The sequence below is a fragment of the Eumetopias jubatus genome, unplaced genomic scaffold, assembly GCF_037043125.1.
Source record: "Eumetopias jubatus isolate StellerSeaLion01/CBP00866 unplaced genomic scaffold, mEumJub1_p1.0 scaffold_11, whole genome shotgun sequence".
NCBI lineage: Eukaryota > Metazoa > Chordata > Mammalia > Carnivora > Otariidae > Eumetopias > Eumetopias jubatus.
Window position 1 is genome coordinate 109,038,624 of NW_028274817.1, and position 252,446 is coordinate 109,291,069.

The window sequence follows — 252,446 nt, forward strand, 5'->3', positions numbered from 1 at the left end:
TGATCACCAAGACTCTAGGAAATACCAGGCCTAGATATAATGTCTGCTTAAGCTAAATCCTTCACAATTTATTCACGATTACTGTTCAGTTTATTGAAGGCTAATCATTCTTATAATTTGGATAGTAATGAGAAAATGGAAAAGTGAATATGCAAAGAGGACAAAACCTGAAGAAAATATTTAGTATATTAAAGCCTTCCAAAGGTGAATTCTCCCAATGTCTTAAGATCAAATATTTATGATTCATGTTTTAAAAAATACCTTACATTAGAGCAAATTTTCATTGTAAAACTGGATAGTGTGTAATTCTCTGATGAAAAAGGGAAAGTGAGGGCAAAAATGGCTCATATTAGTTAGCTACTGCTGTGTAACAAATCATCCCAAAACTCAGTGACTTAAAACTCTAAGCATTTTTATTATTGCTCATAAAACCACAGGTAGTCTGGGTAGTTCTTCTGGTCTCAGATGAGCTCTTGCATAGATAGGTCTGCGGTCAGGTGTGGGTTGGGTTGGTAGCTCTGCTAATTTTGGCTGGCACACACATTTTGAGGTTGGCTGACTTTAGGTTTGTCTAAGATGGCTTTGAATGGGAAAAAAACAAGCTCTCCTCAAGGTGTTCCCTCATGTACCAGCAAGGTAGGCCAAGTTTGTTCTGATGGTGGCAGGGCTCTGAGAGACAGTGGAAGGACACAAGGACACTAGGCTCAGAACTGGAACACTGACACTTCTACAACATTCTGTTGGCCAAAGCAAATCACCCAGCCAGCCCATATTCAAGGGGGTGGGGGAAGAGACTCCACTTCTTTATAAGAAGAATGGTGAAGGCATGCTGAAAGGGTATAGATTTAGGAAGAAGTGAAGAACTGAAGCCAAGGTGGACATCAGTCTACCACCTGCATAGACCAAAGAGAATATCCAAGTCAGATATGAGGGGAGAAGTTAAAGCACAGTGAGTGACAGTCAGTGAGGCAAGCAGTCCGTCCATCTCTTTCCCATGCTGTGATAACATGTGATGAAAAAAAAAAAAGTTTCATTCAGCAGAGGAAAAAGAGTTCTGTATCTCCACTTCATGACAACCAAATATGAACACCATCTGTATCACATTTTTACCCGGGTCTGACCTTGAAAAATGCTTAAAACACAACTGAGTTCTCCCTATTGGAAATGAAATATATCTATTGACTATTTTGTCAAAGAAAAATGGCATGATTTTATTCAGTATCATATTGTTGAAACTGTAATGAGGTGTGCCGAATTCTGACACTTTTCAGAATGATTTCAGATAATAAAACTTTGCCAAGAAAAATCCAATACCTGATACGTTCTTTCTGAATCATCCATTTAATCACTACTTCTTCCCTTCCTTAGTTTTTGCAGACACAATCCAAGCAGACTGCATTTTCCTATCTGGGGCTCCTGGGCTACTTGCAAGTCAAGAATAGTTGGATCCTGAGTAATAATAAAGAATATTTAGCCGACAGTATGGCATGGGCACTGATCAATCAGAACCTAGCCTGACACTGGATTTTGCTGTGCTGTGAGTCCAAACACCAGTTCCCCACTTAGAAGAAGGGATGAAAGATGCCTCCCCCTTCACCTCCCGGGAGAGGGGCACTTTGATGAGACCACTGAAAGGGCATTCTCTGGAGCATTAGGGACACTCTGGACTGCCGTCTGGGAAACCTAGGTTGAGGAGACAAGCTGACCGATTTCTCTGGCCGCTGAGGAAGAGGGAGCTGGTGACACTGGGATTGGCTGGCAGAGCCAGAGTTTATTAGGAAAAAGGAAGTGTATTTCTCGTGGGCCAGATACTGCCCCTCACTAAAGGCAACCAGGATGGAAGTGATCCTGGGCCCTGGTACCAGAGAGCCACCTGGAGGGGTAAACACAACTCAGTGGACAGAAGCTGTAGGTATCGCCAGATTCTCAGAGGCTGAAGAAGAAATAAAGAACTAACTGGAAGAGAGAGGCATTCATCTTCCTCAAGGAAACTCCAGGGAAAGGTCTAGAGCAATGAAAGCAATTCGTATCAACCACAAAAGTGCCCATAGAAGACAGAATCAATTCTTAAAAACCTGTGGTCAGGCCCAGAAAGCAGTAACCCAGTTTTATCTAGTGCCAGTCAAGTAAGACCTTTCCTAGTCTCTCACCTCTCCTCCTCCAATCCCTCACACTTCAACTCTGGAGGGCAAAGACGTCCACTTAAGGAAGCAGAGGAGGAGAAATAAAATCAAATGTGGGTAAGGCAGGAAATTGACCACTACATCCTCCCCTAGCTGCTTGTTTCCACCAGCCTCAGCCGGAAAAGTGGAGAAAGGCCTCAACCTTACATCGATTCCAAAGTTTGACCATCACATTGGACTGGACATTTTAATTGCTGATTTGCGGGCTTTCTATCATCTTGGAGTGTAGACAGTCCTGAGATGGCCCCAGTTTTCACTGCAAGTGCAGAATGCAAAGGCAGGAGCACGCTTGGTAGTCTGTGTTTTGAAGGAAAGGCTGTGTGGCTAGACGAGAGGGAGTAAGGAAAGAAGGGCAGATCGAGAGCTTGGAAATTCACAAGAGCCAAATTGTATGGTCACGTAGAAGAAATCAGACGCGAAGGGCAATACAAAGCTACCGAGGACCGATTTCCATTCTCAAATGATTGCCTTGGTCACTGAGTACAGAAAGGAGGGTGGGCAGCCGAGAATGGGGACCAGGTGACCAGTGACTGAATTTGTTACGCAGCTGCTCCCAACTCACCCCGAATACTTACTGAAAGGGCAGATCCATGCCACAAACCTACTGAATCAGAATCTTGTGGGAATAAGGCAAAGGCTGCTATTCTCAGCTGACTCTCCAGGAGACTCTCTTGTGTGGCCAGCATGGGGAATCAGTGCCCTATATCACACACTGGCCATTTTATGAGCACCCACGAAAGGCCTTTTGCTCACTATCAGATTTATGTTCTCCATGAAATGTGCATCTTTTTAATCCCGCTTTTCTTTAACCACATTTCATCCATCATTAACAATGTGCAGGATTTTCTGGCTCAAATATTTTTGGTTCCAAATTTAACCTGGGCTTAATTTTACTATTCTACCTTAATTTTCTCTTTCCCTGGCTTTTTTATTTTTATTTATTTATTTTTAAAGATTTTATTTACTTATTTGACAGGGAGAGACACAGCAAGAGACAGAACACAAGCAGGGGGAGTGGGAGAGGGAGAAGCAGGCTTCCCTCCAAGCAGGGAGCCCGACACGGGGCTCAATCCCAGGACCCTGGGATCATGACCTGAGCCGAAGGCAGACGCTTAACGGCTGAGCCACCCAGGCGCCTCTCCCTGGTTTTTTTATACATACTATTTTTCAGTATTTATGCATCCATTTTGTTGTTTTTAAGAATTAAATTGCTACCTAAGCAGTATGCAGAGTAATAAAATGCACTGTACAAACATTTCATTCAGATTTATGTCCATTATAGCTTCAAAGCATTCTCTAATATAAGGCAGAATTCACATTACTGTTTTCCTTAAAGAAAGAAGCAATAACCTTAATTGTGTATTTCTACCCACCAAAGTCATTCAAACAATACCTCAATGAGTTGACACCTAACGCCATTTAAAGGTTTTGTCTGCCATAACACATTCATCTGATCTTCTCTGCTGCATAACATTGTATTTCCTAAACCTAACTGAAAATAAATCATCTTTTAAAAGTCTACCTCTTATAGCCTGTGAAATTTTATCACGATACTGATGTTTCATCCAATACATCATCTAAGTGGTTTCTTATCACCTTCAACCCCAGTGAATTTAGATAAAAGCAGGAGAGCTCTTCATTGATAGTTAAGAAGATGTAAAGTGAATTTGGCTATTTTCTTATTACAAGAAACAAATAATGGGATTGCATCTTAAGAGTAGTGTTTTAGCAGTTCCTGAACTTGGGCAAAAAAGGGAAACAAGTTTGTACCAGTCCAAGTACCTACAATAATATGATAGAAGCATTTACCACCGGGGCGCCTGGGTGGCTCAGTCGGGTAAGTGGCCGACTCTTGATTTCAGCACAGGTCATGCATGATCTCAGGGTCCTGGGATGGAGCCCCTTGTGGGGCTTTGCCGCTCAGCTGGCAGTCTGCTCAAGGATTCTCTCTTTCCCTTTCACTCTGCCCCTCCCCCCGCTCACGTTCTCTCTCAAAAATAAATCTTAAAAAAAGAAGCGTTTACCACCAACAGTTCACACTATTGCACTCTGTGCTTCTAATAACAAGGCTTTCTCACTAGAAATACAGCATTAACGCTGGACTCTCAAACTGCTAGCTGTCACACATCGCTTACTTAGAAAAATATATATTAGTTATTTTAGGCTGATCAAGGTTTAAATGGCTGTTTATATGATTTCTTACTTTAGCTCTAAGCTCAGATATGTGTTTGCATCTGATCAGCCAAAAAAAAAAGAACTTGCTTTGCCTGCATCCAACGGCATAAGGTAATATATCAGCCATCAGTTTATCCTTTGCCAAAAAGAAGTACATTCTAAATTTATATACTATAAACTGTCTAATAAATTATATCCACATACTACACATTTCATGTTTCTATTATGCACAATTTAGGGGAGGAAAACCCACAGATGTTTATTCAAATGATATACAATAATATCCTAAGAATGTCAATTCACACATATGAATTCTGTATAAAGTGTAAGCGGTTACCTTATCAGGAATATAACAAGTCCCTGTAATGCAAAAAATGATTTTAAAGTGAAATTCATGTAATTTAGTCATCACTTTTCTCTTCTCCAGTACAAAGTCCTCTGGCAGTCTTCACTGGTAATTTCATGCTAAAATGTTCCAAGTTTAGAATTCTTCACCAATAAAAGAAATAGGAAAGAGTATTTTTCTGTCTCAAGTCAAAGGAAAACACTTACCACATAATAAAGAAACCGAAACAAATGCGAGTTTGCGACTATACGAACGGGTATCATTAATACATTATTGGAATTCCTCCATGGCACCTAAATTGTAATTTAAAACCCAATAAACAAACAAACAAAAAAACCATAAGAACAAGCCCAAACTCTACCATGAAATGGGGAACTATAATAAAATCTCTTTATCCCTGGGAGTGCCTGGGTGGCTCAGTCGGTTGAGTGTCTGACTCTTGGTTTCGGCTCAGGTCATGATCTCAGGGTCGTGGGATCAGCCCGCCTCGGGCTCTGTGCTCAGCGCAGAGCCTGCTTGAGATTCTCCGCATCTCCCTCTCCCTCTGACCCTCCCCCTGCCCATTCGCGCTCTCGCTCTCAAATAAAATCTTTAAAAATACATAAAAATAATATCTATTTATCCCTAAATATCTAGTTTAAGACAATAAGAGTAGCACACGCTTCACCTAAATAATGCCATTTAAACAGTGCTAGAACATAATGTTACTTAAGACTAATAAGTGAGATGCATTATGTGATTCCAACCATTCTGAAAAAAAAATTATTAACAAGTAACAGCATCCCCACCAGCTTGGAGCCTACAGAGTCGATTACTTTGCCCCTATCTTTCCAAATGATTTAGTAATGCCTTTTAACATTACAAACATAAATCTATCATAGTACTGCAATTCCAATGTATTTTGGTGCTTTTGGGGCTGCCTAAAAATGGAAAGGCATCCGAATGAAATGCATTATATACTTATTATACCTCAAAATTTCAGTGCCTAACATGTGAAATAATTCCCTACCATTTAGCAACCTGTCTTACGTATATTCTAGATTTGTACTTACAGGGGTTTCACTATTCTTTGGGAAATTAGTGGTAAAACATGGTTTTCAAAATACCAGTATGTGACTGTGCTTAAATTCACAAATACATAGCATTTTTACAACCACACTGAAATTCAATCCTTTTACACAGGTTCACAAAATAGATCACAAAAAAACCCTAAACAGAAACAATAGTTTTCGAAGTAGAACAATGCAAATTTATTTCAGAAACTCACATTACAAAAGATCAACTCTGAGTCCATTTATAATGCCGAGGGAACAAAATTGTAAAATATAGTGTGCTCAACTGAGTCATTTATCCATACCACAGTATAGAACTTGAAATAAATCCTAAAATCAAGGTTTAAAACCATTTTAAGAGACAAGATCCTAAGTGTTCTTTGTTTGTTTGCTAGTGAGCTCTAACACCGAATGTGGGGCTTGAACTCAGGACCCCAAGATCAAGAGTCACATGCTCTACCAACTGAGCCAGCCAGGTGCCCCCTAAGTGTTTTTAAGAGGTAATTTTCCTTCCCAAAACAAAGTTTAATTAAAAAGTTAACTACATTTAGGGTTTCTTCATCAGCTCTTCAGTTCAAAATACTATTATCATTGTTAATATGATCTACATCCTCGTCTGATCTGAATAATGAGATCTAGGAAGTGGAGTTGGAGAAAGTGAACCCTGCATTGGTAAAAGGAGGTAAAAATCCTTTTGACATAGGCCATATACCAGGATTTGTTCCATGTGGTTGTGTAAATGGAAGGCTCAGAGTTTCTTGTTCTTCGGTGAACTGTGGTAAAGAATTACGATTATGATGGTTAAAAGGGAATCCACTTACAGGTGGGCCACCATTTTGAGAAAGAGGACATCCTGGCAGAGGAGAATTCATCTGAGGTAGCACCTGAGCAATAATGCATCCAGGGGAAGAAGTTAATGGTGATAGATCAGAAGTCATGGGTGGAGGTGGCACCTGACTACAAACCAAGTGAGAAGTACCTGAATCCTAGAGAGATATGACATTGGCTGGCTTAGTGGTGGTGGAGGAGACAGGGGGCGGGGGGCAGAGGGGGGGTGCACATGCTCTAGAGGCATAATTGGATGAGGGTACCTGCCATTCCACTGATTGACTTCGATATTCAGGATGATGATAAGCAGGTGCTGGAGCAGGTGGAGAGGGTTCTTTAGCACCAGAATTTGAGTCATCCTGAATAGGGATGATGATCAAACTGCTGTGTTCTCTAATTGAAATACTAATGGTTTCTTGATGGACTGAAGGAGGTGGAGGTGGAGACAACTGCTGAAGGAGCTCATAGATCCTCCCGCAGCACATGTCGCACAGGAGGTGGTGACATCACGATGTGCTGCTCTGATGGGATATGGCTCATATGGTCCTTGTCTAGGAGCACTGCAAGGATATCAGCTGTTGGTGAAGCAAGATGACGATGAACCTTTTCAGGTGGAACACAGTTAAGTTTTTCAGCTTTCTTATGGTGGTGGTTGATATGAGCTCGTAAGTCTTTTTCAGACAAATATGTTTGCTTGCATCCTTGGACGGTTCTACCCATGAGGACGGAACCTCATATATGCTCCCCAATGAACACTACAGGAATACTACAGCCTGGATGCATCTTATCTTCATTTTCGTCATATAAATTAGCACAGTCATAGCAAAAGGCATATTTGCACAGAATCACTGGCCCATAAATTTGAATAGGCAAATCACATTTGTCACAGAAATACACTGGCGAATCATCCTTTTCCCCTATTATGTTCATCTTATAGTCCTCCCAAAGGCATTTGGGAATTTTTTCTTTTTTCCCAATAGTTCCCCTCCTCTACAGTCACACTGCCCTTCTTTGTTATATTCAAATTCTTCTTCACCAACAGGCATCCCATTCACAATCCTTGCAATTTGAGACACAAATTTGGCTTTGCTCACATGCTTGGAAATGAGCTTTAAAGGCATTTGTCTGCAAACATCAAGGCCACCTGCTGATCCAGAACTCTCTGTGCCTGGTAACCCATCATCAGTGGCCGTGGAATGCACATTTCAGCTCAAACTGCACCTGGGAGTGGAAGCCAAAGACTCGCTCTCTTCTGGCCCACACAGCTTGGACCTCCAGGGTCTTTCTTCTTCTCTCTCCTGCCCTGTCTCACTACTCCGGTGAAGGATTCAGGCACAGGTTGGACAGGGGAAGGAAGAGCTTTAGTTGAGTTGCTGAGATTGCTAAGTGATTCTTCATGAGCCACAAGAGAAAATGGCCTCTAACTGTGGAAATAGACTGATGGGAATGGGGAAGGGAAGTGAGTAGTAACCAAAAGTAGAAGCTCCCAGCAGACCGCATAGACCATTACCTTCTAGACAGTCTTACTTATTTTTATCTGAATGCATTTCTGTAAACTGCCTTAAATCCTTTGATGGTGTGTGCGTGTTTGTGCCCATCTATATGTACATACATACATACATATATATATACATACACAGCTCTAAGATTTTGTCATGATACAATGAATTTAAAATCATCTTTGTCTGGAGGAAGGTATTTATCTTCTCAAGGAAGAATTATGTGGAAGTAGTGAACATGGTAATTTCACAGGGCTAGATATTTGCTGTTCTTTCTTTAAAAATGATTATGCGTGTGTAGGCCAAATTTCTCCAGGTCTCACCTTCCTGCAGGTATAAACTGGACTACAGAAAGAGTAACAAACCATATTTTTTTGGCTCTACCCCCACCCATAATTGTGGCTCTCCTACACCTTAGAGGGTCTCTCCTGAATGTGCAGACATTCAGTCTTTTGGCTTTGTTTACTATTAAGTCCCCCCCAGAAAAACACACAAAAAACTGATCAATCAAAGCCAAGTTTTTTAAGACTTACTGCAGTACTGGAGAACACTCCCTTAACAGAATCTACTGTGTCGAAAGTGGGATAGCAGGGTGTGATCTTAGGGACTGGGCTGGGTAATCTTAAGATAGGTCTTGCTGGGTGGATTGGGCAGATTTGATAATATGACAGCTACAGATTGGTAAACACAGGGAGCTGTGAACAGAGAAGCAACTATTTATAGGGAATATGTTATTCTTGTTAAGTAAACGCCTTCAGTTGGCTTACAAATTTATCTTCCAGGAAGAAGTATTTCCTGGAACAAATAGTTAAGTTTGCTTATTCTCAGAATTGTTTAACATAGGACCAGAAAACTATCCCCAGTCCTATCACTGTTTAACACAATGACAGGTAATCACATTGGTTTCAGTACTGAGCCACCATTCTCTTTTCTCTGGCTCTGGCTTATTCAGATTCTTGGCTACACCAATGGTGGAAACACAGCAATGCCCAGAGAGCCACCAAAAGCACCAACGCCCAGCCATGCCCAAAGTCACTGCTTGCCCAGCAAAGAAACAATACTCACTGAAGGTGCTGCTAAGTCCAAGAAGATAAATGAACTTCATCGCCCTCCTTTCTTTCACTCTATTACATGGGCTACAAAGCACTTCAGACTTACTCTCCCTGCAGTCATAAAGAGATTTTTCAGAAACGGTCTTTCTCACTTGCTCTTAATTATTGCCACCCCCCCCCCAACCTTGTGCCGCAAGGACTCAGGCAGTGCAAGCAAGCTCATGGTAGCTGGTTTAAATCTGAATATACAATGCCACTCACCTCTCACACTTTCCCCTAGTTCTTGAACTTTCTTGGCATTCCAGCAATGGGGGACTCTCTTAGGATTCATTCACTCCCAGGAGGCAATGAGATCCTTCATGCAAGTAACTTCCTTATGGGCCTACCTCATGGAGTCTCCAAACACACCTCACCTCCCCAAAAAAACACTAAGCCCAGTGTACTGGATTCTCTCAAACCAGGCCTCCCATGTGGATTTGAATTTTAGATAATTTGAAATTATTTTGGCTTATAAAAAAAGATGTACTTTTTCATAAGTCAAAGTGGTTCTTACAACAGTATGGATATTCTGCCCCTATGGTAAACAATGAACCAGAATTCTGAGTCAAATTAAAACTTACAGCATTAAGACATATACACTTGTTCCTGCTTTATAAGTACAACTACTTGCTCGCCAGGCCCTTTATGAGGGGTCGGTATTCTTTTTTTATTTTTTAGCAATGTGCACATAATTCAAATACCGTGAATACAAGAGAAAAAAAAAATCTGTCAAACATAATGTCCATAACTTATTTCCTCTTCTTTCCTAGAACCAGTGTTTCTGTGTCTAAACAGAGACATTTCTCAGATGACACAATTCTGTCCTGACACTTTAACCCTGAATGAAAAAAGCCAGCTCTCTTTCCTACTTGGCTCAATTTGCTTTTGTTGCTCATTGCGTCTACTTCAAATCACCTTAGAAATACATTCTCCAAGTTCAGCCTTTGAGTCACGAAAGCATGCTTTACCACAGACGGGCAATGTTAACTTCTAATCTAGACATTTCACACCCAGAGCTGCTCTGGTTCAACACTTGCAAACAGCTCTGCTTTGAGTATCCGTTTGTTTATAGCTGAGAAGCTGGATCTGAAAGTCCGTAATAAATATTATTTGGTGAAACTGTTGATAAGATAAAGGGTATTGACCTTCCATTTATGCCCATCAGATTTAAGAAGCTATCTTGCTACACTTGAAAAGCTGCCTTTACAAACTGATCCGTATTTAGTGCCTTTAAACAAAAAGTTAAATGGGTCTCCTTTAGGGCACAGAGATTCTGTCCTTCAATCTCGGTGCTCTTAAAAGTTGCTAGACTTCCATTAGATTGACAAAAGAGAAATTCAGTGTCTGTCAGCCTGTAACAGTGATTGGGCTCGGAGATTTCAAAGAAAGTGGACCGTTTAAAACCGTTTGGACTCGGGGCACCTGGGTGGCTCAGTCGTTAAGCGTCTGCCTTCAGCTCAGGTCATGATCCTGGGGTCCTGTGATTGAGTCCCACGTCGGGCTCCCTGCTCAGCGGGAAGCCTGCTTCTCCCTCTCCCACTCCCCCTGCTTGTGTTCCCTCTCTCGCTGTGTCTCTCTCTGTGTCAAATAAATAAATAATTTAAACAAATAAATAAATAAAACTGTTTGGACTCATGGAGGCCTGTTAGAATTCGGCTGCCTCAAAAGAAATCTGAATGAGGCTGACAACGAAGAATTATGGACTGCGCAAAGCAAGAGCAACAACATGCACAATTAATGCTAGGAAACAGGTGGAGCCATCTCCGTGTAAGCCACATGCCATCTGGCCCAGAAGCAGTCATTCTACCAGAGTGACACCAAAGGTCGGCAGGAGCAAGAGCCGTATGTCCCGCTGCCAGGCTCCTGGATTTTATTTCTCATTTAAGGGAATCTGATCCGTCATTCCTCTGGCTCCTGTGGGCTTTAAATTCACATAATCAACGTATCACTGCCAGAAACTTAGTAATAGCCGAGGCAGTTTAAAGGTGAGTGGAGAATAATCCTGCTCCCAAGCCAGATGCCTTCAGTTCTGCAAAGAAATAAAAAGTCCATCTCGGGTTCCAAAAAGTAAGGCAAATTTGCCCTGTGTGAAAAAAACCTCAGCTCCCGTCCCAAATGTGTCTATTTTACATCCTGGCAGGGAGGGCTGGCCCTTGGCACAAGTTGACAGCAGTGGTTCTCAAAATGTGGTCCACAGACCTCTAGGGATTGCCAAGGCCCTTTCTGAAGGTCCTCGAGGTCAAAACTATTTTCATAGTAATACGAAAGCATTGTTTGCCTCTTTTACCATTTGACATTGGCCATGAGGATGCAAAAAGCGATGGTGGATAAAAAAGCTGGCATGTTAGCATGAAGCAAGGCAATGGCCCCAAACTATACGAGTAATCTCTCAGTCGCTCAGTAAAGAGAAAATGCCCGTTTCACTTGAAAACGTCTCTAATTGAGCTCAAAAAATTATTAATGTTAATAAATCTCAACCCTTGAGTACCTGTTTTCTTCCTATTTCGTGCGACCAAATGGAAAGTACACACGAAGCACTTTTGCTGCATGTTTAAGTATAACAGCTGTCTCAAGGAAAAGTATTTATGCCCTCATTTGAGTTGGAAGGTGATCTCCTTTTTTCCTAGAACACTGTTTTCACTTGAAAGAACAAGTGACAAACTATGGCCATTCAAACTTGAGTATCTGGCAGACATTTTCTCAAAAATGACCAAAATTAGCCAGTCACTTCAAGAAAAACAACTGACAATTTGTTGTCAATATTAAAATGTAATCTTTTTGAATGAAAATTAGAGTTTCTAAAATCTTCTATCTGCTACCACGATCCTGACACCTTTCCAGTACTAAATAAAGACTTACTTGATGAGATCAGTGGTGATGAATATTGAACTTAATTTTTTGGAATTGCATAATGAAATGTGTCAAAATTTGAAAGATCTGCATAACTCAGTGAACCACTATTTTCCAAATGACCAAAGGCTGACGTTATAAAATCATGCATGATTAAAAGACCCATTTAAAATCAAGACAGTAGCAGATTTCAATGTAACAGAGTATGAAAACTCACTTATATGTTTCAGATACCTTATTGCAACTAACCTTGAGGAAACTACCACTTGTTGAGTTTTGTTTTAGTTTCAAAGAAGAATATCCACAATGACCTGAAAGGCTGTTCTAATACTCCCCCGCTTTCCAACACTACATCTGTATGAGCCTGGGATTTTCTTCCTATATTTCACCAAACCAAGTATCACAAAAGATTAAATGCCGGGGCACCTGGGTAGCTCAGTCAGTTAAGGGTCCAACTTTTGATTTTGGCCCAGGTCATGACCTTAAGGTCCTGGGATCCAGCCCTGCATCAGGCTTTGCACTCAGCGGGGAATCTACTTCTCCCTCTGCCCCTCCCCCTGCTCTCGATCTCTCTCTCAAATAAATAAATAAATCTTTTTAAAAAATAGATTAAATGCAGAAGCAGGTATGAGAATCCAGCTGTCTTCTATTAAACTAGACATTGAAGAGATTTGCAAACATTTAAAAACAATGCTGCTCTTCTCACTAACGTTTTTTCTTTTGGAAAATAGATTTTTCACAAAAATGTGTTGTTTATGCTCATGTGTAATAGTTTATTATTGTTATTTTAAACTGAAATAATAAAGATTTTAAAGTTTCTCAATAGATACACTACACATAAACAAAAGTTCTTTGGGGTCCTCAATAATATTTAAGAGGGGAGAGGAATCCTGAGAGTAAAAAAATGTTGGAAAACTGTTGCTCTAGGTGGTCTTTCATGCCTTCTCACCCACCCTCTCAGAGATGCGGCCTTCCCACCTCCCATTCACTCCCCTAAACTCTGTCCCATCTGAACCAAACTACCCAGAAAATCCCAGAATGTCCCCATGTTCAGAATTGGCTGATGGTAACACGGGAAAGGGAAAGCAAGATGGAGACCACTTAAATGCCAAGCACTATCTCATGCACCTAATATATGGTATTTTCACTGAATCCTCACGAGAGCCCTAAGAGGTGAAAGTAGTAATGATATGCCCAAATAATGGGGCAGTAGGACACGGGGGGAGTCAACATTATTTCAAGGGTCAGCAAAATCACAAGCTCACTAAGAATGATCTGTAGACCAAATAAATAAAAACATCTTAACGAATACCACACTACCAATTTTCAAATACACGTGGGCATTGCATACTTAAATGAAACTTCATTGTAAAGCATTATCAAATTCATGAAAGCTTCTGGTCATTACGGTTTTTTACAATTTCAATCAATGAATCATGACACACGTGTGGGAGATAAAAAAAAACTGTTGACAGTGAACAGGAAAACAAAGAGACCCTCATCTTTGAAAAATATTGAGAATGACTGCACTGGAGCATTGTACCTACACTGAATCCACAGCAGAGTCCGGCCCTCCCGGACAGCGCTAAACTATTTAGAGTGGTATCCTTCCGCTAAAAGCCTACTTTTTGCCCTCAAAGTATTTAAAACTCTAGACAAGGAAGTCAATACACAGATATGAAAGCCAATAGCCCAGTACAGTACAGGGTTGGATGAGGGTGGTAAATAACAGAAATTCAACCAAGTCAATTTTAAAGATCTAAGTGCCTTTATTTTATTTTAATTTAATTTAATTTCATTATGTTATCACCATACAATAATTGATTTGTGAATCGGTCAGCATCCCACCTAGCCAGTAGGGGAAGCTCCAAAGGACTACGTAAAAGGAAAGGTTTTTAAAGGTAGAGAGGGAATGGGGGAAAAAGAAATTATTAGCAAAGAATCCATTGTTTTAGGCAAGGTTGCCCTCCTAAGGGGAACTGAAGGGGTCTATCAGTAAAGTTCCTAGTGCTGACCAAGAAATTCCCATGCTGACTGGTTAAAGGCGACATTCCTAGGGGCTTGAAACTGCAGTTAGGTTAGGCATTGAGTCTTGCTTTACTGACCTGGGGCCTTAACATAAATGATACCATTTGGGGCCTGTGGTTTTCTTTTTAACTAGGGAAATGGACAGAAAGTGCTCTAAGAGTTCTGGGTACATAGAAAACTTCTCGCCAAGAGGATTTTGGATGAACTAAGACTGGATCTGCATCTTTAAAGATAGAATTTAACTGGCCTTCTACGTCAAGGGAACAGAATAGACAGACAGATGTGGAGAGTCCATGTGTTCAAGGGCAAGATGTTCAACTCAAGAGAGGGCTCATATAAGGAAGCAGTGGGAGAAACAGTTGGGAAAGGTAGTTTAGCACCAAATGGTAGCAGGTTTGAATGGACAAACGAGGGGTATAAACTTATCTCTATAGGCAATTCAGAATCATCGAGTAAAGATCTAAAAGAAAGGGAGCAGAGCATCATGTAGATGCAATTACATGTCCAATATTATTGAGGACCCCAAAGAACTTTTGTTTAAATTTCCAACATTTTTTTACTCTCAGGATTCCTCTCCCCTCTTAAATATTATTGAGGACCCCAAAGAACTTTTGTTTATGTGTAGTGTATCTATTGAGAAACTTTAAAATCTTTATTATTTCAGTTTAAAATGTAGGTACAATTACAGTTCAGAACTGAGATTGTTCAAGTCAGAGTGGGGAAATAGAAGGCAAAAGGAACAAACATGAGGGAGACATTGAAAGGCCACAGTTTGGTGACTAATTTCATGGGAGCAGGCAATGGAGAGAAGGGAAACAGAGGACTTGAAGTGTTCAAGTCCAAAAGACCATCACGTGGTCCAATTAGGGAAGACCCAATTAACCTGAAGCACATATGCTCACTCAACATCCTCCCAAGTTGGGTCCTAGTCCACCAGAAGGTCTGAGGTCTATGTTTAGTGACATGGAAGAATTCTGCCTTAGTCTGAAAAGGTAACGAGAACAGTATTCTGAACTCACTACTGATCAATTCATCAGCTATTTGGGAGGTGCCTGCTCCTCCCCACCCCATGACAGTAAGAGGAATTTATTTTAAAAGCTGTAGCTGCCCACTCATTACCCAGGCCCATGTCCAGACTGCTCCCTTCACTGAGCAATTCTGCTAGATTCTCCCTGGACTCCTGGACCGTCAAGGCCTTTGGAGTGGGCTTTGTTTTTGTGAGGATGCTACCTGGGATTGGGGGCCTCGCTTTTGTACTGACATCTTGGCCTTCTGGCCCATGACTCAGCTGTACTTGGCTTTACTCCACAGCTGTGGGTAAGAGGCACCTGCCTCAACTCCCTCTGCTGCTTTCGCAGACTCTCTGTAACTCTCCATTTCCCCCCTCGTGATGGATCAGAGAGCAAGGTCAGCTGGGGGCTTTGCACAGTACTAGGTCCAGTTCTGAATGGTGTTTGGCAAGAGTTAAAAGGGACAGGATCATAGAGATGACAAGGAGAATGACAAGGAAGAAGCTCAAGATGAACACTTCCAGGGTGGAGAAAGGAAAGGAGGGTGGCGCGATGACGAGATAGTACAGAAAGGGCTCTGCTGGAGAGAGGAAGACTGGCTGTCCTCCCACCTGGCCAAGAGCAGACCAAGGGCTTAGTTATAGCATGAGGGATTTACAGAAGGTCAAAGGACTTCTTGAACAAATGCAGAAATGGGTTTCAGAGGGCTTCTGTGTAATTCCCTTCGCAGGAGATGGCGAAGAATAGCATGGCTCCTCCAGCAGCCAGAAGGTGAAGGGGCCTTTACTTGTTGTCCGTTCCTTAACTCCCCTCTTTTAGTGTAGGAATAGGAATTTTCGCATTCTCTTTAGGCCCCCGTGGAAAAGTTCTGAACCCTTCTCCAGAGCAAAGGCTCTTGGCCAATTCCTGATATTTTTAGAATAAAATCAGCTAGTCAAGCCGTCGCCCCAGTGGTCCCCAGAGCACTGCAGTGATGATAATTCCAAAAGCGATCGAGGCCATTACAGACCAAATCATATCCTAGGCAGACTAAAAATTGTTTCTTTAATTGAAGGATTGCATGGCTGGGTTTTAATTAGAATGGATTAATACAGTGTTCCCATTTGTAAAAACCAAAATTGAAAGGAAGGAAGCGCAGTGAGGTAATTAAAGGAAAACATCACCCAGATCCTCTCCCACCCAAACATCACCCTTAAAAAAGAGGGAAAATTAAATTAAAACTTACATTATTCTTCTATACCTAGATAATCTCTGTATCTAAAATCTCGGGGGTATCACATACTTACATGAGTTTCTAGTCTGTGTGTATATATGTGTGTGCGTATTTATATATGTGTATGTTGATTCATATTTTTGCACCTCTACAATCATACAAACACATGCATAGATTGTTTTTACAATAGTACATGACAGCGTATGTAGGTACCACATGTTCTCTAGTTCTAGAACAGCATTAAGAGAAGGCTTCTTAAGTCAATTACCTTTTCCCCCTCTACTGACTCATTTGGCCAAACCAAAAATTGTGCACACTAGTGCAGATGACCCACATGATCCTCCAATGAAAAAATATGAAATGTGTCACTGAGTGTTCGTTTAAAGATTTTATTTATTTATTTGATAGAGAAAGAGAGAGAGAGAGAGCACAAGTGGGTAGAGGGAGAGCAGAGAATCTCCAGCAGACTCCCTGATGAGCATGGAGCCCAACTCGGGGTTCGACCCCAGGGCCCCGAGGATCATGACCTAAGCCGAAGGCAGACGCTTAACCAACTGAGCCACTCAGGTGTCCCAGTGAGTGTTCATTCTAAGAAGCAATGGGAAGTAGTTGACAAGCTTTCTCTTGTTTTTCGCGGCAGTGTCCTTTGACCTACGCAACCGTAGAATGGTGTTAAGGGGAAAAAGAAAGACAGGAAGAAGGCTAGATGTGTTTCATCATTTATCAAATTAAAGGTTCTACCATATTTTTATGAAAAAATAAAGCACCATGCCTACATGTAGATTCCAAACCCATCTATTACCAAGTCCAGTCAGAAGAATTCTCATACCTGCCCCCACCTCTCCATCCCATGCCACCAGTATGTCCTATCTCCTGCAGATTACTGCAGTGGCCTCTTAACTGGTACCCCAGGTTTTAGTCTTATCCCTCGCCAAGTGTTCTCCATACCACCACCAGCTTACTCTTCATTAAACAGAAATCCATTTGTGTCACTGGTTGGATTTAAATTGTTAAGTGGCTTCCAAATGCCTACCAGATCAAGTCCAAACTCAGCAGCATAACCCTTCAAGGCCCTTCTCCATCTGGCCTCTGCCAAGCTATTTTGTTTATCACTAACCCCTCCTTGGCCACCCTTCAAGCTCCAGCTCTAGCAAGCCATTTCCAGCCCCTCCCAGTGGGTTTTATTTTCCCCCACCACATCTTCATGCTTTCTAGCAGCCTGGCCTTTCTGCCTGGAGCTCTCTGCTCTTCGCTTGCTCCCCGTCTCTGGTGGATGCTACAAAAAATCAAGTCCAGCTTTATCTCTTCCAAGAAGGCTTCCCAGAGAGATCCCATACCCGGTCTAGTGTCTTGCCTGTATCCCAATAACAAATGCAGAATTACCCAAGAGTACCAGCAAAAGAAGAGTTCAAAAAATGGGTAGAGAAAAGATTTTTGAAGGAGTTTAATATTATTTCCCTCAAAAAAATCAAAGTCGTTATCATGGGAAAAGCTCCAAACTTGTGTGAATTTCCTGTATGTATTTTACTGTTATTTTTTTACATTTTATTTATTTATTTGAGAGAAAGAGAGGGTGAGAGAGAGTGCACAAGCAGGGAGGGGAGGGGCAGAGGGAGAGGGAGAGGGAGACGCAGACTCCCCACTGAGCAGGGGGCCCTACTCAGGGCTCAATCCCAGGACCCCCGGGGATCATGACCTAAGCTGACGAAAGACACTTAACTGACGGAGCCACCCAGGTACCTTTTACTGTTACTTTTAATTTTATAGTGAAATACACATATATAAAAGTACACAAATTATTAACATAAATAGCATCCAGATCAAGAAACCTAATATTACCAATACCTCAAAAGCCCCTTTTCTGGGAACTTCCAGTCACTAACCCTCAAAGGGCAACCAATTCCCTTGACTTAGCACAGGCTAGTTTTACATATTTTTATGTTTCAAATAAATGGAATCATAAAGTATGTTTTCTTTTGTGTTTAGCTTCTTTTGTTCAATATTATGTTTCTGATGACCACTCCTTTGTAAGTACTTGTTTGTTCATTCTTGTTATTGTAGACTAATATTCAGTTACTTACTGGCTACACCGTTGATGGACATTTGCATAGCTTCCAGTCTGGGATTATTATAAAGAGTACTTCTATGAACATTCTTCTACATGTCTTTTGGTGAACATATGTGTGCCCTTCTACTGGATATACATTAGGTTGAACAAGAAGAAATTGCCAATATTCGACCATTTTCCATCTACTAAGATGTCAGCTTAAAACCTAGAGGTGAAGTTGCTGGGTCACAGGATATACATCTATTTAGCTTTGGAAGATATGGCCTAATAGTTTCCCAAAGTGGCTGTGTCATTTTATAACCTTATCAGCAGTATATGAGAGTTCTGCTTTTCTAAATCCTTTTTTATTTTAGCTACCCTACAGAGAGGGGTATATAAATGAATCACATTGTAGTTTTAATTTGCATTTCCTTAATGACTTTTCATGTATTTGTTGGAAATTTGGATATCCTCTTTCATGAACAAGTTCATCATCTGCTCAATTTCCTATTGAGTTGTCTGCCTTATTCATTTCTTATTATTGTTTTGATTTCACAGCTGAGGGCATTGTAATTATTTCATCACTGAGCTCTATAAATAGTTTTATTCAGTCCTGTTCCCAAAGAACCCTGCATTCACCTCTATTCTATGACATATTACACTGTTGAAATTGTTATTTACATATCTACTTTTCCTTGTGAATTGTAAAATAATTTTTTTAATTGTTAAATAATTGGGAGCTAGAACTCTCATTCATCATTGTATTCCCAGCCCTAGAACAGTATCTAGTAAGCGGTTCAGTAGTTCAATAAATATTTATTCAGTTAACTAATATGCATTTAACATTGTATTCTTCCTAAATTTGTGTTAACTTTTTAAAATACTCCTTTGTAAAAGTTTACTCCAGCAAATCGTATGAAGTAGAGCATTCGGCCTGTCTCCGCTACCTTACAGAAGAACACTACTAGTTGCAAAAGAACAAAGATAAGAATCAGAGCATAGCAGAATTTTTTCTATTTAAACAAATAACTACAAATAATAAGCAATAAAAATCTCATATAACTGAAAAGAAAAAAAATCAAGATCTTAAGAGCTTAGTAGACAAAGGACATTGATATGTGGGTAATTTACATCAAGAGAAGTAAGAAAACAAAAAGCTAATTAGTAAAATTAAACAACCAGTCACACTTTTATATATTTGATAGGAGCAAAATATCAGTTTAGTTGAAATTAATGACACCTAGAGCTGATCACATTACTAAATGGGGCACCTTCTCATATTATTCTTCATTATGCTTGCTATTACAGTTGTTGGCTTACACACCTACCAGAAAAAGGCAGGACCATTTTCTGATCCAGTCCTGTTGTAAAATGATATATGTACCTCATACATACAACCCTGTTACCAAGCAATTTGTCATTATATTTTGAAAGCTTATACAGGTCCCCTTTGATCAAGTAAATTCACTCTGAAGTATTAATTCTAAGGAAAAATCAAGAGAAAAGGAAAAAACTCTACACATTATTTATCTCTGTATTATTTACAATAGTTAAAAATGAAATCAATAAATTTCTAACAATAAAGAAATGACTGAATAAAATATGCCAGAGAAACTCTAAAGAATATTACACCACCATTAAAATGGAAGATCATGAAGCATCATGGATACCGGCCAATACTATTAAATGAAAAACCATGCAAAATCTTTATGCTCTAAAATTACACCATGTAATCATGCATGGAGCCGGGGAGCAACATGGAAAAGGACACATACAAAAGAAATAATTGGAAATTTTCAGGTAGCAAGATTATGAAGGAGTTTTTTCTTAAATTTTGTTATTGATTCTTTGGTCACTACTTCCCTTGCGACTCTCCTGGACATGGCCACCATGCTCACGTGGATGACTGCAACAGCCTCCTGACTGGTCTTCCTGCTTCTTCCCTTGTCCATCCAGAGTCCATTCTCAACACGGCCAGAATCGCCCTAGAAATCACAAGTCAGATCCTATCACTTTTCTGCTCAAAAGCCTCCACTGGCTTCCCATTTCACACAGAGTGAAGACAAGGGTTCTTACAATGGCCCACAGGACCATCAACAATCTGAATGCCTGATTTCATTCTGACATCACCCTGTTCTCCACTCTTCCTCACCCTACTCTGCTCCAGCCACACTAGCCTCTTTCTTCTTCCTCAACACCTAAGGGACGCACCTATCTGAATATTGGGAAGTTTTATTTATGCAGAAGCCAATCTTATTTTTTCATAGTTATTTTCATAAAACAAGCATCATGAACATTTGGTATTTTCCATTTCCCCTGAAGACATATAACTTAGTCTTTGGAGAATTCATTGGAGATGAGAGGAATGTATCTCTGTCCACCTTCCAGAGTTGCCCAGGAATACATCTAGGAGAATGCTAGAGTGGATTTGTCACAAATGCTCCAGAGGAAATTTTTACTTATCAATAAGGAGGAAGGAAGGAAGGAAGGAAGGAAGGAAGGGAGGGAGGGAGGGAGGGAGGGAGGGAGGGAGGGGAAAAGAAAAGACAGACAGACAGACAAGTGTGGGGGGGAGGAGAGTGGGAGGGGGAAGAAGGAAGGAAGGAAACTGGTAAGTGCAGTTAGATCTAGGGCGGTGTAAGCTAGGTGAGGTGATGGAAGGTAAGGTGAGGGGCTCTAAGGGCACTGGGGTCATATGAAAGACAGGCAAAGACCATTTCAGGCAAAGCAGTAAAGGCCCTGAGACTGAGAAGGTAGGAGAAAGCTTAGTAAATTTGAGAAATGGAAAGACCAGTGTAACTAAGAAAAAAGCAACAGAGACAGGACAAGGGAGAAATGGAGAGCCAGGTCACGCAGGGCCTTTAGGTCAGTGTAAATTGTTTGGACTTTATTGTAAATGCTATGGAGAGATCACTGAAGGGTTTTAAAACACAGGAATGACAATGTTGTTATTGCCGTATTGTTTGTGAAGTTTGGGGTTAAGGTCGCCAAAGCCCCGGATTAATCAAAATGCAATATGACAGCTAGCACTGTGCCTCATGCGTGGTAGGCAGAAGTTAAATGATAGTTTTTCTTTCTTATTCTACAGTAAATATTATTTTGTACATATCACCAATGGACCTGGGTGAGGGAGCACCTTCATTATTCCTGGTATTTGCAGAGTGGGTTTAATAGGCTGAATGCTTTAAAATGGTTTTATTCAATGCTTACAATAAAATTGAGGCACTGATCCTTCAGTTCCTAAAGAACCATTTATGCTTAAAAAGGCTTTTGACTGATTTCTTCCGAACAAGCTATGTGCATTAACTCAAACTCAGTCTGCACCAAGCCTGTATGTGTGTGTGCAAATGAGAGTTGAAATGTGAATCTCCAAGGACCAAGCTTGGCCCTCGTTGATAAGTAAAAATTTCCTCTGGAGCATTCGTGACAAATCCACTCTAGCATTCTCCTAGATGTACTCCTAGGCAACTCTGGAAGGTGGCCAGAGATACATTCCTCTCATCTCCAATGACTTCTCCAAAGACTAAGTTATACGTCTTCAGGAGAAATGGAAAATACCCAATGTACATGATGCTTGTTTTATTAAAATAACTGTGAAAAAGTAGAATTGGCTTCTACATACAACAAAACCTCCTAATTTTAGCAGTTTAAAGGAAGCTTTAGGCCCTTTAGTTACAGATATTGCTGGGATTAAGACAATAATTCAGTACAGAACTATATTTATAGCAGCATTTCTTTCAAAATAAATTTTTGTTCTACTTTCCCATTAGAAAACAAAAATGTAGACTTCGTTACTCAGATATCGATCTATACTCCCTCTCACCAAAAAAAGACACTAAATTATAAAAAAGGTATAAGCCCACATGGGCAAAAATAATAGATTCCCCCCCCTTACTAAAAGCAAGCTAAAGCAGCCTGTAGAATAGCACAGATCTCGAGCCCTGGAAGCTCCAAATCACAGGGAATGTCAGTAGGCATGAGAGGGTTAAAAACAAGGTGATTGCTTAAAAGTCTGTAACTGCAGTCACACGCCCTCAACTACCCACAGGCAGGGTCACAAAGGTTTTGTTCGCAGGAGAAAGTGACAGGCGGACCTTCTGGTGTTAGAAGACTCAACAGAGAGAGCACGGGCAGTCACAACACCGAACACAGGCACATTTAGGGGGAATCTACCAACTGAAATGGGGGGATAGCTCACCCCAGAAATCCAGGACTTAGGGTCATCAAAGCTCTATGTCTGCCCAAGGGAGCACGTGGATAAAATTGGATTCAAATCTGGCCCTGCCGCTTGCTAGCTAAATATAATCATGGGCCAGTCATTAACTTCTTAGTGCCCTTACCTATAAAATGGGGATAATAGGGATCTGAATGACGGCAAGGATTCGAAAATGAAAATAAAGCATTTGGTGCACACCTGACACATGGGACATGTTCACTGAGCGGTAGCTGGCATCATCAGTGAAGAGCAGGTTGCAGAGAGCTTCGTGGAGGACTCCGGACAGAACTACCATCCAATACAAATACCTGTAAATGGACTCCTTTCTTCATGTTATTTTCTAACAGATGACTCTGGAACATAATGTGAATTTTTCGGTAAGTCACAAGTCAAAATCAGGTTTGTGAACATTGTTCCATATGCCCAGTAGACCACTGGAGAATGGACTTTGCAGTCAGACCAAATTGACTTTATTCCTGGCTCCTCTAATTACTAATGCTGTGAGTCACATAAGGATTCCTCACCTGTGAAAAAGAAACAGCAACAGTTCTTTGCAAGATTGTTGTGAGGATTGGCTGCAAAGCACGTAAAACCCTAGCAAAGGGCCTACGACCTGGTGGGTCTCCAGAAACGGAAGCCATTTTCAACACGATCGTTATTAGGCCAAAAAAAAAAAAAAAAAATCATTTACAAATGTCAATTGAAAATCTGGTCAATTTTAAAAGAAGTTTGCTCTGGGCTTATTTTTTTCATTCATCAAATGTCAATGGGGTGGGAGGATCGTGTGACTGTAAGCAAGGTACTGATTCCACTGACTTCTACATCAGTTTGGAAATTGCCAGAGTATACTTCTAGATGGTAAACTATACGTCTCTTCTTGCCTAGGACATCTGCACACATTTCAGCCCACCTGCCAGCATAAATGATACTCAATATTTTAGGTAGCCGGTATATGGGGGACTGTTCTTCGTTCTCTGTAAAATGGATCTCAAGCCAGAATTAATGCAAACCATACTTCTGTGGCTTGTAGATGAGAACTCATCTTTGTTTCTTGGACTCTCATCCTCAATTTGTCTTTCAAGTGGAGAAAGCATAAAATAAGAATACGAGGAGTAATTTCTCATCGCATAATGGAGAAGTATAAACAATTTTCATCTAAATTCTCTAAAAATACTAGGAGATACAGCACAAGATTTTATTTCATAGGATATTTTATTTACTGTCTCAATGGGATATATTTTAAAAGCTTAGAATATATTGTATTATCTGTGGCATAGCCACACAATCTTCTATTCTGTTTTCTTCCTAATTGAGGCAATTAACAAAACAAAATGCACATTCAAATGAAACATGTATCTAAACCATTTAGAAATAATTAAAATTATAGATCAGGTTTTCTTTCACTGATCACAAATTATGATAATGCTTCTGTGGTGTTCATTTCCGGGCTCACTTTGGTGTGTTTATTAAAGCACAGTATTGTCAGATCACAGGGAGTATCTCATTTTCATTTTCATATCTCCAATCCTAAAGGGGATTAAATTATCCAATTAAGCTGTTAATTAAAAAGACTCCTACAGAATAAACTGCAGGCTACCAATGGCACTTCAAAATTTTCATTGTGCTGTGCCCAAAAGCAATTTCCCAGAATTCAGATGACCTCAAAGGTACTGTCCCGCATTTCACTTTACAAGGTGTGGCTGGGATTGCCAGCTGATAGCCAAACCCATTTCCTCTTCTTTCTAGACACACAGCTGGACTGTATATCCCAGCCTCCCCTGCAGTTAGGCTTAGCCACATGACTGAGCTCTAGCCAATGGAATAGGAGCAGAAATGACAGAGATAGTTCCTGGAACCAGACCAAACCTTCCACTCAGTATCTTCCATGGCCTCTTCCCCTCCACCAGCTTCTTGTAAGATGAGCATGTATTCAAACATGTTGAAAGTGGCTGAATCACAACGTGGAAGGAACCTGAGTTCTTAAATCACCAATTGGAAGACAGAGGCTCACTGACCATTAATACCATTTTGTATGCAATGAAAACAAGAAATAAACTTAAATTGGATTGAGCCATTAAGATAATGTTTCAACAGCTAGTGTGATCTTAATTAAAAAAAAAAAAACTGAACTTGAGGGACGTGCAAATACCTTAGATCTACTGGAAACATTTCTCCTTCAAATTTTGATCAGGTCCACTTAGATATATATCTAACAATTGAATCAGACTCAGTACGTCTTGGGTCTCATAAAATCTATCATATAGACCATAGCACGAGAAATTCTAGACTCCTTGCCTCCATTCCCCCAAAGCCCCTCCTTCCTATCCATGCCCCAGAGATCACTCATCAACTATTACTTCTATGCATCTTTCCTTCTGCCACTACCCCCTACACAAGAATTCTTATTTCAAGGATCAGCTCAGAAACTAGAGCAAACTCTCGAAGAGGGGCACTAACAGGCCACATTCAGCCACTTATTACCCACCAATTCTGTCGTCCGTCTGACACTTATCTCCCGTACACAGTCCCTATGGCACACCTATGACAAACCAGTGCTTTCCCATATCTTAGAACATTATCAGTGCCAGAAAGATGTTTAAGATAATCAACAAGGGTCTCTACTTGCCCTACCAGCCTAACCTCAAAATGCCCCCATAGAGTAGTACAGATTCTATGGTACGCCTCTAGATTTGTCTGGACTCAGGCAAGACAGAGAGGCTTACGTTGTCCTGCATCACTCATTGTCCGAAGGTCACCAGGGGATACAAAATCCCAGGCACTTCCGGTTCTCTAAGCGTGCGTGGGGCAAAGAGGCTCCAGTAGCATGAGCGCGGCCACTTAGAAAGAAAAGCACACAGGTGAGGTTAGGGTGCCCAGGGAAGGGGACTCACTGGCCTTGGGGCAGAGAGAGAGCACCAACAGCATCCACCAGAGGAGAGTTGACCAATTCCTTTTCTGTGCACCAAACCACAACCTGACATCCTTGAATATCACCACACAAAGCAGGGTGATTCTAACAGTTTATGGATCTGTCTCCCACTAAGACCAAACTGTTCACTGAGGCCCAGGGACAGCATATAATCTGCCTGAATACAGCTAGTTCCATGATATAGATAGAACAGGTGTTCAGTTATGGTGTGCTGAGTGACTATAGATTGTTAAATGTGAGAGCACACAGAGATTTCCTTGGTCTGATACTAACTGTAAAGTTCACTGTCACTTTGGTAAGACCAGTCCTATCGTGGCTGATAATTCCCTCAGAAGCCTCCCTTCTCCTCACTAGGAATATTATTGCATAAGCAATAAGCCACATCTGACTTATATCCTGGAAGGAAATACAATGACCACCTTGCAAATCTCTCATTGTCTACAAAGTTATGGCATTCAAATCCCACTTTCTTAAACCAAGAAACCTAGTCTACTAGAGTGCTTTGTGTACTTTTTGGGCAAACAGTACAGTCTAAAACAGAAGCGAATGTGTTAACAGATACAATAGATTATAGTATTTTTTGAGAGAATAAAACATACATACACACATACATACATAAAAATAAAAAGAGAGGAAACAGAAAATCTTCAACTTCTTTATTGTCCTTAAAATGACTGTTCACATTGTTCCACAAGAGAAGAAAATACAATGACTGTTTAGATATAAAATGCATAAAGCAAGAACACCTTTCTTCAAACCAGTGGGGGCACTGCCACCAGTGACAAGAATGTTGCTGCATGAAAAATCATATTCTTCCTTAACTTAATATGCAACTGAGATGTTATGTTAAAAATATCAGGAAAGAAGCCCATCAAATGCTAAGTGGTTATAGAAATACTAAGAGGATAAATGTATTTGGAAATGGGGTAATCTAAGGGATGAAGGTTAATGCAGAGGTCAACAGCCCACAGAACAAAGACTCTGCCTTTCCTGATTCTGGGATACTCGACAAAGCAATTTCAAACCTCTCTCCACTTCTTTGGCATGAGCATAACCCGTGTGGCAAGCCATCATTCCTTGTTGCTTTTTAGTGATGCTCCAGGGCTAAAGAAGATAAAATTTATGTGCTATGCTTTAAGCTCCATTGAGGAAAGGCACTGAACAAACTTCAGGATAATTTACGAATCCTGAGCTTGCATCAGTCATGTCCAAGTCCATCTCATAAAAGGAAAAAAGGGAAATAGGAGGCCAACGCTGTGCGGCTGGTGAAAAGCTGAACAAACTTTGGGCAATGGTGATAAGCTCAAATAATACCACTTTATATACATAAAATCCTTGACTAATCTGGGAGAATTTTCAAAACAAAAACAAAAACAAAAACAAACAAAAAAAAAAAACCCTAACTCCTTCCAACACCCAGACAGTAGTCCGTTGGCAGAACATCTGGTATATGAATCAGAAAAGTATGTGACAGCAGTCCTAGTCTGTGATCCAGTATCTAATTTCCTTTTGACTTAGCATAATTATTTTTGTAAAACTTTATGGCTCTACTCCAGTGGATGTGCTTAGCCAGGATTGCCCAAATCCTGTCTTCCCTTCCCCACCATATTCTTAAGCCAGCTTCTCCCTACTTTTTTACCTTTCCTTCCACTTGTGTTTTACCTTCTTCCCTCTACCACTTACTCAGTGTCTGCTTCCTTTAGCGATCTGTATTGAAGAAAGGGAACGAGAGTGTCGTCTGAAAATTTAAACAATGAGCATGTATTTGGAAATCCAATCCTACCGGAAATTTGTTCTAGCTAGTACTGAGGATTTGGTATCACTGCTTTGGGGTTATTTTGTTTTAATAATGACCATCATATCTACAATTTTCAGGATAACTGACATATCAAGGAAAGTTAATCAGGACAAGGCAGCCACACTGTTTAGAAATTGTAGGGCCCCAGCTGATCAACCAGCTGTCCTCAATCAATGACTGACTGACAGATGCCCATTTCCAAAGTCTTAATCTTATGCTTTTATCAAACACTTTCTCTGACCTGCAGGAATGTGTTTATTGGGAGTTTAAAAAGAGAAATCTAGAAGGAAAATGCTATCCATAAAAGCATAAGAAACCTCAGCTGATTTTAAATGTCCAAGTACCGGGATAAAACAAGGAGCATCTTGTATGTCTAAACCAAATCAGAATGATTCCTCCAGAGAAAAGGCATGTACTCTCCTAGCAGCCCTACCCTAATTCCCCCTTGTTTTTAAAAATATGAACTAAGGTCGCATTAAGCCTTAGTTAAAAGGAGGAAAAAGTAGCTGCCCTTCAAAAGTTCATTCATTCGGAGAGGAGGTCAAGGGGAAAAATTACTCTCCTCTAAAGCAGTGTAACTGTTTTCCTCATGATGGAGCCCCTGCATTTTTCTCCCTTCAGAAGTTCCCACGGTTTTGAAAAGACATGGCACACACTTACATTTAAAAAATAAAAAGGACAACAGATCACAGGGGTGCAAAATGGCCTCCTATGGTTAGTCTGAATTTGTCCTTTTGCTTTTGAGATTTTCCTATTGGCCAAAACTGCATACACAATGAATAACGCAAAGGGGTGACAGCTATTTTAAGAAACTGGAAATGCCAGTTTAAGGCCATCACAATTTTATCCTACACACACACACACACACACACACACACACACACACTAATAAGAGATGGAGGAGTTCACTTGAAAGCATAAAGTCCTGAGGATCAAAAACTTAGTCCTGCTCTTCCTTACAGGCTATTTAGAAGGACTGGACAGTGAAAATTATGTTTCTTTGGACTATGCAGGGAATTTTAAATTTAATCAATAAATTCTAAAATGTCTTCAAGTAAGAAATTTTTCAAAAAGCTTTTTTCAAAGAGTGGTAACATTAACTGAGGCAAAACACAAGGGTACTTTGCACCCACACCTCACTGTGGTATTTGTTGCTTTGTGCTAAAGGGGAATGAAAGCCATAACGTTCCTAACGGAGAATCAGAAAATCATTCTCTCAATGCCTGCTCATTTCAGAAACAAAAAAAGTGCACATATATGAGGGTAATAAGACAAGTAAGAATTGGACTAAAGAAAAGTGTCTGGCAGACAGACATAATCATTGAGGCTTGGGCAAAAGGGATCAAATGGTGGAGATTTCATCTCCTCGTGTCCCTACTGTTACGTGACAAGGAGTTTTGACTTCTTCCGGGCCTTAAAGACAAATCTTTTTTTTTTTTTTTTCTATTTGATAAACTGAAATCCTTTCTCAAGTAGCCTTTTGGCCAGCTTTGTTCATGCTGACTGGAACAGGGCAATCAGCTACGTCAGATATAAGCTGCGAGATGTGTTTTCATCCCAACAGGCTTCCAAACTGAAGGCAAAAATTTCAGCAAAAATTGTAAAATGAAGCTTCAACACATTTCTAACTTAACTACCATAGAGTTAATAAACGCTGTGGATGATGACACATAAAGCCTAGCACCGTGTTCTATAGAGCAGTAAGACCTACCAGGTATTCCAGGAACATGTCTTCATCACCGAGGGTTACACATTTAATAGACGGAATTTTTTTCTGGATACATTCTACTTAGGCCCCCTGCGAAGCTGTGGCTTAAAACAGTATCTACCATCTAGCTGTTTACACACTAAAAATGGACAAGAGCAACAATTCAGCAGATCACGTTTTAACAAAAGGGGCCTAGAGATTTATTTTTGTTAGTTTGGTTTTGTAAAGAAACATACTCGGATCCCTTCTTGGATTCCATTTTTTTGAGCCCTACAATTTGAATATATTGTTTAGATCCAACCAACACCCAAATAAGGAAGATGCGCTAAAAACAGAAGTCCTGGGGGGCGGGGTGGGGAATATAGGCTGAAAGCAGTGGCGATGAGCACTCCGTGTGGCCTCTACTGGTACTGCATGGCTCTCGGGCCGGCATACACCAGGGTTCCAGCTACCAGAGCCGGCAGGAGTCCAGGCCTCTGTTCATCGTGGAATTCAATGGACAGTTAAAGGCTTTCTGGAATTCTTCGAAGTTGCTAACTGCACCATTGACCCTGGAAAAGATATGTCACAGCTCATGTCATTTAATTCTTCCATCTCAACAGGTTCTGGATAAAAATGTAGCAGCATATTGCTCACAGGGATGTTGCATTCATTTCATCTTTTTACAGGGGAGACGACTGAAGCCCAAATGGGAGAAGTAAATTTCCAAAGAAATTCACAGAGCTGAGACTAGAACCAGCATCTCCTGAATGCCAGGCAAATGTTCTTATTAATCTTCCCAATACCCTCAAATTCCTATAAACTGTAGGATTTACAGTTCCTATAAATCATGTATATGATTGTATAGTCCTATAAATTTACAGATTCCTATAAATTGTTAGATTTACCAATACTTAGGCTTTCTATTTTTTTAACTTTTAGGGGAGGTATAACTGATATAAAGTGCACATACCTAAAACGTAAAGCTCACTGATTTTGTTCAAGTGTATATACCACCCAGAACAAGACATGGGAGATTTCCAGCACCTAGAAGGCTCCACAGTGTGCCCTACCAGTGGAACTTCCAAGGATAACTACTAGTCTGACCTCTTATCACCATAGATTAGTTTTGCCTGTTTTTGAACTTCCTATCAATGGGATCACACAGTATGCACTCTGTTGTTCCTGGCTTCTTTCACTCAATATTATGTCTGTAAGATTCATCCCTGTCGTTGCTACCTAAGACCTCATCCGACCTACAGAAATACTTCCGCTTAATTCCCATTATGCTTGAAGGTTCATATTTACCTAGAATTTGGTCCACGCAACAAACTAATGAATGGTGTCTTGTTGGTTATTGTGTTATTGATGAGGACTGTTTTACTGGAGTTAGTTCCAAAATCTGGTGTCCTTGCATGTTCCCTGACTGCAGTAAAGACTGTGGATTCCTACTCAGCACTTTGGTTGGCAGTGGTATTTCCATTGTGTGATTTCTGCTGTACTCAAAATCTATAGTTACTGCAGACATCACTAACAAGCCAGCAAAAACTGCCCCTTCATCTATTTCTTACTCAACTGCATATTCAAAGGGTTGACTAGAGAGACTCAGCGTTCTTAGTTACTATTTCTTCCCTAATGACTCTGTCACCTACGGGCATGTGAAGGAATATACTGGCTTGTATTCAAACCTCTTGTGTTTTAGCTGGGATATATGAGTAGGGAATGCATATTTCTTAGTGTGATTCACCCTGGGCAAATGTTAAAGAGAATTTAGCTGATAATTAGTAAGTATACCCTGCAAATTATCAGCTAAAATCCAACATTACAGGTAACTAGTTAGTAAAAGGAAATCAGTTTCTAAAATCTTATCTGTTAAGTAATTAATCTACTGTGTGGTTTCTATCTGCACCATTCATCAGTGGGAGCATATATTAGTTCATTAGAGACTGTCAGCATTTTTTGACAGTTTAGCCCAGTGGGGGAGAATTTTCTAACACTGTGATTAGATTTTTATGCTACTCAGTAATTTAGAGTCAGTTTCTGAAACATTTCTAAAGCAAGGCTTTAGGAATAAGATTTTTAAATATAGGAGAAATTTTAGATGATTTTCCTACACTGTGCTGATGGATTCATTTAAACATTAAACATAAAGATATCCAGATATAACATGCTCCAAGGAAAGAATCAGTCAATAAAAATTACTATAGTTTCTTATATATCCCATTATAATTCTCTGACCCCAACTGTAGAAAATCTCCCTCAAACTGGGCTAGAAACCTAGCACTGGGTAAGTATACTAACCTTAATTTTATTTTTACTTGTTATTTTGTACATTCTCACAATTAAACAAGATTATAATTCATAATCCTTTTCCCTTCATTTGAAGCAACTGTTTCAAAAAATGATTCAAACTGAAAACCAAAACATAGCGCTTTGACTTCAGATATGAATTCTAATAGCTAAATATCACCATACATCCTTTTGTGTTCAGAGCTATTTGGGAAGCAGGCATTCATTCATGTCTGCCAGTTGGCTGTGTGAAAGAACAAGAGGTATTTAACAGGATATTCTAGAACACAAAATACACCAGAGCTCTATGTGTTTTAAGGCACAGTATGTAAGGTCCCATCCTTGTCTAAGGAAAGAGACATTTTTGGCCCCCACACACAAAAAAGTAGGTGGTTAGATAAATCAAATACTTCCATTTACTGAGCACCCGTGGTGCTCATGGCACCCCTGGACTGGGGCCTTTCAAAAACTGAAAGATAAGAAATGGGAATTAATACTAAAGCTTTGATTTGGATTCTAAAGTACCTTTGGAGTCTGTACTATCTCATGGATCTCTTGATATAGCACTGGACTAGAGGCATGCATCAATGCCTACCAGACACTTTTTTTTTTTTTTTTTTTTTAGAGAATTCTGACTAAACTAGATTCCTACTAGTGAAAGAAAAGGTGCTCAGTTTCTGTTTGGCCAGATATTTCTGTCTGCAAAATGGAGATATCGCTGTTCACAAGACAGGCTTTTTTTCCGATCTCCCATTTGGTATAGAACAGGGATGGCTGAGTCGGGGAGGAGGTGGGAGACGCACACTTAAAAATGAGGGTCACCAATTTGCCCATTTACCTAAACTGAGGGGGGCTGTGAGCACCAATTTGGATTTGTTCTCGGGCAGCTTCTGGTCTGTAGGAATTGCACCTCACCTAGAAGAGAAAAGCACGCCAATAATTATGTTTCCTTTCCAATTACACTTTCTACCACCTTAACTGCTCCAAATTATACTGAAGAGTAATTTTAGACTCAGTGGATGACAAACAGTTTCAGTAGATCAGATAAAACCTTCATCAGTGGCAACATCTATTATTCTAATCCCCAGAGTAGAAGGTTTTATTGTGTGCATAATTCCACAATTTGAGTAAATTAGGATGGTTTCCAGACAAATTTCTTAAATCAAGAGAACAGTGTATATGCCCAGGAGTCGGCCAATGTATAAATTCAAATAATATAATGCTTGGAAGAGCCCTTATCAAATTCAGTCATACTCCAACAGGAAAAAATGAACCCATCATTCATTATTGAGTATGGTCATGGGATGTGAGTATTTTGCACCCTAAGGGCCTTGCTTGCATCACCCCTAGTCAAGGCCTTGGATAGGAAGACACTTCTCCATAGACTTTGAAGTTAGGCAAAGCTCTAGGACTTGCTCTGATCCGTGAAATGTGAGCAGAAGTGATAGACGGCACACCCTTGTGGAAGCTTTAAAAACCTAGCATAAGTTTTAAGCATCTTAAGAGCAATTTAAGATGCCACATGAAGGTCCACCGTACATTTCCTCATATCACTTTCCTACTCCAATGGTGAACACGTAAGCACGTGTTGAGATCAAGACTCCAAAACCCAAGTCCTTGAGTAGTAACTATGAGTAGAGCACCACTCTCAACCCACACTAGACAGACGAGGAGCATGAACACAAAAGAAACTGTCTTTGTATTGTTTGCTCCTGCACTGTAACCTACTCAATCCTGACTTGCAATGTGTCCGGAAACATGATATAGTCTTGAAGTACGAAAAGAACTAGGAGACATGAAATGATGGGGCGCATTCCAAGTGCAGGAGAAAATGGAAGCAAAGACCTGAGAGAGAAAAAAAAAAAAAAAGCAAGACATTTAGTGTAACTGGACTGTGTGGCGCATGATGGGCAGTGATGGGAGACCTGGGGGGGGGGGGGGGGGCGGGGAGAGGACGGTGCCAGACTTCTGAAGTCTTGAGCAACAAGTTAAAGAATTTAAACTATATTTAAACATTGTTTGTGAGCAAGAAAATGATGAAATCGTGTTTTTAAAAGAATTATCCGGCAGGAGTGCATAGTACTAAGAGGAAATTAGAGATCAGTTCGAAGAGTATTTATGGGCCTCAGAAAGGTTTCCGATGAGTGGCCACTAAATAAGGATAAAGAGGAATGGAGAGAAGAAGGATGAGGGGAATATCTGAGGGAAAAAATTAACAGGTCACAGAAACTACAGGGACACAGGAAGCAGAAAAGGTAGCATGATGTTATTGCTTTTGCTGAAGATAAACAGTCCGAATGTGACTGGGAAGACGTTTTCATGATGTGATTCCTTAATTTCCTCAGAAGCTAGCTAAATTGAAGTTGTTTCTGACATTCGCCATTACCTCATTTTTTCTTGTGTTATTTCTTCTTATATTCTTACATCATTATATGGTATTGTTCTAGTACTGCCTTTGCTTCATAAATCATTTAAGAGACTTCTGAAAACACATTATGGTTGTTACTGTTTTCCTAGAATCTTCTCAGGAGGGAAAATAACTTTACTCCCTATAGGCAGACTTCTTCCAATGTGCAAAAGACTGAAAAATCTCCTTCTGTCAGTAGGAAAACCTCCAAGATAAATTTCTCATTAGTAACATAAAATAGCTTTCCATTTTTTCCTAAATCACTTTAGTTTAAAATAAATCAGATATACTTTGGGATTTTATTTGAAGACATTTCAAAACTTATGAAGGTAATGTTGTTACCAGTTTACTTTATGCACAAAAAGATATGGTGGACTCAGATGTAAATAAGATGGACTTTAATTAAGTTAACAACCAAAGGAAGAACCAGTGGATGTTGTACTTTGTCCTCTTGATCAAGAGTCAGCAAACTTTCTCTGTAAAAGGGCAGACATTAAATATTTTAGGCTTTGCACACCAGAAGATCTCTGTTTCAACTACTCAATTCTGCCACTGTAGCACAAAACCAGCCACCCACAACACAAAGGAAAGACCTTGGCTGTTTTCCAATAAAAGAGTTTTTACACAAATGGACAGCAGACCATATCTGGCCCATGAGTCCTAGTTTGCCAGCCCTGCTCTAGAAAATTCTAACTGTATTGTGTGTGCTTATTTGAGATATCTGACCCAGTCCTGATTCCCCCCTCTCCAAAAAAAAAAAAAAGAAGAAAAAGAAAAAAAAAGTCTCCTTAACGGAACTGTTACCTAGTCTTATCCCTTTTAAGCAATTCATCTAAAAATGTCAAGCATCTTTAATATACCCAGCATCTTTGCTGGGTGCTATGGAGATACATAAGAAATAGAAGGATCCAGAAGATAAGCTATGGAGATAAAACTAAAAGTCCTCAACATTTTGAGAACAATTAAGGACTCAACTGCATAGTAATGAAGAGAAGTGTAAAGGAGTTGGAGATTCAAAAAAGAGAGAGAAAAAGAGAACTGGAGTCCTTGGGGAAGTTTGTGGAAAATGTGGAGGAGGTGGGACTCGACACAGAGCCTGAAAGATAAAGACAGGATTAAATCGTCTGAGGGAGAGGAGTATGAAGGAGGTCACATTATAGAAGGAAAATCCAAAGCAAAGCCCCAGGGACAGTAATAGGCCTAACACTGCAGGGCGGCCATGAGGACGCCTGCCTGGCTAAGGGTGAGCGTGGTAGAGCCTCAGAGCTGGTTGCGTAGGGGGGGATAAGACTGGACAGAATGGTAAGAGCCAGCTGCATGTGTTTGGCCTCCATGTGGTAGGCACTTGGGAGTCACTGCAGTTCCCTGAGCTGGTCAGTAATGAAATAAAAACGCTGTTTCACAGGGGCATGTAAGATAGTGGTGGAAAGATGCCAAAGGCAGAAAAACGTGCCTTAAGGCTGTTGGGATAATCCAGAATAGGAGAGATCAAGGGCTATTCTACAGAGGATGAGATATAGGGTAATGGGGAGAAAGAGAGGATGAATCTAAAGAGAAGTTAAAAGGATGAAACATCTAGCTTTGGGAACCCATGTCATAAAAACGAGGATAGACAAATCAAGTAAGAGCAAAGAATCTAGATTTTCTATCCAGGAAGACCCAAAGAATGGGGTGTGTTGATAGCAACAGGAAAACGAAAAAGGGAGGTCATTTTGGTGACTCCAGTTTTGCTGATGTCATGTAGATAAATGATCACTAACTAAGTGTTGCCATGTCAGCTTTAAGAAATAAAAGATCCCAGAAGGGTAAGAATCCTTTAGCCAGGCTCAACCAAAGAAGATACGGGAAGGAATTGGCTTACTGAGGAGCCAATGCAAAGACTGAGCAAAAGAAGGCTGTGCTGGTAACAACCTTTGTCTTATAGACACACATTTGCCCACTGTGAAGCCATGCGTTAGAACCTTCATCGACCCATCCCTGCCTGCTTTGAAAATGAGGCCTACACATTTGTGACATAAGCCAGGGCAATAACCAATAGCAACCAAGAACTGGCGCTTGCCTCATTAGCCAGAGACTTGAACTGAGAATTGTGTCTTTTTTAGTACACATCCTTCACTTTCTGTTCAGAAAGCCCATCAAACTCACAAAAGGGTGAGATGACTTTCCTTGCTTTTGTTGTTGTTTTCAGCTCTAGCAGTCTTCACATACACATCTGACGGTGGAAAACATAGCTTTGAGGGTCCCCCACAGGTTGAAAGTGGTGAGATACAGTCAGCCAGTGAGGCAAAAAAAAAAAAAAAAAGGAGAAATGCAGCAAAAGGCAGAGCCACAAAAGCCAAAGACAGAATCACTAGAAATGGTTATAAAGTGTAGTGCATACATTAAGAAGTCAGCATATATTAAAGATATACCAAGTGGGTTATGATAGGCTGGTAACCCACTTGACAAACAACACGAATAAACCCTCACTCAATCAGTTAATTAATTATGTCCCATAGAACACCAAGAAGGTGAAATTTACCCTGAAAATGAACAGCAAGATAATATTTCAGCTAAAATCAAAGATATACCACTAAACTTTTGACCACGGGAGCAAGCCGAAGTCCCACATTTCATCTCTGATGCCCCTTCCTTGGCCTACTCACGTGAGCATAACTCAGGAAGAAGAGCTGGTTGTTGGTGAAGATGATGCCTGGTAGGAGAGGCTCCTCAACTCCCTGCCTCTTGTCATTTATCCATTTCCTGTAGGCCTGGTGAGAGAAGCAGAATGGATGATCCTCTGCAATGGTGGCCTTCCTCTTTTCTCACCCAGGGCAAAGATCCTAAATATATCCTCCACCATGTACCAGCCTGTCAAGTTTTCCTTTAACAAAACCAGCCCCTGGAAATGCCAAACATTGTTGTGTTGCCTAACAGCGAGGCAGGTTCACCTGTAGAAAGACCTTACACTCAATAGATACCAGGGCAGCTGGGCCAAAGCATTCACATGTTACATAACTCCTCCCCCCCAAAAAGCTATTCTTTCTCTGACACAATGGCAAGGACTATGGAAATAAATTTGGGGGTCAACATATTGGTGCCAAATTTTTATTTTTCCAAATAAAAGGGAAAACTGTCATCTTCAATCACCATCACTTTATAAAATATATGTTAACCAGAAGACAGGAAGGATGTAACCTCAGAATAACGGCCTGGTCTTTACATTAAATGCATTTACCTTTATGAAAATCTTTCCACATCATCCTTACATTTCTTGTTTAACCAAGGACCAGTGGATGATGAAAACATTATTACAGACTCTTACCTGGCCCACTATATGAGAACCACTAGCCTCTGGCCACAATTTAGAAGTTTGGTATTTTAAGAGAAAATTGCAAGAAGGGCTATAGAGACAGTGTACTCAAGGAAAACTCATATGAACGTAGCCCTGAGGAGATTTCTGTAGCATGCTTTGATATTATTGTGAATGCACCTACTGAAAACTATCCTTTAAATACATGATTCTTAACAATTCTTATTCTTTAGGGTGACTTTACACCCCCCAAAAAAAGAAATGCAGCTCTATCCATATAATAGAGTAGGACAGAGTCAACATGGAAATATAATTCTATTCACAGAAATTCACAGAATTGACAGAAATCTAACTCCTCAAGAATGTCTATAGTGTAAACTGACATGCACCCATGTGGCATTCTATAGTTTAATTTTAAAAATCACAGCAAATGTTGCAGTGCATACCCTAAAAGCTTCCCGCAGACCTCCATTATCAGCAATATTTTCTCCCAGGGTCCTCTTTCCCTTCACCTAACAGAAAGAAAAAGAAAAAAAGAGTGTTTCACAGCCAAGTATCATTCAGCAAGAGGCATAAATGTGATAGCTAGAGAAAGTATCATATTTTAAAGAGCAAATTACATTCAATAAATCACAGGTAGTCATAATATATTGTGCGATGCAAACTAACTCCAGCAAGGTGCTCCTGAATATAATAATTTCTATTTTATTATGCTACGCATTTCTTTCTCACCCACCTCTGTATTCTCACCAATTTAGCCAGCCCCAATAAAATGTTAACAAATTCTGAGTGACTCTGGTTTAATGGAGAAAAAGTAGAAATGTCAATACACAGATTACTTTCTCTGATTAATTCATATCATCTGAGTATTCTTTTCAGTGTGCTTCTGTTTCCAAACATTTACGATCCACACAGGAACAAAACTTCACCAACCATCACCATTTTACCTTCAGCGATGTCCATGAAAAATTAAAGGGAGGGTAGTTCTCATGGGGGACAAAACTCAAACAGAAGTAGTGCAGGCCACAAGGTCAAGGCTTGCAACGAGTAGGATAACCAGCCAAGCGTGGTGAAGAAATTCCTCCACACATTTGAAGATTGTTTCTGAAATCCCTAAATAGGCCAGGACAAAAAATACTCCAAACCAATAGAGCCCACAAGCCAGGATCCAACCCGCCCCTTGTTTTTGTACCGGCTACAAGGTGAAACTGGACTTTACATGGCTCAGTGGGGGGGGGGGGGGGGGATGGCGAGTGAAAGAAGGGGAACATTTTGTGGCATGTGAAAATTACACGAAGTTCAAATTCAGTGTCCATAACTGGGGTTTATACTGGCACGCAGCCATGCCCATTCATGGACGTACTGTCTGCAGCGGCTCTCCTGCTAGAGCGGTAGAGCTGAGTAGCAGCCACGGAGACCCGTGGCCCGCAAAACCACAATTACTTCCCGTAATTACCCTTTGCAGACAAAGTTTGTCAATCCCTGCCCAAGGGGCAGAATAATGCCCCACCCACCCACCCAAGATGTCTAGGTCCTAAATTCCTGGAACCCGTGCAAGTGTTATCTTATGTGGCAAAAGGAACTTTTAAAATATGATTACATAAAGGATCCTGAGACATTAGCCTGCATTATCCAGGTGGGTCCAGTGTAACTAGAAGGGTCCGTATTAAGTAGAGGAAAGGGGGGTCAGGAGAGTGTGTCAGAGTGATGCAATGTGAGCTGTGACCAGCCACTGCTGGCTTTGAAGAAAGAAGGGGCCGGGAGCCAAGGAATGTGGCCAGCCTCTGAAAGCGAGGAACGGCGACCCAACAGATCCTCCCCTAGAGCAGCTAGAAGGAAAAGCAGCTCTGCTTACACCTTGGCTTGAGCCCATTGAGACCTGAGTGTGACATACAGAACTGCAGAATAGGGTTTGTGTTCTTTCAGGTCATTAAGTTTGTGGTGATCTGTGACAGCAGTAACCGGAAACATGGACACCCTGCTCTCAACTTTAGAGCCATGGATCCTATCCACTCTTCACTTTTAAGCTAGACCAATCACCCAGGCATCAAGCAATCGCAATGGATAAAAACAACTCTTCAGACAACATTTATTTCTGTAATCACCCAGGACCCGCCTAGCTTCGGTTCCCCAAAGTTCCCACTCCTGCTCTCACATACATTCTTTCTTTTATGACAGTCCTCCAAGGTAAGTGTTGTTACCACCACCTTGCTTAACACACGGGGAAAGAAGAGCTCAGAGTGTGTAGCACATGTCTTTGGTGTCGTACCAGATCCCTGTTTCTACCAGGACTGTGCACCCGTTCCTACAACTGCTCCTAGCTCAAAAAGGTTAAGCTTAGCTTAGCAGAGTTGCCTCACCTGAAGTTTCCCGGCAGGTGATGTCCTACCTCTCAGGAACTGACTGATATGCACTCAGAACTGCCTAGCCCCTTACCCCAGGCTGAACAATTTCTGTGGTGCAGTTCAGGCCCCAGAACCTTCTACGGGATCAGGCTGAGGCTAAACTCCTGAAACCAACATGTTTTCTCGTATAGGTTTCTCCTGAAACCAACCACCATCTTATAGGTTTCTCCTGAAACTACTTCCTAAATAAGTCCCTTACCCAAGAAACCCCTTCTTGGGCTTTGCTTCCAGTAAACCTGACCTAAAATAGTGATTAAAGGAACTACCCACCTTTCAAAGGGATTCAAACCCAAGCAGTTTGTCTCCAGAGTCTTTGCTTCATAATATGCTACCTTCTCAAGTCACAACTCCTTTTTTTTTTTTTTTTAAGATTTTATTTATTTGACAGAGAGAAAGACAGCCAGAGAGAGGGAACACAAGCAGGGGCAGTGGGAGAGGGAGAAGCAGGCCTCCCACGGAGCAGGGAGCCCGATGCGGGGCTCGATCCCAGGACTCTGGGATCACGACCTGAGCTGAAGGCAGACGCTTAACGACTGAGCCACCCAGGCACCCCTCACAACTGCTCTTGATTCTGGTGCTTCTGTTTATAACTACTCACGGTCAAATTTAATCTCCTTCCTTGTTCCTCTAAGCTTTATCAAAATCGGAGGTTTGGGGAGTAGCCTTCCCCCTCTGGCTCCTCCCACTCTAGACCACCTCAGCAGACCATATGGCCGTAGGTTTGCCTCTCAAGACTCACGAGCTGCTCACAGTCTGCTTCTGTGGCACTCTACTGGAGCTCTCTCCAGTTCACTGCCAAGGGTTCAGGCACAGAGGACCAGCATCCACAAATGGAGCCAGAAAATAAAGCACAGCCCTTTATACCCACAAAGAAAGCACCCTTTCTCCTCTGGGAACGAGAGTGAAACTGTTTTCTGATGGTTGGATGGATTGATGCTGACACAGGCATCCCCTTTCTATCGTCCTTGTGACAAAGGTACACATTTGCTGGAATTTACTTTCAATATCTGACATTTTAGTCCAAGTGGATGCTGTAGAATAGTCCTCCCACCAACATACCACCTAGGAATAAAATGAACTTAAAATAAGAAAATGACAGAATGATATGGGGGGGGAGAATATGGATCTTGGGGGACGCCTGGGCAGCTCAGTGGGTTAAGCGGCTGCCTTCTGCTCAGGTCATGATCCCAGGGTCCTGGGATCAAGTCCCGCATCAGGCTCCTTGCTCAGTGGGGAGCCTGCTTTGCCCTCTGCCTGAGCTCCCCCGCTTGTGTGAGCGCGCGCGCTCTCTCTCTCTCTCTGACAAATAAATATAATCTTAAAGAAAAAGGAAGATGGATATTGGAATCACACGAATCTAAATTCTAATCTAAACTTTACTGTGGGTTTTTATCTCTTTGAGCCTCAGTTTTCTTATATGTAAAATAGGGTAGCAATATGTATACCTCTCAGGACCAGAATGAGGATTAAATTTGTTTCAGGTAAGTGGAAAGACTAACACCCAAGCCTGCAGGTAATAATCATCAGGAAATATGTATCCCTTCATCCAAGAAAACTGCTCTTCTATTGTTTTTTGTTGTTGTTTTCAGCCCCCAAATCTTTGCCTTTGTTTTCCCCTAAGATGGGGTACCTATGAGTATGTCACAAAGTAGTAATAATATTAGCTACAATTTACTAAGCACTTACTGCATGTCAGACATGATGCTGGTGCTTTACATAATTTCAGTCATTTACTTCTTACAAATGAATGAGTTCAGAAATAGTGACCCATTTCACAGATGAAGACTCTGAGACTCAGGAATGTCAAGCAACTTTCCCATGTTCACAAAACTTATAACTGGCTGAGTCAAGATTTGAACCTCTATCTGACTCTAGAACCCCTCCCCATGGTCTTCCTGAACCAACATATATTCTAGATGGATTTTCACAATGTGATAACCTCTGAATTGAATACAGATAAACAGGGGCACCCATTTCAGGTCTCCTCGTGACATACTTGTAGATATTAAAGAAATATATGGGCAGAGAAATAAATGGCTTTCCAGAACAGTGATGAAAGAGCTAGAGATACTATTCAAGGATACAGCCTCTGGTTTCTCTGCCTGGACAAGGAGTGGTGTTCCTGGTGTTGAATATGGCTGAAGAGCCAGGAGGACCAAGTCAGTTCTGTGTGGTCTCTTGCTTCTGTTATGTGCTGTCGCCTTCAATACACAATGTAGGAGCATACAGTGTGTGCATCTATATTTTAGAGTAAGGGCTTCCTGCAGATCCATACCCTACTAACAATTCTTCATTCTTGGTCTCTTACTGTCAAATACAACGAGAGAAATCTATCTCATAATCATGAAAGCAGGGGCAGAAAATGCAATAAAAAACTACAAGAAAAAACTTAATAGTAGGGAGAGGGCATGAAAACCTGATCAAACCAGCAAAATAAGGAAAACGAAAAAGAAGTAAAAACAATGTGCAGGAGATAAAGTATATACAGAAAACCATACAGTTGTACTGGAAAACCTAAAACAAGAACCAAACAGATAAAAAGGCATACCATGTTCTTGAACAAGAAGACTATATCATAAAAAATGTCAATTCCATACACCGAATATGATTTAATTTAGAATCCCAATGGGATTTTCTTTGGCAGACAGGGTGAGAATGGCTAACATGCTCTTGGAGCATATACGGAAGTTTATTTGCCTGGCCAAAGCACATAAAAGAACAGTAAGGGAGATCTTGTATTGACAGATACCAGAACAATCCATATAGCCATGGTAATAAGACCTTGGTGTAGAAATCAACATACAGACCAGCAGAATAGAATACATAATCCAAAAATTGACGTCAATATGTAGGAGATTCTAAAATTTGACAAATACTCAATTCAGTGAGGAAAAAAATGTCTTTCAATCAATGATGTTGGATCAACTGACTATCCTTTTGGAAGAAAAGAACTTTCACATTAAACTCCATAAAAGGGGGGCGCCTGGGTGGCTCAGTCAGTTAAGCATCTGCCTTAGGCTCCAAGGCATGATCCCAGGGTCCTGGGATCGAGCCTCAAGTCACACTTCCTGCCCAGTGGGGAGTCTGCTTCTCCTTCTCCCTCTCCTCCCTCCTGGTGTTCTCTTTCTCTATCTCAAATAAATAAATAAAATCTAAAAAAAAAAAAAAAAAACCTCCATAAAAAAGTTAGGTTTCACATGCATGAAGATTTAAATATAAAATAACAAAACAACAAAAACCTTCCCAGAAAAGCCAGGAGACTGTATATATGATATAGAGTGGAAATGCAGAAACTGTATTTTTAAAGATTTATTTATTTATTTATTTATTTGAGAGAGAGAGAAAGAGCATGAGCAAGGTGAGGGGCAGAAGAAGCAGACTCCCTGCTGAGCTCAGAGCCCAATGTGGGGATGTGGGGCTCCATGTGGAGCTCGATCCCAGGACTCCAGGATCATGACCTGAGCCAAAGGCAGATGCTTAACAGACTGAGCCACCCAGGCGCCCCTACTTTTTAAGAGAAATAGGTATCTTTGGCTCTATAGAAATGTTTAATTTTTGTATGTCAAAAGATGCCATACATAAAATCCAATGGATGCATAATATATTTTGGGAGAAAATACTATAATGTGAATGACAAAATTTTTAACATCTGTAATATCTTTAAAAAGTTCTCACACATTGGTGAGAAAATCACTGAATAGATAAATGCTCTTTCATATATCACCAGTGGGAATATGAATATTATAACTTGTTGGTGACAGTAGGAATCTATCCTAGATGCACAAAATGAGTATGTACACAACGAGAGGGTTTGTTATCGCAGCATTTGCTGTGGGAAAAGAACTGGAGACCAAGTGTGACCTCTCTCAACAAGAGGTTAGGTGAACATGTACAGTACGTTGCCACTGTGCACTTCTAGACAGCCGCTGAAAACCAGGCAATAAAGGGATCTGTGGGGGGCGCCTGGGTGGCTCATTCGTTAGGCGTCTGCCTTCGGCTCAGGTCATGATCCCAGGGTCCTGGGATTGAGCCCCGCATCGGGCTCCCTACTCCGCAGGAAGCCTGCTTCTCCCTTTGCCCACTCCCCCTGCTTGTGGTCCCTCTCTGTCTTTCTCTCTCTCTCTCTAATAAATAAATAATCTTTACCAAAAAAAAAAAAAAGATAAAGGGGTCTGTGGTGTGTGTCTATCTCTTGGTGAGCAAGGGAAACAGTGTATGAGGGTGATTAAGATGAATGACAGGTAGGGAAGAGAAGAGTGATGAGAGGTGTAGGGCTGAAGACAAGAAAGGAACAAAATCCGGCCGACACGAACGGCATGTATAAAATTTCATTCTTGCCTTCACGGACATGCATGTATGTATACACAATAGAAAATAGACATTTTAGAAGTACACATCTTTTGTTTCAAACTTCTATAAGTAACATCTCTTAACCAATTCAGAGTCACTAATTCAAAATAATGAGATGTATTTCAGTGAATTAACTTTAGTAATTTGGAAGGAAATTTTTAAAAATGATATGGAGTGTAGATTTATAAGAACTGTATTGTTTATGTTTGCTACAAGATTTTCGACATTTACCTAAATCTAGGAAACCAAACTAATGTTTAGGCCTGTGAGTTCTCAAACTTGAGCTTGTATCAGAGTCACCTGAGGGCTTGGTGAAAAAACAGACTGCCAGAAGCCCAGTGCCCCCCTCCCTCCAGGATTCTGGGTCAAGAGGTCTGCAGCAGGACTCAAGAATTTGCATTTCTAACAAGTTCCCAGGAGAGGCTGATGCTGTTGTCCTGGGAACCACACATTGAGAACCAATGGTCTAAAGCAAGCTAATGTCCAAAAGAGAAAAAATGACCCACTAAACGCCATAGTTGTACTTACATTTAAGCCAGCTTTCCTCCAATAATAGTTGCTATATTGGTTAACCATGCACTTTGTTTTTTCTTTAAACTTTTCTTCTGAGTCAGTAGACCACCAAGGATCCAGGTTTCCATTTTTATCATATTTTCTACCTAGTGAAAAGGAAAGTTAAAAGACATTTGTACTACCTGTGTTCTCTTCTAGGATTTTTATGGTTTTAGGTCTCACATTGAGGTCTTTCATCCATTTTGAATTTATTTTTGTGTAGGGTGTCAGAAAGTGATCCAGTTTCATTCCTTTGCATGTAGCTGTCTGGTTTTCCCAGCAGCATTCGTTGAAGAGACTATTTCCCACTGGATATTCTTCCCTGCTTTGTCAAAGATTAACTGGCTGCATATTTGTGGGCTCATTTCTGGGTTTTCTATTCTTTCCATTAATCTATGTGTCTATTTTTGTGCCAGAACCATACTATTTTGATAACTAGAGCTTTGTAATAGAGCTTGAAGTCTGGAATTGTGATGCCTCCTGCTTTGCTTTTTCAAGATTGCTTTCGCTATCCAGGGTATTCTGTGGTTCCATACAAATTTTAGGGCTGTTTGCCCTAGCTCTGTGAAAAATACTGGTGGTATTTTGATAGGGATTGCATCCTTTTTCCAAAGAAGACATCCAGATGGCCAACACACATGAAAAGATGCTCAACATCACCCATCATCAGGGAAATGCAAATCAAAACTACAATGAGATATCACCTCACACATGTCAGAATGTCTACTATCAAAAAGACAAGAGATAGCAAGTGTTGGAGAGGATGTGGAGAAAAGGGAACCCTCTTGCACTGTTGGTGGGAATGCAAATGGGTGCAGCCCCTGTGGAAAACAGTATGGAGGTTCCACGAAAAGCTAAAAATAGGAACAGGTTCCACAAAAAGTTAAAAATAGAACTACCCTATGACCCAGCAATTGTACTACTGGATATTTATCCAAATGATACAAAAATACTGATTTGAAGGGCTGCATGCATCCTGATGTTTATAGCAGCATTATCTACAACTACCATATCATGGAAACAGCCCAAGTGTCCACCGACAGATAAATGGATAAAGAAAAAGTGGTATATATAGAGACAGTGGAATATTATTCAGCCATAAAAAAGAATAAATGTTGCCATTTGCAACGACAGGGATGGAGCTAGAGAGTATAATGCTAAGTGAAATCAGTCAGAGAAAGACAAATACCATATGATTTCACTCATATGTGGAATTTAAGAAATAAATGAGCAAAGGGGAAAAAAAGAGAGAGAAGCAAACCAAGAAACAGACTCTTAACTCTAGAGAACAATCTAATGGTTACCAGAGAGGGGGTGGGTGGCGAATATGGGTGAAACAGGTGATGGGGATTAAGGAGGGCACTTGTCCTGATGAGTACCGGGTGATATATGGAAGTGTCGAATCACTATGTTGTACACCTGAAACTGATATTACACTGTATGTTCACTAACTAGAATTTAAATAAGAACTTAAAAAAGAAATTTGTACTATTTGTGGAAACTAATTTCTTCATTTTCCCTTTCCCTCAATTCAACAGACCTTGAAAAAGCAGTCCCAGTAGCAAGGGTCATTCCTGGGAGCAGCTCCCACCTTCTCTCCAATGTCACAGGTTAATTGTAAAAAGGTATTTTAAAAATAAGATTCATCAACTTATGGCATGCACACCGTGAACCAATCTTGAATTCTTTGTTTTCACCTGATGTGACCCATAATGTTCACTGGATTATGAAATGAAACAGCTTCATTCAGAAAGCCCATGGAGGGAGCTGGAGCGTCACTACCAGTGAAATTCCAAACGATCCATAGGAACAGCCCAGTGAGTCATTCACACCGATCCATAGGCACAGCCGAGTGAGTCATTCACACCGTGAGACCATAGCCCCTGACTCAGCCCTATAGGAACGTGTTTCCTCCAAGTTGCTAGGAGCTGAGAGGCACATAAAACCTCTGTTATGAATCATTCCACAGCCATCAGTGTGCATGGAAGGCCCATCTGTCCTGCTTTGACAAGGCAGGTGGCTCTAAAAAGAGAACTTGGAACAAGAATGGAAATCTCCAAAACATAATGGAAAAAAAGATTAATTATACATGGTAGTTTGTTTTTTGTTTTTGTTTTTTCTGTTTTTTGCTACAGGCTCACACTTCGTTTTGTCTACACCCTTCAAAAAAAAGTTTGAGTAGATCTGGACTATCGTCCATACTCAAGATTACTATTGGTTTAAATTTAATTACGCAAAGAACTCTTCCTTGGACTTACAAGAAAGTCCCCGAAGCAAAGGTGTTAACTGAAATAATCCAAAGCTCTTTGGCAAGGGTGGATGCCACTACCACCACCCCCTGGGAGGGCATGGAGTCACTGTCCTCCATACACTATCCCACCAATCATTAAACAGTTACTGGGCACGTAGTTAACTCTGTAACTCTCTGTTCTAACTATTGGTTACAGAATGAAATTGCCATCATTAGATTATGTCCTTTGAGAATGAATGGCTCCAGAAGGCCTCCAAAAGATTCAGGAGGAGAACTGTACTTAAATTTTTCCCAGGAAGAAAGGCCCAGAACCAAGAGATCACTACTGGGTTATGTTTCTTAGCTAAGACTCTCCTCTTAGATAAAGCGAACATGCAAAGACAGAAAGCGTAGCTCTGGAGATTGAGATGACTATAAGGCAGCTACATTTTTAATAGGGAGGGGAGAAATCAGAGGAGCAGAAACCCTAGGTGATTCAGGAAGGGCTGGGGGGAGCACAGGAAGAACTGTCCAGAAGGAGAAGAACCAAGAGTTTCTGGCCCTGGAGTAGGCATCCAGGAAAGGATGTTGGAGACAGCACCGACATGGAAGAAAAAGGTCCTCCTATACAATGTTGCCTTGTGCCAGCCAGCTCCTTGAATCTGCCTGTAAATCATTGTGCAGATGTGCATATGATTGTAATTTGCTGCTAATTCATAAATTTTAGAGATTTCATGTGGCTTTCCAATAATGCTCAAAGGTAAAGGAGAAAGGAGTGCCAATCAAAAATGATGATGACTCTCAAAGGGCGCTAATTTCAGGAGTTTATGTCATATTCTGCTCTTGTGCTTAAATATCATCAAGATACATAACATATTCTTCTATATTATACATTATTAGGAAAGCATAGCCTTTTAACAAAATTCTGAATATATGCCAGCATAGAGAAAAACAGAGCTTAAGCATTGCATAATCCTTGCAATAGTATAAAGGGATCAGGCAGCCAAGCTCCAGAGTCCTAACTGGCTGAGTCCTAACTTGGCAGCATGTATAATCATCTTGGGAGCAGAGCTCACACCTCCAGGGAGAGCATCTCAAGATGGTGAATAAAGAAATGACAAAGGGGGAGAAGCTATGAAGCAGTTTCTGGAACTACCGTGGCAGCTACAGCAAGCCTGATCTAAATGCAAAGTTAATTTCATTGAAATTACAAGGTCTTTTTTTTTTTTTTCATGCTATCTCGTCACCAATGGGAACAATTACTTATTTATGGCAAGCTATCACAGCAAGACATGGGGGAAAGTTTTCAATCAGCAATCATACTGCTTTGGATCATCTTCAGTCTATGATGATGCCACTATGCAAAGATAATAGCAACAATTAACATCCGTATCATCAACATTATCATAAAAAGCAGCAGCTCATACAATGAACCGGTACTTACCATTATTATCAAATCCATGTGTAAATTCATGTCCAACAATTACTCCTATAGCTCCATAACTCAGAGATCTATGGTACAAATATATAATTTGGAGAAAATTACAAGCATTAATCTCAAAGCATAATCCTTTGATTTTTTTTTCAATGAAAGCCAAGATAATCTGTTTTCTAGTAACCACAATAACAACTTAATAACCATACCCACAAAATTGTAAAAAAAAAAAAAAAGAATCTAAACACACCCTTCTCACTGAAATGCACAAAGAAAACTATGACCCTGTACAACATTAGGGATATGAAAGAAATGGTTTCTAAAGTTCCTTCCAGCCCTAAGGTTTCTATGATTCTGTATCTGCTCCAGCTAGTTTGTATCCATGAACACATAAAGCAGCAGCAGGCTTTGAAAAGATCCTGTCAGTAAACATACCATTTATTTTTTTATGAGAACCTGTTGAAAAATCACTCTAGACTTAGAAGTTGTTTCCCAAATGTAATCATAAAAAAGGAACAGAGCAGAAATTCAAAGAGATCACTGCTTTCAAAGGGAGTCACATTCCCTTGCTTTTGTGACAGACAAGGTCAGGAGTGAATGGCAAGGATCCTGAAGCCTTAACCAGAGTTGGAAACTGCAGAATCATGAGCCAATAGTGGTGGTTTGGAAGTGCTTGAGTGGTGGTTAGGTAGCAATACATAACTGAAACAGTATGTTAATGATAAATGAAGAAATCCATAAGGAGGCTTCTGGATGTGTGTGAGGGTCTGGGACCTTCTCTCTCAACTACAAGTTCCATGAAGGCCAAACCCTTATCTACTTGGTCACTGCTAAATGTTCTGTAACTAGGACACAGTAAGAAAGTCGCAGTGATTTAACTCATCGGTTAATTAACTACCATTTCACGCAAGTGGCAGGTCTACATGTAACTTATTTTAGTGATTTAACATGTGGATGAGGATTAAAGATGATTTAAAATCCTTGTTATGAGGATTCTTCCTGAGATTTGCAATTATGCTAAAAATATTTCGCAGTTGGCTCCTGACAAGCGACATCAAAGTCACCCAGCAAATGGAAAGGACCCATAAGTGGAAAGAACAAAAATTTTTGAGGCAACATGTTATTACAGGACATAATGATCCTTAACATGCTAATTGTTTGTCTCAACTATACCCAAGGAAGTGCTATGAGATTTAATTTTTCCCCTCAGTGGCAATTCTTTCCTTTGTTATTTCTTTCCTGCAAGGTAATTTGCATTTGAAAAAACGCTTCCTACTGTTTTTACATCATTGCAAACCTTCATTAAGGAAGTAAGAGTAAAATTATGCATTTCAATCATGGAGCTCCCCTGGCAGTGTGGGACAAACGTAATTTTACAGAGTGCTAGTTTCTGCAGCAGGCGCTGCACTATGCAGCCTGTAACCTTGCGGTTTTTTGTGCCTCTCAGCCCTGAGCACAGTATGCAGGCCTCTACAACCCCTGGTCAATGCTGGTGACTGAATGGGTTTAAGGGATGAACAACAGAAGCTTATAGGAACTGCTCTGCAGTCCCTTAAGAGCAACTGCTCCGATGAGCTTCCTATTTGCGAAGGGTAATAAAGAATTCAGAAAATGACTGAATCACTGTAAGTTCCAATTCTCAGTCACATAATCGTGATCCTTTGGACGGGAGACAAGAAAAAGTAATTTTATATGACTGAGCCTTCCAATGATAATGTTTCAGAATGCTGAAGTCCCATCTTCCATTTCATCAATGGACATTATTAAATGAGCATGCCATAAAAATAAATAAATAAACTCAAATGCCTTTTAAAATGGGACTGGCTGGCCAGAAACAAGAAGACTCCTGCAGAGAAAAATCGAGTCTTCCAAACGAAATGGAAAAAATGACCATTTTTCCACCTACTCAGTTTCTCTCGTGTTCTTACTACCCACCCCATGGGTTTAACATGTGCCCTGGATTCTGCTGTCAACAAGAGGACGGCCAGGCCGCTGTGCAGCAACCATGATCTCACGCTGTCATCAAGTAAGGGCTACTCTGTGCCTGAATCAGAAACTCATCAAAATCTCCAATTTGAAAGCAGCTTTCAGGTTATTTACTTCGACTCCTTGGCAGAGGCATGGGCCTCCTCCACAAAAACCCATTCCAATAGTCATAGGACTTCTCCTGGGATTTCTAATAACCAGGAGCTCATGAGGGGGACCAGTCCCTCTTCAGGTGGTTCTAAATAAAACAGCTCTCCCTAACACTGATCCGCAATCTCTTTCCTACATCTTCTATCTATTGGTCTTGTATAGTCTCTAGCCAAATACCCTCTGACTCCCCTGAGTACAGTAAATTGTCTGCCACCTTAACTCTACTTCAAAAATGTGAAGACACTTACAAGGTTCCCCTTCAAGTGTCCTCAAGTTCTTTAAATTGTTCTTCTTCAGCCATGAATTCTAAACCAGCATTTCCCAAAACAAAGGCAAAGGGAGAGCTTAGGAACCTCTGGGTTAAACACATTTAAATACGTTTCTTTCTTACAGAACTTCTTGGAAATTCTTATGCTGCTGAATATTTTAATTCTCCAAAACAAAAGGGAGGGTGGCTTACCTCTATTACTACTTCATGGAACACACACTTTGGGGTGTTGTCTTAGGCTACTTACAATCCTGAATCTTTCCTCTAGAAACAATTTAGCTTGTTGATGTCCCCAGAACGAGACCCAACATTCAGGGAAGGACTAAGTTGACCAGAGTGAACATAATGGATACCCACTTGCTGGGTCTGGAGGCTAGCTATCCAAAACAGATGTATGGGAAGCCAGCTGACTGGACTGTGATTCCCATGTCTCCAACATCTCCATCTTTCCAACATCAAGTACCCAAAAGATGCTTAATAATTATTCATTGAGCAGATATCATAATAGAGGATGGAAGGCTTCAGTGAGGACATAGAACTCTAGGAAAAAAAATATAAATCTCTCTCCTACTCAAGTATCAAATACGGCTCAGCCTAAAGCTAAACTCACAGACACTAATACTATTTCCTAGGTTCCTATGATTTTGACTTTCAGATCAGAAAATCATGCTCATGGACTCAATAAACAAATTCACTGAATCAGTAACTTCAAAACCTAACCAGACTACTTCCAAGTCTCTAGATACATAACCACAATAACAGAAGCTCAGTTGAACTGCTAAAGATAAGCAGAATCAAAGAATTCTAGGACATTTTTAGTTTGAAGGAAATTTAGAGAATATTTAGCCTAGACCTTTATTTTTATAGAAATATGTGTAAGTTTTTAATTTGAATAATAGGGAAAAATCAATTCCAAATATCTGAACACTAATAAAAACTATGCAGCTGAGGCTGGGATGATAGTAAGGAATTTGGTTAATGCAAACAAAGAATTTTCATTTATGCTAATGGAGTGCTTCCCTAAGGTAAGTTTTACTGATGCCTGCTCCTGGTCCCCTCGGCACTCACCATTTTTGAGCACACCAATACAAGAGCTTCCAACTGCCAACACCTAAAACTAGTTGCCTGAAGACTTTTTCTGGGTACCAGAGCCCTCATGGCCGAGACTGGGCAATGCCAGAGAGTTAATACAGCAGGTGGCAGCCCTCAAATCAATGAGGGAAGGGGAGTTGGATGATCAACACCCCAGCAACCTTGCCCCTGAGGTGGGATTACGCTGAAGCATGTTCTACAGTTCCCCAGCAGGACTGAGCCCCAGTTGCTCACAGTGATAACTGGCTTTGAAACACATATGTGGTAGGTAGAATAACGGCCCCCAAAAGATGTCTGCATGCTAATACCCAGAAGCCACAATATGTGATGTTATTACATAGCAAAGGGGAATTAAGGTTGCTAATCAGCTGAGCTTAAAATAGGGAGATTATCCTGGATTATCTGGGTGCACCCAATATAATCACAAGGGTCCTTCAAAGTGGAGGAGAAGGCAGAAGAGGAGAGTCAGAAGGAGATGTGACTATGGATCTATGGTCAGAGAAATGCAACTTTGCTAGTTTGGGAGATGGAGGAAGGGGCCATGAGCCAAGGAATGTGGGCCAACTCTAGAAGCTAGAAAAGGCAAGGAAACAGATTCCTCCCTAGAGCTTCCAGAAAGGAATGCAGCTGTACCAACATCTTGTGTTTACCCCAGTGAGACCCAGGTTGGACTTCTGAGCTAAAAAACCATAAGCTAATAAATTCATGTTGTTTTAAGCCACTGAGTTTGTGATAATTATGGTAGCCACAGGAAACTCACACAACACAATTTATTGGCTTCCTTCCCTCCCTGTCTCATGTCTCCATTCCCCTGCTGGTGTTTTCTGCTGTCACCTCCCATAAGAACTCCTTGAACTCGATTCCTTGTCATAGGGTCTGCTTTTGGAGAAGTCCAAATCAAAATACTGCCACCATATTTCTCTTACTTTTATATGTATGTGATCCCATATGTTTTTAACCTATAAAATATTTAAATTGTCATTTATCTAAACCAAAACACAAGACACTAGACTTCTAAAAGCAAGACTAAATTTTCTGTGTATTAAAGAACCAGAGCAAACAAAGGCACATGATAAAAGTGGTGATATTACCAACAATGAATATTATCAGAATTCCCACTATATATGTAAATTCTGAATTACTTAAGTCTACAATCTGTTGGTATTAACGACCTTTAATATCTCTAACTCCAGAGACTGTCAATTTTTGACCTATTATATTACTACCCAGGTTATATTTCTAAAGACAAATTTGATTATCTTTACTTGTTCAAAAACTTCTGTATTTTCTATTGCTTGTTAACGTCCAGGCTCCTTACCCAGCACTCGGAGCCCTCCAATATCCAATATTAAACTTCTTTTCTAGATGTCTCTTCCACTACTTCCCTTCATATACGACTTGAACCAGCCAAACTAAAGTCTTTGCTATTCTATACACACTCTTCTTTCCTCTTCTCACGTTATTTCTTCCATGGTGTTCGACCCAATACCATCAACTCAAATCCGAACAATCTTTCAAGGTCCAAATATTTGTACTATGAGTCAATGCACAAGTGAATAAATGCATAAAAATGAAAGCTCCATGTGTAGAAGTTGTCTCTCCTGTCCAGTCATACACCCTGGTAAAAAGAATAGGAAGACAAATACCTAAAATGATGAAAGCGGGACTGGCCCACACCAGGTTCCACGCCCTCCTTGTGCTAAACAATCACTGGCTTTGTTTTTTTTGTTTTGTTTTGTTTTGTTTTGATTTTTGTGACTTTATATTCTATTCTCTGCCAAAGCAGCATGTTCTCCCCTACTTGTCAATAACCGGTTTCTTCACTCATTTACTTACCGAGGATATTCTGTTCCCCAAAAAAAGGGCTTCTGGAGCTCTCCTGCTGGAAACCCTGGGAGAAAGACAGACAAAATTGTAAGGGATACAGAAACTGATTCGATGATGAATACTTGGTTCAAGCTTCAGCCTGGAAGTTTCAAAGGTCCATGTGAAAGGTCCTCTTCGTGGAGCTGGAAGTATTCTAAGAGATTCAACTATTTCTAAAATGATATTAGCTCAGTGGAGTTTGAAATAAGTGTATCACATGAGTTTCAAGGAAACCACTTTGCATGAATATGCTATTGGCATTGTCCAGCCTGCTGTGAACTGGGCTCCTTTATATAGTGCGTGCAGGAGGCTTCTGGCTGTCCAGCAGCTTTCCCTGATACAGAGAGGGCCAGCTACACGGATACGCAACCTATGCAGTCAAGGCCCCCCCACCAGGTGCCCCATTTGCACGCAACATTCTTGATACTTCCTATGAACACAGAACTCCACTAGACCCACAATGTGCGGGAATTCAGTGAGACTCAAAGTGAGTACAAGGGAAGCATGTGACATCTAGGACTGAGTAGAAGGGGCCTCTGGCAGCCCCAAGAGGGCCCTTTCCATTGGAACCAGGATTTGCTTTGATCACCCAAAAAAAGGCAGTGGCATTCTGAGAAACAAGAATGACCAAGGAACCCTATTATATCCTTTCTTACTTGTGTTACTTCTCTGTATTAAACAACCACATACACTGAAAATTATATAGAAGGAAGGGGAAAGACAGGGCGACCCACAGTTCCTTTTCCTTTCAGTCCTCCCTTACTCATCAATAAGCCAGAGGTAGACAGTGTGAGTAGAATGTACATGTATTAAGAAATAACAAAAGCCGCTGGGTTAGTTTTGTGCAGCGTTTCCACTGGCCTGGTAAGAACAAAATACCTATGCATGTATAAGCTACAAAATACAAACTATAATCTTGGTGATTCCACACATAAGTCAAAAGCTCTTATATTTTCATTTAAAACTGACATTGCACCATATAAAGATGAACCATAAACTTATGCTGATGACTGAAAATGTTTATTTTTCCTACAACTTAACAATGACATTAAATAGCAAATAAAAAACTGACAAGTCTAGAGAAAGAAAGGCCACGGGAGGCAGGACAAAGCTGCATACTTGAGCACCTTTAACTGCACTTTTTCTGGCTTTCTGAACTATTTTCATCTGCCACTGGGCCATACAAATTAAGCAGCTGGCTTTGTGCAGATGAGCAGGAGAAATGCTTTGCTTTGGTATTGCAACTCACCACTAAATCTGGCACCCTGGGCTGATCCTGAGAGCTGCGTTCGTAAGTCATAATAACCGGGAATGCAAAGAATAGTAACAGAAGACAAAACAAATTGGGGGGGGGGGAGCAAGCACGACCTTCTGCAATGTCCTTGCCTGCTCCAGCCACTGCTCTAGCCCCCGTGAGACTGAAAGCTCTTCTAGGAGTTAAAATGTTTTCCCTTCCCTCTCTCCCTCTCCACATTCTGCCTACCCCCAGCCATGAGAGGATACTACGACACTGGGAGGAGAAGCAAGGACAAGAAAGCAAGTTCTTAGTTTAGAAGTGAAATGTTAATTCCATATACCTATTCTTTATATTTTCTTCATATCAGTTTGAGATTTCAAGGTACAAAAACCTCATTGCAAAACAGAGATGGATCTAGCTAGGAGTTCTCTCTCTTCCTGCGACTTTCATAGAGAGGAAAACGCATGACTTTGAAGGGGCAACATCATATTAATCTTCATCGTTTTCAAAATTGCCTGAGATTTTTTTTTGCATCTTTACATCAATATTCCATCCATTTTTGGTGATTACTTTTAGTAAGTCATTCGAACTTGGAGATATATATGCAAATATATATTACATATATATGCAAATCACAGTGTTTATGTGAAAGTCTCGTCTCAGACAATAAATCATCAAAAAGCAATATTTCCTAATAAGAACAATGATCATGAACCAATGGGATCTAATTATGAAATCATTACGGCGCTCCTGCTTGGTACCATGCCCAGCTGGAAGCATTTCTGTCCGCTGCCAACCTCTTTACAGGAAGACATCTGACACCTGCATGCGCCTCCATTTCTGCGGCTTTTGCTGTCAGGGGCCCCAGACTCACAGGCCACAGCCATCGCATGCCTCGAGTCAGCTCTGTCTGCTCAGCCTGTCGGGGCCATGGAACCCTCCACTGCTCAACAAACACAAGAATCTGATGCCCTTAGGGCTGTTTTGCTGAAGCGAATGGCTTCACAGTGTAAGCTGCAGGTTTGAAGGTGCCCACGGGCCACAGTGATAGATCAAAGCCCAACAGGGCCAACTCAGTATCGCATCTCAGGAAGTGGATAAGTTGTATTCAGCAAAGGTAGAAGTTAAAAAATAAATAAACAGAAAGGGAATTATTTTCTCTTCTCTCCCTTTTTAATAGGCTTTTCTTACTTTGTTTTGTTTTGTTTGCAAATCCATCGTATTTCCTTTTCCCCCCCATCTCAGCACTGCGTCAAGAGTTTCACACTTTTAAAGCTTTTTTTTTTTTTAAAGCTCCTTTTCCTATCAGTATATTTATGGGAGGCATCCTCACAATGTAAATGTGTATATGTATGTATGCATACATGTGCCTGCACCCATATTACATACGGACACATCATGCATACATACACAGAGATACACATAGGAGAGGAGAGAGGGAGGGAGAGGAAGGAAAAAAATGTAACTATTAGATTGGCAAAAAAATTAATCAATTTGGTTATAGGTAATACTGGCCAGGGTGTAGGAAGCATGTTGGTTTGAGCGTAAACTGTTTGTTGTAAGCATTCTGATGAGCAACTTAGTCATCTCTTAATGCTTTAAATGCCACTTCTAAAAAATGAGTAACTATGTGTTGACATGGAAAAAATATCTAAAAGATATTAAGTGGAAAAAAAATATTAAGTGAAAAACCAGCATTCAGTCATGTATGTGGTCCTTTTCTGCATAACATATGTTAAACATACGTATAGGTACATAGTTCTGCTATAACACTTATATTTAAAAGGCAAATTTGCTCTAAGGTGATTGATACACTGGGGAAAAAATTGGGGGTTAACTCCAATTTCATGTTTGCTTATGTTTAATTTCGTCCTCAAGAAATGCTAAGTGAAAGCAAAAAATGCACCAAATGAACTGAGCCACATAGGAATACACAAAATTCACACATCCCAACATGGACCAGTTAGTTACCTCAGCTTGCCACATGCGTTAGAAGCCACAGACACCCACACCTGGTGTTGAAATTTTCCTTCCAACTTCAGATCACCCTCCTTCAACCACGACACAGTAACTCACAAGCTGCAAGTCCTCCAACACCCACTTCCACAAACTTCAGGCCTTTCCAGGGGAAAATGCCATATTTACTGTAGTATTTATGTATTCACTCATTTAACATGTGTAAGACTGTACTATCATTTTTTCAAAGATTTTATTTATTTTTAGAGAGAGAGAGAGCAAGCGATGGTGCAAGCAGGGGGCGGGACAGAGGGAGAGGAAGAGGGAAAGCAGCAGACTGCCCGCTGAGTGCAGAGCCTGATGCGGGGCTCGATCTCACCATCTCACGACCCTGAGATCATGACCTGAGCCGAAATCAAGAGTCGGATGCTTAACCAAATGAGCCACCTAGGCACCCTTGTGCTATCATTTTTATTAGGTTCCTGGCTTTTGTTTTCACGTGTCATTGATAGTTTTTGATTGTTGTGTCCCTAACCCCATTTTTCCCATAAGCCTGTGGCTTTTATTGCACAATTTCGCATAACACAGTGATGTTTAGGAACATGTATGTTGCATTATAGCAGAACTATATATGTACATGTGGGCATCTACGTGTATATGAACACATATATATTCCTGCCAATGGTCCTCAAATTTTATCAGGCATCAGAATGACCTAGAGGGCTTATTGGAATAGATTGCTGGGGTGCCTGGGTGGCTCAGTTGGTTAAGCGACTGCCTTCGGCTCAGGTCATGATCCTGGAGTCCCAGGATCGAGTCCCGCATCGGGCTCCCTGCTCAGCAAGGAGGATGCTTCTCCCTCTGACCCTCCCCCCTCCCATGTCCTCTCTCTCTCATTCTCGCTCTCTCAAATAAATAAATCTTAAAAAAAAAAAAAAAAGAAAAGGGAACAGATTGCCAGCCCCACCCTCAGAGTTTCTGAGTGAATATGTCCGGAGAGGAGGCTAAGAATTTGTGCCTTTAACAAGTTCCCTTGTGATGCTGAAGCGGCTGGTCTAGGAGCCACACTTTAAAAGCGGCTGCCCAGGGGCACCTGGGTGGCTCAGATGGTTAAGCGTCTGCCTTGGGCTCAGGTCACGATCTCAGGGTCTTGGGATCGAGCCCCGTGTCGGGCTCCCTGCTCCTCAGGGAGTCTGCTTCTCCCTCTTCCTCTGCCTCTCCCCACTGCTCCTGCTCTCTGTCTCTCTCTGTCTCAAATGAACAAATAAAAAATTCTTAAAAAAAAAAAAAAAAAGGAGCCGCTGCCCACTCATTCATGTGTGCTGTGGAGTCATGGCTAATTATGTTCATTGCTGCATCGCAATAATTGAGAAAAGTGTGCCGCAAACCAGATGTCCAAAAGGAGAAAAATGACTTAATTATGACATAACCATACTATGGACTGCTCTGCAGCAAATGAAAAGAAAGAGGTAGGTCTTAATGTTCTAGCATGAAAAAATCTCCCAAGACATATTGTTGGAATAAAGCAAGGCATAGATAGATATATAAACACCATTTCTATTTTTTAAATAAGTTCATGAATGCAAATGCACAGAAAAGGTCTGTAAAATACATATCAAAGGGATCAGAGTGGCTGCTTCTTGGAGCTAATGGGAACTAGGAGGTGATGACTGGTTAAAGGGATTTTGGACATAGATGTAATGTTGTAAATTTTAACTAGTCAAAGGTAATCAACCTGTGTAATGAAAATGAACTCTTAGAAATAAATGTGTAAAAAAAGAAAAAGAAAGAAAGAAAGAAATGTGTATCGGGGCACCTGGGTGGCTCAGTTGGTTAAGCGTCTGCCTTAGGCTTAGGTCATGATCTCAGGGTCCTGGGATCAAGCCCTGCGTCCGGCTCTCTGCTTAGTAGGGAGCCTGCTTCTCCCTCTCCCTTTGTGCATGTTCTCTCTCTCTCTACCTCTCTCTCTCTCTAATAAATCTTTAAAAAAATAAAAATAAAAAAAAGAAATGTGTATATATTACAGAAAATTCTTCTAAAGGTTATACAAAAACTGTTTACAGTTCACTGAGCTTACATAATAGCATTTTGCTCTCACGTTTGTCAATGCCAGCAAATTTCATTCCTATTCCAAGCAAAACTACAAGTTGTGGATATGTAACTCAAAAGACTAAAGTTCTGACAAAAGAGGGCACCTGGGTGGCTCAGTCGGTTAAGCGTCTGCCTTCGGCTCAGGTCATAACCCCAGGGTCCTGGGATCGAGTCTCACATCGGGCTCTTTGCTCTGCAGGGAGTCTGCTTCTCCCTCTCCTCCCCACTTGTGCTCTCTTTCGCTATCTCTGTCTCTCTCTCTCTCTCTCTCAAATAAATAAAAAATCTAAAAAAATATATTTAAAATTCTAACAAAAGAAAATATTCTTATCTATATGTTGTAATAACTTCATTGTTTGTTAGTAAAAAGTTCTCTTTTTCAGATCTGCACCCTGGAAAACCACTAAGGCCTGTTTTCGGCTTTCTACTAGAGTCAAACCTTGCTTTTTTGCTGGAGTTTCCCCACAACTCCCACATCAGCGAATAACTGACTAACCTCGAGGGTTTTTGTTTAGGACAGACACAAGTGCCAAAGAAATGACCATATTCAGTGGGCGATTAACTCAGACAGGTTCAACTATTTGACCTTTGAAGTCACAAAGTTGTATCTTAACTGTAGCAACAGCTTTCCAAGAAAACTTAAATGCCTGGATATGTTTGGGTTTCAGTATCCATTTTGTTACCAGAAAACTGTACTAGTTAGGTTCTTTAGACAAATAAAGAGAAAAAAAAACAAAATTAGCCCATTATCCCATAGCTCTGACCCAGGAAAACAAAAATATATACTCAGGGACAGCAAATTCATACCGTATGAAGAGACATGAACATTAATAATTTCCCTTTCTCCCCAGTCCTCTCTCCCAATACTGGAACTTTCTTTCCACTAATATCTGCATAGCTTGCTTCAGATATTTACTCAAATGTCAACTTCTCCTTCAAGCCTTCCCTAGTGCTTTTTAAAGGAAAGAGGCATTATCCTACCCCGTTTCTTGCTTTATATCCCACCATAATACCATCATCTATGACACTCTACATTGTATTTACTCTGTATAAATGATTGTCTGTCTTTCCCCCAACTAGAAAGCAAGCTCCATAACAAAAGGGATTTTTATTTTCACTATGCTTCTGCTGCATTATCTGTAGAGCCAGAACACTACCTGGCATGTGATAATCACTCAATAAATATCTGTTGAGTGAATGGAATCTGCACCTTGTGAAACTTGAAAGTATAATCAGGGTTAAGCATTACCTATGATTATGAGTATACGGCGTTAGCCGAAGTCGAAAACATTACACGTTACTATTGGTGTCACCAACGTGCTACTTCCTGAGGTTTCCATACTCAATACCAGAACAGAGATATGTTCCCTTATTCAGGTTGTTTTCCCTTTCCTTCTAGATTAAAGACTTTGTTGATTCCATTCTCCTGCATTTATGGCAGAACTAGTATAGTTTTGAGGTTGGCACTTTTCCCCCCAAAAGACTCTCAATCAGAATGCAGATTTTAACAAGATGAAAAGCCCTGCTCAGCTCCCTGCAAGTTCCATCACCCTTGTGTACTCAGGCCTCCCTACTGCCAAGGAATAAAGTAGGATATGCTCCCCTTCTATGGTTGTGACATGTGAAAAGAGAAATCAGATAAAATGCTGGTTTGGATCAGAGTCCTTTGGTCCTAACAATACTGGATGAATATATTCTCTTTTCCCCACATTCTTTGCATGCTTTCATGTAACTGCCACATTAAGTTTCATACCCATAAAAGCATACGACTCAGGAAAGTTATCATATAGCAAATATTTTGAAAGCATGACTTTCCAAAGTTTTATGTTATGTGGAAGTTTGGGGGATTTTTTTTTATATTGACACTTACAAATGGTAATTCTTTAAGACAACTGTGGTCAGACTCAACCATCTTTTCCTGTTGTTTCCATGTTTGGTCAGATTTAACAAAATGGGAGGCCTCCAACTTTCACTTGCCAGGCTTTAAAACCCAGACTGTCTGCTTCTTCCCTTTCTCTATAGAAAACTTTTATAAATATACTAATACAATGGAGGACAACTCAGACTCAACTAAAAATTGGGAGTTCATTCTTAAATTCAATCTATCTTTTGACTTCTTTAAAGAAACTAGCATTAGTGCATTTGTTCAGTTAGGATCCCTCCAGCAGCCTCTGGGGCAGAAGAGGCACATCCAGGGCCAAATGATAAAGTTCAGTTCAAAAGAAGGTGATGGGGAAGGGGGGCGGCAGGATTCTAAAGGAGAATCCAATGGGCCAGAGAATGTGCAGGCCAAAGTACATGCTGACCTCTTTAATTCAATCCATTTCCATACTTGCTATAGCTGCTTTTTCCAGAGATGGACTTGGATTTTCCACTGACTGTGTATCTGTGTCCGTTTTCTTTTCACTATGGGTGTTTGCGATATTTTTGCTAAGGGGCTGACTGTATCAATACAATGTATTATTAGTTTTGTCAAATAATAGGATGTTTAGCCTTTTGCATGGATTTACTCATGTATTAACATGGCTTTATTCTAGTGCATGTTATGACAATTATTTTCAAAAGTCTTAAGTGTATGCTTATATTACTGAGCTAATCCTTATATCAATCTACATTTCAGGACTTACTGCTGATATATCATCTTAGCAACATTATTATACTTCTTGGTGAAATTCACTTGTAGTTACTTCTGCTGACTTGATTATTTTATTTGTCCTATGCAATAACAGCTCCTCGTTCTACAGCTCACTAAATGAACATATTTTAGGACCCTATTTTTGGAGATGTTAATATATTTAAATACCATTATAAAAACTACCAGGAGGAGTTGGGTTTTGTTACGATGATGCCATTTCTACATATAATCATTGGCCTCTGACATTTACTAAGCACTGATGATGTTCCAAGCCACACAGGGAAGCTGTGAACATACAAACGTCCTCAAAGAACCTACTATCTAGCGAAGGAAAAGGGATGTAACAAAAAAAAATTCCATATTGTAATATCTAAAAAGTTGAACTGATACCAAAGCTCTTTACAGTGTATTTTTTTTTTCATTGAAATGTGTTTTAAATTAAGTAAAGATGCATAGAGGTGTTTTGGGAGAGAGGGGTAGCTATATACATGTCTATATGCTAATGAGTAAAATCTATGACCAGTGAAATCAGTTGAGGTTTGAGGTAGGAATGGTTTAAGAGAATGGCACTCAGTATGTGGTCATGGTCCAGCAGCATCAACAACACCTGGACACTTGTTAGAGATACAAATTATTGGGCCCTACCCCAGACCTGCTGAGTCAGGAACTCTGGGAGTGGGGTCCAGAGTTTTCAGCAGGTCCCCCAGGTTATTCTGGTATGTGCTAGTTGAGACCTACTGGTTTAGGTCAGGATAAAGATTCTCAATCCCAACTGTACATCAGAATCCCTTGGGAAGCTTTTAAAAAGTAGACCCATGTCAAAGCCTCTGCCCAGACCTACTGAGCCCTCATCTCTGGGATGAAGCCTTGAACATGAGTATGTTTTAAAAGCACCTCGGGTGACTCCAATATGCCAAGAAATTCAGAACTCTTGGTTTAGGAAAAATAAGGCACTTCTTATATTTAACTCATGTATATAAATCAGCCCTCTAGTCTCATTCTCCTCTCTTCACCACTCCTCAATACTGTGCTTGTAACATATAATTAGATATTTTTCTTATAATTTTGCAGACTAAACTTTCAAAACTGAAATTTTACATGGCTAACAAATTATCATTGTACAAAGCACAAAAATAGTTTTAATTGCAACTGCTTTGGAAAATCCAGAACGAATGCTCACTCTAAGAGGGAATGAGTGTTACATCTTATTCAGGCTTAGTTCTCATAATCAGATAAGCCGGATACCATTCTTCTAGAATCTAGGGGACCATCCGTTGAGACATGGAAATTGCTGCAATTACAAAGCACTCCTGGTTATATTTTCTGCTGTAAAGGGATTTCATTGTCATCACTGCTAAGATTAATAGTGGCTTTTTTTTTTCAATTTGGCATCTTGCAGTAGTTTGGTGAATGCCAACATTCCCCCTTCCAGAAAGTATCAAGTACTAACAGCTGTGACTCATGTCAAGGGATTCAGCAAGATGCCCTAGCCATCTGCTGGCTTCCTACAGGTAACCTCCTGCCACTGTATCTATCATCCTAGACCTGACAAGCAGAAAGCAGCTTCTAAAATCTGTCCTCCATCTTGAAACTTCCTCTTCTGGCCCTTCTGTTCCTTTTCTTCCATAATTACCTTTAGGCTGCAACAAAGAGAACCTCCTTTCTTTTACCAGTGTGACCAACCATCCCTGTTTGCCCAAGTCTGAGGAAGCTCCTGGGATACAGCATTTTCAGTGTGTTGTTTTTTAAGATTTTATTTATTTATTTGACAGAGAGAGAGAGACACAGCCAGAGTGGGAACACAAGCAGTGGGAGTGGGAGAGGGAGAAGCAGGCTTCCCACCGAGCAGGGAGCCCGATGCGGGGCTCGATCCCAGGACCCTGGGATCATGACCTGAGCCGAAGGCAGACACTTAACAACTGAGCCACCCAGGTGCCCCGCATTTTCAGTGTTAAAATCAGGACAGTTCCAGGCAACCAAGACAAGTTAGTTCCCCTACTTTTACCCAACCAAGTTGACCTATTTTGCATTTGCTGCATTTTTATACCTCAGAGGTTCTCAAACTTCAGCATCTAGCCACATTTGATGGTTAAAATCTTCTTAAAATATAAACTGCTGGGCCCACACCCAGAGTTTGATTCCATAGGTTAGGGGTGGGACCAGGTAATGCTCGTTTATCACAAGTGATGCTGATGCAGATGATCCAGGGACAATACTTTGAGAACCACTGCTACAGTTCAATATCTGGCAAAGAAAACAAAAATTTCCCCCCACTATAGAGCTCTGTATCTCCTCTTCTATTATTCCAACAGGTCATCTCATACACACAATTGCTGTCCTAGGTGTTCAAATCTGACACTAAAGGCAGTGATGCTTAGCCCAGGCCTGGGAATATAAAAGATGTTCAGCAAATGCTTGTCTGGGTCCCTGATCCATATCTGGGTTTGAGATAATGGTCTTAAGAATGAAAATATGACTAACATTTTCCCTTATGTCAATTCGACAAAAAAAAAAAAGTCTCTTTCATCTCCTCCAACAGCAACTTTATAATGCATAACTCAGTAAAAGAAAACCATCCCCTCTATTGTTAATGGAAATATAAACTGGTACTACTTTTCTCAAGAGAATTTGGGTAAGATGTATTTTAAAACCCTTAAAATGGACATACCATTTGACCCAGCAATTCCTCCACATCTAGGAATTTACCCTAAAGAAATACTCAGATTTGCATAAAAACATAATCACAAAACTTACCACAGAGGTTTTTTTTAAAAAAAAACAAAAAAAAACGAACAGCCTAAGCATCTATCGGTAGGAAATTAACTGAAGAAATCAAGGTGTTTTTATTTGGTGGAACACTATGCATGATAATTTAGGATTACATGTAATAAATGGAGACAATATTCATGTTACAATGTTCAGTGGGGGGGGAAGCAGCATTATTGGATGAGTCCATATTTAGTTTCAAATTTTTTTTAAGATTTATTTATTTCACAGAAAGAGAGCACGAGCGGCAGAAGGAGAGAGAACCTCACGCAGAGTCTGTGCCAAGAATGGAGCCTAACGCGGGGCTTGATCTCATGACCCTGAGATCACGACCTGAGCCAAAACCAAGAGTTGGACACTTCACCGACTGCTCCACCCAGGCGCCCCTAGTTTCAGTTTTAAATGTGTAGATAAACATAAGTTTGAGAAGTATTCAACAAAATCTTTAAATGATGACATAATCTTTAAAATTTTTTAGCTTAAAAACATGAAAGAGAGAAAGACAAGACAGGAACAGAGAAAATCTTCAGAAACAACCACCATACAAGTAATAAAATGGCAGTAAATACATATCATCAATAATCATTTTGAATATAAATGGACTAAATGCTCCAACCAAAAGGCATATGGTGTCAGAATGAATAAAAAAATACAATACCCATCTCATCTATATACTGCCTCCAAGAGACTCATTTTAGACCTAAAGATACCTGCAGATTGAAAGTGAGGGGATGTGGAAACATCTATCATGCAAATGGATGTCAAAAGAAAGCCAGAGGAGACATACTTGTATTGGACAAAACAGACTTTAAAACAAAGACTGTAACAAGAGACAAAGAAGAATGTTATATAATAATAAAGGGGATAACCCAACAAGAAGATACAACTATTGTAAATATGCACCCAAAACAGAAGCACCTAAATACATAAAACAGTCAATAACAAACATAAAGGAACTCATCAATAATAATACAATAATAGTAGGGGACTTTAACACCCCACTTACATCAATAAACAGATCATCTAAACAGAAAACTCACAAGAAAACAATGGCTTTGAATGACGCACTGGAACAGACGGACTTAACAGATATTTTCAGAACATTCCACCCTAAAACAGCAGAATAGACATTCTTTTCAAGTGCACACAGAACATTCTCCAGAATAGATCACATATTAGCCCACGAAACCAGCCTCAACAAATTCAAGAAGATCCAAGTCATACCATATATCTTCTCTGACCACAACACTGTGAAACTAGAAATCAACCACAAGAAAAAAATCTAGAAAAACCACAAATACATGGAGGTTAAACAACATGCTATTAAAGGATGAATGGGTCAACCAGAAAATAAAAGAAGAAATAAAAAAAACACATGGAAACAAATGAACATGAGAACACAACAGTCCAAAACCTTGGGGATGCAGCAAAAATGGTCCTAAAAGGCAAGATACAGCAATACAGGCCTACCTCAAGGATCAAGGAAAATCTCAAACAACCTAACCTTCCACCTAAAGGAGATAGAAAAAGAAGAACAAATCCTAAAACCAGCAGAAGGAAGGAAATAATAAAGATGAGAGCAGAAACAAATGATACAGAAACTAAAAAAATAATAAAACAGATCAATGAAACCAGGAGCTTGTTCTTTGAAAAAAGTCAATAAAGTTGATAAATCTCTAGCCAGAATTATCAAGAAAAAAAGAGAAAGGACTCAAATAACATCACAAATGAGAGAGGAGAAATAACAACCAACACCAGAGATATAAAAACAATCATTAGAGAATATTATGAAAAGCTATATGCCAACAAATTGGACAGCCTAGAAGAAATGCATAAATTCTTAGAAACATATAAACTACCAAAACAGAAACAGGAATAGAAAATCTGAACAGATAACCAGCAAAGAAACTGAATGAGTAAAAAAAACAAAACAAAACTCCCAACAAACTAAAGTCCAGGACCAGATGGCTTCACAGGCAAAGTCTACCAAACATTTAAAGAAGAATTAACTATTCTTCTCAAACTATTCCAAAAAATAGAAAAGGAATGAAAACTTCCAAATTCATTCTATGAGGCCAGCATTATCCTGATACCAAAACCAGATAAAGACACCACTAAAAAAGAGAACTACAGGCCAATATCCCTGATGAACACAGATATAAAAATCCTCAATAAAATACTAGCAAACTGAATTCAACAATAAACTTAAAAAATCATTCACCATGATCAAGTGGGACTTAATTCTGGATTGTAAGGGTGTTTCAATATTTGCAAATCAATCAACATGATACATCACATAAGAGAAAGGATAAGCATATGATCATTTCAATAGACGCAGAAAAAGCATTTGACAAAGTTTAACATCTATTCATGATAAAAATCCTCAACAAAAGTAGATTTAGAAAGAACATGCCTCAACATAATAAAGGCCATATATGAAAAACCACAGCCAACATCATCCTCAATGGTAAGACACTGAGAGCTTTTTGCTGAAGATCAGCAACAAGACAAGGATGTCTACTCTTACCACTTCTTTTGACATAGTACTGGAAGTCCCAGCCACAGCAATCAAACAAAAAGAAATAAACGGCATCCAAATTGGTAAGGAGAAGTAAAACCTAAACTGTGTGTAGATGACATGGTACTCTACATAGAAAACCCAAAAATCTACTAGAACTGATAAACGAATTCAGTAAAGTCGCAGAATACAAAATCAATGTACAGAAATCTGTTGCATTTCAATATGCCAATAATGAAACAGAAGAGAAATTAAGAAAGCAATCCTATCTACAATTGCACCCAAAATAATAAGATACCTACAAATAAACCTAACCAAAGAGGTGAAAGACCTGTACAACGAAAACTATAAACCAATGATGAAAGAAATACAAGAGGACACAAAGAAATGGAAAGACATTCCATGGGAGCTCATGGAACAGAAGAACAAATATTGTTAAAAATATCTACATTACCGGTGGGGGCGGAGCAAGATGGCGGAGGAGTAGGAGACCTAGATTTCGTCTGGTCTCAGAAATTCAGCTGAATAGGGATCAAACCATTCTGAACACCTACTAACTCAACAGGAGATCGAAGAAGAGAGTAGCAACAACTCTGAACAGAGAAGCGACCACGTACTAGAAGGTAGGACGTGCGGAGAAGTGAATCCAAGGCGATATTTGGGAGGAGAGACGGCGGGGGAGGGGGCCTCCGACGGCCGCTTCTGGCAAGTGATAGAGCCGCGGAGCACAAAATCGGACCTTTTAGAAGCCGGCTCCACTGAAGGACATCGCTCCAGTGGCTAAGCGGGGGGTGGAAACCTCGCAGGACAGTGTGGACTCAGGACCCTCGGGGTCACAGAAAGACTGTGAGTGCGGCAGAGCTCCCAGGTATCGGAGCGGGGAAGCTGGCTGCAGAGACAGAGCCGAGGCGCGGGCTCTCAGCTCGGGGTTGCCATAAACCGTGATCCGCGGCCCAGTCGGGCCACTGCGCCTCCAGCAGGGACCCAACAAGCGGCAGAGCCGGGAAGACTCCCCTTCCTCCCCCGGGAGGAGCGGCGCGGTAGCGCACCGTAAGGATCTGCTGGGTTTGGAGACTCCACACGGGGTTGGGTGCGAGACATAGAAACGCTCGGTCACAGGCTGGGTGAGCGTGGAGTGCGGCCGGAGACCGGGGAGACGGGAGTGATTGACTGCTTTTCTCTGGGGGCGCACTGAGGAGCGGGGCCCCGAGTTCTCAGCTCCTCCAGGTGGAGATTGGGAGGCCACCATTTTCACCCTGGTTGTCCAAAGCTGTGCCGAGAGCTTGCAGGGAACAAAAGCTCCTGGGAGCAAACCCAAGCAGCTTGCTTAGCCCTGACCAACAAGGGCGGGGCAATTCCGCCTCCGGCAAAGACATTTGGGAACCACAGCAACAGGCCCCTCCCCCAGAAGATCAGCACGAACAGCCAGCAAGCCAAGACCAAGTTTACCGATCAAGGAGAACAGGAGAACTCCAGCGCTAGGGGAATACTGCACATAGAATTCATGGCTTTTTTTTTTTTTACCATGATTCATTAGTTCATCAAAGTTAATTTTTGTTAACTGTTTTTTTTTTAATTTTTCTTTTTCCCTTTTTCAACCACCATCTTATCAATCCCTTTTTTAAAAAAACATTTATTTTTCATTTTTAGAGTCATATTTTATCGCTTCATAGTAGTTACCCTTATTTTTGGCATATATATATAAGTTCTTCTCTCTTTAAAATTTTGAGATACAGTTTCTTCTAACAGATCAAAATATACCCTAAATCACTAGTGTATGGCTTTGTTCTAGTCTCCTGCCTGATCACAGTCTCTCCCATTTTTTTTCTTTTTTCTTTTTTTAAATCTTCTTTCTTCTTTCAAACAACTTCTTATCAATTCCGTTTATAAAACCTTTTCTAAGTTTCACCTTTACAGTCATCTTCCATCCCTTCATTGTATCAACCCTTATTTTGTACATATATAAGTCTTTCCTCCTTTAAAATTTTAGGAGACACTTTCTTCTAACAGACCAAAATACACCCAAAATCTACTGTGTGGCACTGATCTATGCACTAGCCTGATCATATGTGATCATATTCTGTTTTTTTTTGTTTTGTTCTGTTTTTGTTTGTTTTTATCTTTTTCTTTTTTTTTCTCTTTCTTTTTTCTTTCTTTCCCTTTCTTTTCCCCTGGTGTCAGGTCTTTTCTGATTTGTATACAGTATATTTGCTGGGGACGTTGTAAACCTGTTAGCATTTTGTTCTCTCATTCATCTATTCTCCTCTGGACAAAATGACAAGACGAAAAAAATCACCTCAGCAAAAAGAACAAGAGGTAGTACCGTCTGCCAGGGACCTACTCAATACGGACATTAGTAAGATGTTGGACCTAGAGTTCAGAATCATGACCTTAAAGATACTAGCTGGGCTTGAAAAAAGCGTGGAAGTTATTAGAGAAATGCTTTCTGGAGAAATAAAAGAACTAAAATCTAACCAAGTCGAAATCAAAAAGGCTATTAATGAGGTGCAATAAAAAATGGGGGCACTAACTGCTAGGATAAGGGGGCAGAAGAGAGAATCAGCGATACAGAAGACCAAATGATGGAAAATAAAGAGGCTGAGAAAAAGAGAGAGAAATAACTACAGGATCACGAGGGCAGAATTCGAGAGATAAGCGATACGATAAGACAAAACAACATTAGAATAATTGGGATCCCAGAAGAAGAAGAAAGAGAGAGAGGGGCAGAAGGAATATTGGACCAAATTATAGCAGAGAACTTCCCTAATGTGAGGAAGGAAACAGGCATCAAAATCCAGGAGGCACAGAGAACCCCTCTCAAAATCAATAATAAGAGGTCAACACCCCGACATCTAATAGTAAAACTTCCGAGTCTCAGAGACAAAGAGAAAATCCTGAAAGCAGCTCAGGAGAAGAGATATGTAACCTACAATGGTAGAAACATTAGATTGGCAACAGACCTATCCACAGAGACCTGGCAGGCCAGAAAGGACTGGCATGAGATCTTCAGAGCACTAAACGAGAAAAATATGCAGCCAAGAATACTATATCCAGCTAGGCTGTCATTGAAAATAGAAGGGGAGGTAAAAAGCTTCCAGGACAAACAAAAACTAAAGGAATTTGCAAACATGAAAGCAGCCCTACAAGAAATATTGAAAGGGGTCCTCTAAGCAAAGAGAGAGCCTAAAAGCAGCATAGATCAGAAAGGAACACAGACAATATACAGTCACAGTCACCTTACAGGCAATACAATGGCACTAAATTCTTATCTTTCAATAGTTACCCTGAATGTAAATGGGCTAAATGCCCCAATCAAAAGACACAGGTTATCAGATTGGATTAAAAAACAAGACCCATCAATATGCTGTCTGCAAGAGACTCATTTTAGACCCAAAGACACCCCCACATTGAAAGTGAGGGGGTGGAAAACCAGTTACCATGCTAATGGACACAAAAAGAAAGCTGGGGTGGCAATTCTTATATCAGACAAATTAGATTTTAAACCAAAGACTGTAATAAGAGATGAAGAAGGACACTATATCCTACTTAAAGGGTCTATCCAACAAGAAGATCTAACAATTGTAAATATCTATGCCCCGAACATGGGAGCAGCCACTTTTATAAGGCAATTAATAACAAAAGCAAAGAAACACATTGACAACAATACAATAATAGAGGGGGACTTTAACACCCCCCTGACTGAAATGGACAGATCATCTAAGCAAAAGATCAACAAGGAAATAAAGACTTTAAATGAAACACTGGACCAAATGCACTTCCCAGACATATTCAGAACATTCCATCCCAAAGCAACGGAATACACATTCTTCTCTAGTGCCCATGGAACATTCTCCAGAATTGATCACATCCTAGGTCACAAATCAGGTCTCAACCGATACCAGAAGATTGGGATTATTCCTTGCATATTTTCAGACCACAGTGCTTTCAAACTAGAACTCAATCACAAGAGGAAAATCGGAAAGAACTCAAATACATGGAGGCTAAAGAGCATCCTACTGAAGAAAGAATGAGTCAACCAGGAAATTAAAGAAGAATTAAAAAAATTCATGGAAACCAATGAAAATGAAAACACAACTGTCCAAAATCTTTGGGATAGAGCAAAGGCAGTCCTGAGAGGAAAGTATATAGCAATACAAGCCTTTCTCAAGAAACAAGAAAGGTCTCAAATACACAACCTAACCCTACACCTAAAGGAGCTAGAGAAAAAAAAAAGCAAATAAAGCCTAAACCCAGCAGGAGAAGAGAAATAATAAAGATCAGAGCAGAAATCAATGAAATAGAAACCAAAAGAACAGTAGAACAAATCAACGAAACTAGAAGCTGGTTCTTTGAAAGAATTAACAAGATTGATAAACCGCTGGCCAGACTTAATCAAAAAGAAAAGAGAAATGACCCAAATCCACAAAATCATGAATGAAAGAGGAGAGATCACAACCAACACCAAAGAAATACAAACAATTCTAAGAACATATTATGAGCAACTCTATGCCAGCAAATTAGATAACCTGGAAGAAATGGATGCATTCCTAGAGATATATCAACTACCAAAACTGAACCAGGAAGAAATAGAAAACCTGAACAGACCTATAACCACTAAGGAAATGGAAGCAGTCATCAAAAATCTCCTAACAAACAAAAGCCTAGGGCCAGATGGCTTCCCAGGGGAATTCTATCAAACATTTAAAGAAGAATTAATACCTATTCTCCTGAAACTGTTCCAAAAAATAGAAATGGAAGGAAAACTTCCAAACTCATTTTCTGAGGCCACCATTACCTTGATCCCAAAACCAGACAAAGACCCCATCAAAAAGGAGAATTACAGACCAATATCCTTGATGAACATGGATGCAAAAATTATCACCAAAATACGAGCCAATAGGATCCAACAGTACATTAAAAGGATTATTCACCATGATCAAGTGGGATTTATCCCTGGGCTGCAAGGTTGGTTCAACATCCACAAATCAATCAACGTGATACAATACATTAACAAAAGAAAGAACAAGAGTCATATGATCCTCTCAATAGATGCAGAAAAAGCATTTGACAAAGTACAGCATCCTTTCTCGAACAAAACTCTTCAGAGTATAGGGATAGAGGGTACCTACTGCAATATCATAAAAGCCATCTATGAAGAACCTCCAGCGAATATCATTCTCAATGGGGAAAAGCTGAGAGCGTTTCCCCTAAGGTCAGGAACATGGCAGGGATGTCCACTATCACCACTGCTATTCAACATAGCATTAGAAGTCCTAGCCACAGCAATCAGACAACAAAAAGAAATCAAAGGCATCCAGATCAGCAAAGAGGAAGTCAAACTCTCACTCTTTGCAGATGATATGATACTGTATGTGCAAAACCCAAAAGATTCCACCCCAAAACTGCTAGAACTCATACAGGAATTCAGTAAAGTAGCAGGATATAAAATCAATGCACAGAAATCAGTGGCATTCCTATACACCAAGACAGAAGAGAGACAAATCAAGGAGTCGATCCCATTTACAATTGCACCCAAAACCATAAGATACCTAGGAATAAATTTAACCAAAGAGGCAAAGGATCTGTACTCAGAAAACTATAAAATACTCAGGAAAGAAATTGAAGATGACACAAAGAAATGGAAAAACGTTCCATGCTCATGGATTGGAAGAACAAACATTGTGAAGATGTCAATGCTACCTAGAGCAAGCTACACATTCAATGCAATCCCCATCAAAATACCATCTACTTTTTTCAAAAAATGGAACAAATAATCCTAAAATTTGTATGGAACCAGAAGAGACCCCGAATAGCCAGAGGAATGTTGAAAAAGAAAAGCAAAGCTGGCGGCATCACAATTCCGGACTTCCAGCTCTATTACAAAGCTGTCATCATCAAGACAGTATGGTACGGGCACAAAAACAGACACATAGATCAATGGAACAGAATAGAGAGCCCAGAAATGGACCCTCAACTCTATGGTCAACTCATCTTTGACAAAGCAGGAAAGAATGTCCAATGGAATAAAGACAGTCTCTTCAACAAATGGTGTTGGGAAAATTGGACAGCCACATGCAGAAGAATGAAACTGGACCATTTCCTTACACCACACACAAAAATAGACTCCAAATGGTTGAAAGACCTAAATGTGAGACAGGAGCCCATCAAAATCCTAAAGGAGAACACAGGCAGCAACCTCTTCGACCTCAGCCGCAGCAACTTCTTCCTAGAAACATCGCCAAAGGCACGGGAAGCCAGGGCAAAAATGAACTATTGGGATTTCATCAAGATAAAAAGCTTTTGCACAGCAAAAGAAACAGTCCACAAAACCAAAAGACAACCGACAGAATGGGAGAAAATATTTGCAAATGACATATCAGATAAAGGGCTAGTATCCAAAATCTATAAAGAACTTATCAAACTCAACACCCAAAGAACAAATAATCCAATCAAGAAATGGGCAGAAGACGTGAACAGACATTTTTCCAAAGAAGACATCCAAATGGCCAACACATGAAAAAGTGCTCAACATTGCTCGGCATCGGGGAAATCCAAATCAAAACCTCAATGAGATACCACCTCACACCAGTCAGAATGGCTAGAATGAACAAGTCAGGAAACGACAGATGTTGGCAGGGATGAGGAGAAAGGGGAACCCTCCTACACTGTTGGTGGGAATGCAAGCTGGTGTAACTACTCTGGAAAACAGTATGGAGGTTTCCTCAAACAGTTGAAAATAGAGCTACCATACAATCCAGCAATTGCACTACTGGGTATTTACCCCAAAGATACAAATGTAGGGATCTGAAGGGGCATGTGCACCCCAATGTTTATAGCAGCAATGTCCACAATAGCCAAACTGTGGAAAGAGCCAAGATGTCCATCAACAGATGAATGGATAAAGAAGTGGTATATATACACAGTGGAATATTATGCAGCCATCAAAAGGAATGAGATCTTGCCATTTGCAACGACGTGGATGGAACTGGAGGGTGTTATGCTGAGTGAAATAAGTCAATCAGAGAAAGACATGTATCATATGACCTCGCTGATATGAGGAATTTTTAACCTCGGGAAACAAACTGAGAGGGTTGCTGGAGTGGTGGGGTGTGGGAGGGATGGGGTGGCTGGGTGACAGACATTGGGGAGGGTATGTGCTATGGTGAGCGCTGTGAATTGTGCAAGACTGTTGAATCACAGATCAGTACTTCTGAAACAAATAATGCAATATATGTTAAGAAAAAAAAAAAGAAGAAGATAGCAGGAGGGGAAGAATGAAGGGGAGTAAGTCGGAGGGGGAGATGAACCATGAGAGACGATGGACTCTGAAAAACAGAGGTTTCTAGAGGGGAGGGGGTTTGGGGGATGGGTTAGCCTGGTGATGGGTATTAAAGAGGGCACGTTCTGCGTGGAGCACTGGGTGTTACGCACAAACAATGAATCATGGAACACTACATCAAAAACTAATGATGTATGGTGATTAACATAACAAAAAAATTAAAAAAAAGTCTACATTACCCAAAGCAATCTACACATTTAAAGCAATCCCTAACAAAATACCACCAGCATTTTTCATAGAGCTAGAACAATCTTAAAGTTTGTATGAAACCATAAAAGACCCTACGTAGCCACAGCAATCTTGAAAAAGAAAAGCAAAACTGGAAACATCACACACAATTCCAGACCTCAAGTTATATTACAAAGCTGTAGCCATCAAAACAGTAAATTGGCACAAAAATAGAGATGTAGATCAATGGAACGGAACAGAAAATTCAGAAATAAATCCACAACTATATGGCAATTAACCTTCGACAAAGCAGGAAAGAATATCCAATGGGAAAAGGACAGTCTGTTCAACAAATGGTGTTGGGAAAACTAGACAACAACATGCAGAAGAATAAAACTGAACCACTTTCTTATGTCACACACAAAAATAAACTCAAAATGGATGAAAGACCTAAAGGTGAGACCTGTAACCTCAAAAATCTTAGAAGAGAACACAGGCAGTAACCTCTTTGACATCAGCTGTAGCAACTTCTTTCTAGATATGTTTCCTGAGGCAAGGGATATAAAAGCAAAAATAAACCACAGGACATCAAAATAAAAAGCTTCTGCACAGAAAAGGAAACAATCAACAAAACTAAAAGACAACCCAAGGAATAGGAGAAGATATTTGCAAATGACGTATCTGATAAAGGGTTAGTATCTAAAATCTATAAAAAAAAAAAACTTACACAACTCAACACCCAAAAAGCAAATCATTCAATTAAAAAACGGGCAGAAGACATGAAGAGACATTTCTCCAAAGAAGGTATCTAGATGGCCAACAGACACATGAAAAAACACTCCACATCACTGACCGTCAGGGAAATTCAAATCAAAACTACAATGAGGTATCACACCACACCTGTAAGAATGACTAAAATCAAAAGCACAAGAAACAACAGGTGTTGACGAGGACGTGGAGAAAAAGGAACCCTCGAGCACTGTTGGTGGGAATGCAAACTGGTGCAGCCCCTGTGGAAGACAGTATGGAGGGTATTCAAAAAGTTAAAAATACAACTACCTACGACCCAGCAACTGCACTACTGGGTATTTATCCAAAGGATATAAAGATACTGATTTGAAGGGGTGCATGCACCCAATGTTTATAGCAGCATTATCTACAATAGTCAAATTATGGGAACAGCCCAAATGTCCATCGACTGATGAAAGGATAAAGAAGGGTGTGTGTGTGTGTGTGTGTGTGTGTGTGTGTGTGTGTGTGTGTAATATTACTCAGCCATAAAAAGGAACAAAATTTTGCCATTTGCAATGACATGGATGGAGCCAGAGAGTATAATGCTAAATGAAATGAGTCAGAGAAAGACAAATACCATATGATTTCACTCATATGTAGAATTTAAGAAACAAAACAAACGAGCAAAAGTTTTCCCCTTAAGAGAGACAAACTAAGAAACAGACGATTAATTCTAGAGAACACACTGCTGGCTACCAGAGGGAGGTGGGTGGGGGACGGGGGAAACAGGTGATGGGGATGAAGGAGGGCACCTTGTCGTGTGATGAGCACGGGGTGATGTACGGAAGTGTCCAATCACTATATTGTACACCTAAAACAAATATAACACTGTGTGTTAACTAACTGATATTAGAATAAAAACTTAAAAAATATTTTCGCTGGAAAAATTTTAGATTAGCTAAACATTTTCTAGATTTTTCAACAATAAATATTAACTACTTTTGTAATAAGGGTGAAAGACTATTGATTCTTTCAAGGGGGGACAAGTGACATTGTGACCACCAGGATAAATGAGTGAGCTTTCAGCCTGACTTCCCATCTCCCATCAGCACGGCTCTGTGCCAACTTCCTGGTGCTCGCCTCACTCTGGCTCACATCCGGGTCACTCCCAGGGAGTGCCCCACTCACACCCCACCTCATGCATCAGACTGCCCCCGATAATCATGCCATGCTTCCTGCTATCAGCCCTGCAGTGAAGCTGCACAGTCCTGGGTCTGGAAGCAGCATCTGTCCTGCCCCGCGAGTATGTTTTCGGAAGTTCCCTGCAGGTGGCAAATGTGTCTCCCCCCACCAGGCACTGGCCCTGGGACTCACCACAGTAACACGAATGCCAGTGACACTGCAGGGCTTCCCGGCTGAGGGCACCTTTGTCCCCCAGGGGCAGTACCCAGGATGTCATTCTTAGCTGCCTCCTTGGTCAGGCCTCAGAGCCAGGGATTGTAGGCGGGGAGGTTGAGAACGAACTGTATTAGGAACTGTATTAGGAACAGACCAGGGCAAGAACGTCTGAAAATAATTGTAGCAGGTGTCCCACAACCTTGCTGAGTGCATCACCTGGCAATTTTGCAACGTATTCTAAGTTTATGACAACTTCAGCCCAATTAACAAAACTTCTTAAATCTCAGAGTAAATTTTATGAAGTAAAACCTTTTCGGAGAGTACATCTAAATATTCTTTTCAAGGTAGCTTATGGCATCTCTCAAACAACACCTGTTCCACTCTGCCCAAACCCGAGGAAGCACGGAGATTACGGGCACCAGTAATAAACTGCTGGTCCAGGCCACAGCCCATTGGGACGTGATGTCGGCAGGACCTGGGAACCATCTGACCTTCTGACCCTTGCCTCCTAGGTGTCCCCACATCTTGTAGCATTTTAGTCCCATACCAGATGGAAACAATCTTCCCACCACATGGGTGAGCATATGATGTAATGATGATAGACACTCTAACATGTTATGCCCTTAACCTTTTCAGATTGCGTTCACATGTCTCATTTCATGTAATTCTCTTTCCTTGTACAGTAACGAATAGCGTAGGGTGAAGGTTAAGAACATGCAATCAGAGAAGCTGGGCTATATTCCCAACTCTACGTTTACTAGCTGTGTGGTCTCTGGGAAGTGACTTAGCCTGTCTGAGCCTCAATTTCCTCTTCTGTAAAATCAGCCCAGCAGGCCGAGACCACAGAGCTACTGTGCAGATGAGTGATAACATAGGTTAAAGTAGCTGTCACCAGGCTGGGCCTGTGACCAGCTCTCGGTGAAGAGGAGCTGCAGAGAACAATGAGATTCTCCATCTTAAGGGTGTCCTTTCCAGCATCACCGGACCAGTTAGAAAACTGGCACCTGTATTCCCACCACATGCTTACTTGAGAGCCAGCTTTTGGGATTTAACTTAGCCACTCCCTATTCCAATCACTGTCACTGCCTAAACGTAGACCCTCTCCATCCTTCTCTTGAACCATTTGCCAAAATCCTAACTGGTCTAAGTGACCTCACTCTTCTCCCTCTCCAAGGAATGCCATCAGCTTTAAGACAAAGGAAGCAGGGCGCCTGGGTGGCTCAGATGGTTAAGCGTCTGCCTTCGGCTCAGGTCATGATCCCAGGGTCCTGGGATCGAGTCCCGCATTGGGCTCCCCGCTCCTTGGGAGCCTGCTTCTCCCTCTGCTTCTCTCCCCCAACCCCCCGTCTCTCATGAATAAATAAATAAAATCTTAAAAAAAAAAAGACGAAGGAAGCAAAACTGAAATTTCTTGCCTCCCAAAGAAAGTTCGCCTAGCTTCCCTGGCCTGTTTCTCAGAATGGCTTACCAGGCCCTCGCCCACCTCTTCCACATGTCATGTCCCTCACACGCAGCCTATGCCCCAGCAGCTGTGCCCATCTCACCATCCTAGGGATCTTCTTTGCCAGACTCTGCTGTCCGTCACCTCTGTGCCAGCACCCCTCCTGCCTGCAGGGTCCAACCTCCCTTATTGGCCTAGAAAATGTCTTTTTCCTTTCAATAGCTACTCAAACATTGCTGTCACTTTGAAGCCGATCTTGACTCCCCCAGATCAGTTATCCCTCCTCTGTGGCTCCCACAATGCATTGCATGTCTTCTGCTGCACACTCCCTGTGTCTTACAAATGACTGGTCACCTTTCTGTCTCTCCCAACTTCTCAAAAGCAAGGACACTTAATAGCTAAGATTTATTGAATACCTACTAAAAACCAGTCTTTTGCTTACTGTATATACTCCTTCCATCTTCAAGACAACTCTACAGGACCGTCACTACTATTACCTATTACCTCTACTTTATAGATCATTATACTGAGGCTTAAAGATGTTAAGGCACTTGCTCAAGGCCGCAAGTGGCCAAGCCAGGATTCAACATCAAAGCCCACACTCTTAACTGCCACAGTATATTACAATATACAAGCTAGCAGCAAACTCAGTATCCAGCAAGTTGTAATGTCTCTGTTGGTTCTCTCTTGCTGTGAAGTATTCTGAAACATAGAAGCTCTAAACAATAAGCAGTTACTATCTCACAGTTTCTCAGACTCAAGAATTCAGAAACTTCTTATATGGGTGATCTGTTTCAGGGTCTCTCAAGAAGTTGCTGTCAAGATGGCAGCTTTGGCTGCCATTGTCTGGAGGCTTGGCCGGACTGGAGAATCTGCTTCCAAGACGCATGTGCACACGTGTTACTGGTTATGGGCAGGATGCCTCCAGTCCTTCGCCTGTGGACCTCTCCGCCAGCTTCTTGAGTGCCCTCATGACATCCTTGCTGGCTTCCCCCCAGAGTGACCCATCCAAGAGAGCAAGGCAGAAGCCACAATGTCTTTTATGATCCAGCCTTGGAAGTCATACTCCATCATTTCCATGGTATCCCATTAGTTACAAGGGTCAGCTTTATTCAGTGTCGGAGGGCACTACAGGCCGGCATGAACACCAAGAAGAATCACTGGGAGATCCGTAAATACTAAATAAGCGGGAAAATATCCTAAGAATTGCTGTGAGTGCCAGAATCTCTTCTAGATAATGATAAATTTGGATTAGTTGACCACTTAAGTTTCCTTTTACCTCCAAAACCATGGAAGACTATTCCCAAATTGTCCCCAAATAGAGTGTCAGACGCATTCAAGGCTTTACTTTCATTAAATTCCTCTAGAGGTCACAGGTGAGTATTTGCTAACTTGGCTTCTACTTTATGGTTTTAGGCAGAGTCAACAAAGTATGAGCAATTCTCTCAGTTTGAAATATAATCATTTCCTTAACAGCAAAACAAATCTATGTTTGATTTCGGGATTAATACTATAGCTTGAGGGCAGCATAAGCCCAGCCTCTGGTCAAAGGCTTATCTTCTTTAGCAGAATATCTGTGATTAAACCCAGGTAACCAAATCCCTTGGGTATTACAACAAAGATAATAGAATCATTGATTTTAGCCCTCAGTCCCTGCTTGTTTTCAAGCCAAGATTTTATTTGCTTGCAGTAATTCTTTAATGATTTAAGACATAGGATGATAAAAACCAACATTGAAATGAAGCATTTTACAGATACACATTGAGAATGAATACACGAAATGAATTTTATTCTGAAGACTAGCCCATGTTAGTAGAAATGAAAGCCAAATGTGAGCTATTCATTCTACCACCCTCCCGCCCCTGGTACCACCACCTGATTAGATCCAAAGTAGTTTGTAAGCTGGGTCAGAATACTCTTCAAGTCCTCCTGGGTTCCATCCCTTTGCAGTGCTCTATACCAGGGGTTGGCCAACTACAGCCCACGTAGTCTTACTAAAACAGCCGTGACCATTTGTTTATGAACTCTCTACAGCTGCAGTGCCAAAGGTGAGAACTGACAGCAGAGAATGGATGGCTTGCAAAGGCAAAAACATTTACTATTTGGCCCTTTACAGAAAAAGTTTGCCAATCCCTGGTCTCTGCTTCTGGAGGCCTGGCCTGATGTAAGTTGTTACAAGCCCAAAAAAGTGTATGTGTGTTATATGCTGTTATAAAAATTTTTATGGTGGCGGGATGAGAGTGCTACTGTTGATGTATTATACACATATAGTAATGGCACAAATTTTAATAGTGGAACAAGATGAGATTTCATACATGTATCACCTGTACAACCACCTGCCAAATTGGGAAAATGTTTCCCAGGCCCCCTCACAGTCAATACCCCCCACAAAGGTAGTCATTGTTTTCAATTCCATCACTTAAATTCATTTGCCTCCTCCTGTACTTTACGTGGCTGGAACCATGAAGCATCTCACTGAGCATTCAGTCACAGACTGTAGCTTGGAGCAGTTTGTTCTTCACTGCTGTGTAATATTCAATTATATGAATATACCACAATTTATTTACCGATTCTATTCGTGGACATTAGGTTCTTTCCAGGTTTTTGTTGTTATGAACAAAGCTCCTATGAACATTCGATGTTCATGTGTTTTGGTGGGCCTAAGGACTGACTTGTTTTATTAAGAGTAGAATTTCTGGGTAACAGGAGATACCAACAGGAAGACCAGTTGGGCAGGTATCACAAAGCTAGGAAAGCACAAGCTTAGGCAACAATAACCCCAGCTCCTTGTTGTCCTCTTTAACCACCTTATCGGTTCAAATATAATTAAATTCTGCAACAGCTCCTCTGTATAACTCCTCATATAGCAGACTGAATCATTATTATGGTACACTGCACTCTGTCTGAAGACACTGCTACCCAGCTTGACGAGGGTAGAAAAATAACAAGTATGACCACACTGCAAAATTCTAACACTGAAATATGGCCACAAGTCATAGGGTTTCAGACAAAGACATCAATTTGCAAACAAAGAAAAAACAAAACAAACCAAAAACCTATAGACTTTTGTCTTTTCTACTCAAGTCTCTACTGCGAGCAGAAGCGGACTTAAGTGGCATAAATCAGAAAATCATAACGGGAACCGAATGAAATTCTCATAAATCACGTTACTAAGTATAGTTACATCTTAGATGTGAAACCCAATTAAACAGATGGCCACACGCTGTCAGAATCAGCCCCTAATCAATAAAGATGTTCATTTCAGAAAATCACCTCAATTTTTCACTTCTTCAGTGAAGGAAAAAGAAGGCAGTTGGGGGTTTGGGCTGGGGTGGGGGGGAGTCCCAGCAAACCCAGTGGGGAAATGTCTAAAAAGGAACTCCACCTGTCTTAATTTGTGGTCCAGAAAATCAGAAAAGAGAGAGAAAGTCACTCAAAGGATTCCTTGTCATCTTGCCTGGGAATGTAATGAGAACAAGCACTTGTCATTAGGAAAATAGAAACAGCTTGAATCTCTTAATTAAAACACTGCTTCAAATTGTTCATTTCAAACCCCCCTGTTCATGAGCTTTCAAGAAACCACTGGGTTACCCTGAAAGGGCTGTTTCTTCAGTAAACCTGTGCTAGGATCAGCTCTACCCAGACAAGAAAAAGGCTGAGCAGGAGTGAATCCCAGAGGCAGAATATTATTAGGCATATTTAAATCCCCAAAGCAGCCCTAAGCATTCACTGACATTGGAAAGTGAGCGTGGGAAGACTCTGTGAACAATCTATCTCAATGCCACTAGACTGGGGAAAATCAAGTCTACCAATGCCAAGAGGTGATAAAAATGAGAGTTGGTGAAAACACTTCTGTACTTTGGAACACTCTCTTTGCCACCCATTTGGTGTTATCTGGCAAAGTTGAGTATTTGCATGCCCTATAGGCCAGTAATTTCACTCCCAGTATACACCCTAAACATTCATCTCAGGGGACATGAACAAGAATATTCACAGCGACACTGTGACACTGTTCATAATACCAAAACCCTGGGGTAGGAGAACACATAGGTCTGTCAACAGATAAAGTACAGGTAAGTAATCTGAGGTACAGTCATACAATGAAATATTATACAGCAGGGAAAACGAAAACCCCACTGTCACATGCTACATGGATGAATCTTAATGACATGTAGATTAAAAAAAAAACTAAGTTACTTTAGACTGCATGCAGTATGATACTATCTTATTGTGCTATAAAAATAAATGGCTTAAAATTTATTTTAAAAAAAGAAAACGATAGACATGAATATCAGAAAAGTGGTTACCTCTATGGTGAGCAAGACAAATGGGATGGGGAGAAGCATGGACAGATGCAATGATATTGGGAATGTTCTAGTTCTCGGTTGGGTGAGAGGTTCATAGGAATATAATTTATATGTTTTAACATGTTACATATGTTCTTTGGCATGTGCCAACTATTACATAATAAAACATCTTTTAAAATGGATAATCTAGGGGCGCCTAGGTGGTTCAGTCATTAAGCATCTTCATTCAGCTCGGGTCATGATCCCAGGGTCCTGGGATCGAGCCCCGCATCGGGCTCCCTGTTCAGCGAGGAGCCTGCTTCTCCCTCTCCCACTCCCCCTGCTTGTGTTCCCTCTCTCGCTGTGTCTCTTTCTGTCAGATAGATAGATAGATAGATAGATAGATAGATAGATAGATAGATAGATAAAATGGATAATCTAGTCCAAATCCAGGCAGTTTCTGGACCCAGTTCAACCGTTCTATGCTGCACCCAGTCTGACTCCTGCTGGTTTCTGGACCCCGTCTGGAAGAAGAAATGTTCTACGAGTCAAGTCTGAAAGCTCCTAACAGAAAAGGTGGGCAGCTGGGATCCAGGCTAAGAAAGGGACTTACCCCCCTGCACAGAGAGAACTCAGTAGCTCAAGGAGCTCAGCAGGCATCTGCTTCAGTTAACAAAAAGCAAGTTGAGGAGCACTGTGATGCAAGATCCTAGCAGCAAACCCATGAGAGCTCCTCATAGCCAGAGCCAAACACTTGGAGCAATGACATAGAAAATGAGAGTACTGGATTAGTACCCACAGAATAAAATACCCATGGGTGAATGGGCAACCCCTTCCTTACAAGAGAATTCACAGCAATACAAATGGAAGGAAAGAAATGGAAATTAACAGTGAGCAAACAGTACAGGGACACTTGCTGCATGCAAGTTTTACTAATGGATGCTAAAATCAGTGAGGGAAAGACTGGAGAGAAACAGGATATATGCAGTCTCAGTGATAGAGTTCCCAAGATATTTGCCACCTAATCAGGCAGGGGGAATAGCAACTTTATGGTGGAGCAACCCAGGAGAATCCACCTTCTCCAAGTGATCAGGGCTAACGTCACATCACCAGCAAGAAGACACACTGATAGCATAAACCTGATGATATGATGCACTAAGGAGGACACAACATCACTCCTGTGACATTCATGTCCCAAATGCATTAGCTTCAGTCCAATCGTGTGAAAACACGAGACAAACACAAATTGAGGGACCTTCCACAAACTGACTGGCCAGTACTCTTCAAAGGTGTCAAAGTCGTGAAAGACAAAGAAAGACTAAAGAACTATTACACTCTGTAGGAGACTAAGAAGAAATAATGACTAAATGTAATGGGGGATCTTGATAGGATTCTGAAGCAGAAAAAACATGAGTGGCAAAACTAGTGACATTTCAGTAAGGCCTTGAGTTTAATTAATGGTGATATACCAATGTTAATTTTTTGGTTCTGATCGTTGCACTACAGTTACATGCTAACAGTGGGGTGGTTGGCTAAACTCTGTGTTGTAGTTTTGTAACTTTTTAGTACGTTTTAAAGTAGTTCAAAATAAAAACCTGTGTGGTTCCGTCAGTTAAGCATCTGCCTTTGGCTCAGGTCATGATCTCAGGGTCCTCGGATCGAGCCCCAAATTTGGTTCCCTGCTCAGCAGGGAATCTGCTTCTCCCTCTCCCTCTGCCCCCACCCCCTGCTTGTGCTAAGTAAAATCTTTTAAAAAAATAAAATAAAATAAAAAGTGGGGATTTTTAGAGAAAAAGATAATCCAAAGAATTTTCTATTGCCCAATAGGTTATCCCAACTAATATTATAATTCACATATAATTCTTATTATAAATAGTAGTTATAATTAAAATCTCAAATATCTTGGTGCACGTGGGTGGCTCAGTCGGTTAAGTGTCCGACCCTTGATTTCAGCTCAGGTCATGATCTCAGGGTTGTGAGATCAAGCCCCGCATCGGGCTCCACGCTGGGCAGGGAGCCTGCTTAAGATTCTCTCCCTCTCTCTCTACCCCTCCCTCCCCCATTCATTCTCTCTCGCTCCAAAAAATACATAAATAAAATAAAATAAAATCTCAAATATCTTAAGTTCCTATGTAACATATGCATCTTAGTTCTCAATCTGGAGCTATATGAAAACATCATGATGCACATGTTACATACATTCACTGTCAATTACATCTCAATAACACTGGGAGGAAAAAAATAATAATGAGTCTTTCCAGAGTAAGGAGTGACATTCAACATATTCAAAATATTTAACTGATCTGATTATACAAATTAATGTAGAAATCAAAAATTACCACCATCTGCTTGTTTTCCTTCTATTCATTATGCTCTCAGACCAGTCCCTCAGAGACTGCCATTCCCAAAAGTGGCCACACAAGGGCGACTCTAATGAGCTGTGCCTGCTGGGAGTTGGCAGCCATGGCTCCAGAGCTGTGTCCTCTCCGGCCAGGGAGTCCTGCTAGGATGAGGGCCAGCAGGGAGGATTAACAGAGGGCAGGCAAGGCACCTCACTGAGAAGGTGGCATTCAAGCAAAGATTTGAAGGAAATGGGAGCATGAGCTACGCAGATCACTTGGGGAATTTTCCAAGGCAGAGAGCCTCTAGTATAAACGCTAGGACAGAAGAGTCTCATGTTCTAGGAACAGGAAGGAGGCCAGTGTGGCTGGAACAGAGGTGACATAAGACAGCAGTAAGAGGCCTGAGGGCCATTATAAGTAATTTGGCTTTTATTCTAAATGGGAAGGGAAGCTGATAACCGGTTCTGAGCAAAGGAGGGACCTGAGAAGATTGTAAAACATGTTTAAATGGCTGCAATATGAGATTTAGAACAGATTGAAGGGGGATACGGACAGAAGCGGGGAGACCAGCGAGGAGGCTATGAAGGGTATCTAATGAGGAGGAGATGGGCCTATGGTCAAGGGCGGCAAGTCTTTGTAAGTTCCGTTCCCCACATTCAACAAAGTGCGTGCTTAAAAGCATGAGATTAGATGTTATCACCACGCAAGGGAGTGAAGATGGAAGACAAGGAGAGGTACAGGAGGGATGAGAAACCAGCCAGGGCCTGAGCAGGAGCAGCCCACCCTCCCCACAACAGGTCACTGCCAACCCGAACTCAAAAGTCTGTTGTTCTCATGAATGCCTTCATACTTTCACTCAAGAGGATATACCTCTAGACAATATATAGAAGTGTTTTTGCATGCTCTTCAACTTTTTATATGGTATCATACTTGATGTATTTTCCCCAGTTGTCCTTTTCCCCACACAACCAATATTTGTGAACTTTATCCACGTTAACACATGTTGCTCTAGGTCATTCATTATTCGGTGCTATCTGGAATTCCTTTGGGTGAACATGCCACACTTGAGCCATGTTCCTGCAGAGGGACACAGAGGTTATTCCCCTTTTTCTGCTATTATAAACACCAGTATGAGCATTCTCACATGGGCCTCCTCAGGTGATGTCTCAGGTGAGACCTCTAGGCAGTGGTTCTCAAGCTATGTCAGAGTTACCCAGAAGCCTTAATAAAACAGATTTCTGAGCCCCATGTGCAGGGTTTGAGAACTATAGATCTAAGGTGGGGCCCAAGAATTGGCATTTCTAACAAATTCCCCCATGATGCCATTGCCATTGGTCCCAAGACCACACTGAGAAAACACAGCACTGAGGCCCATGCCAGGAGTGCGCATGATGGTCAGAGATATGCAGGGACACCTTCCGCTTCTCCAGGCTTCACCCAACTGCTCTGCAAAGCGGGTGAACCAATTTACCTTTCCACCAGCGTAGGTACGTGTGTCCCTGCTGCCAACACTTGGTGCTGTCACGTTTTTTTATTTAATTTGATCTTTAATCATTTTTTAAACTTTTCATGGCATTTATAATTTTATCTACTCAACACATGTAAATAAAAGCAACTTAAGACTTTACATCCTAAGGCTAATCAGAACATTGCCAAGCTTTTGTTTATAGATAGTCCCCTCAGGTTGTGCCATCAGCCCAGCTTCCCGCTTGTTTTTCCCATCAATCCTAGAAAGAGACAAATGGTTTGGACAAAATCATTAAGATCATGATGAAAGAAAAGTGGAAGCTTGCTCCTTTTCATGGCCAACTGCACTGTAATTTTATTTATTGTCGTTTGTTTGTTTACTCAATAAGGTGAAGGGAGAGAGGAAAATCGGGCATATGGGGAGAGAAATGGAAACTGCCCTCACCAACATACCTGATCACTTTTGGAGGGCAATAAAGAAATCATAGTGAGGGAAGGGTTCCTTCCGTTTTGTACCAGGTTAACAAGGAGACAAGAAGCTGGGTACTCACGGATCTGGTTGGTGGATGCACTGTAGAAGGCATTGACGGTCGTTGGATTTGTGAACCACCTGTAGAAAGAGAAGCAAATACCACCAGGCAATCATCATTATCCAGGCAGGAGGGCAGCAAGAACGAACACAAGGCGGCAGGATTTATTAGCAAATAACCAGGGAACAATGGGGAAGTGGGGCACGTAGGCAAATTATCACCTCAGTTTAGGGTTACTGCTCTGTTCAGTGAACAATCTCATCCTAAACTGAACAGGATTCAGCGAGAATATATCAACATGCCTGGCTATTCACTGTTACTAACTTTACGGAAAAAGCACCGGTGCTTCTGAAATAGGTTTAAGAAGAAATTCTAGAATCTAAAGGACTCTCCCCAGAGATGGAAACAGCAACAAGCTGATGTTCGGCAGGCCCTGTTCAATGGGTCCATGGGACAGCTAAGTTTGTATGCTGCATCACCTCTGAACTGTCCATTAGAGGTTTTAGATTGATGACAGTACAGAGGCCCACATAAAGAGACATGACTAAAGTGTGACCATGCTACCCCCAAAGGGTCTGCCTGCTCCAGTCGCGAGTTCACTGATTTTTTTTTTAATTTTATTTATTTCTTTGAGAGAGAGAAAGCAAGAGAGATCAGAGGGAGAGGGAGAAGCAGACTCGCCGCTGACTGAGAGGTGAGCCCATTGCGGGGCTCCATCCCAGGACCCCGGGATCATGACCTAAGCTGAAGGCAGACGTTTAACTGACTGAGCCACCCAGGTGCCCCTGAGTTCACAGATTTAAGCACCAAAAGATCTAATGGCTCATCCTGCCTCTCACTAAGTAGCTGGGTTGTGTTGGAATGGCTGCCCACCTTCCTGGGCTATGGTTTTAGCTATAAAATTACGGTACTGCATTAAGAGATCGTGGATGCATAGATTACTTAGATCAGGGCTTGGCAAATGTTTTTCTGTCAAAAGTCAGATGGTAAACATTTAGGCATTCTGCAGGCAAAGAGGCAAGAATCAAAGATGTTATGTAGGTTCTTCTGGAGTAAGAGCAAAGCTTCCACAAAATGTTACTGATGAAATTAAAAATGTACTGAGTACAACTTTTTTTAAGACAGCCTGTTAATGAGAAGAATGGAATTCTTTTGAGGCAGAATAACATTTTTGCTTAATTGGGATTCAAGGTTAGTGCTTCTTATCTCAAATCGACTGCAAATATTTCTCTCTCAAAATCACTCTGCGCTCACAGGCCACACGAAAATAGGCATCAGGCAAGATTTAGCCCACAAGCTGCAGTGTGTGGACCCCTAATTTAGATGCCTGTGAGGTCCCACCCTTTATGATGAAAACCAAGTTGTCTTAAGCTAAATTGTTTAAAATAAACTCGTATAAATCCCTTTTCGGAACAATCATTTTAGTAGTTTACACCTAATAGAAGAATTATGACAAGCTAATAATTTATGTCAGTCAGACTAATATGAAATTAGTAGGAAATCCAAGTGTTGACTCTAGTTGATCCACACATACCTTCTCCCTATAAAGAAGTCTATGAATAGGTCATTCTGTTACTATCATTAGTAGTCGTAGTGGCAGCGAACATTCACTGAGCACTCATGATGCCCTTAAGCACACCCTATTCCTCGGGTTTTCTTCCCCACAGCAACTATAGGAATTACTAGCCTATCTCATAGACCAGGACAGTGAGACTTAACAAGCATTATATAACCTGCCCAAGGTCTGGTCTGACTTCAAACCAGTTTTTTTTTTTTTTTTTTTTTTTTCAAACCAGTTCTTTAAGCATTACATCGTCCTGGAGACATTCCTAGAAATCAGGAAAACAAGAGTGCCTCTTCTAGTCAAAACCGACATCTATACTCTTTTCCATAAAATGCGTATTCTTTTCCTTTGGATTTAGGAATAGTATTTCAGTAAGCCCTAATGTTTAGCAAACAAACCTGCTGACTGGTCTACTTTCTTGAGGAAACAAGTGGAAGCAAAAGGCCCTTTATCATCATAATGTCACTCCCTGTAGTAGGTAGAATTAGGGTGCCCCAAAAGATGTTCATGTCCTAATCCCTGGATCCTGTGAAGAGGTTACATTACATCCCCAAAAGGACTCTGCAAATGAAATTAAGGTTAAAGCTTAGAACAAGGAGATTATCCTGGATATCCAGGTGGGCCCAATCTCATCACTAGTCCTTAAAAGCAGAGACCCTTCCGTGGCTGGAACCCCAGAGATGCAATGGAGGAAATCAGATTCCAAGAGTCAAAAGGATCTGTCATGCTGTTGCTGGCTGAGATGTAGGGACCACGGTGCAAGGACCAGAAAGAAGCCTCGAGAAGGGAATGGTGGCTCCCAACTGACAGCCAGCAAGCAAGTACGGATGGCAGTTCCAAAACTACCAGGTGGTGGAGCTGCCAACACCTCAATGAGCCTAGAACAGGATTCTTCCCAGAGCCTCCAGCTATGAGCCCAGCCAGCTGACACCTTGACTCCAGCCTTATGAAACCTGGATCTGAAGAACCAGCCAAGCCATCCTGTACTTCTGACCTCCAGAACTGTGAGATAATACATTTGTGTTTTGAGTTGCTAACGCTGTGGTAATTTGTTACAGCAGCAACAGAAAATTAACACATTACCCAAAGAACCCAGCATTTCTACACCTGAAGTTTGAGTCAAGAGGGGAGAATCCGGGTGCCTCTCAGCTTGGCTTCTAAATGATATTGGGCTGAAGCATACTATGTACAAAAGATGATGTGTATTCCTAGAGCTCATCCCTTCTCTTCCGCTCCCTCCCAGCTCCCCCCTCCCTTTAGCAAAGAATGAACTTGCAAAACATGAGGATAAGGGTCCCTGCAGGAAAAACGTTTCTAACTCCTGATGGACAAAGGTGGACAAAACAAAGAAAACAAACAATCGGATGGGGCCCGATTGGGCCTCTGAAGCTTCAGCAAGAGTACCTAAAACATCTTACTTCAAACACATGATCTCACCTTTCCTGACTTCCCAGAGCTCTTGCTGTCTCTAAGGTATGTTTGGAGTCTTGATTATACCCAGAACTGATATTAAGTTGCTGTACCAGTAGATCCTACCACCTCTGGGTGCTATTATTTCTTCTTATTGGTCAGTGCCCATGCCACACCAGCCATTAAATATTTTGTCTATCTCCCTCATTATATCCAAGTTTATTATATATTTAGTTTTACTATTCTCTAACATAAGGCTACCTACCCTGGTTTTAATAGGTGTTTGCAATTTTTTTCACACTCCTCCCATTTAGAAGTGGAGTCTAAATTCCTCTTCTCTGGATTATAGGCTAGCCTTGGTGACTTGGTTCTACAACATAAAATGCAATGGAAATGACACCACGGGCCTTCCCAAGCTAGGCAATTAAAGGCAGTACAACCTCCCCCTGGTGTACAAACATGCTCCCTTCCGCCTCTCTTTCTCAGGAACTTGCTCTTTGATGCTTCTTGCTCAATCAGCATGCTGTAAAGAAGCCCAGTACACAAAGCCATAGGAGACATTCCAGCCAACAGCCATCATCAGCCACTGGACACGAGAGAAGAAGCCTCCCCCACGACTCCAGCCCCAGCCACTCTCTAACTACAATTACATGAAAGACCGGAAGCAACAGCCACCCAGCTCAGCCCAGTGACTGCCAGAGCCGAGAGAGAGAGAGAGAGAGAGAGAGAGAGAGAGAGAGAGAGAGAGAGAGAGAGAAATGAGTAATTCTTGTTTTAAGCCTCTAAAAAATCTGAGTGGTTTGTTACACAGCAATAGATAAATGAAACACAAAAAGTTGGTTGTCCATAGATTAAGTTGTAACCACTGGGTTGAATTTTCCCATAAAAATGTTTCATTTGCCCAACATGATGGCTTTTAAAAGGACTGAATTGGAATTCCTTTAAATGAGGTGTACAATGACTAGTTTTCCACAGTCCCCACCACCCCCTAGCATTTGTACTTGTCTAGGTCACCATTTGTTAACTGATTGAGCCCTGAAAGCATATGAGTTCACACAACTTATCTCCCAACAAGATTTTAAGCTCCTTATGGGCTAAGACTATTGTCCAAGTGGCATGTGCTGAGCAGATCATTACATCTATGTAAATGACTGTACTGCTATATATACATCTACTTGAATAAACAAAGAGTGTCATTCAAGTGCTTTAACTTCTTCTTACCATGACCTTAGGGTGTTCCTGTGGTCTGTGTTTGGGGAAGGATTTAGTGGACAAGGTATGAAGAGGTCTCATATAAATTTCAGAAGAAAAATATATGGGGATGAAATTATACTGGACAATGGAATACACAAAAGGAGTGTAATAGTAATAATGAAATACAATTGTCTAAAGACAAACTGGTACCCCAATTTCTATGGACCATATAAAAGAGATATACAACAGGCTAAGGTTTTACATTTTACCTATCAACTCTTAAAGATAGTTGCAGGAATATGGAATGACAAAACCACAGAATATTTATTGCTTTATTTCTAATATCCTATAGATTATATCCTTCCCATTCCATGCTATAGATAATGCTTTTGCAAACAAAAATTATGGGCAAAACCATAATTTGTGTAGACATCTGATGTATTTTTACATATTTTTTAAAGATTTATTTATTTTTATTTATTTTAGAGAAAGAGAGAGAGAGAGCAGGGGGAAGGGGCAGAGGGAGAGAGAACCCTGAAGCAGACTCCCGGCTGAGCATGGAGTCCAAGGCAGGGCTCCATCCCAGGATCCTGAGATCATGACCTGAGCCAAAATCAAGGGGCAGCCACTTAACCAACTGAGCCACCCAAGCGCCCCGTATTTTTTACATATTTTTGAAAAGATAGAAAAAGAAGATCCAGGGGCGCCTGGGTGGCTCAGTCATTAGGCATCTGCCTTTGGCTCAGGTCATAATTCCAGGGTCCTGGGATCGAGCCCCACATCGGGCTCCTGCTCCACGGGGAGCCTCCTTCTCCTTCTCCCACTCCCCTTGCTTGTGTTCCCTCTCTCACTGTGTCTCTGTCAAAAAATAGGTAAAAATCTTAAAAAAAAAAAAAAAGATCCAGACATGTTTGGTCACAGACGAATGAGAGTGAGTTAATAGGGAAGCTGACTTAAAGTCATTTCTGTCAAAGAAGGGGGACCCTACGGGGAAAAAATTACTTTTGACTCAAGCCAAGCAGTAGACTAAATCCTCTATTTTTAAGCAAGCTGATGAAGTGACAATTCTGAGAACCAAGCCCTGAGTATGTACCTTCAGGTATGACCACCCAATTAATTCCATTATTGTTGACATTTCCCGTTGCGTTAGAAACTTCTTAATATACATTAGCTCAGCTGAAATAGATTCCATGAGAATGAAAGATAAGGTGTATTTATCTCCTATACCCACAAAGAAGCAAAATGATATTTCAGGGCTTTGTGGAAATAAAATCATGATGCGCTGTTCAAAGTAAACTAGTGTAGTGGAGCTACTCCAGAATCATTCCCACCAGATTAAGTCATCAATTTTTAAAACTAAAAGATGTGAACTAAAGCCAATGTGTATCATGAAGCTAAAATTTCCTACAATACTTAAAAAGGAGCAGCCCAAAATTTCCTTTAAAAAAATGACTTATCCTGGGGCACCTGGGTGACTCAGTTAAGCGTCTGCCTTCAGCTCAGGTCATGAACCCAGGGTCCTGGATCGAGCCCTGCATGGGGCTCCATGTTCAGCAGGAAGCCTGCTTCTCCCTCTCCCACCCCGCTTGCTTATGTTCCCTCTCTTGCTATGTCTCTCTCTGTCAAATAAATCAATAAAATCTTTTAAAAATCAATAAATAATTTTTAAAAAATGACTTATCCTACCACTTTACTACACAGAGGACCTTAAATTTCTTTGATGTTGTTTTCCCTGAAATATACGTATAGTCTGAGGAAACAAGAATTAGTACAATTTGAGGGAAGCCTGGGTGGCAGTCAGTTAAGTGTCCAACTCTCAGTTTTGGCACAGACTGTGATCTCAGGGTCTTGAGACAGAGCCCTGGGTTGGGCTCTGCACTTGGCAGGGAGTCTGTTTGAGATTCCCTCTGCCTCTCCCTCTGCCCCCTCCCCTGCTTGCACATGTGCTCTCTCTCTAAAATAAATTTAAAAAATTTAAAAAGTATTAGTACTATTGCACTGATTTTCATTCCTGGATAACTTTTCCAGAAACATTAACCAATTTAATGTCCTTGTGAAAGAGGTATTCTGACAGAGAAAAAAACTACACAAGATCACAGAGTTCACCTAAGCCCACAAAGTCAGCCAGCATTTTTCTAAGGCATAAATAAAATATTAGAAATAGTCAAGGCCATTAGAATCTGACAGTCCATCAGTATTTTAAGATGATGTTAAAGAGGACACACTTAGGGATTTTTCAATTAGCAACCCAAGCCTTACTACATAGCCAAATGAAAAACAGCATTTTGAAATTAAAGAATTACCCTGACAGCATCTCTAATGTTGAGAAGCCCAAACCCTGAAAATTCAGAAAAAATACTGGTGACAAAAATACCTTGATTTTTCCACAAATTGCAAGAAGAGTTTGAACTGATCTGAAGTAGATCTAAAAAAAAAAAACAGGATGATTCACACAGATCTGTGACTACCATACTACATGTAGATGGCTCATCAGGATACTGGAAAACATTTGCTGAAGTCATCAGATTCAAGAAGCTACTTTTAGAACCCTACATCTAAAATTTCTATTGAATAACTGAGGTTAGGAATGAAGCACGAGAGATGGACTGAGAGATACTGTGATGACAAGAGAGAACCAAGGACAGTGGAACATAGAACTTTAAAGCTGTTATCTGTCATTTCCAAAGAAGTTTGAAAGCCTTCTAACCTCTGCGTTCTTTTGATTGGAGTCAGGGATGGGCAGGGGAATAGTTCAGTTGTAGGCCTCCTCCTTCAAGTCCAACGCTTGTAACTAACTTTGTGGGTGTGTAAGAAGGCTAGAAGGGCAAAGGGCAGGGATGGGTAGATGGCAGCCATGGGTAAGAGGGACAGGCAGTAATCACAGCTTAAGCCAAGGGTTGGTACAGTGCCTAGAGTTTCTAGAGTCTAGAACAGAGCAGAGAGTTGGAAGGGAGAGCAATAAGAGACCCAGAGAGCATAACAAGAGCCAGCCAAAGATCTGGAGACCAGAATATCAGCCAAGGTTAAAAAGTGGGCCATAAAAAAAATAAGTGGGCCATGAATCCAGGTTTCCAGCTAAGAGTATATGAAAAAGTCAGCAAATCCTTTCCACAAAAATCAAGTATAAAACTGGACAAAATCATCAACAACCACTTTAGGGGTCTGGGAATTGATCATCAAAGCCAAACAACACATTGAAAAATGTTTAATTTTGAAAAATTGCTAAAGCTTGAGAGTAAGTAAAAGAGGAGTCTGTGACCTTCTTGCCAGGGGCAGCTCCCGCCCTTCCCAGCTGGGTCAGTAAGAACTTAGTTTCATCAGGATAGGTAGAGTAGGCTGGGGGCGCCTGGGTGGTGCAGTCGGTTAAGCGTCAGACTGCCTTCGGCTCAGGTCATGATCCTGGAGTCTCAGGATCGAGTCCCGCATCGGGCTCCCTGTTCAATGGGGAGTCTGCTTCTCCCTCTGACCCTCCCCCGCTCATGCGCGCGCGCTCTCTCTCTCTCCCTCCATCTCTCTCTCAAATAAATAAAATCTTTAAAAAACAAAAAAAGAAAAGGAAGGAAAGAAGGAAGAAAGAAAAGCAGTCAAGAAAGGAAATCACAGGGGGCGGAGCAAGATGGCAGAGGAGTAGGAGACCTAGATTTCGTCTGGTCTCAGGAATTCAGCTGGATAGGGATCAAATCATTCTGAACACCTATGAACTCAACAGGAGATCGAAGAAGAGAGTAGCAACAATTCTCTGAACAGAGAAACGACCACTTACTGGAAGGTAGGCCGTGCGGAGAAGTGAATCCGAGGCGATATTCGGGAAGATAGACGGCGGGGGAGGGGCCTCCGCCGACCGCTTCTGGCAAGTGATAGAGCCGCGGAGCACAAAATCGGAACTGTTAGAAGTTGGCTCTGCTGAGGGACGTCGCTGCAGTGGCTAAGCAGGGGGTGGAATCCTCCCGGGACAGTGTGGTCTCAGGACCCTTGGGGTCACAGAAAGACCGGGGGTGCCTGAGTGCAGCAGAGCTCCCGGGTATCGGAGCGGGGAAGCTGGCTGCAGAGACGGAGCTGAGGCGCGGGCTCTCAGCTCGGGGTTGCCATAAACTGTGATCCGCGGCCCAGTCAGGCCACTGCTTCTCCAGCAGGGACCCAACAATTGGCAGAGCCGGGGAGACTCTCCTTCCTCCCCCGGGAGGAGCGGCATGGGAACGCACCGCAGGGATCTGCTGGGTTTGGAGACTCCACACGGGGTCGGGTGTCAGAGATAGCAACGCTCGGTCACAGGCCAGGTGAGCACGGAGAGCGGCCGGAGACCGGGGACAAGGGAGTGACTGCTTTTCTCTGTGGGCGCACTGAGGAGCGGGGCCCCGAGTTCTCAGCTCCTCCAGGTGGAGATTGGGAGGCCACCATGTTCACCCTGGTCCTCCAAGGCTGTACGGAGAGCTTGCAGGGAACAAAAGCTCCTGAGATCAAACCCGAGCAGCTTGCTTAGCCCGGACCGACAAGGGCGGGGCAATTCAGCCTCCGGTAAAGACATTTGGGAACCACGGCAACAGGCCCCTCCCCCAGAAGATCAGCACGAACAGCCAGCAAGCCAAGACCAAGTTTACCGATCAAGGAGAACGGGAGAACTCCAGCGCTAGGGGAATACTGCACATAGAATTCATGGCTTTTTTTTTTTTTACCATGATTCATTAGTTCATCAAAGTTAATTTTTGTTAACTGTTTTTTTTTTATTTTTCTTTTTCCCTTTTTCAACCAACATCTTATCAATCTCTTTAAAAAAAAAAAAAACATTTTTTATTTTTCAATTTTAGAGTCATATTTTATCCCTTCATAGTAGTTACCCTTATTTTTGGCATATATACATAAGTTGTTCTCTCTTTAAAATTTTGAGATACAGTTTCTTCTAACAGATCAAAATATACCCTAAATCACTAGTGCATGGCTCTGTTCTAGTCTCCTGCCTGATCACATTCTCTCGCTTGTTTTCTTAAAACTTCTTCTTTCTTTTTTCAAACAACTTCTTATCTTATCAAGTCCTTTTATAAAATCTTTTATAATTTTCATCTTTACAGTCATCTTCTATCCCTTCATTGTATCAACCCTTATTTTGTACATATATGTCTTTCTTCCCTTAAAATTTTAGGAGGCACTTTTTTCTAACAGACCAAAATACGCACAAAATCTAGTGTGTGGCACTGATCTATGGACTACCCTGATCATATTTGATCATATTCTGCTTTTTTTGTATTGTTCTGTTTTTGTTTTTATATTTTTTTTCTTTTTTTTTTTCCTCTTTCTTTTTTCTTTCTTTCCCTTTCTTTTCCCCTGGTTTCAGGTCTTTTCTGATTTGTATACAGTATATTTGCTGGGGACATTGTAAACCTGTTAGCATTTTCTTCTCTCATTCATCTATTCTCCTCTGGACAAAATGACAAGACGAAAAAAATCACCTCAGCAAAAAGAACAAGAGGTAGTACCGTCAGCCAGGGACCTACTCAATACGGACATTAGTACGATGTTGGACCTAGAGTTCAGAATCATGACTTTAAAGATACTAGCTGGGCTTGAAAAAAGCGTGGAAGTTATTAGAGAAACCCTTTCTGGAGAAATAAAAGAACTAAAATCTAACCAAGTCGAAATCAAAAAAGCTATTGATGAGGTGCAATCAAAAATGGGGGCACTAACTGCTAGGATAAATGAGGCAGAAGAGAGAATCAGTGATATAGAAGACCAAATGATGGAAAATAAAGAGGCTGAGAAAAAGAGGGAGAAACAACTACAGGATCATGAGGGCAGAATTCGAGAGATAAGTGATACGATAAGACGAAACAACATTAGAATAATTGGGATCCCAGAAGAAGAAGAAAGAGAGAGAGGGGCAGAAGGTATACTGGAGCAAATAATAGCAGAGAACTTCCCTAATGTGAGGAAGGAAACAGGCATCAAAATCCAGGAGGCACAGAGAACCCCTCTCAAAATCAATAATAAGAGGTCAACACCCCGACATCTAATAGTAAAACTTCCGAGTCTCAGAGACAAAGAGAAAATCCTGAAAGCAGCTCGGGAGAAGAGATATGTAACCTACAATGGTAAAAATATTAGATTGGCAACAGACCTATCCACAGAGACCTGGCAGGCCAGAAAGGACTGGCAAGATATCTTCAGAGCACTAAACGAGAAAAATATGCAGCCAAGAATACTATATCCAGCTAAGCTGTCATTGAAAATAGAAGGAGAGATAAAAAGCTTCCAGGACACACAAAAACTAAAGGAATTTGCAAACACGAAACCAGCCCTCCAGGAAATATTGAAAGGGGTCCTCTAAGCAAAGAGAGACCCTAAAAGCAGCAAAGATCAGAAAGGAACACAGACAACATACAGTAACAGTCACCTTACAGGCAATACAATGGCACTAAATTCATACCTTTCAGTAGTTACCCTGAATGTAAATGGGCTAAATGCCCCAATCAAAAGACACAGGCTATCAGATTGGATTAAAAAACAAGACCCATCCATATGCTGTCTGCAAGAGACTCATTTTAGACCCAAAGACACCCCCACATTGAAAGTGAGGGGGTGGAAAACCACTTACCATGCTAATGGACACCAAAAGAAAGTTGGGGTGGCAATCCTTATATCAGACAAATTAGATTTTAAAACAAAGACTGTAATAAGAGATGAGGAAGGACACTATATCCTACTTAAAGGGTCTATCCAACAAGAAGATCTAACAATTGTAAATATCTATGCCCCGAACATGGGAGCAGTCAATTATATAAGGCAATTAATAACAAAAGCAAAGAAACACATTGACAACAATACAATAATAGTGGGGGACTTTAACACCCCCCTGACTGAAATGGACAGATCATCTAAGCAAAAGATCAACAAGGAAATAAAGACTTTAAATGAAACACTGGACCAAATGGACTTCCCAGACATATTCAGAACATTCCAACCCAAAGCAACGGAATACACATTCTTCTCTAGTGCCCATGGAACATTCTCCAGAATTGATCACATCCTAGGTCACAAATCAGGTCTCAACCGGTACCAAAAGATTGGGATTATTCCCTGCATATTTTCAGACCACAGTGCTTTGAAACTAGAACTCAATCACAAGAGGAAAATCGGAAGGAACTCAAATACGTGGAGGCTAAAGAGCATCCTACTAAAGAATGAATGGGTCAACCAGGAAATTAAAGAAGAATTAAAAAAATTCATGGAAACCAATGAAAATGAAAACACAACTGTCCAAAATCTTTGGGATACAGCAAAGGCAGTCCTGAGAGGAAAGTATATAGCAATACAAGCCTTCTCAAGAAACAAGAAAGGTCTCAAATACACAACCTAACCCTACACCTAAAGGAGCTGGAGAAAGAACCGCACATAAAGCCTAAACCCAGCAGGAGAAGAGAAATAATCAAGATCAGAGCAGAAATCAATGAAATAGAAACCAAAAGAACAGTAGAACAGATCAACGAAACTAGGAGCTGGTTCTTTGAAAGAATTAACAAGATTGATAAACCCCTGGCCAGACTGATCAAAAAGAAAAGAGAAATGACCCAAATGCACAAAATTATGAATGAAAGAGGAGAGATCACAACCAACACCAAAGAAATACAAACAATTATAAGAACATATTATGAGCAATTCTATGCCAGCAAATTAGATAACCTGGAAGAAATGGGTGCATTCCTAGAGATGTATCAACTACCAAAACTGAACCAGGAAGAAATAGAAAACCTGAACAGACCTATAACCACTAAGGAAATGGAAGCAGTCATCAAAAATCTCCCAACAAACAAAAGCCCAGGGCCAGATGGCTTCCCAGGGGAATTCTATCAGACATTTAAAGATTAATACCTATTCTCCTGAAACTGTTCCAAAAAATAGAAATGGAAGGAAAACTTCCAAATTCATTTTATGAGGCCACCATTACCTCGATCCCAAAACCAAAGATCCCATCAAAAAGGAGAATTACAGACCAATATCCTTGATGAACATGGATGCAAAAATTCTCACCAAAATACTAGCCAATAGGATCCAACAGTACATTAAAAGGATTATTCACCACGACCAAGTGGGATTTATCCCTGGGCTGCAAGGCTGGTTCAACATCCGCAAATCAATCAACATGATACAATACATTAACAAAAGAAAGAACAAGAATCATATGATCCTCTCAATAGATGCAGAAAAAGCATTTGACAAAGTACAGCATCCTTTCTTGATCAAAACTCTTCAGAGTATAGGGATAGAGGGTACATACCTCAATATCATAAAAGCCATCTACGAAAAACCTACAGCGAATATCATTCTCAATGGGGAAAAGCTGAGAGCTTTTCCCCTAAGGTCAGGAACGCGACAGGGATGTCCACTATCACCACTGCTATTCAACATAGTATTAGAAGTCCTAGCCACAGCAATCAGACAACAAAAAGAAATCAAAGGCATCCAAATCGGCAAAGAGGAAGTCAAACTCTCACTCTTTGCAGATGATATGATACTGTATGTGGAAAACCCAAAAGACTCCACCCCAAAACTGCTAGAACTCATACAGGAATTCAGTCAAGTAGCAGGCTATAAAATCAATGCAGAGAAATCAGTGGAATTCCTATACACCAACAACAAGACAGAAGAGAGACAAATCAAGGAGTCGATCCCATTCACAATTGCACCCAAAACCATAAGATACCTAGGAATAAATTTAACCAAAGAGGCAAAGGATCTGTACTCAGAAAACTATAAAATACCCATGAAAGAAATTGAAGAAGACACAAAGAAATGGAAAAACATTCCATGCTCATGGATTGGGAGAACCAACATTGTGAAGATGTCAATGCTACCTAGAGCAATCTACACATTCAATGCAATCCCCATCAAAATACCATCCACTTTTTTCAAAGAAATGGAACAAATAATCCTAAAATTTGTACGGAACCAGAAGAGACCCCAAATAGCCAGAGGAATATTGAAAAAGAAAAGCAAAGCTGGTGGCATCACAATTCCGGACTTCCAGCTCTATTACAAAGCTGTCATCATCAAGACAGTATGGTACTGGCACAAAAACAGACACATAGATCAATGGAACAGAATCGAGAGCCCAGAAATGGACCCTCAACTCTATGGTCAACTTATCTTTGACAAAGCAGGAAAGAATGTCCAATGGAAAAAATACAGTCTCTTCAACAAATGGTGTTGGGAAAATTGGACAGCCACATGCAGAAGAATGAAACTGGACCATTTCCTTACACCACACACAAAAATAGACTCCAAATGGTTGAAAGACCTCAACATGAGACAGGAGTCCATCAAAATCCTAAAGGAGAACACAGGTAGCAACCTCTTCGACCTCAGCCGCAGCAACTTCTTCCTAGAAACATCGCCAAAGGCACGGGAAGCCAGGGCAAAAATGAACTATTGGGATTTCATCAAGATAAAAGCTTTTGCACAGCAAAAGAAACAGTCCACAAAACCAAAAGACAACCGACAGAATGGGAGAAAATATTTGCAAATGACATATCAGATAAAGGGCTAGTATCCAAAATCTATAAAGAACTTATCAAACTCAACACCCAAAGAACAAATAATCCAATCAAGAAATGGACAGAAGACATGAACAGACATTTTTCCAAAGAAGACAGCCAAATGGCCAACAGGCACATGAAAAAGTGCTCAACATCGCTCGGCATCAGGGAAATCCAAATCAAAACCTCAATGAGATACCACCTCACACCCGTCAGAATGGCTAAAATTAACAAGTCAGGGAACGACAGATGTTGGCGGGGATGTGGAGAAAGGGGAACCCTCCTACACTGCTGGTGGGAATGCAAGCTGGTGCAACCACTCTGGAAAACAGTATGGAGGTTCCTCCAACAGTTGAAAATAGAGCTACCATACAATCCAGCAATTGCACTACTGGGTATTTACCCCAAAGATACAAATGTAGGGACCCGAAGGGGTACATGCACCCCAATGTTTATAGCAGCAATGTCCACAATAGCCAAACTCTGGAAAGAGCCAAGATGTCCATCGACAGATGAATGGATAAAGAAGAAGTGGTATATATACACAATGGAATATTATGCAGCCATCAAAAGGAATGAGATCTTGCCATTTGCAACGACGTGGATGGAACTGGAGGGTGTTATGATTAGTGAAATAAGTCAATCAGAGAAAGACATGTATCATATTACCTCACTGATATGAGGAATTCTTAATCTCAGGAACAAACTGAGTGTTACTGGAGTGGTTGGGGGTGGGAGGGATGGGGGTGGCTGGGTGATAGACACTGGGGAGGGTATGTGCTACAGTGAGCGCTGTGAATTGTGCAAGACTGTTGAATCACAGATCTGTACTTCTGAAACAAATAACACAACATATTTTAAGAAAAGAGAAAAAGAAGATAATAGCAGGAGAGGAAGAATGAAGGGGAGTAAGTCAGAGGGGGAGACGAACCATGAGAGATGATGGACTCTGAAAAACAAACTGAGGGTTCTAGAGGGGAGGAGGGTAGGGGGATGGGTTAGCCTGGTGATGGGTATTAAAGAGGGCACATTCTGCATGGAGCACTGGGTGTTATGCACAAACAATGAATCATGGAACACTACATCAAGAACAAATGATGTAATATATGGTGATTAACATAACAATAAAAAATTTAGAAAAAAAAGGAAGGAAATCACAACACAGAAACAGAAACTAAAAAACAACCAAATGGAAATTCTGAAATTGCAAAGTACAATAACCACAATGAAAAATTCGTTACATGGGTCAAAAGCAAATTTGACAATGCAGAAGAAACAATCAATGAATTTGAAGACAGAGCAATAGAAATTATCCAATCTGGAGAACAGGGAAGAAAGCAGTGGAGAAGCAGGCCCCAGCAGACAGTGTCAGAAGTACAAGCAGGCAGAACAAACAGTAATCTAAACCTCACACGTAACACTGGGTCAAGTATACTGTCAAGTAATCAAGTTTTTTAAAAAGTAACGTAAACCTGAGCTGAAGGATTTCTCAACTCTAAGCCTCTTATTCATTTGCTAAATGGGGATGGTCCTATTTATTAATAGTACCTACGCCTCAAAGAAATGACGAGAGGATAAAATTAGTTAGAACAGGTAAAGCACTCCCTAGCACACTGTGAACATAATAATTGTGGGCTGCAATCAGTATCATCATCATACACGTTTTGCTAGGGAAGGAAATCATGGCTGGCCCTGGCCCAGAAAGTTCCTCGGGAAACTTTCCTACCTAGAGGGACATTCCCTACGGGCAGCGGGGAAGAAGGAGAATAAATCCTAACTGCTACTGGAGAAAAATAATACAGCTATCAGTTCTTTGACATTTATTACTTTGACAAAATCTTCTAGTTACTTCATAATTATACAATTACTTCTACATTTGTAACTATACTTGATTTTTTAAGCATTTGTTCTTTTTTAAGATCTTCAAAAGTTTCCACCTGAGTGTGAAATTCTAGGGAAACTTGTTTTCTATGTACATAGATTCATAACTACATCTAGAAGTAACTTGAACTTTTGTATCCTAATAAGCCCTCTTGCAACGTTTCGGGGCTAGGAGTGGGGCAGCCATCATCAGAATGAAGATGTGATTCAAATAATATCAGAAATAAGAGTTATCGAAACCTAATACAGGTTTTGCCGAACCAAGGTAACTGGCCAGCCGGCTACGCTGACCAGAGGGGAATGACCAAGTTTGACCTGAGGAGACTTCACTTCCCATCAGCATATTTATTTCTTTTCCTTTTGGGTTTTGTTTTGTTTGTTTTGGTTTTGGTTTTTACTCACTCTGTTTTTGGAACCGCTTTTCGCAGCCAGAAGAAATCAGACTGTGCTAAGTACTTGCGGGTCTGCAGGACATTGCCAAAGTAGTCGAATTCTGAAAACTTGATCTAAATAAAACAAACCACAACCATCATTGTTCCAAGTGCAGATAAAAGAGGGCCCTGAAAAAAGTCTTCAGCACACAAATGAGCAACCAATGGAGAAGCTACACTCCTCAGGACACCTCTCAGCCATCACCAGTTAACCCAGTATCCACAGAGCCATGAAATTTAATCTCCGTGATTTTTCTTTTAAAAGAAAAAGCCCCCAAATCGATATGATTATTTCTGGATCACAGTAAAAAACAAGAGATGCTGCAGTAATTTATGATGCATTTCATTCACTTTGTAATTGAAAAATCTACTTTAAACTTTATAGGACATATCCTCTTAGGTTTGAAATTTCCTGGCTCACATGAGTCCTTGATCTTTTCTAAAATGTGTCGTCTATTTATTTGTCACATAGGTTCTCCTAATAACATTCAGTTTAGTCAGCTAAAACCTCATTTAGCTTATAGATGATGATTTAGTCAAATGTTAAAATCCAATTTACTGTAATCAGCATTTGTTCATGAAGGGAAAACAATGAAAGTGATTCAGAGACTTATTTTCCCCGCTCAACACAATGGAGTCACTAGAATCATTTCATTATTAACAGAATTTGTCTATTACCACTCAAAAAATTCTCTGGTCTCTAAAAATTAATGGAATTACAGAGGCGAATCGTAGATTACAGCTTGCATAGAAAAACAGGAAGTTGATGCGTCACAACAATTTGTGTATTAAAATAGGGAAACAGACATAAATGATTCCTGAGTTCCTTTTCTTTTTTTGGAAGGAGAATGGCAAACGGTTTGAATTCTCTAGGCATTCTATCTACAAAACTAGCCGTACTTAACCTAAATATTGCAAACAATATCTGTGTAACAGTAAAAGCAATGGGATGAAGTGATGGCTAATTCTTTGGTTTGAAAATATACTACTGGGGTGCCTGGGTGGCTCAGTCATTAAGCGTCTGCCTCGGGCTCAGGTCATGATCTCAGGGTCCTGGGATTGGTCCTGCATCGGGCTCTCTGCTCAGCGGGGAGTCTGCTTCTCCCTCTCACTCTCCCTCTGTGCTCTCAAATAAATAAATAAAAATCTTTAAAAATATATACTACCGTGGCAAATAAAATAAGAAAAATACATGTTTGAATAAGCAAATAACCAAGAGGAATCAAAATCTTACTACCTGTAATTTTTTTGTAAAGTTAAACCATACTCTTTTAAAAGCAAAATTTAAAATATAGCAAATGCATGTATGTGAAACCCACAGGTCTTACATTATAAATATGAATACACACATACAACTTGATGGCTATAGATTTGACAGTCATCTACATCTGGCTCATGTTTAGCTCTTCCCTAACGTATGATTGATACTCATTATAAAAATATCTATGGAGTAACTTTTGTTAATAATTCATCTTGATGTTTCCAGGGGATCAGGCCAAAATATAAAGGAAGGAGGAAAAATAACTAAAGGCACAGGGAGAAAAGCAGGAATGCAAGTATCAATTCCTGGCATCTTTGGTGTTCTACCTGACCAACCAGTTATAAAGATCTGACTTTAAGTTGCCCCTCCTTCAAGCCTCTTAGAGAGGTGGCTGATAAACAAATTGTGGTATAGTTCCATAATGGAAAATAATACAGCAGATTAAAAGAATGGTATGTACACATGAACATGAAATAATCTCAAAAGCAATGCTGAGTGAATAAGGCAAATTTTATGTATGAGCGAATTTAAAGTTTTAAATCATGTAAAATGATACTGTATGTTGTTTATGGATACATACCTATATAGCAAAAGCATAAAGAAATACATGGGAATAATAAACACTGAATTCCAGATAGTATTTATATCTAGGGAAGGAGGTAGGCAGGAAGAAAAAACATTATTAGGTCAAGGTGGATTACAAAAAGAATTTCCAGTTTATCCTACTCATTTCAAATGCGTATGTGCATTATAAAGCTAATACAGCAATGTTTAACATTTGTTAAAGCTAGAGGTGTTCAAAATAGGACTTTATATATTTTCCAGTGTTTGAGATGCTTCAAAATAAAATCCTACAATTGATTGTATTTAAAAATAGAAGTTTATACTCAACCTCAGAAGAAAGAGGGTAAGCTCCTTGTTTTAGCAAGCAGCCTTAACTAACATCCTAATGCATTCCTGGGTCATATAGTTAAAAGATGTGTCCACTGTTCAACCCTTAGCCTTTTTTTAGCTTTTGTTCCCAAGACAGCTCTGACAGAACCTTTAGAATATGAGTGTAACTGATGAAAAATTCAGATACGCTTTTGGGTTCACAACACTTTCTGGGACATTCTCTCAAGGGAATTCCCTTCAAAAACATTAACTTTTCTTTTTGGTAATATCAGTGGGGTCAGTTGTTGCTTTTGGAAGAGTCTGCTAATTGTGATACTTCCCTGTTCCATTTGGAAAAAAAAAACTTGATATTCAGGTTGTTTTATAGACATTAAATGGAAAACCACCCAAAAATTTCCTTAAAAAGAAAAGTTCCGAGTAAAAAAAAAAAAAAATACTTTAAATAAGATCCTATCATTGCCATAAAAATAATCATGGGGAGCAAAACTAAGAGCAAGTAATGACAATTTGCCAATGGCTTATCTCTATTTCGAAGGACAATTTTAAGATTGTTTTAATTATTACACAGAATATTTGCTATTTCTTAGCCTAATTTAATAGATCTATTCCATTTACTTAATGGAAATCATAGGTAACAGGGGACAAAATTTTACCTTTTCCTGTGACATGGGTTAAGTGTTCGGGGGTAGGGAAGGGCCAGCCCCTGTTATTCCCAAATGATAGATGAGGAAAAGAGCTGAAGAGATTATGGAACTTGGCAAAGCCATACAGTTCAAATCATGAGGCTCCTAACTTCAATGTTCCTTTCATTGGTCCTAATAAGAAAAACGGTGAATGGACAGAAACAGTACAGGGAAAGAGGAAGCAAAGGTAAGAATTTGGGAGGAGAAGCAGTGATTAAATAAGCGATGGTAGTTTACTTAACATCGTATAGCTGTTAAAATAATGCTAATTAGGCTAGGGAAGTCAAGGCCAAAACAACAGGTTAATGGTAAAGGTCAATATACAAAATTATATACAGCATTAATTTCAGCAATACCAAAATTGAAAGACAAGATAACATGGTGAAACAGAAGTATGTATTATTATGTTCCAGTACCAATATTATGGGGGCTTTTTCATGCCTTTTCTCTATTTCCCAAATTTTCCACCATGTGATAATACTTTGATAAGTGCAAATATTTCAACAGGCCCTTGTTTTTCCTTTGAAGGAAAAACAACGATGAAACCCAGGTACCACTGGGAAAGTTCCATTTGTGGAGATAGCAACGAGAACAAATGTACATGAGTAGTTGAAAACCACCTGTAATCTTCAAAAAACAAAATGTTTAAACTGTGCAAGGGACAATAATTGGCTCGAAAGCCTCTTGTCCTATCCATTACTGGTGAAAATGTAGGTCAAGCTGATAATGACTTTCAATCACTTACATCTCCTGACTTTTCAATTGGGTGATCTTTGGGAAACTCATTGGGGCTCTCGTGTCATGTCCTAGGAATAGCCGTCCAGATCCTAAAATTCAGGGGAATCTGAATTTCTCTTCCTGGAAATCCTATCCAGCATACCATGCATCAAGTGTCACAGACTAAAGGTATAAAGGGATAAAGCTGTTACCACCCCTCAAAGCTGAGGAACGGAACAAGGAAATGTGTTCAGCTTCTCCGTAGGGTAAGTACATGTTGATAAAACACTACATGAGCCAATAGGACAAAGAGATTCTAGAACACTTAAGTTAAATCCATTTAAAGATGGTCAGAGATATATCTGAGTATCTGTAAGAAAGATTTTATGTTAGGCACTCATAGAATTTTCTAAAAACAAAACGGAATTCAGATTTTATAATTATGTTTTCCCTTATTTATAGCAAATACGTAGGACTGCTACATTTAGACAGCTTTGTCCATAAGTATTCTGTGTGTGTACATATATACATACCTGGATAGAGACAATGTTCAAACTGTTTAACAACTTACATATATGGTACACTGTGAATGATGCAGTTCCCACAAGCAGCCACTTAAGGGTGACTCTGAGGAGCGCCAGCTGGCACACCACCAAGGAACCAGATGCCCTGTAGCCACCACTGGGGGTGAGGGGACAATTTGGTCTGCTCTTGCAAAGGGAACACTCAAGATGGAGGCCAGCGTGCGGGAGTTATGGAAGACTAGCTGGAAGGCTGGTAGGTACAAGGGCACTCCCCTCCAGTGCCCACTTTTGGCTCTTCTGGGCCATGGTGGCCAGAGATAACTTGGTTGAACTTAGGACAATGTTTTATTTTGTTTCTTTACCTATCGTACAGAATTACTTCAATATTTTAGCAACCTGTTTTTCTGGAACATGTCACCTAAACATCACCTCACTCTTGCACAGTGGCAGTACCACTCTCTGTCACTGATACACACACACACACACGCCCATTCCACTGGCTAGAGCAGACCAAGATCCACTCCAGAGAATATTATGCAGGTTCACACATCTGTATATCTCTATTTGCATATTGATGTGTTTATCACTCACCAGAAACATTGATCTTCTCTGAAAAAGTACCCAGATCCAATTCTCCTAAGTAAATAGAGGCCAGCTGGGACTCTGACTTCAGCCCTTACTCCAATTCTCCACTGGTTTTCACAAGAATGAGTGAAATACCGAGTGGGGCCAATTACTTACCTACTGTCTCTCAGCTACATGCCCACCCTTCTACTCTGTTCTAGAACAATGGGGCAGGAAATCTGAAAACTTTATTTCCCAGGCCCGAGTGCCAGTTGGCTTCCTGCCAACAGGAGGCACTGGGTGAAATCAGCAGGTGGCAGGAAGGGAAAGGATGCTGTGTTTGTTCTCTCTCCTCTTTCTTCTGACAATGATGCTGTAAGAATCTTCAGCCCCTCTTCCTATTAAATCTCCTCTCTTTGAAATACCTACTGTGGTTCTGGCTTTCCTGACTAATACAGCAACCTTTCCACAACTGGCATCAACTTGCTCTTGAGTCTATCTTCATGAAGGATCCATGAAGGCATACTCTGTAAGGCTAATTTGAAAATGGACCGACGCCTATGTGTTTAAAGCTAACCAGTAGGTTCTCCCCGCATGCTACCAGGGGTTCACACAAAGGGCATCTCCTCTCTTCCTGCTCTTTTCAAAGACTAAAGTAAGACTGTTGTTCAGAAATACTTGGCTGGGCATCTCGGTTTACCTAGTCAATCTCAGAGGGGGGAAATTTTTTTTTCCTCGAATTTTTTTTTAAGATTTTTTATTTATTTATTCATGACAGACAGAAAGAGAGAGAGAGGCAGAGGGAGAAGCAGGCTCCCCGCTGAGCAGGGAGCCTGATGCAGGACTCGATTCCAGGACCCCGGGATCACGACCTGAGCTGAAGGCAGACGCTTAACCATCTTGAGCCACCCAGGCGCCCTTTTCTCGAATTCTTTACATTTGCCTCGAAGTTCTTTTCCATTTGCTCTTATCTCCACATAAGCCCAGCTTCAGTCTTCAGCCTTTCTCCTTGACCTTCATCTGATCCGTTACCTAATCTCTATCCTCTTTCCTTTGCGTTTCTGCCTGATGAAGCATATCTTTGCTTGCGTCAAAGAAAGTAAGCTGTTTTTCATTTCTAACAGCCTCTCAAGCTCAGAGCTTGTATTACCAGAAATTTCTCACAGACCCTATAGTAGTCCTTATCTACGTGTTTCTCAAAACTGAAAACACAGCCGTATTGTATACCGGTAATACTCTAGTCCTACTGCTATTCACCGTGGCGACACCATTACTGTCTATCACATCAAGCATCCTTTCCCTATATTCAGGTTGGGTTTTATTCATTTTTTTTTCTATCCATTTCTGAACACAAATGTATTTTGATTTCAGTATTTGGATGTTTTTTCACCGTCTCTTTTTTTAAACTGTTAGAAACTCTTTGGTGCATCTGGGTCTACTCTGGCTATGAGTCAGACAAAAGCTGTTTCTTGACAAAAGTGCTTAAAAATCTTGGTGTGTAATGGCTTCAGTTCAGACCCTGGAGAAACAAGGAAACCCACCTAATACTGCAGCCTGTCTGGCATCTGGTTTCTCTTCACAAAAGATACTGCATTAAGCGAGTACTCACATTTTTGGGTACTTGCTTTAGACAAGAGCAGACTGTCAACAAAACCTGATCAGTTGAATATTGTGAGTGAGCCCTGAACACTATCTTATTTGATTAAAGCTTGAGACTGTTCCATCTGCATAGCCTTTTAAATCAATTTGAGGCACCTGGATCGTGCATAGGTCAATTCATAATGACTTTTCCACACCAAAATAATCTCTTACGTACAAATTGAAGATGCCATAACTAACACTTAGATTGTGCTTACTGCGTGCCTGGGTCCGTTTTAAATATGCTAAATATGTTAACTTATCTGATCTCCACAGCAGCCCTGTAAGGGAGGGGTTATTATTCTCAACTCCATTCTAATATGAGGAATCTGAGGCACAGAGACACTATATAATCTACCCTAGGTCACATGGCTAGTAAATGGCAGACTAGGGATATAACTCCAGGCACCTTGATTCCAGGCCCTGTGCTCATAACCACTACACCAAAATACCTCTCACACCTTTTCTCATCTGCATCCTTGACTTGGAATAATTGCCCAGCTCATCCAGGCTCTCCTTCTAAGGCATTTTGTGCCCCAGTGATGCTCTTCTCAGCAGCGATGGTTCTCATACTGATCCACAAAGTAACAGCTAGCACTTATAAGGAACCTACTTATGTGCCAGAACATTATGTTAGGTGCTTTCACATTTATATACTCTTATTTAATCTGCCCAACAATACCAAGTCTTGGTTATTATTATTTCCAGTACCGAGTGTTGAAGAAGGTCGTCAAAGACTTGACTACAACTTGACCTGTGAGCTGGGCCTGGGCAGTCCGAGGCTCCCCATGCCCTATACCCAGGAATGTGGGTTCTGCTTACCTTTCCCGCTCCCAGGGGCTGCTCCGAGGACACAGCCTGGAGATAGGGATGTGGTGTGGGGAACACCTGCACAGTATACATGACTGAACCTAGTTATGGCCTCTATATAAACTTTTAAAATCTGGCCAGCAGGTGCAGGGATCCACTCGTCTTGCTGCCCTTGTGTGTAAGCTCCCTTGGCTTATGAAACCTACCACCTACCAACCTGGAGGGGCCTGCCTCCTTCTTCAGTCTCTCCCAGCCTTCTAAGTACCAGGGCCAGTTTCAGATTACCCCCAGGAAGCTCCTGAGGAGCTTGTAAACCAATACCCAACAACCAAAGGGAAGCTAACTGAACCTCACAAGATCAAACGACTAGTAAGTGGAAAAGGCAGAAGCGCTCCAAGGTCTGTGCTCTTAACCACTTGACAATATGACCTCCCTCTTTTCTTCTCCCCTCCCAACCAGCTCTGGGAAAGCAGCTCCCACCAATTCTTTAAACTCACCAGTCTTCCTCTGGGGCAGGTGCCTGAGAAGGACCTTGCAGAACCCCTGCTCTGATTATAGGCAGAGCTTTCTGGGCCTGGATTTCAGTCCTGGCTCTGACACTATGTAGGACACTGAGGAAATCACTTAACATCTTTGAGTCTCTACGTCCTTTTCTGCAAAATGGGGATAAACGCCATCTACTTCACAGGCTTACTCTGGAGGTTACAATATAATGTACATATGTATCAAGTGCGTCAGTATTTTTAATTATCATAATAATACTGAGATTTTTCCGCAACAAAACAATGTACAAGATGGGTTGAAGCATATTATTCTCCTGCAGAGCAGCCAGAGAAATACTTTGGAAGGCCATATCTTGGGACCAGTGGAGAAACTTTATAACGAAAGCGTTCTCTCACTTTTGAATAATCCTATAAAATTCTGATGTTCATCTACAAATCTAGGACTGCTTTTACTTATGTGACTTGTCAAACCACAATCTCAGGAAAGACCTACATCTCAGAGCCTTACTTACTACACTCTAGAAAACTACTTTTTCAAGAAAACGTAGTGAATGGTAAAAACAGGGGGTTTTGTGAGGAAGAAAAGTTCTTTATCACAACGTAGGAAAGGAAGTAACAGTGGTTATGATTAGAAAGGCCTGTAATGAATGTATCTACTGGAAAATGCATGTCCCAAAATATCAGAATACAAAAGAGTTATTACTATTCCTCCATCAGTAACTTACTGCAAATATACAGTCCAACTCATAGTAAATTATAGAGTCATATGTATGTGCACTTAATCTGCCAAAACACTCATAAAGTTTAATGAAGTTAACTCCCAACCGGCAGATTTATTACTAATCATTTAGTATGAATGAAGCACATAAAGAATGTTTAACAAACATAATGTGTTTTTCATTAGAACATGGCCACTAATTGTAAAATACTCAATTTGCTCAATTCTTTCCCTTATGATCAAATCAGACCGAATCCAGGTCCATGTGCTTTATGGTACCCACTCAGCTATGCATTCTTTCTGAGACTTCCTTTATTTTGAATCTGCTCTAAATCTTGTGATACGCCTGGCATATTGAGGTTCCTATCTAGCCAAGGGATGAATCAAAAGTTGGTGCCTTCTGGCACTACTCGGTTTAAGTGCTTGGACTTGGGTTAGTTGAAAGGCATGAGGCCAGTAAAAGTTGCCAAAAAACAAAAATACAGTATATTTAGCACTTACTGCCTTGAGGTCTTCATTAACATAAGTATCATTCATTATAAACTCAGGATAGCCAACTTTTGCCAAAACAGCTCTCGCCTATAAAAAGGAAAGAGAAAAACGAGGTCAGAGTTTCAGCACTTAAACCATTAATAATCACACAATGTAGGACGCAATGTTCATCTGAAAACTCTTTTTATTGAGTGCCTAGTAAATGCAACCTACTGTGAAATGCAAAAAAAAAAAATTAATTTAGTCCCTGCCCTCAATATATTAACAATATAGTGAATGCACAAACAAATATAGTAAAGATAAACAAAATAAAGGTTTCAAGACAATATTGTTATCAAATTCCAGAGCAGAGACTAATGCCTCATGAAGAAAATGCTTAACGTAGGTGACCAAACCAAGTCTTCGAGAATGGGTGGGATTTCAAAATGCAGAGGTGAGAGGAAGGGCATTGCAGGAGAGCACAAGGACAAAGACAGGGAGCCAGAAAGGAAGGACATCACACAGAGAGGAGCAGCACTAGGAGGGGAGAGCAGTAGACAATCCGTAGGAAAACTGGTTTGGGCCAGTTCACAGGGATTCCTAAATGCCATGCGAAGAGTCTGTATTTTCTTTCACAGATAGGAGAGAACAAAATGTTTTTAGCAGGAGTAAAATGAGATGAGTCACCCTTCAGCAAGATTATCACGCAACACTGAGAGTGATGGCCGGAATGCTAGAAAGATTGGAAGTAGGGGGTCCAGACTAACTTAAGATGTGCTATAACTATCCTTTTGATAGACGGACTACTGACTCCCTGTGTTCTGTAGCATAAAGGGAATGGATGAAGGAAAAGTCACCTTAGGCACATACAAGGAGCTTGCACAGCAGGGACTGGCCAACTATGGCCCCTGGGCCAAATCTACTGTCCCCTCTCTTCCGCACACCACCTCCGGCTCTACAAACTTGTGCTGGAATACAGCCAAGACCACTCACTGACACGTAATCTGTGGCTGCTTGTGCACTACAAGGGGAGAGTTGAGTCGCTGGAACAGAAACCCTGTGGCCCACAAAACCTCCAACATTTACTACCTGGCCCTTTAGAGGAAAGATTTGCCAACTCTTGCTCCAGAGAAACTTTACAGTTCCATGTGAAAGTGTGTCTCTTTCCTCTCCCCAGATTCTGGGTTTCATAAAAACAAAAGAGGGGCTTACTCAAAGAGTAAGTACACGGTAAGGAGGATCTGCCCAGATCCCCCTGGGATCCCTAGCATCGCTTCTGTACAGCCTTCCCCAGCATCTAATGTTCTTTTTCTTTTCTAATGGCCAGCACTTCAGACACTTAGAAGGCCTGCCCTGGGGCTACTGGAGCCCCTTGCCTGCGTGAAACAGTTCCTGGGAGTTTCTCTACCTTCGGATCCCATCCCCACCCCAATCTACCCCAGGAGCCTTCAGCCAATGAGCGACTGTAGCAGGAGTCCAGAAGCTCCGCTCCTTTGCCTCCATTTAGGACAAACTGTGAGGTCTAATTTGCACTCCAGAAGTCCTGTGAATGATCAGACTGTCTGAGACTTCCCCTGAAGTCACACCCTTGCCTGTCCCTTACCCTTCCCTGGCTGGCCTCCCCCATACCCTTGCTGCTCTCTCTTGGGAACACTTGCTAAATAAATCCTAAATCACCTGCACATGCATCTTCATCTCCAGCTTTGCCTCCAGAAGACCCCACATAAGAGACCAGGCAACCCCAAACATGTTGGTTTTATTCCAGCACAGCAAAACCAAGGACCCCTGCACACACTGCTCTTGCAACGAGTTCTTTCCTTCAGTCCCTTTCAATTTTCCTCACCCAACAAATAAATGGAATAAGATAGTGCATTTCCTTATCTTCCTTGAGATAATTCAAATATTAAATATCAGCAGAAACCTGAAACTCAAGACTCAGAGAGGATTTTACAAGTGCCATAGGACACAGTCATAATGGGTTTTGCTGTTCCAGACTCAAATATAGCACAGACCAAATTCTACCTTCAAAACCCTGTGAGTTACACTCAAAGCCTGATGTGACCTAGATAGCAGATAATAACTAGCAGTTATGACTCTCCCTCAACACCAAACAATACCTATGTCTATAAGTTACCTTGTTTCAAGACCACTGTATCATTTCCCTCACTGTACTTAATTCCTCAGTGTATTTTATGAGCTCATCACAAGTCACACGTATAACATAGAGCAAATCAAGAGCTCCCAATAGTTACCCCCCAAAATGAAGAAATGTATAAGCTGAGTCATCCACAATCGTTTTTCCAAACACTGGTCTTTCTGGAGCATGCTGATGAATTATTCATTGTTTTTCAAACCTCACGTTCTGGGACCCCCACGGCACGATGGAGCTTCACAGAATATATTACCATCTACACTGTACATGCGGGTCACTGAATCCTCTTTATTATTTATTTAGCAATACCTTGACTTGAACAGAGTCATCAGAGAGATACAAAGAATCCCTAAATTCATCTCCCAAGGACACATAGAGAGAATAAGGTAATAATACTAGTAGCAACATTGCCAACCTCGGGACACCGTGCTCTTCTTCCCCAAATGTACGCCTCCATTCAAACTCAGACTCAAATGTCCTTCTGTCAGTCTGTTGTCAATTCCACGTCAGCCCAACCCACGCCACTCTATTTTCTTCCCTGAGAAGCTTCAGAATCCCATCTCCAGAAATCCTATGGGGCATGGCTCCAGGTCAGCATCTGCCAGTGAGAAGCACTCAGAGGAGACTGGAAAGGTAGACGAGGAGACACCATTTCTTCACTTGCCATTGGCAGCTATGGGCAGACACAGAGGCACTTGCAGACAGCAGACAGAGCACTCTGCCCGCGGCCTCCAGGCAGTCTCCTGAGGAGACCCCTTCTGTGTGTGGGCAGTACTTCACTGGGAGATGGGGCCCTTCACTCACCGGCCCTCCCAAAGATTGCATAAGCCCCCAGTTGCCCGTATTAAACAGCTTCCTGCTTGATATACTTAGACGGACACTCACTTTCCTGCATGAAGGTTGATACACCCTTTAAGGCAAAGAGTGATCACGTCACTTTTTAACTTCTCATGAACGAGATGAATGAAGCACCAACAATCTGATGGCTTGCTGAAAGGTTAAAGTATTGGTGAGAGAGGTCTGCAATCAATTACCGCCTGGGTTGGTTACATGGACAAGAAGGAAAGGCAAGTCCCAGGGCAAATACTGAGAGAAGAGCGGTATAAAGAGAAGGGACCGTATATCATGTTCTGCAAACAGTACTTCCTAGGCTGCTTGTGGCTGATCAGAAACGCCAGAGTTTTCTGTAACCACTGCATGCATTTCCATCCCTTACACAAACTTCTGGAAGGGGACTGCACATGACAGCCAAACCTCCTTCCTCAAGGGAAGAGGCTTGAGCCACTGCTGATCTTCACTACCTCTGTGACCTTGGGCAAAGTACTTACTTTTCTGAAGCAAATACTGCCTACTGTCTACGCAATATCCACTGTCCTTTCCTTCTCTTAGTATCAGACCCCAATTCTGCTCAGGATGACAATGGAGCAAACGAAAAATAGCTGCATCACCCGGCTTCCTTTCCAGCTAGGACTGGCTATGGAAGGAGATTCTGGCCAATGGCATAAAACAAATTCCCTGTTCCACTCCCAGGAATCCATTTTTTAAAAAGGACAGATTTGGGGGGCACCTGGGGTTGGCTCAGTCGGTTAAGCATCTGCCTTCAGCTCAGGTCATGATCCCAGGGTCCCGGGATCAAGCCCCGTGGTGTCAGGTTCCCTGCTCAGCGGGGAGTCTGCTTCTTCCTCTCCCCTTGCTCCTCCCCCTGCTTGTGCTCCCTCTCTGTCAAATAAGTACATAAAATCTTTTTAAAAATTTACTTCTAATACAAATACAATGAAAGAGAGAGTTGAAAGAAGTATTGGAATAATAAAGGAACTGGGAAAGGAAAAGTTGAATCACCTAGATCAAGCCTAAGCAAACCTCTTCTGTAAATGACCACTCAGTAAATATTCTCAGTTTTGCCAGCCATATGGTCATTAATCCAACCACTCACCTCTGCTGCTGTACGCAGGAAAGCAGCTGTAGATAACACATAAATGAATGGCTGTGTCTGTGTTCCAATAAAACTTTACTTACAGACACTAAAATCTGAATCTCATAACTTTTATGTATCATGATACATTCTTCTTTTGATTTCTTCAAACCATTTAAAAATGTTCAATCCATCCTTAGCTCGTGGGCCATACAAAAATAAGCAGCATGCCAAATACGGCCCAAGAGCCACAGTTTGCTGCGTTGATGTAGACAATTCAGTGAGAGGGGACTGTTCATTGAGTTGCCTCAACTGGTAGCACAGGGCCTAGTACACAGTAAGTGCTCAACAATGGTTGCCAAATTGATTCATGTGGAACAGTGTAGGGGAGTGAGCGTGTATGCGCATGTGCATGCATTTTTAGCTACTTTGTGTTTTTGTTTTGCTCTTTGCTATTACTAACATGTACATACAACAAATCTTAATTGCTTAGGAGTTTATTCCTTGCCCTAAAGTCTTAGGGCTAGAGCTCTAAAAAATTACAATTAATTCTATGGAGACAACAGAGAGTTCATAAAGTGAGGATTATTACATTGAGGGAGAGACACAGAGAGAGAATAACTACCACAAATAAACTCTAGAAAACAAGGAACATCGGAAATGTAAAACACAATGTGATTTAAACATTCAACTCACCCCTCCTTCCCAGCACTTTCCACAAGGTACACTACAACTTGATAGGGCTGGTGGCAGGCACAGAACCGAACATAATTCTGATTTGGCTGTGACATTGAAACAGTGTCTAATTTTTACACAGATGACCAAAGTGACTTAAAGACTGGTTACGATGACAGCTTTGCTCCTGATTTTTCAAAGCCACTTCGTATTAAGCTGATTGGCAGAAAGCAAGATGGAAAGCTCATTTGTTTTAATCCCCACTGACTTGGCTGTTTAGGAGAGTCAGGTAAATTCTCAAATGTCTTGCATGTATTACATCAAAGGGATCGTTTTAATCACTTAATTAAGCAGCTTTGTGTTTCCGCTACCTAGTTAAGTCTCTTGGCCTATTTTTTTTCTTTTTTATTAATTTAACCAACATAAGAAAAAAAGGAAACTGATGATCAATTGCCCTTCTACAAACAATTCATAGACGACTTTCGTAAGCTTGCAATGGCTTTGAAAGCTTCAGTCAGGCTTAACCACACTGAGGCCTCATTTTCTCTGATGAGTTCTGTAATAACTATTAAACATCAATCAAAATTCTGAGCCTTAAGCATATCTGAAGGTTCAGGAGACCGTACATGAATTACACTATCCTTCAAAACAATGGCAGTTTTCATAACACCAAACAAATGATTGACTAGTATAGATGCCTTGGCTGGAGATATTATCCTAAGCAGAGCTGATGGTATTGATGAAAATTAGCCCTGGGAAGCAGGCTTTAATATCCTCTGGGGCTATCTGGATCCCACAAATAATAACAATGCATTTATCTGAAAAATCAAATTTTATCTTCTCAGTAAGAATGGCACTGATTTATTAGGAATCGTGGAAAATTTTAATTCTGCAAATTGCTTTTGGGTGTGGTTCAGAGGCTCATGCATCATGCTGGGGTGGAGGATGAGTTAAGCGCCCCCATGAATCAGAAGGCTTTATAAGTGCAAGTCACAGTAGTGATTTTACAAGAGCTGGAAGACAGGAATGCTCAGATTTCAGTTCTTCCATCCTAAATCCTGCCTGAGTAATGCCCCAGTATAGCAGACAATCCCCATTTCTCGCCAAACACAGACAACATTCTAGGAAGCATTCCAAATCACAAACCAGTTCCATCCATCCCTCTTCCTTTCTTGGAAACACCAATTCCATGTATCTTGGAGACAGGCAGTTTTTCCAGTCTGAAAAAAGGAAACTACGTAGGCATGGGTAAGCTATAATTTAGCCAAACTGGCACTAAACCTTTCTCCGGTGTCTTTGTGATGGTCCCCTCCTCTCACTTGGATGAGCACTGCACCCAACAGAAGTAAAGAAAGAAACCAACATTTGGGTTTTCTTAGTAAATAAATGGAGCAGGGAACAGTAACAGAGTTAAGAACCCAAAACCATCCTATGATTGATCCATAAAACAATAATATCCCTCTCGGGGTAGGTAGGGGCATTATTACCTTAAAAACAGGGGCAAGTCTCATATACTCCCTTTAAAACTGGATCATATAATTTTTTAAAAATTGATGTCCTTCTGTACTTTCAGTCACATATCCTAAACTGCTCACAAACTTTTTGTAAACAGAACAGCTGCCAGACCTTCTCAAATGAAGATCCTAAGCCTCAATTAGCTAAATCCATTTGTCCAGACATAGCCAAAATGATAAAAGCCCAGAAGCTGGAACAATCCTATATTGTAGTTAGGCTTTTATATGGGCCAAAGTAAATGATATTTTTCTCTCTCTCCCCCGTATAGGGCTCTACTTCAGGTCAGCATACTATAGTCCACAGGCCAAAACCAGCCCACCACCTGCTTTTGCAAATAGTTTTCCTGGAACACAGTGAAGGGATCCAGAATATGCCACCATGGCCTAAGAATTATTTTGAACTGAAGGCATTTGAGAAACATCCGATGCAGGAAGAGGTTTTCTCTGAACCCCTCTTATTGAGGCCCAGGAGCAAGATGGCGGAGGAGTAGGAGACCTGGATTTCGTCTGGTCTCAGGAATTCAGCTGAATAGGGATCAAACCATTCTGAACACCTATGAACTCAAAACAACTCTCTGAACAGAGAAGCAACCACTTACTGGAAGGTAGGACGTGCAGAGAAGTGAACCCCTCTTATCTGCCTAAAAGCAGAGTCTTCTAGAAGAATTCCATTGTCATAAATCCCCTTCAAGGGAGGCTTCCTATACCAGAGGGAATGACTCCCATAGCCAGAAATGAGAAACTGCATAAACAGACCTTACTAAAACAAACTTTACTTTCCATTAGTTTCCTCCATATATTTCTCAGTCATTTCCTACCACTTACTGTCCCTTGAAATCCTAACCCACGCCCCTTGTTCAAATGGTATATAAGCCCTAAATTTTCAATGGGGTTTTGAGCTACATTTTGAGCTACATTTTCTGTAAGCTCCCACCTTCTTAAGGGAATAAACTTTGTCTTTTTCTCTTGCTAACCTGTCTTTTGTCAGCTGAGTTCACAGGCCCCCAAAGACTGGACCTCAAAGGGTAGAGGAAAAGTTTTTCCTTTACAACAGCCAAGCTTATTTGTTTACTTGTCTCTGTCCACTGTCATACTATAGCTGTGGAGTTGAGTAACCACAAAAGACACCACGGGACCTGCAAAGCCTAAAATATTTACTATTTGGCTCTTTGCAGAAGTATTTTGCCAACACCTCTTCAAGATAAAGTTTCCCAGATTTTTCAAAACTAATAGTAAAGACAGCAAGGAGAAAATAAGGGACAAAGTGTAAGTTTTTGGACAATTTCATCAAGATATAAATGTGACTCAACTTGCAATGCTTCATCTTTTGTTGAGGTAAATACCTGAATTTTAAAACAGAGCCAGCATAAAAATATTAACGTGAAGCAGGAAAAATCAAAGAAAAAATGCACATAAATTATTAAAAATCATTTTCAAATGTCAAGATTCAAAGAGCTTAGAAATGGCACAAGCAACATCTAGTCCCTAACACCTAACATATCTCAGGTAAATTTAATCAGCTCTTTAATCCTCCTTCAATTGTAAAATTACTTATTTAAATGGCAGGCAAATTGGAGATTAACTTAAATAAACATATCCTACTCTCTCAACAACAGTTCAATTGAGGGGGTATCGTGGTCATTCTTTCCATTAAGGTTTACCTTGGAAATAAACAATTCTTCACTAGGGTGAAAAATTTTTCAACCACCTCCCTCATACTGTGGGGGCAATGATCAAATGAGGTAACTTTGCAGAATTATTAAATTAGGCCAACGTGAATTGTCACAAAGTTTTTCTCCAAGAGAGGGATGCCATAGGGCCACTCCCCAGACGGCTGGTTCCTTCAACACTGTAGGCCTCTAGTTCAGGGCTTCTCACAAAGCTTTGTCTCTGGACTAACTGCAGCAACAGCAGTCCTTGGCAGCTTGGGAACAATGCAAATTTATGGACCCACCTCAGACCTACTAAGTCACAATGTCTTTGGGTTGCAATCCAGGAATCTGCATTACCATAAGGTAGGGTTCCTCAGCCTTAGCACCAATGACATTTGGGCCAAACTATTCTCATTTGTGGGGTTCTGTCCTGTGCATTGTGGGATGTTTAGCAGCATCCCTCGTCTCAACTTACTAGATTGTAACTCTCCCCCTCCCCACTTCACAGTTGTGACCAAAAATGTCTCCAGACCTTGACAAATGTTCCCTGGGGGTACAATATCACCCTGGGTTAAGAACAGGTGTGGGAGGGGATTATCCTGCATGCTCAAGTCTGTGCTAGATTGCTAGACGCTCTAGATTGTGATACTTAGCAAGGCTTCCAGACTCACTTCTGAGAACCCCTGACATTGTATTCTCCATCCACTCCTTCAATATTCCTTAGGCATCTCACAAGTAGTCACCACTATTATGCCAACAGGAGTACTTTATGAAGAAAACAACATGATCTTTCCCAACAATTTCTGAATGTGACTCAGGCACTTGCAACTCAACCTAATTTCTGGCCAGTGTCACCTAAATCCCAGGATGATAGGGGCAAACAATTAATCGATAACTGGAAAATGCTTTGCAACTACAAGTCAGGATACAAATATACCCCCCTCAAGATCTCAGAGATGTTTTGATTAAAAGTTCTAATAACTTCTTTCTCAGTAACTTGGCAAAATCTATTTTTGGTACTTCGAAGCATCTAAAAAGCCATGTTAATACAATTACAGTTCACTGAAAAATTAGCATGCAATCCAGTTTGAAAGCTAAAATCAGTCATAGTGGGGTAATATTCCATTTAATTATAAAGATTAATTCAACCTTCATTTATTTGTGCGTGTGTTTGGTCTTTTCATTTTTCAAAGAACACCCGAGATTCAAATGCCATCTGGCAGAATTGCCACACAATTGTCGGTAGCATCTATTAGAGTCGCGGATTTCATTTCAAAGTAGGACTGATAAAAGGACAAGGGGAGGGAAAGAGAAGAGGAAGGTGGAAGCAGTAGAGAGGCGACGAAAAAATGAGGTTTTTCACCAATCTGATGGGACTGTATCCCTCACTCTCTTTTGTTCCACCTGAACGAATGGTCCCAAATAACAAGTCCTGCTATCCCTATTTTCTGTATTTTCTGCAACAGCCAGGTGAAGATTCAAGCAGTGCTGTGAATAACAGTGCAAAATCTAATTATGACCCCCACTGTGTTTTTCAAAATGTATGTTACAGCTGCCTTAATATTTGGCTATAGTCCTATGGTGATTAAGACCGACCACTTCCTTCATCATAACATCCATTCAAAATTCAACCTTTTATGGAATGACTAACAATTGCCAAATAAGTACTGTAGACTGGAAAACACCTTTCTACATTTTTAGTGAGTTGTCACATATACAAAGTACACAAATATTAAGTGTACAAATCAAAAGAAGTTTTAAATGCACACACAGCCCTGTGTTAGTAGTTCTAAGACAAGATTTAAAACATTTATAAGCACCCAGAAGGCTCCTTTGGGTGCCCTGCCAGTCAATAACCCCTCTACCCCAAGATAACCACTATTCTGACCTCCATCTCCACAAATGAGTTTTGTCTGTTCTTGAACTTCAAAAAAAGTGTATACTCTTGGTGTCTGGCTTCTTTCACTCAAAGGTACATCTGTGACATTTGGCCATGTTGCTGTGTCTAGCAGGAGTTGAGATACAGAGTTTAACAAATTGCATTCCTGTCCTCAAATTGTTCACAGTTGATCATATATGGAGAACAAAATGCAGAAGGAAGGAAGGAAGGAAGGAAGGAAAGAAGGGAGGGAGGGAGGGAGAGAAGAAAGGAAGAAAAAACACTAGAAGAATGTAGAGGATGGGATGGGATGGGAAGAGAAGAACTTTGTGAAAAGGTCACCTTCAAAGAGGAGATCTCAGAGCCAAAATGAATGAGTAACAACAGAAATAACACTGTCAATAATAACAGAAGTAATGCTCTTTGCTGAACCTCTACTATGGGCCAGGTACTGGGTTAAATGCTTCATTTCATCAGATCTAATTTTTACCTCAACTCCACCAGGTAGGTACAGATCACTCCATGTCACAGCTCTGGGAGCTGAGGCTCAGAAAGGGTAATTAACCTCCCCAAGTCGCGAAGACATTTGAGAACCAAAACCAGCCTCATAACCCAGATTCATTTAGCTTTAATTTGACTTCAAAAAGCCCATGTTTTCCCAACATGTACCATCTTTTGAGGAATGAAAAATAATATTCTATTATATGAATATGACTCATTGTTATAAATCCATATGAACTGAATAATGTGTAATGTATAGACCACCTCTGCACCAGTAACCATATTCAATATGCCCAAATAATCTTTTCAGCCATAAGAATGACAAGACACATGTAGACAGGGTTTAAGTATACCTTTAAGAAGTTTCCATCCCTCCGTAAAAGTCAAAGCATTGAGCTTTTGGTTCTGGACACCAACGGAATTAAACTTTCACCAAGAGCCCCTGGCAGACCAAGAGTTGGACAAGAGGTGAGGTCAAAACAGAAAAGGAAAGGCAAGAAAGTATTTCTAGGGTAGAAATACCAGAGCATCCATTTTTCAGACCAGTCAAGGTAATGAGATAAAAGAGATTTTACCAATAGAAGGAAGGTTCCAGGGAATGGGGACCCAGGGAGAGGTTATCAATCTCACTGAGGAGATCCACTGGCAAAAACCACCCTGAGAAAAGGAGTCTATCATCAGTATCCCTGGCCTAAAGAATTCTAGCCTTCTTCCTCCCATTGCTAAAGAGGGGTAACATTGCCCCTTCAGGATTTAAGCACTATCATAAAGACAAATGAGAGCCAGTTTCAATTTTGAACCAATTAAATTTAAAACTTTCTTAAAGCAGGGCACCTGGGTGGCTCAGTCGGTTAAGCATCTGACCGTTGATCTCAGCTCAAGTCTCCATCTCAGGGTCATGAGTTCAGGCCCCACACCGGGCCCAGCTTAAAAACAACAACAAAAACAAAACAAAAACAAAGAAAACCCCACTTTCTTAAAGCTCAACCCTAACTAGCTTTGGGGTTAGAAATGAAAAAATGCACTATAAGCAACAGACCAGGAATGTTTGGACCTTACCCCAAAAGCCCAGGAGATGGAACAAAGGCCTTCTGAGCAGAGTACATGGTTCCAAACTTGCAACCCCCAAAACTCACAATTTGGTCCTGCATTGTCTGTAAAAATATATCATCAGCAATATGTAACTTTCTGCTGCCAGAACAGCCAGACCTGTGAGTGTGACCCATGTCAATGTGAACTGCATGGGTCCAGGTCCCTTGTTGCTCTCTGCCTCTCTGAAACCCAGAGTACCAGCCTCTATCCCTTGAGAGTAAAGTCCAGGGGTAAGTGGTGGAAGACAGATAAAGGGAATGCAACTCAAATCCACCCCAGTGGCTCTGCCTCCACAGTTCAGCCCTGGTTATTTATTCTGGATGCCCATGGGTCACATTTTGGAACAAATTTTAGCTCTGTTTTGATCTACCTCTGAAAAGGCAGCCTAGGGAAGGAAACCAGAAAGGCCACCTATACTCAAGGAAAAGCAATGAGCCACAGCCAAGAGACCATGTGGGCTGTTTGTAAACAGCAGCCTAAATGTCATCATCAATTATTCATCATTCAACAAAGCCAATGAGTAACCTCTTATAAAACCACTTAATTCTTACTCAAGAGTTGGCCCAACCAGAGAGGAAAGCAGCAAGGGGTCAAAAACTTGAGACTAAGAAAGCTCTAGACCAAGTGGCCAAGCCATGGCCTGCATGCCCAATTCTGGCTGCTGCCTGGTTTTGTCAATAAAGTTTTATAGACATAGCCACATCCATTTGTCCACATATTGTCTATGACTGCATTCCTGCTACAAGAGTAGACTTGGCATGGCCTGCAAAGCCCAAAATATTTACTATCTGGTCTTTTACGTGAAAAGTTTGCTAACTCCTGCTCTACACTTTCAGTACTCAAAGCGTGGTTCATGGTCCAGGGCCATCAGCCTCACCTGGGAGCTTATTAGAAATACAGGATCTCAGGCTCCACTCCAAACTTAGTAAAAATCTGCATTTTAACAAGGTCCCTAGAGACTAGTGTGCACATTCAAGTTTGAGCAATACGACTCTAATAGTGCTCTGCTTCTCAAACTTGACTGCCTCATTATTTGTTATAGCCAAGACATGGAAACAACCTAAGCGTCCATCAATGGATGAATGGATAAAGAAGTTGTGATATACATACATATAAGGGAGTATTATTCAGGCATAAAAAGAAATTCTGCCATTTTCAACAGCATGGATGGACCTTGACGGCATTATCCTCAGTGAAATAAGTCAGACAGGGAATGACAAATACTGTATCATCTCGCTTATATGTGGAATCTAAAAAACTAAAAAACAAAGAGATCAAACTTGTAGTTACCAGAGGCAGGGGATTGGGGGGGCGGGAGGAGGAATTGGGAGGAAGGTTGTTGAAAGGTACAAACTTCCAGTTATAAGATAAATAAGTACTAGGGGTGTAATAGCACAGCATGGTGACCATAGCCAGCACTGCTGTATGCTCTATAGGAAAGCTGTTAAGAGAGTAAATCCTAAGAGTTCTCATCACGAGCAAAAAAAATTTTCTTTCTTTTTCTTTTTTAATTGAACCTTTATGAGATAATGGATGTTAACGGAACTTATTGTGGTAATCATTTCCCAGTATGTGCAAGTCAAACCATTATGCTACACACTTTCAACGTATAGAGTGACGTATGTCAATTATAGCTCAATAAAGCTGGACCAAAAAAAAAAAAAACAACCCCTTGCCTGCTTACTGCATTCACCTGGGGAGTTGATTTTTAACTACTGATGGCCTGGGTCTGAGAGGACTCCAGGCTGGAAAGTTTGCAGGAGCTTCCAACTCCTCCCAAGGTCACCCCACACATTCTCACTGTCATTAGATACTGGGAGGGGACACTCTCAGTATATATACATACATATGTATATATATATATACTGGCCTTGAGCTAAGAAAAAGCAATCAGTCAATACTAAGAAACAACCGAACCAACCAAACATGAAAATAGGAAAAAAATTTAATGATACTCAGTGGTCAGGTATTAAAGACAGAGGGTAAAAATAATTCCCAATTCTCTGATGTAAACAATGAAAAACTGAACACAGAAGAGAAAGCAAAGGATAGTGACTGCAGGTAGGTAGTTTCCAAACATGGTTGCCAACAACAGCTCCTGTCTCTGTATGCTCACGCTGCTCCTCAAGCCAAAAGATGAAGTCCCTTCTAGGGACGGGCCTTGTCCCCAGCTTTGACCAAGAGAGTGTAGCAAAAGAAACCTGAGACTTCCGAGCCCAGACCTTAGAAAGACTGGCAAGTGTGACTCCCTCCCTCTTGGAACCCTTAGCTTCCGTGCCACCCCGCTGAAGAAAGAAGCCAGAGGAGGAACCATGAGGCGCCAGACATGAGCGAAGGAGCCCCCTCAGATGCCCAGCCATGACCAACCTAGGAATGCAACTGCACGAGACACTCCAGGTGACACCAGTAGAAGAGCCATCCACCTCGGCCCCAGGCAACCCAAGGAATCATGAGAAATAAGCCAGGAAGTTTGGGGGTGATGTGTTACATGGCAGTAGATAACCCAAACACAGAGCACTGCGGTGGGTGAGTCATTCTACCTGCGTGAAGAAAAATAAAACCTGCTCTCTTCCCTCTGGCAACTGACCAATGCAGATCCAAAAGGGACAGTACATAACTCCCAAATCCTCTATGAAGAATCAATCCTTCCATAAATTCCCTTAAAAAAATGAATTTTGTTCATATGAAACACGAAGAATGATAATATTTAAAATAAAAATAAAATTTACTTTGCAAAGTTGTCAGAGCTTCTATCCAAATACTTGGGTCGTGCCACTTTTTTCCTAGCACTGCTTCCCCAGACTTTTCTAAGCCCCAATCTTTACCTTTTTTCCCCAGTTTTGTTCACTCTTTTTTCTCTTGGTGTTGGGTTGTTTCTCTGGCTCAAAAGTGAGATTCTGTCAGAAGTGGATTTGCTGTCACGCCCTAAGACTGCCTTTACCCAGCTATGCTAGGGTCTAGAAAAATGACAACTCAGAACACCGGGTTAAATACAATTTCTTTCTCTTCACCCATTTCCCACTATCTGCCTGTCCAGTCCTTGGGTTATTAATGGAACTGACATTCCCGCACAAGTGACTAAGCAGGACCAGCAGCCAGATAAGGGAGCCGCCGACAGCAGCAGCCCCCTCTCCCTGATAGCAGATAAGCAGGTGCGTCACGGCTATTAGTTTCATCTTGGGCCAGTGAGGAGCATCACAAAATGTACACAAAGAACGTGAACATTCCTAATGAACTCTTTTCCCATTAAAGTAAAAATCAACATATCAAAACGGATTCCTTTTCACTATGTTGTACACCTGAACCTAACGTAATATTGCGTGTCAAATATACTTCAATTCAAGCTACTAATTTTAAAAAAGTTTTTTAAGTGATTCTTTTTATATCAAATCAAACTAAACATACATTTCTAGGTAATTCCCAACATACTCAATTTGTATTTGGACCAAAAAAGAAGAAACACAGGCATTAAATTTCTTCCACTCATCCCAAGAATAAAAGTACCAAATACTTCCCATAATATTTAAAACGCAGCTCTCTGCTTTGGGCCTCTGGAATTTCATTCTGAGGCTATTGTGGCATTTTCCCAACTGCTTTCAAAGTCTTACAGCCAACCAATCCCTCAACCGAAAATAATAAATGGTAAACTCTTTTAACAACTAAACACTTTTATAGGACTGTATTCAAACTATTTCAGGTTGCTGATACTGTTAAAATTTTTAAATACTCACTATTCCAACTTTCAACTTTTAATATAGTTCCATTGTTCCACATTGTTCAAATCGGTTCTATTCCTTGACATTAGCATAATTTTTTTCATATGTGGCACGGTCATACACTAGTTATAGACTCATTTATATTCTTGATGATCAACAGAGAATATGACGCTCAAGAAATTATCAAAAACCATACAGTAAGTATTACGTGTATGTCCACTGACATGAGCTAGTGCCCCTTACAAATGAGAATTCACATAAATTTCTAACTCCTATTTCTGCAGATTTATTACTGAAACTCTGTATCTCAAGTTGGTAAGGAGTTTCTCCTCCACCAAGACAAAAAAAAAATTCAATATATTGCTCACTGGTAGAGGAACTAATTAAGGCACTGAGTTACAATTATTCAAAACAGTTTGTGATTAAACAGAGATTGAGCATTAAAGAGGATGTCCCATCATGCCAGGATGCAAAGACACCATTAGAAACAACTGGAGTCACATCAAAATTCCCTAAAGGGAAAGCTTCAGGTTGGCCAGTATGGGACAATTTGTGCTAAGAAAAGTGATTAAACAAATCAAATATATAAAATTCCCTGAGTTTATCATGACACTTAAAAAAAAACTGCTTTGGATTTCCTGGGAAGATGGCAGAGTAGGAGGAGCCTACGTTTACCTCATCCCACTGATACAACTAGATAACACCCACAGCAGTGTAAATCACCCTGAAAATGACCAGAAGATTAGCAGAACAGACTCTCCACAGCTAAATGTAGAGACAAGGCCACACTGCAGAGGGAGGAGGGGTGGAGACGCCATTGGGCACTAAGTGGACCCATGGGACTGTCTGCAGGAGGGAGGGACAATGTGGCCCAGAGAGGGAAGAGAAACATACCCACACACAAGAAACCCCAGGTAAGGGAAACCCACATGGGGAAGATGAATCCCCAAAATTTTGGCTTTGAAAACCAGAGAGGCATAATCTTTCGAGTTCTTACAATCAGCAAGGCTTACCACCTAGAACTTGAAAAATCAGTGGGCTCAGCTCTGGGAGAGCTAGGCAGGCAAGAGGAAACTGAGTCCCCACCCTTAAAGAGACAGCACAACAGTCCACAGGGATACAGCACAGAAGCAACAGTTTGAAAAAAACGTGGGATATACAGGAGGGAGATTAGTTTCTTAAGCTCAGAGCATATGCTAGAGGGGCAGGGATCTTTGAGAGACTTCTTCAGGAACAAAGGAGCTGGCAAGTGTCATTTCCCTCCCCCGCCCTCCAGTCTAGATGCACAGAAACCTGCAGGAACCAGCGGAGAACCAGCAAGCGCTACCTAACTTGCTAAAAGCACCTCATTCTCCTGCAGACATGCCCCATCCAGCCAGGCCTTGGCTCCAGGTCCCTCCCACAGCAGACCTGCTCACAAACCTTGCTAACACCATGTGCCCCTTCCCTACATTCTCCTGAGGATGGACCCTATCCACTATGCCCTTGGCCACAGCCCATCCAAAGAGATGCCACAAGCCTGGCAGGGTGAAAGCAGCTCCAGTAGGGACCACTACCAGTCCAAAGGGACTCCTGCCCCACGGAGAAGGGAAGATAACCACACACACCACTCCAACTGCAGCCCCAACAGTGGGCTGGCAGCAGACATCTGGTCTGACTGCAGGCCCCACCCACCAATGATACCTTCTCAGGGCACAACAGAGGGAAAGTACCTTGTAATTCACTCCTATTGCCTCTGTGGCAAACGCCTGGTCTGACTTGATGCAAGCCCAAGGCAGCCCCAGTCTGGCCCACGAAAAACACAGGAACCAAATCCTGCCTACGATAGGCAAAGAGAGCCACAGCATACGACTGGACTGCAGGCAAACACAGGTGAACCACAATAGTAGGGTGCATGCAACACACATGCGAGACACCGCTGAAGACTCAGGCTCTGGTGAACAGGGAACATTGCACTATAGGACCTCTTCCTCATAAGGCCACTACTTTCAAGAACAGAAGACATAGCTGACTTTCCTCAAATATAAAAACACAGAGAGTGTGACAAAATGAGGAGACAGAGGAATATGTCCTAAATGAAAGAAAAGGACAAAAATCACATCAAGAGAGCTAAACAAAACAGAGATAAATAATATATACGCCTGATAGAGAATTTAAAGTAATGGTTACAAACATACTTACTGGACTTGAGAAAAGAGTGGAGGACCTCGGTGAGACCCTCAACAAAGAGACTGAAAATATAAAAAGGAACCAATCAGAGATGAAGAACTCAGTAACTGAAATTAAAATCCAGATCAGTGACCTGGAAGACAGAAAAATGGAAAGCAATCAAGTTGAACAGGAGAGAGAGAAAAAATAAAACATGAAAAGTGACTTAGGGAATGCAGCAATACCATGAAGTGTAATAACATTCACATTAGTAGGGGTCCCAGAAGGAGAAGAAAAGGGGGGCAAAAAATTTACTTGAAATAATACCTGAAAACTTACCTAATCTGGGGAAGGAAAGAGAAATCCAGATCCAGGAGTCACAGAGAGTTCCCAACCAAATCATCCCAAGGAGGTCAACACCAAGACACATAATAATTAAAATGGCAAAAACTAGTGATAAAGAGAATTTTTAAAGGAGCAAGAAGGGGCTCCTGGGTGGCACAGTTGGTTGAGCATCCAACTCTAGGTTTCAGCTCAGGTCATGATCTCAGGGTCATTAGACTGAGCCCTGCATCAGGTTCCTCACTTGAGTTTCTCTCTCCCTTTCCCTCTGCCCCTCTATTCATGCTCCCTCTCTCCCCTTACCACTCATTCTCTCTTTCTCTCTCTCAAATAAATTTTAAAAATAAATAAATAAATAAAAGCAGCAAGAAAAAGAAAACAGTTACATGCAAGGAAAACCCCATAAGACTATCAGCTGATCTTTCAACAGAAACAGACCAATGAAACCAGGAGCTGGTTCTTGAAAAGATCAACAAAATTGATAAACCATTAGCTTGACTCATCAAAGGTGGGGGGTGGGGAGAGGGAGAAGGGAGGAGAGAGCGAGAACTCAAACAAAATCAGAAATGAAAAAGGAGCAATAACAACCAACACAGAAATACAAAGGATTATAAGAAATATTATGAAAAATTGATGCCAACCTAGAAGAAATGGATAAATTCCTAGAAACCTATAACCTCCCAAAAACTAAATCAGGAAGAAACAGAAAATTTGGACAGACCAATTACCAGTAATAAAATTAAAGCAGTAATCACAAAAGTCCCAACAAACAAAATTCTAGGACCAGAGAGCTTCACAGGTAGATTCTACCCAAAATTTAAAGAAGTTTTAATACCTATTCTCAAACTATTCCAAAAAATAGAAAAGGAAGAAAAGCTTCCAAATTCATTCTATGAGGCCAGCATTACCCTGACACCAAAAGCAGATAAAAATACTACACAAAGGGGCCCCTGGGTGGCTCAGTCAGTTGAGCATCTGATTCTTGGTTTGGGCTCAGGTCATGATCTCAGGGTTGTGGGGTCGAGCCCTTTGTTGGGGGCTGGGTGTGGAGCTTGCTTGGGATTTCCTCTCTCTCTCTCTCTCTCTCTCTCTCTCTCTCTCTCTCTCTGCCCTTTCCCCTCTCTAAAAATAAACAAATAAACAAAAACAGTGCAAAAAAAAAAAAAAAAGAGAAATACAGGCCAATATCTCTGATGAACATAGATACAAAAATCCTCAACAAAATATTAGTAAACTGAATCCAACAATACATTAAAAAAATCATTCACCACGAGAAACTAGGATTTAGTCCTGGGGTGCAAGGGTGGTTCAATATTCACAGATCAATCAACGTGATATATCACATCAACCAGGGAAAGGATAAAAACCATATGATCATTTCAGCAGATGCAGAAAAAGCATGTGACAAAATACAACATCCATTCATGATCTTAAAAAACCCTCAACAAAGTAGGTTTAGAGGGAACATACCTCAACATAATAAAGGCCATATACGAAAAACCCACAGCTAACATCATGAGCAATGGTGAAAAACTAAGTGCTTTTCTTCTAAGATCAGGAACAAGGCAAGGATGTCCACTCTCACCACTTTTATTCAACATAGTACTAGGAGTCCTAGCCACAGCAATCAGACAACAAAAATAAAAGGCATCCAAATTGGTAAGGAAGAAGTGAAACTTTCACTATTTACAAATGACATGGAACTACATAGAGAAAACCCAGAAGATTCCACCACAAAACTACTGCAACTGATAAATGAATTCAGTAAGTTTGCAGGATACAAAATCAATATACAGAAATCCATAGCATTTCTATACACTAATAAGGAAACAGCAGAAAGAGAAATTAAGAAAACAGCCCAATTTACAACTGCACCAAAAATAAACTTAACTAAGGAGGTGAAGATTTTATTCTGAAAACTTTAATACATTGATGAAAGAAATTGAAGACAACACAAACAAATGGAAAGATATTCCATGCTCATGGATTGGAAGGCCAAATATTGTTAAAATGTCCATACTACCCAAAGCAATCTACAGATTTAATGCAATCCTTATCAAAATACCAACAGCATTTTTCTTTCCTTTTTTTTTTTAAAGATTTTATTTATTTATTTGACAGAGAGATAGAACAAGTAGGCAGAGAGGCAGGCAGAGGGAGAGGGAGAAGCAGACTCCCCACTGAGCAGGGAGCCCAATGTGGGGCTTGATCCCAGGACCCTGGGACCATGACCTGAGCCGAAGGCAGCCACTTAACCGACTGAGTCACCCAGGTGCCCCCCAACAGCATTTTTCACAGAACTGGAACAAACCATCTTAAAATTGGTATGGAACCATGAAAGACCCTGAACAGCCAAAGCAATCTTGAAAAAGAGGAACAAAGCTGAAGGTATCACAATCCCAGATTTCAAGATAAACTACAAAGCTGTAGTAATCAAAACAGTATGGTAATGACACAGAAAAAGACACATAGATTGAAGGAACAGTATAGAGCGCCCAGAAATAAACCCATTTATATGGTCAATTAATCTTTGACAAAGGAGGCAAGAATATGCAATGGGGAAAAGATGCTCTCTTCAACAAATGGTGTTGGGAAATCTGTCTGGACACCTGCATGGAGAAGAACAGAACTGGGCCATTTTCTTACACCATACACAAAAATAAACTCAAAATGGATTAAGGACCTAAATGTGAGATATGAAACCATGAAAGTCCTGTAAGAGAGCACAGGCAGTAACTTGTCTGACATCAGCCCCAGCAACATCTTTCTAGGCATGTCTCCTCAGGCAAGGTAAACAAAAGTAAAAATAAAGGCTCAGGTCATGATCCCAGGGTCCTGGGATGGAGCCCCACGTCGGGCTCCCTGCTCAGTGGGGAGCCTGCTTCTCCCTCTCCCTCTGCCTGCCTCTCCGCCTACATCAAAATAAAAAGCTTCTGCACAGTGAAGGAAACAATCAACAAAACTAAAAGATAACCTACTGAATGGGAGAAGATATCTGCAAATGACATATCCAACAAAAGGTTAGTATCCAAAATATATAAAGAACTTACACAACTCAACAGCAAAAGCCAAATGATCTAATTAAAAATAGGCAGAAGACATGAACAGACATTTCTCCAAAGAAGACATCCAGATGGCCAACAGATGCATGAAAAGATGCTCAACATCCCTCATCATCAGGGAAATGCAAATCAAAACCACAATAATATCTCACCTCACACCTGTTAGAATGGCTAAAATCAAAAGCACAAGAAACAACAGGTGTTGACGAGGACGTGGAGAAAAAGGAACCCTCTCGCACTGTTGGTGGGAATGCAAACTGGTGCAGCCACTGTGGAAAACAGTACAGAGGTTCCTCAAAAAATTCAAAATAGGGGTGCCTGGGTGGCTCAGTCAGTTAGACCACAGACTCTTGATTTCAGCTCAGGTCATGATCTCAAGGTCCTGGAACTGAGCCCCGTGTTGGGTTCCCTACTCAGTGGTGAGTCTGCTTCAGGATTCCCTCTCCCCCTCTGCCTCTCCCACAATTTGCACACAATCTCTCTCTAAAATAAATAAATAAATACATCTTTTTTAAAAATTCGAAATAGAATCACTACAGGTAGGATCCAGTAATTCTACTACTGTGCATTTACTCAAAGAATAGAAAAACACTAATTTGAAAGAATATATGCACCCCTATGTTTACGGCACTATTTTTCACAGCCAAATTATGGAAGCAGTCCAAGTGTCTGTCAATAGGTGAATGGATAAAAAGAAAGTGGGATGCAGACACACACACACACACAGTATTACTCAGCCAACAAAAAGAATGAAATCTTGCCATTTGCAACAACACGGATGGATCTAGAGAGTGTTATGCTAAGTGAAATAAGTCAGTCAGAGAAAGACAAATACCATATGATTTCACTCATATGTGGAATTTAAGAAACAAAACAAAGGAAAAAAGATAAACCAAAAAACAGACTCTTAACTATAGAGAACTGGTGGTCGTCAGAGGGGAGGTAGGTGGGGGGATGGGTGAAATAGGTGATGGGCATTAAGAGTACACTTATGGTAATGAGCACTGAGCAATGTCTAGAATTGTAGAATTACTACAACGTGCACCTGAAACTAATATAACACTGTATGCTAACTATACTGGAAGTGAAAAAAAAAAAGTGCTTTGGCATCTTTGGAGATATTAAGGGACCGATTCATTATACAAATCAATAAAGACAAACGTTTTTGGTGCCTTTCAGCAGTTTATGTCAGTATAAACTATGCATCAGCATATTCGTGTTGTTGATAAGAGAAAATCTTTTTTATAGAACAATTCCAGCTAATAAATGCAGACAGAATGACAGAACCTGAAGATCACTAGCTGCAACACTTAATGAGCTCATGTACCTATGTACTATTATCAATGACTGTGAAAATAATTAGGACAGTGGTTTTCAACCCTGGCTGCATATCTGTATCTGCTGAGGAACTTTAAAAACTGCTGACGCTCCCAGGTAGTCTGGATGCCATTGGCCTGGGGAGCTGCCTCAGCATCAGGATTTTCTTAAAAGCTTCTTAGGTGATCCACAGTCGAGAAAGAGGATCCCCACCTGAGGTGAAAGGTTGATGGGTAAGTTAAAATGGAAGGCTCAGGCTGACAACACCCAAACCCATGAACCGAGCTCCTCACTGGAAGTGGGCAAGCCCATCATCACGAGCTTCGAGGTAGGCTGCAACAGGAAGCTCACAGCACTGCCCACCACGGCTTCCTGCCAAAAGAAAACTGAACCTGAATCTCATCAAACCTCTAGATTCCATCAACAGGAAATGGAAAGGACAGAAGACCATGTTAAAAGAAAACACTAGGATACAATCAGCCAAATCAAGATTGCTGAAAACGCAACCAGCCCAATGATGCAATTTGTTCAAGAAATAAAATTGACAGATAAAACAGGAGTGGGAGCTCTTAAAACTTTTGAAGCCTTGAAAGATGGACCTATTAACTGCAATATGTGATATGTGCACTCCGTTTGGATTGTGATGTGAACCAAGTGTTCAAAAAAAAGAAACATTTTTTAGATAATTACAGAAAACTGCACATGAACAGGCTACTAATTAACAAGGTATTGTTAATATTGCTGGGTATGTTCACGGTACTGCATTTAGTTAAAAAAATACTTATCTGTTGGAGAGACATAATGAAATGTTTATAGTAAAATGATGTCAGGGATTAGCTTTTGAATTCTCAAGCATAAGAACAGGTGGGGGTGGAGAGTGTATGAAGTCAGAATGGCAAACACTGGCGAGGCTGCCGAGGGTGGCTGAGGAAGACCTGGGGATCTGCTTGGTACACTTTCGTGCACATCAAAAAACTTAATAAAATATTTAAAAATTTTGAACAGTCAACGTCAAAAGTCCACTCTGTACCTCCACCCCAAAGAAAACAACTTAATTGGCATCAGCTTTTCTTTCCCAATTTTAAGAGACTGTAACAGCATATCGCATTATTTGGTGAGGAGGGAATAAAAGACAACTTGGGGGAAAAAATGAAAATGTCATCTTCCTAACACTGAGCATTTGTTCTCTGCTAGTCACTGTACATACCTTTCTTATTTAATCCTCCCAAGCACTCTGTGAAAATGGTAGTATATTTGTTCTCATTTCATGGGTGAAGAAACCGAGGTCCTCAAAAGATGTGTGTCTTGGCTATGTATTTGCTGGAGCCGTGATCCTTACTAAGGTCTGCCCAGTGGCCCCAGAAGGGAGTGCCAGACCATGTCAGGTTCTGAGCTTCTAAGAATCAACCAGCCAGCCACAGTTCTTCCCTTGCAGGGGTCACTTCCACTCACTGAATCTCCATTCTGGGGTAGAGGTTTTTAGTTATGAATAAACACTATGATGCTATTTCAAAAGCTCAGAGAAGACAAGATTTCACTATCAGAAAATGTTAAAAAAAAAAAGTTGATTCTGCTATTCTCTTTCCAAGACTATAAATGAGGAAATGGATTAAAAAGGATGAGTTTTACAACATGGGTGAACCTATAAACATGTTGAGTGAAAGAAGCCAGACATAAGAGGTCGCATATTCTGATTCTGTGTATATAAAATATGCAGAACAGGTGAATTCATAGAGAGAAAGCAGAATGGTGGTTGCCTAGGGCTGGGGGAAGGCAAGAGTGAGGAGTGACTGCTAATAGGTATAAAGTTTCCTTATGAGGTGACAGAAATTTGGGGGGGACTAGATAGCAGTGATGGTTGCACAACATTGTATAACTACTTAAAGCCACTGAACTGTAGACTTTGAAATGGTTAATTTTATATTATGTGAATTTTACTTCAGTTTTTAAAAAAAAAAAAACAAGAAAAAGAAGTATGAGAAGCTAGGGGAGGAAAGAACGATGAAACAGAAATGATAAAGATTTAAAAGTCGTTTGGAAGACAGACTCAACAGGATTTGAGTACTTCCAGTTGGCTGGGAGGGAAGACTGAGATTTCTGGTTTGGGAGTCTAAAGAGCTGGCTGTACCCCATGGAATGATGTAATCTGTATTGAGGATAACACGGGGCCTTAGAAAGAATGGAGCCCAGTGAGTGTTCAATATCATCAGGATTCTCTCTCTTTTTTTTAAATAACACGAGAGGGGCACCCGGGTGGCTCAGTCGGTTGAGCTTCTGACTCCAGCTCCAGTCCTGATCTCGGGGTCCTGGGATCAAGCCGCATGTGTCGGTGGGGAGTCTGCTTCTCCCTCTCCCTCCACTCATGCATGCTTTCTCTCTCTCTAATAAATAAATAATCTTTTAAAAAAAGAACACTAGTAAATCAAAGAATACCCTAAATCCTATGTAACTGGGTTCTATCAAGTCACAGCTAAATAGCTCACGATCTCTGAACAGGCAGAAAGGAGGAAGTCGATGAGAGTTCCATGGAGTTGTTCAAAGTAGAACAACTGGACTAAAAATCTACTGGTTAGTGAATTACTTAGCACCTAACAAAAGACCTGCCACAGAACAGATTCTCCATGAATCTGCTCAGTAGATGAATCTAGAAGGAGTCTCCAAAGGATAAGCAAATACACCAATTCCACCTCCATTTTGTAAGCATCCTCACTGATAACCGAGAAAAAACAATCCAAATCGAAAAGCAGATTTCTCAGATTGTGAATGATTTAGAGGTGGAGATAGTAGTTGACACATTGAGCGACAGATTGAGATTTTTAATGGTTTTTAAGATCCCATTCTAAGCAATTAGTTCAGAACTTGGGGAAAGCTTTACTTATGCACAAAATGTTTATCATAAGAATATCATTAACAGCACAACCTAACTACCCAACTATGGAGAACTTTTTAAGTGGTTTCCTATACAACCAATGGAAAAATAGTCAATAATAGTAAAAACTCTTTTATAAAGACTACATAGTAATAGAAGAAAAGTTTATAAAAGAGAAAAAAGAAATCAAATTCATATATATATAACATTATTCAAACCCATGGACAGGGAAAAAGCCAAAGTAATAACATCAAGATGTTTGTGGTGGTTATGTATGGATGACGGAACTAGCAACAGTTTTTTTCTTTCTGCTTTTGTACTTTACTTTCAAGATTTTCTTCAATGAGCACAGATTTTTACAACAAAAATAAACATACAGAAGATCCAGAAATATATTTTTAAAAGCTGAGCCATGAACCGAAGGTAAATGGAATTAAGTAAGAATACATGTGAAGTTCTAGGATGAGGGTTCCAAAAAAAAAAAAAAAAAGGCCAAGTTTAGGACTGGAGAACAGGGCTAAACAACAGCTCCTGGGGGATAAAAAAAGATCTAGAAATTGACTGACTGTAAATTCGTTATGAGCCAACAGTGACATGGCGGAGGGGAAAAAACAGCCATAATATAAACTTTGGATTTTTTAATATAATGTCTATGCAAAACAAAGGCAGAAATAATATTCCCGTTGTGCTGTGTGAGTTAGACTATATCTAGAATATTGTGTTCAGCTTCGAACTTGAGCTTTAAAAAAAGATGTTGAAACCTGGACAGTAGCCAGCAGGATGAAAAGCATCAGAACCACGGCGCAGAGCAGTGATTCCCACACTGGCTGCATCAGAATCACCTGGAGGGCTTATTAAAATGCAGATTCATGGGTCCCCTCCCAGGGTTTCTGGTTCTGCAGACGTGGAGTAGGACCAAGAATCTGCATTTCTAGCTACTTCCTAGGTGAAGCTGATGCTGCTGGTCTGTGGACCACACTTGGAGAGACCCCCTGGCAAGTGTGGATAAAAGCACAGAGCAGACTGCCAAGGACAGAGTCCCAGACCTTCCGCCTACTGGCTGTATGACCTTGGGCAAGCCTGCTGGCACTCAATGTGCTTCAGGCTCCTCATCTGTAGAAGAGAAAACTTTGACCCACCTCATACAGATATTATGGCGTTAAAGCAGTTAATACTTGTGAAGCATTTAGAATATCTGGTCTGGCACATAATGTTTGTTAATTCCTGACAAACTCTAGAGACATTTCATCTGAAATAGAAACACATTCAACATCTTCAGATATTAGGAGGGCTCTTCCCTGGAAGACTCCTTCTGCATAGTTCCTGGGGACAGACAGGGAGTCAGGGGTCAGAAGTGACCGAGAAGGAGGCTTTGGATCTCTTTCAACAAGCAAGGGCTTTTCAGCAGGCATACCACCAGTGGAGTGGATGGCCGGGGTGGGTTCTGATACTCAGGGGTAAGGGGTAAAACAGCCACTTAAGGAATGGTAGATAGTTCTAGTTACACAGGCTTGGGATAAGGGAATTGTCACCTCTGATCACCAACAGTTATCAAATTGTTGGCCCAAGACCAACGGTGTCATTGAGAACTTGTCAGAAACGCAAATTCCGGGGCCCCACCTCAGAGCTCTGGACTCAGAAACTCTGGGGTGGGGCCTGGCAATCTGTGCTTTAACAAGCCCTCCAGACGGCACTGACGCACCCTAAGTGTGAGAACCAATCCCCTAGAGCATCACACAAAACTATACTTCCACAAGGCTCTAGAATACCAAAACGCAATTAAACGCACTCTAATAAGGTATCAGGCATAATATGCCTTTGATAAATATATGCATCAAACTCTTTACGCCAAATATTTGCAGCTGTGTTTAAAATATATATACAGATGGTTACCAGAGGGGAGGTGGGTGGGAAGATGGGGGAAACAGATGATGAGGATTAGGAGTACCCCTATCGTGATGAGCACTGAGCAAGGTATAGATTTGTTGAAACACTGTACTGTACACCTGAAATTAATATCACATTGTATGTTAACTACACCGGAATTAAAATCAAAAAGTTAATAAAAAGTAATAAACTAAAATATGTATCACAAAGATAAGGCTCAATTTGTTCCAAACCAGAAAATCCAACCTCCACAACAAAAAGCAGTGTGCTCTGCCATCACCCTCTCAGCAGGGGCTGTTCACTATTAATTGCCCTTCAGGGGATGCAGTGAGGAGAAGGGCAATGTTCTGACAAGGAGCATCAGAACACCAAAGGGGTGAGAGGTACCTCAGAGCCTGTGGTCTTACGTCACCTACCTTCCTAACCCAGACGAAAAGACTGTGACCCAGATACACACATGGAACCTCACTTCCCACCTCTCTCTCCTCACCAGCCAGTCCAGTCCAAAGCCTTTCCTCTGCCACAGGACGGCAGCTTAGAAGGAACAGCCCAACACACTTAGAGAGACTTTCTCACGCCACAGGCCCTCTTCTAAGTACTTTAAGTACATTGACTCCTGCATAAACAATGGGGTAGGTACTCATCTCCCCATTTTCCAGATGTAAAAAGTAAGGGTCTGGGAAGTTAAGTAACTTCCAAAGGGTCATACAGCTAAAAAGGGCAGACACTGGCTCTGAGCCTAAGGACTCTTTCTCCACAGTCTGTAGGCTTGACGTCTATACTGTACTTCCTGTTGAGGCCAGTTAGGGAGAGCAGATACAAGTATGAAAGCTACTACACCTTGGCCAGGATGTGCATGTGAGAGAAACGGAGGAACATGGGGGCAGAGAGATGGAGCCCGAGAACGCCAGCCAGCTCAAGATGGCAGCGCAGCAGCACGTGTGAGCCAGGGATCTGCGGGAAGTGGGGAGGGATGCTGAGAGATGTTTACTTGCTATTCCATCAGTTCCTGTGTGTCTCTGGGGGAGCACTGGAGTAGAGGCAAGGGCCTGGCATTCTGGAGCACATGCAAACAGCCTTGAATCTGGAGCAGGGAAGGGCAGGAGACAGTTTGACCAAAGCCCTTCCCTGTCTTTTCTTCTACAGAACAATTTAAAGAGAACATGTAGAATGAAGCAAGAGTGAAGGTACCAAGGGGAAGTGATAGTTGGGTGCAGAGCTGTCGAGATCTGCAAGGAAGAGCCAGAGGAAGCCTTTACCCACGGGCTACAAGGACAGAGGCAGTGACAAGAAGGGGGGGCGCAGAGTGGGCAGTCCCCAGGTCAAGTGCCCCCACATGTGGGTTTGGGCTCCCTGGAATCTTCCTCCCCTACAGCAAGAGCCAGGAGCACTTTGTCTCTCCATTGCATTAACTAAAATATCTGCCCATGTGCCCAGCACCCATGTTCCTGCTATCCTCTCCCAAGGCAGTGAAATCCCCTGCAGAGAAAGGAAGCCACAGATCATCTTTGAATCCACAGCTCCTGCTCCAACACCTGGCACATCATTGGTTCTGGAAACATTTGTGGAATTGAATTTGCTGAAGTGCTGCTCACACTGAGGTGCAGTGAAATGTGTTGTCACCTTAAGGCCAGTAAGGATGGAGAAAGGGCGCATACCCCAGGGTCAGTGCCCTAGTTCAGGATCCCCAAGAGCAGACCCGGGGACAAGGACTTGAGTACGAGCAGTGGAAGAAACATCAGACACCAGGAAGGGACGGAGGAAGTGAGCAGAGCAAGGCAGGCTATCAGTAAAGGGAATCTTCTTGAGCCAGCTGACCATGTGAGCAAGTGGAGCTCACCCTGCTGGGGAAACTCCAGGAGCCCATGTTGAACACATACTTGAGGGAGGAGGGGACACACACAGCAACTCCCATCAGTTACTGGGTGTGTTCATTCATGGGCCTTCTGTATGAGTGGCATAGCAGGTTCCCGTGGGAAGAGAAAGCTCTTGGGCAAAGTGCAGGTGCCAGCAGCTGGAAGCCAGATGTATGTGCAAGGAAATGGTAACGGCAAGGCACTGGGCCTCACACCACCACCCCAGAGTTCAGCAGGTCTAGGGGGACGCAGGAATTTGCATCTCTAATGCATCTCTGCCCTCTCTACCAGGAAGGACAAAAGTGAATCACCAAAGACAACTTTAAACCCTATCAACCTAGAGATAGCACCAGAGTCATCTTACATAACAGACTTCACTAACTAGCCTGTGTCTACCATTAGTTTCCCATATATTTACCCTCCCATAATCTGCTGCTCTTTGAAGTCCAAAACCACTTTCCTTTGTCATTTATCTGCAAATTTTTTGTTCTTTTTTAAAGATGCTATATAAGCCGAGGTTTTAAGCCACCTCTTTGAGTTACTCTTTTTTCTGAATTTCTCTCATGTATGTATGAGATATACACATTAATAAACTTCTGGTTGATTTTCTCTTGTTAACCTGTCTTTTCTCACAGGGGGCTCAGTCAAGTACTTAGAGGGGTAGAAGGAATGATTATTTTTCCTCCCAAATGGAGACAAAGCCAGAGAGGTAAAATACACTTTTGTTTGGCCCTCTGCAAGAAAACTCTTCCCATCTTGCTGAAAGCCTATATCTTGGAGTTGCATGCCTGTGGCGATGGGACCATGTAGTACACTTCCCGGAACCTCTGTACCTGCTGGGGCCAAGGTTAAGGCCACTCACAGGATCCTGAGGATGCTGCCTTCCTAGCAGTTCTATCCAGGCCTTTCTCTCTAGGGGTGGCTAGGCAAACATCGGTCCCAGAAGTAAAGAGCACAAACAAATGTTTCAGAAAGGATCCAGCTTTTGGATACAGAACTGAATCTAGCTGGGGACCAGCCGAATTCAGGAAGCTGCTCCTCCTGATCTGACACAGAGCTCTGCAGCAGACTCCCTGCTCCTGCCACTAGGGCAGCCAAAGGCAGTGTTGCATCCCTTCCTAGCAGGCCTCAGAATCACTACATAGTGACCTTGAGATCCTCCTACTCTGTTCTGGAAAAGGCAAATCTTCCAGAAGACACCCCCCCAAACTAATTTCTATCACCTTACACTCATCCCACGTCTGTGATAACCAAAAAATAACAGGCTTCCTGTCCTCTGCTGCTAGTTTACAGTAAAAGCATAGGCTCACAGGAAAGAGAATCCTAAACAAAAACTGGTGCTTATTTCATGATACTAAATTTCCAGTTGAAACCTACACTGTCAGTTTCAGAAACTCAACCACTCATGACCCCTTAAGAGATGAGAGGAGCAAGGCTGGGAGACTGAGATACAAAATTTACCCTTCCCAGGAGCAGAGGCATCCTCATTGATCTTTTATGGTGATCACCCGTAGTGAAGAACACGACCAAGTCACATCCCCATGGTTCCATCTTGAAACCGGGGTCACTGCCACCCAACTCAAGCTGTTAGTCCTCAAGCCACTGCAGGTATCTGGGGCCCTCCACATTCAAGAGGCCAGCACAAGGGAACACTTATAAATATACGGTCAACACCCAATACAGGAGGTACCGTCATTTGTTGCAGTCCAGAGCTCCATGGTAAGGCAAAGAAAAGCTTCTCCCACTCGCAAATCAGAACATTTTTCCAGTTTCCCCAATGGGATGCCAAGTGACTCAGCATTGGCTCAGTGTGGGCACTATTATTGATGAGAGAAATCTTCTGCCTGGGTGATATACTGCATACAACACATGCCCAAAAACAGTGCCAAGTCATACCAGGAAGAGCAGGCAAATCCTTCACCTCCACTTCGAACACAGGCAAATCCTGTCTTAATGCAGAAGCTATTCAGTATCAGAAAGACAAAGCCCTAAGATCGTCTGAGATTTCCATCTAAGACTCAAGGAATTAGTAGGCAGAACTTCTCCTTTCTTGTTGACTATTAAAAGGCAATCAAATTGAGGACAGCAGAGAAAAAGGGCAAGAAAAAAAAAATTTTTTTCAAAAACAACCCCAGAGCCTTCAGCCGCATAAATGCCTTCAGCTTCCTAAATGGTGTCTTTGTGAGTCTACGAGCTCCGCCCAGAGGTCATTTCCAGAACTGCATGTTGGTTTAATTTGGAAAAAGAAAATCTGCATCTTCTGGGTTCCAGGGCCTGACATGCTTTGGGAAACTGGTGAAAATTCTCGGACAACATCCCCTCTTTCTTCCCTTTTATTAGCGGAATTTCCCTGAACTCTGAAATACAAGATATACTCAGGGAGCCTGGTGAGATCCAGGAGGAAAATTCCCTTTGATATTTGTACCTGTCAAGGAACTAGTTGAGTTCCTGGCAGGTTGAACTCAGCTCAAAGAAAGCGGAGTGTTCAAAGAGTACTTTTAGAAGAAAAAGTGACAGCTCTCATTGAAATAAAATATAAGACTGGAGAGCAATTCAGGGGTCAAACAGGAACATGTCTAATATTAGAACTGAGAATAATGTGCCTTCAGGAAGACCCATGGGCCACTTGCCTAGAAGACCTAACTGCAAGGTACCCACTCCTTTATGCAACTCAGGAGATCTCCCCCTGAGGCAACCAGTCATACTTCCCAAAAAACGGACTGCAGTCCCCAGAACATTCCGCTGGTATCTATCCATTCATCACATGCACACAGACCTCATCACTCCATCCCAGCCTCCACACGGATGACCCTCAGGCCACAAGGGGTCAGCCTAGGATCAAGAGTCCCCCAGTGCTCTGACCTCTCAACTGCCCAGCGCAAGACAAATTCTATTCCAGATATCAGAAGCTAGCCCAGCAAATAAATGGGGCCTTCAAAAACAACAATATGTTGGTGCCAAAAGTTTCATCTACCATCTGGAGAGCTTCTCATCACAGCCCGCATGCTCCTGCCCCCATCAGCTTGTGCCTTACATGACTTAAGATGGCTTTGACAGATCCTCAAGGGGGAAAAAAATCCCTTTGTCTTCTTCCAACACCTGCCACCCCCGGCCACCCAAGTTCTTTCTTCACTGCAAAGAGTGAACAGCCTTTCCATGTCTACTAACAAAAATATCTATGGTAATGTTTATCCATCTCAGGAGTATTAAAGCTCTAGAAAACATTCTTGCTAAACCTCTGCACGTTCTCATTTCAGTAAGGCTAAGCATTCCCAGAATGTTGCCCTCTTTGGTTTTTTTGTTTTGTTTTGTTTTGTTTAATAGACTTTATTTTTTTCAAGCAGTCATAGGTTCACAGCAAAATTGAAAAGAAAACACAGAGATTTCCCATAAAACCCCTGACCACACACAACGCATAGCATCTCCATTAACAAACTCCCCCACCAGAGTGGTATACATTTGTTACAATCAATGAACCTGCATTGATACATCATTACCACCCAGAATTCATAGTTTATATCAGGATTCACTCTTGATGCTGCACATTCTATGGGTCTGGACAAACGGACGACAACACGTATCCACCATTATGATATCACAGAGGGTAGTTTCACTGCCCTACCCTCTCCCTCTGTTTCTTGACCATAGGGCAAAAAGATCTGAACTCAGCATGACCCAGTTAGGACTCTAAGCAGTGTTCCCCAGGCCCACCGAGCAATAAAAATCACCAGGGAGACTGGCTAAAGTCACAAACATTCAAACTGCACCCTCCATCCACTAAATCAGACCTTCTGGGGAGGGGCCCAGAGAGCTATAGGGCATTTAGGCATCCCAGGGGATTACTATCATCAGCAAGACTTTAAAATACCTCTCTAAAGAAGAAATGCTCCTAGTTCAGAGTCTCCCAGATACAGGGCAGCATCCACTCAGCGTGCAGGAGATATTTCCTACCCACTTGAGCTCCACCTCCATCTGAATCCCTAGAATTCAAGATACAGCTGATTCTTCGTTGTTTAAGCAGCATGGCGGCCAATACCTGTCTTTCTTACTCCTTCAGCTTGTTACACAGTACCAGAAAATTGTACAAGGCCCACCAAGCGTCCACTTCTATTAGGAAACATTTTTGCATTCCTACGCCGTCGTCTACCACGGGTCTGTAGTTCATAAGCATGCTATCTGGATCATGAGAGCAACATGATGGGTTAGGAAAGTAGACCTGCTTGGTTGCAGGCAAGGATTTTCCCGAGGACATCTGCACACATCGTGCACAGAGCAGAAGGACACACATGGCCCCCCCACTGCTCTGCATTCTGCCACAGCCGGTGATGGTTTGCAGCAAAATTCACTGGGCAGCGGGCCACGTGGCTCTTAGAAACCGCAATAAAGAGAGGAGGAAAGGCTGGATTACAAGGTGTTTGAAACGCAGTTCGAGAAAGAAAAAAGTCGCATCTTATTTTCTCTTACCTGCTGGTGATGAAATCTATATATTCATCCCAAAACAGACACCTGACTCTGGGGTCGTTCGAAGTCAAGAGCTCAGTCAATATAAAAATCAAGTACACAATACTGACCGTGAATATCCATTACACCAAAAGTCATATACTTTTTCTTTTTTTTTTTTTTAATCAAAAGGAATTCTTACCTTTTCTTTGGCTTTCCTTTTTGTCCCTGTGTCCATCCACTCATTTTCTTTCTCCAGCATGTCAATAAAGGCCCAGCGAATACCCTCAATCAATTCCTCCATCTACAAGGAAATACCAAGAGAGAGGGGTCAAAACCAAGAAGCTCCAGACAAGGTTTTCTGGGCCACGAGAAATAGTTCAGTGCCAAACACGGTAGGAAACAGGTTCCTTTCAGCTTGACTCCAAGCTCTGGCAACACTTTTTCCCCCAGGAAAATGCTTTTCTTCCCCACCACTAGTAGATAACTAATCATTCCTTTGCAGAGAACAATTTGATGGTCCAGTTGTAAAAGGATTATATGGGGAAAGGAATTCACCATAGGTTATGACGACCTAAAAACTGACCTTTCTATACCTACTAAATTAAGCCATCCTTATCAAGGTAGCAACTAGTTTCAATAGTTAATAAGGATTTGAGAGAGATATGCAAAGGCATGGGCTCTGTGTTTCAGGCGGAATTACAGAAGCAAGTGACTGAACAGTTGAAGGAGATACTGTTAACAGGGAAAGAGGCAAGGGAGAGCCAGCACCCCAAGGGACTCTTTCCCAGTATAAATCAGACTTCTGTCAGGACCTTAGTTTTCCACAAATTTAGTGCCAGTGGTCACACCAAATGCTTGGCTGTTCTCTGTAATCGTCCTGCTCTCCTCTCTACTCCCTTGCACCTTAAAAAAAAGTCTTAGGTTATTTCAAACCTAAAATGGTAGGTCTGAAGGGGGCTGCTCCAGAAAAGCTGTCTCCTGAAAGACCTGTTCCAAAGTGTTTCAACAGTGAGACCACACACCCACACTAATGGTATGTTTGCCCTGGCTCTCCTTCCTGTGCCTATGGGCCAGCAGAGAGAACTAGGGAAAGAGAGATGCTAACGCTTGCCTTCAGAGGCCCACGCTGAGTAGTCTGGGGAGGTCTTGCCTGTTTCCCCCAAAAATTCCATTCTCTCACAGAGATGCTTTGATTTTCTTGATAGGACACTCAAGAAAGAATAAATACTAGGTTTGGTACCAGAATTAAAATTTTCACTTAAGATTAGGAGGTTGTAAATCCATTTTTAGTATTAATTCTAGAAGGAAAGTTTTGATGTTTCCTTGGTTCTATAATGAATTGTCGGCACAAAGCTCAAAATAATTTTTTTTTCTGTTTAATAAGTTTTCAGCTATGTTTTCAGTTCAATAACAGTTGTAAGGGAACCAGAACTGTAAATCAGTGGGCTGGGTTCCATCGTATGTAAATAAGAACAAACAGCAGATGGAAGGGGGTGGGGGGAACTTCACAGCTATTTTCTCCCAACTTAGTAAAAACATTAAGGGAAATCTCAACTTGGGATTGGGGCATGACTGACAACACGCATTGATAGAAGAGTTGTGGTTCTTTAAAATCATAAAGTCAGTGGTTCTCAAGCCTGTCGACACACTGAGATCTCTGAGGGGAGCTTTCAACAATCCTGAGGGCGACAAGTCAGGATGCTAACGTCACCGCGCCAGGGTGCAGCCTGGGCTGGGAGTTCCAAAAGCCCCCAGGTGAGCCTAATGCGCAGCCAGGGTGGAACCACACCTGTAGGGGCGGGGCACTTATTTTACAGCTAAAGAAGCTAAGAGTTGAGAGAGTCCATGATCTGTTCCAGTTCTTGCAGCTAGGGAGGATCAGAGCCAAGACGCAACCACAGAGCTAAATGACAGTTGTGAGCTCAGAACTTCCAGGATCAACAGAAGTGTGCCTCATACATGAGAGGCAAATGCCAGGGAAGTAAAAGGGAACCAGCCGAGAGATGTAGAAGTCACAATTTCAAACAGAAAGCCCACGCAAGGAGGATGTTAAAATGACAAGGAAATCTCCAGCGACTAGAATTTCTGCCTGTTCAGGCACCAGCACCCTTAAGTCTTTATATGACCTCATCAAGCGGCAACACCCATCAGCCTGCCCATGACCTTCACCTAAAAGCTGAAACAGTATCTTCCCAAGTTAACTAAGGAGGGGGCAATCAGGGTGGGAAAAGGTGGGTAAATTAATTTGAGAGAGACTGAGTGACCAAATCAACGGAAGCAGGTGATTAACTTTGTGTGGGGAGGTGAGCAAAGGACGGCAAATCAGATTACTTCCCAGGCTTCAGGCATGGGCAACTAGGTGAACGCTCCTGCCATTTTCTAAGACCGGGGATGCTGGAAGAGAAAGAGGGCTGGGGACAAAAGCCTCACCTCCATGCGATGATGGGGGCACGGGAAGTGGAGACAGCAAGTCTGGACAACCCGGTCAAGGAGTCTGTCTGCTATCAGAGAGCAAGAACCCCTGTCCCCTTCAAGAGTCCTTCTAGCTGGACTAAGAATCAAATTGACATAAGACAGGTTAATAGGAGAAAAACAAATTTAAGAGAGTAAGGGGAATCCCCACAGATGTGGACATTCCAAAGACAGGCAAGATGGGCACACACGTCATTCTGAACTAAAGACAAAGGGGCAGGGGGTCTGGGACTTTGGAGGAAAGGAATGCACTTCACGGGGCAGTAAGAAGAGCAGGTGTTTGGTAATTAGATGTTTGTCTTGCCATACACATGGGCCATTCAAATAAAATTTATCTCTGCTAATAACCCTCACTCTGGGAAAGACTCCCAACTTAGATTCTTCTCTGCTGTTAAGGGAAGGGCAGAAGTTTCCCTTGAGCCCATAGGGTCTCAAGTGCCTTCAGCTCAGAATAATCTCCATGCCAAAGCCACCCATCTTGGGGCAGGCTGCCCTTGGCTTCTACTCTGTGGAAGACAGAAAGCCAAAGTAAGGCAGAGGGAGATGTAGGGTTAAGACAGGAGACCGAGGGTTTGGGGTTTGTTGTTGTTCCTGCTGCTTCTGTTGCTGTGGTGGTTGACCATGTGAGAGATCTCACTGTGTTTAGTATCACTGGAAACTCCACAATAAGAAAACAACCAAAGTGATTTTAAAATGAGCCAAAGATGTAAGTCAATCAGAGAAAGACAATTATCATATGATTTCACTCAAATGGGGAATATGAGAAACGGTGCCGACAATCATAAGGGAAGGGAGGGAAAACGAAATGGGAAGAAATCAGAGAGGGAGACAAACCATGAGAGACTCTTAATCATGGGAAACAAACTGAGGGCTGCGAAGGGGAGGAAGGTGGGGGAATTGTTATATGCAACTGATGAATTGTTGAACGCTACAATGAAACTAATGATGTACTGTGTGGACTAACTGAATTTAAATTAAAAAGTAAAATGAGCCAAAGACATTAACAATCATCTCCCTAAGGAAGACATACACATGACAAGCACATGAAAAGGTGCTTCCTGTGATAGGTCACCAGAAAAATGCAAACTGAAACAATAAGCTACCACTACCCACCTACTAGAATGGCCCAAACCCACAACACTAACACCACAAAATGCTGGTGGGGCTGGGCAGCAACAGGAACTCTCAGTCACAGCTGGTGGGAGTGCAAAATAGCAGAGCCCCTTTGGAAAGCAGTTTGGCAGTTTCTTACAAAACTAAACATAATCTTACCATAGGATCCAGCAACAGTGCTCTTTGGTATTTACCCTAAATGAAGGAACTTATACCAACACAAAAACTGGCATAAGGATGTTTATAGAAACTTTGTTCATAATTGCCACATCTTGGAAGACCCAAAGATGTACTTCAGTAGGTGAGTGGATAAACAAACTGTGGTACTTCCAGACAATGGAATATTAGTCAGCCCTGAAAAGAAATGAGCTAGCAAGGGGTGCCTGGGTGGCTCAGTCGGTTAAGCGTCTGCCTTCGGCTCAGGTCATGATCCTGGGGTCCTCGGATCGAGCCCTGCATCGGGCTCCCTGCTCAGCGGAGAGCCTGCTTCTCCCTCTCCCTCTGCCTGCCACTCTGCCTACTTGTGCTCTCTGTCAAATAAATAAAATCTTTTAAAAAAATGAGGTAGCAAGTCATGAGAAGACATGAAGGAGCCTTAAATACCTATCACTACAGGAAAAAAGCTAATCTGAAAAGACTACATACTGTATGTTTCCAATAGGACATTGTGAAAAAAGGCGAAAACTATGGAGACAGTAAAAAGATCAGGGGTTGCCAGAGGTGTAGGGAGAGCAATGACCAGGTAGAGTACAGAAGATTTTTAAGACAGTGAAACTACTCTGTCTGACAGCATAGTGATGGACACAGGTCAGTGTGTATATGTATGTATGTATGTATGTATGTATGTATGTGTGTGTGTGTCTTCCCAAACCCACAGAACGTGTAACACCAAGAGTGAACCTTAAGGTAAACCAAGGACTTTGAGTGGTATGTGTCAATGTACATTTGTCATCAGTAAAAAAAAAAAAAAAAGAAAGAAATTCCCATTCTGGAGAGTAATGTTGATAATGGGGGAGATTCTGTATGTGTGGGGTTGGGGGGGCGGTTATGAGAAATGTCTGTATTTTCCCCTCAGTTTTGCTATAATCATAAAACTGCTGTAAAATAAGTCTTTAAAAAAAAAAATACTGAAAAAGGATTCAGTGAAGAGGAAGAGGTTGAAAATACAGGAGCTGGAACCTGAGAGGCAAAGGGGGACAGGAACCAGAGAATATATGGAAGGATTCACCTTAGACATGAGGAAGGATTATGAGAGAAGGGTAAAATGGTGGACAGGAATGCAGAAGAAGCTTTAGATTAGATGGTGGAAGGTTAAGAGTCTTCGTACAATGGTGTCTTTTCTCTATGAAATAAGAGCAAGATCTTCTACTAAAAGGAGGTTTCTCTAAAAAAATTCAATTTCTTCACATTCAGCTGTGTGCATCCTGGCAGCATGAACATATTGGTAGGAAGAGAGGTATTTACAGATGAGAACAAAGAGGGCAATGAAAGATTTGCTCTCAGTACCCTAGCCAACATGTGGTGATAACTGAAAGCACCTAAAGAATACATGAAAAGCTGAACGTGTCCAAGGAAAATACTTGGAGTAAAGAGTATAAAAACTAATCTGCTTTCACTATGGTTTAAAATAAATGACTTAAATAGAACAAAATAAGCACTACCCAAGCCAAAGAGATCTTTAGCAAATACGTATTTTGGAATTTGGGGACTTCTACAGAGAATCTTAAGATCATTTTGTCCCTATTCGCTTTGGGGCACTTTTAGGAAGTATGTAACTATTATTAAACTGAGGCTAGCACGCCTGGGTGGCTCAGTCCATTAAGTGTCTGACTCTTGATTTCAGGTCAGGTCATGATCTCGGGGCCCTGAGATCAAGCCCTGCGTCAGGCGCCAAGTTCAGTGGGGAGTCTGCTTAATATTCTCTCTCCCTCTGTTCCTCCCCCTACCTCTCTCCCTCCCTAAAAAACAAAGAAAAAATAAAATGAGGCTGAGTGCTTCCAGATACTGCTCCCTAATAAGCACCTTGGTTTTGTAGGTCCCTCCCTTGCCATCCCTGGGCATTCCAATGGCTCTCGAAGTCACTAACATTTTAAACATTTTGCATGGATGCTTAAAGCTCTCAGTCTCTACCCTGCTGAATGGCATCTCAAATGGAAATCTCTTAAGACGTGTAGGGGCCAAAGACAGGCTGCCCCAAAATGTACCACTTTAGCATACTGATTATTTTAAATAAAAGTTACAATGGGGCACCTGGGTGGCTCAGTCGGTTAAGCGTTTGCCTTCGGCTCAGGTGATGATCCCAGGGTCCTGGGATCGAGCCCCACCTCAGGCTCCCTGCTCAACAGGGGCTCTGATTTTCCCTCTCCCTCTGCCCCTCTCCCCCTGCTTATGCACGCTGTCAAATATATAAATAAAATCTTAAAAAAAAAAGTTACAAAAGAGCCTCCTCCATCCCCCTAAAAGCAGGAAATAAATCTCCCATGTGAAAGGTGCCACCCCTGTCCCAGGAGGTAAAGAGACATCCTTATCACCGGAGATGGGAAATTTAGAGTCGAGAAGGCTGTATAAACAACCCTTGTTACTTTTTACTAATTTACTACCCCAGCCCAAATTCTGTCTAGAATTTCTTACTATTGAAGCTCTCAAAGTTAAGTCTCCCTTGTCCTGTCAATTCCTCACAGATCTATCGTTTCCTTGTCTAAAAAGTACGAAAACTCACTGCTCATTTCTCTATGTCTCAATTTCCTTAGAGGGCCTCGGTGCACATGTAATAAAACTTGGGTTTGTTCTCCTGTTAATCTGACTCATTTAAATTCCATTCTTAGCCCAGCCAGAAGACCTTGAAGGACAGAGAAAGAAAATTTCCTTCCTTTCAAGGGCAAAAAGATTTCTGCCTATTGCCAAGATGCAGAATGACAAATAGTTGACTGTTGACTCAGGCAGCTTCCTTCTTCAGCTTCCTTTCCTTCTCTCCCCTCTCCCCTCCCCCCACCACCTCTGTCTTTTCTAAATCCCTATCTTGGTAACTCAGTCTCTCCATGGCCCTCTCACAGATGTCAAAACCCAAGCCATCACTTCCCTCTTGGCTTTCCTGTGAGCCTCAGATGGCCTTGGCCCTAGTCCTCTCAGGTGCCCCCCCCTCCGCATCCCCCCCCACCTGCCCCAGGCCCCGCCCCTTTACAGATTTACTCTAACATTTTCTGTGATACAGTGCTGAGCCACCCCAGCAGAGTTCTAGAATAAGTGAAATCTTTTATCGTGATTAATGTCATTATGGGTTGTCATGTCAATGCAAATAAAAGAAATAATGAGCTTAGCATGTTGGAACTAGGAAATCACTGAACACTTCTGATTTTTATCTTTAGACTTCTCCACAGCATCACATAATAACATCACCTTCAGTTAAACCATGTTCCCTGAGGCACAAAAGCCTGCTAGAGTTTCAAAATAAGAAAAGAGAAAGAGTATTTCTTCACCAAACCTTGACCTGATGCCCCCACCGGCCAACATGTAACATTAATAGAAATCACACCTAAGGTGGAAATCCTAAGTTTTCCATAGAAAATATTTTTTTAGACACAAAAATAAAAAACATACCAAAATTAACTCAATTGTTTTTATGGTAAAATATGCCGCATTGAGATTAAGGGCCCTCTAGGCAAAGCAGCATTTTCCTAAGCATCTATTTATTTCAGATCTCAGGGATCCACACTGAAAATACAGTTCATTTGGGGCACCTGTGTGGCTCAGTTGGTTAAGCGTCTGACTCATGATTTCAGCTCAGGTCATGATCTCAGGGTCGTGAGATTGAGCCCTGTATCAGGTTCTGCACTCAGCAGGGAGTCTACTTGGGATTCTCTCCCTCTGCCCCTCCCTCAGCGCCCATGCATGTGTACACTCTCTCTTTCTCTAAAATAAACAAAATCTTTAAAAAAAAAAAAAAAGAAAAGAAAATATAGTTCATTCAGTTGGTCTATGAGCAGCTGTTAGTTCTTTTCCTCAACCAGTGCTATTTAAAAGTGGTTCCACTTTTCAATCTTTGCACTGCAGGATTTTGCCCATAGTCATAGTTTCCTTCAAAGCTGTGTCTCTAGCAACAAAAAAATAATGCTACATGGCCAACACAGATCTTCCTCATACCCATGAATCCCCCAAATTTAAGCCCATACTATTAGGCTTATGATCAGAACAATACAGGTTGTGTGTTTAATTGCCATTTACATATATTTGGTCTCCACAACAAAATCTGGAAGCTTTGAAAATAGCAATCACAATTTAGATCAAATGAGATGATGGATATGTAAACTCAGGGATCACTGGCAAACCAACCCAAATGAGCCAATTTAGCATAAACATTATTTTGAGCCAAAAACAATCAATATCCAGCAGATTCAGGAAAAACTCTTTACCTCCTGGTCAACTGCCTGCTTATACCAAGAAGACAGCTATTCACAGAGATGCCTCTTTCCTAAGAAGCTTAACCTATGTCTTCCAAACATCTTCTCTACCTTTGTGCTAATAGTCTCTGTCCCCTTCATGTCCTCAGACTCCTCCCTTCTCCTGAGCTCAGATAAGCCTCCTGGTACCTCAATGTCTTCGGAATTTCATGGCTGTGTGGATTCCCCATTCATACAAAACTAAATTTGATTTTCTCCTGTTAATCTCTCTCATGTCAAGTGGATTCTTAGTTCAGATAAAAGGGCAAAGAAAATTCTTCCTCCCCAATGGTGGTGTAGTCAGCAAGACAATGACTCACTAGACACCACTCACACCAGACATGGCTACAGCAGAGATCCTTGAGACATCAGACAAACAGTTAGCAGAAGGCAAGGTTTCTTACCATGTCAGTCTCCCAGAATTCCTCTTTGTGGAGTCTGATGGAGCAAGAGTGGGAGAAGCCTCCTTCTCTCTCTCCAAATTTAGATTAACAGGAGAAAATACTTGTGGAACTCTTTCCTTGGGCTTAGCAACTCATTAGTTAAATCTGGTAGAGTACTCTGGTTTCTGATCCATTTCCTCCCACATATAGTCTTTGTTTTCCTTTGTGTCTTTTATGTCATTTATCACACAAACCTTGTTGTGGGTTAATGTGCACAGGAGGTAAAGGCTGTTGCTAAGGGACATCTTGGAAGACAAGGCCATAACACTGGTGGGGGGCACAGGTGGAGCACTTAAAAGCTGTTAGAGCGCTCTCCACCTAACTCAAAGTCTCCTGTATTGGGAGAAGTTGGTCACAGAATGGGTTAGATTGACACTAGGTCACCTGCCAACCTCAAGAAAACTTCAATGCAACAGGGTACACTGTAAAACAACACACAATCCCCAACCCGCAGCACATCCCTCCTAGGTATGAGTGTGGCTCCAAGAGACCCAAGGCTCAGCCTGAGCTATAATGTGCGTTTAAGACAAACCTTGCTGTGGATTATGATTTTTCCTTTTGTCGTATTCTGTGTCCTAAGAGCTTGGTTTTGTGACCAGTGAGAATGTTCTCTTTGGTCTCCACCATTCAGAGGGTGCCCTTACCAGGGTGCACCTTAGTGACCAAATAGAACAGGAATCTGAGTCCCTCTCTCTCTCCAGCTGTGCCCGCTCTCAGGGAAGTTTGTCATGAGAGGTTCTGGCCCAGAGGAACCCATCATCTCAACCTTCGTTGCTTGTCAGTGCAGGAAACTCCCCCCATTCCAGAAGCACCCGCCCCATGTCACAGATGAGCAGGTCTGTAACTGAAGGCATCTCACGATTTCGTGAGGACCAGAGACACAGTTTTCCCTATGCCATCCTTACTGCCTATGCAAGGCACACTTTTGCTTTCTTAGACTAATTTCGGGAGTAAACTTTTGGATCATGGGGACCGCCCTCTTTGGATGCCTCTTAAGTCTTCATTAAGCCATTGAAAGGATTATTGTGGCTTGAGTCGCTATTCACAGATCCTACTGGCCAATGGCCAGATGATGGAGCCTCTAAATTGGCTGTATTTAATGGAAAAATATACTTTATAGAAAGGTCTCAATTCTCTTATTAGTAAGATGGCTAGCCTTAAGGGACTCCCTGAAAAGATGAAAGAACAGAAATCAGGCTTAAGATTTAAAAAATATGTCCACATCCCATCTAAGTTCCATAATAAAAAAAAAAATAAATAAATCTAGCCTCATCTGCCCGTTGTAACTTCCCCTTCCCTACAAGATTTACAGGGAGCACTCCAGCCTGACCTCTAGGTTCAAAGTATACAGGTTGCTGGTGTAAAAGCTAAAAGCCAGGAAATGAACTTAACGACAGCACATGAGCCTGGCAGCAAGGCTTGGCTTTGCTTCTGCCTCCCAGGGCTCTGTCATCAGGCTCTGTCATCAGGCTCTGCCAGCCTCGGGCATTCGTCTGCGATGTCCTTTGGAGGTGTATCCTAGACGCCACGCCCCCACCCAAAGGATTCATGTCCCTGGACAGCAGCAAAACTTTTCAATTATAAAGTCCTTTTACCTCTGCTTTCAGAAGATCCTACCAAATTTAGAAAGGAATTAGAAAGATTAATGACTATTCACAACCCTTCACAGAGGAACCAAGACCAAACTTTAACCTACCCCTCCTACAAACGATCTGCAAAAGGCCAATATTCATGGGCCAAGGCTGAACTGTGCACCGGGGGGAAATAGGTTTTTCCTAAAAGGCTTTATACAGGGTGCCTGGGTGGCTCAGTTGTTAAGCCGCAGCCTTCAGCTCAGATCATGGTCCCAGGGTCCTGGGATCGAGCCCTGCATTGGGCTCCCTGCTCCGAGGGAAGCCTGCTTCCCCCTCTCCCACCTGCCCTGCTTGTGTTCCCTCTCTTGCTGTGTCTCTGTCAAATAAAATCTTTAAAAATAAATAAATAAAATGCTTTATACAGACTTGACAAAGGCCTAAATCTCCTGATTCCCATTTTTTAAAAATTTAAAAATTTTTTAAAGATTTAAAAGATTTGAGAAAGAGAGAATGGGCACGTTGGGGGGGGGGGCAGGAGAGGGAAAGAATCTTCAAGCAGACTCCCTGCTGAGTGCAGAGCCCCACAACACAGGGCTCGATCCCACATGATCCCTGAGATCATGACCTCAGCCAAAACCAAGAGTTAGAAGTTTAACCAAATGAGCCACCCAGGTGTCCCTCTTGATTTCCATTTTAGTTAAAAATTTCCTTAATATAAAAAAGCAAATTTAGTTTTAAAAAATGGGCCAGTCCCTTGATTTTCAGGCTGTGATCCAATTCTTTGGAGGATCAGAAACAACTGTGTGTTTTACAAACCTCTAAAAACGAGAAATGCAACTCTAGAAACAAGTCAAAGCACGCAGCTTTACCATTCCCCAAAACTCCCCTATTCTTCTCAAAATATTTGTAGATATTATAAAAGATCAGGATATTGGAACAAAATTGTCCTTCCCTTTTTTTTTAAAGGGCAAATTTTAAATAGCAATTACTCTGAAAACTAGAGAGAAAAAATTTTGCATTCTTTCTTTGTCCCTTGAAATTATAAAATTTACCATGTCTTTGAAATGTAAACACAGCCCATAATCACCTGAGACTAAAGAAAAAAACAGGTTAAGATGTCTTTTTTTTTCTTTTTTTTAAATACAAAGTGCTCAAGGGATTCTTGTGGCCAGACTCTAGCATCCCTGATAACCAGCAGACATGCTCCAAATCTCCACCCTGGAGAAAACTTGGATACTTTCTGTGTACCTTTATGATGTAAATTATACCTCCATCATCTCTACATGTAAGAGCCATTCCTCGAAATACAAACTTTAGGAAGAGTTTTTCATCAGAAAATAAAAAAGAGAGGGAGATATTTGGAAATTCTCTCTGATGAGGGAGCAGGCGGCTAGCTGAAGACAAAGCACAAACTGACATCCTGCAACCTCTTCCCCACCCCCCCACTTTCGGGTGGGACTCCTGTGACTTTCTTCCAGGGATCTCCCAACTATCCTAATGTTAATACCTTGCCAGAGGGGAAAACCACCTCAACTTGACTAGGGCAAGGCCTACATTATCTTGTAGGTCCTCTTTAGCATGTGAAAGTTCTTTTGAAACCTCCCTTTTCCTTACTTCCCCCCAAATCCCAGTATATAATCAGCCACTCCTCAAGACCCCAGTGCAGCAGCTCTGTCTGCCCATGGGTCCTGTCCCCGTGGCTTAATAAAACCACCATTTTGCACCAAAGACGTCTCAAGAATTCTTTCTTGGTTGGGTGCCTGGGTGGCTCAGATGGTTAAGCGTCTGCCTTTGGCTCAGGTCATGATCCCAGGGTCCTGGGATCGAGTCCCACACCAGGCTCCCTGCTCAGCGGGGAGCCTGCTTCTCCCTCTGACTCTGTCTCTTATGAATAAATAAATAAAATCTTAAAAAAAAAAAAAAAAGAATTCTTGGTCCTTGGCTCCAGACCTCACCCCACCAAACCTCACCTATATTCCAAAACCACATCGTCTCCACAAGTATCAGTAAAAACAAAAGCTAGAAAATTTTTTTGTCTCTTTGTTGTATGTGTCTCCACATACACTGTTAATGTAAGATATTGTCTCTACCTCTGGATGATTTTGCCGAAAATAACTTGTAAAAGAACTCTATGTAGTTGGTTTGAAGGCAAGCGCTTATAAGGTTGGGCATCTAACACTCAGATAGAAACTAACCCAAACGTTTTTCAAGTTCTTGTGATCGGGGAAAACATTCAGTATTAAAGCTTATTTAAGATTTTTGGTTTAATTAAATGGACGTATCTTCAGAGTCACCAGCATAAAATATAAAACTTATCCTGCCTATGTTTACTAAAAGTTGAACAAATTCATGTTCTCTCATTTACATTTACCAGGAAAAAAACTTAAAATAATGGCTGACTTTGTCTAATGCCTCATGAAGTTTGTTGGGTAATCTAAACAGAAGTGTTAAGAACAAGTAAATTAAACTGATGTAAATAAGACAAAAAGGGTTGTAGGTATATTTTTAAATAGCTTCCAAAAGCTACCAAAAGCTTTGGTAACCTGAAACTTTAAAGTTTTGGTAAGTTAAATGATAAGTTAAATTCATTTAACATCTAGATCATTTTCAAGTAAGATAAAACAATGAAGCCTTAAGTACTAAACCTAGGTTTACCTAACTTTTGTCTTATGACAGAGAAACTAAAGATAAATTTGGGTCTGTTAGTAAACATGTTTTGTGCCTTATTGAAAGACTGTACTATAAAGAAGTGCATGTTTCTAGAAATTATAAAATTTATTCATAAATTTGTCGATCTAAAGACTACTAGTATAACAAACAGTTCACAATAGCTTACTACTTAGTTTTCACTACAAATTAAGGTTTCTAAGAATTTCTAGGACTTCTAATAGACATAATTATAACTGCTGGAGATAATAAAGGGGACAACCCTGTATGCAAGCAAAATAAGATGTGTGTTTTTGGTAAGTAGTATAAGGAAAAGAAATACATTTTTGTTGAGGGGAAAAAAAAATTTTTTTTGTCCTAAAGTGAGGCTGGTTATTTAAAGAGGGAAAGTAGGACAAAATCTGAATGCAAAGAAGAAAGTTGTGAAAAGTTCATGGAAAAAAAAATTTGGAAAGAAATTTTATGTGTGGTTGGTACTGGCTAAGATTAGGATAAATTTAAGTAAATGGGTTTTAATATCAAAAATAAACCGGTGCAAAATTAAAATTTTGTCCTTGTTAAAAGGACAAAGTTTTCCTGAACTACCGGTCTGCTCTTAATAAGAAACTGTAAAGCAAACTTTTTCTTTGCCTTTAATGTTATCTGCCTAGGGGCACCTGGGTGGCTCAGTTGGTTGAGCAAATGCCTGGCTCGGGTCATGATCCCGGGGTACTGGGATCAAGCCCCACGTCCTGCTCCCTGCTCAGCGGAGAGCCTGCTTCTCCCTCTGACCTTCTCCCCTCTCATGCTCTCTCTCAAATAAATAAAATCTTAAAAAAATAAATAAATTTATCTGCCTAGAGAACTAAGATTATGTGTTTTGTCAAAATAATTTCCTATGCTTATCAAGCCTTTGATTACTTAAGAAAACTGAGTCTTAATGTATAAAGAGCTAAATTTTGCCCACAACTACGTAACAGTCTGCATTTGCCTTTGCAATCTTTTTATTGTCACTTTGGTTAAATGGATAATTATATATTGTTTCATAATAATCTGTGATCCTATTTAATCAAATGTACAAACACTTTAATATTTTTTGACATGCTTTCCAAAGTCAAATTCTAAAATAAAGTCTTCTGGCCACAATCTGGGGTATTACAAAGAGCCCAAAGAACGTTTCAAAGATTTTGTGAGACATTAATCAGGCTTATTTGGTATGTTAAATTACATGAGAAGCATTGTCAAATAAGTGGTACTAAACCCTCTTAGATTTTATTTGTGTAGATGTGTTATTAAGAGAAGTGTTCTAAAAATGGTATGAAACTCCTGGAAATTTGATGTCCTGGTATGTTATTATCTTAAAGTGTTGCGTGTCACAGACATAACCAAATTTCCTTGTCAATTGCATTGTAAAGAACTCTAATCAGATCTCTGACCATGGATATTTTTCTATCATTTAGTTACTGATTTACTCTGATGTTGTTACTAATGTGCTTCACCTACACTGAGACTCATAAAAAGAAGTCTGAGGACAAGTTTCTGATAAGCTTAAGATCACAAAACCTAACGATGTAAAAATTTCCAGAACTAATGGAAAAACTGGATTTAAGCAGAACAGTAATTAATAACATGGCACTGAATGAGCTGAGGCGGGTAACTAATTTTTATGACTTTGTTTAAAGCATTGCTGACTTTCCGTGGGGAAGCTGGTGCTAAATCATTGGAGACGACCTGCTTCTGGGTTGGGGTTTTGCACATCGCAGAGCAGCCCCCTTGCTGCGATCTATTGAAAGTCAGTCAGCCGTTGACACAAGGGTTTGTAAAAAACAAATAAATAAATAAAAACAATAGAATAATTCATTTAAAAGAAAGTAAATAAAATATAAACATTGCTGACTTTTAAAAAAAAATGCTTTGTTTTCCCAGATCTGAGGAAACTCTTCTCTTAAGCTAACTGACTTACAGCAGTTTGATAAAATACACCTTTGTCAACAAAATGAAACATTTATCTTTTTCTGCCTACCTAATCCCTCCAGAATTCAGCAGCTCAGGGAGTATTCCTATATTTTCATGGCAACATATTTACATAAGGTCAATAAGAATCCATTCTCCTTACGACATGACATAATTGGAAACATTGGTTATATTACCTGGGCTTTGACTGGAATGTCATATTTGAGAGAGACATGCATAGACTCAGATATGACCAGACAGCTTTAAGGAACTAAGGTTGACTTTATTGAATCAATAAAGCCCTTCGGGAAATGTCCGCCTAATACCTAGCTTACTAGGTGAATAAAGAAGGTCACTTCCTGGCAGGTACAAAAACCTCGAGATATTTGGGGGACCTCAAGAAGAGAGGAATTAACCTAAATCTATAGTCATTGCAGACGAAGTCTGATGGCAAGTATTTGGCTTGGCTTCTGGTCTCAAAAGGCTGTTAAAAGTTCAACCCCCTGGTGTCTGAGTAATTCCAGATTCCCACAAAATATGGATTCATTTTCCACTCCAGCTGCATTGGCCAAGCAGCTGCCAAGAACAAAGGCTGCATCTTCCGATACCTGGCAAACAAGTGCAGTACTGCCTCAAGAAGTGATTCCTTCTCTGAGATGCCCACAAGTACTTTTGGGCAGAAGCTTCCAGACCAAGTCAAGGAGCACCTGTCCTTCTCTGAGACTGGAGAGACTGCATGAAAGAATCTGGATGCCAGGAAGGAGGCAATGGTTTGGGCGGAAGTGGCTGCTAAGATTGCTAGGAAGCTAGAGAAACAGGAGAAGAAATGCGTGAAGAAAGAAAGCAACAGCCAGCTGCCAGCACCCTCAGGTCTTCAGAAACCAGCAGCAGTACCCCTGAGGAGTGTGAGAAGACAGGTGAAAGGCCCAAAAGAAAGCAAAAGCAGGGGCGCCTGGGTGGCTCAGTCGTTAAACGTCTGCCTTCGGCTCAGGTCATGATCTCAGGGTCCTGGGATCGAGCCCCGCATCGGGCTCCCTGCTCGGCAGGAAGCCTGCTTCTCCTCCCTCTCCCACTCCCCCTGCTTGTGTTCCTTCTCTCGCTTTGTCTCTCTCTGTCAAATAAATAAAATAAAAATCTTTAATAAATAAATAAAATAAAAAGAAAGCAAAAGTCCCAGAAGGTTCCTCAGGACAAAGGAATGGAAATCCCATCTGTCTCTGTCTCTTTCTCCAAACCCAAGAAAAAGAAATCTGTTTCCAGGGAGAACATGGTCAGTGGTGATCTTGAAGAGAAGGCTGGAAGGGCAAGTCTTCCCAAGAGGAAGAAATCTTTCCCTGAAGAGGAACCAGTTAATGATCCTCAAGAGGCAGGAAGCAGGAGTGTCCCCAGGAAAAAGAAAAAATTCTCTTCCAAGGAGGAGCTGCTCAGCAGCACACCTGACGAGGCTCCTAGCAGCAAGAGCCACAGCTCCAAGAAAAAGAGAAAGTTCCAGAAGCTATCCCTGGAAGATCCTAATAGACACTTCCCTGGTGGGGACATAATCCATGGTGACCTTCCCAACCCAATCCATCCCTTAGAGCCCAATAAAAACAAATTCACAGAGAAAAATAATAATAAAATGTAAAAAGTCCTGGGGTGCCTGGGTGGCTCTGTCGGTTAAGCATTCAACTATTGAATTCAGTTCAGGTCATGATCTTAGGGTCACGGGATCGAGCCCCGCGTCAGGCTCCGCAGTGCGCTTAGAATCTGCTTAAGATTCTCTCTCTTCCCCTTGGCCCCTCCCCCCCCAAAAAAAGTCGTATAGTCAACTACTATTCTTGCTGCACTTATGTAAATGATCACGCCAAGGTTTTTTGAAACTAGGCTTTTCACAAACAAATATTAATTAGACTATCTTTGGTAAACACGAGGGTGATTATATAGAGAAAATATGTTTCAATAACACTTTTGAATAAATATTAAACTCTAATATTGTTCATTATAAACTCACCTAGATCCTGATTCCTTCTAGTTTCCTCCAATGCCTGGCTACAACTCTCCAGACTAATGTTTTCAATTTTTCTCCCATCTTTCTGAGTTGGATTCATTTGAAAACTAAAATTGCCCTTTCTCCTAAAACCCTGCCAACAAATATGAATGACTTGATGTAAACTTCAGAGAAATCTCCAAAATCTCACAACAGGCAACCTTCACACCTGTTGCTCTATGGGCCTTTCAAAAAGATCACAAGACATTCAAACTACAGACTAGAAAAATCAGACTACCACTGCCTGCTCTCACTCTATCTAAAGATGCTTCAAGCTTAACATCTAGAAATCATCTCAACTAGCTATCCTCACACTCAAAGTGATTTCTAATTTGATCCAATCATTAACCACTGTCTTTGTACCCATACAAATGCCTCTTGTTTAATACCTGATGGCTTGAACCATGGGCCCAACTTTGAGAACACAGCTGTATCACTGCCTCCTAAAATGAGTTTAATTTAACTGACCTATTGTCAGGAGTATTCAACAAGATGGAACAACCTACCAACTCAATTTTTACTGTGTGAAACTTAAGGGAAGTTTTAGAGGAGGAAACCATAGGGGCCAAGGGCAGGCAGCCCCAAGATGGCCCACTCTGGCATGAACATTATTTTGAGTCAAAAGCAATCGAAACCTAGCACAAACAGGGAAAGCTCTTTATCTCTCCCCTGGACTGCCTGCTTAAACCAAGGAGACAGCTGTTCACAGAGATTCTCCCTTACTTAAGAAATTTATCTGCATAATGGGGCAAGCTTTGTTATCCAAACATCTTCCCTCACCTTCCCGCAAATGGTCTCCCTTCCCTTTGTACCCTCAGACCCCACCCCACTCCTGAGCTCATATAAGCCTCGTGTTGCTTGACTGTCTTTGGATTTTCATGGCTTTATGGATTCCCCATACTTATGAACATAAATTTGATGTATTGCTGTTAACCTATCTCATGTCAATTTGATTTGCAGTCCAACAAGAAGGACCTTAAAGGGCAGAGGAAATTCTTGCTCCCTGACATAAGCAAACTTAAGTGTTCTACAAATTTTAAATTATTAGTTTTATGATTTCATAGCTCCTGTGATATGTTTTTCAGATATTTCACATATAGCAGATGCTCAATAAATACAAGTTGATTTAAATATTTGTTATTTATACTGTAACTATTCATTAAAATGAGTTTGAATTGGCTCCTGGTAAAAATAGAACAATGGGATGAAAATAAGTAGTAAAGAAGAGACCCATATTGAGATGGGAGAAGGGGTTAAGCCGGAAAAACTAAGGATGGTTAGAAAATGCTGAGGTTTCTGGCAGCCAAGCAAGCTAATAAAACAAATCATACCAGTTTGTTGGGATTAACAAACTTGCATAGCTATTAAATATGTTGGCAAAAGAAAAAAAGATTATCAAGTTATTAGGGCCACAGACATGCTATAAAGCATATTGGTCGGTGGTGCAAGAGTTTTGCACGTCCTTTTATCAAAAACCTTAAGACTCGGGTGGAGATAATAAGGAGTAAGATCTTATTTACTAGATATGAACAGAAAGACTGTGTTCAAATTTTATAACTTGTCTTTTCCTGTTTCCTACTTTCCCGCTTTAAGAGGGAATGAAGCAGAGACTAGAATATTTAGAAATCAACCAGTCTCATGATGGTCTAAACTTCGGCTGTGGGTAAACTTCCCCCAGCAAGGAACTGCCTGGTCACTTCTAAAATTCAGCTCTGTTGGAAGGTGTAAATGTTCTTTTTCAGTGAATGAATTTTTAGTACAGGGTCTTCTCAGTCCACAGGTCTGATCAGATCTGATTGACAAGACTGTGGCCGATAATGAGGGGCAAAGGCAACAGTGTCCAATGTTATCCAAGACCAACAAGAAAGATGGGCCAAATGTGTCATGATCGTGGTAACACACTCAAAGCCAGAGGTAAGGGCAGTGTCCACACTTTTTTCAAAAGAATTCCCTATGAGCTATCTAAATTACTTGTTTTGCTAGATTTCATTTTGCCAAAGGTTGCTTAAAAAGAGCTGTCAGGACTGGGGTCAGATGATGAGCTTTGCTGTAACAAGATTTAGCCCATAGAGAGTTGTGAAACCCGGATCTGTTCTAGGAATTATATTTGGCTCCTTGAGCTGTTTCCTGAGACTCTCCTACGAGCCAGGTTTAGCATTAAATGATAGGGCAGGTTCCAGAATGTTGCCACAACACCAGTATTAAAAGGACCTTTTCCCAAGTGAAAGCTACTATAGTGGGTATGTATGGAGGATAAGGAACAGCAATAACCCTCAGGCACCTCCCTCACTCTCACTCTTTAGAAATTAGAAAGAAGAGATTTCAAGGAAGGAGAGCAGCCACAGTCTATGCCAGGACTTTGATGGTATGAATTCCGTCATTAGGATTCATCCTAGGCATGTAGCTAATAGTATACTATACAGTATACTGTATAATAACAGTACCTCACAAGCACTGGGCACTTACTACGCACCAGGCGTTGCGCTAAGTCTTCTAGGTGGATTACCTCGCTCAGTCCTCCCCACAAACCTCAAGTAGTCTTTGTATCCCTATCTGTGATTCGCTGTAAGGATGGCTTTAATTCTACACCCCTTCCTTTGTCCACACCCTCTGCTGTGTGACTCTCACTACAAATGCAGGCTCTGTTTCACCAGTCTGTGAATCCGGACTGGCCCTGCAGCTTGCTTTGGCCAACAGAATGTAGACCTGACATCGTGCCAGTTCTGAGCCTGGGCCTCAGGAGGCCTCACATGTTCCTGCTTGCTCACTTGCACCCCTGCCATTGCTATGAGAACACACCCAGGCCGGCCAGCTAAAGGAAGTCATCCCGATCACCTCTGCCAAAGCCAGCCTAGACCAGCCAAACCCCAGACATGTGAGAAGCCAAAAGTAACCAAGAGCCAAAGTAACCAGAGCTGCCCAGGGGACCACAGGCTGACTCCAGATGTATGTGCAATAATTGCTCATTGGGGAAGGCCGCTGAGGTTTTGTGATTGATCATTACACAGCATTACTGTAGCAGAACCTGGTGCACCATTTATAAACAGGAAGACAGAGGCACAAAGATGGTAACTAACTGGCCCCCACTGGTAAGAGTACATACAGCTGGGTTCTGAGCTGCTAATGCAACTTTGCAGGAAATTGGATGTAATTTCTATATAAGGCCAGTAGTTTATAACTATATTAAAAAGCCTTTTAAAAGTCAAATCATTTTGGTTTGCCTTAATTCAGACAGGTCTTCAGCAAAGAACCAAAGGAACTAATCTTGACATGACAGCTGATACCACAGAAACGGACATGGTAGCCAGAGAGAACTGCCTTGCTTTCCAAGACTTGTGTTGAAGGGAAATTTATCTTTATCTGTACAATGGCTGTACTGAGAGCAACCCTCGTGAGTAGCAGGAACTGCAAGGGACGAAGAACCCCTCAGTATAAGGGCATCGCTATAATGTGTAACACTGACTTTCATGTGACTCCTGCCGCCAACATTAGAGTTACATCTCATTTACTCAACCACTGAGAGAAACAGTGAGCAGGGGAATTGGAGAACTTCAATATTAATGGCAGTACATCAATTCAATTATCTTGGCTCACTAATGAGGTGAACTCCTAGTGTATGGAAGTTGCAAGTTCAAACTCCACCACTACAATTGGACCCAGGTGGGTATTTCGGTCTCTGGCACCAGCTACAGCAGTATGGGCTGGAAGGAGAAACCCGTTTTGGGGATAAGAATTACTACCGGAATTGGTCACACAGAACGGCTCAGAAAATTGAAAGATACTGTAGGTCATCTATGGCATTACTTGGGGACATGCACAATGTCTTTACCAGAAAGGGAAAAAGAAAGAAGCTACCAGAGTGCAGGTGAAATTATTGAATTGTTTTACACAGGAAATAAAGTCTTAATTCTTCACTGAATAAGGTCTAAATCTGACGTGTAATTAAAGATTTGTTCCTAAAGAGGAATTAACCTTCTGCACACAGAATGTTTTAATGTATAAGAGACTTTAGTATGTGTCTTTTAATAATGTAGTAATTTTTTTTGTTTTTGTTGTAGTTGTTGTTGTTTTAGATTTTATTTATTTGACAGAGAGATAGAGAGCACAAGTAGAGCAGCAGGCAGAGGGAGAGGGAGAAGCAGGTTCCCCACTGAGCAGGGAGCCCGACACGGGGCTCGATCCCAGGATCCTGGGATCACAACCTGAGCCGAAGGCAGATGCTTAGACTGAGCCACTCAGGCACCCCAGTAATGTAGTAATGTTTTAAAAATTTAGTAATGTTTTAATGTATAAGTGACTTTAGCTTTGATTTGAGAATTGACCAAGACTCTTTTCTTGACCAAATCTTAGGTTCCTCTTAGCCCTCTTGACTAGGCCTTGACCTTGGCCCCCATCCTGTCCTTGCCAAGCCTGCATAGACCAGTGTTATTAGCAAGAATCCCGCTCATTCGGTTTTTTGTTTTAAGATTTATTTATTTGACAGAGAGAGAGACAACAAGAGAGAGAACACAAGCAGGGGGAGTGGGAGAGGGAGAAGCAGGCTTCCTGCTGAGCAGGGGGCCCAATGCAGGGCTTGATCCCAGGACCCTGGGATCATGACCTGAGCCAAAGGCAGACGCTTAATGAATGAGCCACCCAGGCGCCCCAAGAATCCCGGTCAGTTGGTTTAGAGAGAATCCCCTACCCTCGATATCAGAGCACCCTCTGTATCTGATCAGATCTCCCCCTCCCCAGCCCTTGCTATCTGAACACACTGGCTTGCCTTCAGCAAAAAGCCCTCTCACCCCTAAGGTCTCATCTTAGCAATTTTTCATCCACTGACTCCATTGCTCTTCTTGTTGGACATAAATCCCCACTGGTCTTTGCTCTATTCAGAGCTGAGCCCAATCTTTCTCACCTACTAGTCCTTGCATTTTCTGCAATAGTACTGAATAAAGTCTTCTTTACCATTTTAACAAGTATCAGAATAATTTTTTTAACAGGATTTACCCTATAACAAAAACATAGAAATATGAGGTACTAGCAAAAACATGGCTATTCATAGAGCTGAGATACATGAATATATTAAGTAGAGTTTGGGGACACAGCGACTGTAATGAAATTAAATGATATGGTTTCATACAGAAGAACTGAGCACAGCCAAAATGTTCAAATGGGAAACCAACTTCACTGAATTTTCCAGAAACTACAGTTAAAGCTGAAAGATTTTTTTTTTTTGCATTAACACTTAATAGAAAATTGTTCCTCAGCATACATGTTCACATTTCTGCTTGGTAACTAAAGAATTATGAACATTTTTAAAAAAATTATGAACATTTTTTGATGAGAAAGCTTACAGAGCCTTGGGTCACTATTCCAAACATCAGAGATCACTCCTCAGAATGATATATGTGGAAAACACTGGAAATTGAGCTCAGTGTGTAGACTGGGCCAAAGATATACCTAGAAAAGTTGCTCTTGGATGAAATCTCTGATAGCATCTGAATCAGCTCATTTCTTATTATTTTCCTCTTTCTTCTGAAAATTATATGGACATGAAAATGTGATGTCAACTGGTTGGACTTGAATTAAGCTTTTACTGTATCTTTAAAATATTGAAGTACTAGAAGCAAAATCTATTCCAATTATTTCCTATCTCTAAAACACTAAGCAATAAACATGTGCCTTTTATTTTTATAAGATCTTAATATTAGAATAAGTAATATCCTGATAAGGGTGAATTAATTATAAAACAAGCCACTTAGAAGTCTCCTCACTGGGGCGCCTGGGTGGCTCAGTCAGTTAAGCGCCTGACTCATGATTTCTGCTCAGATCATGATCTCATGGGTCATGAGATTGAGCCCCATGTTGGGCTCAATGCTCAGCAGGGAGTCTGCTTGAAGATTCTTCTCACTCCTCTACCTCTGCCCCTTCCCACTCACATGTTCACTCTTTCTAAAATAAATCTTAAAAAAAAAAAAAAAGTCTCCTCATTATGACTGGTTTCCTCATTCCAGACATAAAATCAGTGAAGATTCGAGTGTTTTTTTGTTTTGTTTTGTTTTTTTTCAGTGAGAAGCAAGGAAATAAAGCACTAGTTTAAAGCTAGATTGTCTGGGCAGGAACCCCACCTAAACCATTTTTAAGCTGTCTGATCTTGGGATTACTTAAACTGTTGGAGCCTCAGTTTGCTCATCTGGAAGATGGGGGGCAGTAAAAGCAGATATAGGACCATTATGTGTATTAAATGAGTTAACACATTAAAAGCACTTAGAAGAATACCGGACATCCAGTTAAACTTCAATAAAAGTTAGATACTTTATTTTTTTTTTTTTAAAGGTTGGGGTTTCTTTTTTTTTTTAAGATTTTATTTATTCATTTGAGACACAGAAATAGAGAGAGAAAGCATGAGCAGGGAGAGAGGCAGAGGGAGAGGCAGAGGGAGAGGCAGAGGGAGACGCAGGCTCCTCGCTGAGCCAGGAGCCCGATGTGGGGCTCGATCCCAGGACCCTGGGATCATGACCTGAGCCGAAGGCAGACGCTTAACCATCTGAGCCACCCAGGTGCCCCTAGATACTTTATTATTATTGCCAGATTATTAAAGCATAAAACCCTTACCACTGCAGTCATACTAGGCTCATGCTGACCATCCCTTCCCTTCCTGGCTATCGTTAGTATCTTCACCTACCCTCCATGGATGTGGATACTTACCTGGGGCATTTACTGATATATTTTAGATAAAAATTATCATCAATAATAAAAAAGGAAGGGGCACCTGGCTGGCTTAGTTGGTAGACTATGCAACTCTTGATCTCAGGGTCATGAGTTCAAGCCCCACATTAGGGGTAGAGTTTACTTTAAAAATAGTAATAGAGGTGCCTGGGTGGATCAGTTGGTTGGGCATCCGACTCTTGATTTCGGCTCAGGGTCCTGGGATCAAGCCCCACATCAGGCTCTGTGCTCAGCACGGAGTCTGCCTGTCCCTCTCCCCCTGCTCCTCCTCCTGCTCACACGCTCCTGCATGCACGTGTGTGCGCGCTCTCTCTCTCAAAATAAAAAAATTTTTTAATAATAAAAAGAAAATGGAAAAGCAAAATATCAAGTAATACTTTAGACATCCTTCCTCCCTCCCACACACACACCCCTAATCTTCTCCTGTCATTCAGTTCATGTGCATACAGATCAGAGTTTGTTACCATGGGACAAGAGCATCATCTCTATTTATAGCAACAATACATCATGTATTCTGTGAGGAGTCCCACTTTCATATCCTGTGTATAACTTTCCACAAAAGCAACTTTTTAAATGTTTGGCTAATATACTGTATTTTTAAATAAGATTTAAAAAAATTAAAGAAGGTCTCTAATAAACAAGGTCCTGTTTTTAGTTCTGAAGACTGAGGAGAGAGAGAGAATGTTAGTGTAAAAGACACAAAATGGTATCCCCAGAACATATTTCATTTGGTCTCCAAAGTATTGACCAAGATTTAAAATATGGGAGATTTCACATAAAAGTCCCTATTTCTGACTTCTCTCAAAAAACAAAGAAACACAGTTTCATACACACACACACCCCAGAAACCTAGCAAGGCAGGTATCCTGCATGAATACAGCCTGAGCTGAACCCTGAATAGCATATTCATTCTTATTCACCACCACTGTGTCCCAGACACCAAGTTCCAGAGGCAGTTACCTCTCATCATTGCACTTGCCCTGGCTTTTGCTGATACCTAGCCAGCTTTACTTCTGTATGTTATTTAATGTTACTGCCTGTGAGGGTATTTGATCTTGCAACCCCTGGCTTTCAGCTTGACCAAGTCCTTTGCAACTGCAAGGAACTGAATGCCTTTAACTTGTAGACTCCACTCCATCCAGTCTTTGAGCCAATGAGAAGCAAGATTCCCAAGTGCTAACTGCAGAGTAGCATCTGGAATTTATCTCCTCTATGCTGGTACACCAGGGAACCTGAAACATCCTCACCAAGTAGCAGCCTGACTCCAACTCCAAATCCTGGTTCCCAAGCCATGAATCCTGGTATTGCTTGAGGAGTCCTTCCCCTCTGATATTAGAGCCCTCCATGAAACCCAATTGGTCAGGGACCGATGACCCTGCCCTCCCAAACCTGGCTTTGAGCACCCTCTCACGCAAGGACTAATCCCCAGCACATTGAACTCAATGGATCCCTCTTCAATTCTTTAAATGGGCACTGTGCAATATGGTAACTGCATGTCCAAAATGGTAGCCACAGTGGCAAAAGAACACTTGAAACATGGCTAATCTGAAGTGAGATATCCCATAAGTATAAAATGCACATGAGATTTCAAAGACTTAGTTTGAAATAAAGCATATAAACTATCACATTAATAATTTTTATATTTATTACTTGTTGAAATAATTTTGGATATATTTAGTTGAACAAAATATAAAAATTAATTTCACCTGTTTCCTTTTACTTTTTTTTTTTAGACTTTATTTACTTATTTGACAGAGAGAGCGAGTGCGCACAAGTAGGCAGAGCGGCAGGCAGAGGGAGAGAGGGAGAAGCAGGCTCCCCAAGGAGCAGGGAGCCTGATGCGGGGCTTGATCCCAGGACCCTGGGATCATGACCCGAGCTGAAGGCAGACACTTAACAGACTGAGCCACCCAGGTGTCCCTTCCTTTTACTTTTTTAATGAGGCTGCTAGAAAATGTAAAATTACCTATGTGACTCATATTCAAGTTCTTTTGGATAATACCACTCTAGGTAACAAAGACAACTACTGTCCGAAGAGTTCTGCAACTATTCTCACTCCACTGGCCTGTCCTGCAGCCAGTCCCACATGGGTTAAGGCCCTGTCCCACTATCAAAAGGCACAAGATTCTTCCATATGCCTCTTTAGGGGGCTTTGCGTTGAAGAATTCTCCTTTTTTACATGCTATTCCCTCCCATTTCTAATCAAATCTGTAAAACTCCCATAGTTATGTGTAAGTGAATTCGTATGAATGTATATGTGTGTGTGTGTGTGTGTGTGTGTGTGTGTGTGCGCGCGTGCGCGAGCGCGCGCGCGGGTGCACATGCACGCTTGCCTATGGGAAGTGGAAAAGAAATAGCAACTTGGAATTGTGTTTTGCCCAGCGAAAAGGAAGAGAACCCTGGTTGGTGGGGGGCTTTCTCCTCTACAAAGGAAACCTCAAAGGGAACTGCTCTCTCCTACCCTCTTAACAAAGGATGCCGAACAGAGGTAGGTGGGCCAAATCCACCACTGAGAGACTACAGAAACAGATACTGAGGAGAAGCAGGAAGTCCCTTGGAAGAACCTAAGTACCAGCTGTCAAAGGAAAACTAGTCAGTTTGTGGGGGGGAAAAAATAAGAAGCCTGGAGGCCCCCACACAGGGTTTGACAAAGTCCATTTAAACCAACTGGAACAAGGAAATTTTCAGTGATGTGAAAAACTGAAGCAGTTATTTGCACTAATGCAACAGGCTTTGGTAAACAAAGTACTGATGTCTGAGTCAACAGCCTACCCTGCTCACATGAATGGCCAGGGTTGGGATTCCGGTGGCAACCGTTTGCAAGGAAATGAATGACGCATAGGCCTTGCTACTCCAACTGTGGTCCCTGGACCAGCAGCATCAGCACCACCTGGGAACTTGTTATGCACGTTCTTGGGTCCTAAACCAGACCTAAGTTAAAAATATCCTGGGTAAAATGCAATGAGATTTTGCATTTTTACAAGAAGATCCTCATTTGATCTGTGTACACATTAAAGTTTGACAAGTACCTGAAATCTAACCCTCTGAATGTACTCATCTGCTTAGCAATCTTTTTTGTAAATAAAACAATGGCAGCCATCCTTCGGAGTTAGAGTCTCTGGAATTTGTCCCACTGGGGTTCTTTCTGGTTTTCTTTTTCTTTGGGCTGTAGTTAATAATACAGAATGTTTTTCAAGTAAATCAGTGGTTCCAGGTGGTTCTTGGATGAGAGCCCTGCAACAAGGCTATAAAAAGCCAGATATTTCTCTTATAAGTTTCCAACTTAAGTATTCCCTGAGGCAAACAGCTTCGGCTTAAGGGAGGAAAACAATTTTATGTAAAATAGATGAGTATCTGTGTAGCTATCCCACTACCTCCAAGTCCCATGTATATCAAAATAAGGGGGCAAACTACCAAAATCAACTTTTAGATTATTACACCCTAACACATCAAAAGGGGACTTTCACACTTTCACACCAAAACTGAGAAAAACAAATTAATCCACATACCTTTCATATTACTTAAAATTCTTCTACTGCCAAAAAAAAAAAAAATGAAAAACAAAAAACCCTGTTACGCCTTAGTTGTTTTTATATCCTTCCCAAAGCTTATAATGTTACCACTGTGATTATCTGATAAATTCTCAATCCATTTACTCTAAGCAAGGAGTGAAAGAAAACACACAATGGGAATATTGAGCACCCTGAAATAAGACATTAATTCTCCAGTGGAATTATTTGCAAGAAGGGGACCTGCAGGTTCAAATATAGTCTCAAACTTGGCAGAAAATTCCCCAAAGTATCCAAAAAAAAAAAAAAAAATTCCAGGTAAATATACTTAGATTTAAGGTATTCCAAGGCAAACGTCAGCAAATATATAGTTATGTGTTACCTACTGTAGAGGCCAAGGGCCAACTGCCCCAAGATGGGCCACATTGGCAGGATTATTTTGAGTCAAAAGCAAACAAAACCCAGTAGATTCAGGAAAAGTTCCCTACCTCCCCCTTTAGCTGCCTACATTTACTTTGGAAAGGATCTCACCTGTGCCTGAGGAAGAGCGCTATTAACAGAAGAGTCCTCTGTACTTAAGTAATCTATGTGCATCGCAGGGCCAGCTTTGTTTTCCAAACATCTCCTCTCACCTTCCTGCAAATGGTCCTCCTCCCCTTTGTGTCCTCACAACCCTCCCCTTCTCCTGAGCTCAGGAGCTCATGTAAGGCTCATGGTGCCAGTCTTTTAAAATTTCAGGCCTTTGTGGATTCTCCCTATGCACAAAGCTAAATTTGGTTTTGTCCTGTTGATCTGTCTCATACCAATTTGATTCTTTATCCAACTAAAAAGACCTTGAGGGAGCCTGGGTGGTTCAGTCAGTTAATAGTCAGACCCTTGAATTTGGCTCAGGTCATGATCTCAGGGTCATGAGATCAAGCCCTGCGACGGGCTCCCTGCTCAGTGTGGAGTCTGCTTGAGATTCTCTCCTTCTCCCTCTGCCCCTTCCCCTGCTCATGTGCACACATGCTCTCTCTCTCTCTGAAATAAATCTTTAAAAAAAAAAAAAAAAAAGGACCTTGAAGGGCATAGGAAATTCTTCCTCCCCAACAGTATTAACACATAATACCAAAGTTCATACTATGTAGCAGCACATAATACCAACCATTTGAATTATCGTGATGTAACAGACTTTACGTGTTTGCCTTTAAAATCAGTGTTTGTTGAGCACCTGCATCCAAGCTGCTCATATATTTTTTTCATATATTATCTGAATGACTACAACGGATCGTTACTAGTGAAATATACCTAAAATATACCTCTTGGGCATACTGATTATTTGGGACTATTTTTGAGAAGCTACAGACATAGAGGACCCTCTCAAAACAGAGTTGAAGTTAGCCTTTTATGAGAGAAATTAACATTTAGGAGGGAAATCTCCATTGTAAGGGTATCTTCCTCCCTGTATCAGGAAAAGGAGGATGACTCTCAACTCTAGAAACTGTGATCAATGGAGAAGAGCATGGACTTAAATCTGCATAATAACCTTACCTTTTGTCTACTGTGCTTTTCCTGGTAACCTCCAGGAAATAGTGGTCTGCCCACCCCTGTGCCCACATCTTCTCATCTTCTTTTTCTTTAGCTGGGGATGGTAATTAAGGTGGTAGCCTGGGCCATTTCTGGGAGTTCCTCAGTTTTCCTGGGTCTCTCCCTTGTATACAGGAGGTATGTGCCTTATTAAACTTGTTTGTTTTTCTCTCACTAATCTTTAGCACTGTGGGATCTCAAGAACCTAGAAGGGTAGAGGGAAATTATTTTTCCTCCCTTACATTAGTTAATTGTGCCTAGATATTTTGCTTCATGACATCTGTAAAGCATAATTCATCACAAAGAAAATACACACCAAAAAATCCCCACCATGGCTAAATTCAAATTTCTAATTCAAAATACACCCTTTCCTCCAATGCAGCTGAAACAAATGAAGAAGAACACACTGGGAAGGTGAGGAGTCTTTCAGTTCATGACCTCCAACCTCATCTACACCATTACTGCCTCCGGGTAACCATGTTTCCTCAGTTTACTCACTCTCCCACTCCCCTGGACAACCGTTTCACACCTCTCCTCTCTCTTCCAACCTTGAACCCCAACCTCTGTCCTCAAGCCAAGACTCATACCCTACTGCCTCCTTGACATCTTCAACTGGAAGTCTGATAACCTCTCAAGTTCAACATGGTCACAACTAACTTCCTGATCTCTCCCAATTCCAAATCTAATTTCCCACAGAATTCTTCTTCTCAGTTAACAGCAACTTCATGCTTCCACTGAAATAAGATTCAAAGCTCTCACTCTCAGATTCCTCACTGAATCTGTCAGCAAAATATGTTGGTTCTACTTCAGAATCCAACCCCTTTTCACAACTTCCCCTGCTACCACCTGGTCCAAGCCACCATCGTCTCTCACCTGGTCCCTCCAATGGTCTTTTTTTTTTTTTTTTTTTTTAAAGTAGGCTCCACATCCAAGCGTGGAGTCCAACACAGGGCTTGAACTCACAACCCTGAGATCAAGACCTGAGCTGAGATCAAGAGTTGGACACCTAACTGACTGAGCCCCCCAGGCACCCCTTTCTTTCAATAGTCTTCTAATTAGTCTCCCTGATTCTGTCCTTGATTCCCTCCAGTCTCTTCTCAACCCAGCAGCAGGGTGATCCTTTCAACGTAAGTCAGGTCACATCAGGCCTTCGCTCAAAAGCCTACATTAGCTCCCCACGGCACTCAGGATTAAAAGTCCACAATGGCCCATAAGGCCTTACAAAATGCCATCATCCCTATTACTGCTCTGACTGCAGCACCTACTTCTTACCCTCACTCCGCTCCAGCCACATGGACCTCCGGACTTTTATTACTTGAGCGCTCCAGGACCATCCCAGCCATAGTACTTTTTGCACTAGCTATTCCTTCGGCCTGGAACACTCTTCCCCCAGATAGCTGTCATGTCTTGATTCTCTCACATCCTTCAAATCTTTGCCAAATGTCATCCTCACAGTGAGGCTTTCCTTCACCACCCTATTTAATCCTATAACCCGCCCCACACACCCTCACCTTACAGCACTCCCAATTCCTTTCTACCCTGATCTCCTTTTTCTTTTCTCCAGGGTCCTTACCATCTTCCAACATACTTGTATGTCCCCCCACCCATTAGAATGTCAAGTCATCGAGGTCAGGGATCTTTTTTCTGTTCTCTGCTGTGTCCCAAGTGCCTGGAACAGTGCCTGGCATATAAGAGGTGTTCAACAAGTATTTGTTGAGTAAATGAAGAAACTAAACCTCATGTTTTATTAGCAGATGGATCTGGCTGGGCCATTAATGCCATTACAGCAACTACAAATTACTACAGATCATAGGTACAGGAAAGCTCATTACGCTGCTCATTCCATTTTTGTATATGCTTAGGAATTTCCAAAATAAAAGAATTTTTTAGGTTAACAACAAAAAACAGACACACAGTACTGTCTCAGAAATAAATGTCACACTTCTGAAGTTTCCAGAAAACAGCATAAGTAGGAAAAAACCCGGCATTTCTATTTCTAAACCATTTAATCGTTGTTAAATATATTACAAATCTCTTCGTCTCTGGGTCTCCAGCTTCCTCATCTCTAAAACAAAGAGGACCGACTAAAAGACCTCTACTTTTTGTAATTACAACATTCTAATACCTAATCATAAAATTATCTAGGCCCTCTTTGTTCCTAAGCGTCGACTTTACACATTTAACTTCTACAGGAGAAATTCAGACTCTGGTTGACATGATTTCATGCTTCTTTTCTCACTTCTAACTGGTCTTAATTTTCACGACTATATTCTAGGTTTGAGTTTGTAGTTAATACTGTACTGCAGGAATTCCTCTCTGAAGCCGAACAATTATCTATCTAGATTCATCGCTTCCAGAGCTGGAGGGCTGCTATGGGCCTGCTGGCCACGGCCACGTCAGACCTGGCAGACTGCCATGGTTCTTACCAGCTGGGAAGCAGCACTTACCATCTCCTTCTTGTCTTCCTGGAAGTGTACATCCACAAACATTTTCCCAACAACATAAGGGAGGGCGCTTTCGATAAAGTTTACACATTTGTCCCATTGAGGCAACAAAGTTGTTGTCCCCTGAATTACCTGTGGGAGATAGATAATTGATCTAGATTGAGGTTCACTTGGATAAAACCTATGGCTGAAAAAAAATTCACACGACCTGAAGAAAACAGGCTACAAAACATTGCACCCCCGCAACCCATATACATGGGTCCGATGGTAGAGCTGACAGTGAAATTAGATGAAAAAATAAATTCTGCTCGTTCCTAGTTAGACTTAAAACTGAATGAAAATATTTTAACAGTAAAATGATGTATTTATCCTTTCCTTTCAATTTTCCCCATTTAATGAAAGATTAGGACAATGGCACAGCTTTTCTGCAGTTAGCAGGGAAATGAGTGGATGCTGTCCTGTCCAAGTGTCTAGATAGCCTCTAATATCTATTGGGAACTGAAGCTGTACTAGGAAAAGTCTAATATCAGCGGATGATCAAAGTTCCTGCCCAGCGAGGGTTTCCTTACTCTGGGTAGTACACTCACAAGTCCAAAGACAACATGGCCCACCGGGAAAAACCCAAGAAGCATATTTACATCGTATCGTAGCAAAGGACACACCCATAACCAAGTAAAAAAACAGAAGAAAACGTTTTTCCCATCTGTCCCAATTAAGCCATTACAAGAAAACATTTACAAACAAGTAAGGAGGTTCCAAAGCAGGACTTGGAAGGCTCAAAGGTTTACTCTTGGTGATGAAAGCAAAGAAACAAATAGTGTTTAAAATGCCCTTGGAGGATGGAAGTTCAGCGCTCAAAACGCAAACCGAAGGCAAGTAGCAAGGCAGGGTGGCCCTGAGCATGGTGGAGGAGCCGCTCGAACCACGGGAGACCCAGGCTCCTGACACAGCACACATGGGCTTGATGCTTAGATTCATCTCTTTTTCCTTCCCCTGCTTTCTGGCAACACAACCCCTCGCAGACGGAAGGAATCAATGTATTTTTTTAAATCTCTAGAGAAAGGGATCCTACAACTGTCTTTGGCAACTCGATGTTATATTTAGCACTTTACACTCAAGAAACATCCCCTCATACCTAACCCTCCAATTTTCACACGCTACTTCTTATACCAGTCTCTCTTATTCTCTTCACAGTAGGATTGAAAAGCAGCTGAGTACTATCTTTTATGTGATCCACAGGAGTTAAAAATATACACACATACATATAAATATAAATATATATATAACATGGATATATGCATATGCACATATATAAATATATATTTTATATATATAAAAAATCTACTTGTTTTGTAACTTAACCCTTCAATATGACCTCAATAAATATAGCTGTTTTATAGTGTTCTCTATAAAACTCAATAATCTAGTGACTTTGAGAGCCAAAATGTATCCAAAATAACTGTGTTACTGCTCAACAGTAATGACCCACCAAAAATTCCCATACTCATCTGTTTCTCTAGTAACCGAAACATCTGTTAAATGAAAGCACTGTTATAAAATGTGTCATTCACTTCTAATTGAGAGAAAAATAAATTTAAAATACCTTTTAAAAGTCACAAAATATTTAAAATGCAAAAAAAACACCAAACATAAAATCATTAGGTCCTTATTAATGGGAAAATTATTCAGAAAGCTTGTGAAACAAAGGCAAAATAACACCTGTGTAAGTGAGGGAGTGAAGCTAAAATCAAAGAACCAGGTGAGCGGGAAAGAAGCAAAGTGTTTCAGGCAGTTGAGCCAGGTTCCCCGGAGGAGACTAGATTTAGGCCTCTTTGGCCTAGCAAAATTGGAATAAACTCAAAGACTGAATGAAAGTCAAGATAAAGACAAAATTCTATCCCTAAATTAAAGATGAAACTTTACCATCTAAAACGTATACTAGGCATATTTTGAATATTCTGAATACTGAAAATGAAAAATAGTTACAAATATATCACCAAGATACATTAAAACTGTAATTACAGTGACCCAGTTAAGAACACTGGGGAAAACGGGAATAAGTTGATAAGAGGGAGTGAAAACAATATGACAGTCCCAAATACTGCCCCAAATATCTTTATATGGCCTCATCAAATACAGCTTGAGTGTAGTTTACAGTACATAAGGTTTCACTTAATAAATTTTTTTAAAAAGTAGAGTCTGGGCTGCAAAACTCCCTCTGTCCCATCCCTAAAGATGATTTTTATTGGATTAGTTAGTAAACAGACAGTTTCGGCATGTAAAGTTATCCAGTGATGTAACACTGCAATCTTCTTCAAACTTACCCGTGAGAATTCGAGCCACCTATACTGAAAACGCCTGCTAAGGTTTGGAATTCTGGAATAAACCATCCTCCACACCAAATAGTTGGCAATGGTCCTGTTAGCAGAGAGAAATGCACATTTATTACAATTAGGTTGATACCTGATACTCTGCAGAACACCTTGGGGAAAACTGCTGGCTAAGCTCCATGGAGGGACCTCTTGCTTATACAAAACTGTAGAACTTGCACTTGAGAAATGACATAAGATGACACAATGCCAATAAGCTCAACCAAAACCGGCTTGCTTTTCACCACTTAATACAGATAGATGAAATGAAGATTCTAGCCTGAGGCCTCAGCGTCAGCATTTTGCTTTCCCTCTCAGGGCATGGAATCCACAGTTGCCTAGCCCTTTCTGTCTAGAAACTGTCCATACCCTGGAATTATTAGATGACTTCATAAAATGCAGATGAATTCTTACTTTTGGGAAAGAACAGCAATATATTGGCCAATACCAATTATTTAGATTTGCACCTTCGTTCTATACTTACATGAGCTTGTCACTTAAGCTTGCTGATTTTATCTTTTCTTGTCATTCAACAAGGATGATCCCTACCTTATAGGTTTACTGTGAGGTTAAAATAAATAACGACACCCTTAATAAAGAGTAAATTCCAGACTTTTTATTGTCATTAACTTCCAAACATATGAACAAGCCCATACACTCATGGAGTGCCTATAACAGATATTTTTAAAAATCCCTTACATTTTGTTAACTGTTGCCTTTCTCTTTAAGTAAAAGATGCCCTGACCTCAGAAGGATGTATCATCTAATTTCTAACTCAATAGTGATGATGAATTTTTAATGACCCATCCCCTCCCAGTTGTGCCATGACTATGGTGACTAATAACACACATTCCTGAGATGGCTATTGGGTCATCCAGCCATGTAAGATCCACATGACATGATGATGGTATCTGGCCCATTAAGAACAACCAACTCTCATTTGCATGGCACTCTAACCCATTCATAGAATGTTCCTTTTATTATTATTATTATTATTTGAGAGAGAGAGAGCATGAGCAGGGGGAGCAGCAGAGGGAGAAGGAGAAATAGACCCCGCCCTGAGCGGGGAGCCCGATGCAGGACTCGATCCCAGGACCCTGGAATCACCAGGACCTGAGCTGAAGGCAGACGCTTAACTGACTGAGCCACCCAGGTGCCCCTGTTCCTATTTCAAAACACTGTGAACATACCCTTGTCAGTTGTGGTTAGACCACCATTGTGTTTTACCTTGTCACCTGGCTGACCAAGATGACATACTAGACTGGCAAAAGGGTCACTTCTGTCATTTTCCTGATGTTCACTGTGTTCTGACATTATTAGTAATAGCTTCAATTCCTGTTTCTCTACAAGAATTTTTTAAGCCACTCGTCCACTCTGTGGGGGTTAAGCCACTTAAAACAATTCATTAATCTACAGGTATGTAGTAAATGGCTTGAGATTATTTTCTCAGTGTACCAACTGAAAACAAACCAGTGAGGGTGACAGTGCCCTCCCCCTCATGAGTGCCACGCAGATCAAATGAAGGGTCCGTGGCCATCTATATAGGACTCAACCAAGCCTAATTCTCTTTTCAGTGGAAAAAAATGAAGATACATAAAAATTCTCTTTCTTCTCAGACCCAGTGGACCATATTGAGGTATGCACACTTCCCCTCAGAGACCACCACTCTCAGCAGCAAAGTCCAGCCCTCTTTTCAGGCTACTATAATAAATACATAGTTGTTGGTCATTCCTTTGGATCTTCTCAGTTCATATTTCTACTCTTGAGCCAGAAGTGCTCGCTGAGCACTTCCTGTTGGACAACCATCATTCCAGGTGCCCTGAGTACCGTAAAGAAATAGGAGTCCAGCACCTACAGAGAACTTAGAGTCTCATTGGGGCACACAGAACTTCAGATTTCCGCTTGCTCGTATAATTGGGTTTTTTACTTGAAGAAATACATTTTAAGTATATGAAAGGAAGTACATTGTAAGTACTTTCTTTCACTCATTCAGCACATCCTGACCACCCAGATATGTGCTACTACTTCTAGGTGCCAGGGAGATGGAAGGTGAGAAAGATATAGTCCTTGATCTCCTGGAGCTTTGAGCTGAGCAGGGGAAACAAGGTAAGTGCATAAATAACAACTTGGTGGACCCTAGCACCCAAAAAGCCCATGCTGGACACTTCATTAGAAGGAGCACATACCTCAAACTGAGCGATAAGATTCAGCCTCATGAGAGGAACACGGATGGAGCTAGGCCTAAAGAATGGAAGGTTTAATGGGTGTGAGGCAAGAATATGAAGTCTGGACAAGCTAATTAGGAAAAGCTTATGCAGGGATGCCTGGGTGGCTCTGTCAGTTAAGCGTCTGCCTTCAGCTCAGGTCATGATCCCAGGGTCCTGGGAGAGAGTCCCACATCGGGATCCCTGCTCAGCAGGGAGTCTGCTTCTCCCTCTCCCCCCCCCCCACTCATGCTCACTCTCTAGCTCTCTCTCTCAAATAAATAAAATCTTAAAAAAAAAAAAAAAAAGGAATAGCTTGTGTACTGGAGAAGATGGTGAGCGGGGTCATCCCTTTACAGAGATAGGCAGAAAGTTCGGCCACAGAGAAGATGATGCAGGTAGCTATCAGGGCCCAGTGTCTAGAGAGTCAAAGGAGGCGAGCCTGACCCTAATGCAAGGTCTGTATGTTCTTCAACCTTTAAAATATGGCTTCCTAGGTTTGAGAGCTGTGGTGGAGCCACACGTGCAGTTTAGAAGACGGTCCATGGCCAGCAGATACGCTTCCAGAAGTTCAAAAGGTATTCCCTCAAGGGCACGGTGATAAACCAGACTCCCTGGGGAAGTTGTCAGGATGGGGCTGACGGTGGTGGTTGACGGTGGGTGATGGAAGAGGCAGTGCGGTGCAAGTATGCTGGGTTTGAAGAAGGGTGGGCACCCCCACTACAAGAGAAGGGTTACTGTGCCTGTCTCACATATAAACTTGAGGCCCAGAACCATTAAGTAACTCCTCATGACCACATAGTCAGTGCACCTCCAAATTGGTAGGAGCACTCGAGGAGTTTTAAAAGTCCAGATAAAGGCCCAAGGCCACTCCAAAGCAATGACATCAGAATCTCTAGGGTGGGATCCAGCATAAATACTGTTTTTAAATTTCCCCCAGCTAAGTCCAAGGTGCAAACGAGATGGAGAACCAGTGTAATAAGCGATGGAGGCTAGACCAGACGGAAGTGGGTCTAACTCTAAAGGCTCTGTGCTTTTCCCCATGCTACACGGTGATAAATTAATGTCTCTAATTCAGCAGAGATTTCCTGGCCAGTCCGAAGACCCCAAACGCTTCGCAGTCTGTGGGTACGAAGAAAGAAGAGTGTGTGACGCCTTCATGGGCAAGGCATTACTAAGACGATAGCAAAACAAGACCTCTGAGAGCTGGAAGAAGGAATGCAGGGAAGCTCACGCAGCAAGACAATGGCACTGATGAGCAGCTCCAGTGGCTTATAAATATACTGACAGAACGCTGGGGAGTCCAGCTTTGGAGCGCTAATACTACCACGCCAGAAACAGATCTGACCGTAATGAGTGAATCACTGCCACTTAATGCTCAGATATATCAAAAAACAAAAATCATATTCAGCAACAGTCCTTGAAAATAACACATATCTTTTTTTTTTTTTCCAAAAAGCATTTTCAGCAGTATGGTAATTTCCCCAAATGGCAATAAATAAAGCAGAGGAAAGCAAAACATCTCAGGAGAGAACCCACCATTTAAAGAGCAACATGAAATCATTTCCCAAAGCCTCTGACTGGGAAGATTTTTTTTTTTTTTTTTTAAAGAAGCCCTTGCTGCCCCTTGTCAATTAGTGACAGCTTACATTTGTTTGTATTCAAGAGATCATTAAGTGCCTTTTCTGATCCTCATGATGATGTGATGGGATGGTTATTATTATCCTTATCATCAGATGAAGAAAACAAAGGTCAGAGTTCAAGGGACTTGCAAGTATGTGGCAAATCCAGAACTAACCGCTGGTCTTCAGATTCCAGAGCTTGCATATGCTCTTCTAAGTCAAAGTACCTGAGGAAAGCCAGACAGGTTCTTCTCAAAGGTTCTCAAAGCCAAAGAGATCTTCCTAAGTCAGTCCTAGAGCCTGCCAGAAGGTACACCTAAGGCACGGGTTCCCAAAGTGTGTCCCGGACCAGCAGCTTCAGCATCGCCTGAGAACTTGTTAGAAAATTCCGAGGTCTTACCCCAGATCTCATCTAACAGAACTGTGGGATGGGACCCAGTGGCCTATTTTAACAAGCCCTTCGGGGAGTGCTGATGCTTGTCAGGTTTGAGCACGACTGGTCTAGGAAAACTCTATCTTCTCCTCTTTCTGCACACAGAGCTAAACTAGGAATTTCTAAATCCCAGATCAGTGCTTCTTAAACTTCAGTTTAAGAAGTTTAGTATATGAACCCCCTGAGAATCTTACTAAATGACAGATTACGATTCAGTGGGTCTGGAGCAGAGCCTGATTTCTGCATTTCTAACAAGCTCACAGGCCAGGCCTATACTGGTCTCCAGGGTTCATACTTTGAACAACAAGGTCCCAGATCACCCTCAGTAAGACTGAGCCTTGTACGAGGTCCACATAACAGCACATTTTCCAGGTAAGCCCCCAGGAGCATATGTACAATGAGAATCATCTCATTTTAATGTACATTGTGCTTGCTTTAATATTAAAATAAAACTGAAGACAGAAAAGATCACAGAGGCTTGGAAAAATCTCCAAGGGTTTGCTTTCGGCCAGCCTGCCTAAAAAGAAAAGTACTGATGCAGATGATCTCCATGAGGCCGGGCCTTGCCCGGAAGAAGACCCCAAGCAAAATCTCTCTAACCCCATCCTGCCTCTCTCTCTCTCAGCCTCTCCCCTCCTCCCATTTTGCTCCTCAGACCAAATTAGATGGTTAATCCATTTGAGGCATCTGCAAGTCAGGAGCCGGGGTGGGGGGGAAAGCCGAGGGGAGGCCAGAGGGAGAGACATCTGCAGCACCTCTCAACCAGTGATGTGCTAGTAAATGTTTCACAACTGGCATTCCAAGGGGGAGGGGATATGCCCGCTTTGATTTGTAGCATTTGCCAATTTCCATGGTGTGAATATTCCCATTTCAAACTGTTCACATGAGATCACTCAACATGGAGTTAGGAAGAGGCAGGCAAAACGTGAGGGACCCAGCACATCACTGCATCTTCACCCCCTTTCCACCTTGAACTCCAACTCCCTTTCCCCACAGGCAGCCTCCAGCTTGGGCCTCCAAATGGCCCTGCCCTGGCCACCTACTCCCTTGAACTGCTAGGGCCAGTGCAGCCTCTGGCACCAGCTCTGGGGGGTCTCGTTGCTCTCGTTTTGTGCCCTGCACCGTGGCCTGCCAGTGAGGCAGTACCCCCGCCCCCACAGCCACTCGGTGGGTCGGAAAGAAAAGCCTAATACCACCGCCAGGCCGGCAGGGGGCATGACAGAAGAGGGCAAGCGGCAGTCCAGCCGCGACCAGCTGATGCCAACCCAGGATGGCTTTGTAACCCTAGAAATGCCAGGGGAACCGACTATCTCCACAACTAGCAGTGAAATATCTGCAAAGGGTCTCTTTTCCATACTGGGATATGTGTGCCAGAGACAGGATGTAGAAACGAGGGCTAACCAGTTTAGAATCTCAACTCCATGCCCTCTTCAAGATATGTCCTGCAGAAGTCACTTTACTTCAGCTTCTCCATCTATGAAGTGGGAACTTTTTTTTTTTTTTTTAAGATCAGAGGTAACCGTTAGCCATAATGGTGATTAACAATAAGTCTTCAAACCCAGTGAGTCCCCCCCAAAAACACTAACAGAAAGATTCTCCTGGGGTGCTTGTTAAAATTCAGATTCCGGGGCCTCACCCCAGAACTACTGTTTCCGCCTCTATGGAGGATGAGGGGCCTTGGAATCTGTATTTTTACCAAGGGCCTGAGGTGATGCTGCTGGCGTTACTGGTCCATGGAGCACACTTTATTATTTTCAGTTTTTTATTTAAATTCTGGTTAGTTACCAAATAGTGTAATATTGGCATGGAGCACACTTTGAAGAGCAAGGCTCTAACCCACACATCCACTAACCTACCTCTAGATTCAATTTTCACTTAGAAAATTTTTATAGAATCACTGCTTATCCCTAAATGGTAGAATTTCAAGTAAATTTATTATTTCTTCTCTCCCTTTTCTGTATGCTTTTCTCAGTGAACACATACTGCTTTTATCATAAAATATAATCTTAAAAGGAAAAGCAGCTCTTCAAAGGTGTTTAAGTGTTTCCATAGGTAGGGATGGATGCTAAATTTTATTCCTAGGACTTCTGCAGGCAACTTTTTGGGGGGTTTTCTTTTTTTTTTTTTTTTTTAACACATAACTCCCGGCAAGATAGCCCTAAGTCCAAATAAGAAAATATGATTTAAAAAAATATATATGATTTTTAATTATGGTCTGGCATCTAGCTTAGTAAACTGCCTTTGTGAAGCTACTTGACCTTGCTGAGCTTCATTTTCTATAGTCAAATCGGAATGGCTTCATGAAGATGTAAAATTCCCTTTCATGGACATTTTTAGGATCTTCTTGTTTGTAGTGCTAAAGTAGCAGTGCAACCAATTCTAAAACATTCTTTAAAATATGAAAAACCATGGGGCGCCTGGGTGGCTCAGTCAGTTGAGCAACCGCTGTTTGGCTCAGGTCATGATCCTGGCGTCCCAGGATTGCGCGCCACGTTGCATCCAGCTCCCTGCTCAGCGGGGAGTCTGCTTCTCCCTCTGCCCCTCCCCTGCGCCTGCTCTGTCTCTCCCTCGCTCACTCTCTCTCTCTCTCTAATAGATAAATAAAATCTTTTAAAAAATGATAATAAATAAATAAAATAAGAAAAACCAGGGGTGCCGGGGTGGCTCAGTCAGTTAAGGTTAAGCAGTTAAGCGTCCACTGTGTCCGACCCTTGATTTTGGCTCAGGTCCTGATCTCAGGATCATGGGATTGAGCCCTGCACTGTGGTCCGTGCTCTGCGCAGACTCTGCTTGTCCCTCTCTGATCCTCACCACCGCCCACCTTCCCCGCACCGCCCCCCACCCCCGGCTTGCACAGTCGCTCTCTCTCTCTCTCTCAAATAGATAAAATCTTTAAAAATATATATAAAATAAGAAAAACCAGACAGTTCCTGAAGTTGTTTCATCAGTGCAATTTTTCTATGGCTCTCAGACTACTCTTATTCAACACAGGTACTTCACTATATTGCAACAAAGTGACTTACTGGCTAAAAAGAAACCAGGAAAAAAAAAAAAAAAAGGCAGCAAAGGACCAAGAATGAAGTGGAAAAAAAGAGATGTTCATATAGAAATTTCAGAAAATAACGTCATTATATAACTAGCTCCTAAAAGTAGGAAACAACTGAAGCTTTCAGAGAGAGAAATATGGAGAAAGGCCAGAAATGAGGGGCAAAAACATTGTGTATCTGCTATCACAGCAAGTAAATAACACCAGACGATGATTTTGGCCAATTTGTCATGAAGGGCACCAGGATTTTCCCTAAGACTTTTCTGAGGTAACTTTCTTCAACAACAGTAGTCCAAGGATGTGAGAGGGAAGGCCTTATAATTTAAAAGGAAAAACAAAAGTCAGGGTAAAATACACAAAGAAAGCTCTTACTTCTTCCTCTCAGAGCCTAATATCCTAAACAAATCCTTAAAGTACTGCGGGACGCGGACGACCACGTTCTCTGCGGGGCCAATGTCTTTCAGGCCGGGGTACAGTCTGACATCGATGACCTTCTTGATGTAGCCCAGCCAGTCAAACTGAGGAGAGAGACAAACACAGAGTGAGGGAACATCTGCTGGGCAGCAAGCAAGGAGAGAGGCAAAGAGAGCTGGCTGAACATCCTCCACTGCCTGTAATTTCTGACCACATAGTTAGAGATGTGACTGCTCAACTCTAGAAAAGAAACGACTGGCCACGTGCTGCCCAGACCTAGCGCCTGCATCACACACAGACTTCCCGTCGTCGTTGTGTACCATCTGCCCGCGGACAGCACACGACCTCCCTCCTCAGCTCCCCGCCGTCTTTCATTCTTGCCCCGCCCCCCACGTCGCTCCCTCCTGTGCTTGCCCTCACACCCCTCCCCCACCCACCAAGCTCCCTGCGCTCATTCACTCACGGACACACACAGCTGCCCCTGCCAGGCTCCACTACTGGTCTCCCCTCTGGGGCAGCTTTACTTACAGGAGCAACAAAAAGTAATACGTGTCCCCTCTTCAGAGCACCACTCTCTTGGCGTTTCTAATTGGCTACCCCAAAAGTCATTTCCAGCCTTTTTCTTTTTTTTTTTTTTTTCTCCGCTGCCTGCATCTACTAGTGAAATAGAAACCCAGTTCCTCACTGTAGGCAGGAAAGCCGCAGTCCTACTTAAGACATAAAGGGAAGACATCTGGGAATATGCTGGAAAGGCTTTAGTATTTTTCCTGGTGAAAGAGACAGACATGACTATCACTGGCCCTTCCCCTCTCTCCCTGGCTGATGGCAGACGTGCTATGTGGAGCTGCAGTAGCCACCTTACAGTCCTGAGTCATCAAACAGGAAGTCAAAAAGCCAACACACTAAGGAGAGTGGAAAGAACAAACGTGGGTCTTTGACAACACTGTTCAACAGCAAAAGCAACACCAACAGCCACCTACATCTAGACTTTTGTCATGTAAGAAAATGGACTTTAAGTTTTTAAGCCACTCTTGGAAAGGTTTTCTTTTCCCTACAGTAGAAAGCATCCAAACTCACAGACAGGGGATATTTTATGTGGTGACTGACAAACATGATGATAACCAATAAGGCTGATGGTAGGTTTTACAAAGGCAAAACTTCACACACAGATGATGTACAGTCGTTTGTAAAATGACCAGTTAAGGTAACATTGCCTAGATCATTTTCACCAACCTGGGGAATCATAGCACTCAGCTGGGAAATGTTCATTTTGTTGTACAAGGCCTCACTGGTTCGGTTTTCATGTGGAATCATTATCTGGTGGAAAGAGACTTTGGTTATTGTTTCAAATGAACCGTTTCTGGATGCATGACTACCTTCTATATGTGCCAAACATCTGCCAAGTATCATAAAGCTTTTCAAGATTTTGGTGCAGTGCTGAACTTGGGAGAGAGAGAAAACAAGACATCACTTTAGGCAAAATTAAGATGAAGATAATAAGAAGAATCCTTCCTGTCCTGTTCAGTGTGAAACACTGCCCTCAGTCCAAAAATAACTTCCCAAATCCCTTCCTCATCTCTAATGTGGATGCACAAAAATCTATTACTGGCTCAGGTCTGACAGCCAAACTGAGATTAGGCAACTGAGACAAACATCCCACCTTCACCTGTGGTATCCAGATAATGACCAGAAGAGCTTATGAACCACAGGCCATCCCTTTATCCCTTGGGGCACATTTTCACTAAAGAGCACTAGACTATCTGGATACCACTGCCATCTGTGATCATTGTGTCAACAGCTCATTACCTCCCCTCCCCTCTTCCCTCTGCTTTCTCTGGCCTTGAGGAACTCCACCCCCACCCCCACCGCTCAGGGAATGAGTTCAGTTACCACTCAAACACATATTTCCAAGTCTACAAATCCAACCTTGACTCCTGACACTCTTTCTATTCCCAATACTCATGCTCTTGGCCACTGTGCCAACACCAAATCTAAGCTATGTTGAATCTAAGAAAAGCAGCAATGATTATCTTCCTCAAGGGCCGTCTTAATCATGTCCATGAACAGGAAGCAGCTCCCCATACCCCTAAACCATACTGTGCTTTTAAGGCCCTCCATCCTCTGACTCCCTTGCATTAAACTTGCCACTTTCTACCTCACACAAGACTCTCCTACCCTGGCACCCCCATCCACCATCACCACTCCCATAGTTTGAACTAGGATTCAGACTTGGCTTAAGATTCATTTTCTCTGTCAAGCCTTTCCAATTAAACTCTACTTGGTTCCAATCACAAGGGCCACTCCGTCAATGTGCCCTCCCTTTGTGAACACTTCTCTCTAGCTGGTATTGGTTAAATGCACACTTCCATGGCTGTATTTATAAGGACCTTTTTGTGCTTGGCTAGGTTGTCCTGTCTCTCCAGCTTCAGAAGTTTCCCTAGTACTATGTGTTCCACTAATTTTGAATGAGCTAGGGGTATAAAAGATGGAGGTAAGAATTACTGGCTGGCCAAAAATCTACGTGCCACAGATTTTTGAAGATAAAAATCACACAGGGCTGAGTGACAGATACCTACCCCCTCTTTTCTAAATGCTTCAGCGCCCTCACCTTCTCCCCCACCTCACCCTCCACAGGAGAGAGTTCATGAATCTTACAAACAGCTTCCTGGATCCATCTGAACCACTGCCTCAGAGAATGTCCACACCCCTCCCTCCCTCTACTAGGGCTCTCAGCCCCGGATTGAAGCCCTTTGGCCTCAGAGCTGTTTTCAGCTCTCTGCCAACTACTTCCCCCCACCCCATGGATTTGTCACTTCATTTAGCCTCTCAACAATTCCCAGTCTTGCCTCAGCCCAGCTGTTTTTAGTTCCCTTTTTGGTCCAAATCCCTGGCTCAGGGCAAGGCCTTTCCCTGCTATATCAGAGCTTCAGTCCAAATTAGAGCTCTGGGTCTCCTATTTGCCTGGGAAGGGAATCCAGATGGCCTCTAGACATGGCTTAGAGGCCCAGTCTTGACTCCAGAACATCTGCAGCAGTGTTCACAGAGTCTTCAAAGGTGACATGCATGAATGAACTTTCTGCTCTGCAAGTAAGAGTTTGGAGAGAGGTATGCATGTACATCACTGCAGCTGAGAGAAACTAATTCCTCCTGACCCTTATCATCCCTACTCCGTACCTCAACACCCTGCCACCACTTTGCCAAACACAAAACCAAGCAACACCTGGACTCATATGCAACTAAGGATTTTTACCAACTTCTGTTATAAAAGACTACCAACCCATATGCAAGACTTGATAAAAGTGTCATTTTTTTCCCCCACTACGAGGTATCCCCACAAACAGATTTCACATTTGTTCCCTCCAGTCCTAAGCATGTACAGGGATTTTACACTTTGGTTCTTCTACAAAAGAAGTTATGTTCTGAACAAAGCAAACCAGTGAGGATTTCTCATTATTTTCCCTCAAGTTTGTTCTTAGGTCTCCACCCCAAGCCTGAACTTAAGGTAACTCGCAAAGAACACAGCATGTGACACAGTGGCACTTAAGTGGGGCAAGAAAAGAATGAAAAATGGTTAGGTACAAGGTAGCACCAGAATGGCAGCTAAAAAATGCTTACTGCCATGTCCTATGCACTTTCTACATCAAACTGTATATCCAGTATCCAGGACGGGTGAACAGACTTCCCAAAGCCCCGATCTTAGGTCAGACTGACCCTGAGTGGGACTGGTATAAAGAGTAAACTAAATGAAAAATAACCTTTCACTCAAGCCAAATCAATATGGATTTATTAACTAACTATTCTTCTATAGGAACCACACAGAAGTCATGTAGGAAAACATAGAGGATCTCCCTGATGCTGTTCTTTGGCCACAGCTGGGCAGCATACGGCCCTTGGGCTTTAAGCAGGGAGGCAGAAGGAAAGAAGAGCTCTTCTTTCTATCATGGTTCTTCTTCCTGTTCCTTTCCAGAGGGGATGCTATTAGTTCTACCTTGGATCCAAAGGACAATGCCACAGAATGCCCTTTTTATATATATTTTCACTCATGGTATACTACTTTTAAAATAAGGAAAAGAAAATAAAGAGATTTTTACATTAAGACTTACCTCCGCTATCTTAATTTCCAATCTAAGCACTGACTTCATGTCATGCTCCGCTCGGGAGCTATTAGCTCCCAAAAGCACAGCCGTATCCACCATGAACTTGTAAAGGGCATTCCGATACTGTAAGAGATAAAGAAGCAAGTGACCATGACAACAGCCTATTAGAAAGTACGTTTCAGGGACAGAGAAGGGCAAAAACAGCAGGTGGAAGTAAATGCTCTTCAATTTCACTCTATACTCCAAGTATGGTTACAGGCATGAGGCAAAACCAACCATCCACCTACCACTTTGGGGGAAAGAGTGGCAGCTAGTGGGGGACTGTTTTCATGAAAGACCAGTCCACCAAGGATCAAGAGAACTAGTTTTCTGGCAACCAATGATATTACAGATACAGGAAACATCTCCAAATGAGCCCAGAATAGAAAATTAAAGGTCAGACTCCTCTTTCCAGGCAAGTGAGGTTTTAATAAAATAATGAGAAAGAATGTTTGCTAAAAGCAGGAGGCATGATCCATGAAGACTAGTGGAAACTGTGATTTATTCTCTTCCAGCTCAATTTACCCACCTTCACACTAAGCAATAAAAAGACCAGTGATTGCAACCCTTTGTCTCTTCAGTTTTGTATGGATTTTACAAAGTTCTCCTCACTACTCAGGGAGAAAAGAATGAAGAGAGGAATGATAAAGAGAAACCCAGCAAATAGCAAATACAGAGTTTCCTCCCTGCATGTTCATAAACCCATTGCCAGGCTATTCATATGGCACTGGAGAGGGACCTTAACTCTGTGGGAACTGTGGAATCTTGTTGAGGGTAACCTCTCCTTTCAGGTTTATTTGTGAGAACTCAATATACCACATATTAAATTATCACATGGTTATGCTATGGGACTAAGATTTCCTTACATCTTGATTATATATGCTATTCTTGCTATGTTTATGACCTTGAGACCTATACAGTGCTTGGCATATAGCAGGGCTTTAATAAATATTTGTTAATCAGTAAGCAAGCTTGGCAAAGAGTCTTATTTAGAAACAATGTTTTATAATTCCCAGTTCAATTTAAGAAATTATTTATTCAATCAGTACATGTATAGGATGTCTTGCTAGGCATTCTGGGCTTATGCGGGGTACAGATGAAAAATTACATAATGCAGGAGTCTGGTTCTCAGTGTGTAATCCAGTGAGGGACATAAACATGTAATTACTAACTGTAACATTAGAGAGATCAAAATCAGTTCCTTAACAAAGCTGCTACGTGTTTGGAAACTCAAAAAGTAGAGAAGAATTCCAGCCTGGAGAAATGAGCACAGAGCACTTGAAGGAGACAGGTTCAAGAGTAGCGAAGAATCCTCCTGTGAGGTGTGTAAGCTGCCTTTGTTGGGAGAAAAACAAAAGTAAATGAGGCAGCAAAAGTGTTCTGGGATCATGTGATGATCAAAGCATGCTGGGAGCTATACTTTGAGAAGAGAACTTGTCCAGTGGTGCTAAGAAGGCAATGAAATGAAGGGGAGGAGTTAACAGTTAAAGGCTACTTGTAGTCAAGGCGAGAGTTAACAAGGATCTGACCTAGGGCAGTAAAGACAGAGAGGGGGGACCAGACGGAACAGAGATTTTGAAAGTAGAATCCACAGGACTTGACTGATTGGTTACAGGGGATAGGGGAGGGGGTTTCAAGCCTGGTTGCTGATAGGGTGGTGACCCCAACAGAAAGGTAGGTGCCTGCAGATTGGCAAAAGTTCATTCTATCCACTTTGAACAACACAAACATGCCAACCTTCTTTGATGAGTGTCCTTACCCAGAAAGTTGCCTAAGATCTTACCTAGCTTTCTGCCCTCCAGAACCTTCTAGATACAAGGTTTAGTAACAGCAAAGGAGTAGGGACTTCCGTTGTGACCCCAACACTTCCCAATCTACGTTCCTACATTCTTAGGCTGGGCCAGAAACCAGTGAACTCCCTAGTCAAGGGTCCCCCGGGTCTGAGGCTCCTTTGGAAGTTCAACCATGTTTCCAAAATGAATTGAAAGTGTCAGGAATGAAGCAGCTCTACTCCAATCTCCAGGAAACTACTAGGTTTCCCAGCCAACCCAAGAAGTCTATCGGAACTGATCCCATCTGGTCCTTATTAACCTTGCATTAACCCGTGGCATCTGTTAAGAAAACAGATTCCTGGGCCCCACTTCAAGTCTCCTACATGGGCCTCTCCTGGGCTGCGGCCCAAGAATCGACATTTAACAGGAGGTTCCCAGATGACTCTTAAGCCATACAATTTGAGAACCACTGACTGACTATGTCAACCCAGTCAAATCTCCACACTTTACTTCCGCAATGTACAGTGAGCTCTCTACAGTTCTGAGGAAAGGCTGCAAGCTCATTTCTTGGTTACTTCATTCAGGTGTGCTGTCCTCCCCAGCTCGATCATGAGGGCCCTGAGCCTTGACGGCCAGACTTTCCGGAGATAGGGAGTGCCATGTGTCTGATTGAATAAAAGGCCTCTGCTTCCTGCACTGGCAACATGGTCATCAAACAGTCACATTGTTCATTTCCAGTAAAGAGTCAGGGATTTTAGAACAATTTATGAACCCAACAACAGTCTGACAAGACACAGTGGTGAATATGAGTCAAACTTACAGACTTGGCTTCTGTGGTATTATCCAGGTAGTCTTCCCTCACGGCTAGGGAGAGAGTTGCTTGGTCCAGCTGTTGAAACAAAACAGAAAGCTTTCTGCTTGTAATATAAATTCTTACCAACCATTGTAACAAGAATCATGGAATGTGCACCGCAGGGATAGTCTGAGTCTCGTCACCAGTACAGAAACAGTTCCCTGCACTCAGAGTGATAGGCAAATAGGTACTTCAGCAAAGACAGAAATTATCAAGAATCAGAGACCGGCCCCTGCTTCATGGATTCTAACCCTTTTGAGGTTCTACCAATACTGAATAGCATCAAAGCTATCTGAGTTGAAATAGGTCTTAGAGATGATTTGGTTTTCCCCCTTCTTGTGGAGAAACAAAAGCCAAAGAACTGAGGTGACTTTTCCAATGTAACATGGCCGGGCAGAGCTCAGAGGAGAATCACGGTCTCCCGTCACCAGATCCAGCATTCTCCTCACTGCAGTATTTTACAAAAATGCCAATCTGGACAGAGTTGATTAATCACATTTTTCTACCTCCATACCCCTAAAATACTGTACCACATTGAGTGATTTTTTTTTTTTAAAGGAATCAAATTATAATTCTGTTTTGAGAAATCTTTGCAAAATTTAGAACTCTCTCTGGAAAGTTTAGGATAGGTGATAAAAATACAAATAATAGACAACTAAATAACCAAAATTATTATAGAAAAGTATAGCATAATTTCTTGAAGTGAACAGTTTCAACACCTTAAAAGCAATCAAAGGGGAAAAAACAGTGTTTCTGAAGAACGTGCTACAACAACTGGACATCCGCTTGCAGAAAAAAAAAAAAAAAAGAAGAAATGAACCTTGACTCATACCTCACATCTTTTACAAAAATTAACTCAAAATGGATCATAGACCTAAATGTAAAACCCAAAACTATGAAACTTCTAGAAGAAAACATAGGGGGAACTCTTGTGACCTAGGGTTAGACAAAGAGTTATTTTTTTTTTAAAGATTTTATTTATTTATTTGACAGAGAAAGAAATAGAGCACAAGCAGGGGAAGCAGTAGGGAGAGGGAGAAGCAGGCTCCCCACTGAACAGAGTGCCTGATGCGGGGCTCGACCCCAGGACGCTGGGATCATGACCTGAGCCGAAGGCAGACGCTTAACCAACTGAGCCACCCAGGCGCCCCAGAGTTATTTTTTTAAAGATTTTATTTATTTATTTGAAAGAGAGAGAGAGAGAGAACACAGAGGGAGAGGGGGAAGCAGACTCCCCACTGAGCAGGGAGCCTGATGCAGGACTCGATCCTAGGACCCTGAGATCATGACCTGAGCCGAGGTCAGATGCTTAACCGACTGAGCCACCCAACTGAACCACCCAGGCACCCCTAGACAAAGAGTTATTAGACATGATACCAAAATCACAATCCATAGAAGAAAAAAGAAATTGGACTGCGTCACCATTAAAAACTTTTGCTCTGCAAATGACACTGTCAGAATAAAAAGATGAGCTACAGAGACAAAATATTTGACAATCACATATATGAGAAAGGATTTGTTTAGAAAGAGCCCTCAACATGCAACAGTAAGAAAACAAACAACCCAATTTAAAAGCAAGCACAAGATCTGAACAGACAATTCACCAAAGAAGATATGAAGATGGAAAGTAAGTGCATGAGAAGATGCTCAACAGCACTAATAATTAGGAAAATGTAAGTCACAAACGATACACCACCGCTATATATCATTAGAATGGCAAAAACAAACAAGCAAAACCTGCTAAGGTAAAAGCAGTCCAGGATGTAGAAAAACTGCATCACTTGCACATTGCCGGTGGGAATGCAAAATGGCAGAGCCACTTTAGAAACCAGTTTGACAGTTTCTTAAACATACACTTACACATGACCCCATATGACCCAGCAATCCCGCTCCTAGGTATTTATCTAAGAGTAATAAAAACTTAACGCTCACACAAAAACCCACGTGTAACTCTATTCATAACCGCCAAAAACTGTAAACAACCCAAATGTTCTTCAGCTGGTGAAGGGATAAACTGTGATATACACTGGAATAGTAGTCAGCCCTAAGAAGGCATGGACTACTGATACATGGAACAACACAGGGAAGTTTTACCCACATTCTGAAAAAGGCAAAACTACAGGGACAGAATGGTGTTTAAGGATGGGGAAAGCGGTTCACTACAAAGGAGCAAAATGAGGTAATTTTGTGGGGGGTGATGGAGGTGATTACATGAGTCTGCATTTGTCTAAACTTACAGGGGCGCCTGGGTGGCTCCATCAGTTAAACGTCTGCCTTCATCCTGGGATAGAGCCCCACATCTTTGGGCTCCCAGCTCAGCGGGGAGTCTGCTTCTCCCTTCTCCCTCTGCCCCTCCCCCTGGCTTGTGCTCTCGCACACACGCATGTACTCTCTCTCTCTCAAATGAATAAAAAATCTTTTTTTAAAAAAACTTATAGACATGTGCATCACAAAAGTTAATTTCACTGAATGTAAATTTAAAAGTATTTTTTTAAGTTCCAGAACCTTCTCTAAATCTATAGCTGTTCTTTCTTGAGTTTCAGCAACTGCCTAAAGACTAAATAAAACAGATCCCAACAGATTTTCTAATTTAAATCTGATTCACACAGGAAAAAAGTTAAGTCAAATTAAGAACATACAAAATCTAAGTAACAAATCAAAAATTAGTAGCATGTGAATAAAAACTGGATTCTACATGCCTGTATCATTCGTTTATGCAACTCTACACTGTTTTTATCTATGTATTCTAGTTCATTCTACTATAATCTCTAATATTTTCTTTTTTTAATACGTAAGATTGGTATAGCATTACAGCTCTCCATGAAGATCTCCTTCATATGCAACAAATTCTACAAAGGCCAAGTTAAGAGTTAGTGATGTTATGAAAAATTCAAGGAAAAACACTACTCTTGTTTCAAGGAGGAAAAAAGAGATTTTCATAACATCCATCTTGCCTGCATGTATTATTAAAATCCTTAAATTGTTGTATTCAGCTGTCTTCTCTAATTGGTCCCAAACAACCAAATCATAAGCCAGCCTGGCTTCATCCTACTAAAACTCCCAATCTACCACCATTTCTTCCAAAAATTAAGTAAGCCAGGATCGTGAAACACAATATTATGATTAAGACGCTTTGGCTTTCAATTAGATCTAGACAAATTGGAGCAATCTTTTGAGCTTCAGTCTCACAGGAAAGGAAACTAAATAGACAACATCATGAAAGCCAAAGTTTCCCTCTGATGAAATGAAGTTAAATCCTCTTATTGTAAAAGTTTATATGACTCAAGTAAAGTTACTGGACCTTTTTTAAACCTCCACATTGTTATGGTTTCTAGGGAACGTTTTAAATACACCAAACAGAATAAGGTCTGACAACTAAATCTCTTTAGAAGCATACAAACTCTTGAGGCAAAAGACTTTCTCAAGAGACCAACATTAGGACACTGTGTTACTGGAGGTTTTTTAATCCTTGTGTTTACAAATGATCCGAACATCCCAAGTAGAAAATAAAGTACGTGTTTAGGAAATCCGATATATTGAACTGAAAGATGAATTTTTTTTTCTCTAAGTACAACAAACCTCAGGTTAGGAAACAAAGCAGTAACACAAAAAGAAACATCTGCCAAATTATGATTTAGGAAAAGAAAAGACAAAGCAATTAGAAAAACTTCATTTCCAAGAGGGTCTCTCCTTGTCATTCTTAAGGATTTTGCTAAAAGCTAGACAAAAGCAGGCCATTAATGATGATTTTAAGTCAGTTTCAGTAACACGTACTTAGACAACCTGGTCTTCCAAACATTTTTTCAGGATCCTATATATTCAAGTCCTTTATTGTCCTGCAAGTCCTCATTCTTGTAATCTCCTTACATAAAATAAACCCAAACACATGTAGCAAGGTACGTTTGGGGGCTGTACCTTCTGTTGTTTCCTCTATTTTTGAATTTCCTTTCTCCCATTTCAGCCTGTGGCAAATCCTGTGCCATCTCGCCACAGGGCAGCTCGAGAGAGGACCCCTGGGCGGGTCTGAGCAACCCCCCGCTCGCCAAACTGCCTGTGCTTAGTATGGGGCCACCTCTGCCCACTGGAAATGTGCCTTTTTTCTTCACCCAAAAGTACCACCTGCTCGCCCAAAGGAATTGCCACAGTGCTGTGCCTTCCCAAAGAGAGTCCTTTTTCTTCACCCTCATGGGTTCATGGGATTAGAAAAGCTAAAAACATTGAAGAAAACAGGACGTGATGGGAAAAGAAGTCTAAGTACATAGAGGGAGGAGAGTCTGGGGTAAGAAAGAGTTCTCCCAGAGCAAGAAGAAGATCTCCTCAGCTGCCAAAGAAGTCCAAGTTTCTCATAGGCACAGTGACCAGTCACTGCCCCTAGAAAACAGCAGGATGGCGGAGGGAGTGGGAGACCCAGGTCCCCGGTAGCAGAAAAGTACACCTGAAGGGTCCACAAGGGCTGAGAGAAGGGGTTTCTTCTCAGAAACACGTAATTGATGAGTGGAGAATCTCCCACTATCCTAGGAGAAGACTAAGAAATGGGGCAACCAGAAGGTGGGGAAATGCCTAGACTGGTTGGGTTTCCCACTACGCGGTGGCACGGGAGCTCAGATGGATGTGAGACTAACTGAAATTGCCTATTTTTCGTACATGTGAACTTGAGATCCGAGAGGTATGTTGGGTACCAAAATCGAAGAGAGTCAAGTGGTTCTCCAAATGGTTCTGACCAGTTGCCTTGTCATGCTTTAAGAGAAGGGCACCTCTTGTCTTGTGCTACCGTGTCCCAGTATCTATCCTGCAAACTGTCACCACATTCATCTCATTTACAGCACACGGCAACAGGGAAAAGTACATTCTAATTCACCCGTCAGTATACATGGGGAAAATGAGACGTAGACAGGTGAAACAATTTGCACACGGATATTCACTGAGTCAAACACGAAGCCAAACCATGAACCTCAGTCTCTTTAACACGAAAACCTATTCTTTCTTCTACTACCTTAGTGGTTTTCAAACTATGTTCCATGAAAGTTAAAAGGTGCTCCAAGGAGCATCTGGGTGGCTCAGTCGTTAAGCATCTGCCTTCGGCTCAGGTCGTGATCCCAGGGTCCTGGGATTGAGCCCCGCATCGGGCTCCCTGCTCGGCGGGAGGCCTGCTTTTCCCTCTCCCACTCCCCCTGCTTGTGTTCCTGCTCTCGCTGTCTCTCTCTCTCTGTCAAATAAATAAATAAAATCTTAAAAAAAAAAAAAAAAGGTGCTCCAAGGCTTGAAATATTTAATCAAATTCTGTACGGTTTTAACTATTTCTAATAAAAGCAAAATTCACAAATTCTACAACATCGGCAGTGACCCATTTGCTCATTCTTGTCAGGTTCATTGGGTTTTATGCAGATCTCAGAAGAAAGTTTCTCCTACCATATCTAGACATAAGCTTGAACTTCTAACCATGTCACGTTTACGAAGACTGTAGCTCTATTTTGTTAATTCAGGTGTGTGACTATTCATTCACATAAAATGGTACAGAGATGTAACTAGAAATAAAAACCTGTGGGGCACCTGGGTGGCTCAGTCAGTTAAGCGTCTGCCTTTGGCTCAGGTCATGATCCTGAAGTCCAGGGATCGAGCCCCGCGTTGGGGTCCCTGCTCGATGGGGAGCCTGCTTCTCCCTCTCCCTCTGCCCCTCCCCGCTCATGCGTGCACGCTCTAATACATAAATAAAATCATTAAAAAAAAATAAAGCAAACCTGTGCTGTACCCCCGTCCCAAGCCATGCTTCAACACAGCAGTTTAGAACAAGTCACCATGCTGGCAAAGCACAGCAGCAGGAAGTCCGTGAGCGCCTTCTTGTATCTGGAGACTATTCTATCCCTGACAGTCCAGTGTTTCCAGGATCCATCTAACTGAATATTAAGTATGCAAGGCAAGCTGTTAAAAACTGGTTACCATGTTCCTCTATTCCCCATGTTTCCTGTAAGCATCCAAGTTCATTTTATTTTTCCTTTTCTTTCGGCAAGACATCGTTGATGACGGTGTATGCTTCTCACTGCCTGGTATCAGAAGGTATATAAAATCTGGTTGCCCTGCTTTGAACAAGGCTACCACTGACATGTGGGTTCTTTTGATGTCAGTATGATCTCTCTATCATGAGTTTCCCGCACCAACCATTTACTTAATGGTTTTAGCAACTATGGATGGTAGCTGCCTTGGTCCTTTATCTCATTAGAAATATTTTTAAATGGTAACTTTTTAAAAAACACTTTATTCATTTGAGAGAGCGAGCGAGCACAAGCGTGGAGGGTGGAAGGGGAAGAGGCAGAGGGAGAAGCAGGCTCCCCACTGAGCAGGGAGCCCGATGCGGGGCTTGATCTCAGGACCCTGGGATCATGATCTGAGCCGAAGGCAGACACTTAACCGACTGAGCCACCCAGGCACCCCTAAATGGTAACTTTTTAGTGCTATTCTTTGTCCTACATTTTTTAAGCTGTGATTCTCCTATAAACAAGATTTTTCTCTCACCACCTATTAGGTTGCACTGAAATCAGTCAAATTCACAATGTTGTAGATTAAAATCGACTTATCATCCAAATGCACATGAGATTCCTATTTGGAACCTGAATCAAAGAGCAACTGTTTAATTTTTTAAAAGGACATGTTTGAGACACTCAGGGAAACTGAAAATTAACTAGGTGTCAGACGTTAATTATGGAATTATGGTTACTTTTTTGGCTGTGATAACAGTCCTTTCCATTAGATAAACACTGATTTACCAGGGCAGTGATATTATATTTTGGATTTGCTATAAAATGCTCCAGCTTCCCCACAAAAAGGGGGAATCTAAACAGATAAAACAAGAACATTGCCAAAAGTTGCCAGTTGTTGAAGCTGGGCTGATGAGTACATGGGATTTTGTTGGACTATTCTTTTTACTTTTGTATTATTATCCACAATAAAATGTTTAAGGAGATAAATTCTTAGAGTAGGTCCAGAAATCGGTGAAAAATAAAATGGCTGCCATTTGCAACTACTTATCTGTGTGTGAATCAAGATCTTCTATCACCCACTGGAGCCTGGGTGGCTCAGCTGGTTGAGTGTCAGACTCTTGATTTGGGCTCAGGTTATGATCTCAGGGTCATGAGATCAAGCCCTGCATCAGTCTCTGTACACAGTGGGGAGTTGGCTTGAGATGGCTTGAGATGCTCTCTCCCTCTCCCTCTGTCCCTCCCCGCTCCACCTCCCCCCGCCGCCCCCCCCCCGCGCCCTGAACTTGTGTGCGCTCCCACCTGCACTCTCTCTCTAAAATAATCCTTAAAAAAAAAAAAAAAAGATCTTCTATCACCCAATAGAGTGCATAAACTTAAACTTAAGTTTGAAAGTCTCCATCTAACTTCAAAATACCACTTAAGGTGTTTGAAAGGATGTCACAATAGTTCTGGAATTAAGGATGATAGCCTTGGGGCACCTGGGTGGCTCAGTCGCTTAAGCATCTGACTCTTGATTTCAGCTCAGGTCATGATCTCGGGGTCCTGGGATCCAGCCCCCATGTCAGACTCCCTGCTCAGTGGGGAGTCTGCTTTTCTCCCTCTCCCTCTGCCCCTCTCCCCCCCCATTCGTGCTCGCTCGCTCTCACTCTCAAATAAATAAAATCTTTTTAAAAATCTGGTTTGTTGGGTTTTAAAGTGAGTAACCTATCAGCATGAGGCAGAGATCAACTGGACCCTTAGGCAGCATCACCATGTCTTGTATAGCACGTCTTACCGGATAGCATTAGGGTCTACCTCCATGCCATGTTCTTGTTCCTTCACGCAGCATGAAAATACAGCTGTCTCTGGAACTAAGAACTTCCTCCTGGGTAGATGGGTATTCTTCGAGTGCCTAGAGATTTCCTGAGACTTCCATCGTCTAGACTATAGCTGAGCGAACTACAGCCTGCCAGCCAACCTGCTACAGAACCACACCTGTCCATGGACAGACTGTCTACAGGTGCTCTCCCAGGTCCAAGAGCAGAGCTGAGTAGGTGAGACAGAGACCAGAGGGCCCGCAGGGCCTAAAAGAGTTCCTATCTGGTCCTTTACAGAAAAAAAAAAAAAAAAAAAAAGCCAGCCTCTTGGTATAAACCAAAAAATAAGCTGCATGGTGTGGCTTTTTAAAAGTTGACTTATAGCAGAAAAGGGTAATATATTCTAAAGGTTTTATACTTCTATGATTTGATCATCAATATATCACTAATATTTGCTGGTTTGACAAAGGACACAATTGGGAGAAAAAAATCAGTGGTTCAATAAAATCTTCATTATTAGTCAAAGTAATTGGGTGGCTCAGTTGGTTGAGCATCTGCCTTCGGCTCAGGTCATGATCCTGGAGTCCTGGGATCAAGCCCCATGTAGGGCTCCCTGCTCAGCGGGGTGTCTGCTTCTCCCTCTGCCCCTCCCCCTCACTCCTGCTCTTTCTTGCTCATTCTCTCTCTCAAATAAATATTTAAAAATCTTAAAAAAAAAGTGTGGAAGCAAAAAATACAGTAGGATCAAAACACAAAACAATTTAAGAAATGTTATTTGAGGGGCGCCTGGGTGGCTCAGTTGTTAAGCATCGGCCTTTGGCTCAGGTCATGATCCCAGGGTCCTGGGATCGAGTCCCGCATCGGGCTCCCTGCTCAGCAGGAAGCCTGCTTCTCCCTTTCCCACTCCCCCTGCTTGTGTTCCCTCTCTCACTGTGTCTCTCTCTGTCAAATAAAATCTTTAAAAAAAAAAAATGTTATTTGAATCCTTGCCAAGCTGTTTCACTGATGAGTCTTTCACTGTTGTTCCTTTGTCAGGAGAATGAGCAGGTGTAGGGAAGAGCAGAGTTCAGAAAGTCTTAGCAGCTTGCTCCCCCACTGGAATTTAGGGACCCCACACATGCTCAGAGTAGATATTTGAGGACCAGATCAGAGATGACTTGAAACTCACTCACCAGCTTCCTGAAAGGCTGACCAAATTGGTTTGTTCATGAGTTACACTCTGCAAATCTGGGAGGAAGGACTATTCTAGACCCCAATGTTTAACAGAATTTTTATCCTCTGATTTCACTGAGATAGGATGAGTCTCTTTCCCCAGAAAGACACCCCAAAAGTCTAACCTTGGACTGAACAAAGAGTATGAACAAGTCCTCACTATACCTTCAAAATGTGCTCGTTGGACACCTTGTCATCAGGGGACACATACAATCGGATGAACACAGAATTGCTGTATTGACCACGAAACGTTGCAAGGGTATGCAAAAGACTGAACCTCCTCTCTGACCAAACTCCTTCAGGACCAATATTAGATTCGAGCACAGGCCAGCGGAAAGGTGAATGCCGCAGGATATGTAGCAATGGTTTGGCATCTGCTTTTTCAATCGCTTCTGAAAGGGAGCAAATACAAAGGAAGAGTTAGAATTGCAAACTGGATCACCAAACTAGAATGCAAGTATATCTTCTCAAGAGAAAATTCCCCATAAGACCCCAACTTAACATTTCAGCTGTTAGAGAGAGGTGCAACGGATTGAGCAGGACCACAGAGACAAAACTACCTCTGACTCACACTTCAGTGTGACTGCCTGAACTTGGTATTCTTGCCAGGAGAGCTGACTAGGGAAGCTGCTGGATATTCTCGACAAGAAAAGATGGGCTCACTACAGCCCAATGAGCGATATTAGGCTGAGAATACTCTGCAAGACTAAGGAACAATCCTAAGTAAAGGAAACCATTCAGGAAAGCCAACCACTCCCCAATACCCGTGAATTAATGCTTCCAGACTCTTTGGTCATCTTTTACCACCCTCTTCTAGCTCACCAAATAATACCCCAAATCCTAAACAAGGTAACACACTTCCCACAGGCACTGGCTTCTTCCTGCAGTGGTCTTGAGAAAGCACACCAGAGAAAATGGCAAGTGTTAACCTTAACTCCAATCAGACCCAAGATGCCAAGACAGGCCTAAGACACCCACCTAAGCTGCCTGTTAGGCTGATGGAGAAGCAGGAGGAGGCTGGCCCACCCGGGAATCTGGATTTTCCTAGACCCCGGTAAGGTTCTATGGGATACAGCAACACAACACTCCCAAACGCCCTCTCTCCCAGGCTCCTTCTCAGACCGGACAGGGCCTCTGGATTCTTGTTTCTGCACCACATATGGTGGGGTTTGCCCTCCTGACCCTACCCAAGTTTCTCACGGAATAACTGCTACCTAAAGAATCCAAGCCAAAGAAATAAAATTATTTTCCTATTTTCTCCATCAAGCCAGCAACAGAACATTAAGACAGGGAGAGTCAAGATTCAGTCCTTGAGAATCGTTCCTTTCCTCAAACAACATTTTTGAACATTAATCGAATTCTTAGTAGTTCTCGTTTTCCTTAAACAATATCTTTAAACATTAATAGACACTCTGAAGGATAGGGTGTAAAATATTTTAGTTATTTTCTTTATTACTCACTCTCATTCATGCAAGATGAATAAAGAATTTTGGCTTTCTGTATGGCTTCAGTGTCCCGTTTTCTACTGATGGATTTCTCCAAAAGTGCTAGGAAGGTTAAGAAAGGATTCATTAGTAACCACCCACACATGGTGCCAACTTAGAGGTCATTCTACAGCCACAGTCCTGGCCTACAGAAAATCTAACGTAAAGACAGACAACCCTGGAAAAGACACATCTATAAAAGATATACAGACGGCAGAACCGAGTCCAAGTTGCTTGAGGTTCAAATAAAAAAAAAAAAAAACAAACTTTAACCTTCTCTTTCCCCAGGTTCTCCTAATTCAGAGAAACCAAAAGTTCAATTTCCGACTCAGACCGGACCTGCTGCAGGGGTTAATGTTTTCGCCACCTACATAAAAAGAAACAGAATTCATTTATTCAAGAACCAAAAATAACTGAATTCTGTTCCTTGTTTCTGCACCAAGTAATATTCTCAAAGGAGGCAATTTCCTCAGGGTCAGGTTTCTTAAGATTTCTTCACAGCCCAGCCTCTCAGGGAGGTCACCTGGAAGAAACTGCCCATTAGAAGTTTTATGCGATGTTGCATAAACATGCTGTGGACATGGGAGAAGCGGTTTAGACAGGAAATGGAGAGGCGAGATTGGCAAAGCCTCCCCAAATCTCCTGAAGACTTGTCCATTTACACATGCGGAGTCCTGGCCATTGAAATGAGGTCGTGGGTAGAAAATGGCTACCCATGAGCCCACCCAGAAAATGATGTGCGATTTATAACATCCCTCATGCTATTGTTTGAAGGTGGAAAATGCCAGCCGTCACGATGAAGGAGAGGAGGGAAAGGCGAGACTCAAAAAAAACTCCCCTCCTCCCCTCCCCGCAAAACACACCTTGGACGTACCGAAGAGCATTCATGTCCCTACAGGAAGCCAAGAGGAAGCATCCCCGAGCAGCACCGTGGCACTGCCTACATCGAGCCGTGTCAAACTGCCGTTGTCAAGGCATTTGCAGCTTATTTCTGAAACAACCTAGCTGCCTCCCAATGCCGGCACAACAGATGCCCCCGCAGTCCTCTGAATAGCTTCAAGACACAATGGAGCGTGCTAATCAACTTAATTAAACAATTACATATTCCCTGAAGAGGAATCTCTACTTCTAAACTAGAAGTTCTACCTTTCAAAAAAAAAAAAAAAATGCAATCCAGAGCTTGTGTCCTGTTTTTTATAAAGCACCGGTACATGAAACAAGTCCACAGAACTACATAGACTCAAATAAAATAAACTGAGTTGGATGTGGGCGTTTTCAACTGTCTCAGCTTGTTTGGTGTTTCTTTCTTGTGTATTATCACAGCAATAAAAGCAAGATAACTAGCCCCAAGGATCAAGAAGGAAGATTGTTTTCTTTTTTTAATAAACACAAAGCTCTAAAACCATACCCACATATATTTCTATTCAAATCAGATCAGGTGCCTTTGCACTGTATTACTTCCACAGTCATTGGACTGTTGGGGAGAAACATTTGGAAGTAAATAATCCAAATTCCATTTAAGGATCTGATGTTATTCCAATGCTATAAACACTCCACAGATTGCAAACAAGAATGCCCTGAGGACCAAAAACAAGCCATGGGAGCAAAAGAACTCAAGTAGTAAATATGTACCTGAGTGTGCACCCAAGGCAGTCTGTGTATCACGAGAAGGTGAAAAGAGGACATGCAACGCTAAGTAGGGCATTCCCAAAACCCTAAGTGTGCACAAATATCAATCATTTGTTCAGGCCTACCCCCAGAGAAATCGTGGGTTCAGTTTTAGACTATTGCAAAAAAGTGAATATTACAATAAAGCAAGTCAAATTAATTTTCTGGCTTCTGAGTGCATATAAAAGTTATGTTTACACTATACTGTAGTCAATTAAGTGAGCAATAGCAGCATGTCTAAAAAAAAAACAATGTAATTCCTTAATTTTAAAAAATACTTTATTGCTATAAAATGCTAACCATCATCTGAGTTTTCAACAAGTTTTTTATATATATATATATATTTATATTTTTTTTTTTTTTTTTTTTTTTTTGCTGGTGGAGGGTCTTGCCTTGATGTTGATGGCTACTGACTAATCAGGGTGGTGCTTGCTGAAGGTTGAGGTGGCTGTAGCAATTTCTTAAAATAAGACAATGAAGTTTGCCACATAGATTGGCACTTCCTCTCACAAACTATTTCTCTGTAGCAGGAGATGCTGCTTGAGGGCATTTTACCCACAGATCAACTTCTTTCAAAATTAGAGTCAATCCTCTCAAACCCTGCCACTACGTTATCAACTAAGTTTACAGAATATTCTAAATCCTTGGCTGTCATTTCAACAGTCTTCACAACATCTTTGCCAGGAGTAGATTCCATCTCAAGAAACCACTTTCTCGGGGCATCTGGGTGGCTCCATCAGTTAAGCGTCCGACTCTTGGTTTGGGCTCAGGTTGTGATCTCAGGGTCGTGAGATTGAGCCCTGCATCGGGCTCTGCACTCAGTGTGGAGTCTGCTTGAGATTCTCTCTCCCTCTCCCCCTCCCACTTGTGTTCTCTCTCTCAAATAAATAAATCTTTAAAAACAAAAACAAAAACAAACAAAACCACTTTCTCTGCTCATCCATAAGAAAAAATTCCCCATCCTTTCAAGTTTAATCATGACATGACAGCAATTCAGTCACACCTTCAGGCTCTACTTCTCGTTCTAGTTCTCTTGCTATTTCCACCACATTTGAAATTACTTCCTCCCCTGAAGTCTTGAACCCCTCAAAGTCATCCACAAGGGATGGAATCAGCTTCTTCCAGACTCCTGGGAGTGTTGGTATTTTGACCTTTTCCCATGAATCACACATGTTCTGAATGTCCTCTAGAATGGTGAATCCTCTCCAGGAGGTTTTTTTTTTTTTTTTTTTAAAGATTTTATTTATTTATTTGAGAGAGAGAATGAGAGACAGAGAGCATGAGAGGGAGGAGGGTGAGAAGGAGAAGCAGACTCTCTGCTGAGCAGGGAGCCCGATGTGGGACTCGATCCCGGGACTCCAGGATCATGACCTGAGCCGAAGGCAGTCGCTTAACCAACTGAGCCACCCAGGCGCCCTCCAGGAGGTTTTCTATTTACTGTCCCCAGATCCATCACAGGAATCACTATCTGTGGCAGCTAGAGCCTTATGAAACCTATTTCTTAGATAATAAGACTTGAAAGTCAAAACAACTCCTTAATCCATGGGCTGCAGAGTGGATGTTGTGTTAGCAGGCACGAAGGCAACATGAATCTCACTGTCCACCTCCATCAGAGCTCTTGGGTGACCAGATGCACTGCCAGTGAGCAGTCATAAGTATTTTCCTGAGCTAACAGGTCTCAACAGTGGGTTTAAAATACTCACTAAACTAGGTTGTGAACAGATGTGCTGTCATCCAGGTTCTGCTGTTCCATTTACAGAGCACAAGCAGAGTCGATTTAGCATAACCGTTAAGGGCCCTAGGATCTTCAGAATGGTCAACAGGCACTGGCTTCAACTTAAGGTCACAGGGCTGCATTAGCCCCTAACAAGAGAGGCTGTCCTTTGAAGCCAGGCACTGGTTTCTCCTCTCTAGCTATTAAAGTCCTACATGGCTGCTGCTTCTAAAAAGGGCTGTGCCATCTACACTGAAAATGTGTCATGTGGAGTGTAGTCATCTTCATGAATTATCCTAGCTAGATTTTCTGGAGAATTTGGATATCTGGGTCACTGGATAACGCTGCTTCACCTTATATTAGGGAGCCAGCTTCTTTCCTTAAACTTCACGAATCAACTTCTGCCAGTTTCCAACTTTGCTTCTGCAGCTTCCTCACCTCGCTCAGCCTTCACAGAATTCAAGAGAGTTAGGGCCTTGCTCTGCATTAGGCTTTGGCCTAAGGGGATGTATACTGTGGCTGGTTTGTCTTCTGTCCAGACGACTGCAACTTTCTCTAGATCACCAAGTAGGCTGTTTTGCTCTCTTATCATTCATGTGTTCACTGGAGGAGCTCTTTTAATTTCCTTCAATAGTGTTTCCTTTGCATTCACAACTTGGCAAACTGGTGCCAGAGGCCGAGCTTTCAACATACCTCTGTCACTAAGCTTAATCATTTCTAGCTTTTGATTTAAAGTAAGAGACCCATGACTCTTCCTTTCACTTGAACACTTACAGGCCACTGTAGGGTTATTAATTGGCCTGATTTCAATTTTGCTGTGTCTCAGAATAGGGAGGCCTGAGAGAGCAAGATGGGCAAACAGCCAGTCAGAAGAGCAGCCAGAACACACACAACATTTGTCAATTACGTCTGCTATCTTCTATGGTTCGCAGGGCCCCCAATTACAATGATAACATCAAAGCTCACTGATCATGGATCACCGTAACAAATAAAAGAGTAATGAAGAGATTGGAAATATTCCAGAATTAGCAAAATGTGACATAGAGACACAAAGTGAGCAAATGCTGTTGGGAAAATGGCGCCAAATGGATTTGCTCGATGCAGGGTTACCACAAGCCTTTAGTTTGTAAAAAATGAAGTACCTGCCAACCCCAAGAAAGGGAAGTCCAATAAAGTGAGGTATGCCTGTCTGTGTCAAAATTCTGGTTTCTGTACCAGAATGTGGCTTTTTTTCTTTTCTTTTTTTTTTTTTTTTTTAAAGATTTGACTTATTTGACAGAGAGAGACATAGCGAGAGAGGGAACATAAGCAGGGGGAGAGGGAAAGGGAGAAGCAGGCTTCCCACGGAGCAGGGAGCCTGATGCAGGGCTCGATCCCAGGACCCTGGGATCATGACCTGAGCCGAAGGCAGACGCTTAACGACTGAGCCACCCAGGCGGCCCCAGAATGTGGCTTTTAAAACAAATTCATCTGTCCTGGGTAATACTTGTCAAACCCTTTCTGTTCTCCTCTCCTCCTCATGCCCAAGCAGGTAGGAGAGCACTGATATGCAGACAGTGGTGTGGCAATCGGCTGGCAGCATCCATTTTATGTATCTCTGTATCTGAATTAGTGGTAAGAGGAATAAAGTCTAGCCTGGAGAGTAATTAATGAGCAGGAAACAAACTCTGCCTATCAAAGGCAATTACTCAGGTTATTAAAATGTCCCTAAAGCACTGAGAAGGGCTCCTGGGTCACCCACACAAGGGCATTCCCATCATCAACTGTGTTGTTTCTTGGACAATTTCTCAATCTTCACCCCCCTTCCAGGTATTCTTAACCATGTCACAACAGAAAAGGAAAACTCCAGTTCAAAAAACCTATCGTGCCATAAACCTGAGACTATCAAGTTGGTTTCAAAGTGCTGCTGATCATCAAATTCAAACATAACACAAAAATATTATTTTTTCTTCTCATTAAATCTTAAATAAAATCATTGAATTCTTTAATATAATCTAAGTTCCCCATTTTTTCTGTGTATGGTTAGCGTATTTTGTGTCCCATATAAGAAGCCTTTGCCTGTCCCAATGTCATAATATTCTGTTTTTTACAGAATCCTTATTGTTTCACATTTATATCCACAGTCCACGTAGAATTCGTTTCTGCCCATGGTGTGGACAGCCAGCCATGCCTTTGTAACACAAGCCTGGCTTCACAGGGGCAACTAGAAGGAGAACTTTAATGAAGAAGGTATTTTTGGTCACTGGGTCCCAAGTACTGTGACGTGAAAAGTCATCTCGGTACATAAAACCGGCATTAACAATGGCTGGTCTCCATTAAAAGGAGTAGTCTGTGGGGCAGGGGCTGGGTCACATTCATCTCGAGCACCCAGGGCCTACTGCTTGGCGTGGTTGGTGCTCATTCCCCATTTGCAGAGTTGAATTCCTGAAAAGTTTAAGTCTGAGAGTTTTTCATCCAACAGAAAAGGAACTGTGAGAATCTGGACTTCTTTTATTATTGCTTGTTATAATCAGCAATGTCCCAATTACAAAAACATCCATAATCTCCTTTTCTCACATCCCAGTCTCTGCATCATACAATGAAATCCAAGACTTCATTCATCGGTTTTCAGGAATACCAGGTTTTAGAATGCCTAGGTTTCATCATACCAGTAGTCTCAGCTCAACCATCCACTTCCTGGTCTTCCACCTGGGGGTAAATACTTAGTTGGCATCCAACTTCCTTTAAGCTCAGAAGCTGAGACAGGACCGCCAATCCTACTCATTCAAATTCACTTCTGCTGAGACAGGGCCTTTACTGAGGGCTCTGGAACAGGAGAAGGGAATTCCAAAGGAAGGACCAGACTCCTGAAGACTCAGAAGTCCCCTGGTTAAGTCAAGAGCTCAAAACATGCTTCTTGGCGTTCTTTCTCCCAACCCTACAACCCTTCTATATGCCTAGTCTAAAGGGGATCCTCTGGCTACTCGCTAGGAGACTGATGAATGCTGAAGCTGCGTGCCTGATGCACTTAACCCAAACAGCAACTGCATCCTGAAACCTTCACGTCACAGGTCATCAAGGTGAATTCTCAATCTCACGGTAGATTATGCCAACATTTCTCCCTTAGAAATCGGGGGGGGGGGGGGTGTCCTCCTAATTCTAGTTCAAAGAAAAAAAAACAAAACAGGAAAAATCAAAACTTTGGAAAGTCGAATCCACATTCTAAGGGAAGGTATGCCCTTCCACACCTAGGTAACAAACACAGTGTTCTCTAGAAATACATATCTTTTTAAACTTATCCTATCATGGCCTGGTTTCTCCTTTGGTGGTACTTAAAAACCACCTTTGGATGGCCCACGGTAGACTGTCACCTCTAATCTTACTATTTTTAGTCCTTGTTGATTTTCCAGGCTACAGACTTCAGTTTGGTTTCCGGGCTCCTCAGTTTATTTACTGTACTGAGAAAATTCATTTTTCTAACTCACACTGCATGGGTATTAAACTCTTAGGCAGCTGGACCTGGAGACTTTAAATCAGCTTGCAAAGGCTGTTGCTCTTCTCATTAAAAACCAAAATTCAAGTTAACTAAGTCATGGTCCGTGGATCCCATAACCCTCATGTTTTCACACGAATGGTGCGCTCAGCTCTGCCGCTCCTCCGCCCAGAGCTGGGCAGGCACGGCGTCACCTGAGTCTTTCTGAAACACTGAAAAGGCAGTAAGAACGGATATTTCTCATTCTTTGGGGTAACTCCCACCTAAATACAAGGAGAGAAACTGTCAGAATCCTTTTCTCTGTTCGTTTTTTATGATCATCTTATAAATGATCATTGTTGGCTGGCATCAGCTTAAGAAAAAGGGGCAAAGATTATTTTAGGGGCACTAAAAACCTCTAATTCATCGATCTAAATCATGGGTTACCAAATAACATAAAAATACCCCCAACTTAACACAAAAGACCTCTTTGCCCATAATGAAATCAATTTTATAAAACTGCCAGACACTACAAAAGTCTAAGAGAAGGTAACTCTTTTATTATGTTCACTTACAAGTGAATTTATAAGGATTACACTTATCAGGGTTAAACTTCAAAATAATTTAAACTAAATGTTAACATTACTCTTTGACAGCATAGAATTACAACGAATCTACCAATACGATATTTTAACTCATAAAAATCGTTTTCCTAGTTAGATAATTTGGATCTTAGCAGATAATTCAGTGTAAGGCCTGTGGCGAGTTTAAAGTCACTAAAATCCATCTTCAGTTTTTTTCCTAGAGTAAAAACCCTAATTACTTATTTTGTCCTGCCCGTTTCCACCATCTTAACATTATAAGGGAAAGGCCATGCATGGTTATATACCCCCTGCAGGGGTTCTTCCCCGAGTAGTCCTGAACATCCAAGGACCCAATGGTGGTAGCATTCATTTATTAAACATCCGCTCTGTGCCACATGTATTGAACATGACCTCGATTAATCCCCCACAAACCCTAAGAAGCATGTATCACTGATCCCATTCTACTCTACTTGGGAGAAGACCCTAAGAACCTGTCCAAGGAAACTCAGGTAGTAAAGGTTAGATCTCTGATTTGGGTTCAGGTCTCTAAGTCCTGTTCACTCAACCATCAGGTATCCAGTAAAACCGCGCCAAGTTGCTTTTGTGTGTGAGAACAAGGCCCCCAAGTGGCTAAGCCAGAGGCAGCAATGCGATCGTGGACTTGAACTAGAGCTCTCAATCCTAACCAGAAGAAAGGCATTCCCTGGTGACATCGAGGTGTGTTTCTGCAGTGGTGGACTGACTGTGCTGAGCCATGTATCCACTTTGCCCTGTCACCCTATTTGTGACCAGGGAGACACACTCCTGAGGCACCTAGCCAGGGATGGGAGGCCTGGTGATGTTAGGGCAGGACACAGTTAGCTGATCCCTAACGCTTTTCTTCACATCATGTCCCAGTCTAAACCAGTGGTGTCCAAACTTGAACAGACATCAGAATCATTGGAAGGGCTTATTAAAACACTGAGTGCTGGGTCTTCCCCCAGGGTGTCTAATTCCATAGGTCTAGGGTATGGCCCAGAAATTTGCATTTCTAACAAATTCCCAGGTAATGCTAATGCTATAGATAGAGGGATCATACTTTGAGAACCAACAGCACTCACCAGCGCTCCTTTATTTCCCCCAACTTTATTGAAGTATAGTTGACAATTATCCCCAGTCTCTCTTGATGCCTGTGATCCCAGGAAACATCACCAGCCCAGATTCCCTCCTCCCCCATTCCCCATCCCACTCAAAGTCAATGCTGGTTGCTGATTTCCTCACTCCACAGCTTCATTTTAATTGTCAACATTCTTCAAGGAGAGCACTACTTTGTTTTGTTCTGGAGATGTTTTCATCATATTGGCCCATTTAAGTCTAAGTTCCTCAGTTCTGCAAAGTCCAGCTTTAAAAAGTTCCTTTCTCAAAAAATTAATTAATTAAAAAGTTCCCTTCACAAAGGTGAAATGCAATAGGGGTTAAAGGCGAGGGTTGATTCACTGGTTCAAGAGCCAAAACAAAAAACAAAAACGAAAAACTACACGATGCCAGGAAGACTTCCAAAGTGAAAAAAATACAGGACAGCTATTTTCAACTCCAGCTTATACCACACCCTACGGCATCCCTCAAATTCTAAAAAATCTGAGCTCTAGACTTCACAATTCCTCCCTCATCTGTAAAAGCAGCATCAAAACACTGTAAACATAGGTTTAAAAACCCACTTCCCAACTAACCCCTGTTTTTACTCCCAACTTCCATGAGGAGTTAAGAGTAGCAGCGGTTCTATTCTTGGCTGTTCAAACTAAACTGTGTGATCAAGAAAGGCTGCTCCCCCTTTTTTTTATGACTTTATTTGAGAGAGAGAGAGAGGAAGAGCAGAGGGAGAGAGACAAGCAGACTCTGCACTTAGCTCGGAGCCCGATGCGGGGCTTGACCCCATGACCCTGAGATCGTGACCTGAGCTGAAATCAAAAGTGGGACCTTAACCAACTGAGTCACCCAGATGCCCCAGGCTGTCCTTCTTAAATGGGGTTTCTAACAGTGAGGGATTAGGAACTGGTCTCTTCCCTTCTGTATCCCAAAGAGGGGAAGCAACAGCACCTTCGGCATAAGCCAAAGGAGCCGAAGGGCTGGCAGGAAGACAGCAAACTTTCACGACCCTGCCCCCCCCCACCCCCCCGCAGCTGCTGGGCCTTCCCCAGCAGATTCTGGGGAACCGATGTGCTTGATGAAGTACATTCCTAAGTTCAAAGAAAGCAGGGGCTAGAGAGAAGAGACAATGACCCTTCACGTTGTCCTGAGGAGAACACAGAGAAAAGAATACCCAATAACGCTTGAGGTTTTCTGTAACAAGACAAACTCCGCCTTCATCTGGATCCCAAGCTAGAAAACAGAACAGCGTGATAGGGCCTCGTGAACCGATCTCTATACATCAACTCCCTCCTCCAAGGCATTCTCTACATGTGGCCACTGTGCTCTGGCAAAACCCATCACGCCCCTCAACGTGACATTTACAAACAGGCCCCCAGATGCCTGAGGACAGAGGCGAAAATCTTTACACAGGCTACCAGGCCTGCACGCTCTGGCCCCTCCTTTCTCTTCAGTCTTGTCTTTTGTCCCTTTTCCCTTCTGACTCCGAGCTCCAGTCACACTGGGCTTCTTGGGTTTCCTCAAAGGCACCATCTAGACAAAGCCTCTGCTCATGCAGCTCTTTCCGCCTGGGTTAAAATTGGAGACATTTGAAATGTTAGACCCATAATCCGTGGGGGACAAATTATATGGCTGGATTGGTTTGGGCAAGTCACATAATTTCCTTGACCTTCGCTTCCTCGGATGTAGGGCAAAGAGAGAAATAAACAATGATGGCCAACAGCACCAAATTAGAGTGAGGAACCAGAGAGAAAACAAATGATAGGCTAAAGGAATAAAATTAGTAACAAATGTTTGGGCCTTGGGGAAGTGAACTTATGAATTCAGAATAGACAGCAGGAAGGAGAAGTTCCATTTGGAACTTAACAGCAATGACCACGGTAGGAAGCAAACCTGTGAGTATACCAGCACATACCTGCCTGTGTTTCTCTCAGAAATATCGGTTCTCACACCAATCTCAGCTATTGATGAAAATAAAACCCCCTTATTTTCTAAAAGGCCCATACATGTTTTAAAAATACCTCTCATTGTGTAAATATGAACACCAGTGAGCCTTTCCAAACAAACATTTCTTATTTGTGACAAGCTATTCTCCAACTGGCATATAATTAATTTTCCTGTTATGGGTAGTGCCTTCTTACACAGAATGTTCTCTTGACACTTTAAAGCAAACAGTCCATCATTACTAATTCATTAAGCATTCAAAGAGATGCTATTAATCACAATGAACTAATGTGGTATTAATGGGTAGGTTATTAATCTGCAATTACCTGCAGATTTCCTAATAAACTCAAGTTGCCCAAGGTTTTGGGGGAGGAAAGCAAGGGAAAACAAAATGAACAAACCTTTCAGAAAACAAATTAAGGGGAAGAAATATCTCTTCCTGAATCATAAAACAACACACACAAACTTCCTGTTTTCTTTTTACCCTATGACATCTTTGTTTTTACCCAACATAACAACATTTGTAATTCATAGATTTTCATTGAAATCATAGTACGAATGGAGGTAAAACAAAACCACCCACGCCCCTGGGAGAGGTGAGTTTCCTCAGTGACATACTGTGTCCTCAGATGTAAAGCCTGGCCACTCATCACGTGGTCCCTAGACCCGTAGTGTGGGCTTCACCTGAGAGCCTGTCAGAAATGCAGACTCTTGGGTCCCTCCTCAGACCCAGTGAATCAGAATCTTCACTTTAACAAGATTCCCAGGGGATTCATGTACACGTTCAAGGCCGGGAAAAACAGTATTACAGTCTGGCTTTGTAGCTACACGTTAGAGTTGAAGAACAAAGTGGGGGAGTTTGCTTATCCACCAGTGCACATTAAAACCTAGGAATACAGAATAGGGAACATCATGCAAATCTCACTGAGTATTGTTTAAAGCACATAAACAAGGTGGATGAAGCCTGGATTAGTGGAAATACAATTTACATAGCATAATTCATCTAAGAAGCACATTTTTTTCCTACTTTAACATCTCTGAAATTGGAATCCATCTTAAAACTGTCAATTAGGCACAGTCACTGCCTGCCCGTGTGAGGACATGATCGAGCAGTTCTCATAGTAGGCACTGGAAACCAGCTGGCTGCATGGCCAGGAAACTGTCACTTAAAAGGTCTTCAGAAAGATTTCAATATGATTTGGGTATGAAATGAAAACTTATTGTGTATCCAAAGAGGCAATCTCGGAGGAAAATCCCTGAGCCGACAGGGGAGAATTTTTTTTTTTTAAGATTTTATTTATTTGACAGAGAGAGAGACAGCAAGAGAGGGAACACAAGCAGGGGGAGTGGGAGAGGGAGAAGCAGGCTTCCCGCTGAGCAGGGAGCCCGATGTGGGGCTCAATCCCAGGACCCTGGGATCATGACCCCAGCACAAGGCAGACGCTTAACGACTAAGCCACCTAGGCGCCCCTTGGGGAGCAGTTTTTTAAGAAATGCGGAATCACTGCTGCTATTGACAGCCAGAAGACAAGGCTTCATGAGAAAACAAAAGCACCAATGACTGGAAATCAAAAGGACTGGGAAGAAGTTTTAGGACTACTCCAACCAATCTCTCCTGCTTGCATTTTCCTTTTAACTCATGCAAAAGAGTCCTAGGGTAAAAATTAATGTCTACAGGAACTCTTTCAATGAACACAAGGTAGAAACGCCAGGTGAAAACAAGGCACCGTGTAGTAGCTCCGTCTTTGGTGGCATACGTGAAGTAATGGTGCATCTTACAGTTGACGGTGTTTCTGATTCAATGAAATATGGTATCAATTTAGCTAAGGCTATGGAAGACTCAGCCACCTGTGTGTGTTCTCGTGCTTACTTTTAAGTCAAATAAACGTAACAAAATTGCATATAACTAGAGCGCCACCATCACAGAAGACCCAGCATTTTTCCCTCTGAAAAATAACGTGTCCAGAAATGTAAGGTTGTTTGGGTTTTTAAAAAAGGCGGCAATATAAAACTGTTTCCAAATGACTCCCAAAGCATTCAAAGGACAAGTGAAGCTGTGGCGAGGGGAGACATTTTGACGCCTGCATCACGGGTGTCACAGGCACATGGCGGCTTTGGCTGAGTACTCAGGCAGGTGCAAGGCCTCTGGCAAGAGCAGTTCCATAGACGTCCTGCCACACCATGGGCTGTGCAGCCTTCAGACCTCAGCGGAGCCACAATTGCCTGCTTTCCTCACCCAGCACTTCCCACATGTTCCCCACCAGACATGTTTCATTCTGGCAACGACCTGCAGCTTGCAAACCCTAACTTCCTCTTCCCCACAGTTCAGAGTTTCCAGACGGACACTGACACCTCTGACCTCAATTCAAGTAACAGACCTTTAGGTCTTAATTTACTTGCACTGGTGTGTATCCAGACCAGCGTGCAGATCAAGGAGAAAAAAGAAATCCCTTTTCTTCTCCTACATTATTCTGGGACTCAGCCAAAAGGTTGGGAAGTGTAAATTGAGAGAAACTAATGAATTAGGGCACTGCTGGGTATTCTGTAATGTCAACTAGCAAAGCATGTTGCGACAGCAGTAGTTTTGAACGGGTCTCAGTTCAGAAAACTCAGAGAACTTTCCCCAATGGAAAGTGCCTACAGTGCTTGACTCAGTTGATTTGGTTTTCACCCTTGAGTAGGTTCTCAAACTTGGCACCATGACAAAGTCACCTGGCAGGGGAGGAGTGGTTAAAAAATCCAGAAGGCCAGGCTCCACCTCAGAGCAATTACATCAAAACCTCTAAGGATGGGCCCTGGGCGCCTGTGTTGTTTGGGCTCCCTCGTGAATTCAGTGCGCAGCCGTCAGTGAGAAGCACGGCTCTAGAATGGCCCTGTCCGCCACAGAAGCTGGGAGTCGCATGGAGCTACTGAGCACTGGAAATGTGGTTCGTCCTCATGGAGAGGTGTTCCAAGTGTAAGAAGCATACCGGATTCCCAAGACTTAGGAACAAAAGAATGTAAACTGTCTTGTGAATATGTTTTTATCTTGATTACGTGAAATGACAATTCTCTGGGTATGTTGGGTTAGACAGAATCATGCGATTTTACCTGTTTCCTTTTTCTTTTTCTAACACGGCTGTTTAAAAATGTAAAATAATATGTGATTTGCATTTTTGACTCACATTACATTTTTTCTGGACAATAGTGACTTCATAGGTCACTAGCTGTGTGACTATGAAATACTTAACCTCTCCAAGCCTCAGCTTTCACAACTATAAAATGGAAAAATACCACCTTCTTGGCTGTCAATATTTTTATGAGGTGCTAAGGGTCAAACCATCTGAATTCTAATCCTAGCTCCACTGCCCATCAGCTATGTGATCTTGGGCTGGCTAACAGTACTGCTCGGTGCCTTTGTTTCCTCATTGGCAAAACACAGATACATCTTCCATCTTATAGACGTGGTGGGAGTTCAGTTTAGAGAATTCAACTAAGGGTATTATTAAAGAAAGTTATCTCTACACAGTGCCTGGCTTGCTAGGCCCTTCTCCGTGTGTATTCCTAGGATTTTTTTTTTTTTTTTGAATCATTAAAAGCTCACTTCACAGTAATGAGTAGAAGTCCTGCCCATTAGTAATATATTGGGGGAGAAGTAGGGATTTTGCCACATCTTACAGCTGCTCAACCTATCCACACTGTCAAGTTGCAGTTGAAATATTCTCAGAGTTGAGAGGGAGTACAGCTGAAACCGTCTCAGCAGGGATATGGGAAATGCAAGGGTGAAATTTTCAACTGTTTGGCCACGTATTTTTGTGTGCAAGCAACTTTTTCATTTTTCTGGTGCCTAAGTTTTGCCACTGACCAATTAGGAGTACAGTAAAGGTAAGTGACTGACCCATTTCTCTAAAGATGCAGGTTTCAAGGTCCAGGAGATCTGAGTCATCTGCTTCTGCTGTGAAAGCCAGATGACCCTTGGAAGTTCTTGCAAAAATCCCACATTCTCAGCTCCATTATCATTCCAGCCTGTGGCAACCAAGAGCACCAACACGTGGGGATGTGGAGGAGCTTCCGTAATCATTACCACTGCTCACATGGGTACGCCTCGGAACTGTTACCACCAACACCAGCTAGGATTTTTCTTCCCTTTCCAGTCATGGTCTTTCAGGAAGTGGCTTTTCAAAAATATGCAACCCTTCTGAACAACTGCCAAGTAAAATACACTTACACACACCAACTGTGCAAAACGGGGCCTGGGTGTAGGCAAGCTGAGAAGTATTCCTGTAGGTGTGTATGTGTCTTTCTCGGGATGCCCATATCCTGTGTCATCAGTCAGGCCAAAGAAGTTATATTTAGTCAAAAGAACCTAAATTTAGTCGGCCATCTTCTAAAGTAAAAGTGTTTCTTTCTTCCCACAACATGCAAGCTAACTAGTAGGAAACTTTTCATAATGTGTTACAATATTTACACTACAAAAATGCCCCCTCGTCTGCATCTCCACTCCTTTTTTTCCAGCCGTTATTCCTAGGCAAAGCATGCCCAAGCTGTAGCTCCACTTCTCAGAAACCTTAGCATTCTCTGCCGCAAGTCAAAAATTTCACAAATGGATTTCAACATCCTTCACTGGCCCATCTTACTCCTGTCACCTCTCACCAAGACATGTCTGTGCCTTCCTCCCAACAATGCCAAGTTACATGGATTCGGTCTTTTCCCTGGAACTTCATTCACAGCCCCTCCAGATCTATAGTCCCCCCTCTACCTCTACCATTCCAAGTTCTACCCAGAGTCCCTGTCTTCAAGGATCAGATGACAAGCAAGCTCTTTCATACAACACCTATCATGTACTTGTGAAAGAAGACTCTACTTGGTGTTACTATCTTCAATCATGTGTATTGTTTCTAAGCATTTTTACCTAGACCATAGTAATAGCTGTATCATCTCTAGTTGGGTACCGAATTTCTGCTTTCATAAGAGGCTTGTGACAACACTCAGTCAACTATTTCATCTATAAATATATTTATTCCGTGGCATAGGTAATCACATCAAGCCTGCACTGTAATCAGCAAGGTTTGGCATTGGCACAAATCTCCAAACACAAATCTCTGGTTTCATCTAATATCCTTATAAACATACATGAACTGTTGGTAATGTGCTCATTACCCAGGGATTCGAGACTGTGGACTATTCAAAGATTCGGGCATTGAGTGGACCCATGGGGTCATATAATAGCCAACTCTGCTCGAAACACCTAGATTAGGATGCATCAAAAGGCTGGAGTTCAATGAAACTATACCTTCTTGAGGCCTGCCCCAGCAAGCTTTACCCACGCAGGAGTTCTTAATCGTTTTTGTGCCATACATTCCCTGGGCAGGCTCTTAAAACCCAAGGACCACTCTCAAAATAATGTTTACGAGTACACAAGAAACACAGGTTTACAGCAGAAACCAGTTATTCTGAAATACAGTTAACAAAACAGTTGTTTTACTATTTGTCACCATAATATACGTGCTACTTCATTAAGTCGTTAAATAATAAGATCTAGCATTGGGTCTAACCATTGCTATGATTTTGAAGTGGTGATGTATGTGGATAATAGTTCAAGATACTTGCAACATTTGTATCAAGAGAGAAAAATAATGCTTTCCATTGGTAACAACAGTGCCACAGCCCATAATACCAGAGTTCTGCCTACTTTCATAGTTAAAGAAAATGCTCAAGTTCCATCAGAGGTTAGCATCTTTTCCCCTTCAAGTCCCCGGAATTCTATAGACAGCCCTCTTGAGTTAAGAATCCCCAAGGGAGAAGGGAAAGAAAAGAGGGAAGAAAGGCAAACGGGTGGGAACAGCAAAAAGTGGCATCTAAAGAGGACCTAGGACAGCCTATGATGACACTTCTCATTTTCACCAATAAGTTTTCTTATCCATTTGTAATTTTTAGTTGGCTAGGAATCTAACATTTCTCAAGCATCTACTACGTGCCAAGTGCTTTCAAAATGTTAATTTAATCCTCGTGAAATTAACAATAACAGATGCTATTTATTGAATTCTGTGTAGAAGACGTTTGATGCACCTCATTGAATTAATCCAACAGTATCACCAGATAAGAAACTCCGCCTCAGTCACAGAGCCAGTAAGTGGCAGAATCCCAGTTGCTTCTCAGACCCAAACATGCGTGCCGTCCTGGGAGTTTTCCTTTTCCTTACTGTAACTTACACAAGACCACACCACCAGGGAGTCTTGGAGCCTGAGGAAGGGCTATAGCCTGTCTCACTGTCCATTCCCCTGCCCTGAAGAACAACTGACAATTACCCTCTTCCCCTCCCATCAGGGGCAAGCTCTGGCTGCATCTCAGGATTCTCTGGAACAGTATGTCAGGCCCTAGGCACAGAGGGAGGGGGAGAAAGAAGAGAAGAGAAAGCCACCCCTCTCCACTGAGTCAGCCAGCCACCCCCACCACAGCACTGAGCCACTCACCTAGGGCACAGTCTTTCTCTTCTCTCTGTAAAGTATTAGTAAGCACCAACTATGTGCCAGGCACGATGCTGGGTGCTGAGTCACAGTGAAGCCCAAAATGGCACAAAGAGTTAAGAAAAACAGCAAGCAAATATACAAACAAGTTAATTCAAATGGTTATAAGTGCCACAAAGAATACTAGTAGGGTAACAGGATAAAAAGGGACTGGATATGGGGTAGAGAACTATTTTTAATAAAGGTGCTCCCTGCCCCTTCTCTGTTGCTGAACTCTATCACTAACGTAAACTGGAATTTATTCCCAGAGAGTTCACCTTTCCAAAGGCCTATTCAGGGCTCTAGAGCAGCACTGATAGGACATTATCTGAGCCATATAGGTCATTGTTCATTTCCTTGTACATTTAAAAATAAAAATGAAACAGGTGAGGTTGTTTAATATATTTTAACAAAACAGATCTTAAAATATTATCATCTCAATATGTAATTGAGGAAATGAATCATCAATTTCTTGGTGAGATACTTCACATGTTTTTTAAAATGAAGTCTTTGAAATTTGGTGGGTATTTTTTATTTATACCACATTTCAATTCCAGCTAGCCATACTTCAAGTACTCAAAAGCCCCAAGTGGGGGGCACCTGGATGGCAGAGTCGGCTAAAGCATTCAACTCTTGGTTTTGGCTCAGGTCTGATCTCTGGATTCTGAGATCGAGTCCCACATCAGGCTCCATGCTCAGCGCAGAGTCTGCTTGAGTTTTTCCTCTCCCTCTCCCTCTGCCCCTCCCCACCGCTTGCATGTTCTTTCTCTCTCAACTATGTAAATCTTAAAAAAAAAAAAAAAAAAAAAAGCCACAAGTGGCTAGTGGCTACCATATTGAACAGTGCTGCTCTAGACTCCTGATTACAGTACTTACTGAAACATTTTGTGATGGGCAGATTTTTAAGTTCCACATGGGTAGTCTTGAGGGCCTTATTAATCTCGGCACTTCTGTATCCTCCTGTGTCTAACACAATGCCTCTTGCTAGATGTGAATGAGGAAGTATAAATTCTGGTTGCTATTGCCAAGAATCTTATGACCAAACAGACTTAGAAAAAAATCATGAGACAGTGAATGTCAAAGCACAGAGAAATAAAGAAATGCGATCTTTAATGACATGGTTCAGCTGCTGCATCAATCCTTACCGGAAGTCCATATTACTAGACATTTTGGTTACATGAACCAGAAAATGTTCTCTATTTTCAAGCCAGGTGGAGTTGGGATTTCTGTTACTTGTGGCTGAAAGCAACTGGTGCCAAGAAAAAAGTAAATGCCGAGTCAATAGTCTTGAGTTCACAGATTAATTAACACAGGCAAAATGCTGTACATTTCAATCTATTCAAAATGAATATATTTTCCCCACATTAAAGCACACACAACCCAGAATGAATCTAATGAATAGATCTGGTTCTTGTCAAGTATACCCAACTTATTTGTAATTTAACCCCTATGACAGAAGAGCTACATAAAAGCCACAGGGAGAAAGATCAGATCTTAAAATCGAATGCTTGGAGCAGAAAAGTTAAAAAGACAAGGACATGCATGGGGGATAGAAAGGGACACACAAGAAGACAGCCTAAAGGGGCGCCTGGGTGGCTCAGTTGGTTAAGTGACTGCCTTCGGCTCAGGTCATGATCCTGGAGTCCTGGGATCGAGTCCCGCATCGGGCTCCCTGCTCGGCGGGGAGTCTGCTTCTCCTTCTGACCCTCTTCCCTCTCGTGCTATCTCATTCTCTCTCTCAAATAAATAAATAAAATCTTAAAAAAAAAAGATAGCCTAAAATCCTATCAGAACTACGGGAACACAGCTTTTACACATGATGGCTGTTCTCATGGCCTCTTCACTTCCTTCAGCTATATTCTAGGGCTACATATATATTTTTCAAAGAGGCTTCAGGAAGAAATTCAGATGTATATTTGAAGGGGGTGTTTCCTAACAGGAAATTGCTAACATTTTCAATCTGACAACTTCTTTCCCTTTCTTCACACTCTATACACCCCCTCCCCTCCCCACGCTCAAATGGTGTTCTGAGATTAGGAAAAATGCAAACAACAACAAAAGACTTTTCAGGTAAAATCATTTCATTTCACATTCTAAATGTCTTCTAGGGGCGCCTGGGTGGCTCAGTCAGTTAAGCGTCTGCCTTGAGCTCAGGTCATCATCCCAGCATCCTGGGATCGACCCCCATGTCAGGCTCCCTGCTCAGCAGAGAGCCTGCTTCTCCCTCTCCCTCTCCCTCTGCTACTCCCCCTGCTTGTGCTCTGTCAAATAAGTGAATAAAATCTTTTTTAAAAAAATAAATGTCTTCTACACCGGCCCAAATCTTCATGCGGCACCTCTCTGTGCATGCGGGACCTATGATGACACATGTATAATTTGGCAACTTGCTGCTTCATGTGTGGCCACATGAGAAAGAGCCAGCATGGTCACAAAAACAGGAATCTATAAATAGCAACTCTCCCCCCCCACCATTTATACAGCAGACTCACTGAGATTTACTGGGGCTGAGTTTCACCAAGAAACTCACCCCACCCCAATGGCTGGCTGCTCCCTAGCTCTTCTCCACCGTATCCCCATATTTTTTCTAATCTGATGTCTGTTTCAAAGAATTTAATGATGTCAAAGTTCAGTTTGGTACATCATACTATGTTCATGGCATGAGGAAAATTACACAATTCACTGTCTTCAATCATCTCAACTTCTTAATTATCAAATGACTTTATAGGAGCTGAAGTTTTCAGCTTTCCACTATCTTCAAAAGATGATTTGGCTAGGATCATTATAGCAAAACAAGATTGGGGGGGTTATTTAATTATGAGAACCATTTGAATCTTAGCCAGCAGATATTTACAAATAACCCATCTATGAATCATAATCATCTTTCTTTGCTCATTAATGCACAAACCCTATTTCATCTTATTGTTCTGCCAGTGCTGTGTTTGAACATAATAATATACTGCATTTCTTTACAAAATATTGGCAAAGATTGCTATTCCATAATAGAAATGAGCTGGCCCTACCCTGAGTCATCTGTCTTCTGTTTGACACAAGTGTTCTATCTCACTTATTGCCTCATGTTTCATAAGTGCTCATTTGCAAAATTTTCATCTGCTCGTTCATAAGCAACACATGCTGTGTCATCTTCATGGTCACATGAAGACAAATTTGGGAGGTTTTGTAGGAAGGAAATTTTGAGACATTCAAACACATGACTATATTCAGCCTGCTTTTAAAAAAAAAAAAAAAAACCTGCTTCTTGGAGAGAATAAGGAATAATTTTATCTTCCAACTAGGAATCTGAGTCTTATATGCCATTTAAAGAAAAAATTCATGAAGCCAGGTTGCTGACTTCAATAGAGGGCAATTTTTCATCAGCCAGGTCTGTCAAATCCATTTTATTTCACAAATTGGACAGCCGTATCTGTGTGTTCTCTGTCAGCCATAAGAAAATGGTATTCTTTTGATTGGTTGTATTGGGTTTTATTTTTTGGATGTTCTCACTTTTTATCAAGGGTGAGGAAAAATATCTAGACAGTATTCAATATTTTTGAAAGCACATATTTACAAACGATAAGACCAGAATAAAACTAAAGCATTTGGTATGAACCTCAGAACTAGTGGTGAGACAAAATGGAAGCACAGACAACAAATATTTATAGAGGGCCTATTATATGCCAGGAACTGGACTGGGATAAAGTGTCTTTTATAAGGGTCATCTCCTCTAGTCCCCACAAGCCCTACGAAATGGGTTCTCCTACCCCCATTTGAAAGGTAAGAAAACTGAGGTAGGTGAAAGGAGTGGCCAAAAGTGGCACAGAGGAGAAATGTAAGGAAACTAGGATTCAAATGCAGGTCTGCAACTTCAACGCCCATGCTCTGAGTGGCTTACCATGAGGGGAAAAATCTGGAAATAATCTAAATGGCAACATAGGAATTGACTGAATCAATGGTAGCATATCCATACAAAGCAGTCATGGCAAAGGATGGTAAAGATCTATTTTTGACATGAAAAGATGTTAACATGTCAAATAAAAGATTATAAACATAGAATAGATGATACTTTTTGACATATAACTTGGTATGTATATTCGCATTAAAAGGTTATCACTGGGCGGCAGGACTTGACCTAGGTTCTTTTTGACTTTTTACTTTTTTTGATTTTATTATTGAAGTTCTTTTTGCAAGCTAGGAGTAACAGAACACAATAAAGAATACCTATTCAAAACAAAGAAAAATATGTATTTGGGGGTTGCAGGGGAAATACTGGAGGCATCACCAACCAAGCTAGGCATAAGAAAATTACACCCATTGTCATTGCTATTATTCAACACCATTCTGGAGGCTCTAAAAAATTCTAAAGACACCACCAAAAAGCTATTAATTAATAAGACCGTTCTATGGGTGCCTGGGTGGCTCAGTCAGTAAAGCGTCTGCTTTTGGCTCAGGTCATGATGCCGGTGTCCTGGGATCAAGTGCCATGTCAGGCTCCTTGCTCAGTGGGGAATCTGCCTCCCCCTTTCCCTCTGCCGCTCCCCCTGCTTGTGCTCTCTCAAATAAATAAAATCTTTTTTTAAAAAGACAGTTCTAACGAGATCCAATATAGATAGATCAAAGCTTTACAATGGCTTCAGGAGTTGGCAAACTTTTTCCTTACAGGTCAGAGGGTCAATATTGTAGGCTTGTGGGCCATGTGGTCTCTGTAGCAACTTCTCGACTCTGCCTAATACAAAAGCAGCCGTGAACAATGCCTAAGTGAATGGATGCACAGTCTCCCAATGAAACGTAGTTGTAAGAACAGGCAGTGAACTGGATTTGGCCCACAGGCCATAGTTTGCTGATCCCTACTTTATACCACCAAAAACAAACAAACAAACAAAAAAACAACCAGTTGATGGAAAGACTTAGCAGCAAGAAAATATATAAAGACCTAGAAATAACTTTCTGAAGGGCGATTCAGCTGTATGTATACATCCAAAATTAAACTGTGACAACTCTTTCAATACAACAACTCCGTTTCTGGAATACACATGGCTCTTTATTACAGTGTTATATACATATCTATTGACATTATCCGTGTCTATGAGAAATACATCATTTTTAAAGCACGTGACAGTAGTATGCCTAATTTTAGCTGTTTTTTTAAATAGATGGGTGTGCACATGAGGTTCTGCATATGTACCCACAAATGGAAAAAAAAAAAAAAAACCTGAAAAGATGTATACCCAACTGCTCCATTAGCAGTTATTTCTATGGATGGATTTATGAGCAACTTTCTTACTTTTTGCATTTAATTTTTGTTTCTTTGTACTTTCCCAAATGAGCTTATAAGTAAAATTTTTCATTTTTAAAAGAAGCAAGCAAACAAAAACAACCCTGTGTGCCTCTCAACAATTTAGTCTTATTTCTACAAATGATCAAGGATTTCATACACAGTGTCCTCAAGAAAAGCACATTGGTACTGATTTTCATTTTCACTTTAAGACATCACTGGGAGGGGTGCCTGGGTGGCTCAGCTGTTAAGCGTCTGCCTTCGGCTCAGGTCATGGTCCCAAGGTCCAGGGATCGAGCCCCGCATCGGGCTCCCTGCTCTACAGGAAGCCTGCTTCTCCCTCTCCCATGCCCCCCCCTTTTTTTTTAAGATTTTATTTATTTGAGAGAGAGAGAATGAGAGAGAGCATGAGAGGGAAGAGGGTCAGAGGGAGAAGCAGACTCCCCGCTGAGCAGGGAGCCCGATGCTGGACTCGATCCCAGGGCTCCAGGATCATGACCTGAGCCGAAGGCAGTCACTTAACCAACTGAGCCACCCAGGCGCCCCCACGCCCCCTGATTGTGCACACTCTGTCTCTCTGTCAAATAAATAAAATCTTAAAAAAAAAAAAAAGACATCACTGGGAAGTGCTTTAAATTACTCTAACTCCTTCATGCCCTGAAGATAGAAATCTTCTGGCTCTAAATAATGGGTAAGGAGCATCTATTTGCAAATCTTATCTTTTTCTTATCCTTCAGTGACATTTCTACGGGCATGACTATGTGCATGCACATACATGCACCTGTGCACACATCTCTCTGTCTAGGAAGAAAAGCCAAAGAAGGGAAACCGGGAAATAGGCAAGAATGGTAAGTGAAGGACCAATGTGAGTTAATATCACACAGGGAAAGAATTATTAAATTCATTTCTCAAGGTCTTATCGTTCTATAGTATGGGAACCTCCCCTGTTGGGTTAGGGAAAAACTGACATTATTGCACATTCTTATTCTAATTTATGAAACTTTTAAGTCCTCCTAGAAAATTTAAGTCCATATGATTTATATTGTAAAAGTTATGGATAAGTTGTGAAACTTAAGCACATTTTTCCTTACAACTGGCAATAGGTATCTAATCACTATGCCAATAGTTACAGTTGTTAAAACATATAAATTGAGACACTTAATTTTCATGTACTTAAAATCTTGGGGAGATGGAGAAGAAAAATGGATTCTTCTAACTTCTCAGAAATTCTGGAGTTCAAAAGTCTCAAATATCCAAAACACAGAAAAAAAAATTCAATGATGGAACAGAGAAAACATACCTTTTTCACTTCACATTTGATCCAAAAGTTTCTTGGAAAGATTATGTTTTCTAAAAGCTCTAGATCCTATTATTTTACACACTGGATGAAAAAGAAAAGCTTTAGATGGCCGAGTTAGGCAAATGCAATGCTCTAAATATCAGGCTACAGCACATTACTACCTCTTGCTAACAGAGAGAGCAGAAAGCTTCTTGTGCTAGATGAGTGCTCTCTCCCTGCCCAAGGATGTCTTCATCCCCATGCCCAGACCTGTGACTGTTTCCCTATATGGCAAAGGCACCTTGCAGGTAGGGACTCAGTTAAGGATCTTGAGGTGTAGAGTGATCAGGTCATAGAGCTGGGCCCTACCTCCGTAAGTAGAAGAGCCTTTTCATAAGAGAAAGAGAGAGGAGATGTGAGGAGGGAAGTCAGAGGTCAGCGTGGAGAGAGATCTGAAGATGCGACAGTGCTGGCTGTGAAGATGCGGCAGGGGCCATAAGCCAAGGAATAAAGGTGGCTTGCAGGAGCTGGAAAAGGCAAGGGCATGTATTCTCCCCTCGAGCCCCTGGAAGCCCTGCCAACTCATTTAGACTTCCAACCTCCAGAATTTTAGGATGATCAACTTGTGTTGTTTACAACCAAAGAGTTAAAAATAAAGAAATAAAGAAATAAAAAGAAATTCTTTCTAGGTGTTATGCGGCATAACTCAGTTATCAAAAAAAGAAAAAAAAACCTTCCTTTTTTAAAAGATTTTATTTATTTATTTGAGAGAGAGAGCACAAGCAGGGGGAAGAGCAGAGGGAGAGGGAGAAACAGGCTCTCTGCTGAGCAGGGAGCCTGATGGGGGCGCTCAATGCAGGGCTTGAACCCAGGACCCTGGGATCATGACCTGAGCCGAAGTCAGATGCTTCACCGACTGAGCCACTCAGGTGCCCCGAAACATACACATTTTTGCCTTCCCAAAACAGTTACCTTATCTGGCCTTACCATCTCCCTACTTCCATCCTGAAGTGCCTTCCTCCAATAGGTCAGTAAAAAATAGATCTAATGTGAACAGAAGTGCCTCTAGTAAAAGACTTTTCCAAGTTTTGAAGTGTGTGTGTATGCACGCACACATGTATATGTGTCCATACGCATATGTGAGTATGTGAGTGTGAGCCTGTCATGACTACAGAGGACATGGGAGAAAAAAAGTCCCCCCCAGAGCCAAGTCAGAAGTTAACAGGAACAATATGATAAACACAAGGTCACCCAGAGTTCTCAAGAGACAATGAGGTGTTAAGTACATTTTGTAGCCATGAAAATCCAGGACGTAAATAAGCATGTGATGAGATTTGCTCTGAACAGAATAAGTATACTTATATAAAATAACTTTCATTAACTATTCCTTTGTTACCAATCTCAAGGAAATGCTAGTTATCCTTCAGCAGAATTTACTATTAGCTAATGCAAACATAATGAAACCTCTGCTAGGCTTATATTCGAGATCTGGGAGACTGAAATCCCACAATTTTCCTTTCAATCTTCCATTTTAAACAATCTTGGAAATGACTTTACCTGCTTACTTTTTAACTATATTAAAGTGAGTCACCAAACCCCAGTAGAAACTTACCCTTCAACTTGAGGTCAACGTTATGTCTCAGCCAAGGGTAAACCCCATAGCTTGGCATATCTTCAGGAATCGGATTACCGTTTATCCAGCCATCACAAGCAAACCGGAAGAAATTATCACAAGGGTCCACAGAGAAATTTACCTTACTCAAGATGGCAGCAGCTATTTAAAAAGAAAATCATAGGATTAATGACAAGCACTGAACACTATGTACTGTTCTCTTCCAAATTAAACAACCATTTCCTATCAACCAGTTCCCAAGCCTTGGCTTTTACTTTTCCTCTCAAATGACTCCCTGAATCAACTTCACTATATTACATTACTGAATTCAGATTGAGTGGGATTCAGGTGAATGGTTTTCGCAGGACTGCCTCTGACATCTGCGCCGCATGGGATAGGAATACAAACGGAGTCTACGGTAAACTGTCTGCAAGGAGGTGTGCAACCTTTCCTTCTAACCCGCTCATCCTTCTGCAAGGTGATTTTGCAACTCAGCCCATCAAGCGATAGGATCTATTTTCCCTGCCTTGAATCTGGGTTGGCCTTGCGATTTGCTGTGACCAACAGAATAGAGCAGAGCGACTTTTCTTGAGTTTCAAAACTAGGCCTTAAAAGACCCTTGTACCTTCCATAGTAACTCCCTTTGATTGGAGCCCTAAGACAGCCCTTTGAAGAAGCCTCCTGGAGGAGGCGAGGCCACATGGAAAATAACCCAGTCAGCACCAAGTGCCAGACATGTGACTGAAGCCATCATGGACCTTCCAGGTCAGATGACCCTCCAGCTGAATGCAGCTGTATGAATGAGCCTAGGCAAGAGCAGCAGAGGAACCCCCGATGAACCCACAGAAGAAGAAGAAATATTAAACCACTCATGTTTCAAGCCTCTAAGATTTGAGGGTAGTTTGTTCCACAGCATAAGCTGAGTGAAACAGAGGACTGTAAGTCATACTGAAATATATAAAGGATATATTTACAATATACCTCCATAAAGACCTGGAAAGCCAGGTATGAATTCCTGAGCCCCCTGGACGTTTAGTGTAGCTCTCAGAGGAATGAACCCCTGGAAGAGACCCCCATGGGCCCTGCAGAGAGGCTCAGGGCCATTTAGCAGGGAATTCGGGCTTATAAAAGGATATGGCTGCTGACTTGGCCCCTGGACTATGGGAGAGGCATGGCCAGAGGAGGGCAAAGTGGGCATGGGGCCCAGGGCAAGGGCTCCTCTTGCCCAGGTCTCAGGACAGAACTGAGTATGTATATAAGTTAACAGACAGACACAACAGACTGACTTACTTTTTCTTCCTCTTTCATAAGCCCACACACAATTACATAGGCAACACAGTCAACAAGGAGGAAGTTTGTGCATACTTAATATATAACCATGAGCTTTAAAAAACCTTTCATTAAAAAATGAGGTTCTTGGGGCGCCTGGGTGGCTCAGTTGGTTGGGCGACTGCCTTCGGCTCAGGTCATGATCCTGGAGTCCCGGGATCGAGTCCCGCATCAGGCTCCCTGCTCAGCGGGGAGTCTGCTTCTCCCTCTGACCCTCCTCCCTCTCGTGCTCTCTATCTCTCATTCTCTCTCTAATAAATAAAATAAAAAATCTTTAAAAAAAAAAACTTAAAAAAAAAATGAGGTTCTTGGGGCATCTGGGTGGCTCAGTTGAGTATCTGCCTTCGGCTCAGGTCATGATTGCAGGGTCCTGGGATCGAGCCCTGCATTGGGCTCCCTGCTCCGCGGGGAGTCTGCTTCTCCCTCTCCTTCTGCCGCTCCCCCTTGCTCGTGCTCGCTGGTGCTCTAGCTCGTGCACACTCTCCCTCAAATCATAAAACTTTTTTAAAAATGAGAAGGTTCCAAAATTCCTAATACTGAGCTCCAACTCTCTTCCAACTGTCATACAACTGCTGGCTACCACTCTAACACAAAGATACGCACCAATTAAAAAAAAAAGGCAGCCAATATTTTAATGACATTGGAAAGATGACATTGCATAATTTTCATACATTAATGCCAGAATATATTTCAAGTAATAAAAACCCAATGAGTTTTCAGCTAAATATGAAGGAATTGCCAAAAAAAAGTATCATCTGCATATATTTATATATGCTGGTCATCAGTTTGGTTACACGTGTCCTCCAGGTTCAAAGCTAAGGCTAGATATTTTTCTACCCTATACTTGCTATGCAAATTTTCAACAGCTTTTTGTCCTTCATAAAGTGAATGATACAGAAATATCCTAAGTTTCTACAGGACTTCAAAATCCCCAGCACTTTCCCCTTTCCAAAAAAACCAAAGCAAAAAATTGGTTTAGAGGGGCACCTGGGTGGCTCAGTCGGTTAAGCATCCAACTCTTGATTTTAGCTCAGGTCATGATCTCAGGGTTGGGAGACTGAGCCCCACATCAGGCTCCACACTGAGTGTGGAATCTGCTTCAGATTCTTGCTCTCCCTCTCCCCCGCCCCCCAACTTGTGCTCTATTAAAAAAAAAAAAGTAAAATAAAAAACTGGTTTTAGAAGTTTGATCAATTTAAAACTGGCTTAATATTTTCATCTTCGAGGATTCAGTGGTCTCCAATTATATTTTTACTTACTGCTGCTATTTTATCATATTAGTATGCAAATAAGCTAGAACATACCAAATCTTTATTACAGTTTGTATGTATAATGATTTTGGCTGTGCAGCCACAGGACGAATCTGCTATGGGACACCCCAGGGGCAGTGATTATACAAGTGTCAGTGCCACACGATATTTACAGTCACACAGAAGAACCCTCACATTTTTATTCACATAAGTGCACTGTCTTCTGGCCACCTTCCCAAACCTCCCCCTGCCCCCAACCTAAAATGTGTCCTCTCCATCTCCTCAGTATTCTTGCTGGTACCGACAAAATCTGCAAGATCAGCTCTGACCTCAGCCTTGACAGAGTAGGGAAATACATCACTCACAGAGAATTTGGAAGTCAGCCCGCTAAGTGGGAAAACTCTGGTTTCAACCTCCCAATTCATCATTCATCGTTCACAGCTGGGCACAGGGCTGCACTTTCTGCAGAACTGAGACTTCAAATTGCAAGGGACCGTAGTTATCAAGACACCACAACTCCTTTCCCCCTGTTCGGTTCCATGGAGAAAACTCAAAGAGACTTGTTTTAATAAAGAAATTTGATGATCAAAGAAACCTGTGAAAGGCCCAACTAGGTGTTCTCTCAAGTTACTGCGTATAAGGTCAGTGGTTATGTGGTCTCCTACTAGTGTTTACTTAGAGGTGCAGGCACCACACCCCGTGTACCAGCCTGAGCTTTGAAGTGTAATCAGGGCTCAAGGGAGAGGGTGGTGTTAATAGTAAAATCATTAATATTGAGCATTTCCTCTGTGCCAGGATCTATGCTAAGCCCTTTTCAGAAAGTACAGCATCATCTGGAGCCAGACCACCTGGATTTAAATGCCAGCAACACCATGCAAAAGCTATGTAACCTTGGGCAGGTTACTAAACCTCAGTTTCCTCATCTGTAACAAGGGATAATAATCGCAACCCACGAGAGCTTCATGAGAATTAAATGAGTAAATACACATGAAGTGTTTAGAACAGTGTCAGGCACATTGACAAATAAATATGGTTGCCAGATAAAATACAGAATGCCGAATAAAACTTGAATTTCATATCAATGGCAGCTTTTATAGTTTATGTACCAAATATTGCAGGGGACATATACAAAAATAATAGCAGCCTTATTGTCTATCTGTAATTCAAATTTAACTGAGCATCCTGAACATGTATGTACATAGCTAAAGCTGACAACCTTACATACAAATTTTTGCTATTACAATTCCACAAATATTTATCTGAAACTCTTAAGTTATTTTTCAGAGCTCATAAATTTTCAGATTTTAGAAAACTAATACAGTGCATAAACCACAACAATGTCTGGAGTGGCACTCCTGAAGCAAGCACATTAATAGTTCCATAGGAAATATATGCATATTTTCCTAGGTGGGATAAACAAAGTCCACAACAGTCTCATGGAAGTTAAGATCTAGTTTTGCCATCACAACAATTGAAATCGGGTCCAGTCTTGCCAACTGACAGTTACGATGTTCTCTGGGTCTGGGGTTAAGAATCACACTGTGTGATCTAGTTGTAGCACCATTATTTTCTTCTATTCTCACACCTAGTATGCTAAGAACAGTACTCCCATTTTACAGATGATAAACAAGAGACTTAGGATGGTTATTCAATTAACCCAGGATCATGTGGCTTTTAAGTAGCCAGATCATGCTTCAAACCCAAGTCAGCCTGTCAGCCCTTATCCCTATTTAGCATGCCCTTTCCTTGTAATTTTTTCCACCTCTTATTTTGAAAGAGGGCTTAGAAGAGGAAATGGACAAGAGGAGGAAAAGAGAGCTATGGAGAGGAGGCATCTCACAAAGGGGTGGCACCTGCTCAGAAACGGTCCAGAGGGGATCAAACACTTCCATCTCCTGAGCTCCTAGCCTGCATGACCAGGCATGCACACACACCCCCGCCCCCGCGCCGCGCGCACGCGCACAGCCGCCGCGCGCTCCCCGCGCCTTTGCGCTGCTTTTCGTTTAAGACCTTCCCAGAGACATTTATGCAGTGAGTACCGAACAGCTGTTCTGCAGGCCCCTAAGCACAGTGAGGCTCATGTTACACAGAAGAGGATGTATCCTTGGTGAGTCTTCCATCACAGAAACAGAAAAAATCAGTTTTTTTCAATATTAAAAAGCCATTCACCAACGTGAAAATTCAAAACGAAACAGCAAGGCAAAACAGACTAGCTGGCAGGAGAAGACATTATCAAATGACATTCTGTAAGTCTTACTCTTGATTATGATTTGTAATAAAGAGAAAACTCATACGGTAAGTGGCTCTCCATACAAAAAGTTGCCTAAACGCAAATTAAAAATGTTTTAGTTCAAAAAAAATCTCATTTTCACACATCTGCAAGGACCCAACCACAGCAAAATCACAAGGTGACATGAAGTCTAAACCGTGACCTGTTGACAGTTCCACCTGGTGTCCCCCTCTACTTCAAGTCACCACTTTCCATTGAGGAACCCTAGGTCAGCCACTGAAGCTGGAAACAGGAAAGGGTACAGGAATTCCCAAATTGTTCTCACCATTCCCGGGATGAGATGGAGAAGCTGAAACAGTTGTCTAGTCACCAGACACTAGTAGGTCTATTGTTATGAAAAAGGCAAGACAGGACCACGGCCAAAGAGTAACCTGGCATGGCCTTATTGCACCAAAGCACTGATGGAGAGCAAACAGACATGAACTTGAAGCCCAGCCCAGTAGCTAACTCAGGATGGGACCCTGGGCAAATTATTTAGCTTCCAGAAGGCTCCATATCCTCATCTGTAGTTGGGCCTGGTGATAGCACTGACATCATGGGGTTCTTAAGATTTTATGAGACAGCATATGTAAGTCACTTAACACAATGCCTGGTTAAAAAACACATATTGATCACTTAAAAATGGGACAAAGGGCACCTGGGTGGCTCAGCCATCAAGCATCTGCCTTCAGCTCAGGTCATGGTCCCAGGGTCCTGGGATCGAGCCCCACATTGGGCTCCCTGCTCGGTGGGGAGCCTGCTTCTCCCTCTCCCACTCCCCCTGCTTGTGTTCCTTCTCTCGCTGTGTCTCTGTCAAATAAATAGTCTTTAAAAAAAAATTCCAACAACACACAAATTCCAACAACAAAAAAATAATGGGACAAAAAATAGCAATTGTCTAATCCCTTACCTTTAAGGCCTCTGAATTTAAAAGCTCTTTCGCCTGAGTCTTTTCCATCTCAACAAATGCTACTGCCAAAAATCTAAGCATCACCTTGATTCTCTGCTTTTTCTCACAACTCATTTCAAATCCTTCAGCAACCCCCTGGCTCCAAAACCCTCTACACTCTCCCTTTCCATCTCTGGAATTCAAAAAAGCATCGCGTCTCATCTGGCTTACCAAAATAACCTCCCGCCTGATGACCTTCTTCCATCTTGCTCCCTGTGGTCTCTTCTCCACCCAAACGACTCTCCTGAGTCTAGGTCTCCACAGAGAGATCTTTTTAAATGCTAATAAGATCATGTCTCTGTCTTTATTGAAACCTTCTGGAGCCTTTTGAGCACACTTAGGAAAAACCCACACTCCCTGACACCTGCCTTCCCCACTAACCCTCATCACCTGCACTCTGCCCCTTAGGCAGTAAGTTCTCCCGCTCTGGGACTTTTGCCCCAGTTCTTCCCCATACCTGGAAAGGCCTTTCCTCGATCTTCAAACAACACGTCCCTTCTCATCATTCAGGGTCATTTCAACATCATTTCCTCAGACTTTCCAATCTAGCCATCCTGTCACTTGCTATCACATTATTCTACTTGAATATTTTAATCTTCTGCATAACATTACCACCAGCCGATATTTTTCTTCCACATTGATCACCTTGTGTTTATTGTCTTCCCCTACCGGGTGATTCAACTTTACTGCTAACTTGGTGCCTGACTTGGAATAAATATTTGGCAAATTAATTCATTAATCTCTTAAGACCAAGAGCAAAGTGAAACGGCTATGTGCTTAACTAATCCGTTTGACTCTCTCCTTGGAAAATACACTACTGTCCGTGCCCACTTAAAGAAGAGGGGGAGGGCGCTGGAATCTGGGTCCTGCAAATCTAGGCCCTAACCCTATTCCCTTTTCCCTATAGAGGGAATATAAGGGCTGTGCCAACACTGAGGCAAGTTTAAACACTCATATTCACTGTGGAGTACCCACTGATACATGGTCCGGTCACCTCAAGACAAGTTTGACTTGTAAGGACCCAAAGTGATTTCAGGTGACAGTGGAAGCACAGATTGATGGAGGATCCCTGCTCAGAGACAGACAGGTCGGATCCACTGACCAAATGATAGAGAGAGACTGCTCAGGGTAAACAGGGACCTGTATCCAGCTAAGGCCATAGGAAGGCTGATGATCTCTCTGTTTGGGTGTTAAGAAAAGCCATTAGGCCTTCCAAGCCCCTTCCGGATTTCCTTATAATGACTTGGAATACCCCACAGCTGTTTTTTGCAAGGAAGAAAAAAACAGGAAACCAATGCTCCACAATTTCACACTGAGATTTGAAGGTAAACTGAAAATTTCATCAAAATTGCATTTCATACTTGGTAAACCTCAAGCAAACAGAATACTAAAAATACCACCTGTTTTCTCTTCCTCTCCCCAAGGTACCATTATGATAGCTTGACACAGGATGGAAAACAGACTTACCAGCTTCGATGCATTCTGGCTTCAGGCAGTACTCCTGTTTAGCTTGGAGACTTAAGAAACCTTGACTCACTGAAAAAACAGACCAAAATAAAGAAATGACTGGCTTGTAGCAGACCACCGTCAGGTAACCCACAGTCAGGCACATATGCTAGACATTTGATATCAGTTCATCCTTCTCAGCATTGACACGGAGTTCAAAAATCCAGCTGGCTCAGTATCACCCAACCAGACTCCAGTCACAAGATAAGTAACCTTGGTGAGACTCGCTGCTCTGAAATTGGGTTCTCTAGAATATGAGTGGATACAGTCAGACCAGTGCTTCTCAGAGTGGGGTGCCCAGGCCTCGGGAGCAGCATCCCCTGGCAGATCTTTAGAAAGATAAATTACTGAGCCCTATCGCTGACCTGAATCGGAAAGTCTGGGCGGTGGGGGGGGTGGGGCACGAGCAGCCATCTGCATTTTTGCAAGCCCTCCAGGTGATTCTGATGCACACTCAAGTTTGAGAGCCACTGGGCTAGATGATCTCTAAAGTCTCTTCCATCTCCAATTATCTATGATTTAAGTCTCATAATTTCACTCTATTTACAACTACGTTCCTGTTTTAGAGATGGGGATAAAATGAAACTTAGAACTATGTCATTTGGAGTAAATCCAGACTGGAAGGAGAAAAAGAGCATGTGTGGCATTTAAAGTTCTGAATCTTATCTAAACCGTCCATAGATGTGGGGGGGGGTGGTTACACAGTCATCTAGCAAGAGAGTCATGATACACCCTGTACCCCACACACCCTCCTCCCACCAAGCTCAGCCTAGCTACCGGACAGATGTGGCTTGTGGACCAAGCTTCCAACTACTTCCACCAGAACAAAACAAAACAAAAACCCTGCGAGATGGAATTAGCTTTTCACCAAGGGCTTAATTTTCCCCATCTGGCTAGCAATATTATCTAAATGGATTTCTGCAGAAGTACAGAAGGGTGCCCTATTTGTAAACTCCAGGCAGCACCTGGGCATTAGTAGATGTGAGTTTAGATTTCAAAAATATTTTTGGTAGCCAAGGAAGTTAACAGAAATTCATTATTGCTGTACTCTGTGAGCAGAAATAAGGAATCATTTGGAGATGTGGCCGTGGGGAGATGGATGGTGGGGAGTGAAGGGGAGCCAAGGCCTTTTGTGGCATCCTCAGCTGAGAAGCAGGGTAAGAAAGCACAGCGGTACCTATATTTCTGCTAGAGATGGAAGACCTGTATATCTCTTGCCAGTATGGCAATTTGTATTTTTTATTAACCCGCATTCTAAGAAGAGACTACTTTTTCTTTGTTCCTTTCTCTGCTGCCATCCTCCAAACAGCCTTTTTACTTGTGTATATATAAGATATATAAGAAAATTGCCAATGGAACATCTCAGGTCTGTTTTTAAGAAAAGAAGTATCTTAGGTGTGCCGGGCTTTCTCAGTCGGTTGGGCGTCTGACTCTTGATTTCGGCTGGGGTTGTGATCTTGGGGTCGGGGGATCAAGCCTTGCATCAGGCTCCATGCTCAGTGGGGAGTCTGCTTTCCCATTTCCCCCCCACCCCCCACCGCCACTTGCTCTCTCTCTCTAAAGTGGATAAATAAATCTTTTTTAAAGATTTTATTTATTTATTTGAGAGAGGCAGAGAGAGCGAGAGAGTGGCAGAGAGGAAGAGGGAGAAGCAGACTCCCCACTGAGCAGGGAGCCCGATGCGGGGCTCCATCCCAGAACCCTGGGATCATGACCTGAGCCGAAGGCGGTCGCTTAACCGACTGAGCCACCAGGCGCCCCTGAATAAAAAAATCATTTAAAAAAGAAAAACCTTAGCATAAAGGTGTTTTGATTTCTTTAAAGAGCAAAGTTAGATAACAATATAAACATGCAGCATAAACATTAGTACTGAATATTTCATTATGCCTGTGTGATGGAACCATGGGGGACATATTCCCTTCAGTCTACCTCTGTATGTTTACCAAATGTTCTTTAATGAGCCTGTATTATTTTTTATAATGGAAAAATAAACTTTATTATAAGTAATACTGTTATGATTCTGGACAGTACCATCTTGATACTAGCCTTATTTTTTTAAAAAAGCTAATGAGGAGCGCCTGGGTGGCTCAGTCGCTTGGGCGTCTGCCTTCGGCTCCGGTCGTGATCCCAGGGTCCTGGGATCGAGCCCCGCATCGGGCTCCCTGCTCAGTGGGAAGCCTGCTTCTCCCTCTCGCACTCCCCCTGCTTGTGTTCCCTCTCTCGCTGTGTCTCTATCTGTCAAATAAAGAAATAAAATCTTTAAAAAAATAAAAATAAAAAGCTAATGAAATGGTTAGTTTAAGGAGTTATTGCTTTCATGGACAAGAACTCTTGACCCAACCCTCTAAGGAAGCAGAACTAGATATCTTTATCTGAATATGAGTAAAAAGGAAGTTTAAATTAAATTGGGATGCAGACAGACCTAACCCCTTGAGGAAGAGCATTATATCCATGGGGGGTGGGGTTAAGATCCTGCAAATAAATGAGAATCAACAGGACCAGATAATGTGAAGGTGTGGGTGAATGAAATTGGGACAACAAGGAGAATATTTTTTATATAAAAAATGAAAATGTTACTTTTTACTGGTTAGGTGCTTTTAAAAAAGGAGCAGTTTGGTTTCTCATTTTAGATTTTTCTTTTTTTTTTCTAAAGATTTTATTTATTTATTTAACAGAGAGAGATAGTGAGAGAAGGAACACAAGCAGGGGGAGTGGGAGAGGGAGAAGCAGACTCCCTGCTGAGCAGACAGCCCGATGTGGGGCTCGATCCCAGGACCCCAGGATCATGACCTGAGCCGAAGGCAGCCACTTAACGACTGAGCCACCCAGGTGCCCCATTTTAGATTTTTCTATAACCAGTAGAAATGCCCTCAGAATGCAGTGGAGTCATCCGCAGATCGACAGCGTGAGAATGACCATAAAGTAGGGGTCAGCAAACTATGACCCATGGGCCAAGTCCAGTCTTCTGCCTGTTTCTGTATGGCCCGTGAGCTAAAAATGATTTTTACATTTTTAAATGGTTGGAAAAAACCACAAGAAGAATCATGTTTCGTAAAAATGATCTGAAATTCAAATTTCAGTATTCAGAAATCAAATCATATCAAAATACAGTCATGCCTGTTTGTGTACATAGTTGCCTTCTTGCTGCAATGGTCAAGTAGCAGCAGCAGAGAGTGGATGGCCCAGAAAGCTGAAAATATTTACAATCTCGCCCTTTACAGTAAAAGGTCACCAACTATTACATTTGAGAAATAGACTGGCGAGGAAGAATGAAGGGGGAGGGAAGGAGGAAGAGAGGAAAGGACACTTTAAAATAAACTACTTATAGGCATATGGTTATACCTGCCATCTAAAATTCGAGTTTTCTAGCTTCTCTGAGACCATCCCAAGGCCGGTGGCAGTCACTCTTACCGTAGAAGGACTAAGGTTCAGGAAAGGGATTAGCCCAGAGCCGGAAATACAAAGAGGTAAGGAGGGATGCTAGAAATTGCAGGCATGTGCCTAAATTTGGACAGACAGGAAAATATCAACCAGGAAGTGCCTTGACGAGAAGAGGACTTAACCAGAATATTGTCAGAAAGAGTGTTGCCTTGCAGGTCCCTGGAGATTTTCAGACAAGGACTTCACTAAGTGCGCGGTGGAGGTAGGTGGCAGAGCCTGGGGGACAAGGCAGGGAAGAAGGGTCATGGGGAAGGAAGTCTGAAATGGTGCAGAGATGTTGGACAAAAACCTACTAAAGAATGTGCATTTATCTGAAAGCAAATATCCCCGATTATATACATCCACGTGGACGTTGTCAGCTAGAGCAACGCTTCTCAGACTTTTTTCTTTTTTAAAGATTTTATTTATTTATTTGACAGAGAGAGACACAGCGAGAGAGAGAACACAAGCAGGGGGAGCGGGAGAGGGAGAAGCAGGCTTCCCGCCGAGCAGGGAGCCCGACGCGGGGGCCCAACGCGGGCCCGATCCCAGGACCCTGGGATCATGACCTGAGCCGAAGGCAAGACGCTTAACAACTGAGCCACCCAGGCGCCCCAAGGCTTCTCAGACTTTAATTTGCAAATGAATCAGCTGGGGATCTTATGGAAAGGCAGATTCTGAATCAGTAGTTCTGAGTTCAGAAGCTCAGGCTCCCAAGGCGTGCGCACGCTGCCAGTCCGCCGACCACAGCGACTAGTGGAGGTGTAGAGAGGCCACACTTTTATTCTCTAACATCATTAGAGCTCCTCTTAGAAATCTGCAGTAAGAGCCAGGTAATTGGGCACATTGCAAATTATTTTTGTCTTCTTTAGGCAGGCCTCCTTATCCATAACATTGCCTGACTTCAAGAATTTTACTGTGCTCTAAAAACTTAAGAGCTGATTCCAAAGAATCATCTCCTCTCAAGGAACAAAGATTTGCTGCCATTGAGAATATTCCAACTAGGGGCGCCTGGGTGGCTCAGTTGGTTAAGCGTCTGCCTTCGGCTCAGGTCATGATCCCAGGGTCCTGGGCTCGAGCCCCCTATCGGGCTCCCTGCTCGGCGGCGGAGAGTCTGCCTCTCCCTCTCCCTCTGCCTCTTCCCCTGCTTGTGCTCTGTCTCTGTCCCTCTCTCAAATAAATGAATAAAATCTTAAAAAAAAAAAAGAGAGAGAGAGAGAGAATATTCCAACTAATATGTAACAGCCTCAGAATATAGTCGTTCTTAAACGGTGGAATTTCAAATGCTTCAAGCAGCAGTAACATCATTAAAAAGAGTACATATTTTCACATAAACAATCATCATTTGGATTTTGAAGTTTGGGAGTGTTCACAAAACACAGATAGTCTAACTCTGTACTCACTTCCCACATAGTGTGTAGTTCCCATATGGGCATGTGCCGCGTCATTTTCCTCCCCTTTGAATTTCAGGATAGGACACATGTCTAAACCCCAAGTGCCGAGAAATCTCAGAAAAGTTTTTGAGAGCCACAAATTCAGCTGCAGGAGTAGGAGGTTTAGCTGCAGCAGAAAGCAGTAAACCCATCTAATTTCCTAAATCTAGAGCCACAGAGAACATGGAAAGATGGTTTGCTGGTTTTAGCAGAGTTTTCAACCACACAACCCTAACTCTTTTAAAGTCGAATCACTGGTTTCCCCTTGCCAAAATAAACATGGCCTCCTGCAACTTGTACGAGCCAAAGAAGGTTTCCAGGCTTGCTGCATTTCAGACTGCACCTCAAATCTCCTAAGGATAGGGGCTTGTTCCTATATAGCTTTCAAGCTAATGAAACTGTATGGGCTGTATGAGGAAAATACAAAGGGTAATAATCAAGGGTCCAAAATGCCTGCAATTTTAGAACATCCATCTCCCCTTTCCAAGATATCTCATTCTTATTGATAGGAATATGCTTTTCATCATATATACTCTCTGGGTACATCATTCTCACCAAGAGTCATTAAAATAATATAATCACAATACCTTTCAAATGTTGGAAGGAAAACCTCTGTTTTCCTTCATATTAATTTTTAAAGCTAGAAAGGCAGAGTTAAAATTTCATCCCACCAGAGTCACTGGATTAGAAAGGCATGGAGGAATATCATTAAGGTGCCTGTTTAAAGACTGCTTTGTATTTTTTTAAGTTAAATTTCATGATTCATTCAGGCAAACATTAGCAAAACGCAAATGGAAAAAGAACTCCAGCGTGGTTTTGATCATAATGTAAAGTCTTTCCCCACAAAATAAATGAAAGTATCTGACTATGAATTCATAAACCCTCATTTTGCTAAATGTAAAATGCAACGCATAAGAAAATGTGGGCCCAGTGCGACCGAATTCTCCAGCTGCTGGAAGCTACTTTATACCCACTTGGCAGTCTGGACTATACATTTGGTGCTTGCCTGTATTTATTTATTCAGCTTCCTAAAGAAAAGGCTTCTTTCCCTTTTGCATATTTAATAGAAGCTAAGGATACACCACCTACTCACACATGCAAACAGCCCTCCACCTGCGTCCTGACAAGGTTTGCCAGAATAAAGCACAAGGAAACTTAACTGCACTCGCCCTGTTCCCTGGCCTCCAGCGCCCCACTTACCTAGAAAGAGGATCATGCCCAGCACAAGGGTGCCACCAATGAACACAGCCAGGGCAATTTGAGTGCCCCTATTGGCTGTCTTTCCAGTCTCCGTGCTGCTCCCCATTTCTTCCTCCATCAGGAGGGACGTAGAGGCCACGCGAAGAGAAGGTCACTTTTTGTGGTTTGGTGGCTGGTCTCAAGAGTCTGTTAGGCGTTGACATCCAAGGTTCTCTTGCTCTTCCACTAATAGCCTAAAAAATCCCGTCAGGAAATCTTCCCTCACCACCCTTTCTCAAATATTTCTTCACAAATGAAATAAAAGAAACCCAAAATATTGGTTGCCTTGGCTTTCCCCCTGACCAGACAAAACAAACAGTGGTTGCTTTATCTTGGTGCTCTCCCCCCCCCCCACAGCAAAGTCCCTCTCAACCGATGATTTGGCAGGCTTTTCTCTCAGGCGTTCTGAGTGTACATGTTTTACTATGTGGCTGAACAGATGTTTTAGCTATTTAAATGTATAGTCACTTTGGGAGGAAAAAACAATTGTCTTTATCAAAACTGGATTCTCATCAAACTCCCCCAAACCGTGATAGGTTAGGTGGCAGGGATTCTCCAGACCCGCTTTAAGGTCTCAATGAATCACGTAATTCTTTTGCACTAATCATTCTGCTCGCCTGAACTGTCTCCATCAAAGCTATTGTTTCTGTGTGCAAGTCCCTTTTTAAAGCCCTCTAAGAGTTCCTGGGATGTCCTGGAGCATTTTATTTTAGGAAATTTGTGTATGACGGCATGTGCCAAAAATCAGAGTCATAGTCCAGTCCAGTGCAAAGTAGCAATTAAGACAACCTACAGAGGCTGATGGTTTGGACTGGAACTTTTTTTAAGGAGAAAGAAAAAAGCACTTCCTCTCTGTGGTGCTAAGAACTGGATAAAAGACAGGTAAGCGTTCAAATTAAGCTTATTCGCAACCACAGAAGAAACGGTACGAGAGTTTTTTCCCTGCATCTTTTGATGGAAAGTGCCCCTGTGTATTTGGCCCTCCAGGCCCACCAAGGCAGCCTTTGGTTAGTACAGTTTTGTGTTTACATAAAATGCACATTTCAGCAGATTCTCCAGGATAAAATCAAAGGCAATTGGTTTCCCTGGAAAGACTGAGTTAATGACTGGGTCTTTGATTTAATTTGCTAACAATTTAAATTATGAAAATCTGCTTTCTTCATGGGGAAAGGCAACTGAGAGTCCAATGCTATGGGTTTTATTAGCCAATGATACAAATGTCATTGATTCACAACACAGTTACTCCTTACCTGTTTTTGTTTTGCTGAAGCTCATAGGACAGTGGGAATGGGGGTGGAGGATTCGTCTGAAAACCAGTAGAGCACAGTTCGCAGGCAAAACTTGTGCCCGTGGCCTTGTGGGTCACACCAGAGCTCAGCAGACACTGTTGAGCCCAGCATAACACGGCCACGTGTTCATGGTCCTATCTGGCTGGTCTGGGTCAGGCCTTATATCCTTAGCGTGGGATTCTTCCAAGGTTTTAGACTTAATCCAGAACACATCCTACCTCACTTTCTGCTCATTTCACGTTGCCCCAAAGGCAGCAGAACATAAGCCTTTGTCCAAATTATGACATCAAAGCATGCTGTAGATATTATGTGCTCATTACCTCTTGATGTCATTTTGTTGTTGTTATTCCATAACACATCTTAGCAGGCCTTTGGCTCCTAGGAAGGGATTCTCCCAAGAGTTTTTAGACTTGAATCCACAGTACTTCTTAGACTGCGAGCTCTATGAAGTCAGGAATCACGTCCATCAAGTTCAATGCTATAGCCCCAGCATCTACAGTTCATGGCCCATAACAGTGAAGGGAGAAATAAGAACAATGAAAATTGGGCAAGTCAGCTCCAGGTACTCACTCTTAAAAAGCAGCTTCAGGGGTGGCTCAGTCATTAAAGCGTCTGCCTTCGGCTCGGGTCATGATCCCAGGGTCCTGGGATCGAGCCCCGCTTCGGGCTCCCTGCTCAGTGGGAAGCCTGCTTCTCCCTCTCCCACTCCCCCTGCTTGTGTTCCCTCTCTCGCTGCGTCTCTCTCTGTCAAATAAATAAATAAAATCTTAAGGAAAAAAAAAGGCAGCTTCAGGACACTCAGATGCGAGTGTCTAGGGGTCTTTCAGCCTCCTAATTCCTTCACTAAAGGCTCAAACAATAATAATATATCACAAAAGGATAGCACGTTCATTTCCCATTTTAACCTCATGGTAAATGTACATGCTTGATAGCAAAGGCCTTTTTATCTCTGGTTTGCACATGAGAACACTGAGGCCCAAGGACCAGCCTCAAGCAGCACAGCAAACTCAGGAAAGGGAAAGTCGGTGCAGGGATCGCTGCCGTACACTGCACGTCTGCAGCTTGTCAGAGCTCCCTGGGCACAAGGGAGAGGACACCCACACAAGCGTAACACCACTTCTTCCCGCTTTCCTTTCTTCTCTGAGTCTCCCCACACCTTCCGAAGCCAAACTGACAGGCAATGGTGGCTGCGGGTTGCCTGCGGGGGGAGCCTGCACCCACCTGGGAATGGTGATTTCCCCATAGGCGAGGGCGGCTGGGACTTACCCTGAAGTACACCTAGTCCTCACTTAACCATGTGAATTTGTTCCGGAATACTCAACTGCAAAAGTGAAAAGCCAGTAAACCAAAAAAGACTTCCATTAATCGTAATAGGAAAACTCCAATGCATTCCATCCCAAACGAAGATATGCAAATGCAGAGGGAACAATGTATTAACTGAACAATGAAAACAAGTCTATAAAAGTAACAACTTTCGAGGTATTGAAAATAAATACAGTTTGTCCATGTAATTAATGCAAGTAATGAAGTTTTATTTTACTTACCAAAGGAGTAAAGAAGAGGAGAGCAGGTGGGGATTGGGAGGAGAAAAGGTGCCGGTGAATCATTCATTAGAAGGTGCCTTCTTCATTCTGTGCCATTTTCTGCATTAAGTTTTCAACCTTTGGGGAGATGTTGATTATCTTGCACTCAAACTGCATTTAAAAATAAATTTGTAGCACAGCAGGGTCGCCTGGCTGACTCAGTCGGTGAAGCGTGTGACTCTTGATCTCGGGGTTGTGGGTTCAAGCCCCACAATGGGTGCAGAGATTACTTAAAAATAAAATCTTAAAAAAAGAGAAGAAACAAAAAAGGTTGTAGCACAGAAAAAAAAAAAAAACAGAGCAAAATAAAGAAGTTCCAAGTATAGAAAAATAATGAGTGCTTACAAGAGACAAAAGCAAGGGTCTGTAAACTCAGGCACATGGGCCAAATTTGGGCCACCACCTATTTTTGTAAATAAATGTTATTGGAAGAAAGTCACCCCCATTCATTTACATATTGTCTATGATCGCTTTCACGCTATAAGGTCAGAGCTGAGTAGGCCCACGACGCAGATATGGCCCCTGGAGCTTATTTACTCTCTGGCCCTTCACAGAAACCCTGGACTGAAGGGTAGTAGAAGATGCTGCCTCTCATCCTCACCTACACGGCACACTAACACAAAGCAAAATGTTCACCTGAACTTGACCAGCTTCTCAAAATCATTCTATTGAATATTCTCTGAATGTCTGCTGTTGTGTCAATGTGTCACAGTGTATGTGTCTTCGTCTGAAACTGTAATATTAAAACTATGGTGTATTATTTAGTGTGTTTTGGGGTGAAGTGTCATTCTGGGATAAAAAAAAAGGGGGATGTCAAAAATGTTACAATTTCTCAAGAGCCATGAAAATTAGTTGACTGCAAAGTCACTACACAGGTAAGTCTGCTTAATCATCTGATCGGCCCCCACTGAATTGTTTCCATTCAGAACCTCCAGGACTGTCTTGAGCTTTAACTGGAATCGGTCAATGGAATCCACCGAAATTTCTTGAGCATTTCTCAGGTGTCTGGTCCCGTGCAAGGCCCTGTAAGGGCAGACGAAGAAGCCGTGCCCGGGGTTCCAGACCAGTAAACTGGGCCAGTCATCACAATAGGCAAAGCTCTTGGCAACTTAGTTACAGAGCACTAAAGGCCAACAAGTGTCCAGAGAAATAGAAATCCCTGAATGACAGATCCGCTGGGAAGACTTCCAGGGGGACCTGCTAGAATGGACCCCTTGAGGGGAAAAAAAGGAAGGCTTCCAGATAGGCCAAACCCCAGCTGACCTGGGACTCTCCTGGGCATTGACATCTCTCCCTGTAGGACTCCCAGGTAAGATTATTTATCCAAAGATAATAGAATCCTGCGACCTTGGCCCAACCTCAGTGGCCGGGATGACAGACGAAGCGGAGTCTTTGTGCTGCACGAGTGCATCTGGTCATTGCTCAGAGGTGCGGGGCCTTCGGTTTCAGGCAGTAAAATCCCACGTGAGCTACAATTTCAGTGAGAAAGAAGGAAATGATTCAAAACCTGAAAAATGTATTCATCCATCCCCTGGAAGGAGGAGGGAGGAGGGAGAGAGGAAAGGGAAAGAAGAGCTAAACCGTGGCGCAGACTCAGAGCAGCGGGCTGTGGTGGGGCTCTGTTAACTTGTTGGCAGGCCTTTCAGACTAGGGACGGTTCAAGTCCCAGGCCTCCCACTAATGAGACTCATTACTTACATTATATCTGATCTTTTTCAACATCTTTCTTAGCTGGGTGTTCTGTCTCCTTTTACAGATGAGGAAACTGAAGTTTGGAGCTATTAAGTGATTTGCCCAAGGTCACACAGCAGGTATTTGTCTTAAGGCCTGAGAGGTTTCAAATTCCAACTTCTTTTCTCTCTGCCCTTACTTGATAAATTTGTTTATCTACCTCAGGTAATTAGTGAAGGTAGGTACAGCATGTCAAAATGACACTTGAGACCCAGGGAAAGCGATGAACTATGTCTCCTCTAATTCTCTTGTTGACAAGACTAATTATCAGGTTTCATTTCCTTCACAGGAATAGCCACCATCATTAAATATGGGGAAAAACTTTTTTGGGTTGGGCAACAAGAATGCCTCCCGATTTACTGCTGCTCGTAATTGAACATGGGGAAAGATAATCTACGTTTGAAAGGCCTTCCAACCATGTACTGTGCTGTTCACTTCTGAGCCTAAAGGGGGGTTTTATTTCTTGACTTTCTCACATCCTTGGCCATATAGCTACTATTTCTTCAGTGCACACTCACTTCGTGTGTATTATAATCAGTCCTATGGTGGAGGAATCTTCTGTTTTATAGATGGAACTCAAATCTGTCGAGGTCTTGTTTTGAAATGTACCCCAGATTTGTTTTAAACAGGCCGAGGAAGATGACAGACACAGAGAAGGGCTTTGAAAGAAGAGTTTATTACTCACAGTTTTCAAGAGGAAGGGGCCACATGGGGAGGCACTGGGGTTGGTCAGGCAGCAGAACGAACAAGGGGGGAAGAAAAGAAGAGCAAGGGGAAAACACACACAAAAGCCTTTTATTATGGTTTTCAAGAAAAGAAATGGGCAGGCAGGCTAAGCAGCTGAGACAGGCTTAGGAAGGGAGAGTTTGAATAATTTCAGCAGGTGCTAGTCTATAGGAGTGGTCTCTAGTTGTCCAGCACACGGCCCTGGGGTGATGTGGGTTCTGGGTAGATAGCATCCTGGACTGCAGGAGCCTGAGAAAAGGAGGCCGGTGAGGGTATGGACTCAGGATGGGTTGGGTTGCATTTCAAAGGCATGCCACAAGGCAAGTCATTTACCAGCTCTGGGAATTAGCGAACCCTGGCAGGGGCAGGCCCTCCCTGGGTCCACAAGGCCCAAAGATATCAAAGAGTCATAAGACATAGAAAATTAAAGGGGTGCCTGGGTGGCTCATTCGTTAGGCGTCTGCCTTCGGCTCAGGTCATGATCCCAGGGTCCTGGGATCGAGCCCCGCGTTGGGCCCCCGCGTCGGGCTCCCTGCTCGGCGGGAAGCCTGCTTCTCCCTCTCCCACTCCCCCTGCTTGTGTTCCCTCTCTCACTGTCTGTCTCTGTCAAATAAATAGATAAAATTAAAAAAAAAAAAGAAAATTAAAAACATGAGTAACACAGCTCCAAAACTCTTCAAACCTTTTCCAAAGCATTCTACTGCATAGCATTCTATTAAAATGTAATGACTATTCATCCAACTAGTGCTTACATGCTACAGCCTCAAACTGATCAGATCCACCCTGACCCCTTGGTTAGACAACTAACATACAGAAGTTTGTATGCCTGTGATTATTATAGCCAACTGTTCAAGGATGGCTGACTCAGATGTTTAATGAAGGCAAGAGGCTTAGAGAAGTGCTTTTCAAGTTGGTGCGGTCAGGCACCGGAATCTCCTGGAAGGCTGGTTTAAACACAGATTACTGGGCGCTATTCTTCGAGTGTGTGACTCAGTAGCTCTTGGATGGTCTGAAATGTGTATTTCTCACACACTCCCAGGTGATGCTAATGCCGCTGGCCTGAGGACCACATCTGGAGGACCACTGGCTTAGAGAAAGCATCACATCTTTTTAGTAAGGCAAACCGAAGAACTAACAAACCTAAACGTTAAACTTATACAGAGAACCCAGGGATGACATTCAAAATATTGAACAATATTTAAATAATTAAAGCGCCAGGCTGCTATGACTTGGTTAAAATAACATTTGTGAAGTGGATGCAGCACAGGGTGCTGGGTGGCGAGCTGTGCTTCGGCCAAAGACTACAGGAGAAACTGAAATAGAGAAGGTTCCTACTTGCAGGTCCTGGAGGATGCACACAGCGTGCCTCAATGGACAACATGGGGAGGTCAAGGGCGAGTTCACAGAGCAAGAGGCAGGACCTGGGCACGTGCCTTCGTTATGTCCCGGGGGTGGAGTGCTTTGGGGTTCCCAGGCCCAGGCCAAATTGGTCACTTCAAACCCAAAACAGCAGAGTTGTGGTAAGCTCCGTGGAGCTTTTATCTGAGGGGCAGCCTGGGAGGTGAGGGAGAGCATTCCTTGCTCGCAAGGGCTGCTGGGGAAATCCTATGAGGGACTTACACTTGCTTGTGACTCTGCATGCTGTTATCCAGGGCATGCACTTGCATGAGGGCCGAGGGTCAGTTTCGGGTCTCCTCAGGTGGCCTGGCCAAACAACATGGATGTCGAGGCAGCAGCACCATGGAGTGCTTGGCTAGATGTTCCCCACAGGCGCTACTTGTTAGCTGCTGTATCTGGAGGGTCCCAGGCGAGGGGCCGGGGCAGGTGAGGCCACCAGGAGGACTGGGGCAGTAGTCAGCCCCTGAAAGGAAGCAGGTATTTCAATAGTTAACAACAGCTCCGGCCACACCGCCATGCGCCCACGGAATTGCCATCCTGAGTCAAATTTCAAACGGACTTACGATGGTGCTTAAAACCCTTCAAGAGCTGCTGTCAGCTTTGGGGGAAATGTCAAAATGCATCACATGGACGTCCTGCATGACTGAACCCCTGCAATCCTCCAGGCTCACTTTGGTTGGCCCTTCAATTTACACGCTACACACCAGTCATTCTGAACCCTCTTCAAGTTCCCAGACACACCGAACTTCACCCAGGCTTTTTGCTCTCAGAAAAAAACATTCTTTTGCCCGGAAAACCATTCCCTTAGAAATTCAGATTCATCTTTTGAGAGTCAGCTCCAACCCCTTTGGAAGCGTCCTAAAGCCCTCTTCTTATCAAGGTCACGGGGTGACCTGTCTTATCACTTAGATTTTGTCACAATGATCTATATGGGAATCCACCCCATTAGACTACAGGCAAGTTGAGGGCAGGCATTTACCATATTGCATCAGTTTTAAGAGGGACTTTTTTTCAAGGTTTAACATCTCTAGAAGTAGGGGGTATCTCTTAATTTGATAGCATTTGTCTTTCTTAATGGTACATAGTATTGTGGTACATCTTACAATCAACTGTATCTTAGATTCAACAAAACAAGCTTTTTTCTTCCCTGTACCCACATGTCCTTGTGCAATACTGAGCACGGAGGATATGCTTTGAGTCTCAGCCTCACTCTGACCTTCTAGCATGTTCAGTGTCAAGCCCACAAACTACATTTTCCAGGCTCCCTTGCCAGCCGAGTTCTGGATTCTGTCAGTGGGAGGCATGCATGGGCAGAAGGCACGTACAAGTCTGCTTTGGTTTTCTGTTTGCTCCTCCTGGTTCTACCCGTGGCTCCAGCAGGCAACGGTGGGCTCCTACAAGAGTGGGGGCGGAGGTGACAGCAGCAGCAGCATATGGCTGCTGGTGCTCAGACTCCAGAAGCTTCTGCGGGACCGTGGCTCCTGGAGTCCCAGTCAGCAGCAGCTGCAGGGGGGAGTGTTTCGGCGGACTCGGGGTCAATACCTTTCGTCCTTTGGTAGCAGTAGCAGCTTCCGGAAGTTACGGAACTCTGAGCACCATCGTCCCCTCTTTACTCCTTCTGCTGATTGGTTCCAATACCTTTAGAACCAATTCTCTGCATTAAATACACTGTCTTTAGGATAAGTAGAGCAGTTTCTGCTTTCCTGGCTGAACACTTGACAGTGATAGGCCCCTTCCCTGTCCCTCTGTAACTGGAAATAGCCATTCAGGTTGATGCACAGTCCACACTGCTAAGCGGCACAGCGCCGTGGCCACAGTGCCTAAGGGCATGGTGCCCGTGACTGAACTTCCTGGGCTGGCTTCCTAGCAGTCACTGCCACTTACTTACTATGTGACCAGGAGAAAACTGCCTCATCTCTCGGGGTCTCAGTTTTGTCATCCGACAAATGGGGATAACAATAATCTTCATCTTACAGAGTTATTGTAAGACGAAGTGCTTAAAATGGTGTCTGAAGAAACGCTAGGCATCATTATTGTGCTTCTTAATATTTCATATGTTTTGTCACATGTAGATATACCTGTAGATGGCTCTTAGTGTTTGGTTATTATTATTTTTTTTAATTCTTATTCAGAGCTGTGTCTATGCCTATGGGAAGTATTCAATGACGATCTACCGGAGGAGGGAAGAAAGAGGGAGGAAGAATGGAACAGCAAAGAAAGGAACAGGAAGGGGAGCAGAGGAGAGGAAAGACGAGAGGAAGGGAAGAGAGGGAAGGCATTGCGGGCTCAGGGCAGCACCTACTCTCCCAGAGGCCGAGAATTATTTCAGGATTTTAAGAATCAGCATAGCCATATGGTTGCTTACCAGCCGAACATCAGTCTGGCTCCCTTCCTCATCCATGATCTTGAAGTCACACCAACTCCTACTCTTCCCCAACACAAGACACACAGATGAACTCTGCATTGTGATGGTTTTCTCTTTGCCTCTAAGGTAGGTTGAAGGGGTGCCTGTCCTTCATATCTGGAATATATACAGAATGTGTACAACGCAATGAGAAAAGACAGATCATCCGATAGAAAAAGTGGACCAAAGATTTGAAGAGACACTTCAAAAAGAGGTTATCCGAGTGACCAATAAACATTGGAAAAGCAGCTCAACTTCATTAGTCGCGAAGGAAATGCAACATAAAACCACAATGTGCCCTCTTCTCTGGTCATTTCTCTTGCTCTTCACCACAGACCCTGGTCATCCTCCAATCCTAGCTGGTTGTGTTCCTATTGGCGGTAAGAAGAGCCAAGTGTCAACATACACCTGTCTGCTTCCTCCTGTCTTTGAGCCACTTGAGGGCTTCCTCATGATCTCAACATCTTTACAACCCTGGGACCTTACCAAGAAGGCACTTAACATTGCAGGATGGTGCTCACTTCGGCAGCACATATACATTGCAGGATGAACGCACCTGGAATCTCAAAGAGATGACAGAAGGCAGCCTGCAAAGGCTAGGTTCGGAATGTGATTTTGCAGTTGGGATGAAAAGAAAGGAATAGAGAGAGTGGCAGTAATGGACCTCTTCTCTGAAGTTACTAGACGTCAAGGACAAGAGGGAAATCATTTCTTGGTCATGGCTCCTCTGCCATAACTCACCATTGGATTCTTTAATGTCAAGTGTTCTCTGGGCGCACTGAACCTGGTTTTTATCAAATGAACACCTGTTCTATTCTTGTTCCATAGAACTTTCTGCCAATAGAATACTCAGTGGAAAAGAAAAAGGAAGGATGGATGCCCATTACGTAGGGCATCTCCTACAAATGGGGAAAGGGAACGAAGATAAGATTTTCAAATTTCAACTGGTTATTTTCAGTTTCATAAAGTTTTGAAAGTTTTTGACTCCAAAGAGAGCTTGTTTGGGGGGCCTGGGTAACTCAGTCTGTTAAGTGTCCGACTCTTGATTTTGGTTCAGGTCGTGATCTCAGGGTCGTGAGATCAAGCCTCACGTTGGGCTCCGCATTCAGTGGGGGGTCTGCTTGGGATTCTCTCTCCCTCTTGCTCTGCCCCTCTCCCCACTGATGCATGCACTCACTCTCTCTCTCTGCCTAAAATAAAGAAATCTTTAAAAAAATAATAACAATAAAAAGAGCTTGTTTGATGCAATATAATATTTGCCATTATTCTTCCAAACATAGCTCAATGAGAACTCACTGTCCATATTTTTAGACATTTTTTACACAGTTCCCCAGGCTCATACCCACACTGCAGGATCTGAGATCAGAGTACAAATGCAGGTCCATCCATATACCATTTAAAACTATAAATCAGGCTACAAACTGTTAAATACTTTCTATCCTCCTAACTTGTAAATATCTCACTTACCCACTTGAAAGGCCAGGTTCCCATTCAGAATGCTCAGGCTCTGTGAAGTTCCATGCAAAAACATGTTGGCACGCCGGGGCCCTCAGCCACCCCCTTCTCTTTACTCACACCCCCACCAGCAACAGCACCTTGAACACCCGCCAGAGCCCGGGCAGAGTCTTCCATCAGGACCGATAGGACAATAAACAGAGAAAGAGGTCCCGTGGGCCCTGGAAGTGCTCTGAGCAGTTTGGGCAGGAAATTTCAAGTCTTGGAGATACAAACTGTGTTCTAGAAGGGGACGCGGGCACACATCCCCTCAGTGCTGCAGACCACCCACCACCCAGCGGCGAGGGGCACAACTGTTCGGAGAGGCTGAGCAAAAGGCCTCTTGAAACCAGGACCCAGGGCAGGGCTCCTCTTGCCCAGTGCTAAGGGCTAAGCTGTAGCCCTTATCACGCAGCTTACCATTTACATCGTTTCACATCCAACCTACCCAAATAGATTGAAACTACAAGAATTTTTTTTTAAAGAGAAATATAGGTGTTAGAGACGAGCTACCTACTGCAAGTGGGGGCCTTGACAGCTTAAACAAAAAGGAAAAGACCTCAGTTAGGCATTCGTAAGTGAAGTAATTTATGCAAGTTCGTTTGTTGAAGGAGACGATGTTTTTCAACATGTCCAACTCCAGGAACATTTCATTGTGTTAGTGTTATACAAAATTCATCAGGTGATATATGAATTTCAAAAAAATGCAATACATTACACAAACAGGAAAGATCATTTGTCTTCCTAAGGAGGTGATAAATACCACATTATACAACAGACTGCCTCACTGATATTATTAGCCACGAATTCCATTTGCAGTTTACTGCTCATCTTAAAGGCTTAGCATTATTTACCTGTAGTAACCCCCAATCATAACCACTCAGACAATCGATTCTGTTTAATCACTGATGTTTCTGAAATGGGGAAAAGGCTGGATTATTTTTGTTTGAAGTTAGCACAGCAAGTCCCATAGTATGGTATAATTAAGAACAACCGTTTACTTTTTCTTAAATTCAACACCCCTCACCCCCACCTCAAAAGCTAGACATTAAAGTACTAAATATAATGATCTTGGACAACCAAATTGCTATGTTCCTGGCAG

At 41.9% G+C, this 252,446-nt stretch overlaps 1 protein-coding gene across 1 annotated transcript; it reads right to left on the reverse strand.

Moving 5' to 3' along the window:
* Positions 1-29,098: 29,098 nt before the first annotated feature.
* Positions 29,099-240,798, reverse strand: PHEX (phosphate regulating endopeptidase X-linked). The gene is made up of 22 exons (XM_028122607.2): positions 240,681-240,798; positions 234,589-234,657; positions 227,325-227,486; positions 202,170-202,256; positions 200,875-201,101; positions 191,694-191,762; positions 189,069-189,185; positions 186,199-186,282; positions 184,924-185,069; positions 177,202-177,295; positions 174,881-175,009; positions 144,184-144,285; positions 110,998-111,075; positions 102,156-102,259; positions 86,202-86,260; positions 53,245-53,299; positions 47,922-47,989; positions 44,224-44,354; positions 37,387-37,452; positions 36,294-36,398; positions 32,080-32,156; positions 29,099-29,524 (listed from the first exon to the last, which is right to left on the reverse strand). The coding sequence occupies exons 1-22, from the start codon at positions 240,796-240,798 to the stop codon at positions 29,422-29,424; spliced, it is 2,250 nt and encodes a 749-aa protein (XP_027978408.2). The 3' UTR covers positions 29,099-29,421.
* Positions 240,799-252,446: the final 11,648 nt, after the last annotated feature.

What these genes read in the sequence shown, in the direction of transcription:
- PHEX (XM_028122607.2), bottom strand. Translation starts at nt 240,798, where the DNA reads ATGGAGGAAGAAATGGGGAGCAGCACGGAGACTGGAAAGACAGCCAAT. An exon ending in AGGAAGACAAGAAGGAGATG is followed by an intron (nt 144,286 to 174,880) that starts GTAAGTGCTGCT and finishes ATTTCCTTGTAG; the next exon opens with ATGGAGGAATTGATTGAGGG. An exon ending in TGGGGAACAGAATATCCTCG is followed by an intron (nt 47,990 to 53,244) that starts GTAAGTAAATGA and finishes TTTGTACCATAG; the next exon opens with ATCTCTGAGTTATGGAGCTA.